The sequence below is a fragment of the Streptopelia decaocto genome (assembly GCF_964273445.1).
Source record: "Streptopelia decaocto genome assembly, chromosome: 2".
Taxonomy (NCBI): domain Eukaryota; kingdom Metazoa; phylum Chordata; class Aves; order Columbiformes; family Columbidae; genus Streptopelia; species Streptopelia decaocto.
This window is the reverse complement of record NC_138655.1, coordinates 92,790,051-93,078,408: the sequence shown is the minus strand read 5'-3', so window position 1 is coordinate 93,078,408 and position 288,358 is coordinate 92,790,051. Positions and strand designations below refer to the sequence as shown.

Sequence of the window (288,358 nt, the reverse complement as noted above, 5' to 3'; positions counted from 1 at the left end):
ATGTAAAACCAGAGTGCAAGCTCCAGAAGATGGTCACAGCAGCAGCTAAATGCTGAAACATGCGCTTTCTTCACACCAGACGTTGGTCACTAGAGGGCACCAGCACCTCAGTTTAGTGCCAAACTCCGGGACCAGCACAAGTTAAGGGTTCGTGGGAAAAAAATGCCCCTGTACACAGCTAGGTATTAGTATATAAGAAAATAAAAATTGCAGATAATAACAGTAAACAAAGCTGCTCTGGTGAGTAGAAGAAAGTTCAGGTCAAAGATTAAATTTCCAAGTTTGTGCTCAACAAGAAAACTGGAAACCTTCTTGACTTCAACTGTGAACACTCACCACTGACAAAATAAATTGAAGTGAAAAAAATAAATAAACACAAATAAGTTTTTTTAAAAGGTAAAATTATCTAATTATAGTTAAGTATACACAGTTTGATGCATCAGAAAAAGTGAAGTCAGTACTGAGTGATTAGTTAACTAAATAGTGCTGTTCTTCAAGGCACTTTAGAGGTTAATGAAAGCAGCTCAGATCTCCAGCCTGGACCTGGAAGGATACTCCAGGTGAGTGTTTTTCAAACTTATGAAATTTGCTTCCCTTAAAAAAACTGCTTTCACAATTTTCATCAGAGCCAGGCAAGTGCAGCCCACACTCCCATGGCCATGGCTGTGGTGTTGCACACTGTGGTGTGACAGGCAGCTGCTGCTTGGCTCATGCAGGTACCCTGGTACCTGCTGGTTTGATGTTTAACACCTGTGGGATACAGGTTGTGGCTGCCATCAGGATGTCACCTCCCCAGGACACGGCAGTGAGCTCTGTCATACCCTAAGCCAGCCTGACGCAGTCAGTTCAGGACTCACTGCTGGTCCAGCTTCCTGGCATTATTCTTGATTTTGAACCCTAAAAAGCCAACAATGCCCTAAAATGCCACTCAAAACACAGTGCCTAAGAACAGACTCTTCTGAAGTCAGAAAAATAACAAGGCCATTTAATCATCCAAAACTATGTGGCCTCAGCTTTGCTCCCTCAAGGACATAAACATCTCTTTTTAAGAAGACTTGGCAGCAACAGTCTTTGTCCTGGATTTCAGCTTTCTAAAATAATTCATAGAAAAGCTCATCCTTGTGCAACCTGACTAAAGGGGTGGTGCCTCTGAGGGACTGAAAAACCTGGTGGTTAAAGCACGGGCCAGCACATGTGGAAACCAACATAATGCAGAACTTGAGCCTGTGTCTGAAGCAGCAACTGTGAGTACCCTTTATGCTGCAGTGTCCTCTTTTTTGTCTAGAAGGCATTTTTGGGAGAGACTGTCTATGCCCACATATCTTCACAGTAAAAGAACTGGAAAATAAGAGGAAAAATATGGAAAGTGTAGAAAAAAAATACAACAGAGGGAATACCTGAAAACAGCCTTTCAACATGTAAAATGAGACAGGGCAGTGCTTGTTCTACTAGTCTTGGCAAGACTGAGGCATGATATCTGCTCAGAGGAGACCTGTGTCATCAAACCAAATGGACGTGAAAAAAACCTAGACTTCTCCAACAGAAAGGTGAGCATAAGAAAAAAAGAAAAAAAAAAAAAAGACAACCCAACTAGATGCTTGTGAGGTTAGTTGGCATTTTATCAGTACTCATGGTTGGCCATATGTGTCTAGACGAGCATCCCGATGCCTGAGTCTCTGCATCTTTAAAAAGCGTAGGGGACTTGTCTCCAAAGCATCAATACCAAGGCGGGGAAGGGGTAGTAACATCTCCTGGGGGTGGCCTCAGATCTGGCTTCTCACAACACATGTATTAATGTCCTCAAATCTGTCCCCCACCAAGTGCTGCTGAAGCCTCAGTTTAGGCACTGGGTCTGGAGCTGGAAGCCGTGCTTCAGGGAGGAGAGAGGGGACGAGGGCTGGGCGCAGGGCTGAGCAAGGTGAATGACAAAAGGCTGGCACATACGACCTGGGAGAAGCAACCAAGGTGCCGTGTGGTTAGCCTTGAATAACAAACACTGAGGTGTACTGAAAACAGACCCAGAAACTCTCCGTGAAATATACAGGAGAGTACCTCACTTCAGAGTGATGCAGTAGGAGTCTCTTGAGGCACCTTTCCAGGATAACTTTTTCTTATTCTCAGGTTTAGAAATCTGTATAGGATCACAGGGCCAGTGAGAAAAAAAAAAAAAAAAAAAAAAAAAATCTAAGAGTTGTATCTGTTTTTTACAGTCAAGGAAACCAGAAGCGAGGACCTAATCCCTTGACTCTGAGGCACCGCAGTTTTTTCTTCAGATGGAAAATTCTCATTAAAAAACCCTAAAATGAAACAGAGGCATGCTGTGTTTTAGCCTGAGTACCAGTAAATATATTTGAGTTGCCACACTCCTTTCTGGATTTTCTGTGTATAGGATGTGATTTCCTTTTCCCTCCTCCAGTGTCATCCCCTTGTTTCATCCAACTACAAGCCCTTGATCCCGTTTCCACAGTGCAAATCCAGGCTCTAACAGCAGGGTACTTCAACAAGTGACCTGAGCAAACATGCCAAGGCATGACCAAAGGCCCAAGGTAAGAGTAATCATCAGCCTGATGTTTAGCTTGCCTTTTCACCCTTAAAAGGTGTTAGCAAAACCAGCCTGAGCATCAGCACACAGGATCCTGGTCATCAGGATCTTCTCTGTTTCTAATAGTCCTGTCACAGTGACAGCGGAGTCATGCTGGGATGTTAAAAAGAAAGAATTTAGTAGGTAAACTTTGGGAAGGGAGGAAGACATCTCAAAGTGAAGAAGCCAACACTCCCTACTTCAGTGCGAGAAGAAATTCCAGACCACAAAGGGGACAACTGCTCTGCTTTGGCCACAGCAGTCAGAAGATAACTTGAGTAGCAATGCCTAGAAGGAAGGAAAATAGCAGCAAAGCCAAGGAAAATGTGGGCACGCTGTGGGTACACAATGCAAAAGCACCCAGTCACTCCCTTTCTCTGTATGCGTATTTGTTTCTATTGTGCAGGTCTGTTTTTGCTTTGCTTGATATTTCTCCATGCTGACCTTCTAAGGACAGACACGTTAGGGAATTTCAGATGGTGCTGTAATGTCTTGGCCATTGAAAACTCTTCCTTATTTTGTCTGAAATGTTCTGTGGGTGCTTTCTTTAGCAGCTTTACTGGCTCTATTACAGATGGTTATTTAATTTATACCCAGTGTAATAGGTGGCTTGCAGGACCATCAGGTAATTTTAGGGGAAGAACATTTTTTTTCTTATAGTCAGTGATTTGGTAACAGTAACTACTTTGTCAGTGAGCTGTGTATATTCCTAGTGATCCCCATTTTCTTCTTTTCTTACTCCTAGCATTCATACTGTCATGGTGAGTACTATATAACTAGGTAGGGAGGACATGGGCTAAGAAAAGAGGTGAGGCAAGATTTTTCTCATGCCTAAACACACGGTCAGCTACTGAAAAAAGGAGAACTCAACAGCAAATAACCTTCCAGAGAAATTGCATAAGTCTCCAAAGGGTCCCTGTGGTGCTTGCGAGAAACTTGGAGCTGGGTTCACATGCAGCCCCTCAAGGGAAAACAGCCACCAGGGTGCCAGAGGGAGAAAAGCTCCTTGTCCTGCCCTCCTCCCTTGCTGTGAGAGGTTTTGCAGTACTAGAAGGAGGGTGGTTAGTAGGTCAAGAGAGGTTCTCCTTCCCCTCTACTCTGCCCTGGTGAGACCACATCTGGAATATTGTGTCCAGTTCTGGGCCCCTCAGTTCAGGAAGGACAGGGAGCTGCTGGAGAGGGTCCAGTGCAGGGCAACGAAGATGATGAAGGGAGTAGAGCATCTCCCTTATGAGGAAAGGCTGAGGGAGCTGGGTCTCTTTAGCTTCGAGGAGACTGAGGGGTGACCTTATTAATGTTTACAAATATATAAAGGATGAGTGTCACAAGGATGGAGCCAGGCTCTTCTTGGTGACAACCAACGGTAGGACAAGGGGTAATGGGTTCAAACTGGAACACAAGAGGTTCCACTTAAATTTGAGAAGAAACTTTTTCTCAGTAAGGGTAGCAGAACACTCGAACAGGCTGCCCAGGGAGGTTGTGGAGTCTCCTACTCTGGAGACATTCAAAACCCGCCTGGACGCCTTCCTGTGTAACCTCATCTAAGTGTTCCTGCTCTGGCAGGGGGATTGGACTAGATGATCCCTTCCAATCCCTAACATTCTGTGATTCTGTGATTCCTGTGGCTTCCTTCCCTTAACTCCAAGTGGCCATGACTAGCCTGGCCACTTGACACTGGACATTAAGTCTGTACTTGAGCATGAAACAATGACCTCCAGTGATTATCTCTCAGCCCCTTGTGCAAATCAAAATGGCAGTTTTGAGCGCAGGTGAAGGAGATCAGGGATCACCTTCAGGACAGTCCAAGGGGAGCAATACGTGCTAGCCATGACTTCCACCTCTTCAGATTCTTCCTTTCCAGTTAAATGAACACACTGCTCCAGCATGGGCCTCTGGTTTAGCCACATAAGGAGGAAATTTTGTGGTTTGTGTCAAGCGGGAGCCCATTAGCCCTCCTGATGGTTATCCTATTCTCTGCCATGTTTTGCCAACTCTTTGTCCAGGGATCTTTGCCCTCCAAGGAGCTCTGAGCCCTGCTGTGCTGGAGCTGCTTGCAGCTGCTGGTTCTCTAAGCCTCTGCTTTATACACTTCATACGTTATCTAAAGCAGCCTCATCACCTCCTGTTTTCAGAACCATTTGAGACTGCTCTTGCATGTGCATTGCATTTTGGTCTTAAAAACAGCCATTTAAGACCAGACCATCCTCCTTGAAAAGCAGCCAGAGTCCATAGTGTTCTCGCCTGCCAGCATTCCCAAAATCTGCTGCTTATTCTTCCACCCAGACCTCATTTTTATTTTCTCTTCCGTTTTAAAACTTTTTGAAACTTAAAAATAGCTTCCTGCAAGTTCAGAGAAAAACCCCAAAACAACAACAAAAAATTCAATAACAAATCAGATAAGATGAAAACAGAAAGGGAAAGGGGGGAGGGCATACCACAAATTATATCACTGTCAACATGGAAATGCTTAAAGAATGCATATTGAGAAACAACAGGAATTAAGAGGCCACAGCTGTGTGATGAGAAGTGATAAGAAACTGCCATCCTTTAATAAGGCATCCTGGGAGACATGCTTCAAACACCCCTTTTCCCCAGGCCTCCCTAATCTCCAAACAAACAGTACCTGCAAAAAAGAGTCATCATAATAAAAAAGAAACCCAGGCCTCATTTACTCTTGCTGTTCTGGATTAAACCAGAGTTGAGCTGAATCAATCAGCAAATAAAATACATAGGGGCAAAGCTTCTGAGACCGTCAAGGGGAAAAAGAGGAAGAAAAGAAACGGGAGGGGGAAGTGGTGGTAAATAACAGCATTAACTCTGCAATTGTTACAAGTCCGTCAACAAACATACTTTAGGGATTTTCTTGTTAAGCCAGGGTGGTATATAGTGGTGGTAGAGGATTTCAACTTTTCACGTTTATTTAAAGCTGTCCACACTCTTTGGCTAAAATGCATTAAAAAAACCCCTCTCCATGGACTTCTTTCAGGTTGCAGGAGTCTTAGGTAAATGTCTCTTTTAGCAGCCATTTGTTTGCTGGTTTTTTTTTTTTTCAGGAGGCTTTTTTGTTGTTGTTGTGTTTGGCTGCTGTGCAAACTTTTCACATAAAAGACAGAGAAAAGCACTTTCACTCCTGCTGGGTTTTAAACATACTGTTCTTTTGGTTATTTATTTACTTTAAGTGTTGGGCTTGGACCCGAGCACTTTGCAGAGCAGTCTAAATGCAAATATATATCTCAGCTTTACAGCCTGTTCTTTCAATTATACCTTGGTCCGATCTCTTCTGAATTGTCTGTAATGCTGCCAACTTTAACTGTGAGTTGGGAAATAGTTCATGGCCTAATTAAAACCTCAGCTTCTGGGCTCTTGGGACCGTGAGCTATTTAGTTTCCCTTTAGAGAAAGGATGCCTGCACAGCTTTAGGGAAAATCTTGAAAGCGCCACCTGAATGTGTCCAAGAGGCTGGAATGCCAGAACCTAAATAAAAAGAATCTCAAATTCTTTATAATATTAAAATTAGAGCAACATCACTGAAGGTTTGTGAAATGCCAGGACTGGTAAGAAGTTTACATAACACTCTAGAAATTCAATGTGTTGGTTGAAATCAAACAGTTAACAATAAGAAACTATAATAAAAACTAAAAGCAGTAGGAAAGAAATATTTGGCAAAGGATCAAAATTGTAAACATACCAGCACTCTTTGAATTTTGTATTTCAAAAATAAAATGGTGTCAATTATTCTGAATACTGTAAGAAAAGCAAAACAAAGTTTTGAAAATACTATAATCTAGAGTGAAGCTCTTGAATTAGATAAGCAACTCGTAAGCACAGGCTGATTTTCACTTGTAACTGGTCCTGTCCATAACAGCAACCAAGTGCATTACACTGGAAAACTGAGCCATGTAGTTGGGTGTCTCAGTACAGATTCTGGCACCAATGTTAGCCACTCGTTATAAACAAACAAGCAAATCTTTTGGTGGAAATTAACTTCCTGCCCAGTCACACAAGCTGTGCTGAGGTTATGAAGGCAAATATTTTTCATTTGATAAAGGGTTATGATCTGCTGACCTTGGAATTAGTCTTGATGGCAGAGTTCTTAAAAGCTGTTGTTACAAGTAGGGAGCCAAAGTGCTCAAAAGTTTCCTGTGTAATTTATGTCAGGTTGTCCTTTCTATTTATTTATTCTTATGTTCTCCAGAGAGCTGTGCTCTGGTGGTTGGAAGGAACTACAGATCATCTCGCAGGATCTACTGGTCACCTACGGCTTCAGATGTCCCCAAGCTGAGCACCTGGGATGGTCATGGGGAAGGGTGGTGAAAAGGTGCCCCACAATTTTCTCACCTTGTGGACAGGACAAGCAGAGAAAGAGAGCAAGAGATCAGAGCTGTGTATAAATAGACCACCATGCAGGCAATCACCATGCTACTTGTTTGGTCCCAACCTGTGTCTGTCACTATGCCCCTGAATTTTGGACTTTATATTCATTATAAAAATACTGGCTGCATCTAGTGTAGTCAGAGAGTCTGTAAACACCTGTACAGGACCAAGTAATTTTTAAAAACCCTGGCTGCAGAATGCCAGGACGGAGGTTTATCCTGCACTTTACAAAATGCTTTTCTTTTTATCTTGAGAATATAATTTACTGGCTTCATTCCCTTTCTGCTCCTTATAGGAGCTCCTCTGACAACCTGCTCTGTACTCCTTCTCATTCTGTACAGGCTCCATCCTACGCCCTGTTGCTCTTTTTCTCCCTTCCTTGGCAGCTTTATCACCTCTGTTTCATGACTGATAAAAATATTTCTCCCTACAAAGAGGTTTAATTTAGCCGTAATTTAGGAAGTCTCAGTTTTTCCAGGTACTCCTCAAACAAGTGTATTCTAGACCTTGGTTCTTCTTCATTCTTTTCTCATTTACACATTCCTAGTCTTTAAACATTTTCTGCTATATTTCCCCCTTAAGCTGCAAATTCCTAGCTTATTGGATTGCATATCTGCGCTTTTAAGTTATCTGCCCTAGTCTGGCACTGCTGTCTTTTCCCTGATAGGTTCCAGTTAATTTAGCAGTTACCCGTATATGAGTAGCTTAAATTATTCCTTTGGCTAACCACTGCTTTGGGTCTTTCCAGTAGCTATTCCACATTCAAAGTCCAAGCTGGACAACCAGCTTCCCGTTTGGTAAATAAAAGCAGGGGGAAACTCTGCCCTTAGGGTGGGAGTGTGCCACATTTTAGCACGTGTCCCCTATATGCCTGTGTGTCCTATCAAACATGCAAAGGCGACCATATTAAGAAAATAAAGAGAGAAGGGCCAAGAGCTGAGTCCAAATAGACACAGGTGCTCTGCTGCTTTCGGGACGTCATTCTCCTTATTACTCACATGTACAGCACACAAGGAAACATTTCTCAACCTCAGAAGTTTCATGTATTCACTCTAGGAATGCGGTCATCATCTTCCTGGGTACATGCTCCCCATTTTCCAGGAAGAAAACCAATAGGAAATGGAGCAAGTGATCATATCTGATAAACTGTGAATAACCACCCAAGAGCTGCTGTAATGAACAATGCCGGGGGCATATAAACTCTTCACCGCCTGCCGAAGGATGACCAGGGAGTTAGTAGAAACAGAGCTCTACCAGCAAAGAACTGAATGTTTGTCCTTCATCCAGCAAAGCTCACTTGTGACTAATCTTAGACATATGAGTGGATCCAGTAAAGTCAACATCACATTTAAGATTTGCTTTGTCCACCTCTTTACTTTTCTGTTTTACATACCCTGGAGGGTATGGTGCACTGTGTCCAAACAGTGTCTAACACTTTAACAATAATTAGCTGCTAAACAATGAAAATAAGCTCAGATCCTTACATTTGCTCACACTAGATACACAAGTGCCAAGATTTTTTTGAAGTGACTAATATTTTGAAGAACCTCCAGTTTCTGATTTTTTTTTTTTTTGTTGTTTTAACATGAACCATATCTTACCTGTCCCCTCCCTAAACTTTGTGGTGTTTGTCCCTAGCTCCCTTAGAAGTTCCCACCTCCCAGGACCTGGCACTTATCATAGTCCACTGATGTCCAGGTTTGTTGCCCCTTCTTCTCAATATATACAGAGTGCTGGTGAGGCTCCTTAAAATTTTCAGTGCCATGAAGTACTAGAATCTGGATAAAGACAAAGGGGAATGAATCAGAACAATTTTTTCTGGACACCTAGAAGGGCTTGGAGTGGGTGGATGGGAGGAGATGTGCAAAGGGTACATCAGCTTTCTCTGCTGAGGAAATACTACCTGCAACAAAGGATTTTACCAATCTGGTATCTGAGCTGATGGTGCCTGGGACAGGTGCCTTCCCCTGCCTGTATATACTTGGCAGCTGGAGCTATTAGTTGTGCTGCAATGACAACAGGGAGATCCAGCTGAAGCTCAGCAAACACACTCTTGTACAACTACTCCATACAAACTGAGTTACTGCTGTGGACTTGCTCACAGTTTAAATTCAGGTCAAGATTCACCAGGTGGATAAAGAAGACAAATGAGAGTGCTCAAAGGAGCAATGGGAAGGGGTATGAAAGATGTCTATCAAAAGCAAGTGTTTCATCCCTTAGCATCTGCTGCAAATCTTAATTATGTGTTCCCTTAACTCTTCTTGAGTTTATTTATTAGAAAACAGTGCCGTACTCCAGGCTGGCTCGTTGGCTCTCCACAGTTTGGTCCTGGTCAGGGAGGAGATTTTGTCTGCCCAAGCAAAGTATTTCCCTTGTTCTGAGGCCAGGAGATCTACCCCTCCGATGTAGAAACAGCAAAACAAATGGGATGAAGAGCAGACTGCTCAGTTTAGAACAAGTTTCAGGCAATTTACCTGCCCCAAGGCCCCTGCTGTATCTCAGGAAGGGGGTAAATTCTTTTCCCTGCACACGATCATGGGAAGGGAAGGAGAGAACCAGAGCAAGAACATGTTGAGACTTTTCTCACGGCTGCTGCAGGGGCTGATTTTGTGTCCCCTCACCTGGTGCTGCTGCTGGAGTCTGTACGTCCACAGGCCAGGCTTCTGCAAGTAAAACATTGGCACCGAGTGACCCCTTGGGGGATTTCAACCATGTTCCCATCTTCCTCTCCCAACGCCTTGCTGATGCTCTCTCCCTTCCTCCCTCACATATGTTGCATCTTAGTTACAACCAGAGGGTCCTCTCTGTATTGATCAAGTTAAACCTGTACTTAAGGATCAGCATGCTGCTGGTTGTCACAGGTCCCAGCACATCCCTCAGGTTGCTGTTTTGTATTTACTCACCTGCCATCTGGTGTGATTGCTAACTGAAGACTCATGGCTCAAGGAGGACACTTCTCAGGTTCCAGATTCCACCATGGCCTCTGCAAGTCACTAACCATCTGTGATATTTCTGATATGTCCACATTGTCACTAGTGGCCACATCAACAGGTCCTGAGCCTGTTACACTCCTTACAGCAGGAACACAACTGGTCACATAGACAAGTCACCCTCACTGCCAAGGTGTTGGTAAGCAGTAATTAATTTTAAACACAGCTTTTCTGGATAATTGGCAAGTTTCACAAGCAACCTACTTTGAAAAAGCAATGTTCTTAGCCCAAAGAAGGCTAGCAAGTAGGTTTTTGATTTGCAGCTTTCAATGCAAAATAAAGCAAGAGATCTGCTGGAAAACTCTCCCCTTTTTTTGGGAGCAGGTCTGAGCCATGCAGATTTGACGGCTGGAGCTTTGTGCACTGTACTTTTTAACCCTGATGTTGTTAAACCCAAGACAGGCACTAGAAACAGTGCCTGAGCGCTTCTAATACAGTCGTGCTTTGCAGTAGCACATTGTTTGCAGCCCAGTTGCATGGACCTGTGTCAGCACCAGCCAGTGCTTCTGCGATTTAAAGGATCAGGGAATTAGCAGAGGAGGGACCTTGAATTTACGGCTGCTTCCCAGAACTTTCCTAGTTAACTGTCAGGGGCTATGGTTCCCCTGGATTGCTGCTCTGCCCCTTTCCCTGGGTTGAGCACAACCATTTTGGGGCTCACACCTCTCTATGCTCTGAGAAGCAGCTCGGCTGCTGTGGGAAGCTCCTGGAGCAACGCCCTGGGTCCCTGACAGGACCTCCCAATTTCCAACCCCCCAACTCCTTTGTTGGCTTTGCACGGCAGTGGGCAGCCCTGCTTGCTGCGTGACATTCTGCATGCTGGGGAATACTTCAGATGACATGATGGACATTCCCCCTTTGAACCCAGCCCAAGCCCATGCCAGAAAGGCCCATGATAGATTCCTCGTGCCATCCTGCAAAACAGGCTGAAATATAGCACCTTTTAACCAAAGCCCAGGGCAAACAATACAGCCTGTACTCCGGTTCATAAACAGTCCTCGTTATTACAAAGGGCATTTCAAACACCGTGTGCTATGGCTTGACCTTAAAAGCTATAGACAATCTAGCAGAGCACAGACGGTTTCATAAAGTACAATCACTTCCTGCAATTCTTGGGCCAGTGCAGCCGGAGCCGTGCAAATCCTGTTTTCCTTGCATTGTTTCCTGCATGTGAATATCATCAGTCTATCGGTGCTTGTAACCATGGCACTCGTTAAACAGGAGAGGGGAGACTTCTGATAAAGCCAACCAGGACTCTAAGGATTTGCATGGGGCCAGGAACCTTGGCTGGGCAAGGCAGAGGTGCCAGCCATCGCTTCAATAGATCAAGCAAGCAACAAATACAAGAAAGAAGTGCTTTCAGAATAGTTACTGGGCACGTTACTGACAGACTCAAGTTCAGGCCAGAAATGATAGTGGGAGGACAGCGAGCCCCCTGCTCCTCAATGGGAGTGCTCTTTGTCTTTTGGGAAAATCTTTGCCCCTGCCTGAGGGTTCAAGTGTTCGCCAGAGCTGGGAGGTGACGGGCCCACTGCAGCCTCTGCGCAACACAAGAGCTGTTCTGCAGGAGGTGCAAAGGTTGGGGAGGATCACACCCCTCTCCTGGCTGCTGTCTGCCTTGGTTGCCTCTCCATTTCCTTACAGATAGGAAAACAAAAAAACATTGGACAGAGATACTGACTCAGACTGACAGCATGACTGAAGGTAGATCCTCTGCAGTGTGACCAGTTCATGCTCTGGATGAGACTATTATTGACTCTCTGATTATTTAATGATGTTAATAATGACATCTGAAGGTTCCAGTTTTCCAGACAACACAAAGATGGTACCTGCCCAGTGTATTCAAGACAGCCAAACCATCTGAGTGTTAATTTTTTTACAGAGAAGTCCATCTAAGTAAGTACATGTAATTACATATTTAAAGAACAAAAAAAATAATGGTCTGACCATCAGGCATCTGTCCACCATCAGATGCCTGAATGCTTTGCAGTCTTTGCTGGATTTGGGAACTAAAGCATCAACAAAACCGTGTTTAATACTGAAAGGTACCTGGGTCACAAAGACATCAGAGGTATTATCACTCCATAAAAGGTTTAATTCGTAGACTCCTGAATCCCACAATGAAACCGATAGTGCCAAGCCTGACCTCAGCATACAAGGCAGTACCCACAGAACATGAACCAGGCTGAGGTCACTGCCAATCGCAAGGTGAGTAAAGACTTGCTGATGGGGAAATTTACATGAGTAATTAATCGGATAGGGCAGGACATAGTTCATCATGTTCTTAGAATACTATGGCAAAAACTTTTGTTTCTAAGAAAAAAAAGGGCGTTTGCGTTGGGTAGGATTGCATTCTTTAGTCTTGGCGCCACTGAGTAACCAGGAATTGAATGCAAGCCTTAAAATGTAAGGGGATGATGTTGGTCACAAAATGCTCATGCTCATGAAAAAGAGTAAAAACTACAAAACAAACACCAGCTTCTGGAAAGCACCATTGAAATGGTGAGTCAGGTCCTGCAGGAAGAAATTTTGGAGGAAAGAAGTGCAGAAATTTACTACACAAGCCTATGTTTGGACAGCTACATATCAGTCTGAGTCACAGGGGAGAAAAGGGAGTATGGTTGAATAGCAGTAGGACAGCACCAGGAGCTTGTGGAAGACTTCTATGTCAATGACATTACTGTAGAAGTGGAAGTGCAGGCTTATGTCAGTGAATGAACATGGAAGAACAGCACAAGCATGTAAACGCAAAATGAACAGCAACTAGCAAGGGGTGTAAAAGGCTTCCCTGATGTTCAGAAGCAAGTGGACAACTCAGGAGAACTTGTCGTTTGTTGGAGAAATAATGGCTGAAACCAAGAACGCACTTCAAGTCTGTAAAAAATGATAACTGTGAAATTGATTTAGCAGGTGATAAAGGCCAATATAGAAAAAGAATTGTACAAACAATTTTTAGATAAGATAAATTCTTTCAAGTTCATGAGGCCTGATGAAACTCACACTACTGTAGTTAAGGCACTAATCAGAGCAGACTGAGCTATTTGTGATTATCTTCAAGAATTCAAGGTTTAAAAAGGATGTCCCAGAGGGCTGGAAAATGGCCGAGAGAGAACCTATCTTTACAGAGAGGAAAAAGGAGGAGCCAGGGAATTCAAAACTAATTTGCCTAACTTTGATAAATGGAAAGATAATAGAACAAATAATCAAATAGCCAAGTTATAGTCCCAAGAGAACAATGTGTTGACAATTATCAACCAGAGCAGATTTTTTTTTTGGTATGTTTTAAGAACAAGGCATGCTGGGTAAGTAGCTTAGTAATTAAGAAAAAGGCAGGATATCATTTTCCTACACAATATTTTTAGAAGTAAAATAGGAAAATATGATCAATTGAATGTGCCACAGAGTGACAGAGTGAAAAAATGCGCTTGGACATCAGTTATCAGTCATTCACTGTCAAGGTAGGATGACATTTAAGGAAGTCCTTCGTGCATTTATTCTAGCCTCTGCTCTATTCGTCTCGTTCATTAGAGCCAGGGACTGACAGTGACACAGCACTTGCAGCACTAGCTATAAATCTAGTGAATATCCAGTTTGGGAAGGGTTTCAAAGCAGTACGAAATACAGTAAAGATGAGGGATTTTTGAATACACAAATAAAATAGATTGAATAAGCAGAGAAGTTACAAGGCCAAGTACTGATGTTGGGTTTACAAAGGACCAGAAACTCAACATGCATATAAAAAAAAGAGGATGAATGTTTTTTTCCAAGACACATCAACAGGAGGGCTGGATGTGAAACATGAGGCTATCAGCTTACTCTGTGTGACATTGGTGGGGAATCAGCTAGAATCCCCTCTTGAGATGAGATCAATGCACTAGTGAGTTCAGAAGAGAGCAATGGGGATGATAGCATGATGTGAAAAACATGTTATTCAAGCAAAAGTTGGAGAAACTGTCTTTATTCACTACAGAAAGCGGAGCAAGCAGAGAACAAGAGAGGAGAGATGCTATCAGACTTGCAGCATGGAAGAAGGGTGTTACACAATGAACAAAGCTTAGTTGCTCTCTGTGCTGAGAATTTTGTTTATTAAGAACAGAGCTAGCTGCCTGGAAAATCAAAACAAAACAACCCCCAAAAGTTTCTCATTTGAAGAATAGTTTAGCAGTTGGAACGAGCTACCAGAGGAGGTTGTACCAACCCTGTCATTGGAGGACTATTAGCGAAACAGCTGTCAGGGCTGTTCTAGGTCATCTCTTGAGGTCCTTTCCACCCCTGCGTTTGTATGATCTTGCAGAGTAATTAAGCCTCTGTTTAACATTATGTGCATAAGTGACTTGGAAAACAGGCTGTATTCCGAGTTGAGCACATGCTTAATTGCTTTGTTGGTCTGAGGCCCAAGGCATTTCTGGGAGGTGTTAATTTCTTCCAAAAATTCTTGCTAGCAACTATTCCCCTATGCGCATTGACACCTGCAGAAAAATAAAAGCAGTATTCTTCTGTTTCCAAGCTGCTGCATTCATTTCAAAACATCCTGCCTTCCTCTGACAGTTCTAAGGAAATACAAGATTCCCTGCTTGAAAGCTTCTTTACTGAATAAAATTATTTCCTCATGCACTGCAGATAGAAGAGAAACATAAAGTCACTGAAACAATGTGGTGAATCATGTCAATAAATTTATAATTCATTAAAAAAAAAATGTATAATACATATAGACATCACACACGCTAATATATTCCCCATAGTCTTGAATGGCTGGAAAATCTCTTGTCTTACAACAGGAGGACCATTACACATAGTTCTGAGTACATCTCTGGGTTTAACCTCACTATGCCTTGTCTCCATAGCAGCCAGCGTGTGGCAGCCTCCATCACCACAAACAGTAAAACAGTTCACAAAGGAGGACTAAAATGTCTTTGAGGAGCTGAGATGTACTGAGATTTAATTGACTTTCTCAGAGCTAGGTAACCTCTTCCACCACACGTGGGACCAAACCCCATCAGCACTCAGCTGGTGACTTCTCGGGAAGGCTGGGGATGCTGAGTACAGCTCAAGTATCAACAAATCCTCATCTCTCTGTTGCTGTTTTTTTGTGTGTAATGCAGTATTGTCCAGGAGTAATGGTCATGATTCAGGTCTTCTCACTCTCTGCTAGGTGTGCAAACATATAACAAAGGAAGGAGCCCTGCTTAAAGCTTTCCAAACCAAGTGCAAGATGAAATACCACAGATGGATGAAAGGAAGGCAGGGAGAAACAAAAGGAAACTGCAGGTCAGGTTGTGCTATTATCTGAGAAATGCTGCTGCTTACACAGGTGAATTTTAGCCCTTAAGAGACTGTTTATGTAATGTGATGAGAAATGGCCATCTTCATCTTAAGGTGTAAGGATGTGGGTAGGGAATTGCTGGGAGAAGTTCCCATGCACAGAAAGTCAGGCAATGGGGTGCTCATGTTGCCAGCAAGAAGCGGTGCTTCAACACACTGCTGAAAAGCTGGCAGTGAAGGAGCTTGAACCTGGAGCTATAACAGAGCATGAGATTGTGCTGGGTCTGCATGGGCTTGGATGTCCCAGAAGAACCCAATGAACAGGGTGGAGATGAGGGCTTGCACCAAGCCGGTGTTTGTCACAGTCACACTCATTGCTGCCAAGTTTCTTCCAGACCTAGACCTATCAGAGGCTTCTGCCCTTAATTTTTTTTGGTTGGGGGTGACAGTCGATGCTACCAGCCACTTGCTGGGCTAGGCTCTCTTCTGGGTTCCCCCTCTTTCACTGTGAAATTGGTGAGAGGGGTGGGAAATATTAATGGTAAAGAGAGTTCCTTTCCAGCTGCAAGCTGTCTACTGTGCAGGATTTGATGCCCACAGCTGGGGCACTCTTGCTTTCCTTGATACAAACAAAAATTAACAGTTTTCCTGAGACCATTTTAACAGCAATTGTAAAATACTGGTTTTGAATTAACTTTCTATAAAACCTCAAACTGAATTTAAAAGATACTTGGGTTTTCCTGGCTTCCTGCAGATATGCTGAAATACAAGATTTTTTTTTTAGCAGTTACCCTTTCACTATGAACCTTCAGATATGTTGCTTCATTAATGGAATTTCTCTTTGTGAAGCTACAGTACTTTAATTCTGATAAAGTGGAAGTCCCATCATTAATCTTTCAAATTGCAGAGCATATGAATTACTGTTTTCTTAAAATACACATTTCTGTCGAGCCATTCATTTTTTATTTCAAAGACACTCATGTTTTCCAGCTTTTCTACTGACACGTAAGTTGGTATTTTCCCAGCAGTTCCCCTCTGAACACAAATTCTCATGCACCGTTCAGTCAGGAAGTTTCAAGTTAGTAAGGTCTAATCCTTTAACTGTTGCACTGATGAAAATTTCAATAACATGCAATTAAGTTTCTGGCACCTATTAGTTACTATCTCCTTATCAGAAATATTTACTATGTATTCTATATACACTGCCAGAGCACCCAATACATGAGCTTATTGGAGCTTGTCTTGTAGACCACTTCTTAACTTTGTCTCCCAGAAAGCCTCACCAAAACCTTGGAAAAACCTTAAAATTACCGCCCTGACAAACCCTACTTGTGGGTCTCACACTTCAGTTTGCCCTGACCCATGCAGACCGGAGTGCAGATGCAAGCGGACAAAAGCTGGACGTGGTTCAGCACTGAGTGTTGGATGGGGGATATGGGACAATAACATGAGTCCACTTCTTCATGCCTAAAGATTGAGAGGGCAGGAGATGGTAACGTTGAGATAGTCAGTCTGGTCCCATAAACCGAATTGATCATGAAGGACATTGAAGACAGCTGCTGGCAACACCCAGGGCTTTCTCCCAAAAGCAGAGCCGTTCAGCCCTCACTCATGGAAGCCAGCCTGTCCTCCTACTTCCAGCTGCTGCTTCCCTCCTAGCTGGCCAGTCCAGCTGAGCATGATCTGTTTCTCTTGCATATGTCCCTTCTCCTCAGTAAATAATCTTTCTGCAACCCCTTTCCTCTTTTGGCACGAGAACATCAGTTTTCCAGAAAGGTAAGGACGTTTCCCTGTAACTCATTACTAATCCACTGCAGGATTAGCAGAAACTTAATATTTGAAGGCAAAACACTTCTCAAAGGGAAGCAGCACACCAAAATATTCTTAGTGTATTTCTGAAATTCCTATTGGTGTGGTTTTTTTTTTTTTTTTTTTTTTTTTTCCCCCATTGCAAAAAAGATAAGCAATTCCAAGAGCAGCAGATCAGTTGTTATCCTTTCCAGAGTGGAGAACATGCAAAAAAAATGCTGTAATTGGAGATGGCAGGGAAGATTAAAAAAAGGGAGGTGGTATTCCCTTGGAAAAGGCAGTAGATCAAAACTGAAGCTTAGTGACCTATTGTTTTTGCTCATTTTTTGATGAGGAATACAGAAAGCACTTCTTTTTCTCTTGGGCATAGAAAAGGACCTCCAGCCTGGCTGGTTGTAGGAGTGCTCTTCCAGATTACAGCCCACTTTTCAAGTGAATATTGAGCTGTTGGCTGTTGTGCAGTGTGTATTATTTTTCCTTTCTTCCTCCATATTATTATTATTATTGTTTTTTTTTTCTTTTTTGGCAAAAACAACTGGGGAGTGTCTTGGTTTCATTGCACTTTGACACAAACATCAACACCTTGAAATATTTTTCAAAATAGAAATCTTGCTGCCTGTCCAGCCCTATAATGAGCAGCCCGAGGTCTCATCAGACACCCATTCCACCAATAAGTCTGGAAATCCTTAGACTAAATGATGAACTAAAATACACATGCCTGCAAAGGAAAGTTGGAACATACCATCTTAAAACCCAGTTTTGCATGGAAACAGCACTTGAAATGGGGAAGCTGTGAATCCCTGGTGAATCCCTGGTCCTAGAGGCCTTGTCTTGGTTGGCTTCCCGTGAATTCAGTCCAGTAACTGTTTAAGTAAATAGCAACCCCGCATCACAGAGTGTATGGGAGAGCTGACTGGGTAAACGTGACAAGTGAGCAGCAGCAAGGACAGGGAAATGCCAGGTGCAGAGTTAATGGTTGCTCTCCAGCAAGAGCCACAATGAACTGCACCCCCTCTGTGTTTGCAGATGCCATCCTTCTGCCTTGCCTTCAGGACACATTTAGGGGAGGGGCACGCTTGCCCCTGCATTCACAACTCTTCATCAAAAGCTGCATCTATTCAACTTTCTCACTTCTGGATGCCTGAATGGGAGCCCTCTCCCCTGCCCTTTGCTGTGATGATGGGCTTTCATTCCTGGTGTTGGGATGCAGACCCCATCCAGAGAGGCTGATGGACACCCAGGGACACACACGCTCTCCTCTCAAGGATTCCTTTTATTGTTTTGTTATTCTTGCCCTATAAATGAGAAGTCCTTCAGACAGAGCCTGCCGGAAAAGCCAAGACACATTCAAATGCTCTCTTCTCATTGTTCCCAGAAGATTAATGACATGTAGGCCAATGGGCCCATAGCCCTGTTCCCGTAACCTGCATGCCAAGGGGGAACAAATGAAAGCATGTAACTGGAATTTCCACTCAGCTTGTCTCAACAGCACACGAAAAGCTAGGACAAATCAAATTACAGCTACAAAATACAACCAAGAATTCCCCTCTCCTTTCAAAGCAAATAAACAAACAAGCAAGCAAACAAAAAAGAGTGGCTGGGTATAATTGGCAATGTCAAGTAGCACTGCCTGTATAACAACATCTGAGCTGTGTGTGCATTTGGCTGGAGGCTGCCTTTCAATGCCTACAACAAGTTCCAGCCACCAGTGAGGATCCAGTGGGCCCTGAAGGTTTTAAAAGAAAAAAACCAAAAACCAAAACCCACTGTTTGTTCCCTGTGGATGGCTCCCATAGCTGATCACAGCTCCTGTAGCCCAGTCAGCCCATGGAGACAGCTGCCAACAGTGGGTATCCACGTGTTTGTCCCAAATCCCAGTCCAGTGGCCAAAGCCAGCTGGCAGATTTATTGCTGCAGGGAGGCCTGTCACTCAGAGCCACGGGTGTCCCCCCGGGCAAGGTGGCTTCTTCATTCCAGGCTGCCAGCATGGGAGAAAGGCAGTCAGTCACTCACTTTGAAGGGTGTCAGCGGGTTGCATGCCTCAAAAAGCAAGCGTTAAATAAATATGCAGGGCCGGGAGCAATGTTTTGTTGTCTGTCTCTCTCTCTCAAAACTCTCACTGTGGTTGTTGAGTGGTTGGTTTGGGGAGTTTGGAAAAAGAAAACAGGATCGAGGGAGCCTGGGGTAGTGGCAGAGACACCTGGTAGCGCCAGCAGACTAAGAGGAGGCATTGAATCCCAGAGAGCCTGGGAAAGTAAGGAACCACAAAGCCAAACTGCCCTGACAGTACAGCCATGCTGATCCCAAAGCAGGTACCCCCCACAGGGGTAGCTGAGAGACCCCACTCAACCTCTGCTCCCTTCACTGTCACAACTGAGCTGAAACCAGAAATGAAAAAGCTAATTCCTAGCTGGAGCTGGCAGAAATGTATCACTTTTCTTCTAAGAGGGTAAAGATTTTGAATGCTATTTCCTCATGCTTTCTGACTATCCATCTTGTCTTTTTCACTACAGAGATGGCTTTGGGCAGGCAACACACAATCCAGCCTCCAGCTGGAGAAAAACAATAACAAAAAACCCCACTACAGCTGAGCTCTGCCTCTGCCAAGGAGGCTGGGGTAGTCCCTGGTATGAAAAGCAGTTGCTGGCACCTACGGTGTGCCCCAGAAATCCCTCCTACGTACTATTCCCAGACTTTCTAACCTGACCCATTGTGCCGAGTGCGATGTTTTTTATTCATTTCTACATTAATTAACACTTAGTATATATGATGAAACACACCAGCCTTGAGCATAGCTAATAATTCTCCCCCTCCAAAACCAATCAACCAGATAGAGGTTCAGCATGTAGGAACATGTGATGATCCCACGGTGCCATAAAGTATCACTCCTTACCCTGCATGTACAGTAGTACAACAGCTATAAGTAAACCAAGTAACAAGTAATCATCTTTGTCTGTATTCCAGACTTTTTTTTTAAATAATTTTATCTTTCTTTAAATATTTTTTCAGACTTGTCATCTACAACAAACCTCGGCATTTCTACTTTTTGTTTGTTTGTTTGTTTTATACAGGGTACACTAACCAGTCTGTGACACAGCTTGCTTTGGGTCACATAAAGAACTGGTAAGAAGATCTACACTGGAAAATGGCTTTACTTACACTGCATTCGCTGAGGTCTAAAATACAGAGCTAAAGGAAATCACAGTTTGCTTACTTCCACTGTTTGCTTCTGGAGAAATTGAAGTAAAAGAGAAAAGTGATGTCTATTTGTTTGTGGTGGCTGAAAGACATTTGTCAAAAGTTAAATATTTTCAAACACGAGTGCCCACAGGCAAAAGTTATCTCCCAGATAAGAACAACTAAATGACTGCCCTGATTTTTCCGAGGTTGCAGCATTAACAATGGTTGCTGCAGTCAAACAGCATCCAATGCCTGAAAACATTAAACCTGCTATTTGCATCTAATATCAAGCAGTGACATGAGGACCAACAGCTGGGCAACCTGTTCTTACAATATTGATTAGCATCATTGCCTGACCCCTACATCCAACTCTTTTCCAGTTACCTATGTTTCCCTGCCTTGTTATTGGCTGCGATAAGATCCCACTGATCAAACCAGGTGGTGTTTCTCTTGCCATAGCTGCAGCTGGCAGCCCTGGCTGTCAGAGCAGACTGTCTCTGCCCAGCAGCTGTGGCGGGTGGAACATAGTATGGGTTCATGCATTGCTGATGCCAAAAGATGGATTAGTGTAATGGTCCCTCTGCAAAGGCTACTGACATTGAATTTTATTTTATTTTTTTTTAATGAGGAAGGCCTGTATTTTAAGAAAACATCCAGTCTGGATTTAGAAATTGCCAGTGAGGTGAAGCTGTTGCACAAGAAGATACAGCCTGAGCTGTTTGTTCCAAAACACAGCATGGGGAATACGCGCGCACCTCTACGTGTGTGGGATGCCGGCATGCACACCACACACAACAAGAAAACAAGCCACAGCACTTAATCGCTTTGGTACGCGTGAAGTCTAAGCGAGCCGGCTAGCAAAACATGGACAGCTGGCAGTAAATACATAACTAGCTATTTTAAGACATTATTGTGCTTCAGCAGATTTCTCAATCCCTCTACCACACACCCCCTAAATAGCAGCATTTCCAGCCCTATGCTTTCCCACAGCTCAGGGATGTCCCTCCAAGTGACAGGTCAGAGAGGGCTTTCACAGTTCATCAGAGGACGATTTGCCCTTGGGAGGCACCCAAGCCACTGTGTTCTCTGCACTTCAACATCAGCCGCCCTCTGCAGTGAGCATCCAGACAGATGAGCCAATGCCACATGCGCGCGTCAGCATGCCCACATGTCGTTTATCTCCGGAAACAGCACCAAGTGACACACCGGCATGCTAAACTCCATGCTGGGATTCCCCCCTGCCGCCCTTTTCTTTCTTCTTTTCTTTCTTCTTTTCTTTTCTTTTCTTTTCTTTTCTTTTCTTTTCTTTTCTTTTCTTTTCTTTTCTTTTCTTTTCTTTTCTTTTCTTTTCTTTTCTTTTTTCTTTTCTTTTCTTTTCATCTTTTCTTTTCTTTTCTTTTCTTTTCTTTTCTTTTCTTTTCTTTTCTTTTCTTTTCTTTTCTTTTCTTTTCTTTTCTTTTCTTTTCTTTCTTTTCTTTTCTTTTCTCTTTTCCTTTCTTCTCTCTTCTCTTCTCTTCTCTTCTCTTCTCTTCTCTTCTCTTCTCTTCTCTTCTCTTCTCTTCTCTTCTCTTCTCTTCTCTTCTCTTCTCTTCTCTTCTCTTCTCTTCTCTTCTCTTCTCTTCTCTTCTCTTCTCTTCTCTCTTTTTCCCTCCCCAAAGGTCTCTGAACATGTTCCGGTGGTTATTGTTCTTGGGGCAGCGCAAGAGCTGTGCCCCAGAGGGGCTGGGCTGGAGCCCAGGGCGATCCACACCCACATTCCTCACTGGTGGGATATGGATGTCTCCTTGTCTGGTCGTGGCCTCTATTTGCACAACTCACTGTGTATTTCCATAGAAGGACAACGAGCATCTACGTATGTGTAAGAAGCCTATCAGACAGAGAACACTATCACATATTGAACATATGCACCAAAAATGAGGGATTTGCAAAATACGAAATCTCCCTGTGTGCTTTTCCTCTGAGGTTCTGTGGGGAATTTTTGGCTTGCTTTAAGCAGTCATTGTATGAATAATATTGTCCCATGTACTTTTGTTGTCATTCATTTCTGCTTACTATGAATTTCTTATCAAATTCCAGAGTTCTGGAAAAGAAATTGCACACAAAGTACTTCTTTCGTAGATGCGTAGCCTCTCATGTTAAGTGAAAAAGCCTCAAAAGTTGCCATTCTCAGATGAAAATGAGATCCACTACAAGATGCTTACACATGTTCTAATTTCATATGATGCAAGCAATCCTGCTGGCTTGAGGTACCAGTAGACAAGCACCTGTGTTAAAAGCAGAAGTTGTTTGTCTCCTTACAGGTTTAGCACGTGTTCTTCATGAAAGATCAGCTGAGGACAAGGTGCCTTTGTAGCTGCCTTGATGGTGTGAGGATAGGAGGCCGGCAAAGTTTAAAGGCGCACTCAATATCTTTCATTAGACCAACAAACACAGCCAGAGACAAGGCAAGCAAGCTTCGGGGCACACCAGGCTTGATACTTTCATATGTTCCCACATTTTTATCAGCTCTATCTGATGCTACTCGCTTCTCTGAAGAGAGTAGATGAGGACTTCACAGGCACAGATTAAAGTCTGAGAGCTGAAAGGAAGAGGAATATAGCTGTGGAACCTTGCTGACATCATCTGGGTACCTTTGAAGGCAACCTCCTCTCCCTTGGTATGTGTACAATTTACATCATGTTCATAAAAAAGAGGTTTATTTGTGCTTTTTGTTGTTCCTGGTATGAGCACAGCTGCCCAGGGATGAGCCGTCTCAACGTTGGGCATCTGGCACGACCTGGTGTCTCTGGGCTCCCACTGCAGTCAGTAGAAAGGGATGAGCTCTTTCAAGGATGATTCAACCCATTTTATGACAGATACCAGAGGCAAAAGGGATGAATCACCCTATAGACAGGCTTCGTTCTCTCTGCTGAGAATATAGAGACTCTGGATGACTAGACTTAGTCTTAAGCAGCTAAAATTAGATGAGGTGAATCATTCCCAATGGTGATTTTTTTCTACGCTAGAAGAGCTGACATTACCCGCCTAGCACAATTAGTGAGGTAGAAACATCTGTCAGCATAAACCTGGCTCATGTCTTTGCACTTCAGGAATTTGAAATGTCATCTGCCAAACATCCGATTCCTCCCACATACTCCCCTCCCTTTCCAGGACCTGTTGTATCCACAATTGCCCTGTGCAGATTCAACACCCCAGAAACCTTTGCTGCCCGTTCCCCATCTCTTTTGTCTCAACAACATGGGCCAAACCCCACATTTTCTAGTTTTCTAAGGCAACTCAAAACATCAAGAGAATAGACCTTCAAATTTAACATCTTCAATGCATCAAAGCTAAGGCTTAGCACTTAATATGGAGGCTTAATATTCAAGCCTCTCCCATCAAATCAAGATGGGATCCCAGTAAGCTAGTACAGTTGCTCTTATGATGACCAACACCAAAACTTGTTGGATGTGTACTTGGGAGAATGACAAGCTACTGTCCCTGCAGTATATACCTATATGTAATACAATTACACTTCATCCCTTTATGACATGAGAGATCAATAAAGGTCTCACTCTAAACAGTCCTCTCCACACCTACTATTGTAGCATTATGTAATAGAATTACAAATATGCTCATCATCACTCTACATTCCGAACAGTTTCTGAATCCTGGTAAGTTCCTGACCTCAGTGACAACCTGCAGTAATGAGTTCAATAGTTGAGTCATATCACGCAGGGGAAAATAGTTCCTTTTCTCATCTTTGAACTTGCTACCTTTTAGTTTCTTCCAGTGTCCTTGAATAGCAGCTAGAACATGTTAGGAATTTTCCAGTAAACCAGATTGGAAAAGGGCAATTCACAGTGAAAATGTCTTTGGGAAATGGGTCTGTTTGACAGTCTTCTGATAAAACAAAACTGGACTGGGTCCCGGAGGTGTTTCCTATTGGGTTGCCTGACATAACGCTGGGGAGACGAGGGTTGCAGGGATCCTTGCTCCAGGGTAGGTTATTGCTGGGCTGGCCACAGCCAGAAGGGCAGAGACCCTGGGAACCCTGACTCCTCTGGTTGTCTTGGAGCTTAGATCTCACTCCTAAAAGAAGCCTTAAAATTTCCCTGAACATCGTGTTTCTGTTCTGATTTTTTTGTGGAAATCCCCTTTTTCAGGAAATTTGGAAAACGTGTTTCCCCCAGTCCCAAAGACTACAGCATTTCCTTCCTCCCTGCTACCCAAATCCAGCAACTTCTGACCCAGTGTCATAACATAACATAACATAACATAACATAACATAACATAACATAACATAACATAACATAACATAACATAACATAACATAACATTTTACTTTCTGATTTTAAGGAAGTATTTGCCACCTTTTCAATCTCTTCCATCCTCAGGGTTTGCAGACAGCCCTCAGCTTTCTTTGCTCTCCACAGAAATTACTCCAAATCTATGATGTCTATTCTGAGCTGCAAAACTCTCACTAGGGGACAGGATCAATATTTCCCACATAAAGAGCCACATAAACACAAGATGATTACCACCTGAATATTTGCTCACCAATATCGGGTGCGCAGGGATTACCTCCATATGTAAAAATGTGTAGCATTTGGCAGTATTTAAAAATCTGGCTTCTTCCCTTTCAGCATGTTTCTGGCACGTAACTGCAGCTCCCTGAAGAACTTACTGAATGCCAAGTATGGGAAAAATTACTTGCTAGGATAGAAATGCAGACCCCTTCTCTCTGCAAGAAGGAGAATTTGAAGATCTCTCTTCTGTTTATGTCTGGGCTGAGAATGGACCTGAAGGCACATCTAGGGTTACTTCCTTTAAACATTCATTTTAGCCTAGTATGGGCCTATTGCTACAAAATTAAACAAAAAAATTCCCATGCAGAACAAACAGAAAGGGCCAAAAGGTCTTCTAATGGATGTTTTCATTTGGTGTCCTTCTTCTGAATCAGACTGAGGTTTCATGAACACATATCTCAGGCAATTAAAGAAAAAAAATTCCCAAACCCTGACATCATGAGCAAACCAAAAAAGCAGCATGGCAAATTCATGCTTCGCATAACCTTCATTTTTCATATTATTCTTTCTCATTCCACAGTAGGGAGTATAAAACAAAACAGAAATAGGTGCAGAAGTGATATTTTTGTGTGAAACAGATACTAGTGAGCCTGCAGCCACCACATTAATATAATCTGCTGGGGTGCACAGTCCACATCACCACACTGGAGATGGAGTCAGGTGAAAAGATTTGTTTAAAAGCAGCAGATGTATGAAGAATGAAGTTGGTGCAAGGATGACAGACCTGTAAATAACAGACTTAGGCAGTACAAGGAAATGTAGGTACCCACGACAACTGTTCCAGCTGCAGTATGAAACTCCCATAGCCTGGAAGATTTGACAGCCACAGCTGTGGTTGATGGCTCATTTCTTTCCCATTTCATGGTAGTTTGTACAACCTGACCTCTGGCAAATGCTGGGCTGGCAATCCTCCCTTAGAGCCACATCTCTGTGAAACTAGGCAGAGGCACAGGAAAGCTTATCACCGTGTGTCATCATAGCCAACCATCATGGACAAGTGCATGAGCTTTACTTACTGCCTCCCTTGAACTATATATAGATTGCCAGCCCTGGAAAAACACAAGCTGGGTCATCCACTCCAGTCGCCCACACCACAAAGATTATTTCCTTACTTTATTCTTGCTATTGTCTTATCCTATCTAGTCTCACCCACCCATGTCATTACCTCTGCTGCAATTTGACAGTCTATTCCAGGCATGCTCAAGGTTATGAGTTTTTTTCCTTATGTCTAGCCTGATTCTTTTTCCATTTTTAATTTTAGGCTAAACTCTGTTCAACCACTTTCTAGACAATCCAGATAACCCTCTTCCTTTCTTTCATGCAATTTCCTTTCATTTATTTATATTGCTATCATCATGTCATCAGCCCCCAGCCTAAGTTTTTCCAAGAGCTCCTGACTGATGCACTCTCTGTTCCAACATATTCATGTGTTCTCCTCAGCTGTTCTTCCAAGGCTTTCTAATTTGCTTTTCTACCATTATGATAGTTTCAGCTTTCATGAAGCATTTAGGAAGCAAAGTCCTCTGCTCCCATCCAGCATGTCAATATTAGAAGCTAGTAAATTTACACATTCTGTTAACATCATGTTTGCCTTCTAGGTCTTTAAAGCAATTATTTGCCTTCAACATCTTTTTTGTCATCTTCATTGTAAGATCACAAAACATACAGGCCAAGATTATACCTGATAGCTGCACAAATCTATGAGTTTGAAGAGGGGGCAGGGCCTTGTTCCATGTAAGGGTTCATCCGTAGGCTGTGGTCACTGTAGGGTTAAAGACCCTGGCACAGCCTGAGCAACAAGGGTAATATCAGATACTGGGAACAGTAGCAGAATATAGGCACAAGATCCAACATTAAAACAAAACAAAACAAACAAACAAACAAAACAACAAAAAACCCCAAACCAAAATATCAGAAGATTTTCAAGTGGCAAAAGACAAGACAAAAATGGGAATAGTGCAGAATATTTGGAGGAGAAAGGTGGTTTTTTTTAGTGGCATAACAGAACAATAAGAAAACAATATTTCAATGGTTTCAGTAGGATTTAGACAATTTCACATGTAGACAAAAAGACCTGTTTACACGAGCATAGTTAAAAGTTAATTGCTGCAAGAAGCACCATCAGCTTTCCAGTATATCCTACCATAGCTTAACTCTGCTTTTCACCAGCTGATTTACAACTGACCTACTGCAAGTTCCTCGCCAGCCCATTTTACCCATTTGTACATTAACCTGTAGAGATTCTGGTTTTTCCCTTTAAAAAAAGGCAATGCACAAGTGATTATTGCCTAAAGAGCTGTTTTTTAACTTGTTACTTCCATATTATTTCCTTTTTCTAATCTTCAAATATATAAATCACAGTTTAGCAAATAATTCCCTTTCTTGCCCCTGCCATTTAAATGTTGCCCATCAGTGACTGGAATTCGAGCCTTGTTTTTTAATGCACCGCATGCTGTAGTTATTCGAACACTGAGCTTGCTGCCACCACTGAGGCTCCGTGATAAAGGTTTCAAAAGTCATAAATGCTAGTTAGACTATGGCTTTTACTGAGTATCACAGGAGGGCAAGGTATGCAAATGCCGTTTTATTTTTAAACCCTACACTCTCTCCTGTCCTTGTAGCAAGTCATTGGAACATCATGGGCAAGTTGTAGATTTCTTCAAGGTTTTCAACTTCCAATATAACAAGTGGGGAAAAAAAACCCTTTTCTGTCCAAGATGATGCTGTATTCACATAGCTGAAGGTAGCACTGTGCTCCTGAAAATGATAATTTTTCCCAAGTGCAAAATAAAGGGCAACAATGAGAGTTTCCGAGCATCAATATTTCTGATTCAGGGCCATATGGGATCTCCAAGAGAGATGCTTTAGATTATCCTGACTATGATTCAGTGGTTTCACCCGCTCAGACCCAGGGCAGCCTTCTCATCCCCTGGCTATGTCATCCCACCTCATTCCACACTTTACAGTTATAGAGCAGACTGAAAACTACACTTCTCTTGGTAGTTTTGAGCTGGCTTCATAGCCACTGGAGCCAGCACAAAGGATGAAGCATGAACACAAGTGCAGAGAAAGGTTGGAAGGGGAGAGCAAGCAGGACCACAGTGGTCTCAGCAGATTGGTCCACAGCAGCTGTGAAACTGCATGATGGATTACCGGCCTCTGGGTGGGCCTATCTGTTGCCCACATTACCAACCACAGCTTATGATGGGTGCATTCTCTGTTCTTCAAAGTACATCAAGTTTGGTAATTGTAAATAGCTCACCTGCAAAGTTCTCCAGCTGGCAGTGACTACAGCTGTTGCAACTATAACACCCATATTCACCACCACATTTTTTAAACCCGAAGGTCCCTGCTCCTGGATAAACTGTTCTTTACATGCCCCTACAGCTAGTTTCTTTTCACATCAGAATTACTCACAAATACTTCTTACTCCCTATGGTCTTGACATTTTAAGGCAGCTCAACTCCTAGCATCTCTTCCATGAGAAATTTGTCATCAGTTAGCATCCTGCATGAGCAATCTGTGGTAAAAAAAGTAGTTCTTAACTTGCCTGCCAACCACGTGTCCCAAGCTTTTGCTATTTTCTTCCCTGCTACCAAACAGAAGCACTAGGAAAGACCCTAGATGAACTTACAGAATCACAAAGCAAGATTACCCTAGTTGTCAAAATAGAACTGAAGGAGTCAGATGCAGGCCTAATTTCTCTATCACATATGCAGTGTTTAATCAGGCAGCCACCTAATGCAATCTCATTGTCTATCAGTTTATACAATGCTAAAGTGAGGCTAGTAATTACCTTATTAAAGACAGTGGCTATTGTGGCACCAAGTTAGAACAGCAGAATTAAAGAGACCAGGCTGCTGAGAATGTAATTAATGAATGTTTGCAAAACTCTGTGATTATTAGATAAATGACAGGCTTTGCGATGCTAATTACTACAGACAAACCTCTTTTGGTGTTGTTTTACAGAGGGAATTAGTGTGATGGCCCTGGATACAAGGGATCTGGTACAGTGTCACCCCTGCAGTCCCTAAGAGTTCAGCAAAATCAAATAATTCCTCCAGAAGTATGTTTCAGTTCTTTTAGCACTTTTGATGAGTAACAAATAGAAGTCAGTAAAAATGGAAGATTAGGACTTAATTTCCAAACTGTTAGGCTGGAAACTTCTTGTCTAGTTACTGTCAGAAGTGTCTTAGTAGGGTTTGCCAGCAAGCAGAACTGAAAACCTGCAGCCCAGGGATACAGACATCGGGATAAGAAATATTAAATTTTCCATAGAACTATTATTGCAGGAAAGTGGGTCAGAGAGTCAAGAAACCAGTTAATGAATGGGGAATAATAGTATGCAAAGCAAAAACCAAATATCAGCATTTTTCCCCCTTGAAGCTGTTGATAACTTGAAGCTGTTTCAATAATGATATCCCAAACCGATGACAATGTTTCCTCGCACCATCTGACACTATCCTGTTGCTTTGTGTTTTGACGGGCTGTCAGTCACATCGAAAACAAGGAAGAAAGGTCAGCAAGAGAGGACAGGATATGAAGGAATGTCGCGCAACCAAATCAAGGTTTTTAAGTGTACAGAAAGCCTACACTGGCCCTTGTGGCTTGATCCTGCAAGCCTTCCCGACAGCAGCTGCCAGAGTTTGTGTAAGCATCCGAGGGAAGCCAGAAGGCCCACATGGTGCTTCTGGAGACAGGAGCACAGCAGCGTCCATGTGCAACATCCATGAGGGTGGTGAAACATTGACCCAGGTTGCCCAGAGAGGTGGTAGATGTCTCATCCCTGGAGACATTCCAAGCCAGGCTGGACAGGGCTCTGAGCAACCTGATCCAGTTAAAGATGTCCCTGTTCATTGCAGGGGGTTGGACTAGACGGCCTTTGAAGGTCACTTGCAACCCAAACTATGCTAGGATTCTATGAATTCCAGTGCAGTACATTACCAATAGTTAACACCTTTGTCTACAACTCTGGAATCTAGACAGTACTTTTACAATGTGTGTTTTTTGTTTTATTTTTAATGTTTTTGTAAGCCAACACCTTAGCTGCTTGTCCCAGAGACTGGAGAGAGTGAACATCCCTGTGTTTGCCCCCTATGCCTGATAGCTGTTGCAGTCTGTAGCACAAGGGGGAAAGAGCAACAGCACCTCCAGGGAAACCTGAAAGAACTTTACATGCATCTGCCTCCAGGGAGAAAAATATTCTCTGTAGTACTGAGCTCTCACACACAGCAGCCATGCAGGTCTCTGTATGCCACAGACATACTTGCATTCACCTTAGAGCAACAGGAAAGGATCAGATTCACAAGCCTTAAGTATCAGTATTGTGCATGCTCTTTGAATCAGCTCAGGTTCATGACTACGTCCACAGTTGTTGTCTGTGCCAACTGCCTACAGCACAGTGCACCAAACAAATCAAGGAGAGTAAGAAGTAAGAAACAGCACCTGTGCAAAATCATTGCAGTTCACTACTACACCTGGAGTGGAAAAAAAAAATAAATCTAGGAAGACCACTGGCTGAACAGCCCTGTCTGGCTGAAAAGGACCGTTTTCCCCAAATAAGCAGCTTCCTTTGGGTCTAGTCTTGACATCTCTGCAGATTACAGAAAGACAGTTGAGACACAGTTTCGTCACATCACTTGTGTGCCACGTTTCCTCAGTTCAGAGTGAAAATACAAAAGCCACACTGTTGAGTCAGGGCACTCCTTGGCCAGCATGTTTTCTCTGGGTTGCACATCCAGGGATTCTGAATGTTTTGTCCCTTCAGTAGCAGTCTGCTGTTTAACACACTATTTGAGAGCACTCGTGCCAAGAGGAGAGCAAAGCATCAAGGAGGAATGAAAGCCTTCAGACAAGTCTATGTAATTTATGTCAATTTTGCTGTTGTCAGAATCTAGATAAAAGCCTGGAAGTGACCAGCTGACAAAGTTGGGTCTCTAAAATTCAGGGAAAGCCACAATCAAAAGGCCACATTCTGCAGCAGCTCTGGCTCCTTTGAACACAGGAGATTAAGACTGAGCCTCTTAAAGTTCATAGCTACTAAACTGTTAAGGGTCAGCGAGGAGAGTAGCCATCTAAGTAATGTGGACTATTTAACAGACTAAAGCTGTCCAACCATAGTTTTTTTTTCTTTTTGGCTAAAGAAGTCAGAACAAAAGGGCAACCTCAGAAACAGAAGAGACCACACACACCTGGTAGATCAGAATAAGTGCCAGAAAGAAGCAAATTCTTTCTTAACAGCTACTAGAAGTATTGCTTAGAATTCAGAAGTTTAAAAACTAGAAACTTAATACAACCCACAAATTTGCCTGTCCTGTACTTCCTACAAGCACTCAGAACTTGCCTGGTAGTCAGCACATTTAATACTTTGTCTCATATTCATACATATGTCCAAGATATTAATATATTGCTCATATGACTTTGGACAAAATGTTGGACTATTTTGGACAAGAAAAAGAACTTTTTCTTTTTTTAAACTGCTTGCACGGCACTCAATGGTAGCATGCTCTGAATCTTAACAATAGCAATCACATAAAATGTGAGATTGTTAATACATTTTCAACCTGTTGTAACTAGAGAGAAGCTCTTGACGTTAACTTTAGATCAAACCAAAATTAGTGTAAAGTTTTGGCATATTTAAATTCAAAAACCTGCTTCCTTCTGCTACAAAAATGTTTAATTATTGTGAAAACTACTTTGTCTAGACAACAAATAGGAACATTTCCTCTGCTTGAAAACTGAATATCAAACTCTGACTACAGGATGTGACTTGACTGCATTGATACCCCTTGCTGTTAACTGAGATTTCACAAAACGAACCACAGTCCTGTGGGTTAGGTCAGGCTTTTAAAGCTAGTAATACTTTCATTTACTAATAACAGACAAATAGTGATTAGAACTGGATACACATTTTTTGTTGCACTGAAATAACACTCCAGCTTTCCCCTCTCTACACCAGGGTTCATCTAATCACATTTTACCCGTCCTTGATTTCTTTTCGCAGGAACCATGCAAACCTCAAGGAATTACATTGTAACGTACCACGCGCCCCACACAGCCAAAGAGTATCCTAGGAGTGCAGCAAAATGCAGAAATCCCTTTGGGTGCTAATGGCAGTCTCAAGGATGACAAAAAAGAGCAAAGCTACAGCCCTAGAGAAAGGGCCAATGTGAACTTTTAGGTCCAGAAGACAGTATTCCCCTTTACCAAACTCAAGCATCATTAGACCTTTAGTTCACTAAAACTTTCACTGTGACCCCATCCAAAAATTTCTCAGATAAGAATTGCTTACCCTTAAATTGTGTAGTAACTAACTACCTTCATTACTAACTGAAGTATAGCAAAACTATCTCACTTCTTCATTCTTTTGTATATCCATGAAATTCAATGGCATTAACACATACAAAAGTGATTTGGAAGATAATGTAACCAAAAGGACACCTATTTGAGTGCAGCAGCCCTTTTCCTCATTGCTCCTAAGCAGAAAGTCTTTGATATGAGAACATACCTCATATAACAGTGCTGCTGCATGTCAGTAGATTGGCATTTTCTACCTCCCTTATCCACAAAAAAACCCCCCAATAAATTAAATTTTGAATTGTTTCATACTCACATAACCCCAAAAGAAGCTCTTCTGGCTTCAGGCTGATAGAGAAATAGTGCTGTGCAGTTCTTGTTGCCAATCAAATAGCAAGTGGAAGCAAGGAACAAGAGGAACAGGAGCAAAACTTGCTCACCTGGCAGTAAATGGCACTGACTGCTACCAGTGAATCCAGTACTGAAGAGTTATCAGGTGTGTAAAGTGGAGCAGAGCTTTTTAAAGCCGTCTACAAGATTTAGATAAAATATCAGTGAATGATGTGCCTGTTTACCCTCCATGGCTCTGATAATCACTACTTATTTGTCTCTACTTAAGAGACATACTTGATCAGACCAGCAGTCCATCTAGCCCAATATTGCATCTCAGATGGCGGCAATAAATAGGTCGTGCTATTCAAAGACATCAACAGGGCTGGGCCACTTTCTGTGGTCTTTTCTGCTCATTCTCCTCTAAGACCCACAATGGATATGTTAGGGATGGTAGGGGACAGTTTCCTTTGGCCTTTACTCGTGGACCTGCTGCAACTTAGTCTGATATTTCTCTGACACTGTCAGACACCATCTGCCTGAAATTTTCTGTGGCAACAAATCACAGAGCTTCATTGCCAACCACATAAGAGAAGTATACTCTTTTATCTGTGTTAAACTGATTTCTTGCTAGTTTCAGCAAGCATCCCCCAGTTCCAGATTAAGGAAACTGGTAAATAATGCTTCTGCCTTTGCCTAATCCACCACTTTTGTGACTCTGTATTTACCATCTCCTTTCCCACACCCCCACATTTCTTCTCTCCAAATGGAAGTGATTCAATCTTTTTAGTCTCTCTTCATAAGATATCATCCAACCAGCAGTCTCTGAGCTGTCTTCCTTGCCCTAGTTGGGACCTTGTCTAACCCCACTCTATCCTCCTTGAAGTGCAGAACTGCACAACAGACAACAATAATTGTCACTGCAGCAGTTTTCAGTAGCAGGAAAATGGCAGTCTTTCTCTAGTTATCCATATCCCTCCTTGTGATGGCCAGTGCTTTGTTGGCTCTTTTGGCTGCCACTGTATACCAAGCAGGTCATTTCTGAGAACTGTCACTGATGATGCCAAGGTCTCTTTCCTGTGGTGTATCTACCTGAGTTCAGCTTCATGAAAGCATGATTTAGGTTATTTCTCCGAAGATGTATTACCTTTGATTTGCCCATCTGGATCTTATCTGCCACATTTTGCACACTTGTGTGGTGCTTCTGAACCCTGCACAGCATTTGCCTATATTCAGTTGTTTTCAAAATTATGCTGATAGGATTCCTTTCACCCGTGTGCTACCAACACTCTCCTAGAGCCCCAGAGAAAGGAGTTGCCTTCTTGGAAGGTGACTCTTTCCCAAGAGATGTGCAGGGCCATCTGTTCCCTTCCCAGGGATGGAATTCAGACCAGTCTGGCTTCCCAGTTCTGGCCTGCAGTTCCCAGTTCTAAAGGTAAATTAAATAAAAGGGAGCATTTTAAGTCAAGAGAATTTCTTTCTCCACTTCAGACTAAGTCAGGCCTGTCCTCTGTCCACTTCATATGATGCTGCCAGTAAGGCCTAGCTCAGTATATGTAAAGACCTCATACAGTATTTTGTCTGTTTATTCAGTAGGTTTCAGGTTGTCATAGACTGTAGAAAAAAAGTGCAATTAAGTCATTTTTGAGAGTTGAAAAAACAATTCAGACAATCCCAGGGGTCCTTGGATTTGCACTCCAAATTCTTCAGCTGTAAGGCCATTTTCTAATTCAGAACTACTTCCTAAGAGGCCATTCTTTCACTCCTTTCTGCAAGAGGGCACAAGCATCCTGCATGTTTAACTGCAAGCATACAATGTTATCTGCTCCTTCTCTCTTATGTAAGTTTGCAGGAATGCTGAAAGACTTTCCGGGCTCTGAGAGGTTAGGGGTTGGAATCAGGTTCCTTGTATATCACTGCATTGGCTTTTTGGGACGTGAAGTTATTGCAATTAAGATACTGGCCGGATGTGTGGGCTAAAGAACTCGACTGATATCACAGGCATTTATTGATAATGCAACTTCTGAGGAAGAAATCTGGGGAATTGTTGTTCTTCATGCTTTCCTCTGCAAGCAAGCAAACCATATGGATTTATCAGAAACAGACAATGCTTTATCTAGCTTAAGAGAAAAAGAATAGTGTTTATTTTACTGCAGAGGAATGTTCTCTTTCAGTTTTGAGAGCCAGTTGCCTGAGCTGGCACTATGTACCATTTGGCTTCCAATACACATATTGCTCTGGTTTAATTCAGTGCTATCTTTAACTTGATTATTATTTACTATTTGTGTTGTGATAATGTCTCCAAGCTGCAGTCAAGGAGAAGGGCTTCACTGTGTTAGGTGCTGTACAAACACACAACTGAAAGATAACTCTTGCCTTGAAGCGTGCAACTGAGCAGCTCTTAAACAGACTGCTGGCACACGAGGAGGAAAACATTGGCTGGAGGCTGGCCTAAGGGCTCGGGATTTGCTTCCCTTTCCTACCTGTGCCATCTCAAACAAATGGCTTTTCCCCCATCTCATTTAACTGGTGCTCTGCTCTACCAAAAGCCGAGCTGAAAGGCAGTGAAGGGTCATGGGAAGAGCTCCCTATCTCCTAGTTCTTTCCTCTTGTGGCACATCATCTGCATCTGCTTTCTCCACATGCTGGTGGGCACATAGGAAGAAAACACTGAAAAACATTAACATCAAAGCAGTCACCTGCCTGGCAGTCTCTCTGCAAAGTGTTAAGAAGGCCCTTCTGTGAAGAGAAAAATCCTTTCCCAGAAATCTTACCAGAGTTCTTAGAACATTTTGTTTGGCAACAGACATAGAGTAGCCTTCTTCTCTGACAATAATTTGGGCCCTTTCTTACAGCTCAAGGACAGCATCCAAAAGGCCATTAGGAAGGGTAGTGTTTGGTTTAGTCTCACTATTTACCACATGAAGGCCTGAGATCTCAGCGGTCTTGCAGGATGCAGCTTTTTGCCAGAAGAGGTTTGGTTAGGTCAGTGTCCACCTGTCTGGGTCTGGCAGCAGGGATCCAAATGTTTTCTCCAAGCCATTGATTGCAAGACCGCCCTTGAGAAATGGAGTCTGAGCGAAGCCAGAGTGCTGGTAAAAAGATGACTCATGGCTCCATAAACCCATTCTCACTTTCCAGTGCACGAACTTAAATTCCAGAAGTCTGAAATAAGTTAACATCCACGCTCGATGTGGGTTTCAGGCAACCCAGGGGAGGGCGAGGGAGAAAGACCGGCCTACTAACTCTGTTCCAGCATCTGACTGATTTTCCTAGTTTTATGCTAAAAACATTACTCTCCCTCTGTCTCAGGAATATTTCAACTCTGTCTACGTTTTGATATTCCACAGGTGGAGATTTGTTGAGTCATTGCCACCTGCACTGCAAGGACAAGGATTAAATGGTGCTGCTGAGGAAAATGGAGCAAAATAACAAATGAGGGGAGTGCAGTTGTGTGTCCTCTTCACATGGAGCCTGAACTCTTTCTTTAAACTGCAGCAGCATCTTGCTCTTCTTGAACTATTTCCCTACCTTATGCTAAAATCTGCTACTGCAAATACTCATGCAAATAACCCTGTGGAAAAAAAAAATAAAAAAAGGCTGACGTGAGCTGGTACATTTGCTGACAAACTAATAAAAGTTCTATAATGGGGCACATACAGCTCAACTTATAGAGTCTGTGGTGACAGCATATATGACTACTACATGCAAAATTCAAGAAAGAAGGTATAAAGAAAAGCATTGTTGTTTACAGAAATATATCAAAATGACACCATTGCTAAAAGAGGTGGTAGCAAACCAGCAAAATAATGTTTGCCTTCTTTCATTTACATGACTGCTATTTAAGAACAAAATACATAGAGTAAATTGATAGTTCCAGAGTTTGTTCATCTAGGTCCTAATAAAATGTATTCAAGACTGTGTTTGTGCTTTCTTGAAGCCACACTGATCTCCCAGCTCCTGCATGCTTCTTCGATTGTTCCCTGCTGGCTTTGTCTCTGTGGATCGTAGCCTCTCTTGGTAGAGCTGCGCATAGGACAGAGAGGTTTTTTCATATTCCTGAAGTGGATAGCATGTTTTTAGCAGTACTCAAATCTTCATACACAAATTAAAAGAAATAATACTTCTCTGCAATAGTACTTTTCTGCACTTTTTTTTTTGTTTGTTTTTAACAAAGCTGCAAGTATAAGAGTAAAGGAAAAGCAATGTGCAGGAACTGAATCATCATACTGTATAAACACAGCAAATAGCGTCATAATGACTATGTCATCTTATCATAGAGGTGCATAGTTTTCTATGCAAATGTTACCTCAAGCATAGTCAACTATCTACAATAAAGAACGTTTATGGTAGGAAATATAAGAATCATTTTACGTTCTTTCATTATTATAATTGGCTTCCACAATAGCATAAAAAATTTACACAGATCTATGTCTAATTTAACAGACATTTTCATTAGCTTTCAGCTTGCTGCTTTTATACTAGATGTCATGCAAGGCTTGTTAAAACATGAAGGGGGACATGGGCTGAACAGAGATGGAGCCACAATTACAGACTCCCTTGTGCCAGTGTCATGGACCATTAGCAGAGTGCAAGGGAGGCTCGTGCAGCTCCCCTGGTGCCATATTTCATAGCCAGAAAATTTTACAATAATTTAATTTCTGCACCAGCCAATACCTTCCTAAGATTGCCACTTTCTTGAGCCCTCTGAGAAACAAAACCCTGGGTCTTTGAAGACACAGGAGATGGAAACTGGAAATTATTTTATTATACTGTTGTCCCCTGCGACAGAAGCTGGTACAGCATGACCTAAACCAGACATACCTGACCCTTACCTTCATGGGAAGTCAATGAGAGGATGCACACAGAGATGCTGCAAACAGGATCCTGAGTAAAGCCTTTTAATAGCTACCCAAAGCAGACTTGTGACCTGCTCTTTGAAGACTTTTTTTCTTCATTTCGGATTTTTATGTGGGGGGCAGTTAGAATAGAAAGTCCAGTAAATGCCCTCAGTAAAGAATAAAACTAGACAAGGAAGTCAGCAATGTCAGCAAAATTACAGTTACAAATATCATTATAAGGCTATTTCACAGTCTTTATGCTCCAGAAGAGACAGAATTTTCTTTTAATGTAATTTAAAAAAAAATCCAATTGAACAGCCTGTGTAGCAGTAATATAATATGAGGCTAAAATGAGCCCTGTACCTGTAATGGCTATATGCAATTAAAATGCTTAAAGCAATGAGAATTTTCCTTTGCCCATCACAATTCCATTAAAAAAAAATTACTTCTCTAAAATCCTTCATTTAGCATAATTTCTGCCTGAGATGGACTACTTCTCCCCCTTCTGAATTCCTGGCATACTATAAATCAAGCAAATTCAAGATAGCAAAGCCAGGAAAATCATTATTATAATCACAAAACCAACAAAAAGGTCAACAAGAAGGAGAACAACAATAGGATTCTGGTAACTGTTTGGGAAGAAACTATTCTTGCTGCAGTCGAACTCACTGTTTTCATAACAACAAATTAAATACCAAGGTAATTCCCTGGAGTCTTCATCAGCGTGGCTGTGTCGCAGCGGTAGAAGCCACTCTGGCATAAAGCATAATATCATTAGGAAAACCTCCCAGCTGCCAAGCCACCACGCAGCTCAGGGGTGTTTGAAGGCAAGCTGGAGTCAAGCCTACCTTGTCGAAGCACCACATTGTTGTTCTTCTCATTCTGTTTCTGTCCATTTCCCTCTCTTCCTCTCTTACTTTCCTCTGCCAGGTGGATACATTTTCGACTCCATTCATAATATGAGAAAATGTAAGAGGGAGTATTGTTTTATCAGTGTAGAGGTGGCTGGACTGCTGGCTTCACTGGTCAGGTATAAGGGTCTCACAGTTGCATCCACCTTTTCAATATTTTATTTGCTTATTGGTGCCTGATATGTACCATAAGAATGGGTAATTCATCACATGCAAGCTGTTATCTTACACTCAAATGTCCCAGGACACAGATCCACAAGGTCAGTGCTCTGCAAATAGCCATTCTGGAAAACAGTGGCATTTGTATTTGCTTTGCCTGTTCGACTTTCAAAGATGAAGAATCAAGACCACGTCTTTTGCCATTGTCTGGCCTCTCTGAGGCTCCTTTTACCCATCTGTAAAATGTGATGTTCTATTTGTCAAAGCGTTTCAATGAAAGTTGCCAAGGAACTAAAGGTATTAAAGCAACTTTCTTAATATTTTGCCTTGGGAAGCTTAGAATTTTCCTGAGTACTGTGCAAAAAGGAGTATATTTTATAATTTACTAGGTGAGTAGAAGTGTCTAGTCAGTCCTCCTCTGAGTAACAGGCAGTATCACAGTATGTTTGGGATTGGAAGGGACCTCAAAAGATCATCTAGTCCAATCCCCCTGACAGAGCAGGAACACCTAGATGAGGTCGCACAGGAACATGTCCAGGCGGGTTCTGAATGTCTCCAGGGAAGGAGACTCCACAACCCCCCTGGGCAGCCTGTTCCAGTGCTCTGTCACCTTCACTGAGAAGTTTTTTCTCAAATTTAAGTGGAACCTCTTGTGTTCCAGCTTGATCCCATTACCCTTTGTCCTATCATTGTTTGCCACCGAGAAGAGCCTGGTTCCATCCTCGTGGCACTCACCCTTTATATATTTATAAACATTAATAAGGTCCCCCCTTAGTCTCCTCTTCTCCAAGCTAAAGAGACCCAGCTCCCTCAGCCTTTCTTCATAAGGGAGATGCTCCACTCCCTTCATCATCTTTGTTGCCCTGTGCTGGACCCTCTCCAGCAGTTCCCTGTCCTTCTTGAACTGAGGGGCCCAGAACTGGACACAATATTCTGGATGGGGTCTCACCAGGGTGGAGTAGAGGGGAAGAAGAACCTCTCTCGATCTACTAACCACCCCCCTTGTAATACACCCGAGGATGCCATTGGCCTTCCTGGCCACAAGGGCACAGTGCTGGCTCATGGTCATCCTGTTGTCCACCAGGACCCCCAGGTCCCTTTCCCCTACACTGCTTTCTAATAGGTCATTGCCCAGCCTATACTGGAACCTGGGGTTGTTCCTGCCCAGATGCAGGACTCTACACTTTCCCTTGTTAAATTCATCAGGTTATTCCTCGCCCAACTCTCCAGCCTGTCCAGGTCCCACTGGATGGCAGCACAGCCTTCTGGTGTGTCAGCCACTCCTCCCAGCTTCGTGTCATCAGCAAACTTGCTGATAGTACACTCTATTCCCTCGTCTAAATCGTTAATGAATATATTGAATAATATTGGCCCTAGTACTGACCCCTGAGGCACTCCACTAGATACTGGCCTCCAACTAGACTCCGCACCATTGACTACCACTCTCTGGCTTCTCTCCTTAAGCCAGTTTGCAACCCACCTCACTACTCTATTGTCTAGACCACACCTCCTCAACTTAGCTGTGAGGATGCTGTGGGAGACTGTGTCAAAGGCTTTACTGAAGTCAAGGTAGACCACATCCACTGCTCTGCCATCATCCATCCACCTTGTTACATTCTCATAAAAGGCTATGAGGTTGGTCAAGCATGACTTACCCTTGGTAAAGCCGTGCTGACTGCCCCTAATAACCCTCTTATCCTTGATATGGCACCAAGGATAAGCTGTTCCATTACTTTCCCAGGGACAGAGGTGAGGCTGACCGGTCTATAATTACCCGGGTCCTCCCTCCTGCCCTTTTTGAAGACTGGAGTGACAGTAGGGTGACTGGTAAATGTCTGGAGTGTAACACAAAGATAAATGATTATTACAAAACAAAAAACAAAACAAGACCAAAAAAAAAAAAAGACAAACCAAAAAAGCACCAGTCGGATAAAGAGCACGCTGCAACAATGCAATCTTTGGGGTAGTTGGTCCCTGCCAATCAGCAGGTTTAAAATAATCATTCTTACGCAATTAACTGCTTTAGGGTTTTCAGTGGGTAATAAATACCCATGTAACATCCATAGGCTACTTTGTCATCCAAACCTATACACCATGCAGCCTGAGTCATGGTTCATAAGGTCTGAAATGTTTGTTCTCTATGTTGTTTCATGGCATTTTCGGGTAAATACCCACTACTTTACAGTACAGACCAGGCCCAGTATCTACAGCCCTTTTCCTGAGGCACCTGGCTGATGTAGCTTCATGAACCTGGCAACGTGCATTTGCTGGCCAGCAAGCCAACTGTATCCTGGGCCACATAAAAAAAAAAAAAAAAAGGCATGTCCAGCAGGTTTCCTCAACTACTCTGCTCTAGTGAGACCCCACCTGGAGTCCTGCATCCAGCTCTGAAGCCCTCAGCCCAGGAAAGACATGGACCCATTGGAGTGGGCCCAGAGGAGGTCACCAAGATCATCAGAGGGCTGGAACAAGTCTTCTGTGAGGACAGGTTGAGAGATTTGGGATTGTTCAGCCTGGAAAAGAGAAGGCTCTGGTGAGACCTTATAGCAGCCATCCAGTGCCTAAAAGGGGCCTAAAAGAAATCTGGAGAGGCACTGTTTATTGGGGCATGTAATGAGAGCACAAGGGGTAATGGCTTTAACTGAAAGAGGGTAGATTCAGACTAGATATGTGGAAGAAATTCTTCACCATAAGGATGGTGAGGCACCAGAACAGGTTTTGCAGAGAAGTTGTGGATGCACCATATCTGGAAGAGTTCAAGAACAGGTAGCATGGGGCTTTGAGCAACCTGGTCTAGTGGAAGATGTCCCTGCCCATGGCAGGAGAGTTGGATCTAGATGACCTCTAAGGTCCCTTCCAACTCAAACCATTCTATGATTCCATTTAATGAGAGTCACAGTGGGGTAGGATGAGCACAGTAAAATGAAGACTCAGTGAGGTGGTAGGAGGGAAGTTGTTTCTGCTCCTTCTGTAGGCTCATCAGTTTCTTTCTTCCTCCTTTCCAAACTGTAAACTCATGCTTATTGTGCTCAGGAAAGGCTGATTTCCTTTTGCCAGGAGTCAGGCACTTGTGGGGCCTTTTGACCCACACTTAGCTCTTCTGTAAATGGAAATAAATTGAAATGACTTCTATAAAGATTCTTGCTTTCAAAATAAATTTTATCACCCACAGAGTTTGAAATCAAGAAGCCAAATGGGAGGACCTGTTCTGAAAAATTGAAGTTAATCTATATATTAAACCCAGATATCTGGTCTATCTCCTGTGTACTCAATCTCTGCCTTCAAATCAGGTAGCTTCTACATCTAGTCCAGAACTTGTGAGTTTAAAAAAACCCTTTAAAATTGCTCTCTGGATCTCTCTAGAGATTGAGTGATCTATCAAATGCCTAAATTAATTCTTCAAGAGATTTGCTGTTGATAGCACTTTCTACTCTGAATTTGTTTTTGAAAATAATTGGAAAAAAATCTAGAATTTTATTTTCTACCAATGCTTTTCCACTGGAGATGATTATCATGGTCCAACCATAATTTTCCACAGGTAAAAATGGAGACTGCAGATTTTATTCCTTTCAACAGGGAAAGAAAATATTCCAGAATATCTATCAGATTCCAGAAAGGACTGTGTGTGTTGTATTTTGTAGTGTAGACTCCAAAATCCACTTTAGGAAATGACCTTTTTTTTTCTGATGATCCTTTGAGCTACAGTTACAAACACAAATAAGCAGGAAGCAAGGCTTTGCTCATCATAATTTCATAAAAGAGAGCTTCAAATGGCTTTAGATTAAGTCCTCTGTGCATTTACACTCTTCAGATGGTACACACTGGATTTTACTTCACTTGTCATGAAATTCTGGGGTGAAACAGGTTGTTAAGAATAATACAGAGGTGTGGAAAGCATTGGCTGGAGAAACTGAAGGAACTCCTGGGAACGCTTAGTTTCATTTTGGTTGCCTAGTATGCCATATAATGAAAACATTGTGGCCTGTTCATGCAGTAACTTCTCTCCTTACTTTTGCTAAATTCCTACCAGACATTAATCTTTCTTAGAATGGTGGGGGAATAACCAACAAATCAGAGATGCAAACAATATGTATCCTATGTTAATAACAGGCATGTGGATGAAAATACTCCCCAGACCATCATCTTTGTGTAAGTTACATGTTGGCCTTATGGTGCAACATATCCAAATTTTCCCTAAGTCCAAATGTTTCTAACACATACATTTGCAGAGGTCTGCTTGCCAGTAGCCAGACAGACATAGTTACTAGAGAACAGTTTTATTTAAAAGGAAAAACAAATTTGTTCTCTCCAGGAAAACATCCTCCTCCACTTCCAGGGATTTACAACATATTAAGTAGAACTTAATCACCAGAAATCTGTTAAAAACATTTGTCTGAAGTTACCAAGCAGTAGGATGCACAACAGGACAAAGAGAAACTTCTATTTCATGTTGATCAGATAGGGCTGGCATAGGAAAGCAAACCCAATCTGTACTTGTTTTCCTTATTGATAAAGTTCTCTGCAGCTTGCCTCATTACAAAAGTAAAATGAAATCTGTAGAGATGACCTGGGGCAAAAAATGGATGGTTGAAAGTCTCCATCTATTAAATACAACAGCAAGATTCCAACTGGTTTTAAATTCACTATTATTTCATCCTTTGTTTATTATAAAGCCATTGTTAATTAACTTCATATTTTAAATGTCTCTTGACTTTATGGAAAACACTTTCCACCCGGTGCTTGTTTTGCTTTCTGGAGGTGAAATGCTAAACTTAGAATCACCATTTAATCATATGTTTCCTATGCATTCCACCTGAGCACTGTTGAGGCAAGCTTTCCTTCTAATTACAAAGGTGAACTGGAGAACCAGTGATTAAAATAAGATCAGCTTTTCCTTAAATACCACCGTACTTCGGGAGAGCGATCAAAGACAGTAGTTGCTCCCAGTGATACATTAGTTTACAGCACATGAACTTCTTAGACAAAAAAATGAGTAAACTCTCTTTTTCTTGCTTAGATTTAAAAAAAAAAAAAAAAAACCACCACAGTTTAGTCTACTGGGCAATTCTTCTATTAAAAGAACCTCTGCCTTTCTTTCAGGTTAACAGGGGACTCCGCCCAAATAAGGCCAAAGGATTTGCCAAAAGGCCTCAGGGAAGGTTGCATTCTGTCTATAATTTTGTTGTCAGAATAATACCCATTTATTTATTTATTTTTAAATAAGGAAAAGGAGATTTTTGTGGCATGATTAGTTAACGCTTGTAAAGAACTTTCAGATACATGGTGAAATAAAGTATATCATACACACAAACACACATGTACATAGGCTTGCATTAAGCATAATTCTTTCAGTTTCCTGCCAATTCCTGGTTAGTTGCGAAGCATGATCATAGCACCTAGAACCAAAACTAAACCCAGAATAATCTGTCAGATATGCTGGGAGAATTCTAGTAACCCTGATAAGAGTTACTGCTTCCTTTAGGAGAAGCCTGAATAAAGCTCAAAGTCCAATTGCTCCTCAGGGCACCTGGACAAACTGCTGCCTAGGAAGGAGAAGACCATACAGCCTGTCCTGCACTGTGCAGATGCTGGAACAGGACCAAAAAAGTTTCCCTCTGTCTAATACACTTGGAGTAACACATGCAAATGGCCACTCATGAGTTATCTTGCTCTGTATCTGGGAATAGCAATTTTTAAGATCAGTTCTGATAACCTACAGTGAAGCTTTTCTGTGTGCCAACACGAACATGTTTTCATGGGAGTTGCAAGAGAGGGCAGCAAAGTTTGCTTCCCAAGCAAAATGCTGACAGGAAAGCAACTCATTTAAATATCTATAAAACTCTGAGGTATTTAGTGCTTCTGATTCACCATAAAAACATCCAGGACATACTTGTTCTGTAGGCCACAGAAGCAGAGTGTCACAGGTTGTTTTTCCTTGGCAATAACTGAACCTACTGACGACTATTTGGAGTTACCCTGTGACTGAGTCATTTAAAATTAGTGCCCAGCTACTTATGTTCAGATCTGACACAGACTTTTTTAGCCATCCGAAACAAATGATAGTGTGGGTTTGAACCATTTCTTGTGGCCAGGAGACTATGAACTCACTTTGACTCAGTACAGGTGTTGAAATCACTGCAGGATTATCCCTGGAGGTGGGTAATCCTTTAAAGGTTCAGAGCTTTGGGTTAGATAAAGATCTAAACATTTGGATGTTTATCTGAAACCTTATCTCAGACATCTAAACTCCTGGAGGCTGAACACCCATCAGTTGCACATCTACAAGTAAAAGAGTAATAGGGCCTCTTGTTTCTACAGACTTAATGCCTGATCCTGACATCTCTGAATAAACAAAACCTCACATGGATATCAGCTCCCTTTTGAGTTGGAGTATTGGGAACTGGAAGTTCCCTTTCAGCTAAAGGTGAACAAAAGCATTATCTGATGGTGGAGGGCAGGAGAAGGGAAATGAAGTTTTGGTTACAATATATGAGGTTTTTTCCATAAAAGTCATCCATAGCAAAATTTTATTTTCCACTGAAAACCTGTAGACTTGAAAACTACCAAAGGAGCTTTGGTTGAAAAGCAAAATATTTCATCCCTTTCTGTCCTCACTTGAAGAAAAAAGGGATCTTGATAATGAAGCACTGGGATTTTAAATCCATACTGGCATTTTAACTCAGGTGCCTCAGGTTTCTTTTTCCTCCATTGCCCTTCACCCCCTAGGATATCATGCTACTGTTACTGAGGTGCTGCACTGTGGTACCTCATGGGAGCTATAAGAAAGAGCAGAAGCGTGAAACATGCAGGCTGCAGCTCATAGTGCACAGCACCAGATAATGTCAGTGCAGATGAATTTTGCTTTTCTACTACAGTACCTGAGATTTTTCAATTTTTCGCCAAATGTTTTGCTCCTTTCTGGTATTTCAGTGAACCTAAGAACAATTTTACTAGTAAGTGAAAAATGAACTTACGGATATTAAAATGTGCATAATAGTTTTTTTGGGAGGGAGGGAGAGCTGGAGGAGTTACTCCTTATCCTTCACTGACACTACCGCAGTGAATGATCTGGCTACTTGTTCTGCTGTGGGATGTGTCCCATGCAGTGCTGAGGGTCTGTGTATGGAGCAACCAGGCACATGGGGGACATGGAGTGTGCACAGACCTACTTCACAGCATTATGACCATTGCCTTCTCCCCAGGGCTTGCTGAAGAGTCATTAGCTCCCAGTTCCCACATCTGCAGGAGAAGAAGCAGAAGAAGGAGAGGGGTGATTTAGCAGGCCAGACAGTAGCTGGAGACCCAGTAGGTACAGGGTCAGTTCCCTGCTCAAGACAAGTCCTGCAGTCTTTGTGTTTTTCCTCTTGGCTGTAGAGGTTAGCACGCTCTTAAGGGGCATTTCAAAGATAAATGTGAAAAAACACTCCACAAAATTACTCAATTTAATACAGTAAAAGGAGCTACAGATGCACAGGAGACAAACAAAAACTGGGCTGTGCTACTGCTTGGCAAACACATACAAGCACTTTATCAAGGTCTGGGCCACGAGTCTATACTGCTGTTCATAAGCTAAGACTTTTCCACGTTCCTATCACATTCGTATAATGGAGAATTAACACTGTTTTGCAGCTTTTTAGAGGCTGAGAAGAGAATTCAAACACTTTCCTCTTCTCCCACTGGCATGCCAGTTACGGTCCCAAGTTCACAGGGCAATTTTTTTCATTCCTGAACCTTTGGGGCCTTGGGAATGAAAAAAAACCCCACCACTTGTTTGTTTTGGCACTATCAGTAGGGCCAAAAGATTAATAGCCATTAATTAAAAAGAGGTTAGTAGGACTCTTCTTTGATATGGCAATTTAAAGTTGATATCTGGAGACAAAGTGGTATTGAAAATTTTGCAGAGTAATTATGTTTCCCCTGTCTATGGTACAGTTGTGTTTTTGGCAGTGAGAAGTGCTTGTCTGAAAAGGGAGGGAATGATTTACTCCAGATTATTATATTCTGTGGCTCAGGAAAATTGTACTTCCACTTACATGGCAGAAAATTATTGTCATTTTCACGTCATTTTTCAAGCATTATTGTGCTTTTGATAACTCATTTTGTCAAGCTTCCCTATTTAAGCAATACTCGTGTTTTCTCTGGGTGACTACCTTGTACATCTACAGTTGTTGTTTCTCATCAATGTTTTATGCTTCAAATAAAGATGGTAATTTAGCTCATGCAGAAAGACAGGTTTGGTTTTTTTGGGTAGCTGTGCTGTCACTAAACTGGTTTCAAGTAGGTCAGGAGTACATTATACTTTATAAAAGACATTTATTGCTGTGTTATGTTGCTTATTAGCATCGCTCTGAAAAATCCTGCCTCCTTGCAGCAGCTACCCAGCAAACACGGCCCTACTTTCAGAGTGCGGAGAAGGGTTTTGTTGCAGGGGGTGGAGAGGGGAAGATGCGAGACAAAATGCATCTTGGTGACTCGCGGATCAAATGCAAGGTGGGATTTGCCCACCCGCTGTCCAGGGAGCCCCCATTTCTCCCCACAGCGCTGGTGTGCGGTGCAGCACCCCGCAGAGGCGTGCATTCCTCAACTGCAAACACATGTGCGCTCCCTCTCTCTCACTTCATTCCTTCACCCTCAGTGCTCCAGGGGAAATTCTTGCAGGATGCTTCCTGTTATTCACGTAATCCTCTCTCATCTTTAAATTCTCTTAAACTGGGCATTACGAAAGCTTTCAATGATTTATTGATAAAAAAAAAAAAAAAAAGGTTTTGCAGAGCTCTCATTACTTGCAGCAAGTGTTCTCAAGACTTTTCAACACCTGGATTTTTTGGCTGAGGTTTCTCAGCACTGTGGTAAGTGGCAACTGGTCTTGCCCAGTTTGTGTACCACCGCAGAAGTGCTGACTCAGTTCCTGCCAGTTTTTAGCAACCCAGAACTATGGAAGACAATGTAATTGCACTCGTCTGAGTGAAGGTGTCATTTGAAGCTTACAGGTAGTCACCAGACAGCAAAGAACATGTACCTGATTATGAGCAGCAATGGTTTACTCTAGAAGAACAATTCACTTGCTCTGAAGCTGTGTGCTAAGGCCCATGGTGAAGATTTGGGCTTATTTCTTATTTTTCTTATTTTCTTTCGGGGATGTCTAGAGACTTAACTATGTGAAAATCCCTGCAAACCCATATGCTTTCAGAAGCCATCTAGGATACATATCATTGTGCTCCAACTTGTGATGGCTATTTGTGCTTACACCTTGCCATCCATACACATGCAATAAGCACAAATACTGGAGATTCCAAACGTTTGCAGTGGTTGTCTTCCACAAACAATACTGCCAGCTCAGATACTTCCTACAGATTATTTAAAGATGACACATTTCCCAGTTAACTTAAAAAAGTAACAGCAGTTAGATGGCTGGGCTGCATTTCCCTGATAAGATGTGGTGAAAATTGCTCAGCCATGTGTCACAGCAACAAGCAGCTTTCTGAGTTAAACCCCACCTGATTAAAATTCAAACAACCCAGGTATCAAGGAGAGCATCAGCCATCTTTTCACAAGTGGCCAAAGTAACATTAGTAATAAAGCTGCTCATTGCTTTATCATTACATTTAAGCTTGTTGCTATAGTTCACAAGGAAAAAATATTTATCCTGGTGCTTGTTAATGAAGGATACGTAAAAGACATTCCCAGATAAGAATCATGTCAGATAAAGCACAGTACAGAAGAAAACAGGAACACAGGGTGCAAGCAGACAGAACAAAGTGGCATGGAGCTGCCAGCCCATATATACATGTATATAGAAAAGTTTTCTATTTCTCCATTTTAAGCAACAATGAAATTCACATGGATAGGAATCACAGCCCAGTTGATGCTATTCAAAGTATTCCAACACCTCCAAAAAAAAAAAACCTGGTAGGTTTTTTTCTACTGTGTCAAGACAGGCAAGCTGGTTCAAAGTACTTAAGACAGCAAACAAGTCTGCAATGCAGCCCAGCCTAAAGGCAACAACAGGCAAATAGTTTAATAAAGCTACTCCATAAAGCTTAATTTCAGCCCTTAAAACACCTTGCATGATTGGACCTTTGGGTGAGATACATACATTGTAGAAGTACATAATTTCTTAAATAGTAAATTATTTGGGGCAGGAATCCCAGGCTCCTACAGGTCCTTATTTGCAGAGGCCTTGTTCAAGGCTCTCTCTGCTTTTACAACCCCAGAAATGAGTAAGTACTCACCTCTTGGGCTCATGCTCGACAGAAGACACAATCAGTGTGCATTTTGGTTGTTTAAAATGCGTTGGTTTTTAGTAGTAAAGATGCAACCTCACATTTCTTTTACTGACATGGTATCATTCACACACACACCAAACAGTACCAGCCAGTGAGCAAGCCCTGACTCTGAAAGCGTATGCTTTAGTGGTTCCAGCTTCAGTGGACAATAACACGCTGTCAGAAGGCTGGATTAGCTCTTGGGCTGGGCAAAAAGGAGGAATTCGATGAAATCCACTGATATTATTCCAGGATCTGCAAACATGATTGTGGAACAAAACATTACGTACTAAGCTAAGAAACTAGATGGAAAATTTAAGGAAAGAGACAAGACACAGGAGCCTAAAGGGAAACTGCCAGGTGTTGTATAGCTCCTGACAGGGAGAGTTGTGATGAACAATCCCATGTGATCTGTAGAAATATGTCTCTAGCATTTTCAACCCTCATTTTTCTCATCCAAAAGTTATACATATTGTTTGGAATGCATTAACAGAGCACGTTTGTTCCAACTCTGGAGACAGCCTGAAACCACCTGAGAGATGAGAATCTCCTAAGAGGGAGAATATACTCTGATCCCCCCGCAAAGACATGCAAGTGGTTGTCAAGTCTATTAATTACTTTACTGTTGACAGCGTTAGTAGAGCCACGTAACTGCTGCTTTTGTCCCAAAGCCTCACACTGTAGCAGTGCCCTCAGCTACTTCCTGCACTGCTGCTGCAAAAACCTTCATCTTGCAGCGCAGATGCTTTACAAGGCAACTCATGGAGCGCCAATGGCAAAATTTGAAATGCCGCTGAGTTTCACCATGTGAGGGAACATAACCACAGGCTGACCCTCCTGCTGAGGCCATGAGCAGACAGACTACCTGGATTACAATTTTCCTCTAGCCAGTCAGCTGATAATTTCCCTCCTCTGATTGTGTGGCATTTAATCAGAAAAGCAATGGACCGTAAGCTGGAGAAACCCCTGGGTGAGGCACAAGCAGCTGCTCAGAGCTACCCTTGCCTTCCCTCTGTAACAGGCCAGGTCACCTTATGCAGATGATGCTATAGCTGCCAACCCACCATGAACTGGTTGGCTTGGAGCCACTTCGCCAGTTCAAAAGAGAGGTCTCCTGCAGCTCTTCCCCCTGGAAAGCTCCATCCTGGTGCCTGCACAAGTCTCAGGGGACTCAGGCCTCAGTGCACTGCAAATTAGAAGGGCAAGCAACTTTATTTTATTTTGGATCACTTGCCACCAGCTATAAAAAACAAACTACCATTCAGCTCTTATCTGCCAAGCTCTGTATATGTGAATTTTGTTTCCTGTTATTGCGGCAACAGTAGGGATGGAGGAATGCTCTTGATTTCCTTTTTCAGAAAAGTTTTCTTTTCTAAACAATTGGTATTAAACAGAACAAAACAACCAAGAAACAGCATGCTCATTTCACAAATTTCCAGTAATGTTAGAGCACTGTACATTGTTTTAGCTCTTGCTGAGATGAAGCTTGATTATGTTAATGTTAGCCAGCCATTTAATTTAACTCAGAGGCACTTTCACTACAGGTTTCCTGGACATTGAGACACTGACTCTGCTCACAATAGCATGGGTGGGCTCTCAGTCTTTGAGCAAAGAGTGTCTGTAGGGTTTTCATCTGGCTTCTAGGAAAATAGGTGTGTACCATCATAACGTGCCTGTTCATCTGTATTTTCATATGGGTGTGTGCCTGTATTTGCCAGAGATGTAGGTGTGTCCTCCTCCAGTAGTTCTTGAACCCACTGATCAATCTCAACCAGCCTGATGGAGGGGCAGAGGTTACAAGGATAACTAAGGTCCTGCAAACAAGACAGTAAAATACAAGAGACACCTCAGAAAAGGGCTGCTCAATAGGAAGGCAGCAGGCTGAACTCCCCAGAGAATGTACTTGGCAGAGCAAGAAAAACTTCATTCAGGGACCTCTGCGAGTTGTCACAAAACCAGGAACTCACAGCAGATCCCAACAACCCCAGCAGGCTTCACAGCATGCCCACGCTCTGCTGCAACTTGGTGGTGGGATTGAAATGGAGCTGAATAAACCTATGGTACAATCAACAGTAACACAATCAGCATCACATGCTTGCTCACTTGTCCTGATGACCAGGACCCAGATTACTCAGGAGAACACATAACAGTACAGCCCATATAATTTTTGACGTATGTCCCTATGACATATTGGTTAAATAACATAGAACTGGCTGAGGGATTCATGCTAATTCAAGAGTCCTCAAAACTAACATTTGTGAAGAAGGTACCAGCCTTGTCTTGGATGAATCCCTCTGTACAGTGCACTGGGTATCCATGTGTTTCTGGGTGAACACCATGTGCCTGTCTAAACACAAAAGCCTAAGCAACTTGAGGGCTTTTCCTGACCTCATGAGTTCAATTGGGACAGACAAGATAAGCAGAGCCAGTAAAGAAAACACCACCTCCTTGCACAGCAGACTTTCTTTGGGTAGGCCCAGTCTTGTGTCTCCCAAGACCTTGGGATAGAGGAGTACAACCTCCATGTCTTTCCTATTTTATCCTAATTTCGGCTCAGCTTCCTGGTGCACACACTGTTACAACAGTGGAGAATGAAGAGGAGGAGATTAGATATAAACATGACCATTGACATGATGCACTAAACACCAGATCCAGCCCTCTTTTTCCATAATGGAAAGTGGATCAGGTTGCATGACCAATTTTCTGTAACTACAGGTCAATGAGGGACATGGGCTCCAGAGCAAGGCTGCCCAGCAACAGCCCAGGCTTTAAGGCAAGATGATGAATTATTGGAGAGCTAAGTGACATTGTGATGAAGTGGCACAATCATTATCTATTCCACAATAAAACAGCTTGCACTTCTCATGGAAAGCTCCTCAGAACTGGTACTTTTTAGTTTAAATCTTATCATGGTGTATGAGCAGCTGGTTTAAGTTTTGCATTGTCCATTTCAAGGAATTATTCTCCTCCATTAGTTTATTAAAAAAATAGTATCTTGCATTGTGTCTTACTTTGATGGTTTGTTTTACATTTCAGGAATGCAAAACAATTGCACAATAAATCACTGGAGGAATGTACATGAGGGTTATTTGTCATGGTTATAAATAAATGAACTTTAGCAATAGTTGATAAACAGAAGATTATGGACAATTCAGGCAGGATCTCAAAAAGATCAGAGCATGACTTTAGCCCTTTAGTAGCAAACTCCTTTTTTTATTGTCCCATAACCCACTGGAAACACTGCAAGAGAGGTGGCCAGCAACCTTTCAAGCTGGCAGCTGGTTGTCAGGAGTAGGCTAGAAAGCTCTTTCTGTTCTTCTACAGGGTGCCTGTGCCACTCAGTTCTGCCAGGAGCAGAGACGCTCAGCACCTATGAAAACTTGACCCTCTGTGGAAATTGTCAAGAAGGTCCATCCTACAGATGCTTCAGATTTAGGAATTTAGCTTTAACTACTAAGATTAAGTGAGAATCAAATTTGGTTTTATGCCCATTAGAGTCAAGCATGAAAGCAGTTCATTGCAGAAGAGATTCTAAACTGCAAATCATAATGTCCTCCAGTTCTCAGCCACATTAATACCCACCATAGGGTAAAGCCTTTTTTCCTTTGGCACTACTGAAATTAAATGCCCTGCTGAACAGAAATAGTATTACCCATTTGTTTAAATGCTTCCTGAACCAAGGACTGAGGTAGTATATCCAGCATTCAATTTATCAATGTAAGTGTTAGAGAGGCTCCAGTTTTAACGGACTCTTGAAAAGTTCCTGCAGTTCACATATCTTATTAGGAACTGGTCCCTTCTGTAGAAGTTTTGGTGTCTCTAAAATCCTAGGCTGACTTAGGCTCTTTGCTAACCATAATCCCATTTACTGCTGCATTCACTCTCAGAAGTTTAGTTAAAGCTTGCTTAGACCTGCACATTCAAAAGACTAGATTGTGTCCAGCTCTGCGAGGAAAGACAAGAGCAAAATGATAAACTGAATTTTTAACAGGAAAGCTTATTCCTTAAAAATACATCTCAGAGAACACATACATCTTTCTGAGTTTAGGGCTAAGACTCAAGAACACGGCAGATTAATATGATTTCAAAACCAAATTTGAATATATACACATGTATTTTTGAAATATAATGATGGGAGGAGCTGTAATTGTAGTAGATGTGCCAATCCTTCAATAGCACATTTCTGAAGTGTAATTACCAGCAGTTATGAAGTAGCCACCTTTGTGGTAATAGGATGCAATTAATTCAGACAAGTCTTTATCCATCAAGGCAAAGTGCAAGAGAAAGCAAAGGAGGAAAAAAAGCACTTTGTGTGCGTTCACGTCGGTGGGTTTGCAGTAACAGCTAGACGTAGCGTTGCTCTTCAGACACCAATATCAGAGTTGCTGTTATCTGCCAGAAATGCTTGCGTGCAGTACAAAGCTCTTATTGTCTATTGTTATTATCTATCTAGACATCTATCTAGGGAATAGCTGTAGTGTCCTTCACTTTTCTGTCTGAGGGTGTGGTGAGATGATGGGGCTGGGCTTGATACCGAGGCTCACAGACGCCTCAGAAGAGGCAGCCCACCACATCCCATCTCCCCTCCCTATTCCCTCTTGCTGGCACAGATGTGCCGATAAACCAATTCAATCCAGTAATCCAGCAGGAAACTGACCCAGGGAGGGGCAAGGAAACAACCCACAGCCAGTCTAGCAGGCTAAATAAGTTTGTGCAAACAGACACGTGCTGGAGCTGGAGCAGGGAAGGAGAGAAATGGCATTGCTGGGAGGGAGAAGGTGGGGGACACAGTCCCCGCACCAGTGGCAAGGCAAGATGTTGGCCTTGCTGTGCTGTCTGACCTCACCCCGAGCTTCTAGGAACAGTGACTTCAAGTATATTAGGAATGACAGCTTCTTCCTCCAGCCTTCGATAGTACAGTGTGTGTGGGTGTCAGTGTACAGGAATACAGGGGGTGTACCGTGCTTGGGGAAAGCATCAGGCTTGGAGCAGGAGATTAGGCACAAGGAAAGACAAATCAAGTGATGAAATTTGCCAGAAGACAGGACTATTATAGCTATACAAACAACCCAATCCAGACTCAGCATCAGCTGCTTTCCTCATTCTTTCTTATCCATGTTCCAGCACTGACCAGCACCTTGGAACAGCCAGAGCTAACAGGATATTTAACAGAATCCAGGACAGAATGGTGAAAACCCTACAAAAAAAAGTGTCAAAAATGCTTAGGTAGACAGAAGTCAGTGCCAGAAAAAAAGGATACTTGCATTAAAAGATTAATTTTCTGAACACAGGGACATTCAGAGACATACACACACTCCCAAACTTGAGCCACAGTCACTCCTAAAGCCCAACTATTAGTGCTGACAGCAAGACACTACACTGGCTGCAACCCCTCGCTGCTGAAGAGACCCTCAAGCCAAAACCTGCACAGCCGCTTGGCAGGCACACTGGACTCAGAAGGAGCACGCAGCTTCCTGCAGGAGAGATCAGACCTAGCCAAGGTACCTCAGGCATGCACAGGTCTTTGGGGACCCAGCCCTGCACAGGCATGCTCCAGGTCTGTTGAGTCCCATGCAGTGCCAGGGGGATGCCAGGGGGCTCCCCTGGGGCTCCTAGATCCTCCACACAGCCTTGTACACCCTTGGATGGCTGCCAGCTCCCTGGAGAAGGCTGCCAAAGAGCACTCCTGCATTTGCCCAAACAGACAAATATGAAAACTATGTGCCCAAAGGGATTTCTGGTCCCATGACAACATACCAAACATGAACTGCTCCCACCCTTCTCAGGGAAGATTTGCCAGGCAAGAGACAGCTCAGTGGGGAGGAGAGCACCCCAGTGCTGCTGAAAAAACACAGGCAGGTGAAGATCATGCTACTACAGAACACCTGGTGATCGTCAAAACAGCTGAAACTAGTCAATTGATGTTGGTACTTCATTACAGACCATCTTTTCCTTTATGACTATTAAATACTTTATTAGCACATTTTTCTCTTGCCTCATATAAACAGTGTTTGGTTTCTGGGAATGAAATGAGGTTCTTTCACACAGTCAATCACAGCCCAGAACAACTATAGAGGGGAGAGTAAGCATTGAGGCATCCTCTTTGCTTTGTTGCTTCTCTCATTTTGACTTGAAAGACCTTGACTTTTCATTACCAGGAGGCTCCAAAAGCCTCCGTGAAAAGAAAGGGAAGAGCCCAGGAGGCAAGGGGAATTCTCAGGGTGGAGTACAGGCTACAGCTGCTTTCACCCTCCAGCCATCATTAAAAGACACGTCACTGTGGGTAAGCAGAGCCTTCCCTGGGGAAGTGTTGCCTAGTGCAAGCCCAGCCTCTTCCTATGCTACCTTTCAACCAGACAGCACAGAATTGCAGGGCTGGGCTGTTCTCTGTGGGGATCTAATAAGTCCAAGGTCAGCTTGTCCCCACTCGGGCAAGCACCAGCCATTATACTTCGTTGTACTACTTTGCGCATGAAAGGGGCTGAGTCCTGTCAACATGTGCATCCCCACAGCAAAGCTTAGCAGTAAACATAGATGCATGTAACAGTCACAAACACAGATCCAGTTTCGCATCCCATGCGTTTCCATAAATCCCTGGAAAATGCTCTCTAACTTTAGGTCTCGAATTGGAGCCACAGGACAATACGAAGTGATGCAAAAAGCAACCCTGTACCTGAAGTACCACCAAGGTGGTTCTTCTGCTGGGGTTTGGTCACCTCACAGTAAGCCTCCATAATTTGAGGTGCCTTCCCAGTTAGCACAATAGAGCACCAGGGACAATCCAAGTGCTGTGATATGTTGTTCTGCTGCTGTTACTGTATATATTGTTGTAGTGCATATCAATCGGTTGATCATACCTGAAGAATATCACTAAAAGCAGAGCTGAAGGCTTACCCATAAGTGAGGCCCTGTGTCGCAACCTCAGAAAGGCCTACTCCTGGGTCCAGCCACAAAGTGGTACTACCGACAGCCACCCATACCCAATACAGTGTCTCCTGTTTTCTCAAAGTATCCTTGTCCATTTAGAGCCATTCTGGTCAGGGTAACAGAAATTACAAGGTAGATAGTTTGTCCAGGAGGGCACAGTGAGGGTCTTCTGTGGTGGACCTGTATTACCAGACAAGAGCAGAGTAACCATTTCTAATGGAAACTAGAAGTCAGATGCCCTGGGTGCACACAAGTTGTCAGATTCATATAATTCTGGAAACATGAGGGAACTTCAAAACAGGACTAAATTATGTTGGTGCCCTGCTGCTGTGGGTTTCAAAAACACCACTAAAACCAATACATAACATTCTTACTCATGTACTCTGCCTTTGAATGGCTGGTCAGGTCCTCTGCAGCTCTCTGTTGCTGAAGGTGCCAGAAACCGATTGGCTCATTGGTGCAGCTTTCTAGCCTCCTACATTTTGTGTATATTCAATAAACACAGCTATTTGGATCTGACTGAGCCCTTGTGGTTTCTTCACACAGACTTTGTTGCCTGAAGAGAAAAAGACTTGGTATATATGACTAATTAAGATGTTTTACCCTGTTGGGATATATAGGACTTGAAATGCATCACTCAGAGATCCTCTTCATCAGCCATGCAAAGCACCAAGTGTGATAGGGTCCTGAGGCACCTCTGCTCCACAAAGGACAACAGCTATGGTGGTACAATCTAACAAAGAGTGGCAACCAGAGCTTACCCACCTTTAACCTAGGGGAGATACCTGGGTTTGTTTGTGACTGGAAAGCTCAACAGATGGGTTTATCCACCCCTGTTTGTTAGTTACTACATCACTGTATAAAGACTGATCTTCCCCTGTTCTGTCACACTTTGCATGGCATTGTTTTCTGGTGGTGAAACAGTCATCTCTGCTATCAGAAGGCTTACAAAGCAAATACTTGCAGAATTCAGACTTAAAATGTATATCCTGTAAGCTTACCAGCCAGCTTGAAAGAATTACAAGTTGGCTAGAACAGTCTATTTAAAATCCAAATTTAGACAAGTACTCATAGAAAATATTTTGTAGTATACGCCCAGATTTTATGACACAACAATAATAATAGTAACACCACCTAACTTTCATCAGCAGATCTTAAAATCACTTTACAAAGTGATTAAGCATCTTTAGAGCAGCTACTTCGCAATAGGCACTTTTTCAGCTGCTGACAATGTTTAAATTACTGTAACAGATTAAATGATATTATTAACTAATCACCTGCCAAGTCTTTTACATCAAGATGCTACCTGGAGCAAAGTATTATGCTTGATTTTGGAACAACTGATGTCTGTGGTTTATGAAGGCAGCTGTAAGCATAAACATTAAGCCTAACAGCACTAAGGTTAGTTTCCATGGCCTAATTTTGGTTTTTGTCAGTTGTATACAGCACCTTTTCAGCCCTACAGATGCTATTTTGCCGAAATCAGTGGAGGTCTAGGGAATGCAAGTGAATTGGGGAAAACAAAGACTGTGCTTTCCAAGGATGATGCAAAGCATATCAGAATGGATCAGTCCAGTAATCTCGAGTATAAATCCAACAGTGAACACCTCATTCCTGGCAGGGAAAGTAGGACTTCAGTGGATCTGCCTGATAGAGAGATGCAGGGAGACTCAGGCCTACTCATAAGTTATTTTTTTTCTTCTTCTTCCAAACTGCTGTTAAATTTTGCTATGGTGCAATATTAGGCTCTTCTAGGTGGTAGATAGTGCATTAGATATACACAGTGGGTGGTAGATGTGTACTAAGATATTGCATGAAGCAATAATATTTCCTAAACTTTCTCTTTCTTCTACCCAGCACACAATGCAATAAGCATGAAGACTACCTATGGGTTAGTGGTGGGTAGATCTGGAGGGCCCATGTTGCACTTGGAAATATTTTGACTGTATTACAAACAGCCAGTTTCACTGCCTATAACGAAGTTACACAATGCTTGTGGACTTATTTTTCATAAAAAAACTTGGAGTCTGGTGTTATTTTCAAAACACTAATTGCACTCCAAAACAAAGAATTGAGTATCTTGCCCTCGCAGCAAGGAACAAAGCTTGAAAATGGAACCAAGTGGTGATTTAAGGACTGAAAAACAAACACATCCTCAAACTGCATTCAAGAGACAAAAATATCATTTGCAGCACCTAGTGTTTTCAGTGCACTATACCTGCTTTTTCTTTATCATTATTTGGTACATGAGAGAAAGGAGATTTTTGGTCGTCTGAAAACGATGGGAATCACTCCAGGAAACAGAACCAGCCTTGTAGAAGGATGGGTTACTCCAAGGTTAACTTGTTTTTTAGGTAGCAGGTAACATGAACAAGCATTGAACCTAGATAAAGGAAAGCTGGTATTCACTAGAAGGAAAACACCCTGCAAAATAGAACCTCTAGGTTGCCTGTCACAGAATAAACTTGCAGCCAAAACACTTGTGAAGCCAAGTTGATCTATCAGTTTTTTCTTCATTTCGAAATGACTTTAGGTTCCCCAAAATGAGAATACATGTTTCTTTGCAAGTGATAAAGGAAACAGACCTTGCAATATAGTATAATGCTGTCTCTATCTCTTGAGCCTTTTCCCTAGAGCTCTTTTCCAAAAAAGAGCAAAACATCTGACTTTCCCCTTCACGTAGCTCATGTTTTGCCAAAGCTTGCAAAACGGCAGTTGTACCATTTTCACATGAGCCTATCACAATGGAATCAGGTTATACTTTATTTTCTCTCACACCTCAGCCCTAGGTAGGGCCTTTGTGTAGGTGCCAGGACAAGTCAAGCAATGATTGTCAGGTAACCTCAGACTACGAGTAAAGTGAACACTGAAATAAAGCATTTCTGAACAAGAAGTTGTAAAAGACAAATGGCAGTTACTAGCAAACTAGATTTTTAAAAGGGATTTTGAAATCTCACCATGATAGGCAGGGATATAGTGGGATTCTGGAAAACAACTCTGGGATTAACTGCATTGATGGAATATTGGGGGGGGGCGGGGGGGGGGGGTATCTTTTTAAGTTCTAGTTAAGTGAAACAGCTTTACCTTGCAATACACGTTAGTCAAACATGTAAGTAACAGGGATAGAAAAAACACCCCAATGTTATTCTAAATATGAGGAAACTAGAGGAAATGGCCAAAGAAAGAAAGAAAAAAAAAAATATATATAGGTTTAAGCTATGCAGTCCCTATATCTTAGGGGTCTCCTGCAGTCCCCAAAGAATACAGAACACACAGCTTCAGCTTAGCAGGAGCCAACTCACTGTATGAGTTCTCTGTAAAACCAAGCTGACTACAGTCATCAGCCCCAACATGCAGATGCAGGCCTGCAATGTACAAGGGGAACTACAAAGACAGCCATGCCATGTGCAAGGCTTCCAGCAATTGCTCCCATTAATGGAGCACCAGGGTAACTCCTACAGCTGCAGCTCCCATTCTTGGCTACAACCTCTCAAGCCTCAGCTTTCCACCCATACCACAAGAATAGTAACACTGCCTCCTCCATCACAGCCCAAGTCAACTAACACCCCCTAGTCAACAGAAACACACCACTAACCTTTCCAGTCCTTCAGAGACCATAGCAAGACTTTCATATAACTGAGAGTCACAGCACACATTAGAGATGTGGAGGGCCAGAGCTGCTTCTATCAGGTTCCACCAAGGGCTATCCAGTCCAAATTTTCTAGGCGAGGCCATTCTCCACAAATTCTACTAGGCAGCCATCTACCAGAAACTGAAACCAGGGCTATCTAGCAGCAGCCACACTTACATGAAGACTTCATGCAGTGCAACATGGTGTCAATCACCTGAGCTGGATGCTGCTCAAGACCCACACATGGGCTACATTTGCTACTCTGGAGTAATTATTTTACAGCTGGAGTTAAACATGCACCTGATAATTAATAGCCTACTTAACTGATTTTTACTTTGCCTTCTACTATAATAGAATAGTTTGACCAGATTTCTGGATTCTGCAGTTTATTTATTCTTTGAATTTTACTGTAGTTATTCACTTTGTAAGTTCTTGGGCTGCAGCTCATTTGAAAGCCCTTATGTGCACTTCAGGTGGTTCATATTTAACCATCAAAGCATTTTGATCAGAAACCTGGAACAAATGGTATGTATTGTTTTTTTCCCATGGCATTAGACTAAGCCATGTCCTCATATTACCATATGATTATAATATCCTGTAGTATTTAGATACTGGCCTTCCCACAGCAGATTTCTATGCCCTTTCTAGGAGATGGTTTCATTGTACACATTTTTAGAACAGGACTCCCTGTTTGATGCACAAAAGTAGAATGACTTGCCTTTCTGTCAGGCCAATAGCAGAAATAAAAGAAAAACTCCGATTTCCTAATATCAGTCCAGCATCCCAGCTAAATGTACCACCAGTTTCTTCTACCTTAAAATTTTGTACAGATTTATAACATCCACTTTACTGGTTCTATTTTTCCAACAAAATCAAGACAAACCATTGGTGGCTGCTGCATGGTACTCACTTAGGATCCACTGATTTGGTGACCACTTCTGCTTGTGAACTCAGTCTCAGAAAGATTACAGTCAATCCAGATGCACATAAACAGCTGGCTTCAGTGGAAACTCTTGCTTTGCTGGATTAATCCACTTTGCTAAGGGGCAGGCAGAGCTCAGAAGTGACTGGTCCTCTGAACTTTGATTCATTTGTTTTGCCACATGGTATCTAAAAGAAGAAAAAGTTGAACGCTGAGTGAAATTCTCCTCTTGGGCTTGTATTGCAATGCCTTACATGCCTTACCTGCAGAGCTGCTCCTGCCGCACTGGCTTCACATCTGGAGCTTTCGAATGCAAAACAAGAGCAGTGGAACAGCTGATGTTGATCGAAGCAGAAATTTCGTCCTCATATCTGGTCTTACATTAATGCTCTTTTGGGATCTCTTCAACGCTTGTATCACTGTTTCCGTGTCATCTTTCCCCAAAGAACAGCTAAGTGTGAGCTCCAAGCACAGAAACATCTCTGAAAATATGTGGAGGAAAAGAAGGAAACTCTCTGTAAAAGAAAAATCATCAGAGATTTCACTTTGATCTTACTCTGTTTTGGGTTTGCTTCTTTTCTCAAAGTTCAAGTATTTTCTCGCCTGTAGCAATGTTAACAAATGGAACATGGTAACACACCCTCCTGGCTTGTTGCTGATTACTGTGTTAAGATAGGCTTCAGATGAAAAAACAGAGGGAGAAACAGAGGTCTAGTTTACAAACTTTATGTAAGCAGGCAAAGTTTTATATTATCTTAGAGATACCTTGTAAACTTTTATCACCACTGTTAATTATTAGAACATACAGACTAATTTTGTGCCTGCTGCTGGAAGGAGTTGATAGGGACAGCTCTGAAAAGCTTTGAGGACTGTGCCAGTGTATGGGTGTGGAGTGCAGCTCCCCTAGATACCTTGGTTTCTCTGTGCAGCCAGGATGCCAAGTGTATAGCACAAAACCAAGATGGTTGCATGCAAGCACAACCCAGAGAGAAGCAATTTTTGCTGAGAATGTTTCTTGACCCAGAAATGCTAATTTGCTGGCATAAGCTTTAAACTGGAGCTGTACAAAATCCAAAGAGAATTGCTGCAAGGCAAATGACATAAGGGAGTGTAGGATTAAATATTGCGGCTGGATGTATTCAAACACAGCCCATAGTATTTCCCCCTCTCCCCCTTCTGCCTCCAGGAGATGGTTGGGGAGTTTATGCTCTTCTATGACAAATCACATTCCAAAAATGTTAATGACTGCATGGATTAAATGAATTATTAAAAATCATTATAGGTGAGCTGTAACTTCTGGAAACTAAAAGGAGCCTGAGACCCGCTTCGTGCCTTCTGTGAGATGTCCTGCTTGGCACTGTTTCTCGCCATCCCTCCATGCCCTTGCAGCCCTGCTGCATAGGCCTCAGGGATCACTCAGGATTTCTGAGCAAGGAAACCAGCAGCGGTAAGAGCCACTAGAGGGCATTAAAAACACAAGTTTTCCAAATTGTTGAGTGCCCATACCACCCAATAAAATCAGTTTAACTGGCATTACGTGGACATGGTAAGTTGGAGAACACCTACACTTCTCAATTCATGTTTGTTCAAGCCCTAATGCAGGTAATATTTGTCCTGATGCTACCACAAATGCTGTTACTATGCAATTACAGCAAAAAATTACACCACAGGAGGCTCAAATCCTATAGTAAGAGGTTACTTTGCAGTGTATAAAAGTACAGATTTGCATCTCTCGTTTGTTTTGCTTTCTAGTCAGGGTTCCAGTAGACATCAAAGTAAATGGCCCTCACCACCTCTCATTTTACTCCTCCATGTATGTGTGCAAACAAGTACATCCAATTCTTGTAACTCCAATACAGTCACCCACAAGTCTCCTTGCTTGGTTGACAAGGTACTATTTACCAGGCACCTTTCCTTCTGCTACCTTTACCCAGTGCTACCTTCTTTCTGCAGTTTGCTTACTCAAATAAAGAGAAGTAGGTTTATTTGTTTTGCCTGTTTATTTTGATAAAGGCTTACATAATATATAATTTTCTTGCCTATGAGCTACAGATGGATTGTTGAACATAATTCCCCTAACACGTTTTATGTAAAATAGAACAATATCTCACCAAATTAATAGATATGAAGTTCAGTGCACTGCTGTCTTTAGGTGAAAAATGAGGCCAACTAACAAGACCCCGGTAACACAGTTCTGTCATTTGAGGACACAGTACAGAATTTTTTGAGGGTCAAATTAAATAAAGTCCCTTTGTTTAGTAGGGTCAGTTGTGGCAATGCAGTCATCACTAGGAGAGCGTTTAAAGTCTGAATCAGTGTGTGGAACAACTTTGTTGTTCTTATTTACAGGTACTTTTAAAAAAGAAAAAAATAACCCGAAGCTTTTGCATAAAGGTCTGGGTATTTCTTCCTGTGGAAGTCTGTGCTTAGTCATTGTTTTCTTATTTCAAGACCATTTTACCTGTCAGGATTAAAGTGTCCAGCTATGAAATAAACCTCAGTCAAGGCCTGTGACAGGATCTTCTAGGCTGGTTTATTGAATACTTAGGATGTGGGGGCCCAACCTCTATGAACCTTCCCTGAGGACAGACTCAGGTTTGAGAAGTTAGGCTGCTTTTACTGACCCTCCCACTACCACATTAATTTCTCAGGACTGATGCAGATGGGACAGGATTGGTTGTTAAGACTATGCATACATGTTTCTAAGAAAAAAACTTGTACGCTGCTCCCACTACTGCCAAAGCAAATCAAACTGCCCTGTTATCAGTGTAGGTGTTTTGCTCTCAGTTTTCATTAATGGCTTGGAGCGTGGAGGTACAGACTTGTGCTGAGCACCAGGCATTGCTGGCTCTCTCTCACTGCCCCAGGGTCCAGAGAGGACATAAACCCAGGCAGGGTCGAGGGATCACCACTGTCCTTTGCTCAAGGGACCCCAGGATGACAGAGCACAAGTGCCCTGAGCTGGGGTAGGGCTGGTACTAGATGCTTCACCCGCAGACATCTACCAGCAAAGGCCCTCCCCTCTCATCTTTTTCATTAACCTCTGCGGCAGGCTCATGTCTGTCACAGGATTGAATTTGTTGGTCTCCTCTTTGAGGATACCCCCAAGCCTGCTTCACACCCCCTGATAGCCACTCCTCATTTTTCCCTCCCACCTCATTCTGAATTTACCTGACTAGTTGCAGGATTTCTTTTCAAAACCAGTCACTCTAATAGAAGGGAAGAGGATCTGAGGTCTATGTTTGGAAAGGTACAGTACTACTTTTACTTGGACAAAATAGGGATCAGAAGACGTAGTACATCAGGATGACGTAACAGGGCCAAAGGGCAGTGGCTTGTTCTGCCCAGGTTTGTTAAAGCATTCCCCAGCTCATCTGCACCAGGACAGAAGAACGATCCCTCATCGTTATACGCAGCTCTTAAATTTTAAGCCTAGTTGTAGCTCACAAGGATTGATTTTTTCCTCATGTTCAGCTTTCTTCATTTGAAAAGGAAAAGGTAGGCAGGGAAGAGAGGTGGAAAACAAGGAAATCCAGAGCTATCAAGTGGCAATGAGTTGGTGTACTTGAAAACATTGGCTCCTTTTCTCTTGTAGCTGCTCTGTTTGGAAATTTTGCAGGAGCTGATGGCTTTGCCTAAGGAATCCCCAAACCCTGTGGCTAAACTTGCAGGCTCTGCCACTCAGACCTGCCCAGCTTTTTCTGCAGCACCTGATGAGCTCTGCTAATTTTAGCAACTGAACTTCCTAAAATTAATACATATTGCTCACAGTAAGAGCCTGTTTCAATCCCCACTGATTTAAAGGGTCCATTTTATGTGATGAACTCACTGTTCTCCAATGGACCATGCTTGTCAACAAATTTTTTTATTTAAAAAAACCCAAACAAACTAGCAGCAAAACCAAGTCAATATTAGAAAAGGGATTTAGTGAGGGCTTCACCCTTCAGATTGAAACAATCTCAGTACTTCTAGTAAATGTGAGGTAATTATAAAGATTAAGTTCTATTTGCAACAGGTTTGGGCAAGAATCCAACATGTCTGAAGTACTGAGCTACACACCTCTAGATGCTGCAAATTTGTTAGGATATGAGTGTATAAGGGAAATCTGGCTGTATTTCAGGTCTCATCTGCCTTCTGAGTTTGGAATATTTCATCCATGAACCTTTAGGTTCTATATGTATTCCAAAATATATGGTTACAAGATCTTTTTTGATCTACAGAAGGATCTGCCTCCTCACTCTGCCCCTGCCTATGATTCTGTCTCTTTTATTTCATTAATATTTTCCAGGATTTTACTTAGAGAACAAACACTGGTATCTGACCTTATCAACACAGGAGCCATCCCTCTGAATTCAGCAGGATAACCCATGTGCTCTTGGTTAGAGGCGTGAGTAAGTCGCTGTAGCAGAAAGTCTATAGGAAGTACTTGGTTTAGGGGAATACTTTGAACATGAGCATACTGCTGTTTCCACATACGTCTGATGTAGTAACCTTAGATGACTCCTAGTAGTAACCCTATTATTTATGGTACCCTGTGTATGGTTGAGAAATGTGCAGTGCTCAACCCACTAGAGGCAATACCTTCCTTTTACTCATGGTTCAGGACTGTCAGGGGGATCTGCACTGGGATCCCACCACCCATGCTACATTTGCTCAAAAAAGTGTTGCAAATAAGCGGTGTCTGTGTCTTGTGCCTCTTGCTCATAGCAAGTGATTACGGCTGGAGTCTTTTAACCATGAAACAGTAAGGGCCTACAGTAGATTTTTAAGGCAAAGCAGGAAAGTAAGAACATAACCATTGCTAGAACAAATACAATCTATGACTAAATTCATAGATTTTAAAGCAAAAGCATTATAACCACACTTGCATTGCAGTGGGGTTTTAGCCACTCATTTCTGCATTAGTTGCTTTGTTTGCCTGAGATGAATTATGTTTCCTGCACAGGGTTGCTCTTCTCTTTACAGCTGATGATTTTTCTAAACATTGAGTGTGACTGCTCAAATGGCTTAGTGGAAGTTATTAGGATTATCTGCCCAGCCCTCAGACATAAGTTTTCCAGGAACAGCAATAGTTTTTGTTTTCCCTCGTCCTTCAGGACTGTAACTGTGCTTTACACTTTTCCCACTTACTTGGCATATAAAAATTTAACATTTGGGAGGGGAAACCAGGGGAAGAAATTCCATTCCCCTGCTTGTTCTTACATGTCCCTCAGCATTTCAAATTGTGAGCTCTAAAGTCCAAGAGGCAACTCACTAAATTCTCTAGCATTATTCTGACAAATAACAATTCCTGTTTCTTCAGTCTAAGCCTCCCTGTCAGCATTAGTTGGGAGGAGGCAGGGCAAAAAGGAGAGGAAGGAAGAGAAGCTACATTTATCCATCACTGTGAAGTAGGGGCATACCCAGTGGCATTGGCAATAAAACAGTATTTGCAAATCCTCCGTGATCTTGCAGGCTGTCTGCTCTGTAGTCCTGCTGTGACCACTAAAATGTTTTCCTTGATGGTGTTTGTGCTTTTTTGGTGGGATATTTCAAGAGGTATCGTCTTGAGGGACAGTGTGTGGCTGCAACTTTGCCCAGATCACCAGAGCACCAGATCCTCTCCAGGAGGAGGGATGCTCCTTCATCTACTCCCAGTGTGAAGCAGAAGACAGAGCTCTAGAGCTTGGGTTTTCTGCCCTCTCATGTTCTCCTTTCATAACACAAGCCTATTTAATTCTATGCTTTTCCAATCAGTCACAAGCTGCCCCTCGAAATACTAATCTCCTTCTGTTCCTCTGGTGTCCATTTGTAAATGCTGGTAACAGGTCCTTTTTTCTGTCCATTATTTGTCTTGTGGTCTCCTTAGAGGATGGGACTGTGCCCATGATGAAATGAAGCTCAGGTCTAAAACATAACCAATATTAACATGGCACCGGGAAGAAGTGTGGTTAATCTAATAAGTGAAGCTCGAGCAACTAATTCTGAGAACATTTTTTTGGGGTCATTTCCACTGACTGATGCAAATGGACACTGATGGAATCTGCATTCCTTTCAGGGCAGCCTGAACAGCTCATCCCATTCTTTTTTTTCCTTTCCCCAAGCTTTTGAACACCTAATTGCGAGGGTCAAGGATTGCTCAGGGTGATACCGTTAGAGCTTTTTAAAGTTTCTGACTTGATTCAACACAGCAAGATTATACTCCAGTGAAAAATCTGATTTGTGTGCCCAGTCATGTCAGGAACAGCAGGGCTACATAGCAAAATGTCTATTCGAGGCTTCCCATAATATTCCCAGTAAAAATGAAAAGATGACAAAGTTTTCCTATTTTATTTTTTGTCATAAAGACTAATTTAAAGGTAACTGCACTGCTCTTGTATCAGCTGTTGAGCTTTTAAGAGGAAACTGTCAGTTTAGGGATTAGAATGAAGTAATGTCCTTTAATCATTTACCATAATTAAGATAAGTGAACTTTGGGCAAAGCACATCTTACCACTGACGTCTCTTTCCAACCTTGTTTCTTTTAGCCTAATATTTCCCCCCTCTCACATGGAATGGCAAACCAAACATGTTGTCAACAAGAGCAAAAAAAGTGTAAAAATGTATTACCCCGTCAAAAGGCTGGATAAAGGGGACAAATGAATTCCAACTACGTTCAAAACAAAGAATCACTGGTTTTGCACTGGCAATTTTACTTCAGTTTCTCTTTTAATTTCTGTACAATATAAACCTTCAGATAGTGTTATTGAATCTTGGATTAGTCTGCTTGTTCTAATAACAGCCTCAGCAGCCTGTCTGAGATAAAATGTATGTAATCTCAGGGACAAAAATTCCCTGGTAACTGCTGAGTCAAAACTGTCACTGAAGACAATGTTCTTTCTGGGAGAGTCTAAGAATACCCACAAGATTTGCAGGAGGAGGTAATATTTTCTATCAGACTAGCTGATATAGCTGAAAAAACAAACAAGTGTCTGTGTACAGAGGTCCTCCTTCAAGTCAAAAATAGAAGAAGCTAAAAAACTAGATACAGGTTGGGAACAATTGCTCTAATTTTAACCTGATTATGCGCTCCACTTAGACTATGAGAAAAAAAAGTATTTCCAGCTGGTACCTAAAAAGCAGAAAGACGAAGGTGTATGAGTTCATCTCAGGCAATATTGATACTGAGGATGCCCATTCTGAAACTGGGCCTACTTTGAGCAAGGGGTAGACCAGAAAACCTTCAGAGGTCCCTCCATCCTCAGATATTCTCAAGTATCTGCAATTTTATGCTACCTCTTCCTGTAAATCTTGCTTTTTTAATGACTAATTTGTGTTGCCTAAATAAGAACAACATCCAGAGACCAGGCCACTGGCCAGTTCCCTTCTCCTCTTGTAGCACAGGCATGGGTGTGACATGGGCCATTTTGCAAGTTTTCATTCAGATGTGGACCATTACGTACTAATTCCTGTTGCAGGAGAGACTTGACCCAAAATGGAAGAGGAAAAAACCAAAATACAGTGGCAGGGCGTGCATGTGCATGGGTGAAACAGGAGCCGGGGGCAGGGAGCTGCAGCAAGGGGGCTATGGGAGGGTGTTTTAGACAGACTCACAAGAATGGTCATGGACACATCCACTGAGACATTTGACATTGAGGTCAATCATGTCTTTCAGCTATTTGGAGAACGGCATTGCTGCAGGTTTCAAAAGGATGATCTGCGAGTGCAGCCAAAGCCGGCTCATTAGAGCACCTGCCAGTCTTTATCAGTTGTCAAATAAAGCAGATGGATTTGGTCAGCAAACCTGCAGATAAAACATTAAAGCTTTTGTTGTGTTTTTTTTCTTACTTTGGGCCCTACTTCAAAGCTAACTTCTGCTTTAAAGTTCTGACTCAGTCTAATAAATAAAAGAAGTTTAAGTTTCCAGTTAGTAATGTTTATTAACAAGAAAACAACACAGCTGACCGCTACAATTTTTAGCATGGGCAGACTCAATCCTCATTTTTTTCATAAATGGAGGGGAAATGGCTTACCAGAAGTTACAGCAAAATAATTCTATAAATAAAACAGCAAACATTAATGATAATCATGCAGTAACAAGCATTCATTAACTCTTATCCTAGGAGTTTAAAACAATTATGCCTCACAGAATCCAAAACAGGTTAAGGGATATAACTCCCATATGACTGTAAAATTAGTCTGCTCTGCTTAGCATGAAGTTCACAAGAATGGACACAGGAACTAATGCAGGAGAGCTGCACCTTGCCTGTCAGGACAACCTCCCGAATGATCGTCTCCTCTACTTTAGAAGAGCCCTAAAGACAGCTAAGAGTATACATAACTCGCTGCTGTACCTTTTCTGGAGTTGGCACTTGCCATCACAGTGGTTGGTAGCCCAGGCCCCTCCAGCGGGGTTGATCACCAAGGGGCAGATGCTTTTCCCACCTCCCCTTCAGCCTCTTTGGACATTGGGAGCAATGCTGAGTCTGGTTCACTGAGCCCAGCCTTGTATAGGTGAAAAAATAGTTGTCACTCAGATGTTTGTGCAACACAAACATTACAAAGAAGCATAGATACCATCAGAGGGAATTCATTAAGAAAATGCAAATTCATCTTCTCAGAAAGCTCCTTATATTTTCCACTTGGCTCCACTTACGATTTGCAATCATTACAAAAAGTACCTCTACATATTCATGACTTTCCAGCAACCTCTTCCTAATCAATGTCACTGCTGATGGGATTAGACATTGCTTCAGACATATTTCTGTTTCTGAGATTAAGAAGTGAGCATCTTTCTGGGATTATTGCCAAGGGCATACATTTCAGGGCGATGTGATGAATGGAGAGGTATGAGGGAGGCACTTGAAGAACAGATCTTATCTTGCACTGGTAATTTTAGGGTGATATCTTCTGGAGATGTAAAGAAATTACAAGCACTTGTCAAAGAAGATAGTAGTAAGAGATTTGGCATAATTCAGCAAATGCTTTCTGGTGATGAGTAACAAAACACTGTTTCCTTCCCAGCAAAGCCCTCATTTATCACCTGGAAAAAAAACTAATTAAGTGATTCAAATGAGAACTATGAAGTGATGCTTTTAATTATCTCTTCTGTGTAATAATTCTTTGTCATGCAGACATGCAAATGATTTGCTGTTCCCAAAAGATTGTGTTTGTGATTAAAGAGAGGAAAACATGCCAGATTCTACCTTCAGCAGCACAAGCCTATATCCACTCTAAAGTCATCAGAAGTGTTGAAATAACAGAGGATTTAACAAGTAATTGAGAGTAATTCCAGCCTCAAATTATACTAGTTTACCACTGTATTATTTTCCTGATCCCTAGGGAGTGATATACCTTAAATCTCACAAACAGAGGTTCTTGTTCAGTGAGGAATACCTGTAGCTGATAAAATGGCAGACTTGCATCATTTTGATATTCTGAGCAAATCCACATAGGTCAAAACAAACCATGGAGCTTGCAATCTCCGTATCTGGCATTTCAGCTGGCATTTACCTGGTGGAGAGGAGGAGGAACAGTGGGAGGGAGAGGTGAGAGGGAGGAGCAGCACTGGCTTTCAGGTAGAATTGTAATAACTTGTCTCTTCCTTTATGGCAGGGCATTAACATAGAGCCAGTGCCAGTGAAATTAGCCCACCATTGTACTGGATAAACAGCGCCTGGGTTCAGACAACAAACGCATTGATCTTATCTGTCAACACACAAATCATCATCTAGGCTTTGACTTATCATCTGCTCTGTCAACAGTTCCCCCATAGAGCAAAGAAATGGCAACAGCAATAGGAACAGCAGCATGCAGCACACAAGAAGCTTTTTGCTTTAGCAACCTGCCAGGCCATAAAAATGTGTCATTTTAAAATGGAACACACATTGTTACTGAAAAAGAGAGCCTTTGGGCAATTTTCAGCAATGGGCTTACAGTGAATTCCACCTCAGACAGCAGTTTGGTGATACAGATGTTGCAGAGCTCAGTGTTTGCAATCAAACTTGCTCAAGATCCACCAGAAATCCCAGAATTTTAGTCAAACATTTTGTTTAATTTTGCTTGATTTTCCTTTGTGCATTTGTGTCTGTATCTGAATCAATGGAGAAATACAACAAAAGCAACAAACATAGAACAAAGCACGATGCTTCTATTAATAGAATATTTTGGCTGAAATCTTAATCAGCAAAACAAGGGGACTCAACAGTGTGTTTCCCTTCCTTGCAGCTCATTTTTCTCCTTCTGTTTCCCTTTCCATGCCCTGCAGGCTGCCGTGAGAAGATGGCCTTTCATCTTGTGGACACAGAGTAGTGAGCAATGGGAAGTTGCCCGGGACAGGCATCAGCTCCTCAGGCAGCATAACCTGCTGCCGCAACGTATTAACCTGGAGAGGTTCACAAGGGCAAGGTATTTACCAGGGTGCCCAGGCTGCTGACAAAAGGTGACCTACTTCCTTACCCAGACATGCTTGTATTCCACTTATTGCTGAACCACCAGGGTGCACAGAAAGAGGTGAAGCACCCCCAGGAGTGTGGCAGATGTAGACAACGTCTGAGCTGGGCAGGCGAAGGGCACAGACTGGCAGGTCCTAGGGGGAGGTGGGGAGAGATATGTAGCTGATAACAGCGATTTGCAGAACAGTCTTATGACAGGTTTGTGCAGAGAGAGTGAGTATTAGGTGGAGGAAAGCCATGCCTTGGAGAAGGAAGGTCCACTGAGAGCTGACTGCCTAGCCATGATCTGCTCTCTGAAACATATTGTCAGGGTTCAAAGTCTTATTAAAAAGATCAGTCTGTCCCTTTCTGAGATGATTTGTGCATCTGTGAAGCCTGTAACATCCTTGCATCTTCAACAAGCAGAAGAAAAACCCTACTTAGATTAAATGACTTTGGTACAAAGAGGATCTGGCAGTGGCCAGCTTTATATTATTAACATTTCCCAGGAGTGATGTTCCACAGTGGCAGGCTGATGTAATTACCAGAAGTGAAGTTGTAAGTCCTATTGAAAAGACCAAGAGATTTGTTAGCAACTTCAAAGAGGTAAAGATTTGTGTGGATTTGCACGGGGATAGAAAATGCAATGGGTTAGAAAATCAGGTCCTCCAGTGTCCTTAATCTTTTGTGGGCTTTATCCAGATGTTTTGGTCTACAGGGGATTAAAATTAAGTTGCAAAAGAGACTTCCTAAACTTTCTATCCGAATCTTATATTATGTGGGTTTTATACTATTAGCTTAAAAAATTGACCTTTTCTAAGCTTTTTGGATTAATGGCTTGTGGACGACTAATGCTGGCTTAGTGTTCGCAAGGAATTAATTTCGTGATGTGGAGATAGAGGACGATCTAATAGTGATTCGCCTTTATCCAGGAAATTCACATATATAGTAAAAGGGGAAAGAAAGATCTTGGAACGAACGAGTAAATTATAAAAAATGACAAGTCAAGATAAAGTGCACTGGAAAAGACATTTGAGAGAACTTGTAGTACAAATTTTGTTACAGATAGGCACTGTGAAGGTATACGATCAGACATTTAGACTCTTTTTGGTCCTATTTTTGTATTAAAAGTAATAGTTCTAAAGCAATTGTGCAGATTTGTTCTGAATTATTTACAGTTGATCATGTGCCAGGTTTTGTGATTTTTTTTTTTTTTTTGAAGTGGAGGTTACTATAAAATGTGAAAGAGCAATCAACTGAGGTAAAAAATCATACTTGTGATTTAACATAACATGGTGTCTGTATGGATATGGAGCAACAGGACACTTGCTTTTAGACTGTGTGCTGTGAAGAGACGTCCCAGGGGATCCAGTGGTCTGAGTATCCTCCCCATTGTTTTACGGCTAAGGTAGGAATGCCACTTCTATAAAGTGGTATCAGATGTATTTTCCAAAATGCTCAGCATTGTGAAAGATCTCTAAATTGTCTGGACCAAAAACCAAACCAAACAACAAAACAACAACCCAAACAAAAAACCCCAACTTTTCACTTCAAAAGATCCCTTCGAAAATGAAAAGCTTCCTTCAAAAGTTTTCCAGCTCCCATCCAGGCCTTGCAACTGGTTAGCTTTTCCCTCTGGCCTCTAGGTTCCAGCATATTTTGAAAATCCACCATTATAAGATTTTTTGCAGGTCCGTGTCAAACATGAGGCTAATTAACACATGTTTCAGTAGGCATGATGGCAAGCAGTCTTCCATTAAAAGAAATGTCACATGACTATTTCCAATGTGCCTTGGTTTCCCTATGTGTTCAACTGGAATAAAGACACTTATTCCCAAGCAGCATGGCATGCTTAAAACTAGCTTGCTGTTTCAGACCTCTGGGAGAAATCAACATGGTGGGCTGGGAATGACTATTTATCCTCGAGCAGTAGTGGAGTCGTCATGGACCCCAGTATCCTCGAAAGGGCAGGCAAAGGGGACTCAGTAGGAGCTGAATGAGGCATGTGTTTAATAGCAGCTGTGGGAGGTGATCTCCATCCCGTCTTCTGTCTTCGAGCCCTTTGCAGGCCTGTTCCTGTGGTGTGGCAATGCTGTAGCCAAGGCTGAAGTTAACAGGCAGAGACTACAGGATAATCTAGATGGACTGTGAATCCAGGACAAAAAGGAATACTTGTTCTCTCTCTTCACACCCAAAAAAGAAAAGTACTACTTGTGACTTTCTTCCAGCTCAGGCATTTTGTAGATAAAACTGTAAAATTTCTATCTTTTTTGAGCATCCTTACAAAAACATGTATCAACTCTATGACTGCAGTTCTCTTCCTCAAAGATATTGTATCAGTCAAAGGTGTTGACGCAGAAAAGGACTGTGGTTGGGCATACAGTACATACCATTCCCTGGGTTAACTTACTCATCGGCCCTGGCTGGCTGAGAAAGAGTGAGAGCAGAGAAAAACGGCAAATGGCACAGAAGTCCTGGGAAGACAGTCACTATTCTTTGCTTGTTCCAACACAAAATTGCCCCTTCAGATGAGGGGTGCCTTGTGGGAATGCTGTTTTGCCAACATGGCTTTATAAACTGGAATCAGTCTCATGGAGAAACGCCTCCTGCTGTGCAGTGTGCAGGGCTCCAGCTGCTGTTCTGCAGCCAAGATACAGAGCATATATGGAGAGGTACTGTACTCTTCTTCCCAAGAAGAGTCTTTGGGCAGTGCTTTGCAGCAAGTACCAATTGATAGATGCTTTTTTGAAAGAAACTACAGCGTTTTGTCAACACTGGCATATGGAGACAGCAGCTTTAATATTTAGCATGAGGGAATCCACAGCTGATTCAGAGAAATATTTCATGGTACATGGACTCTTCTTTACCTTGGTCCATTTTACTGTACTTGCTGCCATGCAAAATAACATCAGCTATTAATGAGGACACACTGGTTCCACTCAAGGTCCTATTGTCCTATCACTTGCTACTTGGGAGAAGAGACCAACACCCTCCATGCTACAACCACCTTTCAGGTAGTTGTAGAGGCTGATCAGGTCTCCCCTCAGCCTCCTTTTCTCCAGGTTGAACAGCCCCAGTTCCCTCAGCTGTTCCTCATCAGGCTTGTGCTCCAGACCCCTCACCAGCTTTGTTGCCCCTCTCTGAACTCTCTCCAGCACCTCAATGTCTTTCCTATAGTGAATGGCCCAAAACTGAACACGGTATTATATACTGTACACAGTATACTGCACCTATGAGTCTTCTCTGTCATAAGCAACATCACATAGATGCCATAGTGGTCCATTTTGCCCATATACTCTATCTTCTCCATCAAAATGTCTAGACCTAAGTCTGTAGCGAAGTATCCATAAAGTGAGATGTCTCCCACGGGACTATTTCCTGGCATGTGCACTAGAAATGGCTTGTGATGAAGAAGACGTAGGCTTTCCCAGAGGCAAATGAATGCAGAAGACACCACACTGATATGACTTAGTCTTGTTCATTAGATCACTGTGTGAAGTGAGAAATTTAGTCAGGAGAGTCTATAGCCACAGGAATCAAGTGTCTTTCTAGGACTGCACTTGCCATCAACTTGTATTTGCCACACGCTGCACAGCTTTTTACGATGGTTAAGTATACTGGACAAACTCAGTGGCCAGCAGCCTCTCCAGTAGCAAGCACACAGTGGTTGTACTTTAGGGTTAGAAGGAAAATTCTGTGACTGGAAAAAAAACCCACAGACATTATATGAGAAAATACATTGGTTTGTTATTTCTTTGCTCCAACTGAGAGATGTGTTAAGGCTTACTTCAAATCTAGACTTTGATTCTGCATTAAGAAATAGATATTTTCAAATGAATATATGTGTAGATAGAAAAGAAAACCTGTCTTAGAAGTCAAATGAGTGAAATTGCCTAAGTAAAACTATAAAATAATTTGGAATACTAATAAACTCCAGATTTAATTGCAGCTACAATGGAATCAGACACCTGCCAGCTTGTAAACTGTTGTGTAAATCTGATATACAGTGTGTGTGAGCCAGCAGAGCTGCCTTGACTTCAGCTTCATGAAAACACTGGGTTCAGTGAAGCAACCCCAGTAGGTGATGAAGATCCAGAACTGCAGTCCAGCTCCTCCCAGATGTCAGCAGATTTTTTTGCCTGTGTTCATTTTGGTCTCATTTAATTGAAAAAAAAAAAAAAAAAAAAAAGTAAAAAAAAAAAGTCTGAAAATAGATGAGGCAGAGTTAGAGATCTGATTTTTCTCAAATCAGTGCTAGTTTTTACTGGGTGTAAAGACATGGATTGTAGTCGTAGGTACACCAGAAGTCAGGGAAGGTGCAGCTCACAATGTGGAAAGACTGTGGAGAGGAGGCCATTACATGTGTCATTGTCTTGCTGCAAGGTCCTCCTGGGATAAGCACATGGCAGGAGTTAGTTTCCAGAATAGCCCTTTTGGTAGCTGGGAAGTAACTGAGTAAAACCATCCTGAGCTATGAGCAATAAGAAGAAGTATCTGTGGTGGAGATGTCTGCATAGGGCACCTTTGAGTTTTCCCTTTCACAGTCTCATAGTCACTGTGTATTGACCACCCATTGCAGAAAATTTAGGGAGGACCATCAAATGTAAGATCCACGGGCAAGTCCTTGTCCTTGCCCTGTGCTCCAAGTGCTGAAGTGTACATGGGCATTGCAATCAGTAAGTGAGGGGGACAGACAGGAAATGCATAATACTGCCATGCAGCTAAATCGCGCATCTGTATGTGTTTTTTTGTTTTTGTGGGTTTTTTTCTTTTTTTTTTTTTAGCTTTTGCTGGACCAGATTTGTAAGCCTGTGAGGAAAATTATAAAGATCTGGCAAACAGCAGAAGTTTCAAACAGGGGTGTCCACCTGTAAGTACATCCACCTGAGAATTCACTGAACCACTACTAAACACTAAATACTACCTCACTGTGATTCTCCAACACTGGAAGCAGAAACCCAGCACATTGTTCAGATTAACTCTGGATTAGTTCCCTAGGACTATGCAATGGCAACAGAAGTGGTTTTGCAAGGGCTGAACTGTTTGCTCACCTGTTGCCCAGGCAGTCTGAACCCTTCCAGATGTGCTTGTGTCTCTGCTGCTCTCAGATCATAAACGCTGTCAGTAGGGTGCTAGAGAAGTGCTGAAAATAAGTATTGGGAAAACATGTGAAACTGTTAAGATCCTATGTATAATACTGATATGGTGAGGTGTATTGCAGATCCTAGTAGCATCAAATCTTGTAGAGTATTTTGTTCATGATGCCCAGGTTAAGAAAATCACTTGATTTGGAGCCAAGAAAGCCCCTGTGGGGAGAGGAATATTGCTTTCTTCTGTAGTATGTGAGATACCACCTGCTTCCTAGCGCTATTTCAGGCTTTTAAGTAACAATTTTCTACTACATCATTTCTGGACATGGGCTTCCCATGAGTCTCTTCTCCCTTTACATATTACATTATTTGTACTGGCTCTCAGTCTCTACCATAGGTCTTAATTTGTCAGAGGATATTAGGAAACTATTTTGAAGCCTCTAACAGTCAGTGGCATGTTGAGATGATGCTGTAGGGCCCTGTTGAGTTTAAACATTTACTGCTTCACTTGTTTGTGATGACAGGGACCTGGCTGGTCTTCTTTTCCTATGCAAACTGGCAAAGTTCTGCATTTCAGCAGCCTGGAAACCAGCCCTGTCGGCACCACTCCTCATTTGTGGTGAGGAACAACTTAGCCTGAAAGCACACAGTCTCAAATCAACACTCTCTGTCCTCCAGCACAAAACTCTTTGATGAGCTCTGCTACAGGAGATCCTGATAATACCAGTGAGAAGACTACTGAGTGTGTGCCTTGTCTCTATGGGCCATGGAAAGGGCATCTAATGAGGGTGGGCACTCCTTCCCTCTCGCTGGGGAGAAGAGCCTCACAAATAAAAAGACACACATCTAGGCACTCCGAATAGTATCTGGCAAGATAGGCACATACAAATCAGCTGTTACCATTCTTTCCCTAGCCCTGGTGCACGAAGCACTGGCAGCTATTATAGCAAAGTGAACACAGACATCATCTAAGTCATAGGCAGCATTGTGTTGGCTTTACTGACAGCTTTGTCTCTGTGCCTGTGCAGCAGTGCTTCCTCAGTCTGCTGTGGATATTTTCTACTGTGCCAGGCTTTCATTACACTCCCTACACTATCTCTCCAAAGTTGTTGGTGCATTACAATTAATGGTGATGTCTCAATAGCTGACAAAATTTGTACTAACTATGATTAGCTGGGTATCTATTTTGCATTTGACAAGCTATCTACCAGTGTGTTTGGGGGTAGTGATATGTAAGGATAAGGAATAATACTTTTTTTGGAGCAGTAAGCTTGCCTTTGCTTTCCTTTCCAGAATTTCCCAGGTGTGAATTCTACCCTATTGTCTGCCATTCCCAGTAGTTGAAAGTCATTCCATCACAACCAGTCTCCAAAGCAGAATGACATGAGAGCTTAGAGTAGGGATTCACACAAGGAATGATACTGCACAAATGAATGTGTTGTGTTCAGCTCACTCTTACACCATATTTACCTTTGTCTTACATCATATTTAATATACAATGAGTTTTGATTGTTCTTTCCCCTGTGAGTCAGTGTAGTACACAGAGTAGCATGTGTGCACACTAACAAATTGACTTCTAGTATCCACCATGCGCTCTATGGATTGCGAAAAATCATGGGAAGTACATTGCAGATCTGTGGGTAGAACCTGGAAAAATGGTCTCTGATGTTAAAATCACCATAAAATACTCCTTGATGAGCTCGTATCTGAAATGCTACCAGTTACCACATCAATTTGCCAAGCAGAAGTCTTAGGACAAGCAAAAGAAAATACCTTTTTTTCTCACAGAAGCATAACCAAGCTCTAGAGCTCCTTGTCACTCCAGAATTCATGACAGGCAAAAGTATAATGCAGTTGACAAAAAGCAAGGTTTGGAAGATGCATCCTCCTATTTAACCATAAACTGATTTGATTAAAGGTAGAAGCATCCCACTGTAGGGGGCAGATAGCTGGGTTTTTGCCTTGTTCTACACTCTTTCCCTGAATGTTTGCTGTTGACCACATGAGTCAGTGAACTAACTGCACAAGATAAGTTTATGTTCTTACTTCATAGCGATTTTCCAGGTAAAATACAACCCAGAATGGATTCTGACTGCTTCTTGCTATTGCTGATGTCTCTTTACTGGCCTTGAGGATGATCTGCATGTGAAGCCAACAGAACTGCAGTGGTATGCAGGGATGCCCTCTAGTAGTGTGGGAGTTTAAGCCAAATATCAACTCAAGCAGTCATGTTTTACCTGTATATATCAAGTTTCCCCCAGTAAGTTCAACTGGAAAAAGTGCTTCACACTACTTTGTTAAGCACACCTTACTGCTGCAGATTAGCCACCAATTGCAATGATAGTCAGCCCTGTACACACACACATAATCTGTGTTATTTTGGAAGCAGCACAGAAGAAGCGAGAAAAACAGACAGTTATTATGATGAGTGTATGCCAAGAGGCTCACACTCAAATTCAGATTGTCCCAGAGGATAAGGTTTTTTCTCCATTGTTCCAAGAGTACCTATGTGCCTTTCTGGCTTCAGCTCTCCAAGTGGAACTTGACCTGGGTGGGACGGGGGAGGTATAGACGAGTAGGTTGCTTTCTGCTTCTTCTCAAGGCTGTTGCATCACCGCCTTTGGGTCAACACATTTCAGACCTCCCATGGAGAGAAGAGCTGGTTCTTTACCTGTGCAAGCCCTGGCATAATAACTTTGGATAGCTTTCCTCAAGGCGTTTTACTGAGGTTATACATGACAGTCACAAATATTTCTCAGATTACCAAATCTTGTGGAAGGTTGTGGTGTGTTGGACAGATATTTTTTTTTCTTTTTTTTTTTTTTTTTTCTTTTTAATTACTGTAAAGCAGAAAGAAGTTAGTTCAAAGGTGATCAAAGGTGATCATACAAAGTGATATCTGAGTCACCTGATCGTGACTTCCTGCATTAAAAACCAGGGACATAGAAGATCTACACCTCTGCTTCTCCCTTTTTGTATCACGAAGATCTTTTTGCAACACCAGATAAGAGGTTAGTTTTCTGGGGACCTTACTGAAATACGACAATCCACAAAGGAAGTGGAAGAAATTTCTGTGTTGTGAGTTTTACCATAGGGGTCATAGGAGGTGTCGGAGGAAGGGTCAAACTACCTGGGAACATATCAGCACAGGGATTTGCTACCTGGTATAATTTAGTACAGGACAGAGGATGCTTGGGAGATGAAACAAAGAACTAGAAAGCTTTGACTAGGTCCCCTGATTGTGCGTAAAAGCTATCCACAGGGAAATCATCCAAACATTTCTTTGGAGGGAGTGTTGGCTAGTGAAGTCTCAATTTCTGGCAAAGCAGCAAAAAAACCCAAACCAAAACAAACAAAAAAACCCACCACCACCAAAACCCACAATGGATGTGCTGCATTCTTGCAGAAGGTCACAGACAGCAGTTTTATCAGCCTTGCAGGTGAGACTAACAAGGTACCTGAGCTCTGTACAGGGAGCTGACAGACTCCTCAGAAATAGCACAACAGAGCAGAATGACAACAAAGCACTGAAAGCGTGCAAGGCTCTCGTATTTGCCATTTGCGCAGTGTAACACTCCCGCCAATATTTGTTGAAACTTGTATCCTTGATCAGGAATGACATTTTGTCAGTTCTGTGAAGGAACAGAATTCCTCTGATGAAGAATTTGAAGTTGCAGCAGAGCCAAAGTTGCTCAATGCTGTTATTAGCGCCCAGGCTCAGCTTTCATGCTGAAATAGCAACAATTCAGGGTAAAAAAGTAACAAGTTAAGAAAACAGCTGGGAGGCCCCAGAGGGTGTAAACTATGCAAATATCTGTATTCCCAGTTATCACTTTGTTGCAACTATTTCTGTTTCTCCTCTGCCTCTTTTTTCACGTATTTATTTTCTGCTAGCATAAACCCAACTTGGATACAGGGAGGTATGAGCATTCTTACCATGTCTGTGGTGCAGGGTACAAGTGACCTCTTGCAGTGTGGGCCAGGCACGTGTTTAGCTGATACTCGAATTATGCCAGGTTTTCCGCAGAGCAGAAATAGCTGGATAACTAAGGATAGGCCTCTTTCTTTTGTTACTACATTCCTTGTTCCAGGAAAGCACCCATTGATTTCGCCGTGACTTCTGCTAAAGACTGAATCCACACAGACTGTGGGACAGGGCCTTCAGGAGGGGAAGAAACTATATTCTTTCCCAATAAGTACCTGTGGCTGTTGTTTGGTTGCAGAAGATAAACAAGTCTGAAGTCAGCGTATTTCGGTGTCACTGTGTGAATCCCCACTGTTACTGTGTGCAAGCCAGTGAGACAGCTGAATCCTTGGCAAACAGCAGACCCCAAGTTCGTGCTACAACTGGGAAAGTGCCTGAATCCCAATTCAGTTGTAGTCTAAAGAACAGATGAAAGTAACATTCTGAGACTCAGAACTTTTTCCTTCAGTTAATTTATGGTCAGGTCCAACACAAACTGGTTTTACACACAAATATATATACTGATATATGCAAGCACATACATGTGTATAATGACATACAAATATCTTTATGCTTTTGTTTGTGGTTAGGTACACGCTGTGCACTTCTTTACAGTGCTGGCTTCCACTTAAGGGCAGTCTTTCAACAAAGTATAATTGTTTTGTTATAAAGAATCAGGTCACTGTTGCATAGGAAGGAAAATAAAACCAAAAGCTACTCTTCCTCGCTTCCCCTAGCAAGAAGATTTTCAGTTTTGAGGCTTCTGACAGAAGGAAGTTGTTAGGAGTTGTCTTCCAGGCATTGCTCATCTCTGTGTTGGGCTGTCCTTTTGGTAAGCCAGCTTGCAGCTCCGCTTATGGGCACAGCCAAGTAATTTCATCAGCCTCACTTCAGACAGCAAGAGGCGAGGAAACAGCTGGGCCTGCAACCAGCCCTGGTGTTTCAGTCCAAACTCATCTGGGACATGCCCATCAAACACACCCTGGGGAAACAGTAAAGAGAAACAGGTCTGAGTCTCCTCTCCTGTGGCCCTTAAAATTTTGTGGTATCATTCATCTGAGCCAACTGTGTAGAAACCTGGGGCTGGATATGAAAAGCTTTCTTTTTCATCATGCTTGAGTGGGTGTATATCAGCATGCAATGTGCAAAACTGCAATGTCGTGGGGGTCACAGTTCCAGCATATGCACCTTATTAAGGGTTTTGTCAATGTAGAAATATGCACTGCTAGAAACAAAGCCATTTTAACTGACATCTAGGTTTGTTTTGCTGAGTAACTACGTGGATGCTGTTTTGCTTCAGTGATTCTCCACACTCAGTTTGACTTTTTTTTTGTATCGATTCCAGGTGCATCAAAATCCGGAGTAAAAGCTTCCTTCCTATTTTCAGAGTTTTTTTTCTTTTTCTTGATTAAAGCATGCCTTTCAGAAGCACAGTAAACAGTGTGCATGAATCCTCCTGCCTTTGAACCTGGAGCCCTTGTTCAGCAGTAGACTTGCACTATAATAAACTGATTTTGTTGGGGTTTTTTTTGTCCAATTTTGCATGTAGACTGGCTGTCAAGCTCCCTAGATTTAGTGACTTACCTACAAAGTCCGTCAGCCAGCTCACAGATTCTTATCGCTAGTGAAGAGCTGTGGTGTTTTCCAAAAGCCTGCTCATCTACATACAATAACCTGTGTCTGTATATCCAGAAGGATCTTCTTTTTTTGGCAAGAAAGAGTACAATGGAAACCAAACAGCAGCATTAGAAATAATTTCCTTACATGGTACTACTGAGAAAGAATTAAACTGTTCACCCAATAGCGCTTTGTCAGACTGCATAGACCAGGTTTATGATCTCAGGCAAGGACATTAGCTCACACCTTATTTCTTACAGATTATAGAGGCATCTCTTAATACTGAGTCACTTTTTATCCAAAAATTATGGGTAGCCCAAAGCCCTGTACTAGCAGGCAACCTACCAAAGGAGTGTCAAAGGGTGGCTAGATTTTGAACAGTGTGCAGCAGGGCCAGCAATCAGCTGCAAGTCTCTGTATTTTGCAACTAGTGTCTATAAGAGATGGCAGCTTTTAGCTCACTGTTTCTGCTCAGCTTTGAATTTATGGGACCCAGGAGCTGCTACATACTCAGACTAGGAACTGCTACTGCCAAATCTCAACCCATCCTGTGTTTGGTGGCATTTTTCCTCCAGGTAAGACAGCAGTTCCTGCTGCAGACACAGTGTCTCTTGGCATGCCTGAATTCCAGCCAGGAAAGAAATCTACAGCCCTGCATATCACTTTGCAGAAGCTGCTGATCTGTGCTCCTGTTATCTCTCTTCATCATTTCCAGACTAAGTCATGCACAGGCAACATGATTTATATAGCTCACTGGAATGAGTTATAGACATTAAACGCCCTGTTATCCATATTTCTTTATCACATGTCACTGTGGCCATTCTTTAAAAAGAAGAAATCTTCTAATATATCTTTGATGTTAAGAAAAAGCTCCTCAGTCTCTCGCATACACACACTCATTTGTCTGTTGTGCATTCACACACTCATCTCCTCCTCTCTCTCTTGCATGCTCTTGCACCCTCCTGGATGTCCAAAAGACTTGCACATGCTAATTAGCCCAGCTGATTTTGGTCTGGAGAGCCTTAAAACCTGAAAAGGCATTGAATATCAACAGTGTGGCACTTTATCCCACAGGAGAATATTTGTTTTCATAGGTGATCAATGCAGTACCAGCATTGACCTGCCTGGCCATGGTGTGAATTGGGCTGGAAGAAAACACTACTTTCCCAAGAACAGGCACAGGTTATCTTTTCTTTAACCTTCCAGTTTGTTTCCCGTGCTTGTTTGTTTGGGTTGTTTTACCTTCTACCCATTTGAGGTGTGTTTCTGGTTCAATGCCCCTGTAAAGGCCAGAGGAATTAGCACTGTTGAAAGAAATCCAGTACTGAATTGCCCTTGTGTTGTACGGGCTTTGTTATGGCTTCAGTTCATTAAAACCAAGAGAAAGACAGCTGGAAGAGAGAGACACCAGCTAGAGGGGGGCACTTGGGACTGGACTGTGGTAAGTCTTCTTTAGGGGCCAGGCCTGTTTTCCTTTGAAAAGAACATGATGAAAAAGTACAGCTGTGAAATGGGAGGCTGAGTAGGAAATGACAAATGCCAGGCAAGCCGGAGAAAGAGTGATAGATGCTCCATTCCCTAATTTTCCTAAGTGTCTTGTATTCAGTTCCCATCAGTGCTACAGCTCAAACTACAGATGGGTGCATTGCATCCCTGCATCACTCCTCCAGTTCTCTAACCTCGGTTGATGTGTTGCTCCACACACCTCCCAGCCCTCTGATGTCCGTGAAGAGTGACCTTGGCAGGTCCCATTGCTGGTGTGGTGGGCTGCCTGCAGCTCCTGCCAGTCGTGGGCATCCCTGAGGGCCCATGGGCAAAAGCATTTCTTAAGGTAGAATCCAGCTTTCATGACTTTGCTGCCTCTATGCCAGACAGATGGACAAGGCATAGGAGGATGACTTCAGAAGGGGAGAGATGGTACCCTCCCAAAGAGTGCAAGAGATAGATATAGTCAGCTGGAAAAAAGGGGGAGACAAGATTAAACCCTTAGTTTGTCTCATTTTCTCAGAAAACTAAGATCTCCAGAAAGCTGAATTTTGCTTACCTATTCTGAATCAAATTTCCCAGGTCTCTCTGGTCTACTTAAGCAAAATTATCAAGACAACCTAAAATAGGAGTAGAAACCTTGAGGCACAGTAGCAAAAAAGTGACATTTTCCTATCAGTTCTCTAAAAGCTTGCTGTTGCAACACCAGTGATTGCAACAAGGGAGAGGATCATTGTAACAAACTGGGCTATTTTTAACAACAAACCAGGACTGAAACTTTTCTCCCTTTTCTGTTCTCAACCATTATTCTTTTTTCCTTTCCCTCTCCCCACGTTTAACCATTTATTTACTAAAAAACCAGGAAAACAGTAGCAAAAGAATATCAAGAAAACAAATAACATAGGCAAAATTCCTGAAGAAAAAGGTCTGTTTCTTCCATTACATAAAAAAAAAAAATACAGAAATGCTTTGAAAACCAAATTTTGAGGTATCTTATTTCCCAAAGCATCTAGTACCTAATAAAAAGTATTTTGTTTGAAAATCATGCACTATCTATGGTAAATAAACCACAAAAAAATAACTTCTGTATCTTGTAAATATGTATCTGCTAAACAACATACATTATTAGTAACTCAATGTGACGGAATACTCCTGTATTTGGAGGGAAACAAACATCAAAATTCTTTTGAAGTTATTTCAGTCTGGTGTGTCAGAGTTTACTAAGTTGTTTCCTAGGCTCTTTGTCAAAGAACAGCAGAAGCCATATAAAATATAATTTAAAAATAGCTACATATTAGGAAGAACTGATGGTTCATTCATATACCACAAAACTGCAAAATTTTACCAACCTTGAATATCAAGTTCTTGAGTTGTAATTAATTTGCCCTGGAAACTTAGTTAACAAGTCAGAAAAAACACATTCAGAATACTGCAGAGCTGTAAAAGGAGTGCTGACACATTCAATAAATGCGTCTATTTTTATGTCAAGTCCTGATAATGGTACATTTTTTCTTTTTTAAATATAAAGAGAAAAATAATTCAGATCTTTCCAGATTTGACCAAGACACCTGATTCACAATGGAAAATATTTTTATGTCTTATGTCAGCATTACTTTGTTCCAAACTAAGGGCTGTGGTACTGAAATCTTTATGACAGCATCTCTTTCTCACCAGTTCCCTCTTTCCCATAATAGTGTCGTGTGTTGGAGATGTAACACAGAAGCATTTCACTTCACCCAGCTTTGCACATCAGTTTTCATCTATGTCTAAATGCAAAATTACATAATGAAATGTATCCTTTGTGATGCACCCAATGAAACCCTGAAGGAAGAACTTGAGTTTGAAACCAAATTTCCCTAACAAATTAGTCTGAATCAGACTTCTTAACTGAAATATTACCATGAAAATGGTTAAATATATCTAAAGTGTCACCACAAGCATTTAAGGGCCAAACTGCAGACTCAAGTCACCCTCTCAATTTAACTGACTGTTCCTGTCACAATTTAGTATCTGGAACTGGATCACAGAATCACAGAATCATAGAATAGTTTGGTTTGGAAGGGACCTTCAAAGGCCATCTAGTCCAACTCCCTGCAACAAGCAGGGACATCTTCAACTAGATCAGGTTGCTCAGAGCCCCCTCCAGCCTGGCCTGGAATGTCTCCAGGGATGGGGCATCTACCACCTCTCTGGGCAACCTGGATCAGTGTTTTACTACCCTCATTGTAAAAAATTTCCTCCTCATGTCCAGCATGAATCTCCCCTCCTTAGTTTAAAACTATTACCCCTTGTCCTGTCATAACAGGCCCTGCTAAAAAGTCTGTCCCCATCTTTCTTATAGGCCCCCTTTAAGTACTGGAAGGCCACAATAAGGTCTTCCCAGATCGTTCTCCAGGCTGAACAACCTTAACTCTCTCAGCTTGTCCTCACAGGAGAGGTGTTCCAGCCTTCTGATCATCTTGGTGGCCTCTTCTGGCCCCTCTCCAACAGGTCCTTGTCTTTCCTGTGCTCAGGGCTCCAGATCTGGACACAGGACTCCAGGTGGGGTCTCACAAGAGCAGAGCAGAGGGGCAGAATCATCTCCCTTGACCTGCTGACCACGCTCCTCTTGATGCAGCCCAGGGTATGGTTGGCTTTCTGGGCTGCAAGCGCATTGCTGGCTCATGTCCAGTCTTTCATCCACCAGTATCCCCAAGTCCTTCTCTGCAGGGCTGCTCTCAAACCCTTCATCTGCCAGCCTGTATTGGTACTGGGGGTTGCCCTGACCCAAGTACAGGACTTTGCACTTGGGCTTGTTGAACCTTGTGAGGTCCACAAACTGAGTGGCAAGCTGTTATGAATGTGTTAGCAAAATGAAGTTACTGAAAGAGAAATAAATTAGCTGTGAAACAGAGAAGGATCAACATTGAAGAAATGCTGTCTTTACTCAGACAAGTGTGGAAGGGTTAGTATCAGCAGCTGGAAAAGAGCAACATCAATTCTTAGCAATTGTGCACTTCACTGGGAGCTATAAATGGCGGGGCTGTGTCTGTCTAGCACCTTGCACCCCAGTTCAATGAATTCCTGAAGCCCCTATGAAAAGTCTCTGATACTTTTTGGCACAGATTGAAGTCCCACTGAAGTCCATGTGACTTGAGGAATACATGAGGTGCAGGGCTTGCTTAAGACACTGCAGACTTGCACATCCACCTTTCAGCTAATCTTTTACTGTCTGCCAGAGGGTTAGGACCAGGCATTACTCAGAATATCAAAAGAAATCCGCTTCCTGCAAGATTTCCAAATTGGTATATTTTCTGTGTAATGTGGTACTTTAGTCCCATTATTTACAGCTGGCACGTATCTCCAGTACCTTGGACTTCTCATAACACCTCTGGTATCTTAGTGTGTAACTCCCATGCCCTCCCTGTGTACCATTCTCTTCTGCTCTTTCCCATAGTTGTAAGCACTTTGGAAATCGGGTTGGTTGGACATGAATACTTAACATGTTTTCTATTCCTCTAACCACCTTCTGTTGCTTTTAGTGTCAGTGCCACTACTAACCTGGAAGGTGTTAGAAGATGCCTGATGGGAAAATTCATTTCTAGCAAGTACCATCCTTACTGTTATTCTTCATTCAAGTCTATGGACATTGCCTCAACCTTTTCAACCACAGTCACCAACAGTGAGTAACACTGTTCCTTGTACCACAGCAGAGCTCTTTGTGTCATTGCAATGCTGTGAAACACAAACATGAGTCCCTGTGAACTTGAGGGCAGCATCCCTACCAGGTAAACTGCTCATTAAACAAACAGGAGATAAGCTTGATCTGTCTTTGAAGCTGTATACAGGCCTCTGGATCAGGAGTCAAGTCAACACAAGTTTACATACACCTGTTCATAGATAGCCTATTGTCCTCTCCCTTGTTTTCATCTGCAGTGAAAGATCGAGATCGATTTACAAATTAGCTGTATCTTGATCATCTGATCCGGTGAAGAGCAAAACAACATTTCAGCTTATCCAAAGTAACAGCACACATACATCTCACATATTATTGGCTGTGAATATTAAAGACCTAAGGAGAACACTTTTTTGGCATTACAATAGATATTGCAGCAGCTGGTAGTACCTTCTGCTGTCAAACATTAATGAGAAATTGATTCAAATCAAGGTGGCCCCATCTCACAACTCTGGGCCTTCAGCCCAGAAAGTCACTTCATCAGGTTTGCCTAAGTACCCACCTGGCCTGAAGCTAGCATAACTGTTCACTGATACCACCTAGGTATTTGAGGGCAGAGCCTGGTGGGCCTGAACCTGCTTGGTCCTTGTGTTTGATACCACTCTGAAAATTTCAGCTGACCCATCCTGAATTTGACTTTCTTACCAGCCAAACTCACATTGAGAAACAGAGTTCAAACTAGATCTGTCAAGGACTGCCAGTGCTGTCCAAATTATTTTTCTTTCTGATTGTAGTTACACATGATGTGCATTCACAAGGTTTATTCAAACTGGAAGTGAGTACTATGAGAACTGATTTTCAGAGAGATCCTGGCATGTACTCTAATGCTATTGAGAGAAACAGCTTCCATGCTGTTTCTACATCCTTTCTAACCACACTGAAATTACAACATTTCAATAATTTTATTTTTGAATTTCATGCTTTAATTATTTTACCCTTTCCCCTTTTTTTTTTTTCAGAGCAGAAGATTTCCCAATGAAAGATTGTTCTGGAAGTGTATGATATTAGTAACATCTCCTGTGTGTGACAGGGTCTCCAAAAGGCTGACTAAGTCAGAAAAGGGCATGAAGATTTTTTTATTCTCTGTATGATAATAAAAACTAGTAATCTCTTCCCCTTGAGTCAGCCAGGCTATGTGAGTGTGGTAGGTCAGTCTGCAGGAGTGAGCCTCATTCAACATTAAATGGGAATCAAATTCTCTTCAGCTGAACTTCTCTCTTGCCTATTTCTTCCCTCTGTCTTTTTGCCTCCTCAAGGTGTCCTAGACTTAATTCATAGTTATAAAGCATGTCCTAAAAACCCAGCATAAAAAGCTGAGTTTCACCTGCCAAGGGCTTCCTTTATGCTATTTTCTTCACCACACCTGCAGTTTATTGCATAGCTGTTATACAGCGCGTCTTACTCTTGCTTACCTCTTGGAACATATTGGAGGGTTATTAATTATCTATGGGGAAACCATTGATAAATAGCTGCCTTGTTGTTCTTCTGGGGTAAATTGATATTTCCCGTAAGAAAATTAGATACTGACTATAGTGGGCCCCAAACCATTTCCATCTGTTTAATATGGCTGCATCCCTCAAATATTGCTTTATGAAAATAAGGTGGATGTGGTTCTAAATTCAACTCTGTGACTGCCATCCCTCTGTAGGCTCCCTCACAAGGTCAAGGGAGAAAACCAGTTGCCTCCAGGGGAAAACTCTTCTCAGTTCAGGTGTATCAGTCAGCTATGTAAATCAAGTGGGATTAAACCAGGCAGTTTTTCCCCACTGTGTCTCCACATTGCCAGTAGATCTTTCCTGCACATTTACCTCACTGTCCTATGTCTGGCCTCTCCATATCAACCTGGCCTTCTGGCCCCTACCCATGTCTTTTATCATATACACATGGCATAATGTCTTGGGAGAAATCTCGTTTCCTTAAAGAAGATCCCCTATAAGTCTTTGCATTTAATCATTTCTCCTAAAATTAGGCTGGCTGTACCTCTTCTTTGTTCCACCCTCATTGCTTGCTTAGTGGATGCTAATGAATCTGAAAATGTGTCTGCTTCTAAACCCTTTACTCAGCTGGGAAGTATACTGGCACTTCAGGGTGAATGGCATCCTGAGAATAAATTGCTCAGTATTGATTTGCCTCTAAATTAAAACCAGGCTAAAGACTCTGAGCTAATCACCCTGCTGTGCTCATCACGGCACATTCTTGTTGCCCTTCCTATTTTGGAAGGCAGTACTTCTTTGGGAGTTTTATGGGACCTTTAGGGTGAGAAAGAAACTTGCAATAAGAGGCTGTATAGACTGAGTCTCTTCATTCTCATTTCACTCTTGCATTGTTCCTACTTCTGTCTTACTGCCTCTTCAAGGTATAATTCCCTAGAGTGCACAGCGATTAAGGCTGTGCTCCAGACCTATTTTCAGAAATCGTATTTTTGAGGTACATTCCTCTTTTCCTCTGGGGCTGTCAATTTGCATAAGCTTCCTGTTGGTTTCCTACACAAGCTGGTGATGCACAGCCACCCTCAAACTCTTTTCTCACTTAACAAAAAGTTTCAGTTCTCCCGCCAGTGGAAGACTACACATTGCATGTAACTCCATTCAACATTAATTAAGGAAGTTTTTAATGTTTGTTTCCCAGCCCTAAGGCCTTCATGTGGCCTTCACAAAAATCTCCCTACAGATTACCTGCACACTAACCAGTCTGAAGGTCTGGACAACTTCTAAGATTGGTAAGACAGTGAAGAACTAAGCTAGACAAGAGCAGGACCTCACTGTATAAGCCGTGCATGTGTGCCATTTCCTTCACTCAGTTACTAAGAAGTAGTTACAGTTAATAATACCTCGGTTATTTCTTTCTGTAGTGAATCCTGCTTTTCAGTCCAAGTGTTCCTCAGTCTAGAGAACACCAGAGGGAATTTCACTGTCAGGAAGCACCTCTTCTGCCTGTGATAAGGACAAGCCTTGCCAGCCAGGCCCCAGGCAGCTTTGGAGTAACCACATTGAACTGTCTTACAAAACCTCATATTTGTGTATAAGGGAGAACAGAAAGTGAAGCATCAGTCAGCACCTCTTATTGTTCTAGCCTCATGCATGCAATTGGGTTGTGGTGGTCCATTTTTCTAATGAGCGCTCTCTCATCAGAATAATCAGGCACAGGAAAAGTGATTGTACTAACAGACAGGACTGTGTGCAAATTAGATTTCCAGATATGAGATAGACTCATGTTTTCTAGGTTGTGCTTTCAAAAATTGGTGAGTGGTAATGACACCGGGTCCAAGCCTGCAAACCTTGTTCCCAGGAGTAAGCCAGGCCCTGTTGGAGTGCTCTCATTTTGTTATCAGAACTGGAAAATGAGCAAACACCAACAAGACGAGGCTGAGGACTTTCCTTCAAATCCAAGTGCAATTATTGCACTATTCTTCTAAGTTGCCTTTTACTTCTAATGGCCCAAGGAAAATGGGGTCCCAGATGACACCGGTGGTAGTGCTGACACTCCCTGTGAAATGGCCACTGAGCAGGGAGCATCACCCTTTCTGTCTCCTGTTCAAAAATGACCAGCATCGCTGTGAAGGAGCCTGCTGGAATTCAGCTATATTTTCCTTCCAATTGGAACAAAACATTGCCCCTCTCTCTGCATGGACACCGCTGATGGTCTCTCTCTCACACCTGCAGGCCTTGGAGAAACTTCTTGCCCAGGGAAGGCCTGTTGAATGGGAGGACCATTTCTACTCTGGTGCTGCCTCTGGCGAGAGGTCCAGCAAGCTCCGATCATTGATGCTATCCTGACTTGTGAGAGCTGAGGACACAGCTCTCCTCTTAATTTAAGCATCCTTCTATACTTAGGTAAAAAATTGAAAAAAGAAACAAAGAAAAAAAGAAAAAAAGGAAAAAGGAAAGAGAAAAAAGAAAAAAGAGAGAAGAAAAAAATAAAAAAGAAAAAAAGGAAGCTGTCAAATGACTGTGTAGGAGAAACATGACCTCTGGAGTATCCTGCCCACTCTGTAAAGGGGTCTGTTGTAAAAACAGAAACCTTCTCAAAGAACCCAAGGATGAGGTTTCATTGGGTTCTCCATCAAATGGTGGTCACAATATGCTCTTGCAATACAGATCTAGGACCAAATTCTGCACAGGAGGTCACACCCATAGTGACTCTATTTGGCTAAATATTACCTTGTTCCTTCATATTGGTGAAGCTAAGTTTGCACTCAACGAAACTAGAAAGCACAATCATTGCTGGGTAGGGTGGACTTTTGCCACTTAAAGCTACATGCAGACAAGCCTCTAGCATAATTTTTTATCTCAGCTCTTGGCACTCTGCTGTTCCATAACTGGATGGACATAGGTGAAGGAGAGGTGTCAGCAGGTTACTGGGAGTTCTGCCTCTGGGAGAGGCAGCATGGACCAGGGGAACAGACCACCAGCTGGGCTCCTTGTAGAGGCTGGAGTCTGGGAGCCATAAATGGGATTTCTCTTCCACTGTTACCCTAAAGATGCTACTATTCCCCATTATGCTGATTATCAATCTAGAATTTTCCCACCTTGCCTTTCTGCCCTTATTTTTGACAATTTTCCTGGAGAGACAAATCCAAGTGCTTAAGAGCACAGCCTGGAGACTGCCCTGCATCCTACTCAGTGTTCATCTGGATTAGTCTGCTTTTCAGACACTCACTCTGTCTCCTCACCAAGCCTCACTCCTGCAGCAATGCCTGACTTTTTCTGGGCAGGGTGCTGGGAAGAGATGAAAATGAGCATTTGCAGACACTTTGAACTGTCTCCTGAACAAATGGGAGAAAACTAAAGGATCCCCAGACTGCAGGGATTATTGATTTTATAACTATTCGAACAGCTCCATCAGCGGCGGCATGTAAAAGGAGTTCATCATTTATAAATTGACTCTTCCAGGGATCAAAGGCCTGTCAAGGCAACAATTAGTTCTGGTAATTTATCAGCTGTTTGAGCTTGTCAGGTGGAGAGAGAAGGGCAGTTCTGCACCAGCTCCCCTGCAAAGCTGTTACTGCAGCCAGGGCCAGGTAGGATGTTCAAGTCAGTCATTTGTTAAATATTTCATGTCCTCTGATGTTTTGTCAGTCTTTCCGATACCTGATTCAGTTTGGTTAGGCTGTCAGGTGAAAAGGAGGCATCTCAGCACACTAATGTCACCCAAGCCAGAGGTTCTTTGTCTCCTTAACAATGCCCTTTTCAAATCCCTGTTGAGCAGCTAAACAAACTGGAATGCAGCAAAAAGAACTTCAAAAAAAGAGAAAAAAAATAATAAAGAAACAACCAAAACCCATAGTCTGTTTTTAATTAGCCTATAAACCATTCAGACCTCTCTAACTGTGCTGTCCAAAGAGGGAAAACTGAGGGCAAATTTACTCTCTCCTTGTAGACCTCATAGTAAAAAAATCCGTGTAAACAACGTGAGCTTATCTGAATGGACTAGAAGTCCAGGCAAAAGCAACCATTCTGCATAACACTGAAAAGCAGCATCCTTTGCAAAGCATCTTTTGCAAGGGCACCTACAGTTTGGCTATTGTGACCAGAGCTCTGCTAGATTAAATGGGGATAAAAAAGACGGACATTGAGGCAGAGAGCCCCTTGAGCCTGGAGGTTTCTGACAATGGGAAGTGAATCCAAAATGTGTTGCACAACATCAGAAAGACCTTTATTGCATTACATCATTACTTTACATGAGCGCACACTTCCACGATTACAAGTACACATGCAGAGTCAGTAAATGCCTCAAGTTTTTCCCAATGTACCCGGTTGCACACACACTTTGCAATATCTGACGATATAGTTATACAATCATATACTGTTTTTAATCACAATAGTAACTTTCTTATTTGTCATGTGGCTGGACTCAGTTCTGTACTTTTCTATGCTAACAGCTTCATTTGGCAACTTCTTTTTTTTTTTTTAAACCTGATTTCCATGTATAAGACACAGGTTTAATTAATTTGTAATGTGGACCATCACAAACTTACCAGTGGGAATGCAAACTGTTCACATATACAGGTTGTTCACATATGAACTTGCATATCTTAATCATGTTTCGTGATTCTTCAGATGTTCACTGGTCACAGGCTGAAAAAACAGCTATGATCATAGCTTCATACAGAAGCAGCTCACAAAAGCTATGCGTGGGCACCAGAACAGCACAGAAATGCTTGAGAGAAGAAAGATAAAGGGGTGGGGAAGGAAAAGCTGTAGTTTGCTTAGAAAGTTGACCCCTGCGTATGTATAGACATTTATAGAAATGTTTGCAGAGAAAAAGAATTACTCAGCAGAAAGTGGTTAGTTCAAAGAATAAATTTTTACCATACAGTAATATGTAGGCAAGTTTCTGACTTGTCAACACCAGAAGGAGCAATCCATAATCCATTGCCAATTCAGGGCAAAGGACGGCACCCACAGGCACTTTGTATTTCAGCCAGGTGAAAGATGTCCTTGTGCTTATGATCAAGCAGATTTGGGGTGAAGTAAAATTAAATAAAGAGCCTTAATGCACATTGTTTCCAAGTCACTGAAAAGCACATCACTGCAAAGTATCCAGCTGAATGATGTAATGGTTAGCAGGGACCCAGGAGGAAAAACAGCAGGCCAAGACCTTAGCAAAAGTCACAAGATTTTAGAAAGATAAGGGAGTAAAATGTATTGAAAAATTAGGAAAATATTCTTCTAATGAATACATAGAAGAAACATGGACAAAGGAGCTTCTGTAGAGGTATCTGTGTATTTCACAGTCATATGCTATATCTGCATGACTGACACCCTGAAAAACCTCTGGGCTAGCAAAATTAGTGGTGTTCCTTCAAACTCACCTGGGTGACAACAGTTTAGTCCATCAAGAGGGAAACTGGAATGAGTGGACAACTCTCCTGACTGAGATGCTTTCTCAGAAAAATCTGCTATAAGATACTGATAAAATCTGTGGGGTCATTTTGAGACCATACATATCAAAGGGGAACCTGCAGGGCGTTACCCAGGGCAAACCTGCAGCCATGTGGGAAAAGTGGTTTACATTTCCAGGGGATGGAGCAGGGATGCTGGTGTGACTTGTGGCTTGTGGCCACCCTCCCTCCCATCCACTGAGGAGCATGCCGGCAGCAGCATCACACAGGGTCAGCTCTGCACAGCCCAGCGATGATCACTCTTTTCCGCAGCATGTGTTCTTTGATCCCTGCTTGCCTTGCTGTGTTATTAAGTCAGCAGCCTGATGGATGTGCTGCGCAGCCCATGTGTGAGGAAAGAGATGTCTCCCCTGAGGTCCGATGAGACATATATTCATGAGGGAAGAACCCAGAGGACAGCCCCAAGGCACCTCTCCTGCAGATAATATCACGGTTCTTGTTTTGTGCATGCTTATGCTACTCAAGGGATGCTCACCAAAGTGGATGAGCAAGTTCACAGTATCAGAAAGCACAGGACAAGTCCTTACTTCCTTGAGGAGGGAGTTTGATCCTGCAAAGTCTCCAGCACCTTGCATCTTTTGAAGCTTCCAGGTAGTCTGTGTGCATTTACATGACAACTTTTCCATGAGCAGCTGATGGCCACAGAGTTAAACTCTTTGCAGGGCTGAGCCTTGGTATCGGTTAAAACACTCATAAGAGGTCTCTGCTACTTGGAAGTCCCTCCACAGGCAAATATACAATTTAAAGGCCTGCACATTACTGATAAAAATAGGACAAGCACCATTTGCCCAGTTTCTCTGTCCACTTTAATTTACTGTCTAGTGTGTGAGTATCACTGCTTTATACTCCTGTTAGAAATTAGAGAAATGGAAATAAGAAGCAAAAGAAAAACAGATCTCTTGCAACAATAGGACTGAAATGAAGATGAAAAAGATGACAAGAGGAGAAGCTCTGGTCCATCAAAACACTCAATGCATGTGGCTGTCTTTGCAAGAGACGTCCTTAGGGACACTTCACCAAGTGCTTGACTGAGTTGTGTCTGTGAAAAGTGGTGGAGAAAGCAGAGGTAAATGTAAATCCAATATATATGACCAAAATACAGTGCTGTTTTCTTCTTGCCAAACTAGGGGTTGGATTTGTTTCTAGTGACTGGCACATAACATACATTTTTTCCTTTAGCTAGAAAAAAGTTAGGTTTAAGGGTTTGTTTGTTGTTTTTTTTTATTTCCTTGAGGGAAAAACACAACAGTATGGACTTGAATTACAGTTGGTGAACTCAAATCATTTCCGCAGACCCCAAAATAGTTGGAGAGGTCAATTAAACTGCAAATTCCACAGGGCTCATCCATTTCTGAATGCAGCTTTCTTGAGCCAGAGGCAAACTGCCCCATTGCTTACAAAGTGATATTTATCTAATTTGTTACTAGAAAATCCTTGCAGGGAGAAAAAAAAGAAAAACGCCAAACCCAGAACAAGAGCAGCAAGAGCCTCTGAAGCCCTGAGCAAGCATCAGCGAATTGGTGTCCGTTTGTCCCCATCACAGCAATATCAGAAAGATCAAAGCTTTTCTGGGTCAAATTCTGCTCTCATTTTCACTGGCATAAATGATGCCTCTGAAGCTGAGGGAATTGTTGGCTGACTGACTGACCCAGTGGACTTCAGGCAGAATTCGGGTCTCCTTGACCTGACCAGGGCAGAGGAACGTGTCCCAGGCACACCACTAAGACATACCAGCTGATAGTTTAACCATATTGAGAAATAACAAAACAGGCTCCCCTATCATTTTGCACCTAGCTCAGATTTGATCAGAGATATAAAATAAAGAAAGACATGTACACCCATTCTGGCTAAGTTTCCGAAATGTTATTCACACAGTGTTTACCTCAGGAAAAATGATCCTGCCACTATCTTTGTACTTTATCTGTAGCGGTCTGTCTCTTCGCATACTTACACTCGCCATCACAGCTTCCAAGCATTCTCCTCTAATTAATCAAAAACTCCATCCTTTTGTTTCCCAGGTCACGAAGGAAGAACAGTAAGTTAAATAAAGATATCAGCTGAGCATGGAAACTGGATTTCTACCCAAGGAGCCTAAGAATAGCACCATGATGCAGACAACATCAAAATTGATATGGTTTTATACACACAGAGGCAAACAGTTGAGTGTGAAGAACGTAAACACTAGATAGAACTCTAACAGTGGTTTATCCAGCTCATTCTGTGTCTGTAAATATAGAAGTGTGTTATGGCGGCTAAATTTATCCTAATATAAGGAAACATGAACAAAGAGGCTGGTATTTGACAACTTCTATAGGCAACGTTAGGACATCCTGCGTGAATTATTTTGGGGCAGTTCATGATAACGTGGTACAGATTAGAGTTACCATTTCTGGAAAAATTAGGTCAGAATTATGTAGATAAGATGGAAAGAATTTCAGTAGCATTGTAGTATTTTCCTGACTCGAAGCCTGACTCACATGTTGAAGCTTTGTTTTATTGTATACCTTGTTTTGATATATAGTCAAAACAGCCTTTATCCACAGAAAAGAAAAATAAACTGGCTGAGCAAGAAAGAATTATACACAACACTGAATAAAAACAAGTACAGCAAGCTTAATTTTGGAGAGACATATTTGTCTTTTCCTGCGAAACTTTTTGCAGTTTGAGAAATGACCGTGCTAAACCCAGGAAAAATCAGAGGAGGGATATACAATTTGGGAACAGCTCAGGAACAGGGCCTTTCCTTGCTCTTCATCTGACCTGGAATTTCATCTATACAGGAGACATATTTTGTGACTTATAAGAGTATGGCCATGGTGGAAAGCAGTGGCCTTCTTTTCTGTATGTGTTCGTCCTTCTGAGATTTCATCCTGGATTAGAAAAACCACTCACTTAAAAAGGAGATAGATTATGGCCGTGAAATGTTTATTTTTCAAGAGAAAAAGCGGGATTAGTTTTAGTCAGAAGAGTAAGAGTCCTGACTCTGCAGCCCTGCCTCTGCAGTCAGCACAGTGTTTCCACTGGCTTCAGGTAGAATATTTTTTTCACTCAGGTCGTTTATCTTAAGTAAGAATGTAGTTTTATGCTGCCCCGTGTTTAGCGCCATAAACCCCAGCACGTAACATGCCTCTCTTTTTTCGCTGGGGGTTCTGGCCTGAATTTTTTTATCTCTGCCATAGAGCTTGCTTTGAGAAGTAGCAAACCTCTGGGACAGATCCTGGTACTTGTATGTGAGCCAGCCTTAAGATAAAATGCTTCATCTCCCCTTTTGCTTATTCAGTCAAACAAACAGACTATTAACTCCTGGATTTTGGTCCAAGTCACTAACGCAAACCAGGATAAGCTGCAGTTTATGCTTCTATGCCAGAAGGTAGATAGCGTGGGGACAGGGGCAGGGGCGCATCCCCTTCTGCCCCTGACGTGTGTAAATGGGCCCCTGGAGCAAAGCTGGTCAACATGAAATGTCTTCAGCAGCTCTGCCCAAAGCCTGCAAGCTCCTGGCATCGGGACATCTCACTCTTCTTATAGTCTTTGCATTGCCACTCAGGCTCGGTACTGTGTGCTGTTCTGACTTTACCTTGCATGGTTCTGGGGACCATGCCTTCCCCAAAAGGCTTAGCGGGTGCCCTTCGCTACACAAAGCTGCAGCGTGAGCAAGCAGAGGGGTCAGTTTACGGAGGAGAAAGGAAAGGAGGGTGAAAGCCAGATGTGGAGGCCAGGCATCAGCACAGAAAACCCTAGAAGGAGCAGGTTTATTTTTAGCATGATTTTGCAAGAATTCCTGAAGCAGCTGGCTCTGAATTTGAGCTACTAAAACCTATCCACGGCACCATTTCGCCCAGCCACCTACAAAATCCCGATAGCCAGTGTTAATAACAGCACAGGCTTTGCAGTGGTGCTCCTCCACTCCCAGAATCACTCCTCTCCTCCTGCTCCCTCCTGGGAGAGAAAATTGGGATGGGGATGCTGATGAACCACCCCTTCCCTGGCAGGGGCACCCCACATCACCTGTTTGCCTGCTGCTTTGGCTGGGTGAGAGGCAGCAGCTTGAGTACTTGCTTATTTCCATAGCTGAAGGCAACTACTGGGGCGGGAAGAAACTGAAAACCAGGGAGCATTAGTGAGGTCTCTTCACCCCTGACAGAGGTCATGGATTTGTCTGCATCCCGAGCAGCTCACGTGGACAATGCAGGGATCAAAGGGTGGCTCCAGGGGCTGCATCCTGCCCTAGAGAGGCACAGGGACAACTTGGTTCCTTCCCGTGGCCTGGGCTGGGGTCTCCTGTCAAACCCAGGCTGCCAGCACTCCACTGAATCACATAGCAGAACAGCCTGATGGAAAAGATAGTATGGGCTTCATTCAGCCTCATGGTGTTTGGGTGTGAAAAACGCTGCAAACAAATGAATATTGAACAAGAAATCCAGAACAATTTCAGAAATTTTTAATGGTGACTGCTGTCAGTGTTTGTATCACACACCTTGTAAAAGATTAAAAACCATAAAACACTCAGTTTTATCCATGGACTAATTCTTGTGCTATTTTTTCCTATAGGATTGAAGATTATTAAATCAACCTATTTGCCTTAAGCATCTTTCCAGCTATAACCATTTTAGGCCAATGTTTGTAGACATGCAAAGTTTGACTCTTGCTCTAGCTCTTTCCTGGGCTTTGGCCAGGCGCCATTGAAGTCTCCATCTTTAACTTGCACAGGCTGGGGTGAGACTTTTAGGATGGCATGGTAATAAGTAACATAACAGTGCTCAGTTGAATATAGCCCACAAAGCAGCCACTAGTGTCCATTTTCTTCTCTAGTTCATCTATATCCAAGCCCCGATTTGCCATATTTTAATGGCACAGTAAATCCAACATTAGAGTTTGTACTATTGGATGAAAAATACATCAGCCATGTGAGACTGCTTCTCCAGGACAAATTCACTTGGCCAATTTGATTCACTATGAAGTTTTGATGAGCAAGCTTGAAGCTGGAACAAGTATTTAGTATTTCAAGTATTTTGGTGTTGTGATCTGGCTAATCTGACAGAAAGGCAATCATGTGCACTCACTTCATCTAGGTCAGCTTTGTACATGGGTCAACCTACTTTCGTGATCATGGAGCCCCAGCTTATGGAAAAGCAGAGCATACAAAAAACAGGCTGATACAGTAATTAAAAATATTTATTTATGAAGATATTTACCTTGATAGGCATAAAGCATTTCCCAATTTCATACAGAAATACATAGAACATGCATAGACCAATATGGCCTACTTCAATGTGTATTCAACATGGTAAATATAATGAAGCACTTGTGTGAATATAAATACAAAACATAAAAAATAAGCACATAAGATTCAACCTGTCAGCAAATTCAACAATGTGAACAAATTCCTGCTATAAACATTCACCCAATATTAGCCTTTTGACATAATTAAAAACAACCCTTTGTCTCAGAGCATTTCGACCAAACAAGCCACTGAATAAGTCTCACAACAGCCTCTGGTACGTCCCCACTTCAGTGCATTTTTGGTGGCATGTAAGACAAAACAACCTCTATCTTTAGAGCTTCAGTTAGCCAAATACCCTTGTTATGGGAAATCTAGTAGTGTCCTCTAGTTTTTATTTTATGTTGAAGAGTCCTTTGGTATCCAAAACCAAAGGACTTTGACTATGCAAACAACCACATCATCTAACCCACATTCAGATAACTCTGGTTGTACAAGTAAACTAGACTTCTGAAAAAAGGCAAAGGGTTGCAGCTGATTAGCAAAGGCAATAACAAGGTGTAAAAATACTCTAGCAGGAGAGCAACAAACAGTACGCGAGGTAGACATGTATATATGCAAAGTCCTGATTAAAGTAGTCCTGCGGCTTTCATTTTTGCATTTCAACCGAAAGACAGAGTTTTTCGCTTTGAAGTCTGTCCACTCAGATCTTGCTTTCTGTCCTTTCTAAGCACATCTGTGAGGTCTTCCTTGCAAGATGCTTTTGATGGGGACCCTGAAAACTGCCCAAGTGATGGGTAACATTCCAGAAGCAATATCGAAATGTTTCCTTCAGAAAGATGGCTTTTGGTGTATGGTACTGTGAACTCCCCTTCTCTACCCATCCATCTGAATTCCAAAATGATTACATCCTTTGCTTTTATACCTCCAAATAAGGAACTATCTTAGTGTTTTGCTCTGCTGCACAAACACTTGGACAGAGAAGCCCTTCACTGTCGTGGAATGTTAGAAGTCCAGAGAGAGTTTTGGTGATGCTTTGTGAGCGCATGTGATTTGGGTGATCTTCCCACTAGGATGCTTTCAGGCTTTCCCAGATGCTTTGCCTTTTGTTCGTCCTGTTATGTTTCAGTTTCCAGCCTTTCTGGAGCTCAGCCTTCAGCTTTGCAATACTGAAGGAAGCTTTGATACTGTTACCAATGGCTTCCAGCCTGCAAAAACAGGAAATATACATTTATTGTTACAATAATGAAGATGCATCTCCAGAATGCAGACGTTCAGTTTTTTATTAAGTAAGCCTCAGTCTAGATTTCTGCTACGGGATACTCAGTAGCTGCTGACTGCTATGCCTCTGTCAGAATTACGCTATCTTAGGCCACTCAAAATACTGGATTCAGAATTTAAATGCAAATATTAAAATAAGTTAAAATATTCATTCAAAGATAGATGCCCTAGACTTTCTTAAATAGCATTTATCCAGACAAGAGGTCTTTAGTGTTATTCTTTACAGCTGTTTTGTTTCTTTTAGGTAAACCTAATCCTGGTTCCAATGAATGGGTACATTTTTCAAGTAAGTAAGTAAGCAAGGCCCATTTTCAAAAGTGATTTAAGACTTCCACGGCCTAAGTCTCACTAAAAATCATCAGGCTACCTGCTCCCATAAACCCTGTTCTGCTTTTGAAAATAGCACTAGAGAGTCGTCTTTTGTACGGGCAAACTTCTGCATGCCACACTTTTACATGGGTGTATGGTCAAACGCTGAGCGCCGGAGTTGATACAGCTGTGCTAACACTCTTCTTCAAAGCTGACTTCTCTGCGGGGTTCACGGCTGCACCAAGTGCAACACATGTGTCTCTCAGCTGCACTGTGGAGTGATATTGCTGCCTGCTGCCACCCAGCTTATTATGCACAGACCTCAAAGGGCAGTCCTGATTTACTCCTGATCTCAAATATTAAATTGGGCTCAAATATTAATTTAGCCTTCATTTCCCCTTTCCTCGACCTTTTTGCAGTCATTTCCATCACTAACATGCCATGTTCATTTTACACAGGTTTATCAGTCGGTGCAACAGACAGGGCAGGTAGAAATCTGCCTTCTGCATTCTAAAAAGCCAGCCACACCAGCCAGAAGAAACAATGCATTCAAAATCTGGACAGACCAATAACTTTTTTTTTTTTTTCTCTGCAGTAAAAGGGAGTAAAGTATGTAACAAAAGTCATCCAGATTCAATTTCATTTTAGAATAGTTGGGATGTAATATTTTGTATTCGTTAAGATAGTGCATGATTGCACTAAAATGACAGGATCTATTAATTTCTGCCAGTATTTAATAATTTTGTACTCTTCTGAAGTTCAGTGTATCTTTAGGCCAATAACTAAGACTGCTTCCTCTAGGGAAATAGAGGATGGTGGGCAGAGCTCAGCACCCCTGTCTTCACAAGCTAAGATGCCACTGCATGAACAAAAGCCCTCAAGATATCCTCACCCATTCCTCCAAAACCCTTAAACTGAAATCACCAGCAAAGCCCATGCTGACTATGAGGCAGGTGAACTGTGCTCTCTATTGCTACTCCGGGGAACTACAGCAGGATGAGAAGAAACTCACCGCTTCATTTTCCTGCTGTCAAGAAGCTGTCTGCTCATACATTTGGATCCGATGCAATTGCCAGATTTGTTGTGGCGACGAGAGGTTTTTTCCATTGTGGACTGAGCCCTGTTAAAAGTGAAAAGATGCTGCTGTTAAAAAAACACCCAAGCCTGCAGTCCACAAGGTGAGGCATTTCATCAATCACTTCTCAAGGCATGTAATAAGCAATCTTTCTGGGCCAAACCATAGTATGTATCATAGCAGCATAAGCATTCAGGTAGGAGGCAAGGCTTTGGGGAGATTATTCACTCAACAAGTGCCAAAGTGAGTAAGTCTACCGCAATCCATCCCTTTTACATGCATTGCCTTTTTAAAGAGTAGCAACAATATACACACCAGAGATCTTTTCCTGTCTGGCAGAAGTTCAGACATTTCTTGTCCTTCTGGTCAGCACATCGGCATCTGCTGCTAGGTTCAGTGAGCATCTCTGGCATCTTGTCCTTCAGGGATCTTCTGGATCGAGAAGGGCCTCCAAGACCATACGGAACAGTCTTCCTATGATCAAAGAGACAACATGAAAGTCATTCAAATAATTCCATGCCTTCAAAACAGCAGGGCATTTTGGGCAATCTTATCAATGGAATTGATTGCATGAGCAAAGGTTGTGGGTTTGGAATGCATTTTTGACCATACTTTCTATGTGAATGTTTCTGATGACCCTGCAACATATTCATTAGCATGGATACTGACAAGGCTAATGATCTTTTAATTATGATTTCATAAGGCTGCTGTGACTCCCTGTGCAATAGAAAGTAATAAAACCTCATCTCTTTGAACTTTGGTAACTGCTAACACTGAGAGAAGCAATAAGAGTCAGGAACAGATCCTCTCCACTCCAAGGAAACCCAGCAGCAGAACAAATCACCAAAGTCAGTGTTTGCAGCATTAGGTGAGGCTCTGGCTCACTACTTTTTGGAGAGGAGAGCACAGAAAGGGATACTGTACATAACTTTATTAAGACATAGGATGCATTAATTTGCAGCAGACAGCAGCAAGGAGCCACCCTGTGTCAAAGTAAGCCTTCCAGCCTCCTAACTTGTTGGAAAGAAAAATGGTCAGGCAAATTGAGGCTGGCAAAATCATACTTTTGGTATTTTGTCTGCTTCTGATTCATAGCAAAAAGTATCCCGCAGCCCTTGCTGAGCAGCACCCAAAGGAAATACTCCTGCCCAGATTTTAGGAATGCAGGTGTGTTAGTGCTCTTAGGAGCTATCAAGCTAGGTGGTCAAATCCTGCTTGCTTTCTCTCCCGGTAAGCAGTCTCGTTGCTAAACTCAGAAAAGCAGGGGTGAAGAAGCAATAGCAGAGACCGTGCAAATAATTATTCCTTCTCCCCCTCCCCATTTCAGCAGGGGGTTTCGTGGGTCTTAATTTTTCCCTTCTCCCCTGCCTTCTCCCAACCAAAGCTGAACCCAGCGCTCGGCAACTGCTGAAGCCCCACCACGGTCCACTCACTCACTCGGGGGTGTTGATCCAGATGATGTCGAGGTGGCAGAAGTAGACGCACTCCTCGTCCAGCAGCGAAGAGCAGGAGCAGCGCCGGGCACGGCGGTGCGCGGCGGCGGCAGCGGGGGGCGGCACGGTGCCCACCTCGGCTCCGGTGGCTGCAGGGAGGGAGCGGCAGAGCTCAGCACCCGCGGCAAAACACGCACCCCGCGCACCTCCGCCGGCAGCCCCTCCCGCCGCATCCCTCATCCTCCCCGGGCCGCCCTCCCCGGGGTCCCCGGTGGCGCTCCCCGCCAGCCGGCACGGAGCCCGGCTGCCCCCCGGCAGCACCCCCGCAGGGCCGAACCCAGGCGGCGGCGAGTGGCTGTGGGCCAGCACCTACCTGCCGGCAACAGCTCTGGGAAGAGCACGAAGAGCAGCGAGACGATCATCTGGGAATAATCCATAGCAGGCAGCAGAGAGCGGACGGGGAAAAAAAAGAAAATAAAAGAAAAGCGAGGGGGGCGAAGGAAAAAAAGGAAAAAATTAATAAAAGAGAAAAAAAAGGACAAAGTCTCTCCCAGCGTCGGGACCGAGTGCAGTGTCCCGTTCTCTGCAGGGCACGGCGTGGGCGCAGGCAGCGGCTCGGTGCGCCCCGGCGCGTCTGGCTGGCGCGGCTGTCCCCGGCGCCCTTTTATAGCGAACCCCCATGGAGCGGGTAAACAGCCCCGGCGCTATTTTATCCCGAGACAATGTTATTCTGCTATTAGTCACCGCGCGGCAACGTGCGGGCCGAGATAAGGCCGGGCTGGAAAGGAAATCGCCTGCAAACTTCAGAGCGGCGGCGGCGGCGGCGGGCGGCCCGGGGGCGACCCCGGGGGCGGGGAACGGAGGGGCGGGGCGGGGGAGCGCCGGGGGCGGGCCGCTAGGGGGCGCCCTGCCGGGACTGCCGCCTCGCACCTGAGGGCGAGCGGGGCCGCCTCAGTCGCCCGTCCCGGCGGCGGCCGGCGCGGCAGCATCGCCCTAACAACAGTAATTATTGCGATTGTTGTCAGCGCTGTTGTTGTTTGTTGTTGTTATTTTAACAGCGGGGCGGGCCGGGTGTTGATGGCGTTTTTTTTTTCCGGCATGTTGTGTATTTGCTGCCGTGTGCTTCCACAGCTGTCGGCGTGGAAGGTGGACACTCGAGAAACGACGGCGGCGATGTCGTTGTACATCTCCTAACGGGGAAAGCCAGCCGCTGAATGTAAACTCAAGTGAACTCGGATGCCTGTGATCCGGCGCGGAGCCGTCGTTGCTGCAGAGCGTGCCAATTTCACCTATGATAAATAGATAAGGCTCTCTTGGTATTTGTAGTATTTCCGTGCACTGTGCTGTAATAATAGAAATGACCTTGGGTATCACAAAGACCGAGGCTGTTAACTGAAAGTTGCATTGTGATCCTTCAGGTGAATGGCCATTTTTTATTTTTTATTATTTTCGTAAAGTATCAAATTATCCTGTGCTGCTGTATCGCAGCAGACAGGCTGTCTGCAACCGTGCTGAGTCAGAATACAGGTCCATTTAGTTGGTATCCTTTCTCCCACAATGGCTGTTAGCAGATGCTATGAGAAAGAGTACAAGAAAGGAATGCAAGTGGAGACTAATCTTTTCCTTGGTGTAACCTCCCTGTTTCTAACGGGATGAAGTTTAGGGGCTTTCTGAGCAATAGGGAGCATTTAGACCATTATGCTGAATATACACCAGTGGCCCCATCCTCAGATGGTTGTACCTTTTTACCAAAGATTCTCTAAAAATTGCACTATAAAACATCTGTGAGTGGAGAAAGCTGGGTTATACCATTTATTTTATTTTATTATTTTATTTTATTATTTTATTTTATTTTATTTTATTTTATTTTATTTTATTTTATTTTATTTTATTTTATTTTATTTTATTTTATTTTATTTTATTTTATTTTATTTTATTTTTACCTTTTCAGCGTGGGAGTTTGTTTTCCAGAGCAGGGATTTTATCCTGTGTATTATGTCTTGTGTATGTAGGGCAGCACTTACCAGAATACCAATGTATCTCTCTACCTGTGTGTGTGAATTGTTGCAGTTATGATAAGAATCTACCAGCAGAGGTCACCGAGCTACATCTAAAAAATAATCGTAGCCCACTGGAGTTATAAATGTTATCAGTATCCAAAAGTTGGGAAAGAAATGAGGTGATTTTTATTTGGGTGATTTTTTTTTTTTTTGGGGGGTGCTTCTTGTTCTGTTTGTTTGTTTGTTTAAAGAAACAAAAACCACAGAAGTTGTGTGGTTTGAAAGGTAGCTATCATTTCTGTATAGAATAGTCTTTCCAGACCTGTCACCTAAGGACCATATTTCATGCTAGAACTTACTTAAAGAGCTTTTTTTCTGAGATTCCTTTTTTCTAAGATGTGCACTTGAAGCCAAAATGACTCACATTGTTGTAAGATATTTTCAGCTTCGTCGACATGCCGTGTTAGAATTGTTAGCTGGCAAAAACAGTGTGCATTTTTCCTTTGAGTAACAAAGCACAAACATATTGCAGGGACATGTGAAGGTACTTTTTAAAAACAAAACAAAAAACCAACACAAACAAAAAATCAAACCAACATCTTCAGCAATTTTTGGTAACGATTCATAAATATTATTGTTGTCAGAGATCCATATCCTCTGATTCAGCGATTCTGATAGCTCCACTTTCGGATCTTGAGACAAACTAGAATCAAGCTATTCCAGTTGCTTGTTTGGGCAATGCAAAAATAAATTTATATTCAGTTGCCAGTGGCCCAGCTTTGTCATTTCAAGTTGCGGGGACTGCCAGGCAGGGAGGTGGGTTTCCCCAGCAAAGGGTAACTCCCTGACCTTTCCTTGGACACTGGGAGGTTCCTCCACGCAGGTCTGTGTCATGCAGAAATACCCTTTGGGATTTTTGCCAAGGAAGGAAGATGCACTCACTCTATAGCTGTTTATAGTAGAAGTCTGTAACAGTAGGGGATCTTATAAAGTAAGCAGAACGGGACTAAACTTTGGCTGGCGGTCAGTGTTTGCAGAATGGAAATACAAAGTTGTGTGCGATCATACAAGGTCATGTACTCAACAAGTTGTCCCGGCGCACGCCCAGCCAGCTTGCCCCAAAGGTCAGGAAATTTGCGTGGTATTTGTGCTGCTGCCCATTTGGGGGTGGAAGCAGGGGGTGAAGCTGACGGCTCCTGCAACAGGATTTTTCCCTTTCTAGCTGGGGTACCTTGACCAGCCACAGCTGAGACACTGTGTTATGGGGTAGAAAACTTCACTGGCCAGGCAGGCTCTGGTTTGAATGTTCCAGCTGGAAAAGGCCATGGCACTGCCTGAGTTTTCTAAAGGACGTTTTGTATAGTGTCAGAAATGTGAAATGCCTGCTTATCAGCAAAACAATAAAAGGAGATTGTAAAACTGTGCCTTTCTGTCTGCAGAACAAGGGGAGCAACATGCTGTTTTCTGCAGATTTGAAAAACAATTCTCAATTAAGTGAAAGTTGTGTAACTTGTCCCTTTACCTCACTTGCTGCCGCTCTTGCACCTTAGTTTCCTCTTAGGGGCCACCCAGTCCTCCTGTGCCCCTTCTTACACAAGATGAGGTGGGAAATTCCACCTCGTACCTCACATAGGTCACAAATTAAAGTGCTAACTAATTTAGGCTTCTTGGAAGTGACCTTGTTCTCATCTGTCACTACCCAGCCTACAGTGTGTCTAATTTCCTTTACAGATGTCAGAGTCCTTGGCCAGAAGCATGATTTCTGGAAAATTAACTTTTTTTTCATTTCTCCCTGTCTCCAGGTAATGAGGTTTCTCAAAGGTGTAGGTGCCTGTCTCGCACTACGCTTGCAGACCTTTGAAGTGCTGAGGAGAGGAGGAAGATCAGCCACTAATCCAGCACCAAAGCTGGATTCTCTCCTCACCCCAATCCCAACAACAGTAATTTACCTTTCAAAATTCTTTCCACATACAGAACCCTGTATGTGGGAGGGAGGAAGGTTGCAACTGTATGATGCTTGATGCAGAAACCCATAATCAGATGAGAAAAGGAAGCTTTTCCAGACCTCTTCTAGGCATCAGGTGGTGGTGACTAGATGCCGTTTAAATTACAGAAATCAAAGGCATCTTAGAGCTCAAATAGAGGAGAAAATCAACTTTTCTGAGCAAAGGTCATGGTTTCTCCCAGGGATAAAATTGTTGTTACCAGAAACACAAGAAGAACAGTTTGCAAAGATTGAGGTTTCAGAGGTACTGTTGTGAAACCTTCCTCCCACTTGTACTCTCCACAACAAAGAACTGGAAGCATCAGGGAAATGTTTCGCTGGAAGCCAAGCCGATTTTTAGACAAGGAGAAACATCAGGTGGGAAAAGGTTTAAATAATCTGGGAATAAAGAATCCACTTTTAGGTGAGAGTTAACAGGAATTTCTCCCATACTTTTACCACTAGTCTCTGAATGTCATGAGAGAAACAGTGTCCACTTCCCACTGAAGTGAGCCACAGGGTGCTGGAGGTGTTTGGCTGTTCCCCCATCCCAGCAAGCTGTAGCAGCTCCTCCTGTCTCCATCTTCTACTTGGTGTTTGCTGTTACGTGGGAGCAGCAAGCTGAAATTCGGGAGCAAGGTAAAGAAGCTCTGTGGGTGTTAACGTGGGGCAGGCGAGCAGAGCCCTCTCTCCCAGGTCTTGGGTGGGTGACAGGGGTGACCGTCCTGCCGAGGGAGTGCCCTGTGTGGTGCCAGGATGGCACCCTCACCTGCAGGCCTTGGGTGGGTGGTTATTTCTGCTGTGGTAGCTCAGGATCTTGCACACAGAGGACCTGAAGGATCTCAATCCCTAACCTTTTGGGGTTATGAACAGGTTTTACCGTGGTGCTTTACTTGGATTTCATTTCTTAATTGACCTGAGTTATTCTCTTGTAACTGACAATATTAGTAGAAGCTATAAGGTGAAGATCTCACTTCTGGCCTAGAAAATCTCAGATTGCTGAAGCCTGGAGAAATATTCTGAAGAAGGAGCTCTATGTTCTATCCCTGTGCTCTCGCGAACATATCCACCATTGGCCATGACAGACACAAAATGCCAGGCTGAATAGTCTGATCCCATGGGACTGTCATATATTCTCATAGCCATACTTGGACTCTAAGTTTGTTTTGGAAAAAAAGTATTTCTGCATGGTCTTTAGCTCCATTCCACCAGTGAAGTTCACAATAGAGGGACTATGAGTTATGTCCTGTAGAAGCGTGAAAAGATGGTAAAAGGCTCCATGTGTTGATAATCAGCCTCTTAAGAATGGGTTATGCAAACAAGAGTTTATAATAAAGATTTTCATCAATAAATACAAGAGATTAACACAAAGACTGCAACAGAAGGGTTTAGAGAAGAAAAGGGAAATATGGAACAGAAAGTGTCACTTGTAGAAAACCAGATCTGGTTCTGTATACAATCTCTTCTACAAATACAGCAGCATATGACAGAATACTTATTTGCAAATAACAGTTAGTGGAAAATGTGCTTTATCAGGTTTGTTTACTTTTTTCTTGGCAAGTCTGGCTTGCAAAAAAGTCAAATCCAACACATCCAATCAGAAAATTTTCGGAAGCAAATCACTAAGACTGGTGCACAGCTCCCTGACTGATCATCTTGCTCCTATCAACAGTGCGTTTCAGAGTTTCATGTTCTTTAAAAATGTCACTTTCCCATAGTCTTGGCAAAGAATCAGTGTTGCCATCCCAGTGTCCAAAATTGGGAATTGAAGCAAGGAGGACAGTGCTCCTCCCATCTCCCTGGTGTCTCAGTTGCCCTCTAGACTATGGAAAGGGGCCTGAGGTGCTGACAGTCCTAAATTAAGGCATCACTCTCCTCTTGATGTCTGGAGTTAGCTGGGGATGAATGCAAGTCGGTGGCTTGCCAAGGGTCCCAGGAGAAATTGCTGGGAGGGTGGAGAAATGTTCCTCAAACCTGCCTCCTGTATCCTGCCTACTACATTATCAGCCCTCACCAGTATACAGAGGTTTGCTTATCAAAACTGACTTTCTAGCTCTTTTGATTTGTTCATCTCAGATTTTATGTTGCTTTACTCAGAAAAGTTACTTGTGAGACCTTCATTTCATGCAGCTTGCTCAGAGAGGCTTCTTGGAATTAATGAATTTAATTGACTTTTCCTGCCTATTTTTTTTTGCCTATCATGTGGCTTCCTCAACCTTGGAATAAGGCTGTCTCCAAAGACTCAACTTGGTAGATTTCTGAGATCTTTTCTGAGATCTAGCTGGCTCTACCCTTTCCTGAGCGCATAAAAGCCTTGCTGAAATGGAAGGTAATCAGCAACCACATTGTTCCAAGAATGGTGTTGAACTTTCTTTGCAGCACAGCCCTTTTGCTACCACATGTAGCCCCCCTGTGACTGTTTCTCCACCTCCGTTTTGAGTCTGGGGTTAGGTGAGTGGGCTTCTCAGTTCCTCTGTCTTCTTCGCAAGATAAATTAGTATGTGCTAGGAAACACCATGGGTTTAGATGCAGCCTGAGCCACAGGTATGGGTTTGTTTTTCTTTGGTTACTTGTTCCAGGTACTTGCTCTACTCCCACATTGTTAGCACTACACCTCCACACATGATTGCCTGGAAGGTAGATAGGAAAATAGCCTCATATGAACCTTAATGCTCCTAGCATTAAAGATCTTCTCATTGTCCATTTGGGCAGATGCTTGTGTCTGTCATTTTTTTTGACCAGGGTATACTTTGCCTATAAAATAAATGCTGACTGCTTCTCTCCAGCTGCAGTTCCTAGTCTTCATCTGCCCTTGTTTCTCCCACGAGGAGGCAGCTTTGTGAGGAAACATTGCATTAAACATGCTCCAGCTGTTTCTTGCACCCAGTCTCAGCTTGAACAACTTGCACCAAAAGCTGTCAGAAGAGAGAAGCTGTAGAGAAACTACCATAAAAAAAAAATGAAATAAATTTCAGAAGATCTCACTTTTATTTTTCAAGGGACAACAGGAGGGACACCCTCTTATTTTTCAAGCCACATGTACACATTGACCTATCTACTCTGTGTCTGAGGTAAACTATGGACCACACAGATCCAGGGGTGGTTATGGCAATTACTGATGACATAGACAAGAAGGAGATTTTGGTACATGTCAGAGTCAGGAAAACAGGAATGGCAGCTCGAGAATCACCGATGCCCCAGCACTGAGCTAAGATCACATTATGTCTGCCACCCCCTGCCTTCATTTGCAAGAAGGAGACTGTTTTCAAGTGTGCCTGCAGCCCGTGGCATTGACACTGTCACCAGCACACAACAAAGTGCCTGGGAAACATGAGGGGATGAGAAACCCCCCCTGGAGATATTCAAGGCCAGGCTGGACGGGGCTCTGAGCAACCTGATCTAGCAGAAGATGTCCCTGCTCACTGCAGGGAGGTTGGGCTAGATGACCTTTGAAGGTCCATTCCAACCCAAACTATTCTATGATTCTAAGGGAAGGGGCAATATGTGATTCCAGGTTCCTGTGAGCAGCTAAAAAAACAAGATGCCTAACAGGTCTCTATGTCAACATTTGCCATATATGTCATAGAGCAAATAGGAATGAGGCCAGCTTTTCTGGCTGCTCTCACCAAGCATGCTTGAGGTCATGCCCCTGTTAGGAATTTTTAACCAACCATTTCCATTTTGGCTGTTCAGCAGAAGCCAAGTTGGTACCACAGGCAGCCCTTCTGCAGACTTGATGCCTGCAGCCAGACCCTTCTGTTGTTGCTGTTCCTCGCAGATTTACTTGCAATGAGAACAAAAGGCAATGCAAATTCCTTGGCTTCCTGTAGGTGTTCAGCATTATAGTCATAGGCGTTCAGCTGAAGTGGTGGAACTTTGGTAAGAAAGGTAGCACATGGGGGCTAGTGGTGTAGCAAAGTGCAGAGCGAATGCAGAGTTTTGACAAAAAATAGTTCATGGATGATGAAGACTTGCTCTATCATTGCTACGAGTACTGTACTTGCAGGAAACCACTCATTGTCCTTTGACTAATCCTGTTCAGATTAGCCGACCCCGAGTTGTAGTTACCACTGGTGTAACAGTAAGTGAGCAGCTATTGCCTTAAGATTTGCTCCTTAGTCTCATTTTCCCAACATTTGTCATCTCTTCACAGTTTTTAATGACATATTTTTCTTATTTTAAGACAAACATATTCCACCTTTCCTAACAGGATTGTGCTATAAAACTGTAGCATTGGTTTCAATTTCAGCAGGGCACAGCCAGGAACAGCTGTTTCTTACACTGGGTTTAGGCTAAATCTTGTGAAAATGGGAACTGTGTATGTCACACAGTAGAGTTCTAGCCATCAGCTGAGAGAGCAGACCAGCTTTCATCAAATTCTTGCAAATATATTTCTTTTTTCCACTGAAAAACCTGTTCCTGAAAAGCTTAGCGAGTCTCACAGCTGCTGAAATCATGTGGAAGTGGTTTAGTTTCAGTTTAGGATGCCAGAATAGTAAGGAAGGTCCAAACCTGACTGAAATAGTTTAGCATTTTTGTTTTCAATACATTTCAGCAGTGAGTTATCCATATAGTTTTGTTCCTAGTTTTTAAAATGGCTTTAAAAATCACACTTTTCTCCAGGACAATGAAACTTAATTAAGAGAAAGTCCAAGCCATACACAAGGAACACTGTTATGATTCAAAGGCATCCTGACATCAAATTTTTTAAGCTTTCTCTAGCCACTGGTGACCAGAACTGTATCTTTTCCCAGAAGAAGAGCTGGCACTAAATTAGAAAATGTTTTTTTTTGCGTAATGGGAAGAAGAAACAAACCATGTTGCTTCCTTTGCTGATACTTGCTCTTTGAACAGGGCCATATGACACAGCTTAAAACTTTGTTTACTTGCAGGTTGCCTGCTTCCCTGGCAAAGTGGAAGTTAAAAGTAACGAGGCAAAGTGACCCTCTCAAAACCCACTTATCTTCACAGGGAACTGGTTCAACATTAGATAAACCAGAAATCCTCACTTCCTTTTTCTAGAGAAATTACACTATCTGTTAATTAGCACATGCCTGTTTCATTTTCTTCCACTGGCCTTGTTATAAGAAACGGAGGAGGCAGGGCACCGAAGGGCACCTACCTTTTGCTTCAGTTACTATTCACAGCTTTTCCATTCTGTCACTTCTCTCCCCATAAATGTCACTTGTGATACTGAAATTAAAACAGCATCCTGTTTTTCTTGCAGCTTGTTCGAGTTTATGTAAGATATTCCTTACAAGGAGGAAGTGGGATTTCCAACACTGGTAGGAAAGAGAGATTTTTACTGGAAACAGTCATCTTCGGCTAAGAGCTTGCTTGCTGTGCATGTCCCACTGTAGGCATGTGTGCTGCATGGAAAATAAACCAGTGGAAACTCAGAGTAAATTGGCTGGCTTCTCGTACCTTGCGAATGGCACTGTGCTACGAGAAATTCTGGAAAACAAGCAGCCAGGACTAGTATTGCCTGGCTCCAAAACTATTGCTGTGAGGGCAGAGAACCCTTTACTGCCAAGGGCTGCAGTGCGAGGCCTCCCCAAAAGAGGGCAGGGGTGCAAGCCAGTTAACCAAGCCCTTGGAGCGGCTGCTCCCGCTCAAGTCCTCCTCCTTGAGAACAGTTACGGTAAAGTGCTGCTTTGAGATAGGCAACTTGCCCTACCTTTCCCTGTAGCAAAGTACACTGTAGCAAAAGAAGGTCCAGATTAGTTGCATGCAATCTGAACTGCTGTTCCTTAAAATAAAAAAGCTTTTTTTTTTTTCCTTTGGTCTTATCACCAAGGGCATGGTTTTCTCAAAGGTTATTTGGCAGCCTGGAGGCCTGAAGCAGTCGTGTTGCCCCACTGCACAAGAAATACAGCTGAGCAATGAAGGACCTACAAAGTGCTCCATCCTCCAAGCAATATAGCACTGACATTTACTTAGTCCTGGAGCAGCACAAACCATGAAAGAGGCATGGAAGGTGAAAATCTCAGAGGGTCAAACCTAAAATGAAGAAGATTCTGAGGGGCCATTCAAGAGAGACAATTCCAACAGAAGATCCATGCAGCTGCCAAAATTGCGAGGTCCCTGCTGCTGGGCTCATTTGAACATGTCACCTGTGCTCAGTGGTGTTAACTGTGTGGCCAGTTCTACTCACTTCAAGAATATCTTTAAGCACGTGGCCAAGTGCTTGCAGAGTGAGGGTCATCTGTGTCTCCTTTTGTGGGGTGCCCATACTTGGCAGAATGCAGGTAACAGGAGTATTTCAAACATCTCTAGAGGTATTGCATCCTTGTGAATATTAAGAAAGGAAATTCATGTTTCTGGGCTCACAGGTGCATATGGTCACCCTGCTTTGGTCACCTGCCTCTTATGGAGTGTGCCCCTGGCATATAAAATCCAAAGTTCAGGAGCTTCATTCAGTAGAAGGCATTTATCTTTCTTTGCAAGGCTTAATTTCAGTCTAAGGGGCTTCACAGAATATTTTGTTTTTCCCTGTTCAGCTCTGTCAGAGATATGGTTCTCTCACCACAAGGATTTAGTGATGTTCTCTGTGTCGGGGGATATGAAAAATATTACACAGGCTGCTATTCTGGATCTTAAAAGTTGCTATTGGCATTTCCTTGAAAGTTTCTATTTGGACAGGTAGACAAAGTGTAGGAAAATACCACTGGGAGGCACAGGTAGGTCCAGGGCTAATCTCCAGTTGTGGTGCCGTTACTGTTATGGAGAGCTACTTCATAGTAGTAACAGACTTAAATGATGCAATAGACTTAATGACACATACCCTATGGCATAAAACAAACAAAACCCACTCTGCGTTGGTAGACCTAGCCATTATTTTTTCAGGTTCTCACTTGGGAGAAGCCAGCAACAGGTTTATAGTGGAAAAAGGGGTTGCAAAAAGGAAAAGGCTAATCTGGAAAGAAGAAAATGAGAAAGAGGTAGAAAGTTAAGGCATATGGATTTGTTTTCTGAGGCAACTTGTTCACCAGGCTCTGGAGAGTGGATCTGAATGCAAGGAGAGGAGCTCAGATGGTTTAGAGCAGGGAATCGATACCTCAGCTCAGCACCAAGGTCCTAAGGAGATTACTTGCATGTGGAGAAGAGAGAAAAGCTCTTTCCCTCAGCAGTGTGTAATCCTGGTCCGTTCTGGCTGCTCAGCTACTCAAGACTAAAAAGCTGTGATGTTGTGGATGGTGACACAAAGTGATGGCAAAAAAACCCCAAACAAACAAGCAAAATACCCAACCACCCAAACAAACAAAAAACCCACAACAAAAAAAACCCAAAACAAACCAAAACAAACAAAACCACAAACAAAACCACAAACAAACCTGCACTTGTTTTAGAGTTAAAAATTGAAACTGGGACTTTTGCTAACAACAACAACAACAACAACAAAAAAACAACAAACAAAAAACCCCACAACAAACAAGCAAACAAAAAAGCCAGCTTAAAACCAGTTACTAGTAAACTAAGGACATCTTTCTTGCATTATGGAGATATCCCAGTTACAGAGTCCCTCCAGGCTCTTTGTTTTGTTGGTTGAATTTCCCCTCCCAGTCCATCTGACCACAGGTTGCTCTCTCAGAGGGCTTCCAGGTTTGCATTTCTTGTCCAAACTAATCACCTTGTTTTGATAAAATGCAGAACAGGAGAACAGCAACACCGAGGCTTTTAGTTTCTGATAGGCTGGAGTGCGGCCGTGCTGATCTCCTCCGGCCTTACTACAGCTCGGATGCCTCTAGATGGTGCCTCTCTCCAAAGTTTCATTCCAGGGGCTGCAGCCTCAGGCTGGGTTTTGCCCAGCAAGTGATGCCAGCAGCCGCATCACCCACCGTGCCTTTCCCAGCCTTGCATAGGGAGCAAAGCAGGCAGTCCTGCTGAGCCCTTTTCACCAAAACATTGCTAGAAATGTATATTTGCTTTAGGCAAAGGAGCCACAGCTAGAACTAGTGGGAGACCCCACAGCAACAGGCACATCCCCACATGCAGACTTCATCCAGAGCTGACTGAGACATCTTCATTTAAAGCCACTGTGGGTCAGGCTCCTAATCCCGAAGATAAGCATCAGATGCTTTGTTTTGGGGTTGCTGATAAAGCTATGTCAACTAGAGAAGTGTTGTCTATACGGAGATGCAACCAAGTTTATACCCTTCAGACTGAAGTGTTAGAAGAGAAAAATGAAATGGGCAGACTCATGGGTTGTCAGTGGAAGTAGCTGCCTATTTCCTTCCTGCTCTCCAGCCCATTTTGCAAACCTGGTCTGTGTTAAAATTCTGTGTGTGGGGCAGGAGCAACTCCTGGAAACACCTGTGCAGCAAAGGATTCTTGCAGATGGTGTAGAGCTGTTCCCTATCCCTGACTGTGAGGAAGGGCAATATTAGGGATTGGAATTGGAAAGATACACTGAGTTTGTTATGTGTGGAGAAAGCAGTTCCTGGTATTTCTGTTTGTGTCTTTGAGGTGGGAGACATCCCCCAGGGAGGTTCACAGCCTTGGAATGATCACAGCACAACTCTTTATCATGTCTCCTCCTTTTCCACTATTCAACTAGGAAGCAGAATGCATCCTCTGTTTTGAAGTGAACTATTTGGTACGCATAGCCATTCAAAATCAAAATCAGCCCTGATACGGCTGAGACACCCCGACTCGCACCTACTCATGGTGCGTTTGTGTATGTCCCACAGAATAGCACAGCTCCCTGACTCCTACTTGGGAAGATGGGAGCTGTCTTGGAAGGCTTGCTATTTTCTTTCCTGCTATACTCTCCTCTCCAGAGAAATGACAGTTCCCTGTATTTGGTATGAGGAAGAATTTGCCCTTGGGTTTCCTCCTTGCCACTGCAGGTTTCCACGTACTTATATCTAAGGGAGAAGCAAACCCGGGACAAAGGAGGTGGTGTCATGTCTGGGGGGGACAACTGAGGAGAGTTATCACTTGAGATCACTCCTGAAGCAGCACATGCCCAGCGGGAGGAGCGGGAACATCTTCTCTGACATGCACTGCTCTCCTGAACAGGCTAAAGGATTAGCCCTTGGATTTGTTTCTCAGATGATCCTGGTTTGGGTGGATTTGGGCTGACTTCTCCACATTGAGTCCTTTGACCTTTTAATCCTTCAGAAATAACCTATGCCTTCTCCCTCTGCCCCAACTCCCAATCCCACTGGATCGCCTTTTGTTGTTTTTCTCATTAGACATGTTTTGAGAGCTTGCAGCAGCCTTTCTGGTGGGCTGGGTAATTAGCTGGCATCTCTGGCTCCTTCCTGCCACTGGGCTGTACCTGGGGTTACGTGTGCTACCTGATAGACTTGCAGCTTGAAAGTTTCTCAGTGCTAAATCCAAACTTAAACTTTTATGATGAATAATACGGAATATATCTGACTTCTTCTCCCCCATTTTAACCTTTTCATCCCTCACTGCAGCTGGCAGACCCAAAGGCTTATGCAGGTCTAAAAGAGGAAGAAAAGAAACCTGCAGAAAGAAAATTGCAACTGATAACCGAGGCCAGATATAGCTGTGGTGTGGATGCAATAGGGAGGAAAACGAGAAAGCTGGAGAGGGCCCTGGGGAGAAGATGGCTGCAGAGGTAGTAGCATAACTCAGATGAAATATCTTAAGGAGCTGGAATGTGGGGGACATGCAGGACCTTCTAAAACCACTTCAAGAATGGTCACCAAAAGCTGTGTGAGGATGCCTTTTATAGGCCCTGATTCAGCTCACATAATTTTGAGACCCTGAAGGAAGCAACTCAACCAATGTAACATCCATGGGAAGTTCAGTTGGCTTCAGCCAGAGGATGAACTCTTGCTGTGTTTTTTCCCAAAGATGGGTAACACTCTGTCTGCAGCCAGGTCCTGCTGTCTCCTTGGCTTCTTCTGCCATTGGTGACTAAAATGAGGATCATAAGTGGCTCTTTCAAAGCATTTCACACTGGTGCAGGAGAGGACTAATTAGTCCATACTTATTCTTCTGGGCTTAGGTCTTTATGCAGACAGATCAGGCTGCTTCCTTCTGCAGTTCATCTTCAAACTCGTGTGTGGAGAAAATGCAGAGACTACTCAGAAAATCATGCGGTGCCTTGCTTAAATTCGTGCAAGGCTTATAGTTATCTGAGGTCCTTGAGAATTAAAGTTGCTTTTAAAGTTAGGAATATACTCAAATTTTTCTCTCAAGAAAGATGATTTAAAGCACACTGGAACTGGAAAAACCATTTTCCCCCATCTCTCGAAATTGCTGTATACAAAATCAAGTGACTTCAGGGTAGGCTGAGTTCTGGATGGCAAGACAGACTGAGGTGTTTCCTTGGCTCTCCAACCCAAAACAGGGACATCCACCCAAGGGAACAGACTGGAGCAGAGTTATCTCAGTAGCTCATCCCACACCCCTGCACAAGGCCACCCCTGCTGGACTTGATAAGGCGCAGATATTTCCCACCATGGCCTAGAAAGTTTGTCCACTTTCCTTCTACAAATGAAACGCTGCCAGAGTCACAGCTTCTGAGCAGATCAGGCTCTCACACAGTCACTTTCCATGTGAGCAAAGGCAGTAGCCAGTTCTCACACTCCTTGGTATACCTGTGAAGGAAGATGGCACAGATCTGTGGCAATTGTACCGCAGACCTGCCGTAAGACCAAGGTTTTTGGCTTAATGGCAGGTGATACATAGGGAAATAAATTCCATCTGAATGTGCAATGTAAAGGAAACAGCCTTTTAACATCTGTCATGCTGTCCAGTGACTCGTCTAATTGAAAAACAAAACAAAGTACAACATGGAAAAAAATCTTCACATAAGGGTCGTAAGACAGGATGCTTTCTGTTCTTTCCAGGCTGTAGAGGAAATAGCCTGATTAGTTCTTAGGGATATCTGTGCATGAAAAAAATATTCTACGGTCTCTGTAGTAAATACAGTTAAATTAAGTATGGTAAATATAATCCTGAGCACTGTTTGTATTAAAACAAACAAACCTGAAATTTTGGCAGGTCTTTGAAGCTTTTACATTGAAGTCAAAACCCAAGAAGAGCTGAGCTGTCATGGGGGTCCTCACTGGGATCCTAGAAGGTTTTTGTCAACCATCAGTCGGGAAACAAACAAGGCACATGAGATTTTGGGCTGATTCCTGTCCCAAAGAGTTATCTCACCTTGCTCATCCTCATTCAGGGTCCAAGTGGTACACTTCATCCCCTTCAAATCCCTTGCACATCCATTCAAATCTCTCGTGCATCCTGGTTTGGCCTGGATTTTTTGTTACGGGAAGGGCGTCAGGCTGCCACACTCTTTCCACATACAGGGACAGCTGCAGGGGATCAGACCAAAAACCTCCAGCGTCAGCCCAAGGCACATTCCTAGGAAAGAGTATAAGAACAGGGAAAATAACAGTGTGAGACTCTCATCAGACTGAGACTCAAGGGCTTCCTGAGCTAGAGGTGGTACTTTTGAATAGAGACGCCCTCCACGGATCCCTGTTCCACTGAGTTATCTAGACTTTTGAAAACAGATTGCTTTTGGTGTCTGTAATATCTCCTGGCCAATTTCTATGGCTCACTCATATCTGATGTGAAGAAAAGTTTTCCTTTAGTTCATTTCAAATCCGCTGCCTGGTTGTTGCGTTATGATCCCTTGCTCCTATCATGGAGGACTCTTGTGCACCTCCTCCCTGATGCTCAGGCTTTATAGGCCACCCAGTCATCCCTGCCATGCTGGGGCTGGTTTCTCTTTCCTCCGTGCTGGTGTAAGTCAGAAGTAACACGGTGAAGACTACAGAGGCTGTACAGGAAGCACAGAGGATAATATGGCTGTGTGGTCTCCCAATGCAAGTTCAGGCTTATCCCCAGTATTTGGCCCTAAATCTAATCTAAGAAGTTTCCTTACTTTACATCTAAAGCTATTTGGTACCACTAGTAACAGAGCAGTAAACCAGTGATCTTTTCTCTCCTGTCCAGATGGAAAAGGAAATAGGGACCTGAATGCTAAATTCAGTTTTCAACTTCATCAAGATATTATTTCTGATTTGGATGTTTTCTGGGCTTCAGTTTTAGAAGTGTTCAAATTTATATCCCAAATGTCCATGCTCACCCAGAAATTCAATGAATTCAGGGGAAACAAATGGTCTCTCAACAGCTGTTAGTTTGATTTTTGAGTGCTTCAGAGGATCTTATTAAAATAATAAATTTCCATGGGAACTGCTACTGCAGCACTTTTAATTTTTCCTGTTTTTTTTCAAGAGGGAAGTTATGCAAGGCCCGCTGGATGATATCAGCACATCTGGACAGCCTGGAGACTGGAGAGTTTTGAGGAAAAAGGAGGCGAACAGAAAAGAAGCTGGGGGTTTTCTCAGTTTGGGGCAGGTAGTGGGATCCTGGAGAGAAAACTATTATACAAACTCCGGCAGCCCCAGGAGGGCCCTGCCTGGCTCGCTGCTGTCCAAAAGGTCACTGAATTTGGCAGCCGTCACCGACAGCAAATAGCTGCTGATTGCCGCAGTGGGAAGTGCAAGGCCAAGCAAATTTCCTTCATGATTCCAGCACTAAATGCTTACACCATAGCTACGGTTTGTATTTATGCCCTCGGGGATCTGCGGAGGGAGGGTTTGTTTCCCCCTCTTGTCTTGCCTAAGTGAGAAGTATTGCACAACAGGCAGGTGCTGGATGCCTTGGAGCGAATGCTGCTTGGTGCTGCTGATCGCAAAGCGGTGCAGGCAGAGCAGAGCCTGCTGTGGCTTCTACACCTCACGGCTGCCGCTTTGCAACTGCATCCTCCCAGTGCCTCCAGATGCAAGCCAGAGAGCAGCTACTTGCTTTTTAGCTTAGAACCTTGCAGTGCATGTAGCTGCAACCATCAGGTTCACGAGCCCCTGGGGGGGGCCTCGATGATGGTGCATGCGTTATCCCCTTTGGCCTTCTGGTAAATGCAGACCTGCTTATTCAAGCAAAGGATCCTGAAAGGACTGCAGAGGGGGCAAAAAAATGCTTTGGTTTAAGCTTCTGTACACACCTTCATGCTATAACTGTTTTTCAATAGAGCCACCTCTTAAAAACATAATTAGAGGTCACATATTAATGGACAATCCATGTCTTCAAATGTAATTAAAAGCACTGAAACAAAACTGCTTCTGTCCAGAAAGTTCCTGTGCTTGGCTAACTTTCAGGTGCTGGTCATTACTCTGAGCAATAGACTTGCTTAAATAATGTTGATTCATAATGCTCTGCAAGAGAAAAATCAATGCTGGAGTGCTTTGCTTGTGTAACAACGTACATTAGTGATCCTGGAGTGCCTCTTCAGGGAGATAATACCAAGCAGCTAAAATATGTAGAGAGAGCCTCCTGAATTCATTATGAATCGATTTTCATCCTTTTAATATTCTTGCTTACAAAGACATTCCGATATAACACACTGGCCTTCTTCTCTGCCAGTTCACCTCCTCCTTGGTCTTTGGGCTTGTTCCTTGGTCCCCTTCCAGTGCAAGCAGGTGGAGGGAGTTACAGCAGGAGCAGCCTGTGGATCAGCTCTGCATAGACTGAGTTGTATAAAATCAACATGGAGGTCTCCACAGTTAGAGAGAAGAAGAAAGCAGAAGGAGGTGGCCAATATCCCTTTCAGTGATGAAAGTAAGAGTTTGTTAGCAGCAGCAGCAGAAGTGTGACAATCTGCCCCTTTTTTCTCTGATGGCTTCAGCTGGCCTGGCCTGGGCAAAGGGGAGCTGGCTTGTCCCCTGCCTGTAGGCATGGCTGTTACACTTGCTCTCTGGTTTTCCAGGTGGCTTTCTGGCAATAAAGTGATCTGACAGGAGCTGTTAAAACAAAATTTCACACACTACCTTCTGAAAGATAAGGAGTTTAGAAGCAAATGATTGTGGGTCATGGCCTCTCTTTAAAAGGTTAGCTGCATAACTTTGGCCATGTCTGTTAGGTCTTCTAAGTCTGTACTATCCCTGGAAAACACTTTTAGCAGAGGTGCAATTATATATATATATATTTATATATTTTTGCCAGTAGAGCTTATCTCAGCAGAATAACCTGTGGGCTTTAGCCCATGTTCTACAATTGTGTCTGCTCCAGGTAATTTTTCTAGTGTAGCTGCATCGTTCCCCAGCCATATCTCCTTGCAAACTCTGTCCTTCACAACTCCATCAGGAAAAATACATGACATAGGCTTGATCTCCTCTTCTGCTTTTCCTAGGCCACTGTAACTGTACTCTGCCTCAGACCAACTTCCTACTAACCAGGGCTTAGGAAGCTTGTTCTGCACATTCTTTTTGACAAATCAAGTGCATGCTGAAAATTAGTACCTGGCGTACACATGGCTTGTGTGTGTACTATGGGACTAGGTCTTTGCTTATTTATAGATGATTAAATACAAAAATAGACTAAGGCATTTGTGTGAAACAAAATACGTTTTGAATGGGAGTGATAAGCATAATTTTATGTCTTACTTTAATAGCAGTAAATATCTAGAGATTGCAAAAACCAAGGGTTCGAGTGGAAAATGTTTCAACAACAGCTGATGAATCCTGCTAAAACAGTGTTTCTGCTTAAAATCCTAATTAAAATTATTTTAGGTAAAGCTGTTGATACACTGGCAAAACCATTATCCTTCTCTGAGACTTCCACACGTTTTTACTTTCACTTGAACGGCAATGTAGTGTGAAGACTGTATCTGTCATTTTGATAAATAATTTGCCATATTTTCTTCTATTTTCCCATCTCTTTATGTCCAGCCATATCCTCCCTCTCCTTCACCTGGGCCACCAGCTTGTAGCTTTGCATTCAGATTGTGGCTGCACAGAAACACCGCCCAGCTCTGAGTGGCGTTGCTGAGAGTCCTACCAAAGCCTCTGCTTCTCCTGAGGACATGAACCACTGCAGAGGCATTCATCCATCAATGTGCTTTCATAAGCAATGATGTGAGATAAGGTTTCCAGCTGGAGGGGGAGGAACGCTGCTTTTCCCACCAGAAAATGCTGCCTACCCACCCCAGGGGCTAAGTCGTGTCTGAGGTCCATTTCTGCTGATATTTTCTAACATACCAGTGCTCTCTCAGGACACAGGAGGAGGAAGCATCTTGAGGCTTGGGGCTCTCCTGCATTCACAGGCAATTATTGGAAAACCCCCAAAACCTTGGAAATTATACATGTGCTCCTCAAAATGTGAGGTCTGCTCCAGCATCACTTATTTGTGCAAGAAACTGTGTTCTTCTCTGCAGTTACCAGTACATGAAAGTTGTTGCTCGTGCAGACCTCTCCTTTTCTCAGTCAATTTAATGCAGCTGAAGTGATGACAACTTATGCAAGCTGTCTTCCTGGTACATGGGTTTTTTTCTAAATAAGATGTAAAGATATAGGCATTTTGGGCCTCTCTTCTTTGGCAACAGCTCATGTTCTCCATTCTTAATGAGCAGGCTAGGGAGTTTTTCCCCACCTCTATCTTAATATAAAGAAAGTGTTTAAGACAGCCTTTTCCTTTTCAGCGATCCATAAAGCGCTGTATTTGCAAATTCATGCCCACGTCAGATTATTTTTATCATTACAATTGGTCTCCCCATGGAATTTGTTAACATGTTACTGGTTATTTTCATCCTTCACATGAAAATGAATCTACTGGGTATCACAGAGCTCAGTTATTACGAGGCTTTTTGATGAAAGACTTAAATTGCATCTGAGAAATACAAATTACAGGGCCTAATGTTCCCCCAGGGATTTTAATTTAATACACAAAAGGAGCTGCTCGCTCCCTACTGAGGTCATTACATGAAAATATTTTTTCTAGTGAACAGAGTAATTGGGACCACTGGAGCTTGTTTCCCCCACCCACCTCAAGAAAAAGGATGGGTCAATTTTGGCTGGCTGGAAAGGTTTATAAGTTTTGTGAGTGATCATGCCTAAGATGAATGTTGTGGTTGTTTCTACACAGAATAAAGAACTTGTGAGAGCCTCTGTTCATGCCACAGGCATTACTCAAGGTAGTAGCCTCTTCTTTCACCGTTACATGGGACTGGAGGAAACTGCTGAGGTCCAGGTCCCATAAACTTGAGTACCATGGTGCCAGCCTCCCCTCCTTGCACCACACAACCCCTTTGGAAGGAAAAAAGTCCTCAGAAAATGTAGCAGCAGTGAGAAAGAGGGTGCTGTCCCAGGAGGTTGCCCATGTCAGAGGTCCCTGAAGGGGTTCATGGCCATGGTAGTTGGCTGCCATGGCACAAAATCATGGAGTTGATCCCAGCCATCTGCTTTTCCCTGGTGACTGCTCTGCGGAGATCTGAACTTTAGCGCTGGGCAGTCCAAGGCAGATCCAGCAAAGTCTCCATACACTCATTTCACTCCAGGATAAACAAACACGGGCTGAGGTCACCCCCAAGTTATGGAAGCGCAGCAGTCAGAGGGATGCCAGCAGGTCAGGCCACGGGGTCAGGGAAGATGATCCCTCCGCAGGCCCCCCTACAGTCCCATTAACCTCAGCCACTCCGCTTCTATGTGTGGTTAAAATTTAAACACTTGCATAAGTGGTTTGCTGAACCTGTGCCAGAAAGATCAGTGTCTTGCAGGACTAAGCCCATTAATTCTCACTCTGTGAGAAGCAGGGGTGGGGAAAGATGAGCCAGAAAACTAAAGAGCTTCAGACTGTTTGATCCAATGAGAAGGGCAAATTCCAAAGCCGAGGAACCCTCATGTGCTTTGTAAGGAGAAAAAAAAGAAGACAAAGGGAATTCAGGGTTTCCATGCCGCAACCGTGCTTTGGATTGTGGTAACTGTAACTTTGTATGGATGCAGGATATTTTTGCATAGCATAACGAGCCAAGACATTATTCATCATGCCGCTTTGTAGGCACAGATTATGTGTATCGCTAGTGTGAAATTCAGCCTCTTAATTCTAACTTGAGAAAAAGTTTCCAAATACTCATATTTTTTTCTCAATCTCCTATTGAAGAACAAAGCACTCAGGAGAATGGGCAGTGAGGAGGCACGCTCACCCCCCGAGTACCACTAAACTTCTCTAACAGAAACAGATGATAACAAGTATATTAAAAACAAGAATAAAAATATGCCTCAAACAAAAGCAATATACTTCCAAAACAAGGCTCTCAACCACACAGGTTTTGCTCCGTGGGGAGAGGCTGTGAGAACAAACAGACGACACTTATTAGTCACGTCACTTAACTGCGCGCCTGGAAAGCACTCAGATCTGACGGTGATGGTGATGACACCATAAGACCCTATGCAGAACATAAATGCTGTGCCGCAATGAAGGCTTTCACAACAGCATAGATGGAACCATTATTTTTCCTCAGGGTTTTAGGCACTGAATTCTTTCAGGAGCCATTTAATTATTTTGTTTTATTTCTGCTCAATCTGAATAGGAAAGCTCAGTAAAAGGACTGTTCATTTTGACAAGTTTCCTCAGGGAAACCTCGAGACAAAATAGCAGTAATTTCTTCCCCATATAACTCACCAAGAAAAATAGCAGAGGAAATAAAGGGGTAATAACAGAAAGGGGAAGATTATCTTTTAAAAGCAATTGCTTGATACCAATACACAGTGAATATATTTAATGTCATAAACATATGTTTACTTAGGGAAGACATGAGGAAATGTCAGGAGCGAAGAGACTCTTATAGCTAAAATGAAATTAAGACTGGCAAGTGTAAGAGGAGAGGGGAGGAAGGGGGGAGAGAATCTCATTAGGGATGGTCTCCCGATCCTGACAAAGCCTTAATATTTGGATCCCAGCCATATATTTCTTGCCGACATTGGGCTGTCAAAGCCCTTGCTTATCTGGGGGCTTGACTGGCTTTCTTCCTCCTTAAAGGGAGGCAATTGAGGCAGAGACCCATATACATTAATACAGATATGTCTCTGGTGTGACCTTGCTTCCAGAGAGGAGACAGGTTGTGGAGTCCCACTTCCCTGAACAGCGAGGGCTTTATTTCCTTCACTCTGAGATGTCCAGACTTGCTGACCCTGAGCTCTTGACCCAAGCTGTTTCATCTTTCTTCCATCCTCTGGCCACACTCCTGGCTCTGATGACACCTTCCTTCTTCCAGGCACAAGGACACTGGCATTTCAGGCCTCTGCCTGACACTTGTGGTCCCCTCCTCGCAGGCCTGTCCCCATGCCCCAGCTGATAGCGTTTTTAAACTGGTTAAGAGATCGCAGTGCCCGTGACTACAAAACAGACCTCACTGGTATTTTCTCGTCTGCACTTGTTTTGATCATTCTGGACCCTGAAACTTCAAAGTCTCACTCGTGTTGCTGAATTTTAGACAATGAGTTGTCCCTTTGAGTTGATATACACCTGATTTTATGGTTTGTGATTGACTTGGTGACTGTTCCCCCAGTCTCTCGGTGGCACCGCTTGTAGTGTGTCAAGGACATACATCATGACAGGTTTCAGGCTTGGATTTAGGACAGAAAGTCTCCTCTAGAAAATGTGTTAAAAGTGCTGAAAATACTCAGTTGGGTCCAGCTCTCGGCTGAGGAAACTCGTGACAGACTGAGTACCTTGAGAGCAGTAATGGCTCAGTGTCCAACACATACGCCTTCAGGTGATACCGGCCTTTCCTTTGGTCAGGCAACCAGCCAGAGACTGAGACCTTAAAAGCAAACTCCAGTCCCATAAATTCACATGCTCATGAATTTTACAGACACAGGGAGCATTAGGAGTCTCTGCTCTGTCTTCTGTTTAATATAGTCCGAGGAATCTCATTCAACAAATTCTGCATCAAGCTCAGAAGTTCTGATTGAGCCATGGAGAAAGTTATCCAAATATTGACATAAGACTGAAAGGAATGGGAAACATCCCTTATTAAACTGTTCTTATATTGGCTATGTATCCTCATTTGCCTTCTATCTTTGTAACAACACACACGTCTCATTTAAGCTTCCAGCTTTTGCTTTTTGCTTCTTCTTTGTTCTTCACCAGAAATCCTTCATTTAGGCTTTTCCTATAATATCTTGTTTTTCCAAACTACCAACAGCTTTAATTCTCTCTACTCTTCCTTGAGCAGGCTACTGTTTTGTTGCAAAAATCTTTATTTATTTTCTATTTCCTATTATTTTGTTTTCCTGTGAGAAGGCCTGGAGAGCTAAAAAAGAGCCTCTCAGAGGAGAGGCAGTGGCCATTTAGACTGTATGGGAATTTTGGTATTGGTTGTTCCTATCGATGAGCTGGCACAACAGATATGTGTGTTGATGTTTAACTTGAACACTGATTTTCAGCTGAGGCTCTGGTGCTCAGTCCCACCTGCACTGGTTGCAGCTGTGCTCCTGCTTGACCATGGACCATTTCCACCCTGACCTCAACCCATGGGCTGATGTCTTGGTTTGAACTTGGACCTCGTGGACTTACCTAGCGATTGGGACTCTGGGCTGCCCCCCCGGGCCTGGCCTGTTCTCCATGCTCAGGACTGTGGGACTGCACCTCCTGTCCATCCGTGAATCCCTGACCCCCGTCACCCTGATGTCACTCTCACCTTGCCATCTCTCGTTGCTCTTCGGAAAAAAAATCTGTAGAGCAGGAGGCTTCTGGTTTCATGTAGAGTGTATGTGTGGAGTGACAGAAACTGTAAGTGCATTACAGGCACAGTGCTGAGGGACTGCCACAGGTAAAATAACAAAAAACAAATAAGACCACCACCAACAAGAAAACAAACACACACAACAAAGAAAAGCAATTAACTCTCTAAATAGACACTCCGATTCCTAATTTTCAACACAGAATAAATTTCACTGCATTGTTTATACTAATCCCAATACTCCATGCAGAATGGTACATGTGCTCTGTTATTCACTGTCTGAAGAGACAACAAAAAATGAAGCTCAGTGCTGTTGGCCACGAACAATAGGGATTTCAACACAAAGGCAGGGTTTTTTCCTTGCCATATTCTTTTATCTTTATGGAAAAATGTGTTTTAGAGAGTGATAGGATATATAAACCTTAATTAAAAATCCCTTTTAGTTAACATTTACAGTCCAAAGAGGAAGAGAAAGAAGGTGTCAGTGAAACTGTTAAAGGAAGAGATACCAGATTTCTCTTGGGTTGGTTATAGCTCATCCTGTGTGCTCTTGACATTCTGATGGATCCATTCAAGATAGTAGAGGCACCCCAAAAATCAAGGCCAGGATTTTGCTATTGCAATTGCTGCCTTTGAAGAAAAAATATACAGAGCTGGAACTAGTTAGAGCAAATTCTGATCCCGGAGTGATGCTGTACTGACTGGACTACAGGAGCCATGTTTGGGCATTCAGGCCTGAGGTCATCTCTATTTGGTACTAATTCTCTGCATAGGGTTGTTCTCTCTAATATTGGGCAGGAGAAAAAGAAAGCAATTACAAGTGAGGGAGATACTATAAAGAAAGAAACAGAAGAAAAGCCTGAGGCATGGTTGCCTCTGCAACAGGCAATAGCACTATGGAGCTCCCCTCCTTGCAATGCAACAGGTGTGGCCAGCAAAGACTTGGAGGAAGGTCCTCCTTGTACAGCCACTGCATGAGAGAGACAAATTTCAGAAGGGTAGGAAAAGGGAACAAGGAGGTGGGAAATGGCACTCTGCTAGCAGGAGCAATGCTCCATGGGCTCTGTGAGACAGCAGAGAGCCCTCAACTAACTAAATTCAAATAAGGCGACTGCCAGCTCCCAAGGCATCTGCAGTCCTGGACCTGCCCATCGCTTGCCCAAAATCTTCCCCCAGGGACTGACAACTTAGTGGTCCATGAACCCAACCTGAACTGGACTGGTTCCTGCACTTCTAGAGCTCAAATCACTAGAATAAGAACTAGAGATACGACTTGATGTTAATAACCAACAGACCTTAAACACAAAACTGAGCAGGAGGCAAGCAACTCAAGTCAGGCTGGGCAGGAGAGGACTCTTGTAATGTGTTGTAGCAAAAGATCTGTTCCTCTGTGTGAGCCTCCCTCCTGCCCCTTCTTCTGAGAGAGTGCTGCACTGATGAAGGTTTACTCTATCCAATGCATGATGCCTTCTTGCTCCCCTCTCTCCCTCCCATACTCTGCTTCTCTGCTTAATAGCTCTTCTCACAGCCCACACAGTTCCTGGCCTCTAAGCCCAGTTCATATCCAGTTTCCAGCCTACCAGCATTTTCACACTGATAGGCACCTGCTCCAGGAGTCTTGCCTTTCCCAGGCCCCCAGCCCATTGACATTGGGGCAATTCTTCACCATGCTGTTCACACCTCCTACGAGTCACTGCAAACTCCTCTTGGAGACCAGGTGACAAGCGCGTCCTTCTTCACCTCTTCTTTATCCTCTCCCTCCCCTTGCTTCTTTCCTGACACAACTAACTCTGCATGGTGCTTCTCAAACTGGAAATCTGGTCTCTTTGGGGTCTGAGATTATCCTTAAAATGACTGGAGGAGAGGAAGGCTGTACAGACTCCTTCTGTCTTGAATAAATCAAAAGAAAAGCCTTCTTCTTTTCCCCCTCCTTACTTTTAAAATAGAGCTATCAGTTTTCCATATAGTCATCCTGCCCAAATTCGCGATCCATTCTCTTCAAATGCTTTACATTAAAATGTTTATATAGTTGTTTGCCTGGACAGGTTCTTTAATAAGTGTGCCTTTGGTTCCGGTGCTCCCAGCAGACCGCTGCTCTGCCAGGCTGCAGGGAGCCCTATGTCCCTTGCAGCTGCATCCCCAGATTATGCTCTGCAACTAACGGCTTTTGGGGCAATTGCTCAACTGTAACAAGCAGGAACTTAGATAAATTGGGCATTTTTCTACAGAACCTATTAACATCATGCCTTGGAGAGGATGGAATCGGTCTCACTCTTAGCAGTGTTGTTTCTGTGGTATCAGCTGAAGATCCCAGCAGGAGGATTATCTAAATGCAGAGGCTAAACTAAGATACGCTGCTAACCTAGGCTGTGGCAAGGAAGGCTGATGTTAGAAATGCAGGAGGCGCTGAAAGGCTTGGGGGTTAGCCATAGAAGAAGGGGTGGACACTGAGCTGATTTTATCCAGTTTTCATTTTAAACCAGGGCTTCTGGCACACTGAGCCTGTCCTTGCCAGCAACGGGATGTCTGATCTGGTTTCTTGACTCTTCAGTGAGGCCTGTTTCCAACGTCAGGCACATTTCTGTGACTGCTGCTAGAAGATCTCCACCTGCAGGGCTTTCCTTCTTTCTTTTGCCGCTGTGCTGGGTAAACTTGAGTTTCAACTGAATTTGCAACTGCAAGTATGTGGGCAGTGAAAGTAAATTTATCTACTGGACCTACGTTGTTGAAAGCTTCCTGTGAAATTGGATTAGCACTTAAACATTGTGTGACAAAGCTTTATGTTCCAGGATTTGTAAATGCTCTTAAGGAGAGAAAAAAAAAATCACTTGTCAAACTCTTTCTGTATCATTTGGGTACAATTATAGTATCGCCAGATTAATTACAGTGTTTCTACAATGATCTCCTGTGATTCTACTATTAAAACACAGCAGAAATCAGAGTTTGTTTTGACCTTTATTCAGAGCCTCCTGTTAAAGTGACTTTCACAACAGAACCCAATTTGTCACATTTTATTTGTACTTTAATTTTATTATTAACAGATTAATGAAGCTGGTAATGGGTTTCCCGATGCTCCCTTTGGAAATGTGAACTGTGTCCCTTCCTTACATCAATCTGCTGTCAGCAGATGAAGTGCCTTTGCAAAATGCTATTAACTGTTACCAGAAGCAATTAGTCAAAATAGCAAGTCAGCTTCAAAAGGAGAGACTCCAGATTCCCTCAGTGTGTTAGGAAAAGCGCATTAGTAGGATTTAGTCTTGCCAGCAGACACAAGCTCTAGGCCCTGCAGTCGGCATCTGAGTTAATGACACGTAGAAATGCAAATGTATCAGACATTAATTTGCTTGAAGGAGCAATGCCAGGTTAAGAAAAAAAAATCATTTTCCGGTGTCATTAACAGCAATTCCCATTGTGCCAGAAATACCCACGCTCTGTTTGCAGATATTCTGCGTACTCGAGCCTTAAAAATCCATGAGCAAAATCCTGGCCCTCCTGAAGGCTGTAGGAGACTGCTCCCGACAGCACTGAGTCCAGGCTTTGTCTTAATTTTCTGGCCCAAACAATTATTTTAAAAGTATTCTCCCTCACCCTCCAAAGCATCGAAGTCTAACCCCTTCCCAGACGGCTCCCATTTTTCTGCTGGTGTCAGAAACTCGTAATTCCTATAGGGGAATGCACAAACCTAGCTCAAGCTCAATTTTTCCCCAATTTGGCACCATCATTATACAGATATTAGATGTTAATATATCATTATACAGATATTAGATATTATTATATCATTACACAGATATTAAGTCAAGAGAGGTTCTCCTCCCCCTCTACTCTGCCCTGATGAGACTGCACCTGGAATATTGTGTCCAGTTCTGGGCCCCTCAGTTCAGGAAGGACAGGGAACTGCTGGAGAGGGTCCAGCGCAGGGCAACAAAGATGATGAAGGGAGTGGAGCATCTCCCTTATGAGGAAAGGCTGAGGGAGCTGGGTCTCTTTAGCTTGGAGAAGAGGAGACTGAGGGGTGACCTCATTAATGTTTACAGATATATAAAGGGTGAGTGTCATGAGGATGGAGCCAGGCTCTTCTTGGTGACAACCAATGATAGGACAAGGGGCAATGGGTACAAACTGGAACACAAAAGGTTCCACTTTAATATGAGAAGAAACTTCTTCACAGTGAGGGTGACAGAGCACTGGAACAGGCTGCCCAGGGAGGTTGTGGAGTCTCCTTCTCTGGAGACATTCAAAACCCGCCTGGACGCCTTCCTGTGTAACCTCATCTAGGTGTTCCTGCTCCGGCAGGGGGATTGGACTAGATGATCTTTCGAGGTCCCTTCCAATCCCTGACATTCTGTGATTCTGTGATTCTGTGATATCTTACAGCAGGGTCAGTACTCCAGCACGAGGCTGACAAAAGTGCATTGTCACATGCACACATAAACACAAAACATGCTCGATAAATGGTCCCTGATAGGATGAAGTGGGAGTTTGAACTCTTTTGAGGCACTAGCTGGCACCTGGTTAAAAAGCCAGGAGTCCTCAGCTCCTTCTCCACTGCCCTGGATGAACTGATGGGAGGAATCTGGGGGAGGTGAAGCATTGGGTACAATATCCCACATGCCCAGCAAAGTTTCAAGCACAGGCTCTGGCATGCCTGCCTGGCACCTCCAGACTGCTTCTCAGGTTGGATGGATCAATGATTGCCCCTTCCTCTTTCTTGCAAATGTGGGAAAATGATGTTATCCATCCTTATTTCCAGTGCATTGCTAATTACATATGTATTGTGTACACAAGTCCAATGAAATGGTAATGGAAAAAAACAGAAATGCTGTGGATTATGAAAAATGAAAAGACTATCCATTTCTCCTTGCGCCCAGGCAATGAGGTTTCTGTCTCTGTGCAGAGAGTGAATATTTTTCATGTTATTTGGCCTTCATTCCTTCAAGTCCAGTCCCATCTCCCTTGGACGGTTGTGGTGGCCCTGATGGTTGCCCCAGCTGGGCAGCTGCAGTGAGGGGTGAGCTCTGGACTGGGTTAATGTCCCTCTCACAACTGTGCCCTACTTCCACATTGGGGTTGGTTTGTTTGTTTGTTTGTTTGGGGTTTTTTGGTTGGTTGGTTGGTTTGGTTTTGGTGTAGGTTTTTTTTGTTCGTTTTGTTGTTTGTTTGTTGTTGTGTTTTTTTTTTTTTTTTTTTTTTTGAGGCAGAAAACAACTCAGCATCAGACCTTGCTGGTAATTTTTTCCTCAAAGAATACATAACCAGCTGAACCCCACCAAGGGACTTGAGCAGATGATAGCCTGGATTAAAAAAACCCACCACCTTTAATTCTGCCAAAACCTCATTGATTAAGAATATGCAGATCTATGATTTCACTGAGTATTTGCAGAGCCTATTCCTGCTGGGTATTTTTTCCTCCATTGCCTTCGAGTGTGTATTCACAGTGCATAAGGCTAAAAGTGTTTCTTTTCCCCTCGAAGTGCAGAAGGCTCATAGAAGAGCTAGAATCCTAGGATAAAAGCCTGATACAGTCCACTCGAAGATGCAAGAGCAGCACATTTTCCCTTCCTTTTATATGAATTTAATGACAGAAAAAAGACAGTCCTTTGGTCCTTCATTCAGTTATTTCCACTGACTGAAGGATCAGCTTCTTGAGAAAACACAATATATTGTTCAAACATTCCCATAAAAATGGTCTCCCCAACTATCCAAACACATGTCCTGTTGTCTTAGATCAAACGCAGCCCTTATTCTTAAACATAAGGATTAAAAGGCATCCATTAAAAGAAGAGTTTAAAATTCTACTAAAAAAAGAAGTTCAGAATCTTAAAAGACTAATTATTTGTGCAATCTTCAAGATCAAATGCTGCTGAAATAAAGACTTTAACTGCTTTATCAGATAAAACCTGTGTTCAAAGATTGCAAGGGGAGAAGGGACTATTAAGAGAATCTAGTTTGACCTCATGACCTTAGGTTTTGGCATTTCACTGGTACAGAATCTTTCCAGCTGTTCATACAGCTAAATGGAAAATTGAACAAAACCACAGAGAACAAATCAGACTGCATAAACTTGAAAAAGCAGACCACATCTTTTCATGTTCCTTTAATTTGTCCATTCACAGGCAAGGCTCAACAATTATATGGATGATACAAAGTCCTCTGCTGTTGCAGTTGCAGCAGCTCTTGCTGAAGCTTACAGATGCCATTTTCCATCAGATGAGAATCTAGCCTGATGAGTTTCCAGGTGCAGGAGAGAGCTAAGTAAGTAGAACAGTGCAAATACTTAGGGCAATTTGTAGAAGAGTCTGAGTAAACTACATTTATGAAGTCTCTCTCTTTTTTTTTTTTTTTTCTCCTTTTTTTCTTCTGTCTACTGTTTCTTTTATAACAAGTGCTTAGGATTGTGTTCACCACGCCAATTTTCAGCAGGACAGGAGGGAGAAGCTAGAATGCATTTCTTTGTGTGTGTCTTTTCTAATCTGTTTGAGCTGTCTGATGTCTTAATATCTAATACATTCTGGATCTTTGATCTGAGTAGGAGGGTGCCTCAAGGAGGAACAATGATTCACAGCAAAACAGGATATCCACGGGGGAGCCAGTTACCCAGCCTGCAGAATTAATCAGCATTAGGTGTGTGAGCTCTTGCTCTGAAACACTGTAAATAAGAAAGAGTCACAGATGAATATAGGTATGGGAATAAACAAAGGAAGACAGAAACACAATTTAAAACTCTAAGTGTGAAAAATGGTTTCTGAACCACCCACTTGATTTGTTGGGGGAGTAAAAGTGGCCGGTGTCCAGATGAAAACATGACTTCTGTTTTGCAGAGAGCCACTGTTTCAACATTTGCTTTTGTTCTGGCTCCTAGACTGTTTTTGCAAGCCAGGGAAACACCTAACACTGGGTAACAGGGCTGAAATATGGGGTGCTGCCTTCCTGCACCCCAACAACCTAACAGCCTGATCACAGCCCAGTGCTCTCCCTGGCTTGCTCTGTCTTGCAGCCTGGTTTCTCTCTCTCTCTTGTATTGTGGCCTATTTTCTGCCAGCGAGTGCCTGCAGCTGGCCTAGGCTAGAGCACGGGAGCTTGGAGCAGCCTCCTGAGAAAGTGGCACAACTGATGAAAATGCCCACTTACCAGGGGAGCTGGTAAAGAAGCATAAACAGCAGCAGTAATCAAGGCAGGGCAGGGCATCCCTGAACTGAGTAAGTTTGTTTTACTTCAGCTATGGCCCAGAAACTGGGAATTGTGTCTGGGGATGTAATGCTACAGAAGGAGAGATCTGAGGCCAGTTACAGCAAAGGAGACTGTCCCTGGTTTAGGTTGTGTCCTAAGAAGTGACAGGTAGGTCATGCTGTAGCTTATTAACGCCCAAGCAGGGAATGTAGACACATTATTTTAATAGAGTCCACGTTCCAAAACTGATATTGTTATATGGACAGCAGGGGAACATGCCGCCTTCAAAATCAGATACCCACATCACCAGCAAGCATCACATATTGCAATGAGAAATCAATTGAGGTCCGAGTTGAGAGGGAAGAGCTACAGCCACTGGTCAATTCTTTTTCTAGTGAGGGCTTTTGGCAGATCCCAGGGAAGCATCTGCGTGGGTCTCACAGAAGGTGACCATGCCATGTCCTTACTGTAAGCTGTATTTGCACCCAGCTGGTAGCCAGCACCTGCTTGCACCATCTTGATGAGGTGGTGTGAAGATGCCAGCCCGTGCCTGGCATCACCTCCCTTGCTACGTAGTCCCTGGCTGATAAGGAGTGAGCTGGTGTAACACTAGTGTGCTTCAGCTTCCCACGAGAGGATGGTGGCTGCTTCCTTCCTTAGAATCATAGCATAGTTTGGGTTTGAAGGGACCTCCAAAGGTCATCTAGTCCAACCCTCCCGCGATGAGCAGGGACATGTTGAACTAGATCAGGTTGCTCAGAGCTCTGTCTAGCCTGGCCTGGGATGTCTCCAGGCACGGGGCATCTACCACCTCCCTGGGCAACCTGTGCCAGTTTCACCACCCTCATTGTAAAACATTTCTTCCTCATGTCCAGCCTGAATCTCCCTTCTTTTAGTTTAAAACCGTCACCCCCTGCCCTCTTGCAACAGGCCCTGCTAAAAAGTCTCTCCCCATCTTTCTTACAGGCCCCTGTAAGTGCTGAATGGCCACGATAAGGTCTTCCTGGGACCTTCACTTCTTCAGGCTGAACAACCCCAACTCTCTCAGCCTGTCCTCATAGGAGAGGTGTTTCAGCCCTGTGATCACTTTTGTGGCCCTCCTTGCACCCCTTGGGCTGGGTGGAGGAGGCTGCCACCAGTGAAGTATCAGTGGCCGAGTGTGTAAGAAGCGCACATCACCATCTCCTTTTCCTCACACATTTTCAGAACGAAGCCTTTGTGATCGCATTGTATAAAGGATACAATCTGTCTGCAGGCAGTCTGCCCAAGGCGTGGAGAGCCTTGCAGAAGCAAACTGTGTCATTGCTAGATCCTGCAGAGGAGACCCTGGTGCCAGATGGGCAGCAGCTCAGGCTGGGAAGTTTTTGACTATTAGCAGGAAGAGAGCTGTAGCAACACTCTGATCAAAACTCATTTGTCAAAAGGTGCCTTTTAATCCTTTATTTTTACTTCGATTTTGACTTGACATGCCTTGGTCATAAGGGAGGGGAAGAAGATGGTGGTTTTCCACTTAGCTGCTTCAGGTCTGGGTAGGTCCTGTCGATGGTGCCTGAATCCTTTTTCAAAACCTGCACCTGTGTGATGCCCAGGAGCAAACCACTGCTGGCACGCTGTGGCCCTGTGCTCCTGGGATGTGGGTAGATGTTTGTGGTGATGCTCCCTTCGTGCTGGTCCCTCAGGGCACATGTATGTCCAGGGAATGACAGGCAGGGAATGACTCTCAACAGTCAATTATTTTATTTGAGAGCTGCCGCATATGAGGTACAACTGTCACCTAGGTCAAACAATGTTTTGTTTTTCAGAAGGAGGAATCCAGTTGGAAAGGTATTTCGGTACCAGCACTAAAGCACCTTAGAAGTGAAGGACCTGCGACTGGTTTTGATGGAACTTCTGAAGTCCAAGAGGGATGTTGTAACCACATAACCTAGCAAAAAGAGGAAATGTTAGGGGCATTTGACTTTACAAACAGCCTTCAGCTGGCCTGTTTCCAGCACAAATGCCTCACACATGGTAATGGATTTCAAATACACTAAGGAGCAGAGCCACAAAAACCAAACAGGCCTTAACATTTGACCTTACTGGGGAGAACAAGCCTACTATTACCAAAGAAAACCAAGCATGCCTAGCTAATTGACTCATCTTCGGACAAGTTTTCTTTCCATGACTGAATCTTAGGAATGTAAAGCCTTGCCATCTTTCAGCCAGCATGGTTTTTTTAGACCCCACACGGAATATCCGAAAATCACCAGCTACCTCCTAACATTTTGAGTAGTTCGGCTGGTATAGAGAAGAGAAGTGGAGGGACAAACATAATGCCAGAAAGATCTGTGCAATACAGTTTGCTCTTTTTTTTTTTTTTTTTTGGTTCAGTATTTCTGGAATGAAACATGAACATCAAATCAATTAATTACATGCTGTTATATCCTTGTTGCTGTTTGCTCATCCACCCACGGACATTTCATGTCAAATTACCTCATAATCAATTTGAAGTATTTTAAAATAGCTTGTTTTCATCCTAAGCCAGCAATAGAGTCAGCAATCCAGTGTCTAGACCTAAGACAGTGGTCTCATCCTCAAAGATATAAGCCATAAATGGTTTACATGTGGTGTCTGGTCTGGTCACTGGTATTTTATGTATCATTAAAAATGACCATCCGTAAGTGCTGAGATCCCTTATAAGCAAAGGAAAATTCCTTAAGACACGGAAAGACAATTCTATCTTTTTTTTTTAAACACATTCATAATTTAGCATCCACAACTAGAGACTGACCACAACAGTCAGCTAAGATGGATGAGACTTATTGTTCGTATTACAAAGCAGGAAAGCAAGGTAAGGATTCCGTGCTATGAGACATAACTGGTTTCAGAGCATCTTTCAAAAGCAACAGAAGCAGTGGCCAGTCAAATAAATCAGCTGAAGGCTGTCCTGAGCAAACACTCTTACTTGCAGATTGTTTGGTTTCCCTGGCTTTTGGCAAGTCAAGTCAGTCTAAAACTGAGCCTTTTTTATTCTGTTTTCATGAAACCATCGCCATGTTAAACACATGTTTGAAAGGCAGTTTACAGGTTCAAGCCAAAGTGTTTATAAAACCTTAGTGAGAATTATCTTGCAAAAAACAGGACTTCTGGAATAAGCTCTGTAGTGACAAATTCATTTTGTATTCTGTTTAACATACACGTCAGTAAACTCTAGGCAAGATACATCTGTTTATTAAAAACCCATACAGAATGTTTAGCTAAGTGTAAAGCATGGTATGCCTTTGTTTTATGCTGTATCTTTGTTTTTGGGGTGGGCCAAGCTGTGTTTAGCCCAGCTACGTTGTCTGAGTTGAAACGCATGTGACGTGCATTTGAATTTGTTTGTAGGTAAAAAACACTGCTGGCAGAATTTCTGGCAGGGGATTGCGTGATATGGACCAACTGTGGGCTGCTCTGGCCTCAGGGCATAATTCACAGCAACCCGAAGATACAGCAAGAAGGAGCAGAAGCATAAACAGCAGCAGTAATCAAGGCAGGGCAGGGCATCCCTGAACTGAGTAAGTTTGTTTTATTTCAGCTATGGCCCAGAAACTGGGAATTGTGTCTGGGGATGTAATGCTACAGAAGGAGAGATCTGAGGCCAGTTACAGCAAAGGAGACTGTCCCTGGTTTAGGTTGTGTCCTAAGAAGTGACAGGTACGTCATGCTGTAGCTTATTAACGCCCAAGCAGGGAATGTAGACACGTTATTTTAATAGAGTCCACGTTCCAAAACTGATATTGTTATATGGACAGCAGGGGAACATGCCGCCTTCAAAATCAGATACCCACATCACCAGCAAGCATCACATATTGCAATGAGAAATCAATTGAGGTCCGAGTTGAGAGGGAAGAGCTACAGCCACTGGTCAATTCTTTTTCTAGTGAGGGCTTTTGGCAGATCCCAGGGAAGCATCTGCGTGGGTCTCACAGAAGGTGACCATGCCATGTCCTTACTGTAAGCTGTATTTGCACCCAGCTGGTAGCCAGCACCTGCTTGCACCCTCTTGATGAGGTGGTGTGAAGATGCCAGCCCGTGCCTGGGTGCACTGAGGAGCAACACTTGCCCTGGCCTTTCAGTGTTTAAACAGCTGTGCTGGATTTCCCAGAGGGTGTCCGACACGGGCATTAAAAATTGATCCCTGAGTAAACAGACCCAGTACTATTTACTCCAATTCAGCTGCGATAATTTACACCATCTGAGGAGCAGCCTAATCCTGCACTGGCAGATCTCCGAGATGTTTGCTACTGGCTTGAACAGAAGGAACCTTGGGCAAGGGGAATGCAATTATCCCATCACTGATGACTTTGGACAAGAAAACAGAGATATAACACAATTTGAAAGAAAAATAATTAATTCAGAATGAAAACATAATCGCTAACAGTGGTCACAGACTTCGGCTGACATGGGACACCCAGGTATGCCGACGTATAGATGTTGGTTATGTACATGATTGAAACAGAACTGATAAGACACTGACAGGAGAGGTATGGAGTTTAACCTTCTCTCAGGTCTGGTCACACTCCTAGGTGTTTTGTTTTGTGTTTTTTTTTGTTTGGTTGGCTGGTTTTTTGGTTTTTGTTTGTTTTCTTTTTTTTTCCTGTTACACAAGTTGTAGAGGCACCTCAAGGAATATCGATTTGGAAATATGGGAAAGGAAAACAGTGTAATGTTCATGACCACAAACATCTATTTTCTAGAAGAGTGTGATTTCCTCTACATTTCCTCCTACCTCCATTTGAACACGGTTGCATATATCTGCAACTACTCACTAATCTTTTCATTGCTAGTGAAGATCCTGATCCAAACACGGCTCCTCTGCTTTGCCTGGCTAAGTGTGATGATCACTTGCTGTTGATCAGCACCCATTCTCTTGGTCCTTTCCCTCTATTGTCCTGCTGTTAACTTACCAAATGACACACAGCTTAACATTCCTCTTTATGACATATCTATTGTCTTGTCATTCTTATTCTTCAAGATATGGCTTCTGCATTTTGACCTTGGTGTCTTCAAAACACCTGGAATAGAAAGGTGACACATGCAGGTCGCCTGGCTCACCAGGCTGGACTTTCTGTTAAATCAGTGAGCTCCTGGAATTAATCCTTAGAACATGAACACACAACAAGTTGCTAGTTGAGTAAATATTTAAGATGTGTATACAGCAAATCTCTGGAGTTGCTAAATGGTTAGCAAAATCATGACTTGGGGGCATGTGGAACAGCAATTTCTTATTAATTGCCTCCTTAAAAAATTCAGAGAGATAGTAATACTTGAGATAGCATTCAAAATTTTGGAGATACTTTTACTTTGCTGTAAACCGATTTGATCCAGTAACTTTTTTTTTTTGTCATGCTGTAGACAAATATATTTAAATTAATTCGCATAGTTCTAGTTTACCGGTGAGCATCAATTTTAAAGGAGCTAAAACTAACACAAAGTTTCTTGAGTTCATTAACGATAAACCTTCACCTAATTCCACTAGCAAAAGTTTCAGGCTCTCAAAGCACGTGTAATGCTGCAATGCATTGGGTTTTTTTTCAAATTTTGGGTGGTTCAGGTATAACTGATGACGATACAAGACACGTTGACATCACTACATGTTTATAAAAAGAACACACAAATGCACAGTGATGTTTTACACCGTGCCAGCCACAAATTTGAAGTCTGGGGCTGTGGGGTGCCGAGAACTCTTAACTCTCATTGAGTTCAATGTGAGTTGAGAGCACTTTGTGATTGGGGTGCTGGGGCCCTTGGTGAGGCTCTGCAGCGTTGGGAATTAACCAATATTCATGCCTGAGATGAGGTTAATTTCTGCTTTCTAGTGCGTACCTCACTAATTACTGGATTAGTACAACCGGCTGATAATCACAGTAGTATAAATGATTTTCTGGTACTGGAGTGCTCTTTCTGAGAGTTAATAAAGCTCACTCAATGTCGCCTACAGTTTTACAACATGCTGTAATGGAATAATTAGTACAATGTGAGTATAGTACAAAAGCCCATACAAAGTTAAAAATGGATCTAGGATATCAGTGTTCTTGAATGTGAGAAGTACAAGGTATGAATTCACTTCTCTGAGCTGGGTTCAGGAGTTAATCTGAGCGCCTCTCCGACCACCGGGCTGCACCAAGAATATCGCAGCCCAGCTCAAATTTAAGTTCACTCCTGATTTTTTTTTTCAAGGTTTGCTTCCTACCCTTCTACTCCAGTTGTTTTAAATGCAGTTGTCCTCACTATTTCCATAAAGGTGATCATGCTTTTAATTTACATTTGCCAGTTTTCTACTGCAATGTGGTTGTTAAAACAGATTTATAAACTTCTCTAATAATGTGATGTAAGGACACAGCAGAAAACCAACTCTATTTAAAAATTACAGCATGAATCCCAAGTCAATTTGAAACTTTCAGGAATGTGTAGCCCTGTAACATGTGAGAGTTGTCTCCTACAGTAGTTAAACAACTTAAAAATTTATTGGTAACTTTATTTTTTTTCACTATTTGCAAACAGAATTTTATGGATTTCATTATTCTGGGATCCATTCATGTCTTGTATGCCTGTAATGATGAGTTTGTTGATATAAAGGTACATTAATTGTATGTCTAAGACCTCTAGTCCCTTTGTTTTTCCTGCATGAATAAGACAAAGCCATATTCAGGGAGAAATTAGCTTCGTCTAGCTGTAAGTGATCACCTGAATTGGAAGTCTCATCAGAAGCTGAGGGTATTGGTAATGCCAAATCCTCATTACAGCAGAGGCCGTTTCACCAACTATACGGTGGACTTTGCAATTAAGAACACACAAAGAATTATTCCTTTCTTGCTTAAGAACATTTTAATGTCAATAAAAAGTGGCTTTATAATTCAAGGTTACAAATAAAAAAATATTTCATCTTGACTCCTCTGCTGTTTTCCCTCAGGGAAGTCTTCAAATTTCAGTTAGGAAGCGGGAAAAACACGAGGCGGACGGGCGCTCGCTCTGCAAAAAAGCTGAAGGACTCCCTCCCCACTTCGCCATCGCTGGACGTTTTGAAATGGAAGGTTTTGCTCCAGGTGAGCCTGAGGAGTGCACGCTCTCTCTTGTGGCAGGTGAAACCGCAGGGGCAGGCACCACCGCCCGATCCTTTCAAGCTGAACGCAGCTGGAAGGGTAATAAAAGGAATGAGTCAAGCGCCTCTCCGACCACCGGGCTGCATCAAGAAGGCACAACATAAGCAATGGTAAAGTCAGTAAACAAAATTTTACTGTAATATTTCATAACACAGATACTGTATTTCTCTTCGAAGTGTAAAGCTACCGTCTTACACAAGAAAGATGGACAGACCCTTTTCCAAGACTAATATGGATACAATAAATATGGAGTTTTACATACTAGATCTGTACACAGAAACTTTGTCCCACAGCCATAAAAATTTACATTTAACAGTGCAACATATAATTTAATCCTTTATTTATCTGACATAAGATGTTTACTTACTAAACACAAGCAACTACCTGGGTTTAATATACATATTTTATATATATATATTTTATATATATATATTCAACAATCTGTACAGGTTTCTAAACATAAAACTCCAAAAAGGCACAATCGTCTATACAACATGTACAAAAATGGCTGGAGCTGACAAGAAACAACAATTATTGGTCAAGAGTTCATGATTGCACGAAGATTAGTAATGGGTTTGTGTCAGAAAAATGTGCTTTAAGGAAAAGAAGGTTTGCAAAGAAACCTGTGTTACAAAAAAATAATAATAATAAAAAAAAAATAACAAAAAAAAAAGAAAAAAAAAAAAAAGAAAAACCCACAACGAAAAACAAAAACTAGGTTGCTATTACAAGTCTATCCTCATCGTCACTGCTGCCATCGCTAAACTGCACCGTGTTTTGCCGCCGGGGCAAGGCGGCTGGCCTGTGTACCTGTCTGTCCGGGGAGACAGTTCGGTGGACCGCAGACTTGGTCACCGCCTCGGGGTTCCCCTTGGAGCGGGGCTCAGTCCTCTTCACCTGCAGGGAGGGGACATCACGCTTTGGCTTGGTGGGCTGTGCCGGGTCAGTCTTTTCGGGATCCGCTTTCCCTGGCCCGTCAGCTCGCTCACGGTCAGCCGGCGGGGCAGGCTCAGAATGGCTCTTCCCGCCGTACCGCTGCCCGCTGGCTGCCGCCTGAGGAGAAGCAGCCCCGCCAGCCGGGCCGACCTCGGCCGCGGGGAAGCTGGGGGCAGCCGGTTCTGGCTGGGCCTCACAGGCTTTGCCGCTGGAGGCGGGCACCTCGGAGGTTCCTTGGGTGTCAGCACCGGCGGGGCTGAGGGAGGGGATGAGGGTCGGCAGGGCGATGTTCAGTATCTGCAAGCCGGGGATGTGTGCCTGTGGGCTGGGGTTGCCCTGCGGGGCTGCGCCAGCCGTCAGCACCTGGAGGCCCACGGCGTTCAGGGTAATTCCTGATGGGCGCATCTGCGGGGCCACGTTGGTGTTTGCCAGCCCCAAGATGTTCACCGTCTCCACGCCCAGCGGTGGGAGAGGCTGCAGGCTGGGCGTGCCAAGGCCTGGGATGCCCGGCACGCTCACCTGGCCGATGGGGATGCACGGCACCACGCTGTTCACCTCGGCGACACCCACTGGGTTCACGGCAGCGCTGGCAGCTGTGCCGCCCACCTCACCCAGGGCGCTGGTAGTCCTGTGGATGACGCTGACGGTGGGGATGGTGAGCTGCACCGGCCCTGCCTGGATGGGGACGAAGGTGGAGTAGGTGGCCAAGCCGGCGGGGACCACCTGAATCCCCCCGACGGGTACCGTGCCGTAGGGCGCCTTGGGCTGCTGCTGCGAGTGCAGGGGGAGGTGGCTGAAGAGGTGTGTCTGGGGCGGCCTCGGCGAGGCGGCGTGCTGTGGACACCCGGACGGCTTCTCCTCTGGGGTTTCAGTGGTGGTCGGCATGCTGCGGTCCACTGGCGAGGAGGGAGAGCTGACGGAGGGTGCGCTCTGGGGAGAACAACACAGGCATGTTAATGTGGTGGCTGTTGCTATCCTCCAGCGAAATGAAAATGCGAGGCGGCTGGGAGGGCTTCCCACATTCTCTTTTAACAAAAAAACAACAACAAACTAGTTCACAGTATATACTGCCCAGCTTGAACAATGAACTAATTTCCTTCCTTTCTTTTTCCAACTCCTTCCTCGCCCACTAATTGAATTTTACTCCCCTAATCACCCTGGCTAATTTCTTTTTAACACTAGTACTTGAAAACATTGCTGAATATCCTTTGTATGTGTTTTTTAAGGAGCCAGGCAGCTTTGGAGAACTGTTTACTGTGGAAATCACTTCAGGCAAGAAGGTTAAATAAGCATCAGCAGCATTTCTGATGCACCGGGTTCCTCTCCTGGAGCCATTATAGCCTCCGGCAGGCAGAGTCAGCATTGCGGCACATATGTCCACGGGTGCTTCACATGTGAAAGACAGGCAGTGAGCAATGACAAGAGATGGATGTGACAACTACAGCACCCACAGACGCGGAGGTGACGGGCAGATAGTGGAGTGAGACGTGGGACCCACATCCCACTGCTACCTCCGCTCGCTGTGATTTGGTGCTCAGCCTGGACTGATAATCGTATTTATATGCTCCCTTTTCTTCTCATATAGCCTGAGTTACCAACCAAGGCTCGTAACTCCTTTCTGAAAAACTCTAAAACAATAAGTCTTAAACTACAACTGCGATCTCATGGTATCTTCTAGTTTTAGGCATATTCTTAACACATAAAGAGTGGTGTAACCTTATTTAGTCTACATAATCCTAAACAGCCATTCTGCGGCTTTGATCAGTCTCAAGAAATCTCTAGAGCAGGCACAAAACTGAAACACAAACGGAAATGCTTTTGAAAACTGCTGGTAGGAATTGTACTGGTTAAAGGAGAGTATGGTTTACTGACTATGCAGTGCCAACCAGTCTAAATGGGAAGATGGGTGTGAGAAAGAAGCCAACATCTTTCCCAGAATTAAGTCCTGCCTGACACCTCACAAGAAGCCCTAAGAAACTGGTACAGATGCTTTTGAAGGAACAAACACCAGTCTTGCTGAGCTGTCTCAACCCCTTATCTCAATTGCAAGAAGTGGGATCCACAACCACTCGCAACAGGAACAGATGGTACATTGACCATCAGACACAGCTGCCCCTTCTTTTGGTCTGGGAAAGGAGGAGGTAGTGATACAAGGAATTACTGCCTTGTATCACTTATGTGCCCTTTTTTTAATATATTAATACAGACAATTATTAGAGCTATATGAATGAAGACCTTTTAACATTTTAAACTGAGCGCTTCTCTTCAATGAGGGAGTAAACTCAATCACATGCCTTTCTGGTATCTATTGGCAAAACCTAAAACCCCAAATGCAAATATTAAGATCCTACCGTTTTTGTGGCAGGCATATACAGGACTCAGAGACGACGATATGTTATTCTCTACCATATTACAAAATCACTCCAATGTATGTTTGTCACATGGGCTCACAGTTCTTACAAGCAGGAATGAACCCATGTCAAACAGCGAAATGTAGCAATAATTTTTACTGTTTCTCCTTGTTGACAGTTCACTATCTTAAATTTGTAAAAAATGAATCCAGTAGTACAGATTTACAAAAAAAAAAACTCTAAGGGAATAAGTACTTAAACCAGAATGAAATTTTTACTTATCATTTATACTTTTGAAAATTTTCTGCTGCTTATTTTTCTATAACTACATGCATATACCATTTGTAAATATTACATTCATCACAAAACAGGCAGTAACTACTTTATTTAAGCTACACTTTGCATCATGTTTTTCTGACCATTATTTTGGAAAACTCTAATGCCTCATGGTCTGCAGTAAGAATTCAGAACTTTCAAGAGATATACTTAGGGTCAATCAGGTTACTGTCCCCATTAAAAATATTGCTGAATTGTAAAAGGCTTAACACCTGCCAGTTCCCCTCTGTGATTTCCTCAACAGAGTTTTAAAGACAAGAGTCGTCAAAATTACTAAATGCTCCTGCAGTCTTGCACACAGACCAGCCTCGTCTTTCTGCACGCTGCTCTGCAGAGCCCTGTGTCTAGAACAGGTGTGGGAAAAACTGATCCTTTTCTGATTAGAACATTCTTTTGGCTTGGAGAAAAACCGAGAGCACTGGGAACTTGGGTCTCAGTTCTGTGCTTGCCTCTCCCTTTTGTTATTGTGCAAGGGCAATCTCCTAGTTCCCTTGAACATATGGTGCTCTTTCTAATTCTGCTACTAAGCATATTTGGAGGAGAGAGAAGCAATTGCATGTTTGTTTGTTTTTTTATAGTGATAAGGCAAAAACCTTTGGGAGTAGATTAATTTCCTTTGGGGAATTACCAATGATTCTATCATCGTATTTCCGAGTGAAGTGACTTCTGAATTCCATCACTTTCCTCTGAAAACTTCATAATCATCACCATATGTTCATTTTACGTATCTGTTATATCCCTTCTTGTTTGAAAAACAATCCACCATCTCCAAACTTCAGCTGAAATGACCATGTTACAATTCATCCTTTCAGGGAGAATACAATCAAATTAAGAACTGGAAAAGCAGTGCTCCCACAACATCGTTGTTTCTAGAGTCCTACACATCTGTGCTTGGATTACTTTCAGCTGTCTTAAAGACACATCAGCCAACACCTCTAGGAATGAAAGGGAAGGGCAAACATTCTCATCTTTGAAAAATCCCCCCCAAAAGTATTTAGAAGTGGGATTTAAAATGTCACCTCTCCCCTGAAGCTGGACACTCCTACCTTTGTAAGCGTTGTGGTTGATATTAAGGACTGGCCCAAGGCTGCTTCTGGGTCAGGGTAATCCACAGACATCTGGCGACCTGGAGATGCAGGAGCGACGTCCGCCAGAGCTGTGCCAGCACCACGGGGACCCGCTCCTCGCTCCTGGCCTTTTTCCTCATGTGCTTCCTGAAGGGCGAATTCAGCTGGTGATCTGGAGGTCCTGCTGACTGACTGTGCCGTGCTAAGGACAGTCATCTTCGTCAGCAGCGCTTTTGGCAGACCATCCATAGAGTCCGTATGAACCCCAGCAAAGCAGTCAGGAAGTCTGATGTCCTCATCAGCGTTGGCGGTATCCTGCAGGCCGTGGCGAGAGGGGTGATGCTGGGGGCTGGCTGTCACCGAGGGTGTCGTGGAAAGCACTGACTCAGCCTGGCTGTCTTCGTCATCATCCTCATTGTCATTTTCATCTTCATCTGCACCATCGGACTCCTCCACGTCATATCCTGAGCGGTCATAGCCAAATCTTTGCTTCTCACCTGCAAAAGTAGGAATTAGAAGGTGAGCCAATGAGGGTTGCAGGATGATTGGGAAGGAGATGGAGAGAGCAATTAGAAACACCAAAACCACCACAGTTTTTCAGACACATCCCATCGCCCAAAAGCAACAGGGAAGACTTTCATTTTTGTTTTTATTTTCCAGTGTATGCATTTAACTATAAAGCTACATAATCTTTCATCTTCTGCTTCTGTATTGTTTTTAACCTTCTAGATTTGGCTGTTCTCTTTTCAGCCATTTATAACCACTTGCTCAAAATCACCCTTCGCTCTTTCAGTTGGGGACAAGCGAGCAGATTCCTGGTTCATTAAGTTCCTGGTGACGACATCCGAAGCTGGTCTGCCATCCTTGGTGGTGGGATATTCTCTAGCTGGTTCTGACTCATGAGTGGGTGTCCTTGTACCTAATATGAATCACTGCTGCAAAGGTTTTTGAAGGATGCAAACAGAAAGACTGGGGGCTGTTAGTCAGGAATCTGTCTCGTTAACAGGCAAAAGGGACCAAAATTAGACTTTACCAGATTTCTTAACTTTGTTAATGTTTTGAGAGGTTTATTAACAAATCATCCAAGATGTCCTAGGAGGTGAGAAAGCCCTAATCCTATCAAAACTTATCTCTGCATGAAACAAGAAGAAGTGCTCCTGACTCCAAGTCCTAAAACCAAACTCCTGTCTAGTGGCAAATTTCTCTACAAAAGACAGCTCTACAGCAGCTTTTCGCCTTGCTTTGTATCATAACTTGGAAAGAAAGAATCGTCTTTAGTAAAGAGACAGAAAATCCCATCTGTTGTATCTGATTCCAAGCCAGACTGTCTGGGATCATATTTTATAAAAGACAAAATGCTTTGGATGCACTAATATTTTATATTCAATTAAAGGTCTGTCTGCTGAGCTGTCCAAAAAAAATATCAGCATAAAAATAACTTGGATCTGCAAAAGCAATGATGGCTGGTTAGTTAAAATCTCAGAGATCCTGTTCTAAGGAAATCTACACGGCAACTTACCATCAAAATAAATGATTCTGAATAAAATCAGACCCTTAAAATAATTTGAATGTACTATCAATGCTTTAGGCTGCTACATTACGAAAACCAAAATAAGCATCTTGAACTCCAGGTAAAATAAATGGGTTTAATTGAGCTGCTTCTCAGTAAGTTACCCACCATTATAAGCCTTTATGGTTTCAAATGAGCAGTGCAATTAGGAATGAGACTAATAGCTTCTTTGAAAAAATTCCTCTATAATGACTTCGCCCCTCTTTGCCTACACAGTAATTTGTACATTAACTAAATATGGAAACTATAGATTTCTACATTTACTACAGCAGGCACGAAACTGAAATGTTATTAAAAATACCCCAAATCCTCCCGGTCTTTGGAAAGATGCTAAAAAAAATATTTTAAATAGTCTTCATTTATAATTCTCATCTACAGACAAACTGGATCAAAAAAGAAAATACATTTTAGTATGAAACTTAATTCAGTAAGGTTCATTCCAAAAATATGGCAAGTAGGATTAACAAAACAACATGGAGTTATTCAACATTTCTTTTCTCTATACTTCTATCATCTCTTCACACAGTGTTTCTTCATCATTTATTTGCAAAGCAAACAAATTTAAAATGTTAAAACCTCTACATATGTTACACTTCTGAAGAGAAACAGCTTCCCTCAATGTCTCTGTAACAGATCTCAAAGATTTCACCATGTGTTACATCTAAGGGTGATGAATACATTTCCTGCAACTCTTTAAATAATGCACAGGGCATTGCAAAGACTTTGCTTTCAGTATGGACTCCCTCTTAATTTTGGTCTCTTCACCAACATCACGTAACTATTTTTTGGGAAATCCTACTATTTCTTTTCATTTTTTTCCTCCTGCTCTCCACATGAATCACATTGTCTACGCAAGTTGATGGCAATCACGAATGACTCGTCTCCACTGGCAAGAGAAACTACCTGAAGTGATTAGACTGACTTGTCACATTTGTAAAGCAAAGAAAACATATGCTCAAACAACACCATGATTTATAATAACAAACTATCTTTTCTTATTTTCTTTTTTTTTCAAATCAACATTTAAAAACATTATAGGATGTATTAGCAAACGGTGCTTATGCAGAAATTTTCTGCATATATCTTGGCCTAGAATATAACCATGGAAAGGGAAAGGGGTATGCAGGACACAGATTCCTTCCACGCAGGACTCAGAGGGATCTCGTTTCCCTCTATTGTTTCCCTGTTTACCTCCACCCTCTGTGCATTTGCCAGCTTCTATTTAAGTGTGGTTACCTGGAGCCAGAGCCTGTAGTGTAGGCGAGGTGACAGCGATGAACGTGGTTCCCTCACTCCCACATGGCTTCAAAACATCAGATGGAAAAAAACCCAACACAATATTCCTGACCTGCTTGCTCTGGCAATGCACAAAGGAACGCTTAGCTCTGGCTTTTATACCTGTGCACATGTTTACTGAAACAGGAGGTGCCCCGGCTTTCATAATTAGTGATCCCGTTAAGCACTGTTGTAAATCAGTGGAGCTGCGAGAGGATGTTGGAGGTTTAAGTGGTGGAAGACCCAGGTCTCCTCCGAATGAAGCATTGAGCTGAGGCTGTGGCCGCTCCTTGCGGTGAAAGACCCTTTTCCAAGCACTGTCTTGTTAACCAAGTAGTATTGGCCACGGTCCATTTTAGTTATGGTAGGATCCCTCCTAAAGTTCCCCTTGCAGTTTTAATTGGGGAAAAATTAATTCTTCACTTCCTATCTTAAATTATGCACAATTATAACTATATGCTTATGTAGCCGATATTTATAACGAGACCTGACTCAAACTCCAAAGGAAACAAAATGACTTCTGTGTTTAACTTTGTATGAGGTTGTAAAGCAGCGCATGATATTTTAGAATGAAGCATGTGTCATAAATTTAAAGGCCACTAGCATATGGGGAAATGGCTTTAGGCATGAAAGTTCACCACTTAAAAAAAAAAAATGAAAACAGGAAAAATGTTTCACACTATGAAGGGAAGGCTTTATGAAAGCTACTTCTCTTCCAAAATTGTAAATCTCACCATTTTTTAACAGAAAGACTGTTCAAGATCGCCTCAATTTTTTTATAAAGAGGGCTTTTGGAAGAGTAGGGAATTTCTCTCATCCTCTGTCAAGTGCTACAATCTTCTCTTTTAAACCCTTAGAAAGACTCTTTCTTCTTCCTGGACTTCACAGGAGAACATGGAACTTTTGGCTACAGACATGGACTCTGCAAATATTAGGAACAGCTGGAAATAAAGGTATAATAGAAACATGGACACAATGTTTGATTGGGGATTTTGCTCACATGCCAGCTATAATGACATTGAATAAAATTAAATTTTTAATCCTATGTATTGAAGTAAGCGTACACAAATCACTGGCAAAAACCGTCTTCGTCATTATTTTGTTGTCAGTCCTCAGTTAATCAGCTCTGTATCATGTTTGTGGTGTTGATGAGCTTGTTGGCTAAGGCTCTGTTATACTCACGTTTTACCTCAAAGTGGGGAAAGAAAAAGCTTCAAGTTCTTTGGTGCAACAGCATTAGCTGGCCTTATCAGTATCCTAGTATGTCCATTAGTGAAGTGCCTGGGGCTCATAAGTCCATGAATTGCCTTTTCCAGTTGTGATGTTATGAATTAGGTAACTGAAACAGTTGTCTCTGTGTTCTTCAAAGTTCTTTATTTTATAAGTTTTTTTCCTATGAGAATCCTTATTGTACCTGGATTTAGCAAGGGTTACCTAATTATTGTCATACTGCAAAGTACTAAAAGAAAGGTTCTTCAGAATCTCAACATACAGCTTTTAATAGTGATATTATCACCCATTAGTCTATCCCATGACATGACTTATCAGGGCCCACTACAGACTTAGCAATTTCTGCACAACGTGCAGTGATCAAGTTCAGTGGCTTATAACTTAATCATATTTGCTTATAACTGAATCATATTTAAGTAGATTTTCACACAAAGAGCAAAACTTTCATTTTCATTCTTTAATTGGCAAGAAGACAAGAAAGACCTGAAAATATCAGTCCAGACTGATGACGTTTTACAGATTAGTAAGCAAATGGACAGTTACATAGGTATCTATGGGTATCACTATTAGCTCTGCTTATAAAGACAGAGCTTACTAAGTATGTGCTGGTCTGTTCACTATCTGTTCCCATCTAAATTAAAATTTAATTATTTATTGGCTTTTAGTGCCTGATTAATTCAAAGTAGTGTTTATTACCTCAAACCCTGGAAGTATCTTCAGTTATGGATTAGTATCTACATAAAACCATTTAGTAATAAAGCGTCTGTTCTATATTATATGTTCTACATCAAACTCAAGAAAAGATATACACTATGGCAATAAGGCAGAAGTATTTTTAGTGTGTCATCATATTATCATAAACTTGAAAGTAATTAAGTCATCAACACACTCTCTTTTCTTAAACAATTACAAGATTAGGTGTTGCCTTTTACCTGCTGTATTAGTCTTGCAATAAAATGTTCTACAAACATTCAAGCAAATTTTAAAAGTAAGGGTAAAGCCAGTACTGTGAAACAACACTAGCACCTATACCCAAACATGCTGTTTCCCTGTCTTTTTAAGTCTGTTCATGGGTTTTACTTGACTGATAGCAGTCTTGCTTCAGCTGCTGTCCACTGCTCATCATCAAACAGGACTCACAGTGACATCTACTGGGTTAAATTCAGACTGGTAACAGCCAGTACTCCTCAGAAATGAGAAAAAAACCCACCCAACATAAAGTAACCTGTTTCTTTAAAGAAATTATTTACACCTAAGCCCCCCGGGTAATCTGTACACTGTAAATCAACCCCAGCAGTAGCTATTCCGCTCCTGGGCTGCAGGTGTATGGCTCCAGCATGCTTAGGGTACATCTAGTTCAAGACCAGAAACTGATATTAAAAAAAAACAAACAAACAAACAAAAAAGAAGTGGAATTTATACAGAACCAGCCTTCCATTCTGTTTGCAAAAGGAGGATATTATTGCAAGGATTTTCAATTATTTTCACTCCTTAAATGTAGGTGCAGTGAAAACACAGACTGAGTCATGATTAAGCTAATGAAGAGCCATGGAAACTCACTTAATATCTACTATAAGTAATATACAGCTAATTAACTTAGAACCATTATATGTCTAGAAGAAAATGAAAGTGTTTTTTTTTCCATTTATATGTGTGTGTGTATATATATATATATATGAAAAAAATACATATCTGAAACTTACAATTAAGTCTTTTCACTGGTAAAGTAATGAATATTTTGGGATAAAATTTCTCCTTAGAGACCATTTAAAGAAGTTTTGCCCACCTACTGATTTCATTATTAAACAACTATCTTGTGCAAGTTTACTCAGGCATACCATACCATTCATACATTACCTTACATACGAAGTATTACAGGTTTAAAGTCCATAACTGTTTTAATTTGATGACAAATTATTGTTTTTACGACTGCAGAGCAAAATATTGGGTCAACACAGCCAAAGAGGATATCTCCAGTTGCAGTCTGTCACATTAAACAGTTCACCTCGTCTGACAATTTAATTCAGATATTAACATTCCTTACATTGTAACCCTGTATTTTGGTGACAAGAACATTCCACAGAGCAGAAGATGAAAGATAAATGGATGAGAGAATGGTTTTGACTACAAAAAGCCAGGCCGGAAAGTATTTACTGACACCCAAATGATGACAAGTCCAAATACAAAGAATGCTATGTTAAAAGCTCCAGTCACATATATTCTCAGACAAATACAGATCACCTCTTTTTTTTCCTTTCTTCCCCCTAGATGCTACAGCACAACAAAATTTCAGCTTCTCAAATTGCTGAAAAAACAGGCTCTGTGTGTGTGCACATATATTTGCGTTCAGGATTGTGCACAATTTTGCACTCCTTATTCAATCTGCATGTGCTCTTAATCTGTACTGCTATCAGCTCAAAGCTGACTTCTCATTTTAATCTAAAAAATGATGTATTCAAATAATTGGGTTTGCCTATGCTTTAAAAAAACTAATTAAAAATACAACTAGAAAATTCCTCAGTAAATAAAAGGTTGGTGGCTTTGTTAATTTTCTGGATAATTCTCTAATTCAAAGTCTGATGGATACATACAGCTTAGTTATTTTAAGCAAAGGTGTATACTTTTTATTGCCATAAGAATAATCAGTATTCCCAATGTTCGAATAATGAATTAGAGACAGACACTCTATGGGTCAGGAAACAAGCCAATCTCACAAAGTCTACAGGAAGAAAAGGGGTTTTTTTCTGAAATCACAATTATTTCTTATCAGATTTTTTGTACCTTCCTCTAAATCATCTCACGTTGCCATTCAACTGAGGAAAGAGATGGGACCAGGCAGACTGCTGCCTCAAAGAAAGAGATCAGTTTTAACAACCACGCAACTCCCAAAGTAAAAAATGTAGGCGTTTAATGACGCAGTTTTTTAAAGCACCCAAAGGGTATGTGACACAAACCCGCCAGCGACGCACATCAGCGGGAGGAGGGGGTGAAAGGGCTGAGGATGTAACGCCACGAGTGCAGCTCAGCACCCAAACGCCATCACGTTTCCCTCTGTGGGTGACAGACAGGGCTGTCCCCAGAGCCCGGCCCTGGCAGGAGGGGAGGGGTCTGACCCCAACCTGAGCTCTGCTGCGCTGTCTGGGGAATGGGCAGCCAAAGAGGGGGTTGGAAGCTGCTGTGTTAACTGAGACAGCCTGGACACCCCAAAAAAATAAATACATTAAATCACGGTCAAATGTAGCAAAAAAATTTGCATTTATAGGATTTCGCAGAGGGCAACAGAATGACCTGCATTTAAAAAAGCCTGTATGCAAATGCATCACACTTTTTTTGCCCTCCTGACTCTTTGCCTTAAAAATGGGGCAACAAGCAAGTTTCTGAATTGTCATGAGAAATACCTTGATGTGCGGCCAGGTGAGCTGACAGATGAAATCACATTTTTTAAAGTGTACAGCTACTTGCAATATTTTCATGGTTATCTGTAAACGCCCCATGTTATGCAGCAGCTGGAGAGGCCGGACTGGTTTGGCTGCAGCAAATGTGTTTATTGTGGTCTTAATAACCCTGCTTCTGGGATAGGACTTTAGTGCTGAGCTCTGTGCTGCAGCGTTGGTTTTGCTATGGGTACCTTGAGCCAGATCATTTAGAGAAGGTGGAGATTTTATCACCAAGTTGTTTTTTGGTTTGGGGTTCTTAGGTAAAGAAAGAAATGCTGCCTGGTCTATTTTGGGGAAAAAAAAATTAAAAAAAGGCATTGAACTCTTACAATTAAATAACTGGAAGAATTTCAAGGATTACGTAGCAAATCCTCTTGAATGTTTGTCTTGCTTATTTTTTCCAAAATGGAATACTTAATTAATTTTAAGTAATAACTGTGCTGAAGCAAATAACATATTTCAGGGCCTATATATTTATACTATGGTTACACACACCTGTACATGACATGTAAAAAGAGAAGTGTCCCTCTCAGCCAAAGAAAGCAATCTTTCAATGTTTGAAATGGCTTACTTTCACCAGGTGTTACTGATAATTCTGTTAACATTTGAAACATTCCCCATTACATTATAACCACAAACAGAGTTTTTAATGTATGCAATTGAGAATATCGATTTATCAATCAATCAATCAATCAATCAATCAATATGTTTTAAGTTCCTAGTAAATGGAAATACCTGTTCAGCTGTATTTTATAGAACTAAATAAAACATATAAAGCTATGGAATATTGCTTTAAAAAGTAGTGACGATTTTTCTATCATAATGTGTACATATACACAGGCACATCGCAAGAAGAGCCAGAGGCCACAAACGCATTTGCAAAGAGCAAGTTTTATTTTAGTTACCTCTCTACTGGGGGATCTCCGAAGCCACACCTGAGCTCCCAGGCGGAGGTGACACAGGCGGGGACGCAGGTGCTGGTCAGTTCAGCCCTGCTGGAAGATCACTGTGCCTGCTGAGCTCGCCTGTATTTCAAGGCTTCAGGCAGGCGCAGCCTCCCGCTCTTTCTCACAACAAAGCAGGAATCTCAGACATAGTGATAAGGTGCCTGGAGTTTCTCACAGGCCTATGTTATTGAACACAGAGGTTCTACTCAAGCACACAAGGCCAGTAAAACAATGAGTGTGATGTACGTGCTGTTTCTACAGACAGGTGCAAGTCACTTGAGCGTATTTACATTTAACTATATCTCCTCGTCAAATCTTCCACTATATCCCCATACACATATGAAGGCTGAAGATGTTAATGAAAACTGTCCCTCTGTGACCAAGGGACAGTAACTTGTACTGCCACTTATCTTCCGTGTTATTTATTTGGTATCTCAAATACCAAATGGGGACATGTTTTTAGCTTACTAATAAGGAATATATCGAAGAATGCCAAAAAAGGGAAACTGCAGGTTTCTTTGTACCTAGTGGACTACTGAATCATACCAGCTGAGTCATATTCCCAGTATTATTTAGAATTAGATTCAAGTTGATTCGGTTATTCTGCTGGTGGTTGTCATATGGGAGCAAGCGCATTCATCTTTCTTGCCCTTTACTGTTTAAATAAAGATCCCCACTGCTTTCTTTTCTCAAAACCTCACCCGCAATCTAATAAACTATTCCACTGAAAGGAGAAAAATACAACAAGGCAACAGGATTCATCTCCCTGCCGAGAAACGGGAGGAAGGAGAAAACGCCACCACTGCACTGAGAGATGCCGACATCCAACACCAAGTCCTGATGCACAATCCTGTTCTGCATCTCACTGTGTCCGGGGCAGCTGCATCCTTCTCATCATGCTGAGCAAAACCCGCCTGAACCCAGCTTGTCCCCCTTTGACTGTCCTCAATCTCACCCCCTCTTCAGCGGAGCCGTCTCCAGATGCGGGAAGTGCACGATTCCAATTATTAGCAAATACATTCATTTTGATAACACTCTCATCACTGATGAAGAAGTAGAACAAGTCAAGATGAATAATGCTTGCCGTTTCTAAATGATCTCTTTCTGCTGATTTATGCCCAATTATTTGTGAAGAAGGGCAGAACTCCACACTGGATGATGATTAGCCTCCTTGCAAAGCACTCAGCAATGTATTTGTGATTTGGGTGGCATGTTAGTGGTATAATTTTTATGAAATGTGCATCTCAAAACTTCGACAATTTCATGCACAGCTATTTTCAAAGAAACACTACATTTGACTACCTTTTTTTTTTTCTAGGCAAACAGCTGTTTTTCTGTTATTTTCAGTCTTGTCATATTTATCTGTGGAACTGTATAACACTCTGTGAAAAATTCAGCAGCAATTTATCTTTAGCATATGCTTGTCATTTCTTTTGGTGAAGATTTTTCCAGTATTTCTTATTACCCTGGACTACCTTCTAAGATTTTTATCTCTGTATCTTTTCCCTGTACAAGAATTTCAAAGCTTTGGAAAAGGGTAAGAAACTAGGATGACAAAATAAATACAAAAAATGCAGTGAAGAAACAAGATTTTAATTTCTTACCAAATTCTTCTTCTCCATCCTGGTCATCTATTAAGCCTACTGAGACTCCCAAATCCATGCATTTCTTGCTATGTGCCTTTGACTTCATATGTTTTGTTAAATTTCCTTAAGACAAAATGAAAAAAATTAACTTCTCTGTGACTCTACAAATGTATACAAATATACACTCAACATGTACTTATTCAGCTACATTTGTAACCACCTGTAAAATCTGATTTCACACTTGATAGAACTCTGCCCCTCAACGCAAGCTGTCAAGGCCTGCGGCAGATTCGCCATCCTGAATGCTACTAGTTCCCTGGCTACATTTTGTGAAGCTCTTTGTTGAGATAAAATAGAATAGGATGTAAATTCAAGATGATGACGTATTTTGCACTGGTGTAAAAAATCCCTCATTTGTTTATAGCAAAGTATAAGAAAGGCTGATTGAGTCTTCAAAGTCAAGTTGCCAGAAAACTACTGTGTGAAACTAAAGTTTGTATCTTGCAGCTCTTTCAGTATCTGATGGATTCTATTTTTAGTGCAATGATTTTCACTGCCGACCTGAACAAACAGATTAATTTTATTCAAAATCAGAGCATGAACATATTGGATGTGAATCTCAAAAGTGAATTTGTAACTGCTGAGGGGCCCCACAGGCTGCTCTCCCTTTCTGCTTTGAAAAAAAAAAAAAGGCAAATATCATCAAGAAAAGGTTAAGAGTAGATCAGGGATCTGTAGATTATATTTGTGATATGTATATTATTGTAAGTAACTGCTCACTTACTTAAATTTCCTGTTGTCTCTCAAAAACCTGTTTCTTTGAGGCATTCAAAAGGAAGAAATTGCAGTGGGTAAAATTACAGGTTCTCCTCCCCCTCTACTCTGCCCTGATGAGACCGCATCTGGAATATTGTGTCCAGTTCTGGGCCCCTCAGTTCAAGAAGGACAGGGAACTGCTGGAGAGAGTCCAGTGCAGGGCAACAAAAATGATGAAAGGAGTGGAGCATCTCCCTTATGGGGAAAGGCTGAGGGAGCTGGGTCTCTTTAGCTTGGGGAGGAGACTGAGGGGTGACCTCATTAATGTTTATAAATATGTAAAGAGTGGGTGTCACGAGGATGGAGCCAGGCTCTTCTTGGTGACAACCAATGATAGGACAAGGGGCAATGGGTACAAACTGGAACACAGGAGGTTCCACTTTAATATGAGAAGAAACTTCTTCACAGTGAGGGTGACAGAACACTGGAACAGGCTGCCCAGGGAGGTTGTGGAGTCTCCTTCTCTGGAGACATTCAAAACCCACCTGGACACATTCCTGTGTAACCTCACCTAGGTGTTCCTGCCCCAGTGTGGGGATTGGACTAGATGATCTTTCGAGGTCCCTTCCAATCCCTAACATTCTGTGATTCTGTGGGTTAAATGGTGACTCTTCTATGGCTATGGAATACTTTATTCCTGATTTGAAATGAAGCTAGGGATTCACCTCAAATTTTGAAATTATTCTCACGAAGCTATATGACTACACTGACTCACAAGCAGCGAAATTCCCAGCTTTACACGCTGCATGAAGTTACCGGCCACATTGTACTTTCGTGAAATGTGGTTTCCCAAACATCAAGCACCCAACCGCATGACCGACTGCCAGCGGCAACGGCACCAGCCGGGCACAGCGACGGCAGAAGGGGGAGCAAACACAAGTGTCTGCTGCAGCTGAAACCAGGGAGAACAGCAAATGGGCAGAACTTAATTACCTGACCACAGCCAGCATGCCTACTCTGCAAGAACTGTCATCAGAGGTTACTGGGTTCACACGCTGGCATTTCATCTTAAAGGCAACATGATGACCCAGTGCCACAGGATGTGGCAATAGGTTTTGATACATCTGAAGACTGTTCATCCCACTTTCTGCAGCACTGGGTTACTACTTGAAAATTTTCCACCCAACTGCTGAGTAGTCTTGAACACACTAAAAATATAAATGTTTCTGAGGTTACAGCTGGGGGGGATTACTGCTAAATGATGTTTAAAGCCAAGAAAAATTTTTCTGCTTAGAATTTTTTTTGCTGAAAGTATTTTGGCTGTGAACTTCTCATGTCTGTTTCACTTATTTTGAGTCCTGGATCTACCACTGTTCAATACACTGCCTGCTTAAACTAGGATGCACTAAAGTATCTGGTGTAAAAAGGCTTTAAATGCAAGGGGGTCCATTGGTGGGTCTTAGAAGGTCAAGTGGAAAGTGAACCTTTGAAGGTATTAAAAACATTTTTGTATATTAATTTAATAAAATCCAGTTTCTTTCTTGGAGCAATCAGTTGTGTGCCAAGAGGAGCACAATATATGTCAATGTCATACCTCTAAAGATCACCACTATGGACTTCAAATTCTGCGTTCCCATCCCTACCTAGGATAAGCAGCTAACCAGCTCACTCGTCTTCACCCAACTTTAATCATAATCCCCGTAAGATTTCCCTTTTTGACTCCAATTTCTCAACTACTGTGGCATGCCACGCAGTTCATTCATACAAATATGTGATTATCTGAATAAACATACAAAAGACAAAGGAAAAAAAGGAAACTGGAAACTACAAATATTTGAAGCATTAGACAACAAAACGCCAAAGAAAGGCAACTTCTTTAGCTTAGGAATAGTCAAACATGAGAAGAAAAGAATTATACCTTAAAGTAGAAAGAAAAAAGGGAGAAAATGCACACTGAAAAGTGCCTCTACCTTTAGTTTTGAAAGAAAAGTTGCAGTAATTGCAATGGTAAGGACGGACATCTGTATGTGTGCGAATGTGCTTCTTCAGCATGCTGGGTTTCTTGCAACGTATTCCACATTCTTCACAGATATACTTCCCTCTCCCTCTCCCCCGAACATACACATAATCTTCATTTGACTTGTACCTAGAAACAGTACCAAAAAAGTAAGGCAATTAGTTGCAATGGGAAAACGATTCTAGTTAGAAATCACAATCTACCAGAATTTTTAAAAATTATCTAATATATGAAAATGAATGATTGATAAAAACCAGTCATACTCTTTTTCTGTTCAACTTCTGCATTTATTGTTAAACTCACATCTTAGTTTTTCACTAGGTAATAATGGACTTGTTTAGGAATAACGGCACATCTTTTAAAATAAAGGTACTAAGCATTTCAAGACTTCAAATTTCCTCTTTGCAATACAGGAACATAAATTTTAAAAGTGTCAGGTTTTGGAAGCGGGTTTAGGCACCACGAGGAAGCTTTAAAAGAGCCTCTTTGAGGCTCTGCGTTGGATGCAGAAAAGGAATAACATTAGTTATGACAATGGAAAAGTCTTTAAAATGCTCTATCGATGTTCTCTGGGCTCATCCTACTGGGACTGTCTCTAGATGGAAAAAGTCATTCAGATTCAACCACACCCTTCACACCTCTGCTCGCAGATGTCAAAGGTTGTGCTCAGCTTTTGTGACCTGGTCCCTGCAATGCCTGGATCCGAGCAGAGGCACGTAGCCATGTTTTACCTGGGCAGCTGGTAATGGCTCAGATGCTGGCCCAGGCTAGAGCCAAACCGGGAACCAATAAATGGAAAACCCCAGAGCCCAACACCAATTACGAGAATAATAAAATACACATCACTTGCGCTTAAAATTTTTAGAAGTGTCACTGGCACTTTTCCACTAAAAAAATCTGTTTTATAAGATGACGTACATGGCACAACACCGTGGCTAAAGCAAGTGTTATTCCTATCAGGCAAATGATTTAAAGTATTACGGTGAACAAACAAGGACTCTCAGTAAATATTTCCATGCTACTTTTCAAATCAGCTCTCCAGCGTCCGTATAGCACAGCAAGCTGCCAGACAGAGACCGCACCGCAGTCTGCTGCTTAGCCCCTGGACTGCATCCTCTCGGGCTACAGTTATACAACCTTATTGCAGAACAGGTATTATTTATCACCTAAGAAAAATATAGGAAAGGAATTTACATCTATGGCTGTCTCTGGCTGCCTCTACTGATGATTAACGTTCATCCTTTGGAAAAAAAAAAATGAATTGCACTGCCTACTGTTCTTTATTTCATTACCCCCCTGCTTAACTCTCATGGCTCCGTGCTTCTGATGGCTTTCCATTTTTCTTGGAAACATAAACCAACATTCTCAGACCACAGTATGGGAACTGTTGTTTAAAATAAATCAAACAGGAAGCAACATCTCTGCAAAATCTAGAATCAAGGAAAAAATATCTTCCCAACGATATCTAGTATACAAAGTACAATACTTGCCCTCCATCAAAAATTTTAACTCTTCTTGGTTCAGTTTTGATAAAGGAATTTTCTTTATCGTGCTCAGTGCTTGATTCAGAGTTTTCCTTATTGCTGAATTCAGTTGCAGTCAATTTTTTTCTGTTTAATGCTCGCTGAAATGAGATATGCATATCATTAAAATTAGTATATTTCATATACTATTCACACCTGTAAGCTATAATGAATGAAAGCATTACAAAAGCCACAATTGCAGTAATTGATTTTTTAAAAAATGTTAAGATACGTGAAACAAAAAGTATTTTTTTTGCTAAACTTCTTTACTGTGCATTGACTATTTGTGGACTGGCAAATCGAGATGGAGATCATGGCACTGTAGGAAACCAGGAGTGCTTTGAATCTACAGGAGGAGATGCCTCTTCCCTCTTCAGGGAAGGTGAAGGTGACATTTTTTAGCTCACAGACAAGCCTTCAACGGAGCAAAGATGCTTACAAGCAAACGGCGTTGCTTCCTGAACAGCTACAGGTTTGCTCCTCTGCCCTCCATGTGGTCACTGGGCCCTAGAGATGGGGCTCTGCAGCTCTATGACTCACTGACCCCCATAATTTCACAAAAGGGTTTAGTGCACAACCAGTTATCTGTGCTTTTCCCGTGCTGCTCATACCCTGCAAGGTTCCAGTAGCACTTGCCCAAGTGTCCAACACAGCAGGGCAGGGGCAGGACAGGGAAGGGTTTCCCTGGTGCTCTTCACCCCACAGCTGTGGGTCTCAGGTCTCACCGACCCACCCACGAACCAGCAGCACCTCATGGCTGGCAGGAACTGCTTTCCTGAAGCCCCACAAAGAGAAGGGTGGAAAGCAGAAGCGTATCAAGGGGAGATACTAACAGCTAACATTTCTGATTTATAGTATTTTTCAAAAAATGTTCTGTGTGGGAACTGACTGTTCCCAATTCAGTGAAGTTACTAACAGAACGCCTTCCAAAGCAGGTCTCCACACTTAATTCCCGCTGCCCGCCCAAATTACAAGAAGAAGCGTACCAGTTGTCTAGCAGAACAAAAATACATTTCTCCATTTCCCCTGATTATTAATTAAGGAACTTTTGGGTTTTTTTCTAAAGAAGGATGAGTTCCCCCAACATTTGCCAATTAAAATCTACTCCTTCCAAGTCTAGGACATTTATAAAATGGGCAACAATGAAGGAATGATCCAATTAGCCAGCAATTATTACTGCTGTATTTATAAACTGTTCTACCCACATAGCTGGCACACTTACCACATTTGCTCATATTGATAAGTGAATAAAGTGATGAGAGAAAAAAAGTCTGGCCTTATGTTTTCTAGTCATTACAAAATTTAACGCTGTAAAGCTCATGAATTCTTGGCAAGAAGAATTACTTCAGTGGCTGACTTAAAATGACTGATGGATTACACCGGTCATTACATATATTGATGGGTGACATCATTCTGGCACTCAGTCCTTGCCCATCATCCTCCATGCAGTTTCAGCCACCGCCTTGACTCCCCACCCAATGAGGAATGTGGCTGATGGGGAACTGACATGGACCAGAGGAAAAGCATCTTTTATTTGCGTCAAAGCCCTCGGAATCCGCACGGGCTGCAAGCACCACTCCAATCCGTACGCCTTCATGCAGCCCCTTGGATTGATTTGGGCTGGATTTTCAACTATCTGAGCAGTTCTACCAAAGCATGGATGACAGCTTTGCCTGTGCGTAGGAAGAAAGAAATTTCACCCTGCATGTTTTAACAGCATTCACACAAGGTGAAGGGAGATGAGAAATAGCAGTAGTTGAGCCTACTCCAGTAAGTACAACTCAGCCATGTTGTAGTTCCTATATGCTACTTGGCACATGAATTGCTTTTGTTTCCACTGCAAACAAAGAGTAACAAGATGACATTTGTAATTTAACCAGAAAAGAGCAGTGGAAAATACGGAATACATACCATAAAGCGAATACCACATAAATATTCCCAGCAGCTGGAATAACGCAATCTTGAAGTGCCTGATTTCAAACTTAAATACTAAGCATTCTTTCCAGATTTAAATTTCAATAATAAAAAGACAAAGGAAAAAGCAAGATTCCAGAAGTATTTAGTCCACGTTGTAATTCAAACTACAGTGAAATAGTGTTATAATATACTGTGTATTCGTAAAAGCACCTAGAATGCAAAAGCTAACATATGGCCAAACACCCCTGGATTCTCTGCACACCCCTTTCCCCCTGCCTCCCTTTCTCTTTTTAGCACACACACACATGTTTATGTACAAAGACAGTCTAATATAGGTGTTCAAATTCCTATCTACCTCCCACTGATATCCTTTAATTTACTGGTTCTATGTTATTTTAGCACTTGTTTCAGTGCCTTAAACATGAAAAATGCTGTGATCACAGAGATGCTTCAATAGAAACACTGAGTTTCTGTCACAGAAGTCTACAGAAATGCTCCCTGCTAATGAAAAAAAAAGCACATTATTTTTAGTTTTTATGAAAGATTCCAAACCGATGCTGAAGAGGACTTGGGTCCTCTGTAAATTCTGAAGAGCAACCAGTCTCTAAGGAGCATGGGCTTCTTGTGTGGAAGTCCTTTAACACGCCTCATCTAAAACCCCCCAAAAACCCCACAGGTACTGGTGGAAAAGTTGGAAAAATGGCAGCGCTGTAAAATGTTCCGCTCCATGCTTATGCTTTCTGTTTCTAACACAATCTTCTCTCATAGAGGCAAGGCCCATGATTCATTTCTACTTTACTCATTTAACTCCACTGTCTTCAATTGCTGGTATAAAACTGGAAAAAAACCTGATCTTAGGGCTGCCCAGAGACCAGAGTTCGATAGATACTTCTGGTACTTAACAACTTCCCTTGGAAAAAAAAAAGCTCACAGCCTGAATCATCAAAGTTATAAATTTCAGATTATAATATTCATTAAACATTTTTTCCCATTGGCACATAGCCACTCGAGGAAAACGCTTTTAATATCTTTAAACTTTTACTAGTGTATGCATAAAAATCTTCTGCATTTAACTACTTTCCAGTGGCGAGCTGGACTGCTATGGCACGTCATCCAAGAAAGAAAAGTTTTCCAGTTAGGAGAAACTTTCCGTTCTTCAGCTTTATTCTTGCCTGAAAATCTTCACCCTGGAATACTGCACGCATTACTGATTTGCTTCAGGAAGGGAAGCCAAGATCAATGTGGGGGCTTGCGAACGGGCTCCTGATACACCACCACCGACTTCAGGTGAGCAAAACTGGCAAAAAATTAATAACAAATAGAATAAAATAAAAAGAGCAGGGAGACAGAATAAGCCTTTTCCATGCAGGTGAACCTCCTGTTACATTTTAACATGCTGTACTCATTCCAGGAGCTTCTTTCACAATAAGGTTTTGTGGTTTGCCTTCTGAATCACTGGCATGTGGCAACTTCACCTATTGCCTCTGAGCACGGAATTGTGAAGAGCAAACAAAGTCCTGGGGTTCCTTATTGTTCGCATTTTCTTCACATGTCTCTTCATCTCCCGTGGCATCTGTTGTTGAAAGAATTGCTTTTTTCTTGTGACAGTGATTAGTAGCGGTTATGCAGCAGCAGGAGATCTCTGTAGACACGACTTTAGTTCTGGGGGCAAACCCAGGAGCAGTTCAGCAAGTCACTTTATCTTGGTGAGAACATCAGCAGTTAAAGCCCCATAAGCAGAACACACCAAATCACTTTAGAAAGGGCTTTGACTGTGAGACAGGAGGTGAGGTACAGCAGTGCTGCATTTTTATTGTTGTTTATAAATTAGATTATAGTAGCACTTAAAGCTCTCTGTCAGGTCAGGGTTAAAATGTGCAAAGCACTTGTGCAAACATCTTCCCAATGGCAGTTGCAACCCTTTTAGACTTGCAGTCCAAACTGTGGTTCCTTCAGGAACTTGGGACCCCATTAGGCTTTTAAGCAGGAAATCAGTTGCCTTTTTTTTTTTTTTTAAATAACATAAAATTAATTGCTAAATTGTTGTCTGGGTTTTTCTTTGTTGTTGTTTGTTTTTCCAATGGAATATTAAATTCCACAAGGACCTCTAACATCCTCCATCCTCAGTCTCAACCAGAAAGAATGGTATGAGAACTACTGGGAGTGAACTGAATGAGGAATTTCAGTTTTTGCTTTCTTTAAACATGGCTTTTGTGATGAAGTTTCCAAATTTCCCAGTTGGCATCGGCTATTCCATTACCAGGTCTAACTGGAGACTGGTAATACACAGGTGTATTGTAACAGCAGCATTATCGCCATCCTGGAAAGTGGCTGAAATCCTGCTGCCTGAGTCATTAAAATGGAAATCAGACAAACTCAGGAGGTGTCAGGTCATAGTACCTATCAGGTCTTGGAAATTTTTAATTTCTGCCATCCTATACCTTGCTCATACAATCTGAGATGCCAACTGAACTTTAATTGGTGCTTTCTTGCTGCACTTTCTTCCTTTATAATAGCCTGGAGTAAAACCTGTAAATCAGCTGCAAGCAGACCTTAAGAGCTCTTCATTTTCACCATGCCTGTGTGCTTCATTCAAAATGTCAGCAAGAAAGACTGAAGAAAGATTAGTAACTGTGGTTCTTTTGTGGCAGCGGCATTGTAAATGTACCTGACAGCTGCCTATTACAGCATTTAAGTACTCCTAGAGTGTTTAAAAGGGTGCTGTCAAAATATTTTTCAAAATATTATTATCTGTTATTTATATTCTAAACAGAATTTGTTTGTAGACAATATTTGTTTTTCAATAGACACACAGTAGCTTTGTTATCACAGCATTTCTTCTGATAGATTGTCCTTAAAAAGTAAAACAAACATGAGTCAATGACACAATTGATGTGAGACTTGCCTTAGAAAGAATCACTCAACTATGTACAATGAAAAAGCTAAACCTTCAGATTCTTTTGTTTTGTTTTGTTTTAATTTGGTACAACATCTCATAAAATGTATGAGGGAGCAGGCTGAAAAAGGTAATACGAGTTTAAACAAAGGTGGCACACCAATATGGAACCAACAATTAAATTCAGTTACAGCACTAACACAAAGCCACCACTCTGTGTGCATTTTCTGCATGAAATATTACGGATAAAGTTTTGACCTCCAATATAAATGTTAGCAAAGTCTCCCACAGATTTCAGGAGGACTAGATTTAACTCCAATGCTCTCTTGGCCTGAGGGGTTTCAGTACATTTTCTTGACTTCCCTGTAATTCTGAAACCATTTCTTCCTCTTATACAGTTTCTCATCCTATTTGCTCTTTTCCCCACTGACCAGTCTGTATCTTAGCAAAACATTTAGCCAATGCAGAAACATCGCAGGGTGACCTCTGACACCAACAGCCCCATCACTCATCATCCACAGATATACGTCTTCTTCCAAGCCTGTGGTGTCTCCTCTAGAGCTGCTTGCTGGCTCTACAGACCTCAATTCCCAGCCCAATGCCCAGAAAGTTTTGCTGAGGGCAGAATGCTGGATTAGGGCAAGTTACAACTGCTTTTGCCCTCTCAAAAAGGTTTTCCGTGTCCTGAACGATTCTGGAGAATGGGAGCTCCACCCTGTTTTGCCAGCTCCAAAGAGCTGTTCAGCATCACACCTGTGGTGTGCACAGCAAAGAGGAAAGAAGAGTGTGAAACCATGCTGTACGCCCAGACTCCCTTCAGAAAGCTTTATGGTTTCACTAGATCACAGAGTCATTTTGGTTGGAAAAGACCCTCAAGATCATTGAGTCTGACCATTAACCCAACCATGGCACTAAACCATGTCCCTAAGAACCTTGTCTACATGTCTTTTAAAGACCTCCATGGATGGTGACTCCACCACTTCCCTGGGCAGCCTGTTCCAATGCCTGATAGCCCTTTCCGTGAAGACATTTTTCCTAATGTCCAATCTAAACCTGCCCTGGCAAAATTTGAGGCCATTTCCTATTGTTCTATCACTTGCTACTTGGGAGAAGAGACCAACCCCCTCCATGCTACAACCTCCTTTCAGGTAGTTGTAGACAGCGATCAGGTCTCCCCTCAGCCTCCTTTTCTCCGGGCTGAACAGACCCAGTTCCCTCAGCTGCTCCTCATCAGACTCGTGCTCCGGACCCCTCACCAGCTTCATTGCCCTTCTCTGGACTCTCTCCAGCACTTAAATGTCTTTCTCATATTGAGGGGCCCAAAACTGAACACAGGATTCGAGTGCCCAGTAAAAGCGAGTACTGAATCCACTAAACAGACATGGCTACCTCTTGTCTTACTGTAAGGGCAGAGAGACACCATTCACAGAGGCGATTCAGTTATTAAGGAACGCCAAATCCAGTGAAAATCAGCACAGCTTTGGTCTTGTACACAAAAAAACTTGTCCAGTGAGTGAAATCCTGATCACACATGTGCAGCCCTGAGGCAGCTGAGGACACGAGTGACCGCTTTGCTCTGCCACGTCTGACTCCGGGATAATGTGGCGTTTTATGTGGGTCACAAGCATTGCCAGGAGTATATTCCACTGTGCAAGATTTAACATCATCTTTGGAGCCATATCGATCCAAAAAATTGTCAGTGGTTTTATGGCAGCCATAATTTTGTTTCAGACTTTGCTATTTTTGTCATTATTTCACACCACCAGTTAACCTAGGTGGGAGAAAGGGAAACGGTACACTGCTCTGCTCACAGTTAGATGATCAACGATGGTGAAAAATATTTCCATGCTGTATCCATGGGCACCTGTTCAGGCTGAGCACTCTTTATAACAAAAAAAATACCAGCTGTTTTTAAGGCAAAATATGCAATTATGATCTTAAATTAACCTGTTTTAAGTTGAAAGTGTTTAAAAATATTTATGTCAGAACTATTTTTGTTCTACCCTTTGCAATGAAAAATAGCCAAACATATTCCTGCCACGATAAACTCTCCATATACAGATTTAAATCCAGGAACTAATTTCCATGAAAAGTGATAAATCCTTATGAACAGGTTTCTTAATGGAATTACTCAAGATCTTTTTAGCAGTTTGATCTAGCATAACTAAAATAAATAAGCGCATAGACTATACATGTCAGGCATACTACATTCTCTAAAATAGCAACAAGCATAATTTCCAATGCAAATCCTCTGTAAACAATCAGTATACATCAAACATAGCTTAAGTACCTTGGTTAAGCTGTTCTTCCACTTGCTTGAATAGACCAATACATCACATCTGGGATGAGTAGTTCTGGCTTGAGTGTACAGCGGTTTTTCAGCTTTTTGTTTTGAATTGAGGAGGGAGAGAGCTACCTTTGTCGACAAACCAAGTGGATTGGGATTGCTGGAACTAATGGTCCATGTAGAATAGGCAGAGATTTTCTGATCGTTTTGCAGCAGATGCAATGGTTTTCTCTTCAGGAGATAACACCAGGTAAAACTCGTTGAGGTCTTGAGGCTCGGAAATGACAACCTCTGCATTTCTCCTGCATTCATCTCAGCCAATGTAGTTACAGGCTTTGCTTGACCCTGGCTGTTGATCTGCTTCCTCTCACTGCTGTTACTTGGGGACCTTCTTTCTTGACTGCTACTTACAGCCTTGAGAAGAGAACTCAGATTATTCACTGGAGACAATTCAGATGGTTTTCTGACAACAAACACTGGCGATGCCGAAGACTTAAGGTCTTCAGATTCTGGTGACTCCTGTAAGGTTTCTGAAATCCCAGTGTCAGATGATAGACGGTCAGACAACAGCAGGTCTGAAGTACCAGCTTTGCTGCTCTTTTCATGCTGTGCAACACCCTCAGGATCTAGGAGGTGATTTTCGAGAGGCTCTGTGGTGCAAACCTGTCTTACCAAAACTGGTTTCTTTTGCTTACTAGTAGGGTCATTAGATCTATGCAGTGGCCTAGCATCTGTCATGCAGGCAGCTCCACTCTCATCTTTAACACGTTTTTGCTGCTTTTCCATGGCAATATCTAAACTGTTGGCTGGGGAAAGCATTCGTTTACTTGAAGCTGTAGCTTCTGGTTGAGGGAAGAGTCCGCTAACTGGCACCTTCTGAACAATATTTGAAGAGCTTGACAAAAGTGAATTTCTGGTTCCACTTTCTGGTTGTGAATTTTCAAATTCAAATGAATTTGGCAAAGTCCTCTGGTGATCTTTGTGAGATTTTGGCAGCTGAGTTTTGCCTTCAAGCGTTGGCACTGTCGCAACATTAGTTTTGCAAACAGGTTGACTGACCTGATCCTGGGTGACTAAAATGTGGGGAAGGGGTGTAACAGTTGCAAAGCCATAGGACGGCATACTGCTGTGAATACGGACAGGAACCACAAAAGGAGGAATCTGATGTATTTGACTACTGCAGTTATTAGGGACAATTTGCTTTAAAGGAGGCACAGAATAGGGATTAGACATATCAGACAGTTTGGTCTGCAGTTCAAAGGAGGTTGCGTTCTGGTCCACGCCAACCTGACTTGGAACTGTCTGAGCTGATAAAGTATTTTTTAGCAATTTAGAAGAGTATGGCTGACCTATATGTAATGTTTTAACTTGCAGTTGATACTTCGGAGCAAAACAATCCTTTTTTTCATCGGCACGACAAGAAAGTGTGTATGTGCTCACTTGCTCCCCTTGGGCTGACGTTTTACTACATGTCTGGGAAGGCTGATGGGTCGAGGATGGCTGTCCTTGATTACTCAAAACGTGATCTAAAGGTTGCTGAACTGAAGACAGGCTAACAGGATTGCAATTGTGAATGGCCGAGTGAGGCCTGGAGTGAGTCTGTGAATGCTGAGCACTGGTAGGAAGCTCCACTGAAGATTTGTCAGAGGTCTGCAGCCTGTGCAATGGCACTGCGGGCACATCTGCAGCATGAGCTGTCTGAAATGAAGATGTCGATTTAACTTGAGGCTGATGACTCTCTGGAGCAATATTTAAAGATATTTGTCTTACAAATGGCCCCCTCCTCCTTTCTAGCAGAGGCACGTGTCCAGTTGCTCCATTTGCAGATGACGCTTTTGGAGAGGCTATCTCTACAAGTGTAGCAGGTTTTGACGGAGACATGCTTCCACAGTCAAAAGACTTACTCCTGTAGTCCACAACCTCCATGGAGGGCTGCGTGCAGCTGATCTGCTCTGAGGCCGCACGTCTCATCTCCCGGTAATGAGGCCCAGGCACAGTCAGAACGTGAGAGCCAGCGGGAATCATGAGGAACTCCGGCAATTTACTCACAGGCTCTGCTTTCGGGGGATTCTCAGCTTTTGAAGTTTCGTCTTTATCGAATGAAGCTGAGAAACTGGAGGCATGAGACAAACTACTCTCCCGACTTAGGCTTCTGGAAAGGGTGGAATCAGCACTTGACTCAGCAGATGAATGCTCCATTTCGGCCAAGCGAATTCGTTTCTTCTTTGGTGGAAGCTTTTCTGTTGGCAATTTTGACAGTGTTTCACTGCGCTGTGGCCAATTAAACCTTTCCGCCTTTTCCTGATCGCTGTATTGGTTTTCTTGGTCCCTGTCTGGTTCTTCTGTGACCAGTATTTCAGGAACCTGGATGTTATGCTGGCGAACAAGTCTTGACGGCTGAAGTGGTGTGCTTCGCTCATTAGAAACTACTTGGCTTCCCTGAACGTCCCCTCTGGGTGCCTCTGACGACAGGGGTTGATGCTGCTGGGGTGTATTCAGATGTCTTTCCTCTTTGATTACAATCGTGTTCAAGGAGCAGTGCTTTGCAACCTTGTTGGGCTCCTGAGAAGAAACTGGTGATACTCTTTCAAATGACTCTGATTTCTCAAATGAGCTATTTCTGCTCAGTGAATTGGTGTGCTGTATTACCGAAATCCCAGTCCCTTGTCTTTTCAACTCCACCTTTTCTTGCACAGCTGAACTTGCCTGCTTTTCAATGAGAGGAGCCATCTTTGGCTCGGTAGTTTGATCTGTACCTCGAGCCACAAGCTGAATTTGGGAACTCTGAAGTAGAAGGTTGCTTGGCTGTTGTGATCCCACCACTGTTGTCACACCATGTTTTGACAGACTGGAAGGATTTGCTGCCTTGCTTTGGCCTTCCGTGTTCTTTGATGGTATGCTTGTATCATTTTGCTGTGGGTCATCGTCATCGCCAACACTTTTCATTTTCCTTCTCTTCCTTATCTGGGGTGTCTGTTCCCAGACACCAGTTGAAGTAGTAACTCTGTAGTGCAGAATTTGAGGCTGTGTACTGTTTGGAACAGTTTTATGTTCAGGCTCTCGGATTGCTGCCTTAGTTTTGGGTCCATGCAACTCTGAACAATAAAATTTTTTGTGGTTTTCAAAATTTTCCAGTTTTCTGTATCTGTTTCTGCAAGTTTCACACTCAAACATCGTTCCTCGCACCTGAGGGGACTTCTTTGCTTTTTCTGAATTTGATCCCTGTGCCAGGGACTTACTCCTTTGCAGTAAAGTTTCATTTGATAAATTACACCCCAGATAACTTTCTTCCACAGATCGCATCGGTCCAAGAACTTGGCTTTCACCAGTAGAAGAATCTTCTATTGCTGCCTGTCTAACAAGGGTCCGAGGATGTCCGCCTTGGTTCAGTGGAGCAGCAGGTCCTGATACAAAAACATCATCGTATAAAGAGCCAATTTTATCATCAAATGACTGACTTCCTCGAAGGGGATGAGAGGGAGGTATTACATTTGGAGGTACTGCTGAGTAACTGGTAGTAGGCATGGAATTACTTCGTGTTATAGGTAAACAGTCAAGGGATGGTACAGAAAGAAGAAAAACTTGCTTTGATTTCTCAGTGGGTGTGAAAGGAGACTTTGGTATATCAGAGCTTGAGCTAGTTCTTCTTCCCATGGGCTTTAAATCAAACTGGAAAGAATCCTTAAATATGTAGGATTTCGGTGAATCTATGCTTCCTCTTCTCGAAAGAGATGTTCTTCTTGGTTTCACGCTATCTAACTGTTTGTCATCCACAACAGCTTCATTATCAGAAATTAACTTTGAGATACGCTCCTCAAGAGTTTTTGTTGCCATGGGAGGTCGCATTTGGCCAGAGAGAATCAGATTTTTTTCAGCACAAACAGTTTGTACCACTGACGCCACCACGCCACTTGTTCGTGCCACACTGGGCAGGTTTTTATTTGGATCTTTCTCAGATGTCAACAATCCTCTTACGAAAGGAGCTGGTGGGCTCATTGTTTGATCGGCACTTTCAGAACGTGAGAAATAACCAGAATCAGTGCTACCTAAACTTCTAGGGCTCAAAAGACATTTCCCTTGCTGATCTTGGGAACCATCAGTTGCCTGTTGTCTCTGGAGCTGAGCATGCGTCGCTCCTGCTGCAGATCCCAGCTGTTCCTCTAACAGGCCCATTTCTACTTTCTGATATTGCTTTCTGTCATTCTCCTTGAACGAGGCTGTATGTGTTAAATTTGACTGAAGAGCTGCTGCTTTAAAATCCGCTTTTCGCTGTGCTGCAGCAAACTCGGGTGCTGGTTCTGTTACTTTGGGGCTGTCGGCCCTTAATGGAGAAACATTTACAGGATGAACTACTACTTTTGGTAAAGCTGGCCTTACTTGAGGTTCTGTATCATGTAATGAAGAGTCAACTGGTATACAGTCTGGGTTGCTTAATGGAACAGGGCTTCCTTTCCGCAACGTTTCTGCACTAGAAATGACTTTCACTATTTGTGCAGGTTCCAGTTCTTGATCATCTTGTCTTTCATCAGCAGTGCCTTCATCTTCACTTTCACCACTTTCTTCCACATCTGAATGAATGCTAAGTGCTTTGTCCGAGTCATGAGACAAGAAGAGGCCACCTGAATCTGGTTGTAGGACAAGTCCAAGTTTGATAGCATGTGCATGAGATTTTTTGTGCTTGTACAGGTTGCTTTTGGTTTTAAATGAAAACCCACACGTCACACAAGGATACGGTCGCTCTCCAGTATGGGATCGGATGTGCTTCTGGAGAACGCTGGGCTTGGCACAGGCCCGATTGCAATACTCACAGACGTATTTCCCTAGCTTTTTAGGCTTCTGGTCTTTCAAGAGGTTACATATTTGTTCTACACCATGGTTTACAACTGATGCTATCTGGGCTGAATTATACATGGGACCTATAGACAAGTGCGTTGAGCTCGATGTGCTAATTGACAAAGGTGAAGACGAACTTGCTACTAACTGGTTTTGAGGAAAAACCTGAGTTACAGTAGAAGAAGAGGTGTGAACGACAGACGACGTTACTGCTATGCTGTATATCTGCTGGAGCTTGGGGTTTTCTTGACTCTGCTGTTGTACCAGTGATCTAGTGAAACTTGGACACATAACAACCTGGTGATTTTGTTGACTGGTTTTAGGAATAAGGTCTTGTGAATGAGAAACTGTTTGGCCTTGTGCTTGTCCAGTCTTGGCTGCTGCTGCTACGTGCACATTGTTTAATGTGCATGGGAAATAGTGAGTTCCAACTGCAAACTCATGCTGTGACAAAGCAGACTGGTTTTGGACGCTCACTGTGTTGGACGTGAGACTAGAAGAGGTGCTTACAGTTTTATTTGGTCTCAGTTTCTCTATTTGCATCCCATATGGGGGGCACTCTTGTGCTAAGGTATTCAGTTCAGGCTCCATAGCTTTTAATAAGACATCGAATGCAGTGCGTGTACATGGGGATGACGTACTACAATCAACAAAATTAATACATTCATTACTGTCAGTCTTTGTTTTACTTGATGAGGAGTTTGAGAGAGACTTCTTCTCTGGAGAGTTCAGTTGGTTTGCATCAGCACGCTCCCCTGCCTGTTTACCCAAATCTAAGGACTGATGCGTCAGTGAAAGCTTTGTCTGCATTGATGTCTCAGATTTGGTTGTTTCAACATTTATCTCACTACTAAGCGCTCCCCCGTTTTGTTTGGTACATTGATTTCCATTTTGCACGGGTTGGTGATCCTGTGCTGTGGCGTGTTTGGAGGCATCTGGAAGAGCTTTTAGCCGCGAAGGGTCTACCTTTTGCTTAACCTTGGCTTCCGCAGGGCTTCTCAAAGGCGATTTTGGTATTTTTTTAAGATGGTTTTCAGTCACAATCTTTTTTCTTTTCACACCTTTAATTGTATCTTGGGTTCCTCTGGTACCAGCATCGGTGATTTCTGTTAAAACACAAAGAAAATTAAAAAAAAAAAAAATATTAAAACTGGATAATGCAGTATATTTTTATCTGTACCATTTTATGATCTCTAAGTTTCAACAGTAAGCCCTGGAGCAACAGGACTATCTATTTCTCCAGCCTCTAATATTCTTTTAACAGTAAATGTATCTTAGTGAAGATCTACTTAGTTTTTATATAAAAAGAGTAAAGCTTTCTAACTGATGCTGTAAGACATTACAAAAGTAATTCACTAAAGGAAAAGCTTCACAGGAAACGTAAGAAAATAAAAGCTACTGAAACAGTATTTTAGCATTTTATAGCAACACCTTTATCTGAAGATAAAGTAAAAAGAAACTCCCTCTCTTGCACTTTAAAAATTCAAATCATTATAGCAGGAAAATGAAGAACCAAGACACAAATCCGTTTTCATGCCGTGTTTGTCGCTTTTTTCCATCTATATGTTGCAGCAGTCAAGGAATGAAGACAACTTCCTCGTGGTTATATTTGTAAGCAGATTTATCATGGAAATGGCACAACCACCCACACCATCTGTCAAATACTGTATTTCAGAGCTCCAATTACTGAACTTCAATAGCATTTCAGATGAGCAACTACTGTGGATGAATAGAATCAGTCACACTTAAATGATTTTCTATTTGTGCATCATGAAACAAAATAAACTCAATTTGAATTATTTCATTACTAGCTACACTTGTTGCTGATTTTAAGCAGGTATGCATGCAGAGTTTCAGGGGTGTAGTGAAAAGCAAATGAATTGGAATATTATTCAGTAGAATAATTTTGTAGCAAGTACTTGTATTTGTGCAGAGTCCAATTTCCTCCATCACAAAAATCACATATAGACTGAACATCAGTGTTGACACGGACAAGCCTATATTTTTTAATAGATACCTGATGTTACCTTTGTTTATTTCAACAGTGTGATATTTAGTCTGTTGGTTAATTATTTATTTTATTTTACTCCTTTCCTAACATCCACTCACTCACAGCCACTGCCTCAGCTACCATCTCTGGTAGCACAGAGGAACCCAAATATTAAATGGATGTAAATCCATTTTTTCAAGCTTTTACAATTCATTCATTAGGCTGTTCGCCAAGACCACATTCATCCGATTGCCCATATTCAAAGCAAAGGAAGGATCTGATGTGACTCGAGGGCTGGCTGATGCCTCTGAAAAGGTTCAGCTGCATACACATTTTGGGAAGCTGTACTAAGTCCATGTAGCATGTTCACTTGCGTATACAGTTACTCAGGAACAGAGGTTTATGCGCACTTCTAGGTAAAGAACAGCCTTAAGACAATGTAAAAAGGGACAAAATTATCACAGTCAGCTGCACAAGGAGCTAAGTGGAGAAAGCTCAGACTTCCCAGTATCCATCAACCCTACGTCCCCTTTTGAGTAGCATGAGGACCCTCCTCTTGCTGAAACACCAGCTGGCTTCTACACCATGGTGGGAGGAAAGCCAATGCATAGTGTATATCTTACAGGAGATACTGGAACTGATGAATCCAGGGTGAAAGGAAAATCCATGTAAAGGAAATCCAGGCAATGCTTAAAGCTCGTCTAGCAGCAGAGAATGCAAAGTGACCAATAGGAAAAGAAAGGCAAGAAGATGTTATGTTTTCCGTGTGTCAGACCAAAACCCAACTGGGATATGTGCTAATGCCAGACACTTGGAAGTTCAAAATCCCGTTTCCAACTCAATGCCAACTTAAAGCACACATATATTTACTAAGGGTGAATGTATATTCAGGAGATTTCCTTGCAAACTGAAAGATTTCAGACTACGCACCGCACATAATGTATTGCAAACGCGGAGGTTCTGCAGAACATGACCTTGTCCTGTCACAGTCCAACTAGCAGAAATTTAACCGTGAAGACTAAAAGACTGTTTTGTCACATTCTGCAGTCCCACAGAGGAATCCCTTGGCAGAACTACTGGCTCCAAATCCTGGTTATGGGGACCTCATGCTCCTCTTGTGCATCCAGAAATAAATTTCTGCAGTAATTGTTCACTTACCTTTACATGAACTTTGCACTTACTGCTTTATCACCAAAACCTATTCATACTAGACTGGATTTAACATATTCAAAACTGAGTTATCTTCCATCATGATGATCTGTACTTTCCATTGCTTCACAATTAAACGAGTAGCTTACACTAGTAATTTACCATCAACATTATTAATGGCGATTTCTTTAAAATTCATAGCCTACTGCAACTGTTTTTTCTTCAGCAAAAACAAAAACAATTTTACACGAATTGAAGAGAGAATAACAAGGTAATTATATAAAAGAGTGCTTTCAGCCGTGGTTTGGTGATCTCTCTGAAGCGTGGCCACGTTAATTGCGCGTAAGTAATTTGGTTCCTTTTCTGCACACACGGCAGCTTTTATCCCGTCACAATCACGCCTCCGCGCCGATCAGGCTGCTGGTGTTTGTACCGGAGCGCTACGGGGAGAGCTGGGCACATTACACGTGGCTGGGAAGAGAACAGTGCCAGGAATTGTGAACATTCGAGCAGACAAAGGTGCACAAAAAAACTAAGGTGTTTTATACCGCAGGAACCGAACAATCAAACAATGTGCTGCTTCCTCATGGCCTCAGAATATTAAATAACTACTATCCCTGGCTTTCAACTGTATAGTACAGAGGAACACGCATATTGAACCAGCACCATGCCAGTGAACTGGAAACCAACACAGTTGAAAGATGTAATGTGCCTTAAGAAAGCCTTGTAGAAAGTAAAAATGCATCTCTAATCTACCAATAACATAATTTAAAATGTGAATCTATTACAAATATAAGATCAGAATTTTCCATACCCTATGTACCGCCTTTCTTTTTAAAAATGTTGTTCAACACATGCCAAACCATAAAAATTGTTAGAGAAACTGAAAAGGAAAGAAAAAAGAATCAACAAAGGTAAGGCATGCATTGTGTTACATACATAAATAGTAATTTTTTTAAAGTCTCCACATCCATTAATTGTGCTGCTTCTATGACAATAAAATTCCAGACCACAAAAATAATGAGAACTAGTTTCTCATTTGTATTTCTGACTCCACCTCTTTTGCGATTCCAGAGATGGAGTCACAGGTGCGCTTCAGTGTACTCACCTATAAAATCTTGTAAAATGTACTTTCTCTTGAAAATGGCTTCAAAAGGCTTAACAACAGTTTATGTCCTGTGCTCTACTTTACCCCTTGATATTTTAGAAATCCTCATTCTTAATGGAAATATTCACCTCATGCTTGCTAACAACCAATTTTCTAGCATATTTGGGGAAAAAAAGGAAGCCCTGACAACTTTGTTTCACTTATATTTAGCTTTGTGTTCCTTTTGTATAAGTCTTCTTTTTGTATTCCCACTTTATGCTGAAGATATTCCATTCCACATTTGTTAATCTACAGCTACATGCTTGCACAAAGATCAACTGAATCAATATTTCCAGAGGCAACAAGAAAACCAGTGGAAAACTTCAATCTCAGAATGCTAAACACTCCTCTGCCTTTCAGAGCTACAAACTTTCAGGAGCGTGATAACTTACCAGGGTTGTGTACCCACATCAACAAGCTGACACTGAACAAAGAGAACATAAAAATCATGTTGGTGTGGAAAAAAAAAGGAAAATGAAGTTGATCTGCTTTGCTTTTCTCTCCCTACCACTCCAGGTGCTCTGCTCGCCTCCCTCCGCAATCACAAAGCCCTTCTCATCGTTTGGGCAGTAATTCCCCTTTTCTTCAGGTGGTGAAGTGGTGTTGTTGAGAATTGTCGTCACCTCAATCAAGTGTCTGAGAAGTATCTTTTTCATAAGCTGTATTACACCAAATAGGATGAAGTTACCCAGCCCAAGAGACGAGGTGATAATGCCGTTGTGCTCAATGCCTCACTTTCTACATCCCAGGGGCACTGGTGCATCTCCTCAGTGCTTTGCCTGGTTGGCTTTGTTCTGCTTTGCTATCAAGACTCTCTGTTCAATTCTTTTGCTTCGGTATGTGTTCCACACTCAAAACATGACAAGAGAAACTGATGTTTCTAAACATGACTTTGTTCACCTATAATTTCTCTGCTGCACTTTGCTCTATGAGCAGGAAATACAGCAAAAGAACGCAAGTATGATGGTGTAGATAGCAATCTGGCAGAATAACTCATGCAGCAAATAAAGGAAAGGTATAAGCGATCTGATTTTTTCTTCCGTAGCATTCGCTGGTGAACTAGACAGAGTCTTGACAAAATTATCTCAATGGTTTTGTTTAAGTAACTTTCAGAACTGCCTGTCTCAAAGCCTACGTGTTATTATAACACCCACTCTCTTTCTCTCCCTTCGAATAGAGCTACGTGCTTGTACTTAAAAAAAAAGAGAGGAGAATAAGGAGGAACCAAAGCAAGGCACCAAGCTCCCTTCTCCCTCAGCGCCACCCTGGGAAACATGGAGCCAGCAACCACTGCCAGCCCCTGCGCTCCAACCAGCGGCACCATCTTCATCTCCTCTGCTCACTTCATGCTGCAGAATTTTAAAAATCATTGTAGGCTTCCGTACAGAGATGAGACTTTTCAAATCCAAGTGCTTAAACTTTAGCTCCTAAATCTGCTCTTCACTCCCAAGAGACTGCAAATAAGAGCAAGCCTTTTCTGAAAGTGTTTAAATGCTAATTGATGTCTCAAACATACAGCTAAAAGGTAACTCTGACACCCAGCAACAGTAGCGATTTAAAGGTGTAAGGCTTTTCAGAAGACAGAGACCATTACCAAGGATCTTAGTCTGGCTAAAGCTAAGCTTCCCGCTGTATTTAGATATTAAAAATATTCTTACGCTTGACATCCAATAATTATTTAATTTTTATTTTACCAAAACTATCGAGAGCACTCATGAATCACCCCACTGGGTCTGTTTCTATGAATAAGGAAAGAACATGATTATGAGACAAAGAAATAAGCCTTGCCGGCAATTGTAAGGCCACCAGAACTTAAATTAAGTGAAGCAGGACATAACTACAGTGTGTTTCGAAAACACTGTGTTTCAAAGGGACTGTGATTTCAAATTGGGTCCATCTTTTTGAAACACCCTGTAAAATTTCAGTTGTTATTAAATTGCCTCTTTTGCTTCATACTGCCTCCTACATGTTAAGTACTGCCACAAATATTTTTCCTAAAACTACAGCTTTTCCAAAGCATAACAAAATAAAATCATTATTACATAAACCACGCGTGCAGTTACGAAATGTTCATTCAACAGAAAGATGTGAACAAGATTAACCCAAATGCTGTGCTTAATCTTAAGCACAAATAGAGAGGATTTTCAAGTCCACAACCAACAATTCTAACAGCCTTATCTCAGATGCCTAACTTCAGACTTCTTGAGATGGCCACACGGTGGTCACTCCCCATTTTAGAGGCCAGGAGGCAAGTCAAAGGACTTGGGGCCCTCCAAGTCAGCAGTAATGTTTGAAAACCTCTGCCAGTAGGCTTGATCTATGCTTAAGAGCATTTATTGTTGAGGACACCAGTTCAAACATTTACAGAGTGGACCCTTAAAAAACACTTGATCTGTCCATAAAGTACAATTTGACACTAATTAATCAAAAGAGGGGTGTGAGGAGCTTTTATATTCAAAGGCTAAAGTAGTCTCATAGGGTTTGGATCAAGTGTTCACCTATGCCAATGTCTGTCCTTATGTTCATATCAGCAAATACTGGACGATTCCATAAGTTGTGGATGAGATAAGTATGGTTTAATGATTTCATACTGTCTGTAAACAAATGATTATTTTTCTCCGTGTTTTTAACAAGCTAAGCTCAGGGTTGATATGTGATCCATCAAAGGTATTATATTGGCTGTCAGCAAGGGAGAGGTTCCCTAATCCTCTTCTAAGAGTTATTTCATGCCAAGTTTTCATACTGAAATAATTATTTTATTAGCATAATTTCTCTTTATTAACCAAAATAGTGAAAGTCCTACAAACATAAGATTCCGGAAAGGTACACCTATGCTAATATGTGGTACCAGTACTCTTCTGAACAGAGCCATTAACCTAAGTGACAGCATATATTTTTGTACAGTCAAATTAAATTTTAATGCTCTTTGTCATCACACCCTGGTAACCCCATAAAATCAGTTTATATCCAGTTCATGTATTAAAGGTAATTGTAGAGAAAATGTATATTGATGTATACACCAAGAAATCATACCCAGTACCTCTACCACTAAAATTCCCAAATTTAAAAAGTATTATTTCATAACATCACAAGTAAGTACAGGTGGGAAGAGACCTCAGCAAATCTCTAGTCCAACCACCCGTACAAATCAGGGCCAGCTATGGGATCAGACCAGGTTGCTCAGGGCTTTGTCCAGCAGGGTCTTGGAAACCTCCAAGGAAAGGGTCTACACAGTCTCTGTGAGCAACACCTTCCACTGCTTGACCATCCTCGTGGGGAACTAGTTTGTGCCTCTCTTGTTTCAACTTATTCTGATTGCCTCTCCTCCTCCCACATTCTTCACTGTCACTCCATCTTCATGACAACCCACTCCCCAAACCACCTCTTCTGGAGGCTGAATGAGCTCTGTTCCCTCAGCTTCTCCTCACAGAACAAGTGTTCCCACCCTGACAACTGTGGTGTCCCAATACTGAACTCACTCAGGTTTTCCTGATGTTCCTTCTGCACTGGGAGACCCAAAACTGGACACAGTATCTAAATGTGGTCTAAGGACTGCAGAGCAGGGGAGGAAAACCCCTTTCCTTGATCACCTGGCCACATTTGCACCCCCAAAAGGCCTTTCTGCAGAGCTGCTCCTGGCCTGTCAGTCCCAGCTGCTCCTGTCGCAGGGGCTCCTCCAGCACAATGCAGGGATTCTTACCCAAGACATATCAGGTCCTCTGGTTGTTCACCCACACAGTCAGTAGCAGCTTCACTTGGACATAAGAATATAGCAGGAGACAGTGTCACAAGCCTTGTTAATGTTAAAAAAAAAAAAAAAAAGACATCCACTGCTCTCCCCTTGTCCACAAATCTAGTACCTTTATAACAGAAGCCATTTTATGATATTTTATAATGGTTTTCATCAATTTTCCCTCTGGATCAGGCTACGTAACAATTATACACTCTGTGGCAACATGGGGAATGGTACACCAAGGAATCCTGCTTTTCTACCTTTCTTCTTGCTTTACTCCTTTTCCCATTCCCAACTTCCATCAAAAAAACAAATAACATCAGTAATATTTCTGTGCACACTTCATCTCACTGATGACAAAATTAACAGGCACCTCAGTGAAAGCAATACAATCTAAAAATGTTCAGTTTGTTCCACGGGAAGCTTTGGCATCACTAGAGATGTGGCTGGCATTGCTTTAGAAGTCTATTCGTATGCAACACACAGGTTTTCAACTAAATACATTGTAAGAAATACCCATATTGCTGGCTACCAAAAGTAAGCAATAGTTAAGAACATGTAAACGTTTAATCAAGTTTAGTAGAAAATGTAATGTTTAAACTACGCAATCTACTGTTTCCACTAATTATGTATTAACAGGAGTGAATTGTCACTTTGAAGGTAACACTGGGAAAAGGAAGTATTTCTCACTTGTGAGTTACATATTCTTAAAAGAACAGTCCTGCCTATATTTTAAAGTAGCCTGGGACAAACAAGAGCTGGTGTGGGAGTGAGGAAAAGGCTCCTCAGACCCCGCATCTCAGCAACTCTCTCACCAGCATTTGGGTTGCAGAGACACACTAAAGCTGAAAGGGGAAAATAACTTTCTGGACTGACCAAAATTAGGGGAAAGTGATACAGAAGTTATCCACTCATTAATTCAAAACATAAAAGTTTATTCCCTGGGAATCCAGAATACATCCAACCTAGTGTTCGTGAAATAAAGCAAACATGCAGCCACAGAGAGAAGCGTGCTCTGGGCGACTCCTCATGCACCAGATGAAATACCAAGGCACCACTAGCGGGGGCAGAGTGGATTAGCTTTATTATCAATTATGCAATAACATTTTAGCACACGGTAAGCGAGACACCTTCGCCCCAGGGCACATGGCTTGGACACACCAGGAAGCTACTGTGATACAGTTTCATCCCAGACGCCAGAGCCTGCCAACTCTTGTTTGGCCGTGGGGCAGGTAAAGAGTAAATGACAAGTTGCAGTCTGGGGCTGTCTTTCTGATGGCTTATTTTCACGTCATGGCTACTCATGTCAAGACAACCTTGGCGGCGAGTCTTCTGAAGGACATAACTACCCTACATTAACCGACCAAGAAAGATCCTTTATTTAAAGAGCTTGGTCTCATTTTGTGCATTTAGCTTCTTGGCTTGAGTGAAGAAAGTAACATACAGAAGATTTTTAGCCATAAAAATAGTGTGCTTAATGAGGAAGATCATGGAGATCAAACAACAATAGACATCTGACCACCGAGGTAACACTAGAGCCTCAGCTGAGAAATGCCAACATCCATATGTGAACAGGAATCAAATGCAACATTTTAGCACATTGAAAACAAAGTGCAAAGAGAAATGGATTATTTTTTTCCCCAAAAAGAGTTAATTTCCTGCCCAGCATGAAACATATGAAATGAAACATGACACTGGATACCGATTGAGATTTCTTACCATTATGTGTAAAAGAAGCCAGCACAGACTGAACCACTGTCAGGCTTCAGAGGAGTTGAGTATTTCATTGACAGACAGAGGAAAGGCAACACAAGAACAGCAAACGATGACCACACAACCTATGGGTAATGCCTAACCACTCACAAAATGCCAATACATGAACACTCAAGGAAGGCTGGGTACTACAAATTTCATTTAAACATGCTAAAAAATTAAAAAAAACATTTACTATATTATGTAGCCCTATAGAATTTCTGTCCTGGCTCTGCATTACAACTATATTCCTAATCTACACGGAAGCCTTAATACTAAACTAGGAAAAGTAATCACCGCTTCAGTGCTGTTAAGATAAAGCACGCTGACTATGAGCAGGTGGAGAGAGAACGTTATGAAAGCTAACACCACCAGCAATCCTAGCCTGAGAAGTTCTTCATTGCTGGATACTTCGAAAACATGACAAAAGACAAGATGCATCCCCAAAGGCAAATTAACAAGCTCACAGTCAAAGCCTAATCAGAAACCAGCTCCATCCAGTTATCCATGTAAGAATAAAGCTGTTTAAATATAACCAGTTAGAGAAAGTGTGCTGTCAGAAATTAACTAAAATACCTCAGGGACATCTGGAAATCTTCCTAGAACGTCAGGCAATGTTGTGAGCAGTTTCATGACTAAATTCTGTTTGCAAGTCACGTATTATCAGTTATTACTGAAAAAAAAAAAAGATTTGGCTAATAAACCATTAGAACAACTTCCACCCCTAACACACAGAAGAAGAAAGGCCATTAAAATAGCATTATAGAATGGCTCATGAAACAGCAACCCATTTAAGGGTTATCAGCAATGAGCAACTGCTATCTGGTCAGATGAGATACTGAACATAAACTCCCCAAACATGAGTCTGAGGGGAAAAAACAAAAATGAAAGGAACAAGATGTTAATTAAACTCTCTTTGCACATGATGACATTCAAACAGAAAAAGCTCCTTAGACTTATTTTCTGCATTTCTTTAATATAATCTTCCATTTGAAAAGCAAGGATCAAATGGAGCCATTTCCATACTGCCTGTAGCAAGTGAAGAGAAACGAAGTTCAGCAAAGAGCTCAGACCTAACAACTGTACTATGTAAAAACACAGAAAGGAACAGGAGCTCTGGCAAAGCCAGTAGGAACAGTTTTACACAGAAGGTCTTTCTTTTAGGACTAAATGGTGCCGTGAACATGACCAAAGAGGGAGAAGTAGTTGATTTGAGGGAAATCTAGACACTGGGCACGTCCTAAGCTTGGCCTGGTGTGCTAGAGGTGGGAAGGAAGCTCTTCCCCAGGGTAGGTTTGCTTCAGCATCAAAGGGAGGTCCTCAATGGTGAGATCTCTGAGAGACTCAGAGCTCTTTCCTTCCCCCAGCCTTACTGTCCTCTTCTAGAGGTGTGCACTGTCTCTCTTTTTACCCTCTCACACATGCACACGTGCACCTTTTCAGAAGATTCCTAACAAAGACTCCATCCAGGTCAGACAGTTGCATTAGACTACCAGAGAGTGGTACAGTGTCTTTAACTCACCATCCGGTTATATATTATATTTTCCCTTCAGAAGGAGGCCAAAGGAAATTAACAACTCCCTGAGCTATAGAGTATCTGGAAAGTACGAAAAAAACACTCATTACTCATATGCAAGGCAGACTACGAGGAAGCTAACAAGTGAAAAATCTTGCATTTCCACAACTGGCTTACTCCCAGCTCACATCAGCTAAAATTAGCAAGCTATTGCATTTACTACACACGCGTAGGTACGCCTCCCGAATTAGCTCGTTTGTTAGCTCAGCATCCTCCCACCACAAAAATAAGCTTGTTCTGTCCTCAGATTTTAAAACTTGCAAGAAATCCTTCTATTCACTAAAGCAGAGCCAAGCTCAAAATGTTACTGCATCTGAAAACATAGCCACTGATTTAACAGTGTACTGTATCGTGATTTGAAATAGCCACTTTCCATTTACTGTCAGGAAGATGCTTTTTCAACAATTGTTTTATATAATGTTAATTTGCATATGTCCCTTTGAAAATGATACTTGCGAGTTGGAATCTCTTTTGCTGAACTGTCACTCAAAGAATTTGCTATGCTTGTCAGGAAAAGTCAAAATACTATTACTTTAACATCCCATTAATGTTTTAACCAAGTTCTCATAATAGCTCCAAAGGATGAAATGTTCAATTTAAAACTGTAAATCTGTTTGTCTGCCTGTCAAAACAACACCAGCTCTTGCTGTGTCTAGCACCAGCAGTGGCTTTACCGAGCAGATTTCAGCTGCTAGTAGTCTGAAGTAAATTTACTAACCAAAGAAAATGGAAATAGAAATAACAGATATAGACATTGACTCACAACCCAGGAGGTTTACAGAAGCCAGAAAACTTCCGTGGGTTAAGCCCATATTCTAGTGTTGTTTCTCAGAGCAAAGAACACGTAAACATCTCCATTTTATTAGTTTGTCCCCGGTGGTAAAATGAAGACATTAAAATATACTTAACTACTGAAGATGAAAGCAATGAAAAATGAGGTTAAATGATATCAGAGACTATTCCTGCTCCCACAGAAGTCAGGAGAGTTTTCTCGCTGTCCTTCGTGGGCAAAAACCCCTGCATTGAATGTGCCTGGAGACAGAAAGGACCTTTCAAGTCATCATTGTTATTAGCAGCATGCAATGTTCTCTCAATGTGAAAACATCGGAGATTTTAAGAATAGATGGGACTTCATGAAAATGTGAGATCTGCTTCCCTCAAGCCAATCACAGCTGTCTGAGCTGCTGTAAATATTTTGGGAGGATAATTCAGTCCTGATTTACAGCTTTATAGTTTGACATACACAGAACAATTTAAGTAAATTACCTCTCAGACATATGTGTTGACATATTTTCATGTAGATACAAATACTTTATGAAATTAGACATCAGGAAAATGCACAACTGAATTGCGTGAAATACCATTGCTAGCTTGTAGTTTTGAAGATTTGGAAAGCAAGACGTAGGTAGCTCTGGTGTATGTCCACAGGAAAATAAAAAAGCAAGCTAATCCTCTCACCAGCACTAAGTAGCAAACAGGACACTACTGTAACTTGCAACTTTTGAAGATTATATACTTCCATTTAGAGTGACCGAATTTCTAGCCCATATGGTTGCTGAAGATAAGGACGGAAAGATGAAAATAATCAAATGAAACTCTGGATCTTACAGTTCTTGCCCAAAAAGTAAGGCACAGTTTTCTACAAATATAAAATGGAAATGAAACATTTTGGACTTAGGGACAATATGGGGGTACCACAGCAGCAAAGATTCCAGAAAGCTCAAGTCCTTGGAACCTACAGGAAAAAAAACAGGGAAACACCTGTGGAGGACAAGGTCACTTTAAGCCTGTAAATCAGAATGCTTAAATTGTTCAGCATCACATGTCCAGATTTTTGTTTGATCTCTCCCCTTCTCATTCGATTTCCTATTTCCCTTGAATGAAAGGATCCAACATTGAGCACAGCTGATGACTTAAGGGAGCAGGGTACATCACCAGCACACAGAGCTCCCACCTGCTTTTTGGCAGAGAGGTGCAGTGGCACAAAGCAGGATGGGGAGCACCTGCAGGAGGGGAAAGGTGGGAAAGGACCTGGCTGGTCCTTCGAGGCCAGGTGGTGGGCTGATGAGAGTTGTCTGTAAACTGGGACATGGCAACATAAAAAGGCATCAGTCTCTAAGGTAAGACATATGGAACTTTTTGTTTATCTAAGGAGAATCTTGGTATATTTATAATCATGAACTTGAAACTCCCTCTATAATTTTGTCAATAATATGCATTCATTTAATAAGAGGGGTGATAAGGTAAGGAGGGTTTGGAAGGACTCTGAAGACACAAAACGTGTCTACCAGGATCTGAAACAGAACCTACGTTTCTGAACTAAAGTCTCATGCTCCCATTTATAATGACAAACTTTCTCACCTAAATCTTAGTACTGTTCAATTTACTAGAAAAATCATATTCTGGTTGAAAAAACAGCAGATGGGCAAACAAGGTAAAGGGCATTTAATTTCAGTTGCGTCTCCTCCATGCCAACATACTACTTTGAAGGGACTGCAAGTGTGGGAGGGGAACATATGTGCATGTGGATTGTGCATCTCAGAGAATGTTTGCTGCTGAAACACAATCTCTCTTTACTCTTTCTTTCCACAATAGCTCACACGTATGTTCACACGATGGGTGGTTCCATACAGTTATACATGAACCTAAGCAACCAAATGGAGAGTCTCACAGTCCTGCATGTGAACAGTGACTACAGAATCATAAAATAGTTCGGGTTGGAAGGGACCTCCAAAGGTCATCTAGTTCAACCCCCCCCTGCAATGTGCAGGGACATCTTCAACTGGATCAGGGTGCTCGGAGCCCTGCCCAGCCTGGCCTGGAATGTCTCCAGGGATGGGGCATCTACCACCTCTCTGGGCAACCTGGGCCAGTGTTGCACCACCCTCATTGTAAAACATTTCTTCCTCATGTCTAGTCTGAATTTCCCCTCTTTTACTTTGAAACCATTAGCCCTTGTCCTGTCATAACAGGCCCTGCTAAAAGGTCTGTCCCCATCTTTCTCATAGGCCCCTTTTAAGTACTGAAAGGCCACAACAAGGTCTTCCTGGGACCTTCTCTTCTCCAGGCTGAACAACCCCAAGTCTCTCAGCTTGTCCTCACAGGAGAGGTGTTCCAGCTCTCTCATCATCTTGGTGGCCCCCTCTGGACCCTCTCCAACAGGTCCATGTCTTTCCTCTAAGGGCACCAAACCTGGATGCAGTACTCGAGGTGGGGTCTCACCAGAGCAAAGGGGCAGAATCACATCTACCTATAGAGCCACTCTACCAAATGCCCTGTCAACCTTAAAGCTTCAGCACCCACTGTAAGTGCAGAGGGAGGTTCTAGGTAGCCCCATGACAGGGTGGAAGTAAAGGTATTTTTCAGCAACATGCCGGAAGTTGCTTGGACTTTGCTGGAGTCCAGACCAGGGATTTGAATGGTTCTGTCTTGGTGGCTTCTCATAAAATAATGAAAGAGCCTGCTGCCGTTTAAAAAAAACACTGATCAAGTCAGACAGAACTCTTCGACCTGCCAACAATGTTTCTGTATCTAAGAAAACAAATGAAGAAGGCACTACTAATATCAAAGCATGAGATCCTGGAAAAAGAACTGAGCTGGGTGAAACTCTGTCTTAGAAACTTGCAGTACCTTGAGACAGGAACTTGATCATCAAGACAGATCTGTCACAACAGCCTGAACTTCTAGAAGATGTGAGAACAACTTACAAATCCACCTTCACAAACCAAGAAGTGAACAGCTATGTTGAGGATCTGCAATGGAGGATGCAGGAGGATGCAACAGCATCATTTTCAAATTCCACATGCAGCAACTCCAGCGGTAGGCAAGAAACTGAAAAAGCTCTTTAAGGACCATGAAAATGATGGAGTGAGCAAGTACAGCAACTTGGTTGACAGGCAAATGACAGGATCAAATAGACCTTAACACAGTTTAAGGACAGACCTGATCTCTTCAGCTCAGGTGGGTACTCCAAAACTCTATCAGAATTGATAAACTGGAGGGGAACAACATAACACAGTGATCTGAAACTTAACTGACAGCTTATTCCTTTCTGCTGTTTACAACATCCTATTTTCTTAGGGTGAGACCAGGAATCCCGTAACAAAGAAAGCCAAGAGAACATGGAACCTGGTCCATGTTATACTGCACAGACCTTGAAGGAAAGGTGGTGTTCAACAGGTAAATTTTCCTATTTTTTTGCCTGAGTAAAGTCAGCTGCAATTGTTGAGGCAGCAGGATAACAAAAAACCTCTGACCCCTTATAAAATAGGTTGGAAACATGCTTCTACCTGAAGTTAGACAGAGAAACACCTGCCAGTCCTGGGAAGAAATGAGGAGACTGGCAGATGCCTGCATGCCCTTAGAAGGATGGAAGGCTGAGTTCAGGGTGGATTTCTTATATTGTTGTGCTGGTTTGACTGAAAATGAGTTCATTTTCTTCGTGCAACTAGAAACCTTTCTTTTTCATAGCTAGCACGGTCATTATTTGGATTTTGTTTGAGAACAAGAGATAACACTGCAGCACAGAGTTAATGTTTTAATTGCTCTGGTCTGAGAGCCAAGGACACTCTGAGTGCTCTGCCCACAGGTGTGAGGCATTGAGGAAGGGGTGCATGGATGGGGCAGAGCTTGACTGATATCCAGACTGATCAATAAGAGTATTCCATCCCATTAGCATCATGCTACATATTTAAGGATGGGGGGAATCTTCCGCTCTCTCTCTCAGGTGTTTTCTCTTACACGCATTTTTTTTTTCTTCACTCTTTTTTGCCAGAGCCAGGGGAGTTTCAGTTCGGGATGTTTAGTTTGGTTTTTTGCCGTTTTGCAGAGGCTTCTGAGCCTTTCTGCCTTTTTTCCTTTTTTTTCTGTCTTCAGGATCAGTTGTTCAGGATCAGGGTGACGCTTCCTGGGACTGGCTGCTCAGTGTGAACAAAGTTTGTGAGGAATTGCCTTGAGTATCTTTTATTTCTATTTTATATACATATTTACTAGTAGTGTATTAGTATTTCATTATTTTATTAAACTGTGTTTATCTTAATCCAAGTTTTTCCCTCCTCTTTTGATTCTCTCCCCTGTTGGGGAGGGGGAGGGAGGGGTGAGTGAGCAGCTAGTGTGGTTGTATTGCTAAACCAAGACAATTGCATACAGCTTGCAGTAACAATCAGTCAGTTATTTAAAACTTTACTGATTGAAGCAATTGGTACAGACAGTCTACCCATCTCCCCTTTTCCTGCTGGTTTTGGCTGAAATAAAGTTAAATTTCTTCATAGTAACTTATGTGGGGCTGTGTTTTGGATTTGTGCTGGAAACAGTGTTGATAACACAGGGACGTTTTAGTTACCACTGTGCAGGGCTTACACAGCCTCAAGGCCTTTTCTGCGAGTAGCCAGGGAGTTCACAAGAAGTTGGGAAGGACACAGCTGGAACAGCTGATCCCAACTGACCAAAGGGATATTCCAGACCATATGATGTCATGCTCAGCCATAAAAGCTGGGAGAAGAAGAAGAAGAAAGGGGCAAACATTCGGAGTTAATGGTGTTTGTCTTCCCAAGTCACCATTACACGTGACGGAGATGTCCTGGAGATGGCTGAACACCTGCCTGCCCATGAGAAGTGGTTAATGAATTCCTTGTTCTGCTTTGCTTGTGCACAGGGCTTTTGCTTTACCTATTATACTGTCTTTATCTCAACCCACAAGTTTTCTCACTTTTACCCTTCCAATTCTCCCCTCCATCCCACTGCGGAAAGCGAGCGACTGGCTGTGTGGGGCTTAGTTGCCAGCTGGGGTTAAACCACAACGCTGCAGAAAGTCAAAAACCTGATCAAACCAGAATGGCAGCTTATTCAGAAGGATGAATCCTCACCTGACAAACAACCATGACAGTTTGCAAGCCTAAACTGTGAGGCTGAGGAACACACGCCTGTCCTCAGACCATCCCAGATCATGCTACACTCTGAGGAGACAGCAATCGCCACGACTGAGAAGTGGAATGAGGAAATCCATCTTTCATCTGATCCAGCCATTTATCATTGATCTTTTTGGCTGTGACATGGCAAGAAGCAGTTATATGAAATGATGCAGTTGAGCCCAGAATAGCTCTCCTAACACCCAGAGAGACCCCAAGATCAGTTGCAAATGCAGAGTATACATGAGGCCATGAGATGGTTCTTCTGGGGATCTGCCATCCATTTTATGGGAAATCTTGGTATTGCTGGAGTTCGTCACCAGCTTTAGTTCCCTGAACAGTTTCAGAAGCAGAGACAGAGATTTAGGAAGCAGTCTTAGAATCACTGGTGCCAAGCATGGAGATAAGCAAGTTAGTTCCACTAGCCCTAAAGAATGCAACAACAACCTTGGTGGGGCTGATGTACCTAGGACCCAGTCTGCTGTGACAGGCAGAGAGCTGCTGCAACAGATAAAGAAGAAAAATGCTTACAGTGCTTCATATTGGCATTCAGTGGCTGAACTGGCTCTGGGGATGACCAAATCAGAAGCCTCTGTGGTAATCATGAGTATCTGTGAGGATTAGACTTTACTGGTCCAGAAGGTTGAAAGACTTTATTGAGATGGCTTTCTTAGCAGGGAAGGCCAATGACAGATCAAAGATAAAGCAGTTGGATTCGGGTGACTGGTTTCCAGACCACGATACCCACTGGGTCCCACATCGGATAAAGCTTTCACTGCCTTTTCAAGGAGGAACTTTCTGTAGTTCATGCTCACCATCCTTTCCAGGTTTTAAAGAACACCACATGGAGCACTCGCCGGGAGCGAGACCTTCTCTGTCACACAAATGAAACCTTGTACATGTGTCAGAAGATGAAATTCAACCCCAAAGCAGGTATACACCCAGGGTGTAAAACAGCCTTGGGAGATATCATCAAAGCTAAAGAGCAGCACAGTCTGTTCTACTGAAATGACACAAGAATTATCCACCTTACATACTCACTGAGCGAGAAGGTGACCATGATCCCTAATGGTGTTTCTGGTCTCAAGTGGCAGGCCATTCAAATATTCATAATCTGAATGTAGTTGTGGATGATCACTCCAAAAAAAACGCCTAAAAAGTAGGTCTCCCAGTTGCAGCTTTATACTAAATAATCCAAATCTGCAAACTTGAAAACTATGTTTGCTCATTTGCTGTCTCCTCTGTGCTTAATAGAGACCTATTCCAATTTGCACTTAATTGGGTTACTACAGCTAATGGCAAAATGAGGTTTTAAATGCATGTATTTTTGTAGTCAATTAAATCTAACTTAAACCCCACACATGTACAGTTAGGAATGATCAGTGCACAATGCCAATCAGCAGAAACCCAGCATGATTAAACTTCTGAAAAATTCCTCCCTGAAAATGTGCTGTGCCACTGACAGCTCCGCTACTGACAGAGCAGTAGTTAGCTTGTGATAAATTCCACAAAATGACATTCCCCATCCACGTCAGAGATGAAAAAAAACCAACCAAACCAACCAAGAAATCTAAACTGATCTAGATAAACTGAAAGACAAAATAAACGAACAACGAGGAAAAATATATAACCATACTTCATGTGAATCTGTATACACTGGATTGTAATTTAAAATAACTTACGTGAATATGTGCACATTTTTGTTCACTTGTTTAGCTCAAAACATATATTTTCTTTTTTTTTTTTTTTTGTGGCTTTCAGACTCTAAAGCTTCAAATAAATAATTTAAATTACTTCATATTACCAAGAAATCTACCTATTCAGACGTTTAAGAAACTACAAAAAAAATGGCAGAGGACATTTTTCATTTGAAAAGAGCAGTTATTGCTATATCAATTTTCTATGTAAAAATTTATTTTTCAATTGCCAGCACAGGAATTTAGCTTAAGAGTCAGAAATTAAGCAATGATGCCTATAACATCTGATATGCCGAAAGCCAAATGCTACCATCATGTAAATCTCTGCAACCCCACCCTTTTCAGAGTTCACACTATAGAAGTTGTCTTCCTTTATGCAAAGGTGTTGCTGGGCCACGTGTGAGAACAAATGCCTGAAAGCAGAGTTTAGCTCATCTTTAGCTTGAACATGTCCATCACAAAAAATAATGCAGAGCAATATTACTTCTGCAAGACTGACTGCAACAAGTGCAGACAGCAATATTTTTCACACCAAGTTTCCTATGTTTGGATGACAATACCACTTACTTATGATTATCTACTAAACAAAAATATGTCAAAACGATTTAGCATAAGGTCTAGTTTGTGGAAAAGCCTCCGTACATGTCTGAAGGACTGCTATTACCTTCTAGTCACTTTTTTTTTCCCTCTTCCACCTTTTACAAATACATAGAGAAACATCACAGTCCTGGTGCTTGTACAAGATGATTTTTTTCACACCTTCCCTTGAAAAACTAAACCAGTCATGAGTTTGGAGAAAAGAAAGCTGAGAGAGATATCGACAAGATTTGTAAAATCACAAAGGCAGTGGATATGGTGAATGTCAAACTGCTATTTAACAAAACACAAAATGCTTGAGCCAGGGGATGCCTGTTGAATATTGAAAAAAAAAAAAGGAAATTGAGAAAAAAAAAATGTACTTTTTAATGTGATTGGTAGTGAACTATAGCAGTTTGCTACCTGAGAATGCTGGATGCAGACAGCAATTAATTGAAAGGATTCATGGATAACAGCTGCATAAATGTCCAGATACTAAAGCAATGAGGCAGACTTCCCTAATCCAGTGACTATGGACAGCACAAGGAAACTGGACTGCAGAAAATGGCCAGGCTTATGTGCTGTCCTTAAACAGTATGTCCTGTTGGCTCTGTTGAAGGCAGAATGCTGGGCCAGATGGACCTTGCTGAGATCCAGTTGGGTATTTCTTATGCTCTCTAAACTTGAAAAAGTTTTGAAGTTCATGGTTTCAAAAGATAATGAATTTTGATTCCAAGACAGAACATCACTGATTTACAACAGTGTTCACACATGTCACAGGCCAGAAGAACAGTTCCTTGCCACAAGAGAGTTGAGTGTCTAACCAGAACACGACAAATCACTGACACATGGCACTGTTAGAGGAAAATAAGCTGAATCCAGCAGCCTGAGAGAGGCGAGGCTGCTGCTGCTCCATGTCCCCAGGTTCAACCAAGTAGCAAGGCAAAACAATTTTTTCCAACAGGCACGCGCACACATAGACATCACATACATGCATCTATATACATATATATGGCTGGACATACAGATACCAGCCACTCAGAGCACTCACACCAACACTAACAGCCTCATCCCACTCCCCACCCTGGCTAAGCAGGAGCTCCATTAATAGGAATATATCTACATGTCCAAGGCAGACCCCTCCAGTAGCTGGGTTCACTCGGTCTGCCCAGTAGCTGCATCTGGATCCCAGTCTTTCCAGTTGCTGCCAGCTTGACATATGAGCCTCCGATGCTGCAGCCCCACTACAGCTGCTGGTACAGACCATCACACACACACACACACCTGCACTCGCTCCAGTTGCTGCACCACAGGCCCCCCATACCCACAGGGAGTAAAGAACCCCTTTACTGGAAAACAGCTGAAGGTGGAGTTTAATGAGGAGACAGGACAGACTGTGCTGGACAAGCAACCTGGCGAGCCCCTGCTACCATGCAAACAGACCCTTTTATTCTGTTATCCCTCCACTTCCCACATTTGTTCCTCCCCAAATCATCTAAATCCCTTCCATATTCCACCTTTGTCTCCTTTCCTAGGCATCCCACAATGAGTCCTATGCAATCCCCAAAACCTTTTCCCCTGCATCCCATCCCACAACATGTTCTACACCCCCAACTAGCAATACCCTTAGTCCAAATAGTGGCTTGGAGAGTGGCTCCTAATGGCTCACAGCAATGGATTTTATGCCTGGATGCTGGGGCTCTCCTGGTACAGCCCTGGGAGGGGACCAGACAAGGCCTCCTTTCCTCTAGGTCCTTAATTTGGGTTTCCTCCTGCCCTTATGCTCCTCTGGGCTTGTGGAGATGGACCTTTCACAGCTCTCCTGGGATGGGCCTGGGAGTAGCTTGGCCAGGTAATTGTTTGGGCTCCCATCCCCAGTGTCTCTCCAGCCTCCTCTGTGGGGGTGCACCTGAGCTTTATAGCAACCACTGACCAGGTATCACTGCAGTGAGTCAGCCCTGAAATGTAATGACTTTCCACCAGCTTTCTAAGCTCTAACACACAGATTTAATCTGTCATAGGTCACCTGTTTCTTAAAATAACCTGTGATGATCAATCCCCCTTCAGCGCCTGTTAGAAATCATCCCATATTGCTTGTCATAAACCAAATTACATTACTAATGATTACGTAAAGCATATAATGAAACAAAGAGTTGGTACAGGCTGCAGGCAGTAACTTGTGCACATCCTTAACGCTCCTACAGCTTCAGCAGTCTCATCAAGGTCACCACAGCTACTCAAGTGGTTAAAACAAAGCCTTTGTGTCTCAGGAAAATTGGAGCGTTACAGATCACAGCACCTGATCTGCAGATAGACAGGCCTGGGGCCTCATCCAGCACCCAGCCCAGTGGACTCTTTTCACTCATGCAGGAAAGCTTTGGATCAGACTCTAGAATCACAACATTTTTTTTTTTTCTTATTTCATTTTTGGGTTTGTTTATTACCTCTCTGTTGGTCTTCTGTTCCATTAAGTTGTTTCTGCGCTTCTTCAATTTTGTCTGCAAGAAAGAGAAGTCATTATTAAAATACATATTTAAGAAAAGCAAGATTTTAGAAAGTCATTTACTAAAATCTGTCTCGAGCTATCTGTTTATATTTAGGAGCAATATCCATCACATGTAAATATGCAGCACATTATGAGTAATATGGCCATATAAAATTTTATCATTTTTTACCAGCAAGGCTATTGACATGTTAAATTACACGGAACTGCAGAAAGAAAAACATTGGCATTGGATCTGCAATCAACAGCTAATCCCATTGTAGTTTCATACAATCTATAATAACTTATGCAGTCAGGGGACTCTTTGGAATAGGTATTATATTATGGTGCATTACAGAGTATTTTAATATGTTTTTGAAAACACTGTTAGAACAAGACAATGCAGCATTAAACACGGCAATAGGAACAGCAAACTGGATTTAATACATGAAGCGATAGAGCCAATACTGTCACACGGGAGCAGCGAGGGTCGGGCAGTAGCCCCGTGCTTATTCCTCTGTGCAATTATCTGGAATTTATACACATGCAGCAGGAACAAAAAGAGGCCTCGAGTCTTTACTCTCACCCTGTTCTTCTGCTGCCCCCAAACGCATCAGTGTAGGGAAGGGAACTGCATTTCTGTCGCTGTTTGTACAGGAGATCCTGTGGGAAGGGGGGAGCTTGTTCTGCATGTGTGTGCATTTGCAAGAAAGGGGGTAACTGGAAGGAATGAAAACTCGAGACACATTTCTTTTTGGTAGCAAACAGTCCTCTGAGTGGCTTCAGGGTAAGAGGTGCTATTAATATAAAGCTGCAGCATTAGGACAGGCTCATCTCCACATCACACACTGGCCTGACCAACCAAGACCTGAGCTAGGAATGTGGCTTTCAGATCTTTTTCCAAAATACCTGTGAAAATTAAATTGAAAGAACAGACCAGGGGTGTCAAACACACGTTAACCAAGGGCCACATTGCCCTTGCGGTGGCCTTCAAAGGGCCAAATGTAATTTTAGGGCTGTATAAATGTAGAGGTAGCCCTAAAATTACATTCAGCCCTCTGAAGGCCACTGCAAGGCCAATGTGCCCCTTGGTGAAAATGGATTTTACACCTCTGGAATAGACAATAACTGGATTCATCCTAAACCTCTCCAACTCTACTGGTACAACTCAAGGAACACCAGACTCCATGGCTGCCATGCACAGGAGGAGGACAGCTCTGCAAAGTCCTCACCTCTTTCTTCACAAGTGTGGAGGTTGTTATTTGTCTTTCAGTCACCGTTCCTATACAACACGAGGTTTCTAGAAAACGGTCCTTTCTTCAACAGACTTTTAAATCAGTGGGTTTAAGTGACTTCTCCAATATTTACGAACTGAACCACTCAAGTATGTTGGAACCATTTGTTCACAGTTGAAGTCTGAATTTGTTTTCCGATTATTTTCTCAGTAGAGCCAAAAGTTACAACTGAAGTAAACCCTTCTCCTAGGTGTTAAGGCCAAGCTTTGTTCAGCTCGCTCTAGTTCAGCATTTCTGCTTTTCAAAACTAGCACCAGGTTCCCTTCCACACTAAAGCTCAGTAATTTCTCTCCTGTATGTTGTTGTCCCAGAGAATGCACAAAAGCATCTCACAAGGATGCCAACCAGGCAGACTCACAGAGCTGGAGTGAATGAAGCTGCTAATGAGACTACCACTGCAATTTTAAAAGCCAAATCTCTTCCTTCTTCCTCTGAGGTTAGTGAGACATACATATACATTTAAAGGGAAGTTTTATACAGTCTCTTTTGTACTGACTCACTGGCTGCTGAAGACAAACACAGGCAACTCAAAGAGAACAACCCTGCTCTAGCTCTTTACCAATCCTGTTACGCAGACTGACTTAGAACACGAATTGATATTTAACGTTTTCCTGGATTTCAGCTACAGCTGAAATACTATATACCTCTATGCATTTTTGTATAGAAGCGGCTGTAAATATCAATTTCTTACAAAAATAAGAGCAAATATAAACAAAGCACATTTATATACATATGCCTCTAATGCTAATAGAGAAAAACATATCCAACAATCTTACACTGTTTTCCCACAGAAACGTGATGAAATAAGCAACTTACAAAGCTGTACGACAGCTGTTGAAATACATGAACACACAGGAAAAAAACAAACATCGACATTAACCCTGTAAACTGTGAGATTTACCAAAAAGCAACAAGCAATCAAAACCATAGATTGGCTATCAAACTCTCTTCCCCTGTGTACTTAAGTACAACTGCAGTTCCATTATTAAAAGAATTATCTGCATATTTCACATAAATACTACAATAAATGTATGTATTTAAATTCATGATGACCCTATTTTATAGACAAAAATTAGTTAAGTATTTTGGAAGCATGCCACATTAGATTGTCAGAAAGATAAAATGCTTTGATGTCCTTAGCTTATTTCTCTCTTATTAAAAAAAAAAAAAAAAGAAAAAGAAAGAAATTAGTTCCTTTCAGAAACTCCCAACCACCTCTTTGTCAGACTGTAACCCCAAACAAATAAACACAGATAACAGAAATAATAACAAGGTAAACATAGGCTTGGTACACTGCCAGAAAGTCTCCTGCACTTCCTGCATCTCCTGAAATGCTTGCCCAATTAATTAGATTTGTTGCATATGTGTCTTCCTACCTATGGAGGTATCTCTGTGCAGAACACTTTTCAGCATTTTGAACACAGAAAAAATTCACTGTTGATTCCAGAAACCGAGACGCTGATTTTGATGGTACCTGAGGCCTGGGTATTAACATGGGTCTGCCTGCTGAATGTCTCACTGAGGACCACGTCCCAGATACCTGCTCCCCTCACCGTACCAAGGCATGTTTAATACCACTGAATTAAATCTGGCAGCTGCTTCCCAGCCTGCCACATTTTACCACTATAGATCCTATCCTATAATTGTATTACAGATTCTCTAACGGTATGCACCTTTGAAAACTCTTTATAAGCAAAAATACATCAGACTGAAATATCTGAAAAAGCCAGGAGAAACTGAAAACTACAAAGCTCACTATCAACTGGAAATAATACTATCCGATCCAATACTCACTTGATTTAGTATTATTTCAGATTTAAACCTGTGATACTGAAGACACTGCCTATTCTGAAAATTTTACAAAGCAAACATTTCTTTATCACTGGAATATTACTTATTTTTAATAGGATAAGGGAAAATAATTTAAATAATGGGAATTTCTAATACATGGCAGGCATAGCACTCTATTTCCCATAAAATGACAGAATAGTACATATCTTGACTACTTTACTGTAAGACCTACTCTAACGTGACCAACCTTCAGCAGACAGCCTTCTGAAGTTGCACACATCTAGAAGCAAATGATGATGGTGACAGATACCATCTAATTTAAGATGGGACACTTCTCACTAAGTGCTTACTAGAGGTGAAAAGAAGAGCAACAATAAAAGAGGAAATTGTCATGTGCCGCTGAATAAAGATGAGATTTTACATCAGGAGTGTCAAACTCATTTTCACCGAGGGCCACAGCAGCCTCGCGGTTGCCTTCAAAGGGCCGAATGTAATTTTAGGACTGCATAAATGTAATTTATTACATTCGGCCCTTTGAAGGCAACCGCGAAGCTGCTGTGGCCCTCGGTGAAAACGAGTTTGACACTCCCGTTCTATATGATAGTAGCAGTGTTACAAGTCAGGGAGCAAGCTCTTGGTTATCCCAGGCAGCTTCGTATCACAAAAAAGCACAGCGCAGGTAATATATAATAGTTATATGCATATATAGTTAGTTCTATACATATATAGTTAAGTTATATACATAGTGATATGTGCGTACATAAAATAAAATGAAACAACTCGAGTGCAATGGCTTTTCTTACTCCAGTCTTAAACCTTTTCATGTCATTGTCTAGCACAGCTCTCGCAGCAGGTATCTGTTGTGTGGAAATATCATCAAATTCCTTGGGGTTTTAAATACATAATGTAACTGTGCTTTTTAGGAACACGAGGAAGGAGATTGGCATGCAGTAAAATATGCTTCTTGTCTTACATGCCTCCTGCTGTGATGGATCATTAAATGGATACCAACAGTCTGAGCTAGACACGGCGGTGCTATGGTGGGTTTTTCAATGAAAAAATAAACAAGATTTTTCACCAGCTTTGTATTCTCTATTTTTGATCTTCACTGAGAGATATAACGTCATAGATTTTAATTACACCACAAATAAAACGTAGTTTGTAAAGATCTTTACTTTTTTTAAAAAAAAGGCATCAGCATATCAACACATACAAACTTGAACATGTTTATGTGTATTAGAAATGCATAGGGAATTTTCAAGAAAAACTTAATAGGCCTTATTTATACGGTCAGTTAAGGAAAAATAATAAAGGCTTAAGAATCTCAGCAAGAAAAGTAGAAATACCGAGAAGAGTGAGGTTTGCAAAATATGAAACCAGTAACTTCTGACAGCAATTTAAGCTAGAGCAAAAAAATCTTCTATTTGTGGATTTGTGGCTTTTTTTCTTTTTTTAATCTCTTTTTGCTCATGACAGAAACTCCCCACACCAGTGTAATGGGATGACTGTTTCCTGCTGAACAAAGTAATGACAACGCACACAGGAATGGAGCAGCAGTCACTGAGGAGGAATACTACGTCTTCTAAGCCACCAGAAAAGCTCACACGGGGCTGATGGGTGGGAAATGTTCATTAAGCTTAAGCAAAACACCCCAACACAAATATTTTTCATTGCACGTATTTGCAGGTGCCTATAAAGGAAGCCTTTTTTCTTTTTTTCCTTCTTCACAAAGACACAAAACTTCTGCTCTAAAATAAAAAAGAAGGTTGGTTTTTTTTGGGTGTTTTTTTTTTTGTTTTGTTTTTTTTTTTTATTTTTTAATCTGACATACCCTGTTCTCTATGGATAAATGGAAAACTAGCAGATTTACACGATACCAGATGCTAAGAGCAGACTATCACAACTTTAAAAAATAGAAATGTGTATCTTGCCTAAAAGACTAGGTTTTTATATTCAAATATTTAACCAAAACAGCTGGAAGGTAAAATGTCAGCAATTTTCCCCTCAGTTAAAGGCAAGAACAACTCTCAAGCCTTATGCCTGAGTCATCCTAAAAATACCTCCAGCAAAACAGCTTCAGATGGCAAGTTTTTCTCCTTGCTTTCTTAAGAAACACACTCTCTCTGCATCAGAAGACATTTGAAAAGCAATTTTAAAAATCACTTTCAATGTTTTTCAGTGAACACAAGGAAATACATCACTGATTATTTTTTCTTTCACTGATCATCAAGATCGAGGTATCAAACTCGTTTTCACCAGCGGCCACATCAGCCTCGCAGTTGCCTTCAAAGGGCCGAATGTCATTTTAGGACTCGATAAATGTAACTACTCCTACATTTATACAGATCAAGATCACTAGCAGAGAACTGCAGTGACAAAACATTCTTTGGCTGAAGTGCATTAATGCAATCAGTCTATATGCATTGGCCAGTATTACTGAAAACAGATTTGTAGGTGGGTTTTCTTTTTCTTTTTCTTTTTTTTTTTTTTTTGGGGGGGGGGGGCGCGGGGCAGGATGCACAGCTTGAGAAAGCCACTGATGGAATTTCCAAACACTGCATTTTCTATCGCTACTTAAATTCAGAGAGCAAGTGAAAAGATGCTGAGGCCCTATGTGGAAATCACCATCTTCTGACAAATGAAACCTCTATCAGTCTCTGCAGCTCAGGTGTTTCTGAAAGCATGACAAGATCACCACGTTTACACAGATGGATAAATAAAATACTCTGAGTACCAGATAGTGCAGAGCAGCAGAGTGTGTGAAGAAGAGCTCAGATTTGGCACAAAGGGATCCAAGCCCATTGCCATGTCCCACTGGAGCCATTTCATGCCTCCCCCAGAGGCCTTCAAGCATGAGACCACACAGTGCCAGCAGTGGCGGGCAGGAAGGGGCAGCAAGGCAAAGCTGATGCACCACACAGTGTCAATATGAGAATATGAGCTTGGAGCCCCTCCCCAGGTGGTGGGTTCGCCCTGAGAGGCGCCAGAGGCAGGGTTTAATCCCAAGACATCCTGCCTGCAGGTGGGGGTACCCACCACAGCTGGGGGGGATAGAGAAGAGCCCGTGCTCCACTGCAAGGAGGCCACAGTACTTGGCTTTTCCCTTTCGCTAGGAGGGGGAAAGGCTCTTTCCAACCTGCTGAAACAAGAACGTCATAGTCCTAATGCATTTTGGTTAACCGACATTAATCCCAAGACTTCCCTTAACCAGGCAATTAAAAAAAAAAAAAAAAAAAAAAAGGAATAAAAACAAAGGCAGGAGTCTTGTCTGTACAAGGAGCCCATCGGGTTAATTGCGAGCGCAGTGCAACCAGCAGGATGCTGCCTCCTGCCCATGGAGCGGAGGTTCAGCAGGCCGCGGCATGCAGGCTTCCCCGTGGAGCGGGACAGCATCCAAACCCCAAACCCAAGTGGCAGAACCAGGGGAGCGGGTCCTGCTGAACTCCAGCTCGCAGTGGGAAGGAGGGGAGCAGCATGGGCCCCCACTGAAGGAGAGGGTGCCCCTGCAGCCAGGAGGTGCAGGGGCTTGCAGGGATGACCTGGATGGTCCAGAGCTCCCATTGCTGCCTTCCTGCCGCAAAACAAACACCCACAAAGTTGGCAGCAATAGCAAAAGGCAGTTCAAGAAACCCATAGGAAGAGGCACTCTTCTCATGCAAATTTAAATCTACTTTTAATTAGAAACCACTCTTCTGCCCCTATATATTTCCCTTTTCTAGTTTAATGAGAAACACTCAAGATTAAAAGAAAGAGACCAGACAAGGCAAAGACAGTTCCTACATAGAATCATACACTAGGTTGGGTTGGAAGGGACCTTCAAAGGTCATCTAGTTCAATCCCCCTGCAATGAGCAGAGACATCTTCAACATCTCCCTTATGAGGAAAGGCTGAGGGAGCTGGGTCTCTTTAGCCTGGAGAAGAGGAGACTGAGGGGTGATCTCGTTAATGTTTATAAATATGTAAAGGGTGAGTGTCACGAGGATGGAGCCAGGCTCTTCTCGGTGACAAGCAATGATAGGACAAGGGAAAATGGGTACAAACTGGAACAGAGGAGGTTTCACTTAAATATGAGCAGAAAATTCTTCATGATGAGTGTGAAAGAGCACTGGAACAGGCCGCCTAGGGAGGTTGTGGAGTCTCCTTCTCTGGAGACATTCAAAACCCGCCTGAACGCCTTCCTGTGTAACCTCATCCAGGTGTGGTTTGGCTCCAGCAGGCAGATTGGACTAGATGATCTTTAGAGGTCCCTTCCAATCCCTAACATTCTGTGGTTCTCTGTGTTCAGAGCCCCATCCAGCCTGGCCTTGAATGTCTTCAGGGATGGGGCATCTACTACCTCTCTGGGAAACCTGGGCCAGTGCTTCACCACCCTCATGAAAAAATTCTTCCTCATATCTAGCCTGAATTTCTCCTCTTTTAATTTGAAACTATAAACCCCTGTCCTATCGCAATAGGCCCTGCTAAAATCTTCTCTGTAATTTTCCAGTGTGGGAACTTGACAATTTTTGGCATAGAGTTTTTTTTGTGGTTTCTTCTTTCCAGTCTGGGCCTTAGAGAATCACAGCACCATGGATCAGTGGGTTGCCAAACCCTCAACCTGATAGCACGGATGTCCCCAGCCTATCATAAATGAAAGGTAAAAGAGATTAAATCTCAGTTTGGCAGATGCCACCGGGTTTGAAGACTGGTGTACAGCTGTAAGAGGAGAAAAAAAAGACCTCTTAAAAATTAGGAAATGGGGATTCGAAACTCTTTGTAACTACAAGTATGATGCAGGAGCAGTTGTCATTTTAAAAACTATCGGCTACTTTTTTAAACATCTTAAATGAGATTTAAAACATCTTAAAATGTTCTACTAGTTATTATAACCTTGACTAATGACCTGTTTGATCAGTTTTTCAGGAAAATTTTATGCATTTTCATTTCAATGTCAACTTTGAATGCTCATCATACTCCCTGCCATATATAATTATTTGCATTTAAAAATGAAGAACCCGTGACAGATACTTTACATAACCCCTTTGAAAAGAGAAGAAAAAAATCCTCCTCTTATTGTTCTTCATTTTAAGAAAAGAAGAGGCTTGCATATTGGAAAATACAATCTGTAATCTGCAGATTAGTATCACCAATGAACAGCTATACTGTATCTACAATACAACAGTCAATGGAGAGGTTGTATATAAATCCTATATATAATAGCTTTATCCTTGTCATCACATGTATTACTTAAGCATTGCAAGGGCTCCTGATGTGGCTGACAAGGTATATGCGCATAAATTACAGAAGCACTTTGCATATGAACCCAAACTCAGTCCCTGTGTCATCAATTTTCGACTGGAGAAGCTTTCAACTTTTTTTTTGTTTACATGATCAGAATTTTTATTATGAGGCTTTTAAACGCATTAAAAACTGAGCACATAAGGGTGGGGGAGGAAGAGGATTTTTGGAGGGCTGTCACCTTGCAGTGCTAGTGGCAGAAGGATATGGGGAACAGTGAGGCACTGGGTGGGGGGACGGGACACACGACACAGGTACAGTAGCTGCCAAACACACACACACAAAATGAGAAGTGCAGATAAAGTATCTTGAGAAATGTCTCCTGCTGGGCACCTTTTCACCCTGTACAGGCCACTGTGCAAGGGAGGCACCTCCTATGGCAAGTCCCTTTTCCACCTGCCCCATAAAGCCAGATGACCCTGGCTCCTACCTGTACTTCTGAGAGCCATCAGCTGTGCCACCAGAGAAAATTCATTCATACCTTGTCTCACTCCTGTACCAAAGCACAAACACAGGTACTGATTGCAGGGCCATCTGCATAGCTCCTAATCAGCCACCTAGCACAATAATGACACCATTCCTATGCTGATGGCTACAGCATTGTTCTGCTCCCACTGCCAAATTCTAGCCATGTATTTAGGATGGGGTGATTACTATCACTAAGATCTACTTAATAATTATTTAACAGCCTCCAGGGCACCAGGTTTAACTGCAGCTTTCTTGTGTTTTTTTTCTACACCTAACCCAGTATCGGGGTTAAAAGTTAAAACAAAATATTAAAGGTGACCACACGCTGTGCTAAGCTCACGACCTTCTCCCAGCTGCTGCTACGAGCATCTTCATACCTTCTGCACGGAGACAGGTTCCCTTCCCCTGGCAGGTTTACTGTTCTTTGATCTCATGTCCCCAAACTGGAAAAAAGTGTGTTTTTCACATGTTCTTTTTTTTTTTTAGAGCCTGACACAAATTAGATAAATGCCAGTGAAACTTTTGCCTTAAAAAAAAAAACCAAAAAAACAAAAACCAAAACAACCCACCATTTTCTATTCAACAGAAACACCACTTGGTACCCAAGTTTTCTTTAATTTCTGTGTTTTCTCGAATACATAGCCTGTACTAAAGAAGTAAATAGTCAAGCCAGCCACTCCCAGCCAAAGAGGGGAAAAATTTTCCAACCATCTTTCTGGTACTCCGAAAGCACTCATCCTCAGCTGCCAGGCTGCTGAGGGAGGGCCTGCCCAACACAGAAAGGAACAGAACTGGTTCAACAGGCAGAACAACATCAAGAGCGGGTGTTTCATCACCTGAGACAACAGCGTGGAGGCTTTCTTCAAGTTCTTCGAGGGGTCAAACTGCTCTGTAATTTTGTCTTCTATTTCTGGAGTTCCTCAAATGCTACCGAGTTTACAAGGCAGAAATCATGTAAGTAGACACATTAATGCCCCATCCCTGAAGACATTCACTGATGAACCTAAAGTACCAACAGCCCTGTTTAAAAACAGATCAGTTTTCTTAAGCTTAGCATACCTTAAAAAAAAAACTCTGCTGAGATCCTGAAATCTTTAAATGGCTTAAATTATTTAAATTATTACATATTTAGTAGGACATTAGATACTGAAGTTATTACAATTACCTGATATTAAGATGGATAATAAATAGTACTGGCTGGCTAAGAGAGTCTTTTTTTAATGACACTAATGAAAAACAAAGCAAAAGCCTACAAGTCAAGCCAAAAGTCCAGCCCAAACATCTTGCTTCCAGCAGAAGGCAAGAGCAGAAGCCGACGGAAAGGCAGAGCAGGACATGTGGTAAGTCCTGGACTCTGACACCACACAGCCCTGAAGCGAATCCCAGAAGCTGTACTTGAACCTCACAAGTCCCACAGATTATTCCTACATTAGTTTCTCAAAGTCTCTTTTGAATCTATGTGAGCTTTTCATGTCTCTCTTCATCAAACTGCAGGGCTTCATCTACTTAGTCATTCCTCATACAAAAGCTGTTCAATAGACTTATGACCTCTTCAGCTTTTGCAGTGCTATTTTATCTTCTTTGGAGGCAGAAATGAAGAAGGGCAAAAGAGTTAGGAGGAAGATGTCAGAATCAATCCCACTCTTCAAGATGAAGGCACACCACAGACACCTGCTGTGACAGATACATTTTTCTCTACTGCTGCCATAAACATTCCTAATGTTTTATTTGCTTTTTGACAGCTAGCGAGTACACAGTTGACTTCTCCACACAAATATATGACCCCCAGACCTCATGTCTGAGTGTTAACAAGCAACTCAATTTAAATGAAAAGTTAGAATATTTTTCCTGTGGACATCACTTTGCATTTACCTACACTGAACTGCATTTGTCATTTTACAACATGGTTGCACGGCAACCTAATGTCATTTTGAAATCCTTTGCATTTTCATTTGCATCTTCATCTTCAGCTCTGTGGATAACTCCTTCAAATCAGTGACGCTGCCACTTCACTATGGGAATCGACAGAGGGACATTTTTATTAAGTGTAAAATGGCAGGCAGTGTTTGTCTGCTAAGGAACAAGTATCAACTGCAAAATGTGTAAATACTAGCCTCTCGATAAATTTACACACAAGAGGTTTTCTTTATGGGGTGTACTGGTGGAGTTCACTCGAGAATCTGATTTCCTCTTTAAACCCCTGTCCTTAATTCCAGTCTGTCCTTAAAACCCAGCCTCTCCAGACTCCGTCGCCCCTTCACCACGTAGCTCAAAAGAACGTGCCTCTGGGTCACCACCTCCAGCCATCCTGCCTACTCCTTCCTCACCAGCTCCTGTCAGCGCTGAAGCATCTTCATGTATCTCCTGTATAACTGGACCGACCCTAACACAGCTTAGGACTTCTTCCAGAACAACGGTCAGCTGCATTTTTGGTAAATCCACTTTGAACGGGTCTGAAAAATCACCTTCAAATTCAAGATTCTTCTTTAGGCTAACTACGCATGAAATGCAAACTTAAAGCTTTTCATTAATTTAACTAAAGTATCTCATTTTTTGCTTGCTTATTTTTCCAATAACTTAATAGGTCTTAATGTTATAAGCCAAAGCGTGTGAATACAGTCCAAGATATGAACAGTCGTAATGGCAGCAGTGGGTCTTAGGGCTAAATTTTATTTTTCCATAGTATTCTTCTATTTTTGCCCTCATTTTTTATATGCTGAATGAAATGTGACTAGCTGCTTTAAAGTGAAAAACAACATAACTTGGATCGACAACAAGTAAAATGCTTTTGAAAAACTACTCAATACAAGCTGATGTAGGACAAGGTGTACCTGAAACACAAAACTTGAGCAAAGGCACAAAGTTATGATATTTTCTTGTTAACAGTGTTCTCAAGCCATGAACAGCGGCTTAGCCACTCTAAGAGGCTTATAAAAAAAAAAAGCCCTAGGCAGTTCATCTTCTCTTCTGAGGGCAAACACAAATTGTGGGTGGAAAATATACATATCAAGCAAATACCTGACTTCAGTGATTTATTTTACTGTTCTCTACCTACTCCCATCCTCCTCCAAGACCTGAGACAAAAACTAGGTGTCAAGTACCGCACTGAACACTTGGTGTTCTCCAGTCCAAAAGGTGTTCCCACCCAAGACAGCAGGAACAAGGACAAACCATGTCTCCAGAAACCACCCATACCCTACACAGGGTCAGGCAGACCCTAACCAAAGCAAGGAAGTTGTGGGCCAATTACCTTAAATAATCCAAATTTGCCAGACACTTCACAAGCTACTACTTTGGGAAGGAGAAGGCTATTCAACAGGTGCCCTTTAAGATCAGACACATATGAGAGATGTTCTGTACCAAAAGGAAATAAATATGAATCATATATTATTCACCCATACACTCTCAGCAAATTGGGATGAGCTGAAATTGCAAGCGGTGCTGCCGCTTTGTCATTTTACTGCTTTCAAAGAACTACTAGGACATGAGTTACTAAGTCTCTAACTGAAGTAGAAATTGCAAGCTGACCTTGCAGAGTGCCCCATGGTACACAGCAACATGTTCTACACCATAACCCTCTGGCACTGTAAAAACCTACATGTCCCACTATTTCGGTTGCTTATTCAGGGGGTGAATGGCAGATAAGCCTCGTAAGACAAGGCTTGTATAAAACAACTGCGCTTTTTTAATGGAGAAGGGATGGAGGGAAATATTCTGGGGGCCTAATTCAGCCTGTGTTGGGCCAGCTAGTGACCTCCCAAATAAACAGGTATCTGTTTCTTAGAATCATATTGGTTGGAAGAGACCCTCAAGATCATTGAGTCCAGCCGTTAACCTAACCCTGTCACTAAAACACGTACTTAAGAACCTCATCTATGCATCTTTTAAACACCTTCAGTGATGGTGACTCCACCACTTCACTGGGCAGCCTGTTCCAATGCCTGACAACCCTTTTCACGAATATATGTTTCCTAATATCCAATCTAATCCTCCTCTGGACAACTTGAGGCCATTTCCTCTTGTCCTATCATTTGCTACTTGGGAGAAGAGACCAACACCCTCCATGCTACAACCTCCTTTCAGGTAGTTGTAGAGAGTGTCCCCTCAGAGAGCTTTTTCTTCAGGAAAAATTAGAGGACTTGGAGTTTTCTATCACAGGAGGCCAAGGGACTAACATCCATACTATGACAGATTATTTTCTCGTCACAACCACACACCAGCCTGCTAAGGCTGTGCTCAGCTTTAAGCACCCACCTGGTTACCCTGCAAACCACACCAGCCATTCTCAAGCTCCCCTGCTCCCCTCCCCTTCCCCAAGTCCCATAAAATACAGGTTTCTGCCGGGAGCAGTACTGTGCTTGGTCCCCAGACACTTGTTAAAACCTGTCTCCAGCACAGCCAGCTCACATCTTTTCTCTCTCCTCCTCCTCCTCCATGCCTGCTCCGGCTGGCTCAGGGAGCTGAGGTAGGCCTGGCGGGACATGGCTGCTGCTCACTGCTCCTGATCCCACCTGCAGCCACCCTGCCCACTCCACCTCACCTGGAAAGGACAGCACGGCTCTGCCCCTGACCACTCTGAGAGTCAAAATTGCTCAGATCATACAAGTCTGGTAAAAGGGAGCAGAGACAAAGAACCCAGCATGATTTATTAGCACCACTGACGAACAAGAATGTGTTGAAGCAGAGCCCCAGAAGGTATTTTCTGGTGCTGAATTCATAGGCAAAGGGAATAAGCAAGTGAAATCTTCAATAACTCCTCCAAAGTAGAGACCTTACTGAAACAGATATTTTTTCTTCTTTTTTTTTTTTTTTTTTTTTTTTGGTGGGGTGGGAGCAGTTGTTAAAATATTTAGTATGTGTTCTGGATTGTAATCAGCATGAAATGTGAAGAAAAAAATTGAAATGCTCACTCTTCCTCGCTCTCTCCTCTCCCCAGTAAATAAAAGAAAGTAGACTGAGCTATCTTCCTGGCATTCCTTTTCTGATTATCTCTAAGGGACCCTTACATGGCAAATAAGCTCTTGGGGGAAAAAAAAGAAATCCTGGAATGCTGACACTGCAAATTTAGTTCATTGATTTTTATATAAAAAGCTAGTCATTGCAAGAAGCTGAGAAGGTTTGGTTAGTAAAATAAAGAATAGGAAACAAATCTGGTAGTACACAGATAGTTAAGTGTATTTTTAGTATACTAAATAGTGTTTTGAAAAATGAAGGAAAAATTATATAGATTCACTCACATTCACCTCATCCCCATAAGAAGTACAGTTCCTATTGCTGTGGAACAGCAAACCATTATTTCTTTAAAAAAAAAAAAAAAAAAAAACAAGTAAAATCTAAACTAAAACCTAGCTCCCTTCCCTCCTTTTTGTGGGTTCACTGGTGAAATTTTCTTTATCTACTTGCAAGCTTAGGAAGATAATTAACTAGCTGCTTCTTACACACCTACAAAATGATAGCGCTCTGCAATCTGAACATCACCCGGGTGTTTTTTCCTTTTTTTATTTAGAATTCACGCTGAATTTTGCGTCGTCTGATTGAAGATGAGGGGGCGGTGAGGAACGTGTGGGAGAAAGCCACAGCAAGCTGCCGCACACACCATCCATCCTGCATTTGGAAGTGAACAATTAAGCCTGGAGGGAGCTCGCTTCAATAGCGAATGTGCCGAAGTGAGCATCCAGGGACTTCAAGTCCTCAAATGGATTTTTTTGGCCTTTAACAAAAAGATTTTATACGACTCGTGCCACAACGGAGTAGTAAGACTTGCATCCAACTTTATTAACTCATTTTCAGTTAAATATTTTCTTGGTTTGCTGTGCTGGAACAATGATTTCTGGAAAATACGGTGAGTGGGAGAAGAAATTATTAGAATGTGCTACTTGACTAAAACAATGAAAATGCAAACCCAGTATAATGTCCTGGAACTGCTTTTTGGTTTTGTTTTTAACGTGCCTGTTTGGACATTTTCTTCGTAGCATTAAAATTAATGACTTAGGAATCGGACCCAAATTTTTAAAACTATGTAGATTTTCAGTGGAATTTTCCCCATTTTGCCCTCATCTGTTTCTTTCAGTTTAAAATGTCTTATCTATTTGCAGAAATATTTTTCTCATTTTTTTTCCGACAGCTCAGCTAAAATCAATTTCTGCTCAAAGTTTCCACATTTCCAGCCAGAGAAAGGGTAACTGAGACAAAAATTGTGCGTGGTTAACAGGAAGAAAACTAACATCGGAAACTTTGCATACACAAAGAGGGGAGTGATTGGAGAACGAAGCCAACTGGACAACCTCTCTCGCTCTTTAATTTCTCCTCCTCTCCTCTCCTCTCCTCTCCTCTCCTCTCCTCTCCTCTCCTCTCCTCTCCTCTCCTCTCCTCTCCTCTCCTCTCCTCTCCTCTCCTCTCCTCTCCTCTCCTCTCCTCTCCTCTCCTCTCCTCTCCTCTCCTCTCCTCTCCTCTCCTCTCCTCTCCTCTCCTCTCCTCTCCCTCTCCTTTAATTCACACTGGCCAGTAGACCACCAAGTCTCCCTGACCTAGGCCACTGGAGTTGCACTGAAGGAAAAAAGCTCCACCAACTTCTCACTAAAGCTTATGAGATCCCTACTAAACACCAGAAAAATTTCAAACAAGACTAATGTATACCCAAGGGACATTACACAAGGAAAGTGAAAAGGTGTTGGGGGAGAGGAAAAAGAAGTCCACAGTTGTCAATCTGATGCTTTGTTCATTGCTATGAGCTGTCACACAAAACCGCTGGAATGACAAGATTTTCCAGGATGGAAAAACCAGAAGCTAGGCTGGGCTTGGTGCTCTGCAACCTCCCTCAGGTTTCCTCTCTTGCCAACCACTCCTATGCCAAAAATCACATCAACAAGACCTTCCTCTTTCCCTCTACTGCTGTCAGATTCACCCACTGCTATTATTTAAGGCTGTGAATGGTAGGACAAGGTGGGCATCCATCAAATGCAGGTATCTGGTATTCCCCACATGAACTGCAGTAGGTCAAAGGCTTCTGATGCCCCCAACTTTGGGAAGATCTTAAGTTGTGCACAGAACTCAGACAGCATTTATCTCTTTTTTTGTGGTTCTCCAAAAATAGAGGCAAGTATTTTGTTCCACGCTGAAATGGGTGAGGGAGAAGGAAAGGAGACAGGAGAACAAAAGCAGGATAAAAGACATTCCAGGGAAAAAAAAGAAGAAGAAAAAGATGAAGTACAATACAAAGCAAATAAACAGTGTCTATGGTGTAGAAATGATGCACTGAAACCATTTTCTTATCCTTTTTCTTTCTCCTTCCTGAGATGATAGTTCGTACTTTGAAGACTCTACTTAGAAGAAATCACATCACTAGGAAAATACTAAAAATGTGCCTTCCTATTTCTTTTCCATTGTAAATTAACAGTGGACAGTATTTTATTGGTGACTAAATGTAATTAAAACATATACTCATACAGCAGACGACCTGATGCTTTCACAGTTTTGGCAGTCTTTTTGTCCAGCTTCTAATTTTCTATACTTACAATTCATAATTATAATACATATAACCTCAGGTTAATCCTGAGGCAGGAATAACCAGTATCTTACAGGTAGTCAGGTATTTGGCTTCATACTTTAGAACAAATCTTAAGCATGTAATACTTCAAAAACCCAAACCAAGCCAAAACCCCAAAGCCACCCCACCCCGAAAGCCAACAACATCTGTCATTCATGTCAAGCTTATGGTTTGGGTCTTTAAATACCTTATCTCTCATTTGTTTTATCCCGTTCACTAATTATTTCCAACTATAGTAAACTGTGACAGTTTTATTTTTAAGAATTCCCAGAAATTAAGTTTTACTCAAATGGAATACTCAACAAGTATTCATTAACAACTCAAGCCAGGATTCAGTAACAGAATCTGACCTTAATTACCAATTATCAATTGGATAAAATTTATACTTCCACACTCCTATTACATAATTTTGAAGATTTTGCTGGCTGCAATTTCATTACCTCACATGCTGCAGTAAACAAGACATTTGGAAATTGTGACTAAATTTAGCACAAAAGCAGAGACAAACCCATTGGCCCTCATTAGAAAACCTTTGTAAAACTGGGACTGGATGGAAAAAGAGATGTCATATATATATATAGTTCTGAGCATGCATATAGCTTAAGTTCTTGGGATGATCCATGATTTAAACACGGTCCATTATATGACACCTCAAGAGTCACTTCCTCATCAGACAGCAAGAGCAATGCAACCCAACTGGTCCATTAGCAGCCTAAATTGTGGCCTGTGGAAAAGTGATTTTACCTGGAAGGCAGTGTCACAAGATGCATGCTAAGGGAAAAAGAGATGATTGAAAAGCACTGAAATACAGAAAGAAATAAAAGGTCAAATCCCTGTATCTGCTTAAACTACTCATACATTGAATTTATGACCTGCTGGTGTGCAGCACTGAGGAACTGACCTGCAGGTCTTGGTGATTCTCTGAAAATAACCACATACTGCACAAGGTTCATTCCTTTGCTGATTTATTTGTTTAATTCTTTGTGGGAGGAGGCAGTATGTGCAGATAAAATGTTGGGTTGCTTTAGGAAAAAACAGATACAATAATGATACCACTACTTCAAAAATAAAAAAAGTTCAAAGGACAATAAAACTACTTAGGAGCCTGTAGAAGATTCCATTTGAGAGGAATCTAAAAGTTTACAGCATTTTAATTTACAGAGACGTGGAAAATATTTGACATAATGCAGGTATATAAAATAATAAATGGTATAAGGAAGGTCAAGCTGAGCACTACTGGAAAAAAAAGACCAAACCGAAACCTTCTAAATCATATTTCTAATATCAAGATGTAGGTCTCAGCAGCTGAACTTCCCACCAGTTCTGTTTTATCGATTTACCTCTGCTTTCATTTCCTCCATGCTTTGAGGCAGATATTTAAAATACATGTTTGAGATATAGCTTTCCTGCTGAAAATGAATTCATTAATCAATTCAGTCTGAAACTCCTAAAGAGAAACCCTTTTAAACACAATTAGACATTATTAGCTCTTGGGTTTTTGTCATTTAATACTAAAGCTGCGTACAGGGGAATCTCAACACTCGCATTAAGAGGAATATACCCCAGCAAGGGCAAACAGATACCATTCACAGTGGAGATCAAATGTGGTTTTCAGAACACCACCCAGCTACTAATTGCACTGCATGAAAGGTTAAAAAAACACACAAAACAAAACACCATGTTCCACAGTCAGTTCTTGCAAAACTGCCCACTTTGCAGGGGCCATAATGAATCACTCTGTGCTGGTTTTAAAGAAATGAGGAAAGAGTTAAAAATAATTCTGGTTGCTTTAGAAACTGACATCCTTTGTTTTGGTTGAGATGAAATACCATTACATGCATGCAATACCCTTTAAACTTGCCCCTATTCCAACAATAACTAAAGCTATTCTAAGAAACTACCACCCAAAGAGCGATCACTACAGGTTCACAGTAGGTTTGTCGTCGTGAACTTCGAGTACACTTGTGATATTACCAAAAATGCTCAGCTGAGCCTGGTTCAGAATGACCTGACTGTAACCACCAAAATATGACAGTAACTCACTGCCCACCAACTCCAGCAAAACCACAGCAATCAAAATATCAATAGGGGTTTTTCTATTTTCAATAGCAACTTTAAAATAACCGCATTTTCAACAAATGCAATACTCAGCCCAAATCATTGACATTTCTAATACAAAAGCATTAAAATACTGCTAAAATTTAATTATAAAGCTAAACATGCATTTTAGCTTTACTATTGTATTTCACTCAAACTGCAACCTTTTAGATGGCAGAACTCAGTTTCTCTGGTTTGCTGATACAGAGACTCCTGCCCTATTCCCAAGCATACCTGACCACTGACCCTTCAATATTCCATGTAAACAACACAGACTTTTAAACCTGTCAGCTCCTACCTTTTAAGTTGGCACCACTCCATCTAAAACCATCTTCATTATTAGAATTCAAGCACAGAAAGGGATTTTTCTTTTGCAGTATTTTAGCTTCAACAAACCCATACCCACCTGGGTTCCCAGCAGCCGCCAATGGCTCGCGGGAACACAAACCTCCTGTTTTGACACCTGTCCCTGCCCAAATGAACCTCAAAGGACCACTTTGGACCAAGCCAGCAATAACTTTTAAAGCAATATACTGGACTATACTGATATTCCAGTAATAGCCATCTGTATACAGTATACGATGCTACATCTGTCAAGATATGTGACCTGACTTTTACATCTCTTGATCTGAGTCTGTCTTGACATTTTGGAGACTGTTCTGACTCGAACTAAAATTAAAAGCATTGATAGGCAAAACGAAGCTCCATAGTTTGCAAACTAAACTGCCATCTCTCCCTCTACATATGTGTACGAATGTACACATTTCTAAGGATGCATAATTAACTGTAAGAAAATAGTTCTCAGAAACCAGAAAGCTAAAGTATTTATATCAAAAGCTGAATCTTTCTCACTCTATCTGCACAAATAAACCCACTGAAGTTGCCAGCTTTGTCAAAGTGAACAAGATTAGGTTCTAAACATATATCAATTTAAGCAGTCAGAAACCTAGAAGAAATACTAAAGTTGCTTTCAGATTTTTACAAATTGAAAGCCTCTGACTTAATCTGTGGAAACAAAGATAGTATTCTCTAATGCACAACAACATTGCTACTATATGCAACCTACTTTCTATTAGGGCCATTTAAAATCAGAATAAAAGTATGGTTATTTCCAGATAGTATTGCAAAGGTGGTTTGATGTGGCAGGGTGGTGGCAGAGTCTGGGGGTGAAAGAGGGAGCTGATCTTACAACTCCAATATTGTTTAAAATTCTATGTATCCACACTGGTCAAATAGCTCCAGGTTTCTTAGTTGTGCTTTTTTTTTTCTTTTTTGCTTCCAAATTTTGCTATGTATTTATAACCATAAAAGCTAGTAAAGTGACTTGATTTGTGAGAGGCACTACAATCAGACAGATTTAGGATAAAAATAAAACTCATTATCTACAAGGTTGCTCTCAAAAGTCAGCTAACACATTGGCATCATAAGAAATTAATTCATCAGTATATTTTTGACAAGCACAGTGTTTTTCCTCTGAAAGGTCATTTTTCTAAATTAAGCAAAGTATTAAATATCTTTGCTGTTCTGCTGCATATCTCAAACTTAACTCATGAAATGTTTTCATACTAAAAATCAAATTACATTTAAAATAAATATATGTAATAAAGTTTCACATGCATTTAAATTTGACATTTGTACCCCAAGCAATGTAAGCAAACAGTAAGGCCTGTTCATACGTTGCATAAACTACGTTAACTGAAAATAAGCATACTTAGGAAATGCAGTATAGCCTAACTTCGCCCAGAAAGTGTCCTCCTTCTAAAACTACCCTAAACACACAGTGGTGAGCATGAAAGGTTGATCTGGACATCATTGTCTGCTGCTTAGGATTTGCATGGGTCTTCCTCGCTGTGCTGGGACACCCAGACGGATGTCCCACACACCGCGCTCTGCTGCCTGCCACCTCCACGTCCCTCCACGTCCTTCTTCTCTCTCACCCAAACAGTGCTGGGATGGAAGCCACCAGAGCTGCTGCCCAGGACTACTTCTGACTCCCACCCTGCCTCCAGAAGGTTACCTGGACTCTTTTCAACCGGCGGCAGCGGTGAGGCCTGGCCATGAGTTATGGAAAATACCCACCTCTTCCCTTCCACGTCAGAAAAGGAAACTCCGACCCACAACGCCGACAAGAAAAAGCAGCTCCACGGGATAAAATCTGCGAGTCCTCTGGTGCCAAACAGACATGCCAAAGACAACTTCTCTTTGTGAATAAATACGGCGCAAAGGATAAAGCTTCTCCCCTTTTGCACCCACTGAAGTTCTTCTGCGATGAGTGGCTTTTCCGCAGCACCCGTATTCCTGGCAGGCGAGGGTTACAGGAGTGTCTGCACTTATGTAACTTCATTTCTTCAGTACACAATTACCCAACACACCCAAGGCTTTTTTTTTTATATTAAAGAAAAATTAGTTTCTTTCCAGCTTGAACATTTTTTTTTTCCAAACTGAGGTCTGTAAGCAAAGCCACAGAAGCACTCTGAATGTGGTGGGCCAAGACCCTCAGTGTCCCCGTAAAGCAGACATTAATTTCTTGGCAGCGTATCTCGCTCTCTATGCACAGGAACGTAGGCTGAGCTCCAGACTTGCAAAAGACCTTGACATTCACAAGAACCTCCTCCATTTTCACCCAGGCACCTTCTTCCTCCCACAGCAGGTCATCAAGTTTCTGCTGAGCATTCCTCTGAAAGCCGTACAAGACAGACACCTGGAGCAGCAAGCTCTGAAACAAACGCCCTTTCCACCATTGCACAGCACCCAATATTTGACTCTATTCTTCCTAAAAGAAACACTTTAGCTCATTTTACAAGAGAAACAGAGAGGCAAAGAGCAGGATACAAACAATTAAGGGTGTATTTGCCCATGAAAAGCCAATGGGACATTGTGTGGGAGACACCTCCAGTCAAAGCATATTCATTTGAATAGCCATCAGTGAAGTCAAATACAGATCTGTCAGGCAGCACGTAACACAGATCACAAGGGACTTATCACAAGGATTTGTACTTGCCACAGCTTCCTTAAAATACCTTCTCCCTCCTGAACAGGTCTCCAGCTACAAGCTCTTTGAAAACAGAACCCTTTGGGTTCAGGACGAGACACAGCGCAAACATGCTGTGAAGGTACCAGTCACATCCTTCATCAGGAGATCTGTGCCAGGCAGAGTGTGACAGAGAGCGCTGATAACTCTTAAGTAGAAATAGGCCTTTTTAACTGGCAACCTGAGTAGTAAAAAGCAGGAAGGAATCTCAATCACCCCAATGCTGATTTATGATTATCATCACACAGGTCCGAAGGTGACATGGGGAAACCATGGGTGTTCGTATCACGATCTGCTAGTGAAGGATCAGGACCTTATTTACCGAGCATTGTCCTAGACACATGGAAAAGGGGGAACAAAAAGTTAGTTCCCCTCTTGGAAGAGGTTTAACTTAAATATACTATTAAAAAATACTGATTCTGTTTCACAAACATTACAGATTCCCCAAATCCATACCCTCTGCTTGAGGTCCTAAACATCCTGACAATGTCATTGTGACTATTCAGGTATCATTCATTCTTTCACCCCAAACCCTTTTTAATCATTCTATCCAAAAACCTGTGGAACTTCACAACCACACTGCATTTGGAGGTACTGTAAAACTTCCTTTCCTCACTGCTACACTACACCTCGTTACAGCTGACTGGTCTGGTGCAATACAGTGCCATGTTGGGAGAAAGGAAGATGCAATAGGTAACCTCCAGGATGCTGTAGGAGCAATTAAATCATCGGTTTGAAGAGACGTTGACAAATATTATTTGTTTTTGTCATTATCTCAAGTGGAGAAAAAAGGTTAAGTTGTCTGAGTGAAATTAAACATTTTAATAGGAACAAGAACAAATATGAAGTTGTCAGACTGTAAAAATCCAACCTCCATAAATCTGCTCCTGTTTTGATCTATGCAACCGAGAAAAATACATTAGAAATAACCATGCTACCGTCCTCTTGCATGTTGTTGACTTAAGATCTACAGGAGAGAAAATAAAAAGTAAATAACTGATCAGACTGTTGATATACTGTTGATTGCTGAAGATGCACAATGAGAAATAATACCTCCCTTCTCATAGAATTCAACAAGACGCAGGCAAAGCAAACAAAAGTTTTAATTGTAATATTTCATTTCTAGTTCAGATTTTAAATGGCTGGACATATTAATTTTACAAACTTCTGCTTTATAAATATATCATGTGTCATTTACATTTAAGCAGTGAAACTCAAAACCAAACAGTGCAACAGTAAAGCTTCCTTAAGGCATAATGCCAATGAAAACCAGAAGGCTGCAGTAAACTGCACTAGTAAACACATTTTAGAAATACCTTGTACAGTCCAATAAGAATCTCTGTGCTGTATTATCAAGGGGGCTTTAAGCATTATACTGCAAATCCTGTGTAACAAGAAGCGGATGAAACATATCAAACCATATACTGTCCTTTAAAATTCCCTGTATATAAACTAGGTTTTAAGAAATCAAACTGACACTATATGTTAGTACTGGAGAGTGAAATGCATTAGATGCCACATTATCCTCATAATTATCCCCAAAGCAAGTAACACATACCCATAAATTCAGAGCAAAATAAATTGAAACACATTATGGTTGGGAAATGCACTGCTAAGGTACACAGAGCCTTCTTAACACCACAGTCAATGCTGGGACTCTCATTAAGATATTCCGGCACTTTGAAACCCTAAATTAAATTTCATTTAATGATCTACTGGCCACTTCTCCCATTCCAATATTACCAAAGGGCGTAGGTAGCATTGTTTGGCTGTAGCAGTTGATTAATTTTCTATAGCTTAAAATGGCCTAAGGTAGGCTGACGTCCAGCTTTCCCAGGAAAATTGTAGGATCCCATGCCTACCGGAGGATACTGATAGGGGGAGTCTGCCAAAAAGCTTTCTCAGTCGTAAAATTCATTAGCAAAATCTAAGGTGTCTGTGGAAAGGATGAGTTCCAGCAAGTTTCACATTATGAAATATTTTCTAGAATGCTCAGTTTCATCTTTTCTCAAAAAAAAAAACAAACAAACCAAAGCTCTGTTTCCAATTTTTGCTTAATTTACACTAAGAAAAGCCATGTAAACTTTGAAAAGTCAAACTCAAAACTATTTAAAATTTATACCAACAAAACTCTGATTTAACACACATTTACATTTCAGAAAAGTTACAGAAATGTGACAAGTTTTGAGTTTCCTGACATTTTAGTTTCTGTTGCTTTTTCACATTAAATACAACCTCTAAAGGAAAACAAAGGCAAACTTGTAAAAATAATGTCAACAATGACCTATGAATTTAATCTCAATGAGCTTTAGTTTCAGATGTTTGAATAAAGTACAAATCTACTCTGAAGATCATCTGACATACCCACAAGGAATGGCTTGGCATAGACTAAATGTGGATTTAATATCTATTGTTCACTCAAATCTACGAATGAATTTACTACCATTCACAGGACTCATTCTGAAAATACTCCATAATTTCAATAGCGATATGTTTTGATTTTTGCACAAACAATATTGTACCCATTGTTCAGCATGGTTATGGATCTAGAAATGCTGGACTTTTTCTTTGTTATATATACATCTGTCCTTACACAGACACGCACAGATGAACATCTCTCTGTAGCATGGAATAAATCAGATGAAGCTGAAACGCCTTCCCCAACCCCACACTCAGAACTTAAGTGGGCACTCCCCCACCAATACGCCACCAACAGAGGACACAGGATAAAGAGCCCAACCTCTGAACTTAAACATCTCCAGAGCAGTGCAAAGCCTAAATATCAGAAAATGGTTAAGTCAGAAAACCCCATACTTCTTCACTGAAATTCAGACTGTGCCGACTCTAAAGCTCCCAAGGGTTTTAAGAGAACCAGAATTTCATCTTGCAATTTTATGAGGAAACCAAAACTTCCTGGCACGACGTCCACCTATCTGTGGGAACTCCCTTGTTATGACTTCCATTCCCCTGTGGCAAGCGACTCTGCAAACCAGCCAAATCTCACACAAAGGTTTGCTTCTTCGTCGCTCCTCTGGAATCCCAGGGCGTAGATGAAAGCGAGGACTGGCTGCCTGGGAAAGCATCCAGGCACACAGAGCAATTTAAAAAAAAAGCAGGTAGCAAGACGCCTACCAGCAGTGTAAAACTGGGGAAGGGGGATGCTCGTTTTTGACTGCACAGCTCAGTGATGGGAAAGCAGACGAGAATATGTGCGATGATGCTGGGGAGGTGGGGGTGAAACACCACTGGAAATACTTATGGGAGGGAAAAGCTGGGTCTCAGGATTAAGCAACATGTAAAACATGCAAGTTCAGCACCAGCGCCCACCACAACCTTCCTGCGTGCCTTAGCTCCAGTCCACAAAACAACATTTCCATGCTGCAGTGATTTATTGGAAGATAATTTATGTTCCTAAGGAACATAGTTGCTGCACACATGAAATCTTACAGAGGTATTTAGATAGTTTATTGCCAACTACTTACATAGAACACACTCTTGATTAACTCCTTAGAGGCCCTCCTGAGCTTATCTTCACATTTACTGCTGCCTTTTCCAATGGTGCACAAAAATCTAAAGGCAGCTTGATTTGTTGCTGTTTCATCACATATTACTACTGCATCCGAGATGGGGGCACGAACTCCTCCTGCCCTTATACATTCTGACAGGTTATACTTAATCGTTAGACCAACAACTTCAAAAGCAGCTAATGAGTCAAAGTGCCCAACCACAGCTCTTTTTCAGCAAGGGACCTTCTGAAAATCAGACCCTATTAAATTGTTTCAGACTAGGCTCACACAAAGTAAACTGCCTAAAACCTTCTGCAGAAACACCTGACTTCCGCATGTGTCTCCTAAATACAGTGTAAAATAATTACGGTACACACAATGCAAAATTAGGGTAGTTAAAAAGTAGCCTCTTCTTCCAACTTGTAGCAATTCATCGGAAAATCAAGAATCTTCACAACGTACTTGAAGATTTTCAAAGACACTATGATGTTGGTGACAGGTTTTAACCAATTTTCCCACAGAAGCTGATGGTAAAACTCCTGTCAATTAAACAAGCGTTAATCTAACTCAGCTTCCAAGTGCTCCTGACCATCATGCTCATAACTCCTAGGTGAGGTAACAGCCTGTTTTAATCTCTTGGAAAATGATCATTCAAGATAAAACTTATTATTAAGTAATAAAAACCTGATATTTATCTTGCAATGACAATTAAGACCTATAATAAAGCATGTATGTTCAACCAGAATAAAATCTTACTCTCCTCTGCACAAACTGGTTTGTGACCATACACTTTATAAGATACGAGACCCAAACAGTAAAGACCCAGTACAGCCACTTGGACACCTAGACCACACCAAAAGAAACCCCTGAGTTACTTTAAAACCAGCTCAGCCTCCCACCTGACATTTCCCCTGAGGCTGGGCTAGCAGAATGATCTTTGTTGAGATTGAAAAGCCTTATCCCTGCTTCTCAATCTCATTGTACTACCCACTTTCTAGACAGAAGACAACTTGCAAAGGTTTAGGATCACTTTTGGTAAAATGTGCTACGCAAACTTCCACCACATTTAATATCACTAAAAGGTTTCCAAATACATTAATAGCAAGATTCATGCTTGGGTCTTCTTCTGGAATCTCCCTCTAAATAAATTCCATGGTTGAGTTACAGCACCTTCTCAATGTCTTTTCACAATACAAGCCAGAACTGGATGAACAATATTAATAGCTGACCCTCCACTATGTACTGTGTCCTGTTATCTGTCATCTCCAGGGCCATCGACACTGCTGGGATTTATAATCAAATCATGGTACATAACAGACAAATGAGCAAAAATTATTCCTGATTTAAAATGTCATTAATTCTTTTATAATTATATTGACTGTACTAAAGGTCTGCCATTTTTAAATGGCGTACAAACACTTAATTCTCTGTGTCAAGCATACATATACCAAAATAATGATACAGAAATAAGGTGACGCTAGTTCCATGTCAGGGAAGTGAAAATAACTGAAAGGCATCTACCCAACATCGATTACGACTACTCATAAATCCAGTGAGCTTCAGAAAGGTTCCAGAAGCAAAGCAGACGACAAGGCATGTCTCACTTCCTTCAAGGAGGAAGCATTTACTGACACCCTACACTGTCAAGGGGAGCTGCCAAAACAGCAGCAATTAATGCTTTCAGCTGCATATGCCCGGCCTATCCAAAATAATTTTAAGGTCAACCTCATCCATTTTCAAAATAATTTTAAGGTCAAGCTTCACCCATCTCCATTTGTTTTTAATTTTGCCAAGGTGACTGCAATTAACTTACCAAGTTTCAAGCTGAACTACTTTGGGGTCAGGGGAGGCGGGAGGGAAAGAAACATTAATGCGAAGTCATGTGTTTTCCTTACAAACCTAAATAAATAACTGCTGGCAATGCAGAACAATACTGCATTTTAAAATAAACAGGAGTCAAATCCCCATAGCCGAAACAACCAAAACATCAGTTATTTTATCTCTTGGAAAGTAGTTGACAATATTAACAAATGTCAGATATATGCAAAAGACAAGACAGCTGAATCACACACACACATGCAGAAAACCCACCCTCACTGTACTCTTATAGAAATGCAGCAGAAGCAATATTTCCAGTTCCTGAAAAGAACAGCTGTAAGCCAGTCTGGGGGCAACCAAGGACGTCCAAATGCAAGTTCTCCTCTCCAAACACTTCAAGTTCCCTGAGCAAACAACAGTTGCTCAGAGCCGAAGAGGACAGTGCCAGTTTTGCAGGCTCCTGCAACAGGTGCCAGGCCTGCTTTGCTAAGTAAACACTCCAATGACAACAGCATCTAGCGAATTCCCAAGGGGAATTCAAAACCAGAAGGCATCAGAAATTGCTGCAGGCACCCCTGCTTCCCGGACATGGCTCTTGGTTGCTCTGAAACAGGCTCTCAGCTCCTTCCTGCACCACTCAGAGTCTGCTGAGCACAGCCCTGCTGCTATAAATCCCATCTTCTGGCTCCCTGTGCTGCCCCTCTGATTGCACAGTTTGGTACAGGTGTATTATTCAGCTTTACGTGTTGCCCGGCCCAGACTTCTGCGTTTTTAGAATATCTGCACGCACACACACAGGGAGCAGATATGCTTTGGTAAGTAAAGCAACAGTGCTCTTCTCAGATCTCTTCATGCAATAAATACTCGGCTTCTGGAAAACTGTTCTGGTTGTGATTTTCTTGGGCACCCTCCTCCCCAGTACAACTCAGAGATAAAGATCTTGTCACAGCTGTAAAACTAAAGCTGCACTACAGAGCAAGGTCAGGCTTTGCCTATTTATACAACAGCATCCTTACTTTAAAGCTTTAAAGTTCTTGTAACCCATTTCTGTCTTTTTCATACAAATAATATTTTCAAAAGCTAAACGTCTTTGTTCACGTATACCAAACAGAGCCTTTTTGCCGGTAATAGCCTGGAAGCTAATAACTATTTTAGAGCAATTCCAGCACAATGAAATGCTGTTATTGGCTGTTTATGTAACAGTGAATTAACCCCCACCGATACCTTTCAGGAATTCACAGCCATAGTGCACAAAAAGTGCTTTGCGAGAGCTTGTTAATATGGTAAGTGCAAAAGCCGCCTCGATTCAGAAGACTGTCTTTCAAAACAAACATGCTTAACCTGCAGTTTCAGACATGGAAGAAATTACTCAATTAATTGCAGACAACAAGAAAACAACAGGGTTATAACTAATGTACAGTAAATGCTCTGTGGGTGTAATGCAAGCTCATTTCCCAGTAGCATACTCTCTCACATCCTAACACATTTCTTACCCCACAGCTGTAAAACAGTTTCAAGAATGTTAAATTTACTTAGATTTTTTTCCTCACATACATTTGTTTTTTGGCAATGAATGTTCTTATTATTAACCAGGTAGGGTTTCTTCTCTTAAGAAACATGTTTACAATAAAGTACTTTGCAGCATCATACTTTTCATACTTTTTTCCTAGACAATACATCATCTTTTCCAAAGTTGAACAAACACCAGAATTTATGAAGTTTTTGCCTGCACTAATGGTATCCTTGCAGGGACAAAAGAAGGGACCACAGTGACAGGACTCAATAAATTCCCACCTGCTTCTGGGAATTCAAGCAGGCAACGAGTAGCAAAAAGCTCAAAAGCACAAAAAGACCCCACCAGTGGCAACTGCTCCCATTCTGACACTAAGCAAGAGATGGAGGCAAACACTAATAATTAAAGATAATGGAATGAAAACTTACCAAAGCAGACATTGATGTCTTCTTCTGTCATTCCTTCCATTCATGTTAAAGACATCTGTCAATGACTTGATCTAGGCTAGATATCAGCACGAAGGCTAATATTTAAACTTGCTGCTTCCTTACTGCTTATAGATATGCAGGATGTGTTTATATGCACAGCTTATTATTAGAATGATAACAACTAACCGTGATAATGAAATATGCAGATGAAAATCAGAATACCCTTCTCAGCAGACGCTAGAAACATTCATAAACACGTATGCCTCCCCTTTCTGCTGAAGCCAGCCCGATACCTCAAAGCCTTATGATATTTTCCTCAATGTAGCCCCCATGCAAACGCATCTAATCCTCTTACCCGGAGAGCCGCCCCACACCCCCCAAAGCTTTATTTCTTTTAAAACGATGCCTGCAACACTTGGGGGCTGCCGGCCGGCTCCCGTCACCCGTCCCCCGGCGGGGCACCCCCCGGGACACCGGAACGACCCTGCCACATCACGTTAGGCGCAGCGGAGTGCCCGGCTTAAGACGTAATCTCCCTCCCCGGCTTACGGATCCCAGGAATCCTCCCCCGCTACCTCGCCATGGCAACGGCAGCCACGGGGAACACGGGGCCGCCTCTTGCGCAGGGGGAGCGCCCGGCCCCGCCAAAAGGCCGCGGGTCCCACCGCCGCCCCCCCCCAGCGCCCAGCACCCCGCTCCGCCCGCCGCAACCGGAGAAGATGCGCGGGGCGGATTTCGGGATTCGGGTTGGGGCGTTTTCTTTTGGTTTGGGTTTTTCTTTTCTCCTTATTTCTTTTTAATTTTCTTCCCCCCACCCATTTTTTCTCTGTGTCCCATTTTTCATTTTTTCCCTTTTTCTAATTTTTAATTTTTTTTTTAATTTTCCCCCTTTCCCCCTTTTTCCATTTCCCCCCTTTATCCCCTTTTTCTGTTTCCCATTTTTCCCTTTTTTTCCATTTTCCCTCATTTTTCCCTTTTTCTTTTCTCCCCCCCCCTTTCCCTCCCTTTCCCTTTTTATCCTTTTTTTTTTTCCCTTCCTCCCCTTTTTTCCTTTTTATCCTTTTCGTCCCACTTCCCTCCCCCCCCCCCTTTTTTTTTTCCTTTCCTCCTTTTATTGCATTTCCCACAACCAACAGCCAGCTAGGTGGAGATTTAACCCACTCCGATCCCCCTCCCATGGTAAACCCAACTGCAGCAAAGCCATCCACCAACAGCACAATCCCCATTCCCACTTCCCGTGAACGGGTGGCAACAGAAAATTGTTGCGCGTTTAAGCTCTTCAAATTAATAACCCCACGGAAGGCTTGGAGCTGGGCAGATGAAAGGCAAGGTGTGGACTTTGATCCACGTGTGACGGGATCCGCGCGGGCAGGCCGCCCAGCCCCTGTGGAGCAGCGCTGAAGGTCAGCCTGGGCTGATCAGATTGCAGCAAGAGGGCTGTAGAAAGCAAAGCCAAAGGGAGGTGGAAAAAAAATCTATACTGCCCAGGTGTCTGCCAAGAGATGAGAGAAAAGTCTGCCTCTGCTACAGGGATTTATGATGAAGGTAAATGAAGCTGTAATATTATGCTTGCCAAGATACTTAGGTCTTCCTTCAGGAAAACACTTAAGCATGTGCTTAAACCCATTACTATTCAGGGCAGCCCATAAGCGTTTGCTGAAGGTTAAGCATAACTCTCTTACACAGGAGCCCTTAAGTACTACACTGATTAAGGCATTTTTTTTTTTCCTTCTAAATCTGAGCTATCATGAACCAACAAATGAATTGCTCTCATTATATTTTAATATCACCTCTGTCTTTTTTCAAATTAAACCAGAGAATGCAAACAGAAAGTAAGCCTTATTTTACATTAAGAAGATAAAACTCAACTTTACATTCTGTTGTACTTTTTTTTTTTTCTTTAAAATCAACAGGCTGCACACTACCATGCATCCTTTATGGACGAGCACCTTTCATGAGGAAGAAAGCAAGCACATGGAAAAATGATTGCTCTGCTAGTGCAAAAACTCTAATTCCCTTGATGTGCTGTTACAAACCAGGAATGATCACAAAGAGCAATACATACATACATACGCTTTATCCACTGATCTCTTTTGAAGCAAACGTTAAAACGCTATAGATGGTGAACGTTATTTCAGCTACTAAAGGCTGTGGATAAAACAGCTATTTATCAGTTCACATAAGGTCCTGTCACATCCACGGTCAGATGAGTTTGCCTATTGCACAAGTGACACAGCCTGCCCTTAATGCCCCTAGAAACTTTTGACAAGCTAAGCATACATAACGAGCCACAAATCTCACATACAAATGTTACAGCTCATTAATGTTCAACAGGCAGGTATCACGTCTGCAACTGCTTCAGTTTCTGTTTCATAGCACACCTCCCCTCCCACTGCCCATTCCTTACAAAATCCCCTGCTGGAGGAAAAAACTTCACTAACTAGAGAATCGACAGTTGTGTCTCTTTCTGAAGACCTTTCTCCTTGCTGTCATTTAGGAATACTCTGCCCCACATACTGAACTATTGGTTTGTTTACTTTCTTTATACACAGAGAAAATCAGACCTTGGGAAATGGTTTGTGCCAGTTTTGACTTCTACTGGAGCTAAAATCAGGGTCTTGGCTGAATTCTGTAACATATAGTTTTGAAGGAAAACACTTTTACACAGGTTTTCTGTTCTGTTTCTGGGAGACAGCCTTGGTAGCAGAGCTTATGAGAGGCATTTAGATCTCCTATTGCAGATCTTGGGACAGATGGCAAAGTACCAGGGCAGAAGGTTATGCTAAGTTCACGGTGTTTCCCATTCTTACTAGACATATCCAAATGCTATGGGCGGGCAGGAACATCTTTATATACCTGCAAGAACCTCTTCCCCTTGCTTGCTGTAATTTGCCTTGCTAAAGCCTGAGCTAAAGGCACCACCATCTTCCTGGAAACTTTGTTGTTATAAATGGCTAGGGACAAAGAAATAAAGAGGAATCTCAGAAGCCTGTCCCTAAATGACCAATTTACCTTTCAGGAAATAAAGGTCTCACCTTGGCATGACAGCTGGACAAAAGAGAAGTTTGAAATCTCCATGCTACAACTGTCCTGATGTGCCCCACTCAGCTCTTCAAACAGGAAAGCAAATCCAAAGAAGTAGGCTAATGATCTTAACGATTAAGAGACGGCCACAACCACGCTGCAAAAAATGAAAGTGCATTCAGCTGTCCATGGATAGTAAAATTACCTGCGAACTTTACAAAGCACCTCCTGAGATGAATGCTACAGGACTTCTGTTTACTCAGAAGAACAACGCTGCAAAAAGGGGGAGAAATCAGATGTTCAAAGTCTTTCCTACTGTTCCCACTGCTTAAAGACCTATCAGCACAAGCAACATGAAGGAACAAGTGAGTAAATAACTACAATCTTCACTGCTGTGCCGAGAAGCTGGAAACCAAAGAAAAAGAAAGATCAGTATGAACAATCCTAACTCCACATTTGTAAAACAAACCTAGGAGAAAATGTCTCCTTATGTGAGATCACAGCAGGGCCCAAATGGCTTCAAGACAAAGCGTACATGAACTCTCTCTTGAGAAGGCTCAAAGTTGGATGCTCAAGTGAACCACCAGTGAGTTTTCCCACAGAATCGGGACCTTTAAGAGCCTATCTCTACTGTCACCTGGTTCATAGCAAGGATCTGGCAGCAGCAATTACCACACAAGCTTCTCTCTCCTCCCCCTAAAACAGGCACATAACGTAGGATGCTGTTCTCAGTCACTAGTGACTGGAGATCACAGCACCTGTATTCCCCCACCTCCTTCTCAGAGGAGTATGTTAACAGTCTACTAAAAAATGAACAACTAATGAAACAAAAATAGATTACAAAGTGACAATCTCCATTTTCTGAAGCTGAAATCCCAATCTCTTCCACTGGAGTGAAAGTCCAAATGATGAAATAAACCTTGAACTGTGCCCTAGTGTTGCTCTACTCATCGTTTTTAGAAACAAAAGAGCACCTTGTCCCAGACGAGCAATTTAGCAACTCCATCTGTATACGTGCCCTCATGCCAGATGTCAAAAAGAGGGAGCAGAAAACCTTCAGCCAGCCAGTATCCAAACGAGAGCATTCCCCTGATCAATATCAGTGACCAGAATTGAACTTTTAAGAGACGTCACGGCAGTTACTGTCATACCACCATGACCCGACTCCAGGAACACGGCCAGCTGTGATCCCAAACCAGTGGTCTCCTAAAGTGAGTCTCATGAACATCAAGCACTCATCTGGATATGAAACTGGGGGGAGAATAAAAAAGGACCTATTTACCATCGACATGTTCAGCAGAACTCAGCCTGCATCATCTTGTCAGCTCTCACAGTGATCTCCAGGAGCAAGTGAGCAGGAGAGAGAACAGAGAAGAGCTCTGAACTGGAACTCAATGGCAGAGGGAGAGGGGGTCATAAGTCTTCTCACCTTCCCAGTTCTCTAAAGGAAAAATGGGTACATCGCATATGCATATGGGTTCTCTATCTAATCTCAGCCACTTCGACTATTCCTGAATGCCACACTGGTTTTCAACTGAAAAAAAACAAGGAAAACAAAATCTGTGTATTCCTGATGTCTAAAATACAGCTGTCACAACACTGCAGATGCAGGAAACCAGAACATTTAACGAAGTATTTTTTTCCCTTTTTATCTAAAGTAATTCCAAATAATGAACAGGGGTAGAAGACGTCACTATGCTATTTAGTGTTCATCCTAAATCAGATTGCAAGATATGTTAGAAAAAGATAGCACTTCTTTGGAACCGTTTTAAATATGACTAAATAAATATTCTAACCTGAGTTTGAAATAATCTTAAAATAGTCTTTCCAATGGTTTTGTCCTGTTACATGATGATTTAAACCAGGTATAATGCAACTTTGAATCATATTCAAACAAGGTACCTCAACCAATTTAAACTATATTTAGACTGCAGTACTTTTACTATTAAAGAAATCTAACAGAGGAACAACATGCTTGGAACATCTGTCGCAGTGATTGAAAGAAGTCTATGACAGGAATAGCAAACACTTATTTTCTTTTCGGAGATGCTGTCAATCTGCTGAAGCGAGGTATCAGTAAAGTAGATTGTTTCTAAGAGGTACCTCACACTGGCCCATCTTCTCCAAAACAAAGATGATTAAAATATCCCCTTGTTGCATAACCTTGTCTGCTTGCTTATTATTATCTGCTATTGTTGTATTGGGGGGAAAAAAAAACTCTGTCAAAGCTAGTAAGCATGTTACAGTGTTATATTAAAAAAATTTCCTTTGCCCAAGTCTAAAAACCTCCCCCTAATGAAATTCAAATTTTAAAGTGTGTCAATTACTATTTACATTTAAATAATCAACTGTATGACTCAACACAATCCCTAAGATACAGACCCCTAGGCAAGGCTGTCTGTCACCCAACGTATTCTGCAGAGACAAGCAGAGCCACAAGTATTTATGACACAACTTCCCAGTTACTTCATGGAAGATAACAACAGAACAGCTGCTCACCCTATGCTAACACTGGTTCTCCAGGAGGGGTTTCTACGCTGCTTGCTCCTTAGGTGGTCAAAATCAAGGTTTCTTCCTAAGACAACAACTGTCCTTCCTGCCCAGACCACACAGAGGTGTATTCCACGTGAAGGTGAAGAAGGGAGAGTCTCTAGGGCTGTGCTTGGGCTCCCTCTGAGCACAGAGATAAAGGAAACTGATATGCTGAAAAATAATGGCATGACTCATAGGATTCATTATAAGTTCTTGGTCTATCACTATCATGCATCCAACTGCGGGCAACCAGCAAACAGTACCTCTTCTCACTGTCACCAGGCTGAGGTTTCAACCCCATGGCCAAGCAGCAGCCGCACACATTGCTCTCCGTAACTAGGATCTGCTGAGGCCCTCAGGTCAGGCACATAATACATAGTATCATTTTGGTTGGAAGAGACCCTCGGGATCATTGAGTCCAAACATAATCTAACTCTAGCACTAAACCATGTCCCCAAGAACCTCATCTAAATGCCTTTTAAACACCTCCAGGGATGGTGGCTCCACCACTTCCCTAGGCAGCCTGCTCCAATGCCTGACATTGTAAAGAGCAGCCTGTTCCTCCACGTCACCCCATCTGACCAACGGCATCAACACACAACTAATGCCACCATGTCACTCTTGAGCTCTGGTGGAACAAGCCTTGAGGCTCAGCAGGAGGAAGGCAGGCTGGTGGGCTGCTAACACGAGAGGATGCCTTTAATAACCAACAACAGCATCTGCATGACACAAGACAACGCAGGCCAAGAAGGGCTGAAGGCAGCTGCGGTTGCATGGCCCGGGCAGTTCCCTTGTGCTCAGTGCTCATCTGTGTTCAAGAGAGGTGACCATGGCCACTACTGATGTCCTCGGACCAGCCCAGCGAAGAGCCTCTCCCTGGGTCACAGCACCGCCGTGGGGATTTCAGCCATTGCTGAGAACACCACCAGTTTTCTAGCTGGAGACAGGAGATGCAAAATGGTTTAGGAAAAGTTAAGAAGGGGACTTCAAAAAAGCAGCCAAGCAGTTTCTGGCCAGTGGATAGGGATAGAAAAGCTTTCTGAGAAACTTCAGTATCAAATAGCTAAGACAGACCAAGTATCAGCACTCCAGAAGGACTGAAATGACTGTAAGAAGGGAATGAAATGCCACAGTCTTGAAGTTCTCTGCTGATTATTTAGGGGAGAAAGGGAAGAATCAAACAAGGACAAGAATACTGACATATTCAACTAAATAGTTTAAAATCCTATTTCTTTTTCATACGTAAATACTCACATTAACATATATTGTGCTAAAAAGATTCATAAGACATTTATATATAAAATACAGACTTAAAAGCAGAATTTATCCCTCTATAATGTGTTTTTTGTAGATACAGGGCTCTTAACTTCAAAAGGGACTGCTATACAAAGGAATCACTCTTAACTTTCAACTTCTGTATCAAAAGTTTTTAGTGTACCAATCCAAAAAAGTTCACAATTCAGCCACGATCAAAAGTGTTTTTTTCCAAACAATTTGGGAAAAGATGATGGCTGTGCAACTTGCCAGGGTGACACTCAACACCTGACTTATCACACCCCGCTTAATCCACAGCTCACACCCTACCATACTTTTATTAAAACTGATGGGTACAGACTCCACCTTCCTGAGAGTAAAGTCCCGATTTCCCCATGCATCCACTGGTCCTTTTAGAGTGGCCTCTGGAGGCATCTCAGCTCTTTACTCCTGCTCTTTTTACCCCTCCTTAAATTTCAACAGATAGACTTCAGCAAAAACTATTTTATTTTAAACCGCTCATGGAGAGACCTGGATCTACATTTCCAAAGCAATAAAAAGGTAGGACAGAATTTTCTCTGTCAGTAGCAGACAGGCAGAGCTCCTTTTTGACTAATTATTTTAATGCTGCTGTGGTTTTGTTGTAGTATTAATTATGCAGTAGGGCGCCCACAGCTTTGTATAAGCATCCTTTTGAATTATTTAAAACAAAATAAAAGGGAAACAGCAGTTACTCAGCATTTCTGTACACTGTGCAAGACAAATTTTAGCACCGATCACAGAACACGCTAAGCAACAAATAACACAGTCACCGACGTGCAGGCCTTGAAAGACGAAGCAGGTCATTCTACAACTGACTGTCCCTGAGTAGCTGTACACTTGCTTAAGGACAGAAGCATCATAAGGTTACTAAGTGTACTACTTTGTGGATTCAGCTGGTTGCTTCTTAAAAAAACCAACCAACCAACCCACCCCTAACCCAGACCACAGCATAAGTGGAAAAAAATACATCGGATTACCCAAGATAATTCTATTCAATTTTTGAAGTTTCGGTTTTAAATAGCCTGAAGTGAAAGACCAAAGGAGAAATAAAGCTCCTAGACTGTTGTATGATTTCAAGCCAGTCCTTGGCCAACTCAGTAATAGCTGGGGCAGACATTACAAACTAACGCAGTCTGTATTTGACTACGCATATGTCCAGCCAACAGAAAATATATTTTTCCGCCATGGTGAAGGCAGGAGTCAATTAGTGAACAAGTCAGCCTCAGCCTCCACCTTTCCTTCTGCAGGGGGGATGCCTGGGAGGAGCGCCCTTCCCTCCTGCTCCCGAATCCACCCTGTCCTCTCACAGCTCTGTTAAATCATCCCCTTTCACCCCGAGCATGGAAACAGGTTTTAAGAAAGTTCCCTTAAGGCTAACGGGGAAATCTTGACCCGAACCAGGTTGCAGCCATAGCTGTGTGACTCCCCGAAAGAAAGCACTTAGGAACAGATTCATGACCAAGGGGATTGCAGCTGTCAAGAGGGGCTTAAAGCCCATAATCGGGATCAGACTACGCGACATGAACCACAGCATTCCCTGCAGTGGTTACTACGCTTCTGTCCTTTTTCCAGCAATTTCTGCTGACTCAGGAGCACAAATTGCTGACATCCCTCCCAGGAGCGCTCACGCACACAGTGAACTCCTTTACATGCACGCAAAATCAACAATATTGAACATGGAAAGGAGTATGAAACAAGTAAGTATATGTCAAAGAACTTAAAAAAAAAAGTTCCACGCTTTAACCACCTCTCTCTTTTTTCTTTTTTTTTTTTAAATACTCACATTAAGTGCTACACTGAACAAAAGCAGCTGAACAAACAATCTTGGGATTACTGGAAAAAATACAGCGGTGAAATTTTGCAGGATTTTAGCCCACTACAAAGACCCACAGTTTTTTGGCCAATCTGGAAGACAAATTGTTTCAACGAGTGAGGATTTCCCCTCTTCAGAAAGCAAAAACTTGCTGTGCATGTGTGGCACATCCTAAATAACCAAAAGCATCGCGGGAGTTGTTCCACATAGGTACCCACCCCAGACACCGCACAAACAACCCTGCCATTCGAAATGTGTAATAAAGAGACTACAGAAAAGTTTAAAGTACCACTTCTTGAAACTCACCAAATTACTGTTGTTACAAGAAAACACATACAAACAAAACCAGCTGAATTTACCAAACATTTTATATAAAAATCACTTCAACTAAAATTTTTTTTAAAGATTACATAGAAAAGCAACTTGTGCAAAGTGACAGATTTCAGCAATGCAAGCAAGCAAATCTTCGAATTAAAAATACTACTATTAATAATACTGTCTCATATATACAAGAAAAACAGATTAATTTGGCTATTTCTTAGCCTCAACCAGGTTATAACCTTCACACTCAAACTAAACTTCACCACATTTATTGCCAAAATCCTTTTGGCATTAGATTTAGTAACTGTGGAAAAAATACCCCAAGTTTTGTCTTTGTCCCCCAGTGAAATATTTTTACAATTTCTTTAGTGTAGTTATTTTCCTCTAAGTAACTGTTACCCCTTCTTCTACTTCACTGTCCCATGCTAGCTTCACAACCGATTTTCCACCCTTCGTTGACCGCCCAACTTGCACTCCCCCAGCTAAGTAGGAAGTCTGCAGAAGACAACCACAGGCTACAATGTACAATAAGCTAGATGTGCATCAACAAAAATCACACTCTTGCGAAAAAGCAAACATTGTGCCGGAAAAGACAGAGAGCAAGAGAGGTCTGTGAGGAAAGCCTTCTGCTGTACTCACCATTACTAGGATGTCAGCAGGAGCACTGTGGTCAAGTTTCACGGCTGCACTCCATGAAATATGTGGGCAAATCAGAAGATATTCAGACAAGAGTAGAAAAAAATATGTATTATGTACCTAATCTAAACAAAAGGAAACTGAAGGGAGACAAGGCAACAACCTTAAATTGTTCAGCAGGATGATGCGAAGAGGAAAGGAACTTATTTTCAAATTACAAGGACTTCACCAAGACAGTGAGAAAAACTTTCTGACAGAAAGAAAAACACTCAAATAGAATATATACGATATATATGTACACATAGACATCATATGTATATAAGATACATATTGTATCTTTTTAGTAGGATGAGAACACCTATCTATGTATGAAGATGCTGGTTGCTGCCAGAAATAACCAAGAATTTGCCAACGCTGTTTTAAGGCAAGCAGTTTAGATTGAGGACGCAGTTCAGCCCTGTGATTCTGCATGCAGGCAAACCACCTCCCCCTTTTCCCAACACAAGTGACCATTGAGGCCTATGAAAGGAGCAGTCTCTTTATTTTAAAATACAGAAAGAAGAGGCTTTAGCTTTGCTGTCCCTGGTAGCCCTGGGCAAAGGTCAGGTACAGCCTGCCCCTCAACAGCAAGCCCAAGGCAGCATGACAAAAGATGACGTAGCCATGTGGAGTACAGCAAATCACCTAAACTGCACCAAAAAAACCCAAAGTCCATGCAATCAGCTACAGAGAAAATAAAAGCAAAGGTTTTCAGTTAGGTGCCAAGAGTTCTACAAACAGGAAAGGGCAAAAATCTGCAGAAACACCACTCTTGACTTCTATATACTGTACCAGCAGATGATGCATGTTATTTGTGGACATCAGCTACCTTGTTCCCTGCTTTTAAACAAAGAGCATGGCTTTTTCCTCTCCTATGTGTATTTTGTCTACACAGATCAATAGTGGTTTGGGTTAAAAACTATTTTACTTATTTACACCATCCCTCAAAAAACAGGGATCTCCCTCAGCTGATTACAAGCATTGACCACCCATCAGCTGTTCAAACAAATGAGTTGTATCTTCCACCAGACTGCGATTTAGCCACAGGTGCAAGTTTGCGTTCAATCTAAGGAAGTGATTTTTTTCCTCCCTCTTCTCCCATAACCTTAAGTTTCCAGGCTGTTGTTTGTTTGTTTGGGGTTTTTTGTTTGTTTGTTTGTTTTTAATCTGCCTTTTCCCCCTTTCTTCTTCTCTCTCTTTTCTCCTTCCAACCTTTCCTGTTGCCTACTAGCAGCTCTTCTCCACTGCCGCTCCTTATTTCACAACACCATGCTACAGGGTGGAAGGCAGTACAAGAAAAGTAGTGGGACAAGCACATAGAGCTCCAGTAAAATGGGGATATTCCTGGTGCACTCCTCCAAACATTTAAAAGCAAAGGTCTCCAACCTTCACTGATCCATTAGCAACAGTACAGACTAACAGACACAGAGATCAACACCAGATTTTGGTCTTGAACCAAGGTTCACTAAATCAAGAAATATTTTACGTACAGAGGGTGGAAAAAAAGAAGAAGAAAGCCCAAAAGACTGAAGATGCAGAGAGGTACACAATTTGAGCTAGTCTTGTGCATAACATAAAAGCACCCATGGAAATGCCACAGATGCATTCACTCTGTAGCAGGGATGTGAAAAATTACTGTGATTTTATTCCCAACCAGCTTGCCGGAGAACACCACAGGAGGCTTCAAAAGGACTTTGTGTTCTCCTGCTTCTGGACTGCTGTCAGGGTCGGAGGGACCCTGACGTGATCTGGATGCCTGCAGACTGCTTGGTTTATGCTGACCAATTCCTACCAACCCTTGTGTCCTAAAGGCTGGATGGAGCTGCCCGACATGCTCCTCCTGACTCCCACCACATGGCTTGCAAGGAGTCCAGCGCTGAAGCTGGTTCTCCAAGCCAGGTAGATGTCAATGATTCCATTAAAAATGTTATAGATTTTTTTTGTGAAAATGGACAGGAGTAGAGTCCTGGTGAAGATATTGACCTCTATGCATACACATTCCTTTGGCTTTTCCTTTTACTGGCAACACAGAAAGTGGCAGTGTTTTAAGGACTGAAGCTCTCAGAGAAAACAATTCAGGCAGAGCAGAACACCTCACTAATTACATTACTAACACACTCTTTCCTTAGCAAAGCCTTGTCCATAGCACACATGTAACTAAGTTTTAGCGACTTGTTCTGGAGTCATATCTCATGCAAAGCAACTGTTGAGTCTAACCACAGCAGCTTTTGACAAGCAATTTATCAGAACCACTACTGGGCAGGCACTCATTTTTTCATTTTATGGCCAACACCAAGGGTGACAGAACTGAAAAGTTTATTTCCTTTTGTTGGTCCATGCAGCTGCATTAGCATTGTTGTAATACAGGGTTCTGTTTGACAGAAAGTTTCTATATGTGTATATATCCCACATATGCTCCAGACTCCAAGGACAATAAACAGAAGTTAAGATGTGGTCATACTTTTATCTATACTGGTCACAGCAATCCTCATTTTCTATGGGGCACCCAAAAGCTCATGCAAGCGCGTGGCAGATACAGCCTCTGGCTTCACAAGACATATGTGAGAGGGCAAGAAGAGCTGGACTGAGCGAGGTCCGTGTGGGCCGGCTGTGCGAGATGTCATGCTGTGCTCATTTGGAAAGTACCCAGCAGCCATGCCTCAACTCATCTCAAAATGAGAAAGGCCACTTCTTCTTCCTTTGTATAAAGGTTATCAGAAAACCACAGAAAGTTCCCACAGCAGTAACTAAAATATTCTTAGGGGAATAAAACAAAATAAAAATATATATTTTGATATGCATGCATGTACCAAGCTGCTTTCTTAAAGGCAAAATAGAGAACTTCATGGGCTGAACTCTGGCAGAAGGCTGAACATTCAGCAATAGCTGCTCTACCAAAATCAGGCAGCTAACATGGAAATTACCTCCTGTTTCCTAAATACAAAGTGCACTAGTACCAAAATATTTTGAAACCAAGGACCAAAATGAAGGAAAAACAAAAATGCAGGTACACCTGAGATCAGAAGAAGTTGAGACCATCTAAAACTTTCCACTGATCTTACCAGAACCAAGCATATCTATATAGGCAGCTAAAAGTTAATTTGAAAAAACAGACTTTAAATTCTGTTTCTGAAGATATGAGCCACTGTGCTTGGTCACACAACACGCTACAATTGAGTTTCCTCTCCTACTCAGAGCATTAGGCAGTTATAAAAGGTGTCAGTAAGTCTTTAATTACATCATAAACCTTGGCAGTGTTAGATAATTTCTCGAGGGATTTGACAGAGGAAGCAAAAGGTTACGGAAATCTCAGTTTTTCTTCTTAGGTTCCTAACCTTCACAGCAGTGCAGTCATGTGGAAGAAGTGAATCTGAAAGTACCAGATGAAAGAAGGCAAGTAAATCTATTTTGAGTTTCCATTTAAAAAAAAATCCTGATAGTTTTAGCCACCTTCAGGGAGCTCTGGCTCAAGACTGGGCACCCAAAGTTATGAACATTACTAAGCATTAGTGTTCCTTCATCAGACCCCTAATTTTGTGCTGTGTTCAAGCTAGCAGTTACTAACTGAATTAGCTCCCCCAAATTCAGTGCTACCCGAGTTGGGCAGCAAGGGTTGTGTGCACCTGTGGGCAATCAGCCGTTGAAGACGGGGAAAAAATTGCTCCCCACCTGTCCTGAGAACATAAAAACACAGAATAGTTTGGGTTGGAAGGGACTTTCAAAGCCCATCTAGTCCAACCCCCTGCAATGAGCAGGGACATCTTCAACTAGATCAGGTTGCTCAGAACCCCATCCAGCCTGGCCTGGAATGTCTCCAGGGATGGGGCATCTACCACCTCTCTGGGCAACATGGGCCAGTATTTCACCACCCCCAGTGAAAAAAATTTCCTCCTCATGTCCAGTCTGAATCTCTCTTCGTTTAAAACCATTACCCTTGTCCTATCACAACCAGTTTGTCAGGTGGGGGTGATTCAGAAGTTGTAACGCAGGGCTCCTCTCCAAACGCTGCAGTCTTTCACAGAGCTGCTCGAGCATCACATCCCATTGCTTGTGCACAGCGCACATTGCAGAGGGCTTGAAAATTTTGCGGAGTCTCTTATATTTTAGGAACAATAGAGATGCTGCTGACTACAAAAGGACTGCTTAACGGTGTCACTTTAGGGGGACCCTACTGCTTTTACTTCCTCAGGATGTAACTACGAAGGATGAAACTACTGCTTGTGTAATGACAGTAACTAGCTGTTCTTGCCATATAGCGGTGTCCTGCCCTACGAAATATAAATATGTACCAAAGAATCAAGTTCTGTCCTCAGAATTCCAGTAACTTAAATCCAACAGGAAGAAGCGTGCTTAAGAAAAACTCGGAAGGGGATTCTTCCTTCCACTGTTCTCATATATGAAATATATGCATGTTTAGCAAAATTCCTGTTTTAGTAGCTCTTGTATTTGTTTTCCATTAGACATTATGAAACTTACTTTAGCAAATATGTTTTGTGGGTTGTAATCCATAGCTTGTTAACCACTATATTCATTTAGGGACTACACATATGCTTTTTCAAATATAGACATAAGGGGAAGTAAAAATCATGCCAGAGAGCATTGGTTAGTTCCCAGGAAAGATGGCATCTAGAATTTGGCAGCCTTCAGACACGAGAACAGTACTAACACCATCAGACTCAAAATTTTAAGTAGTTTGTGTGGGCCTTTTTTATGTATAGGTGACCTCAGCTTCTACGGTTATTTGTAACTTAAACCATCCTTATTTTTTAATACAAAATACATAGCAGCATTTCCTCTAGCTGTAGCATTATTGTACTAGAAAATTATGTTTGCAAAACTCATCCCCACAACTCTGAGTGCTTCCAGAAACTTATTTTTACTGGACGTTTGATGAAAATACTGTTGTAATCTGCTACATCGCTACCAAAACTCTTACAGAATGACAGCGTGCTTGGTAAACAGAAAATAACAAATGAGCTATCACTAGGTTTCCAATAAAGCAGAGAGGGAAAAGTGGTCACACCAAACCACCAGAACACATGGAGAACTGGTTTTTATCACCCAAGAGAACATGGGACAGAGGCTTGGGATCCTCCCAAAAGCCTTCTGTGCTTCACGAACCTGGGCTCCCTGCTTGGCCAGGTATCGGCTCCCAGACCCGTCACCCTGGATCAGGTGCAAGGCCAGCTTTTGGCAAGGAGCCTCTGCTCCCCCATGCTGGCGTCATCAGGTGACAGCTGCCACGGCTGAGCCAGGAATCTGAATCTCACATTCATGTATGGCAAAAAATCAGCTCTCCAAAGCTATCATGATAGCAATGAGGCTTCCTAATTGGGAAAAACACTTCTGCTCCAAGGTAGCTGACTGGCTTCACTGGTTGTCTCTTTGGTTTTGTTAGAGCCAAGATGAAAGAATCGCAGCTTAAGCTTATGGCCCTGCTTATTTTTTTTAAACAAAAATGTACTGTTGTTTCTGGGAAGAACAAAAAAAACCAAAACCAGAAATAAACAAAAACAACAACAACAACAAAAACCACACCAAAAAGAAACAGAAAAAAACCCAAACCAAAGAAAAAAGCCCTGTCATCAGCAGGCATATCTATTTAAATGTGGATAACAAGAGGAAGCTCACATCAAACATCCCCTACAAGCTGCTTCTCACTGCCCCGTGCTAAAGTTCAGCCCATCACAGTAGCTGCCTGGTTCCTCTCCTCACCAGCACTTCCCTCCCTTGCTCGGGGGAGCACGAGCTCCCTGAGCAAAAATACAGTATATTGTGCACAAGCAGACCCATGTTGAAGAACTGTGTGGTTGGGGACCCAAGAACCAGCACAACCTCCCCTCAACACCAACTTTTCCTATGCTGCTTTTCCTCTCAAAACTTCTCCACTCTTTGTTGTGTGGAAGGGGTGGCGACGGCTGCATGGCCATCACTTGGTGGAGAGCCATGCACTGTCCTCTCTCTGTTGCTGAGGAAATGACCCTGTGCCCAATTTGGCTCATTTCTCTGTCCAGTTGGTAAGAGACAACATCTAAAGACAAGTGTGGGTACTGGAGAGTTAACACTGTTGAGGGCACAGGTTTAGTAGCCATCAGCAAAGATAAATTTATTCTCTGCTGATCCATCTACCTCTTAATAACTAAATTCTGGATGGCCTCTAAGCAATGAACTCTAAGTTGTAACAGGGCTTCTGCATACACAGTTGGGCCCAAAGTACTCACTATGTTGCCATCACAACAGATATCAGCAAGAAAAACATATTCTTATCACCATTTAATAAGAAAAAGATATTTATATTAACATTACAGAAGAAGTCTGAAAAAAGCAGCCTTCAAATATACCCAGTGTTTTAAAATCAAAGTTAGAGTTTATTCTGCACACTGTGATTGTATTGTAAAAGGGAAACAAAACCATACAGGGTACTTCCTTGAGGTTTAAGAAAGTAATTAAATACCATACAATTTATAACATTTAATTTGCCTCAGCTTCTGCAAAATAATATGGCACATGGGGAACATATTCAAAATTTTGATCTAGTCTACTTGAAAACTATTTAAAGGAAACACTAACTGATATATACATTGCCGAATCCCTCTGCCAATACTTGCTGATTATCCCAGCAGTGTTCTCTCCTATTGCTGTATGAAAGAAACAGCCAACTAATTCATTAACCAGGAGGTGTTGATTACATACATATTGTTATCAAAAGCACAAACTACACTTTTTTTTCTTTCTCTCAGTTACAGTAATTTTAGGTGCTTGCAAAACAAGCAGACTGAAAATATTCAGCCTGAAATCTGATACTTAAATAATACTTGGGTAATGCCTCCGTAAGAACCCAAATAAGACACACAGAAATTTCATACACTCAAAGCCCAGCTACACACAGCTAGTAGCTATTCTCAATTAAGCATTCTACTCTAAAAAAAGGTAAAGCCAAACAGAGTTCTTTTTTGTCCCAGTATAAGTATGTCCACAGACCTGGGACATTCCCTGAATTTTACATTTTTACCGCCTTTATATTCAAATTAGTTTCCAAATGCAAGAAAGTCTCCATTTTCTTTTTTGCATGGCCTAACTACAGAAGACTTGGATTACACACAGAAGGAATGAATGCTGCTTTCTAAGACACTGATTCAACTGGGTATCTTCAATTTTACAGCCGACTGAAAGCAGACCCCAAAACCATGAAAAATGACCCGGAATTTTTATCAGCACTTCCTACCCACATGCGTTCATGAATACCAAATTCTGTAGTTAAAATGGACTCTCAAATTGTTTTCAGTAATTCACCACAGGGAGGGACAGAACCCCCACAAGTGACTAAGACAATTTAGAAATATCACCCCCCAAGGCCAAGTCTGCCATTGATTTGATATGTCAGGTTTGGTCTCTAAGTAAAACTAACAATGCATGTTAATGTCATACATAATCACAATAAAGTGTTACAGCTCTAGAAGACAAAGTGCTACATGATTCAATAAAACCCTTCTAGTACATGACGTAACTGAATTATTTAGAGGTAAAACACAGGAATTTTAAGGGTTCTCCTCATCAGCAAGGTTTGTTCTTGTCACATAACTAAAGACAAGAAAACAGAAAAAAGGAGCTGATAAACAAACAAACAAACAAACAAACAGAATCGTGATCTGATTTTTTTTCCCTTGATTCTAGGAACAGGCTCCCACTTAGAAAGGGAATATCATAAAGGCAAAGAGCACCCACGCAGAGCCAGATCCTCAGATTTCTGCAGCTATTAAACACCTTGGACAAAATCCTAGAGAAACAGGTTGAACAGAGTATATGACAACAGACTCTGAGTCTGTACCCTGTTTGTTATGCTTTCCATTTTTTGTTTGTGCAAACTCAGTAATCGAGAACTTAACCCACCACCTGGCTGAAATAAAACTAGCTTTTGCTTGAAGTTTCTCCAGCATCTCCAGTTGCTTTGCAAGGTCACACTAAGGACTAGTCGTATCAAATGCCAAGAAAAAGCAAGATGTTTTGCCAAGCAGGCAATATCCAGTGCCTCCCTGGCACAGGGCAGACAAAACAAAGGCAATCCACAACTCTGGGAAATGTCTGCTTTCACTTTTTTTTAAGTCCTCCAAAATAAAATGCAGAGACCCATCACTTTAACTGAAGAGAGTTTTAGACAATACTTTACTTCTTTGACAGACAACAGTCAGGGGGCAAGACAGTATTTTCAGTATCACATCTGATGTATTGCAGATGCTCTTTTTCCTTCTTTCCATTGTAAGCAAAGACATTCTACTTAATAATATTTTGCATACTCTTGGGCAGGATGTTGATTACAAAAGGCAGGTGGATTTACTTTCAGGAAACACAATACCTAATGGCAGTAATTTTTCAGAGCTCAACGACAAATATCTTATCTCCTTTCAGGCTTCTACAGGCCACTAAAACATCACAATTACACCATGAGGTTGGTAACATGCAGTATTTTCGGAAAAAGCTTTCTCTTAACAGTTCATTCTGTATGTAACTCATAAGAGACCTAAGTTGGCATTAGGTTCATAAAGGGTAAAACTGAATATTTCTGTGCAAGCAGGACATCTATTGCAGTCACTCAATACTGCTTCTAGCACTTTTATGATGTCATTAAGGGAATGGGTCGTAATACTTCAATTCAGCCAGCTTTTGAGGTCCTAACCCAGCAACTGACTGCAGTAAGTCTGGGGTTCTGTTTTGGGTATTTTTTTTGTGTGTGTGAGGGGGTGAGTTTTTGAGTTGTTTGTTTGTTTTTCCTTTCTCAATATATAGTACAACAAAGGGATTCCATGCTAAATATTATTCCGTGCAATGTCTGGAGTTATACCACAAATGGCTAATGCATCTCAGCTAAAACAAACTACTCTGCAGCAATGAATGGGGACTCTGTTGTTGAAGTCCTTGCCAACTGCATGCATCGTTCTTGGTTCTGCTAATGCTGCGGAGGGACAAAGGCCATATTCTGTCCTTCATGGCAGCACAGCACAGTGACAATGCTGTACATTAAAGAAAGCACAGCACGCTGACAAACAGATTCATTACTACCTCCTTCCTCTCAGTTCCAACACATAAACGTAGCATCGTTTCTCACATTGTGCCGAAAATAATGGGAAACAGGGCTAAACATGACAGAGACTTTCCATAGCTCCAGAATGTAAATCCCCCTTCCTCCATCTTGATCAGATTTTGTTGAGTGGTTTTTGCATCATTCATCTATCCTTGAAAATATGTAGAAGAAAAGCTAAGAACAGAGCAGCTGTTCAAGCATATCAGCAATTTTAAAAATTACACCGCAACAGCATAATCTATACTCCTGTAAGAATCTGCTTCGCACTCTTTGGTAATGTCGTATCTCTCTCCGCTATTCTTATTTCAGGCAAATACAAAAAACAGATCTGAGAAAAGATCTAAGAAAGTTTCATTTATAAGTAGATGTAGACATTTTCCACACAAGTAAGTAAATTATACAGTCCAGATTCCTCCATAACCCCATGTTCTGCCCCTGTATTCCCTGCCTGCCACTCCCTTTCCCTCAAATATATATGGCCTGGGCCGTCTTGCTACTAGGTGTGACCTCAATATCACAACAACACTGAAGATAACCTAAGTGAAGATTTCAGAAAGCACCCATCTAATAATAAAGCTGTTTGCAGAAAACTCTGGGAATTCCAGAGAACATTTCAAGCCTAGAAGGACAGGTATGTATACAGAAATAACATAAAGCTGACTTGATTCTGATGTCCCAAAAGAAAACACTTCTGTACCAATACTACGCTTGCCTTAGGAACAAAGAAATTCCTATCAGCGTCCTTATAATGCTAGTATGCACAAGCATCTTACTATTTTCAATAAGTTTTACCAGGATGAAAGAGAATTGTAGTAACCACCACAATGATCAAAGGTTAAGGGGTACTCAACCATCCTCAACATTGCCACCAGTGCCTCTGGCTCAACAGTCCCACTCATCTGTAGACTAGATGAGCCACTGGTTAAAAATAACCCAAAAAAACCCCAAAAGTGTCTCTTATGAATGGCAATCTGACATTTCATGGACACAACTACATTACAGTTCCAATAATGTTTAGAAATTAGAGCTGAAATAGTAGAAACAGTGAGTGTAAATCTACTGCCAGGAATGAAAAGAAAAAAAAAAAAAATTAAAAACACAAACACCACAAACCCCTAAAAAGTCAGTTCTCAGGTTAACAGGACCCTGAAACAAACCTCTGTAAATTCAGGATATATTCTCATGCAAGCAGAAACAAATCAGATCAGTCACTAACAAGAAATATGGGCAAAGGGGGCAAACACTTGCCAGGATCAAACACAGGATTTAGGGGGAGAACAAACAAACAAACAAAAAAAGATGTTTTCCTTCTTCTGTGTCCTCAAATGAAGCAGTTAGCAATAGGGCAAGGGGGCATGGGCTTAAACCCTGCCAGGGGAAATTTAGGCTGGATATTAGAAAGAAATTCTTTACAGAGAGAGTGGTCAGGCATTGGAATGGCCTGCCCAGGGAGGTGGTGGACTCACCGTCCCTGGAGGTTTTTAAACTCAGATTGGACATGGCACTTAGTGCCATGATCTAATAAATGGACTAGAGTTGGACCAAGGGTTGGACTCGATGATCTCTGAAGTCTTTTCCAACCCAGTCGATTCTGTGATTCTGTGTGATTCTGTGTTAACTTTTCTTGGAAGTGGATTTCTACAGAAGTTGAGGTGAGTAAAAAAAATGATACTTGAAACCTTCACAACACTAAAAAACACACAGCCCATCCCAGTCTATGAGAATAATCTAATGATTCCATCAAAAAAAATAGCCGGAAATAAGCTTAAAAATAATTCAAGCATCACTTACAGTTCAGACTGTAAATACGCAGAGTGAAAAATATGGCTACTCATGGGCACATGTTGGACTACAACCCCAGCTGGTATAAGTGGTGCCTGATGCTAGTTTTGTTTAAGACTGACATTTGTTAGTCGGGAAACAGCAGACCCAGGTGGACTCTGAGCCACATTTACTGACTTGAGTGCCAATGGGCAGCACTGACGAGTCTGCGAAAGTCACCCTGTTCATCACTTTTAGGGGTGGTCTCAACTGTGTCAAAAATAGAGACAAAAACTCTCCAGCTCCACAGAGGCCACTGAGCTCTCCCACGCTGCTGTGAATTCCACATTGTACTTGAAACCATTCTGATATAAATAAGGATACTGGTGAAACCCATCAAGCCGCAGCACTACTCTCATCCACTGCTTTGCCAATCACCTGAGTAAATGACCGGCCCTTCCCACTCTGAGCAACGAGAAAACTTGCAGCCGGCGGACGCGGCCGTGACGAACAGGTTCCCTGTGCCACTCGCCTGCTGCTGCAGGGATTTAATTTGGAAAGAGGGCACTGTGACATGAAATTCCACAATCACCAGACCAGGAATCTTCCCAAGGAAAGTACAGTATGGCAGCAGCAGGAAAAAGAAAAAAATCATGGTTGTGATGCTGCATAAATATGCCTATATGGCTACTGGAGATGAGCACTGAGAAACAGCTGAACTCATAAGCTTGCTAACTTCCATGCTGAACTTCATATTTCAAATCAGCAGCCACTCAAATTCCTGTTGTGTTGAAACATTCCTAAAACGAAGCAATTCAGGCTCCCTCATGCAAGATTTTCTACTACTTTAGCAGGATCATTGCTTGCCTTATAAAGTTTCTCTATTGCCTTTGGCTTTGCCCTTCTATTTACTGGGAATGTTTTGAGGTTTTGTTTTTTAAGCATGCATTTATTGAAACACTCCACTGGAAAATGACAGCGCTGATACAAAATTATTTCTTGTAATCAAGTCATACATTTCAACAGCACGTAATTCACACACTTACTTTGTAAAGAAGTCTGACAACTTTCGTTTACATGCCTTAACTTGCTCATTTGCATTCTGTAAAATATTTTGAAGCCATTAACTGGAAGTTACTGTATCTTCTATGGTACACCGAAGAAACTTTAGTCCTGCAGCCACAGTCATTTTGTGTCATTAATCTTCTGCATGATTCAAGCACATTTGGATTTCTGGTAAGAGCGGATGACCAATAATAAAAACTATATATAAACTAGCTCGGCTTGGACTCCTGCAATCATTTGGGAAATTCTCAGAAGCTATCTCCTTGGTTGTAGCTGTATCACTCAACACGCAGTACACAGGAATTGTTTGTGGAAACGTTTAGTATTTTTAGGCCTGGGCTCTAAATAGGAATTTGACACTGAAAAAAAGGTATCATTTATACGCTCAAACCCCTCGTCGTGTCCTCAGCTACGAATTTACGAACAGGGGGTAGAGGATGAACTGCTCAGCTATAAGCTGGAATTTACAAACATATTTAAGCACCTGCTGAAAATAACTAGGAATTATGCTCTTGACACAAGTACATACTTTTCTTTTTCTGCAAAGTAAAAGCCTCAGCTCAGTACAGGACAGGAGTACACATAAAATGAATCAATATTGAATGAAAAGCCACAAATCCACTTTTCTAATTTCCAGGTCTTGTCTCAGCTGCACAAATACGTTATTTTAATCTAGTTTTTAAGGTAAGATACACTGCACATAATTTATATACTTGGTAAATAATTTTTCTTGATTAAAAAAAAGAAAATCAAATAAAATAACCTCTAAGGAAAAAATACTTCCATGGGCATTAAGCATGAATGGAAAGGGAAAAATCATGAAGAAGCAAAGGCAACTCAGCCAGAGTATTTACCTCTCTCTTCCTCACAGCTGCATGCACCAACATTACTCTCAGTTACAGACAGGTACAAAGTTCTCCTTGGGGAATGTATTTATCCACTTAACTGCAAACTAATACTTTTTTTCTGACTGTATCAAGGATTTTGTGTACACTGAGCTTGGGAGCATTGCTGTACTCCCTCACTACCACAGGAGCACAGTTATTAGGAAGAGGATGAAGCAACCAGCATGACTTGGAAGAGCATTACTGTAGCAACTCCCAAGTTCCAGTTTCTGAAGAGAGAAAAACGGGTGGAGAGATTGAATTCACCTCCGGAAAAAACTCAGCTTTTTTTTCCAATGGATTTTTTTAGCTAAAAGTCTGTGTTGTTATTATAATGATTATTTAGCACAGCTTGTAAGAGCACCAAAAAAAGCAAAGCAATGTGTGTATCAGGCAGAGCTTTACCAGGCAAGCAAAGTAAAATGCCAACACAGCGACAGCCCCTTCTCCATCCTTTAGCAGACTCCTGGATGGTTTCCACACACTTGGTCACTGATATGACACAAAAAGCTACAGCGTGGATTCACGCACCCACACTGGAGCATCATTAGCCTTTGACAACTTTTAAATGCTAAGCAAGCATATATCCAGTTCCCACGGCAGGATTTACATATAAGGCAGAAGGAGCAAAACAGGTGTTTTAAAATTTGTTTATCAAACATGCTTTTCTCACACGGGCACACATAGAGGATAAACCCATGCCGACTTCCACCGTGCAGCATCACACCCAGTTCCTCAGCACTCTTGGGCACAGAGGTGGCAACAGCGATGGAGAATAACTTTTCCAGCCTTCAGACAACCTGAAGCCTATTCCCTTCATCTTGCCACAAGGCTCTAATCCCCGTGGATTCATGACTTGTGGTTCCTAGGCTAATGCAGCTCCCCAGGCACAGTCAGCTGCTTCACGGAGGCTGCAGCCAGAGCAGAAATCCACAGCCTGTACATGCCTGGGGACAGGCACCCCTGAACCTGCAAGGCTCCTGCCTCAGAAATGAAAGATTGTAAGCCCTAATCCAATGCATAGGCTCGCCATACACATAGCTCTGCACATTCAGAAGCACATCTGCCATAGCCATTGCAACAGTCCACCTGAACCGAAGACACACAGGTGTAGACGCAGGGACACAGAGGAGGAATTGGCCACTACCAAAGGGAACTAATTCTCAGCAGCGAGACATCCAGTTGTTAATTACTTCTCAGGATGAATGAAAGTCTAACTGTATCTTCAGGCACTCCATTTCAATAATTCATTCACCACAGACAGCCTCCCTCAAATGAAACTCCTACAAGGGAAGAGCAGACTGGGCAGCTCCTGGAACTCGTGATGCTGTTTGGAGTCATGTCCCAGTGGCGCAGGAAGGCATAGGCCCCCGGACAAATATCTCTGTCTCATTAATCTATATCCTGTAGCACTAGGCACAAATACATGACTGGGGGGAGTCTTGTGAAGAGAGCCACACAGCTCAAAAACTTAAAGGTTTCTGTTGGAAAACAGCAGGTCAGCAATGACCACTGCAACCCGGGACAGCCAGGAAAGACCTGGCTTCATCCCCCAGCGTCACCCTAAACAATAATCACCAAACAACCGAGACATTAGGAAAATTTCTTCCCTCAAAGGGTGGTAGAGCACTGGAACAGGCTCCCCAGGGAGGTGTCACGGCCCCAAGCCTGACAGTGTTCAAGAAGAGACTGGACAATGCCCACAGACACATGGTGTGAACTGTGGGGTTGTCCTAAGCAGAGACATAAGTTGGACTCAGTGATCCTTGTGGGTTCCTTCCAACTCAGGACATTCTATGATTCATCCCAGGGCCTGATCCAGCAATGGCTTCAGGCACAACAGCTCCTCAGGCTTTAGCAGGGAGCAGGTGCGTACACACCTCAGTTAATGTCTCTTAATCCCTCCATGCATCCGCTTCTTGACTTTGCAGTAGTTGCAACAGCAACACCTTATTTTGAAAACCCTGTTGAAAAAAGTGCATCTAAAAATATGGAAGCCCCCATGACAGTCAGTGCAAAATATGTCACCGTTTAATTGCTTTGATCTCAGACCACTTCACGGAGGATAGAGAGAAATGACAGCATGAATGCCTCAGTCAGTTCTAGCTATTTTCTTCATTTTTCTTCTAGCAGAGAGAAGAAAGTGGGCTGCACTGAATGGTACTCCAACACCAATGCAATAGTAAAACCACAAAGCACCGAGTGTTTCAGGCATTACCTATGCAGAAAAACTGACAATTGTGAATCACTTGGGTTTGATCCTGCTTATGTCTAACAGCTATTAAAACACTCGCGGCAGGAGGGGAAAAAAAAGAAGAAAATAAATCTGCAAGATCAGTTATAGATTTGCCTCTTATGAGAGAAAGACAAATGTTTTATTTGTTGCTTGCCTACGTTTACTTTCTGTCCCTTCACAGTTCCCAAAACCTCTGCCAGTTCACCAAAACAACAGAAGTCCATCTGTGTAAACACAAGTCTTTGCTCTACAAGCCCGGGTAGAAGATTAATTCAAAACCTTGCATAGCATATCAAAACTAATGCAACAAAGATATACCATGTGTAAAAGGTTTGTGTAATCCGAGGGCACAGAAAGAAAATCAAGTTTCCTTTGGAAGAAAGACAGTCAGATTATTCTACAGAAGCATTTCCTTTCCAATGCACGAGTACAAAATGTCTTCTTTCCTTTCGGACAGTCACATTAAGCGGAAGAGGGACCATGGACTTTCAAAAACGTCCTACCTTCTGATGACATCTCCATGTGAACACTCCCCTTCAAAGTTCAATCATTGCACCTAAAAATTATTCAAGGAGCTGTTCAATCCTTTTGTCAGATGTTGGTTTTTAAAGAGGAATCATTTAAAAGGCAAAACGTGAGAAGCAAACAATGTAAAAACCAGAGAGTTACGGTAAAGCAAAGGACGGAGGAAAGGAGGGAAAGGATTTGGTTTTGCCTCTCTACAGAAATTGTTTTGATACAGTATCTCCGTTGTGTGAATTTTCCATATGCCTGTGTCAGATCTACTACTTTAAGCCACAGAGCTGTCAGATGCTTGGTTTTTTATGGTGTGCTTACGTGGCAGGCCAATCTTTCTTTGGAATCAGTCAGCTTTTCATAAAGTCAGGACCTGTAACCCAGAAAGATGTACATGCTCTTCTGGCCAGAAGTCTCAACTTTGCAGCAGAATTGAGTCAGCAAAGTAAAACGCTATATATTCTGGTACCCAACAACTGTTACAAGAATCAGTGCTTTTACATTAAAAAAAAAAAAAAAACAACATAAGAAATAGTAACTATTCTGAATGCATAATTGAAGTAAATTAAAAAATGGAAATGCAGATTTGAATGATCAGATGCTGCCATAAACTGGCAATTCTTAAAATAATATAGAACAATCTCACAAACTTTTGTACACACTCAACTTTCTTTGCCTTCAGAAAAATGAGGAGCAGGACATATAGCTCATGAACAAAAGCCTTAATAGTTCAGATGAAAGTTAAATTAAGGCTGTTGTAGACTAAGGAAAATTTGCAAAAATAATAAATAAAAAAGTAAAACCAACCCCCTTTCACACTTTTTCCTTTACCCATGCCAGATTAAGAAATCCCATAATCCCAAAACTGTGTGAAAATATCAGTCATGCAGGTATCACTTTACAAGGCTTAGGAGGTGGGTGCATCTCCTGCACGTTTTTTGACCTGACAGCCCCAGCCTTTAGCATCTGAGAGTTTATCTCCACTCTCCATGCCTCAAATTCCACAAAAGTAAAATTTTGTATTTAAATGCAACTACATGCTAATCGGGATGTAAATATTTAAATACTGGAATGAAGATGCATTCATCAAAACTGATTATCAGCTTGCTTTCTTTCTGTTTACTGGGGGTTCTTCTGTAAAATGTTATCTTAGCTACTGTTGTCAAAACTGTGTTTTTAAAGCCTCTTGGAGAAAAAGCTGATTAGTTAGAACGTTGGCTCATGAGACGTGTTTTACGTCAGTGTTTACTAGAAATGCAGGGCTGAAATTAACTTGCAGGTAACAAGTACATAATTGTGCACCTACGTTAAGCCTTTCTGTTAGCTTAAAACCAGGCTTTGTCTCCTCTGCCCCTTTTCCTCGCATCAGTAGATTTTAAAGTGTTTCTAGGTTCAGAATGCCCTTGTAGAAGTAAGTGGTTAACCAGGAACTTTCAGCTCTGGAAAACACTGACCACGACATCCTTTTCAAGCTATTATTTTCCACCTGTAAGACATTAACTTTCATATTTCTCCCTGTTTCCAAGGATTTTTAAATAGCTTTTTACAACTAATATATCCAACTAGAGTGAGCCAACATCGGTGAGCTAGGACTGTAACTAGCATGCTGTGCAAATTGTTATTTCCCAGTCAAATTGAAAATCAGAAATTAACAAGCCTTTAATGCCTGACCACAGGAGACATACTAAGCTCCGTAAGAAAGGATCTCAACAGGTTGTATCTTTTAGCCTCGATGCACTAAAAAAAAAAAAAAAAAAAGCTGCTTGAATGTGAATCTTGCTTGAATGTGAATCTCCTACAGGATGGGGAAATCAAGAACTTTAAAAAAAAGGAAGAAATAAGTACAAAAATTACTGTAAAAGTTAGACAAATTATTTCAAGATTAACTAATTTTTTATATTTACAAACAGTCCTAAATGTGTTTATAAACACCTATGAGAAATGCAACCACTCACACACTTGCTCTTTCAGCTTGGAGACACTGTTTGTACAAATACTGCCTAAAATAATGGGGTCGGTTTTCAGGAACGCTGAAAATCCATTACTTGGAAATACTTCCTGAGCAGGCTACAGACATGACACCACATTCTTCAACCCCCTGTACCCCAATTCTTAATACAACATACTTCCCTATAGCAAATGCCTTGTTCTGCTTTCTCAAAGCACTGTAAAGATGTTATTCCTGAGGAACATAGTTTGTTAACCCTATATTTTAAGGGCTCATCATGTAAACTCAGGGTCACTTCAGTAGAAATGTCTTTATACCTATGAATTTGTTCAGGGAGCAAACCGAAGCATGTAAGAAATTAGCAATATGAAAGGTTTGCGAGGCTTAAGAACAAGAGGAAAAGATCAGGGAAGAATAAGATGATATTATGAATCTGCCTATTTCCTAGATGCCTGCTAGACTATTGGTTATATTTGCAATAGCAGGCAGAAAAGTAGAGAAGCAATAGCCACAGATAGTGAGAACTGGAAGTCACAGGAAAAAAAAAGCATAAAACGGGGAAAATAAAATACAGCACTGGGGGAAGATGTGAAGAAAAAAGTTAAACTTATAGTCTTTAAAAGAAGTGTGCTACTCATTTATTTTTGAAAAGGCGTGATAGAAGCCAGCCATAAGATACTGGAAGAACATTAATCATTCAAAGCTGTTTTGTGCCGAGTCCAAATCCTGCCCAGATGCCTGTGAAACCTTCTCATGAGCTCTGGGACGTGCCCCGATGTGCCTATGGTGGCCCCTCGCTCTGGGATCCGGGATCCCTCAGGCAAAGAGAGATCCCAACCTGCTCCACCAGGAATTTCGAAGTTTGCCTTGACAGTACTCTTGAACATGGAGAGGATAACATCAGGACAACTGAGAGCTTCCAGAAACCATAAACTGTTCAGACTGCAAGGCTTCTGATCCAGGCTAAATGACCAGCCTGATCAATGAGTCTAAGAGAGAGAAGATGGACAGTTTACACAGTGTTAGCAGCCCAACAAAAACTGGCTCTTTCTTTCTACCACTGCAGCAACGGGTTTCTCATCTGTGAGAAATGAGGTTCTACAGCCATCCCTGGACCAAGCCTTGTTGAAGAGGAACTCAAGACAAACTGCATTTCACAAGTCAGAAGTTAAATCATCGGGTACCAGAACAGCAATTCCTCTGCTATCTCCAGCAGTTACATCACTGTTTCAGGTTATATTCTAGAATTTTAAGAAACAAAAAGATAGAAAACACTGTTTTGAAACATGTGGACATAACATGGATACACAGTGTTCTAAAATAAATGTAAGCTTTTATTGGCACAAAAATATATTTTGGTTAAAAGAAAGAAAAAAACACACCAGTGGGAAACACAATGAAATGTTCCATAGATTGTTATAGTGAAAAAAGCTAGGTACTATCCCAACCCCATTAACAAATGAATGCAATACTTGAGACTAATTCAGTAAGCCCCCTGTGAACACTACATAAAGATTTGTTTGAAAATTATTAAATTATCCCTGCAATAAAGTTCAGTATTTTCGTAGTTCCTAAACTATTACAGTATACATACTTAGAGGAACATTTTGGAACATTATATATTTTGCTAATAAAAATCAGATCAAAATATTCCAAATACAACCAATAGATACACAATTGTGTTTCCTTCACAGATCTGGGACAGAAATACTTCTTTCTGTCAGAAATCCTGAATCAGGGAGAAAGGTAAGATCTTTATATCTACTGTGCAAGAGACATGTACTCCTCTTCAAAAAGCACACTGCCTAGAGATTCTTTATAGGTAACATAACAGCAAAACCACCACAGAAATTACAGTTTAAGTGCCATTTCTAAACACTTCTTTTTCCTGGCTCTGTTTTGTGTCTGCATTGCAAACTTCAGGGTAAGACCAAGCGTGCAATCTCCCATGTGACTTAACAGAGCTCAGTAGTTAAAAACAATACAGTTCAACATTAACTTACTCTACTTCCCATCCCCTCAAATTAGGCCAAAAATCAAAGGAAATCATGCGGTGTGCTCTGGATATTCCATGATTACCACCGCTGGCAGGGCGTAAGCCACATATTTCATAGGTAACTATGAACACACACACACACACACACACACACACACACACACACACACACACACACACACACACGGGTGTTTTGTAGCGACGCTGTGCCCCCGGCTCCTGCTGAACTGCAGCTTCTCCTCCCCGCAGCTCCTTCCAGACCTTCTCCCATCGCAGCCCAGGAGGGCTGCCCCAAGGATTTACCAAGGGGACTTGGTGGGAGCTAACCTTTTAAACACATGGGAATTCAGGAGGAAGAAAGGTCACAGGGTGTTTTTAACATATGAACACGCATTCTCTGCTTGCTTCTGCTGGCAATTAAAGATGCTACACCCAGTGTACCCCATTAACCAGGTTTGATTATACGAGTATCAGCAAAATCTTAAGATTAAATTTTCAAGCACACAGGCTTTTTCAGCTTTGCCTTAATAAAAATCCCCCTTCCGATTTTCACAACCTGTGGATTGTTACAAAGACATTTCTTCTTCAGCTTGCCACCAAAGGTCATAGGGGAATTGCTCAGTCAGCATATTCACCAACCAGCCTCATTCTGAGAGAAGCTTCAAGGGCATTTAAAAAGCTTTTACATAAAAACAAACATTACTGCCTCGCCTACCCAACTACAGCTTCCCCACTTCCCCCACAAATGCGTCACTGAAGGCTCCAAACATCTGCCGCGGGGTTTTGGTTTTTGTCCCCTCCTTCTTCTCAATGTAAGTATTCTGAGTTGTACATTTAAGCAAGTGGAGGGAAAGGCTGCACTCTGCTCAACTCATCTAATTTGGAAATCTGAAGTCCAGTTTATTCATCTGTTTTAACATAGCAAGGGAAAAATCATACTTTTGCAAATGAATAAGAGCCTGAGTTTCTCCCTCGATAATCTCATAAGACATTACTGAACTGAAATGCTTAGTATAGAAGTCTAACATACCAAAGAATGAACAAGTCTAGGAAAAATATATACTGGTATAAACAGCTCTTTGAAAATGTGTAGCTCTAGGAAGTCTCCTTTACATCTTCCAGCATAAATATTTAGAGCACTTTGCAATTTGAAATAAAATTTTGTGATTGTAAGAAGAAACTCAAAATTCATGCCATGAAAGGGAATAAAAAGTATTTAGAAATTATTCAGCATTAAACACCAAACCAAAACAACACAACTCCAAAACCGGAGTATTTTTCTAAGCTTCCTCAGTACTTCAAGGTGGGCTAACAGGTTGACTGTTTTGGTGATACTGAGTGACTGTGGTTAGGAAAAAAACAATAGTTTTCACCTCTCCAGCAATTTTGCAAAGTGTTAAGTCAGATGCTACTCCCTAACAGACAACTGTGTGCTGTTACTGAGCTCCCTGAGCAAGGTCCTGCACTCCTGCCCACCCCACCAAGGGCCAGGAATTCGTCCTCGCCTTGAGCAGCAGGTAAGTCTTTATCACGCAAACCCTTTCAAGCACAACAAGTTTGAAGGAAACAGTACTGCACTGCAAATAAGAATTCAGTGCAACAAGATATTTTTAAATGGTAACTACGCTCTTGGGAAGTTTATTGGGCTAGATGTAAGACTTGTGCAGTCACACAGCCCACAACTGCAAAGCCTCCTGGACCGATGCCTTCAAAGTCTGAAAATCCTGACATGTGTGCCAATAGAGAAACTTGCACAGCTTTAAAGCAGGAAAAAGTCAATTAAGAAAATCATGAGACCATAAGCATTTGCCCTTTTAATGACAGCCCTTTAAGATGTAGATTACCATAAACCCACCAGGAGACTCTCTCAACCAAGCTTCTCCAGCCTATCCAGGATTTTGCTGTTTACATGTTAATCTCTAATGGTTACACATTGGAAGTGGCCCTTGGGGGTCTGGTTTGGTTGGTTTTTTAAGTTCACACATATAGATCCCACACACACATTAAGTTACCTTACACACTCACAGCAACTCAAAATCTATTCTGAGATGCAACAATTTAAACAAACAAAGAAACAAAAAGTCATATTGTTCTAAATGCTTGTAAGAAAGCTAGACTCTTTCAGAATGTACTTGCTCCTGGGCTCAACAGACTGGACTCAGTTTCATCCCAGAGCCAACCGCCTGCTTTAATAGAAATGTTTAAAACAGCAACTGCTGAAATCATACTTTTTGTTTCTCTTTTCACAGATGCAATTTTTTTCATGACCTTCCTACCACACTGAGGTTCATGCTTCAGCAAATGTCAAATTCTGCAGCATTTCCTACTCCACGCTCGATTAGCAATAAAGAAGATACAGGACAGAAAGGTGAGGCAGAGTTACAGATCTGCACTGTTTCCACTGCACTATATTCTGAAAAAAAAAATCTAACTGGCTTATACTGTGCTTTCAAGCCCCAGTTCATGGCTGCTTTTTTTGTTTCAGTATGATTTCCATTTTTTTTAACCCTCCCCTTCACCAATTTCTTCCAGCTCAAGCCTAATTTTAACTGCATTTGTTATGATTTTCTATTCCACAAAAAATAAAATTTGTTGCTCTTTACGATCAAGAGAACAGAACTAGGCTCTTTCCTCTATTATTTTTCTTTCATCAACATTCTTGCAGGCATTTCTTTGCAATCCTGATACATAGAATACCATGCTTCTATCCTTCTTCATGTTATTTTAACTCCCTCGGAAAGCACCTATTTATGCCACTGTCTGTGTCCAGCAGACTCTGCATTATCCCCATTTTCTTTTCCTAATATTTAGTGTGCATATGCAGAAATCTATAAAAACATGTTCAAAGCTGACAGTGCCAGCTACAATCAAGTTTGGTTTTCTGGACCTCTTTTTAATTGCTTAAATCTTAGCCAACATTTGTTCATTCTGAATGAATGTTCTACACCAAATTTGTGAGGGAATGTTTTATTTTATTTTTAATTAAGGTGTCAACAGAGACCAGCTCAGTTTCCTGCTGGTTTACCAGTACACTACAATTCTTAAAGATATCCATTAAGAACCTCCAATGCTTCCCAGTTTTTAAATTTGCCAACAGAAGCAGGGTTCTGGAGGGAAAAGCAAAGAAACCAGAAATAAGCGACACACCTTTTGTTATCCTTATGGAAATCTATACCTGTCTTTGGACAATCAAAGAAGCTCAAAAAGCTTGCTGCTTACACGTGGCAAATAAGGGATTTCCAACATAGTTTCACAACAAGCACAAACAGGAGGCTCTGTGTTGTCCCTCCCAGGCGGCCACCGCAGCATTGGGGTGTACAGCATCAGGGAACCAACCAACCCAGTGCAAAAATTAGCCCCCGGCCCATGATACTGGTGGAACTCACTCTGGGTACCGCTGCTTCTCCCACTGCAGGGCCAGCAAACACAGCAATGAGGAGGGCAACACAACATGGGGAACAAGTGTTGAGCTGGGGGAAGGTAGGACCTCTTCACTTCCTCCTCCTCCATCGGCGATGGCTTCAACCCGTCTCAAAACCAAGTGGGAAACAATGACATTAAAGATGCTCCTCTCTGGAGACTTCTCCTGCAGTGAGTACTCCCTCCTGGCTGCAGGTGCTTTCTCAGCAACAGCTCGAAACTCTGCAGGATGATGATGAGCACTCACCGATGACAGCAATTTCCTTCTCCACTCTCCTGGTCCATGTGGGGTACACCAGCACACGGTGAAAGCCTGCCTTGCACTTAGAGGTCCCAACACGTCAATGACTCATATGAGAAGTGTCGTGGTTCAATACGGTGGAATTTCTTGGTCTTTTAGTTTGCTATTTTAAAAGCTAGGAAGTAACCTTTAAGAATACCTTTTAAATGTTAAGATTGTGAAGCGAAGCGGCTAGAACCTGGAGAATGCCAAAAGTAAGGGTGTTAACGCAAATTGAACCAGTGCACAAAACAGGCTGTGCTCACTGCTTGGCTCTGTTGACTACCAGTTTCTTCATCAACTTTTCCATTATTTAGCCTCCAAGCACCTGCTTCACAACACTAACAACTATATCTTCCCAACCCTTAGCAGCTGCTGTGGTACCAGTATCGTCAATTTACAGGCAGAAAACAGAGACACAAAGAGATCTGCAAAAAGTGTTGGTTAACTGTGGATCTCCCACTTCAGTAACCTAGACCCTGATTTATTTATTTATTTACTTAAAATTTTATTTATTTAATTTAATTAATTTATTTATTTTATTTATTTTTATTTATTTTTATTTTTATTTATTAATTATTATTTTTTAATTTTTATTTTTATTTTATTTTATTTATTTAATTAATTTATTTATTATTTATTTAATTTATTTATTGTTTATTGTTTATTTTTAATTTATTTATTTTTTAATTTATTCATTCTTATTTATTTATTTATTTATTTAGAAGCTACTTAGTACTTTTGCGGTGCTTTACATCCAAATTGTAGCCATAGTGGACCAACCACAGCTGTTGCAGAAACTCGGAACTTTTGCATAGGCGTCTCAACACAGGCAAAACACAGCACATGCAATTAGTGGCTGGCTGCAAAGGTTTAGTGCAACGAAATCACTCAGTCTCACATAAGAAACTCAATGTCAGAGACAGAAATTAAAGGCAGTCATCTCAAGGCAATGCTGAACAGTCTTATCCACCCTACCATTCCTTCCCCTCTTGCAACCTACTCGCAGCAGGCTTCTGTCCATCACCCGTGGCTACTGACATAAGCCCCAACCATTCTGTGCAGTAAACAGGACTAGGTCCCACTGAAAACACATCATCCAATTTAGGGACACGTAACAGAGAGTCAGAGACAGGACAGGTGATGTGAAAGGGTGGCAAATTACAGTTTTAAATCCAGCCTTTTTTTTTTACACCACAGAGTATTTTGTACAGTTTTAACATGTAACATGTTAAACTTGTGACATATAGACATTATTCACATTACAATATAATTGAATGGGTGCAGGCGAGATGATCTCTGATGTGCAAGATGTTGGACCATACACACCAAAAGAAACAGCCTAAAGATCTTACACTATAAACAAGTAAAACAAAAACAAAAAAAGAGAAACACTATCATTACACATCCCAGATGAGGACTATGAGGCATGCAGAGACTACTTCTACGGTGTACAAGAGATCTAGTCTATTCACTGTATTACAGGTGCATCTCCTGGTACTCCAGCTGACAATATGCAAACAGAGCCATGCACTCTTTCTACCTTCATGAGGGAGGTTTTAGTTTCAAATTTAGTTTGTACAATAAATTTTAAGAAGCAATCTGATATGCAGAAGCAAGAACCACTGCCAAATCAAGGGATATTTACATATCAAAGTCACTGAGTCAAAGCTCTGACTTCTTGTTCCAGCTTACACATGCTCCAGAAATCTGAGCAAGACACATATGCAACATCTTTACAGATGTCCACAGGTATGCCACAGAGCACAGACACTAGTACTCCTGATGTACCAATACCGCATCAACAACCCCTCAGAAATATTCCGTATGGGAGTATCATTTTTGTGCCAAAACCAATACCAAAACCCAAAAGTCAAATGTTGTGCTTGCACACTTCTTTTGAACCAAACAAGCATAAGTTCTAGAAGTGAGCTTTGAGAAGTCTCAGTGTTTGTTCAGGGATTTTTTTTCAAGTCATTCGATGCCAATCATGAACACAGCACACCAGTACACCAACCAATTCTCAAATTTTATAAACTACATGACCAAACACTAATAAGAAATATCAACCTGTTAGCTTTCAGTGTAGACAGGCCTATTTCAGTACTGAAAACACATTACAATTGTAAACCAACTCAAAGAGCTTTTGCTAAATCTCACTTAAGCCACAATAGATGCCTAGCTCTTTTGGACATCATAAGACCCAGAATGTATCCAGCTTTCCAGCAAACTTACACACGGTTTTCAGATCAATGCAAAGCTATCAAGCTGTCGAGCAAGGCTATTCATATTATACTTGCATTTCCTTATCAAACGCAAAGTGTTAAAAGATTTGGAGACAGCTGTTGAACTTCACAGGCCCATCCACCATTTGTTGGGCCCATCCACCATTTGTTTCAAATAGAAATATTTGACTGAGAAGCAAAAACAGAAAGAGCAACAACTTGTACTCTGAAAAATAACAGAAGGCTTATCTAGAAAGAGATTAAGTTCAAAACATTTCTGTTACAGTTTTATACTGGTGAATCAGAGCACCATGCTAAACGCTGTACACATAATAAATGAGTTTTCATTTTAAACTCTGCAACTGGGTACTTTTAAGTAAAGGAAAATATGAGGCTTTTTTCCTTCTATATCCTCACAACCATCTGACAACAAACCAAGCCCACTCAGCCTTGCTAAAAGCATGATTCTCTAATGTAACTGTACTTCTGGGAATACATGACAGCTTCTGTGAAATGTTTTGTTACACTTCTGTATCAATTGGCCGTGTAAATACAGGGTGCAACTGCATGCAAAGTAGTCTTTTGTTAGTTTTAGTGGGCTAAACCATCATGCAACAAATAGAGTAAATTAAGAAAAAATGACCTCTGGATGTCTGAATAAGACAGATGTTTTCCTCTTTCACGGCACACATTTTTGGGGGGTGGGGGGAACTGATGATGCTTTTCATTAGCAACATGATACGTGACTGAAAAATTTCGGAGACCAAGACAACATCAGGAAGACCTGCTTAAAGTCTCAGTTCCAGCCATGTAGCCAACAGGTAACCCATGCCAGGCTTTTCCTAGGCATGCCTTTGGCCTTCACTTTTGAAACTACTAACCATTTTTTGGAACTTGCATGCATCGAATCCATATCCATATCCTCTTGAGACCTGCAAAACTGTAATTTCCCTCAAATTTTAGCTGCTCATCCCTACTTCTGGGGATGACCATGACTTCACTGCTGATGCCCTGTTTCTCCAAAAATAAGCCCATGATTTTTCAGGATTTTGGAGGATGCTCAAAATAAAAGCCCTACTCCAAAAATAAGCCCTAGTTACAGTTCATTAAACAAAGTCAATTTACATAGTGTCCAGGCAGCTATATATGTAAAAAAGTAATAAGTTTTGGAACAAAAATTAAGATAAGACCCTGTCTTATTTTGGGGGAAACAGGGTGGCAACATTTTTCAAGTTAAGGACATATTTGCAGCGAAAAGGAGGGAAGGTCTATGTGACAAAACAACATAATGATGTGAGCACATCACAGCAGGTGCCTTATTTGAGCCCTTCAGATACAACACACATATTGAGCCACATTCGGCAATTAAAACCATGTCGCTAACACAGTCATGAAAACAAACGGCTAACTGATTTTTTTTTTTTTTTTTTTTAATAATGCTTCCTATATCCTGTCCTCTGGATACAGTTTCTTTTTTCCTGCTGTAAAAATCAGGTTCGTATAGCACTATATTGACTCATCTAAAAACAGACAGTGAAAGCCAAGAAGGGGGAGGGGGAAGAGAGCCTCAGCATACAAAAAACCCACCAAAAAATAAATTTGATCTTCACTGATCCAAATACTTCAGGGCCAGTGCTAATCTGCCAAGGGCTGTCAGCTCTCTCAGAAGTATACAAAATGAGTAAAATAAAGCCATGTCACAGAAAGAAGAGCCTTAAGGTTTCCTGCCAAAATCTTAAATTTAGCTCTCTATGTTAAACAACTCTACTTCATTTTCCCTAGACAATAAAGTTGCTTGTGGTAAACACAGGCAGTATTAAAACATTCAAAACTTATTCCTGTGCTGCAGAAAACCTCAAATTAACTAATGAGAGTGTGTGTAGTGGGAGTGTGTATAGTGGTTTGGTTTGCTGTTTTTTTTTTCCTGTGTGGTGTTTCTTTAGGGGGGGGAAAGAGGGATTGTGTTGGGCTTTTTTTAGGGCAAAATACTCTCGGTTATTGGACTTGGTTGTTCATTCTCCAGACTGATTTGGACTGCAAGTGAAACCCAAGTAACTCATCTGATGCACAACGGGACAGAGAGTGTCAAGGGTTGTTCCAAAGTGATCTCTCAAAAAAGTTAAACATTGACGGGCTCTGGACAAGTCCAGTTAACCTGTTGGTGATTTGATCACTATGAGGCAATGAGAGGAGGTGAGACAAGGGAGAGAAAAGCCAAGTAAGGCCACAGAGCGTTTTTTGTACATGGTACAAAAGGTGACAATCAGGTTTAGACAACTTAAAAATACCTTTCAACCTAAAAATACAGGTTGCTTCACCTTACATCTTTGTTTTCCGAAAGTTATAAAACCTCAGAGTTTGATGATTTTCACCTTCGACCACAGACATTTATTCTTTTTGCAGATTTAGTTACCATCAGTACTAATTACCATGAGCTAAACCACAGGTGCAACACAATTTTTACAGTTTAAATGGTAAGATGGTCAACTTAAGATGGGCCTAACTTTGCATACAGTAAAAAGCAGCTGTCAGAAACAGATCTGTGAAATCTTTCAGCATCCTCAAGTTCCAGTAAAAAATGAGGGTTTAAACAAATATTTTCTGCAATATTCTCAGAGACTGATAAAATGACTAAAGAAACTGAAATCCAGTTCTCCTCATTATCTAGACTAAAAATGGAAATAGGGAATAATTAAATGAGAAGTAAACTGATTTTTCAAATCACTTCACCTCTAATAACCCATGATAGTAGTGATATATGCTTACAACATGTTGAAGTTTCCAGCACCTGTGTAGTTTTAACAATCATGTAACCATTCCAACATCATTTCAAATTATGGGTTCACTGTATACATCTATCTCCCTTCTCAACATTTAACCCATCTTAATTCATTCAAGAACTCCATTAGTTGTGGAAAAACAGGAACTGATGAAAACTGCTATTACAGGGAGCAACAAAAGCTAAATGACTGGGGAAATTACACAAGACAAAAAAAAATGCAATTAATTTCTTACACAATTAAGAGTTAATTAGATTATTTATTTTAAATGCATTTACTTCAGCAAATAGAAAGCTTTACAATAGACTGAACTCCTCTTAAGTTTCAAGCAATACAAGAGTAGATATCAGACAGTACTAAAGCTAGATCACTCTCAAATTTGATCAGAAAACATAAGCTCAGCTATGTCAGCAACCTGGCAAACAGCAATACTGAAAATCAGGCTCTAATTTATTGCTTCACGTTCAGTAAGAAGGGGAAACGGCATCACCTAAATGTGAAATTCCTGATGTGTGACGGAGGTTTATCCATCAAACCGAGCAAGGCTGCCCAGCACTTCCTGACTAAAGACACTGCAGAGATGTCTTGTCCAGCAGAAGATTGCTAGTGATGGCAGTGACACAGTCCACAAAGACGAGGTCTCGGATACAGCTGTATAGGCTCACACTTGAGAGCCTCCCAGCTGTAAACTCACTGAAACACACGCGGATGTTTGCTGAGTTTTGGCATACAAAGTTAAAATGGGAATCAAATCCTGTCCGTGTCCCTTAAACTTTATGTTGTTTGCAGCTTCGTAATTGCTTCTATTCTCTGAAGGGATGCTTCCACACAACTTGAAAGTATGCATTAAAAAAGCTGATGACATGAGGGTGCAGGTGGAAGCATGTTCTCCCGAAAGCTGCGTACGAGGGTGGGGATGGAAGCGCATTCTCCCTCAACATACACATCTGTTCATCAACTGACCTGCATTTTTCCCCTCATTTAGTCCCTCCAGGGCCACTTCTACCAAGACAGTAACAAATAATCACAGGATCAGATTCCTCATGCTTATCTGCCAATCCTGGGCTCGGTTAAGCACACTGGGATTTTGTTCAAGGAAATGTCTGGATATAAAAATCTTGCCAGTTTGTGGAACAGGTCACCTGCCTGCTTGCTCCTTTCCAAAGCCAAGGATCTACCGTTCGGCTGTGTGAAGGCAGGACAGTGAGGAGACCAAGGTCAAACCTAGCAATTCCTGAGGCAGCGTGGGTGACAGAGACGATAAATAGTGCAAAGGCATGCATGGGAAGGGAGTCTGATCCCCTCCAAAGCAAGGCAAACTGATTACTATTAAGAAAAACAACTACCGGCTGTCGCATCTTGTACTGCTTCTACATTACACGCAATTCCCACCTCCCTGTATATTTCAACTGTAAATACTCTGGTAAGGAAACTACATTTTCCTTTACATTTTCAAACTTCATGTTCGTTATTGCTGTAAGCTGGAGGGTTTCAAGAATGCTGTCAAGCACACAGACTGCAGGAATAAGAACAGATTCCACTTATTTATCTCAAAATTAGAGCTGTCTTGTGGGTGACTCCTAAAACTTGCTTGCAAACGATTTTTGGATCAAAACAGACTTCTTCAATACGTATTACTTTAACCTCGTAATTGAAACTGCAACTGAGTTTCCCAAGAGCTTTTCTTTCTCAGTTGACAGCTACATACCTCTCAGATTTCTAGGATGTATCTGCTTTGTCCGAGGCATTTTCCTCTGATCTCATACACCACTTTCTCCTCTCAGAAATGGAAAGTACAGCAAGCAGAGAGATGGCAGCTCCATAAACTTGTCAAAGGGGTCAGTTAATCCATATGCTAAAAAAAAAGAGAAAGAAAAATTAAGATATATACACATTAGTAGGGAAAACAAAGATATCTTTCTGCTCCGTTTCATCCTCAAATGGCCACGGAAATTAGCGATGAGCAAGAAATGTTTCTGTACCTATCTTTTTACAGAGTGAACTGTTCCGATCTCTTAAGAAAACTACAGGAGGGTGAAACTCCTTTTGGGATCACTCAGGAAGCATGAGAAAGCTAAGACACTTTCCACATTTGTCAGCTGTTTTCTGGCCAGAAAACATCTTCCAACAACTCATGTCCCATGCAAATAAATCCAGAAAACTAAACAAAATTTGACATCAGGCTTCAAGATACAGATCTTCATCTCAGGGTGGGGGGGAGAGCAGAGCGGCGAGCAAACACACACTGTGTCAGCCACAATGCACCCTCTTTGTAACATCAGCTACCCAGGTGTTCCTCACACAGAGCATGGAAGTCTGGGAGAACTCCCCATGGGATATTTCTGCTGTACGCTGGTATTTCGGCAGAGAATCACACTGGCTCTTGGCCCACCTGCAAGCTGTTGCAGAGCAAGTTTCTGCCCTGGCGTGGTCCTACAAGGCTGCAGCAGCCCCTGCACTGACAGGAGCCGGCAGCCAGCAAAGCCCCGCTGCGGATAAACCCCACGGGCCAGGGAATTTTTTTAATGGCCTCACAAAGATTTGCTACTAAATTGGCCATGAACCTACATTTGCATCCCTATACCTACCTCTTTTTCAAGATTAACAAAACTTTCTTACTTTTCAAATGCGTTTTGTTTAGTTTCTGAAATCCTACAGGAGGTGAAATCTCCAACAGAAGTATGCTAAACACACAAGAACTTAAAAGAGAAAATGACTGACTCTTCCAGCTAAATAAAATAAAACATTAACAACTTTTCACTTTTTTGTTTTAATAGTAACACTGTCTCAGGTTAACAGACTTTTTCTAACACTAAGAAGAAATGTTTAATATTTATATAAACTTCAGAACGGCTCCTAATATGGACAAGATGATTAAGGACAGTTACTTCAAGAAGTATGTAGAGTTTTTAGCATCTAAATATTAATTTAGGTTGTTGTTTTTTAAAAGCAAGCATGGTTTCCTGTAAAAGTGGAATTCAAATCCACTTAAAATAGACTACTTGCAACCAGCCCTTCAGTCTACAGACTGTTGAGGAACATAATCATTAATTTTTAATGTTTCTTTTGTCTGTTGCTGTATAAAAGGACCAGAACAGAAGAAGAAACTGACTGCAACTGACATAAAGGAAGGCTGGAAAATATTATTCAGACTAATGGTTCTTCACTAGGGTTTTGCTGCATGTTAAGAGAAAAACAGGGAAAAATCCAAACCAGAGCACACAGCCTGTCAAGTTGTTCACTCATACCAGTTTATCTGCAAGGATGACAGATTTAGAAACAAAATAAAACCTTATGCTAACAGGTCTGTTTTCCTGGTCTTGGATGCAAACTGGAAACATAGAGAAATGGCTGGATTGCTTGAAGCAACAAACTCCCCCTGAACCGCAGGCCCCCTTTACTCTTGGGTGCAGGGCTGAGGTTTTTATAATTATTATAAACACCGCCACGTCTTTACGCAAGTTATTTGGAGCAGGAGTTTGAAATCCCCCGGGTATCCGTAAATCACAAGCACCTCCCGATGCTCCCCTGCAGCACAAATGACATCTTATTTACGCTTTAAAACCACCAATTTCCCCCGCTCACCAGCAGGACTCATTCTTTCGGGGAAAAGAGATGGCCGTGTGAAAGCCACGGCGCAAAACACCTTGCAGGACCCACGCAAAAAGTCACTCCCTCCTCAATTTGAACAAAAAAAAAAAAAAAAAAAGGGGGGGTGGGGGGGAGAAGGAAAAAGGGGCCTTCGCAAACGCAGCGGTCATACCGCACACCACCACTCCCCCCCCCCAAAAAAGAAAAAAAAAAGCGGCAGATTAGGGAGCGGGGAAGCAGCCAGCCCCGGGGCCCCGAGAGCCGCCGGTGTGTGCGAGCAGGGTTGCAAAGGGAAGGGAGAGAGGAAAAAAAAAAAACATGAATGAATAAAGAGGGAGGAGCCTGGGAAAACCCCTCTGCAACGCCGCACCGAACAAAGCGCTGCACACATGCCGGGGGGGGGGGAGGGGGGAAGCGGGGGGGCGGCCGCAGCCCGGCACCCAGCGGGGACGGCGGCGGTGCCAGGGGCGGGAGGAGCCGGGCCGGGGCTCCGCGGCACCCACCCTCCCAACCGCGGCTGCAAAGCCGGAGCGGAGGGGGGGCCGGACGTAAATCCTCCCGAGCTCTGCCCGCCTGGGGCTCGGGGGGCAGCCGGCAGCCCCGGGGAGCGCGGGCGGGCGCAGCCGGGGCGCTGAGTCCCCGCTTGTCCCGGAGGGGCCGTGGCGACCCGGCGGGGATGGGGGAGCTGGAAGAGGGGAGCGGGGCCTGCGGTCCTCCCTGTCCCCGCCCGCCCCGCCGCCGCCGCCGCCGCCGGAGGACACATTGTGTTGTGGCTGCCGCAGCTCCGCGGAGAGGGGGGCGCCGGCCGCGGCGGGGAGCGCCCGTCCCGCCCCGTACCCCCCCCTCCCCACGGCGCCTCCCGAGCCCCCCTCCCGCCCCCCCGCGGGCCCGCTGCAAACCTGGCGGAGGGGCCGGCGCGGCGGCAGCAGCGGCTGATGGCGGCGGCAGCGGCGGGGAGCGCGGCGACCCCTGCGCGGCGGCGGGAGGTGGGGGGGGAAGGAAAGCGGAGCGAGGGGGGGCCAGGAGGCTCCTTCACTTGACAACCTCAAACACAAACATGACCCAGCGCCGCCGCCGCGCCCGGCCGCGCACACGCACACACAGCCCGGCACCGACACCCACCCCTCCTCCTCCTCCTCCTCCATGCACCGTCCCCCCGGGCCGGCCAAGGCGCCGCCCCCCGGCACGGCCCCCCCTCCGCAGCCCCCCGCCGCCGTGCCGGCCGGCCGCGCCCTCCCCCCGCGGCAGACCCCTCCTCCGGCCGCCCACCCCCGCCATGTCCCGCGCGGGAGCCGACCGACCCCGCGGCCCCCGGAGCGATGAAGCGGGGGGCACACACACACACAATGCGGGGGGGGGGGGGGGGGGGGATGGAGCCTCCCCTGACAGGCGGGAGGGGCGGGGCGGGCCCGGCGGGGGAGGGCCGGCAGGCACGGGCGGGCTCAGCGCATCCGCCGGGCTCCCCTCGGGGAGAGACGCGCTCCCCGCCCCGCCCCTCCCCCTGGCGCCCCGGTCACTGGCGGGGGGAGGGGCGCGAGGCAGCGGAGCGGGCCGCGGGGGGGGAGGGGGAGGAAGGGGGGGCGGGGGGTGTTTTACCTTCTCTCACTTTCTATTGCAGGAAGCGGGGCCCGAGAGCAGTGACGTCACCGGGTCTCCCGGCCCCGCCCCCTTCCCCGGCCCGGGCGGGCGGAGGGGGGGGAGGGGTCGGGGGAGGGGTCACCGAGGGGGTTTCCTCGCGGCCCGGTGGGGGAGGGACGGCGGCGCAGCGCGAGGCGCAACAGACGCGCCGCGAGCCGGCTTCCCCCTGCCCGGCGGGACCCCGCGGCCTCTCACCGGCTGCCTCCCCCCACCCCCGGCCGGAGGCTGCGCGGCGCCCCGGGGTCTCCTCCGAGGGTCCCGCGCGGCGGCCGCGCCTGGGCCCGGCCTGGAGCGGGGTCTCCTCCCGAGGGCAAAAGTTACCGCCGCGCCCCCAGCTCCCCGCCGCTCGGGGCGCTGCACCGGTGCGCGTCGCGCTCCCCCCTGCCGCGGCCCGGGCCCCGGGGCACCGGCACGGCCGGACGCGCTCACACAGACGCAGAGAGCCGAGGCTCCAGGAGGGGATCCCGAAGGTTGCTCCCCGCCGCCGGCCCGCCCCGCCGGGCTCCCCCGCGCCCCGAGCGCCGGGCCCGGCCCACCGCGCCCCAGCGCTGCCGCGGAAAACTCACCGCCCCGGCGCGCATCCTGCCGCCGCTAACTTTTCATCCCGGGCGGCAGCCGGCGGCAGCGAGCCCCTCCGCCGCTGGAAGTGGGCGGGGGAGGAAATACGAGGAGGAGGCGCGTCGTGCTCTCCGCCGCGGCGCCCCTTTTTTGGCCCTGGCCGCGGGTTTTGCCGGGGCGGGGGGCTGTGCCGCGGCCAGTGGGTTCCTGCATCAGCTGTGTCTGTGTGAGTGTGTGCGCTCCGAGCGGGGTCACCCTGCCCGGCCAAGGGCTGCCCCCCCGCCACAGGGCAGGGAGGCACGGCCCCCACCGCCGGGAAACGCGGTACCTCCCCCGAGAAGGCGAGGTGGAGAGCAGGGGGCCGGGGCTGGGCTTTTAGTGCTGAAGAAGGAGGACTTTTGGGTTTTTTTTTTCTTCTTTTTTTTTTCTTTTTCTTTTTTTTTTTTTTTTTTTTACCCAAACTCTCTGACAAAGAGATGTTGGCAACTTTTTGTTACCGCTAGGATTTTCTGTCAGGTTTTACGTTTGGAGCCAGCACGTGATGTCTTCAGCAAATAAACCCAATTAAATATTTCTCACCCTGCCACACTGTGCTTTCTCCTCCCATGCCGGTGCTCCCCTGGCAGCCCTTGTGCTGAGCTGTAAGAGCTTTGGCTGTGCTACATCCTTCTCCTGTAAGACCAGGGCCTGCCAACATTTTCAGAGTCTTCGAGTTTTTCACAGGGCCTTCTTTCAAACTGCATTTAATCGTGCAGGGTGGGTTTTCATACAGATGAGTACTTTCATCCCCATTTCACACAGGAGAAACCAAGGCAGGAAGGTGCAGGGGTAGCTCAAAAAAAGGTCCCACCACAGCTGCTGCTGAGGGAAGTCCTAGGTCACCAATCTCTTTGCAAGCAACCTCACTAAGTTCAAAGTAGATGGTCTGACGTGGAGGTTGAAATGAAGGACAACAGCAAACCCCCTGGAGCCACCGGGGAAACTGTTCTTCTACTAGAATAAGTCAAGCTGCATCTCACCCAGGAGCACGAAAATCCAGCCCTCTCGCTATATGGTTATGCACAGAAATATAATAAGCACTCTGCAAACAAGCACAAAGTGTCTTTACAAGAATGACTCAATGAAGTGTCAAAGAGGAGACAGGTCCCCAGGGAGGCGTGGAGCATGTCATGGTGCCAGCTGATCAACCCTTGAGCATTACACCAGTCATCTCAAATTCAGTTTGGGTCAGAGGACAAAACACAGAACTGGAAGTCCGGCCCCTTGAGGCTATTCCCATAGCCATCTGGAAAAGCGGTGGAAGAGGCAGCTGTGGGCTGGTGACACTCCTCAGCCTGCTCACCTCAAACAAGCAGAGGTAGGAGCCAAAAGAGCCATCTCCAGCACAGCTTGGTGTTGCTCTAACAGGCTCCCCAATCTGCTCCAGCAAGCAGAAAACACAGTCCTGGGGGGCAGCCTTGGGGAAGCCTGGAAGAGGTGGCAATAACAGGCTGTTTATCCTGGGCGGACCACTTCATCTTTTTGTGGCTTCTTTTTTTTCCCCTCAGCAAAAAAAAGGAAGTGCATACCTACTCAGTAAAGTACTTTGGGAAAAGTGCTGTGGATGATTGCTGGTAGGAGGCACACAGTAATCTTCTCAAACCTGCAAATGAGGGAAATTCTTTAGAAGTTTTCAGCGAGATCTAAAATGCCACATCAATGTGCACATTGAAAAAAAAAACATCCTCCATGGCAGAATTTAGATACTTCTAAAATTCCATCTAAAAGGAGCCCTACAGGATACAGATTCCCTTTAAATGGCTATGTGTATATCTGAAGACAGAAGATTATTAAGGCTTTTTTCTTTCTAAAACTCCACTGCATTTTCAGGAGGACACTTGTTTTTAAACTTCCTCTAGATTTACACTTAAAACCCCTACGCTCACAACTGGTATTCTGTAATGGCTCACAGGTATTTTTTGTATAAATATATACACATACACACATTAGGCTCTCAAGAAACCATGATACATTAGGTACTTTTAAATAATTCATTGTTAAGCACCCCACGATAAATCTCTAGTTGAACAGTATGTGATTTTGCTAGAATTCTTGGTATATATTGAATGAGTAGCACTGTGGTAAATTTAACTGTGCTGAGCATCAAATGTGAAAATTTTATATTGTACATTACATCCTGACATGCAACTGAGAATCTTTATTATTAAGGCTTCAGGGAATTTTTGAGGGAACTTCTGAAGTTCTGAAAATAAAAAACAAGACTGAGCACTATTTCTCTATAGAAGCTGAGTTTTTCTTAGAGAAGGGAAATTCCATAAGTAGTCTATACTGAATTAACATAAAGGTTTCACTAGAAGAACTGCTGTGTAATAGCTCATGCTCCAAGGCTCCTCATTTGGCATTATTCAGATGAAAGTCAGAGGATCTTGGCTTACCTGGCACGAGCTGATGCTCAGAGCATTTCCAGGGCTTGCAGCTCGTGCAGCAGGGCCAGAGAGATAGGGCAGCAACTGCTCCTGTGAGGGGAGGTCATTTTTTCCCTTTTCTCAAGCACTTACTGTCACCCCAGATACTCGCAACTCTCCCTTGTCAGCAACGGCCAGACGTGTTCCTGGGGGCAGGCGAAGATGACAGCAGGGACCTGGCCATGCTCTGCTCCCTGCAGCCTGCTGCTCTGAGAAAGGAGCCGGTCCATTTTTCATGGCAATGTCCTGTATCTCCCCAAAAATGGAGGGCTGCTTTTTTGTTGTCCCATGAGTTGAATCGTTTTTTTCTGATTTGGAGAAGCTGGCATTACATAACAGAAAAATGTTCCATCAAAGAATTTTGACCCAACCTTACTTTTTACTTACGTATATACACTGCAGCTCTGTGCAGAGGTCATTGGTGTGGACCCCTATGGCCAAGGAAAGGTGTGAATCTGTCCAGCTTTAGGTTAATCAAATGATACAGGGCACAAAAAACTGCCAGAGCTTCACCTTTTTTTTTCAGGTATTATTAACCAGATATTTCAATGAACGTCGTGATCACTGATGCCATATCTAGTTATTTACACCACATTCAACTTGATATCAGAACACCCTCCGATGAGAATACTGGTATTTAAAATGCTATGCTGAAAGCTGTTACGGTGACTCTTTGTCCTTTTCTCTCCTTGGAAGAGCCCCAACTGCTGCGGTGCTCTCCTGGGAGTAAATCACAGGAGAGCTTTCCCAACAAGAGCTTCTCCAGGCAGGGGATGCAATCCTTACCCTACCTAAACCACCACCACAGCCTGACATCATCCTTCTTTCCTCCCGGCGTGCCAGGCCTCACATGTCTGGTCACAGGACAAGAGACCAGACGACATCAGCCACAGGGCAAAGCACTCACTGAGGAAGACGCCTTCTAGAAGAGTCCCTTTGAGGTCTCCTTTGGTGCTGCAGGCTCTGGCAAGACCAGTGCTGTGCCCACAGTACACGTGCGTGATCCTCTCTACAGAGAAACGTGGCGAGGCCAAGAGCAAGAGACTCATCCTCAGTGCTTTGCAGGCTGGCTGCACTCCCTGCCCAGTCAAACCTTCCATGATGGCATGCCAAAGGGAAAGCGAAAGGGAAAGGGAAGGAAAGAAAGAAAGAAAAAAGGAAAGAAGGGAAGGGAAGGGAAGGGAAGGGAAGGGAAGGGAAGGGAAGGGAAGGGAAGGGAAGGGAAGGGAAGGGAAGGGAAGGGAAGGGAAGGGAAGGGAAGGGAAGGGAAGGGAAGGGAAGGGAAGGAAAGGAAAGGAAAGGAAAGGAAAGGAAAGGAAAGGAAAGGAAAGGAAAGGAAAGGAAAGGAAAGGAAAGGAAAGGAAAGGAAAGGAAAGGAAAGGAAAGGAGGAATTAAAACCAGACTGGTTAAACCACTGCTGCCTTTTTCTCCAACAGGCAGCCCCAGTGGCTGACACATGCTGTGCCCGTGTGTTTGCTGACCTGCCCTGAACAGGAGGAGATGCCGGCTGGACCACTGCCTTGTGATGAACGCCTTGTACTCAGCACACCACACATCTCACAGGACTTCGTGGGATGTGACGTTAAGCCCTTCTGGGAGGGAGATAAGTGCTACACAGAATTATGAGATCTGGTATGGAGGATTTGGAAAAAGGCAAAGGCTCATCTGCAGTGCCAGATACATTACCGTTGGGGTTATATTAAAGGGCTGAGCTAGCTCAGACTCCCTTTCTCCTCCCTGAGATGGAGCTCACCCAAAGCCCTGAGCACAGTCTTCTGTCCAAACATGAGGCAAGTTTGAGCTTGGGCTGGTGCTCTGAAGTTAGTGTAGATGTAGCTGTGAAAAGCAAGTCCCAGAGCTGTTTGCTCTCCAGTGAAAATTGCTTCTGCTTTTTCAGAAAGAACTGTTTCTTTACAAGTCAGCAGGCTCTCTACTTTTACAACCCTTTTACTCCCCTACACCCATGTATTTTTACTCCTAACTGAACTAGACCAGTTTCTTGCCATCCCTGAACTTTTTTGAAGAGTTGCTCATATTTTCCACTGCGTCCCCCCCTTCACCTCAGCTCGCCAGTTCACTCTGATCTTTCTTTCTTTCTCAGTAGCTCTAGGTTCTGAACTGTTCATTTAAATATATGGTGTGGTTTGGCAGCGTTTTTTGCTAAGCCTTTTTTTTTTTTTTATCTGTTAAAGAAACATAAGACACATACGCACCTAACGCAAGCTCACCTTTGCCAAGATGCTTTCAGTTGTATGCTTTTTCTTTAGATTTGATCATAGACATTTAAACATATCTGAATGATTAAAAAGCATCTCATCCTGTGCCTTCTTCCCCATGTATTTTTGCCATTCAACAGCACTCTAGTATTATCTTTGCCACAGACATGTATGGGAGAGGTCTTTAACACATTCTGAGCATATTAAGTTGGCTTAGCAGCTCAAATGTTGTAAGGTTAATTATGTTGTGCTTATTTCCTTTTATTTTCTCTGGAAATGTTTTCCCTTGCCTCTTTTCTAGTATACATGCGAATATAAGAAATCCACATAGAGGAGAAAAATCCCCATTCTATTGAAAAAAATCACAAGATAAAATTTCTTTGATTGCTGGGTTGTTTACTTTGTCAGGCATATTATAGATCATTAGGCACAGATCAATAACAAAGCTTTGAGTTCCTTTAGCTTTGTTCCGTGACTGCGAAGTGGCTTTCAAATAGTATGTGGAATATTTGCAGTGGTGCATCACATGCCAGACATATAGCATCTTTTGTAAGCTGTTCTATTTCTGTCATTTAAATGTGTTCAGTCCTCCTTAAATCTAAATGGCTACAACAATAACTAAATGTATGGTTTTGCTTTGAACGATCTTGGTGCCTTTCTGTTAATAAACCTGCTACGTTATTTCTCTGTTTGTGGGGTCTCTTGAAAAATCATTTCCTCCAGTTACGTCCAGTGACTTCATTAAATCTTTTTATCTTTTAAAACTAACACTAGCAACTGTCAGGCTGCAATTCTGAGGAAAACAGAACATTTTCAAAACACACTTCAGCAAACAAATGCAGGTTGAAAACACGGCACTTGCAGTCTTGCAGCTGTCCCAAAATTTCACAAGGCCAACACTGTAACAGCCATGGATCTCATTTTAAAAAATTCTGTCACAGCAGCATGACTGCGTACTGTATCCATTTTCACACATCGATAAGAAATCACCCATGTAGCATACAAGACAGAGCAAAACTAGGTGTAGGAACACAACAGTGATATAAGTAAGAGACCTAGTTCAAGGCTGGCTTCTCAGTGCAGTAAGGACAGAAATGTTTTGGTTTAGGTTTTTCACAGATCAGCCTAAGTTTGCTAGGCAGCCTGGAAAGCCAGCACCCAGCCCCTTTTCCCACTTGGCCAGGCTGCTGCTCTGGGCTGGCTTGGCAGTCTCTGCTCTGGCTTCTTCAGGCCCAACTGCACCTTGCACCCCTTCCAGAAAGTTGTGCCATGGGCTCGTCACATCCCAATTGAAGCCTTTTTTTCACCAAGAAGGGATAAGACACTTCACAACTGACTATGTCTTCTATTTAAACACTGTAATGTTTTGAAAAGCAACATCAAAATGTGCTTTAGGGTGCAACAGCTGTTTGTCTGTTGTCTTAAGAAGTGGTACAACAGAAAAAACACACTTTGTTTCCTTCAGAGGTAGAATCATTCCCCAGCCCTGTCTTCACAACAAGTTTTAAGGCCTTTTCTATATCACAAAAATATGATGTGTATCTTATTTTTATCGATTTGTGGAACAGCCATACTGATGAAAGAAATGTGTGTGTGTTTGTGGGGAGGAGAATCTGACACTGATGCACCATTAGGCTTGCAGATAAGCTCATGACAACACAAGGAAAAGCAAAAGTTAAGACATCAGATCCTCCACTGTCTTAACTTGGCATAGTTCCTCTGAGACACTTATATTATATTATTGCTATAGAAATCCTACAGGAAGAGTGCCTGGCAAGCCCATAAAATCCTAAACATGGCATGCACTTCTTAAAAATACTGAGTTTGTCAGGGGAGACAAAAGCCTAGGTCAATACTTGACCAGAAGAAATCCAGCATGGAGGCCAGGCCTGCTGAGATAGAGACCCGGCCACATGAGGCAGATGCTGGGCACAGATATGAGAGAATCTTGCAAGGAACAGCTCAGCCTCTCGAAGACTTTGGGTACCAGAGTGCAGAGAAGGGAAAGATATGTAGCACAGCTGTGAATCCCTCTCTAGAGAGGTATTCCCCTTGTGGAGTACTTTTTTCCCTGTGCCTATCTTCAGGAAAGAATTTCCATGCCTGTTAATTCCCACTGGTGCACTCCCAGGAAGCCAGAGCCTATGCTTAAGGGCTTCTTGTATCAAGTTTTAAAGGCATCATTCGAGCACACGAGTTATCCTCTTGACTTAGTGGGACCACTCGTGCCTGGAGTCCCTGATGATCTCATTGTAGCCTCAGCAGTAAACTTCACACAGAAAAGGAAAGTGAATGTTACTAAATTGAAAATGTTCAGAGAACTGAAACATAACTGAACCTCTCCTCCCCCCATCAAAGGCTCCATTTTATGTATCTGATCCTGTGAACAGCTCACACAATGAGATACCCAGATCAATGAGACTAACAAGCCACTTGTTATGCTTTTTGTCAAGTCAGATACAGTGCCTGCAAATATTCAGAGCCAGGTCTGCAATGCTCCTCCATGCATGGTCTTATTATCAAGATTGTAGTGCCTTTCTGATGTAATGCTTTAGAAATCCTTCTCTGGTAAAAAACACAACTGTGCATTACTTTTGTTGTCTCTTAAATAGAAATACACAAAGCTGTAAAAATCCTTCTAATTATGTTTAAAAACCAATCACATTAAAACCAAAGCTGATGCCAAGAACATTTTAATCGCACAAACCAAGAGATGCAGAAACACTTCATTCCACTGCTATGGACTGTGGAATGAAATAAGCATGATAATTTCCATCTGGTTTATGGAGGCCAAACTCATGGTGCCCACTTTTGCATCTCCCCCTATTCCTGCAAACTGCCTACAACTTGTCGTTTTTTTGTGTAGTTTTGTGTGGTGGGGTTTTTCGTTTGCTTGGGGTTTTTAATGCCTTTTCCACTTAAATTTTTCATTACTCCTTCATTCCCTATTCCCATCCTCAGGGCCTATCTTGGTGTTGTGCATTTTGTCTCTATACAGTTCTTCTCCACAATACTTCTCTCCCAACTTCAAAGCACCTTTTCCTTACCCAGGTTGCATGAGACATTATGCATTCCACCTTATTTTCCCCAACCTGGATGCATCTCTTGAGAAGCTGCAGGTCAGGAGAGGAAGCACTGAAGCTTTCTTCACATGCTGCTCTATCATCTTCCCCCTTGGCTGACCGTGTGGAGCATACCTCTTAAACAGCTCCCAACAGGAGCACAGAGAGGATGGGAAGGTGCAAGTAGCTACTCATTCTTTTCAAATTTGGGACCTGCTGCCCAGTTCTGTTACTACTGAGACTAAAAACATTCCTTGATATTGTGGAGTTGCCTGGATGAAGTGACCAGAAGCTGATTCTGGAACCCTACCACAGAAATACCATCAACTGCCAAGTCCCAGTTCTCTTGACCTATGAAAATGCAAGTGTGCTGGTCTGACTGATGAAAAACAGTAAGTGTGACCTAAACACCAAACTCTGGAAACACATGAGTCACATCAGTGCACATTTCTCACCTAGACAAGCAATGCTTTGCAGGCTCAAGCCAGTGAGGTGAAACATTGAATACAGCATTATCTTTATTTGTGGGCAAAGTTCTCTAGTCAAATCTGAACCACAAATCTTCACATCTGAAAACAAAGGAGTTATCTAGATTTTCTCCTGTGCTGGAGATATTACAACAACATTGCTAGAGATTTCTGTTCCTTACTGTTGCCTTCTGTTGCTACTTCCCTGCCTCCAGGTGAAGAGAAGCCAGTTAGAGACAGCTCCTTCTTCATTAAGCAAAAAAGTTACTCCAGTCAGGAGTCACCACCTTCTGTCATTTTGGTAGCGATGGCCATAGCAGCTCACCTCTACACACTCACATACATACTTGAAGAGAGCAGCGAAAGCAGGTCTTTTCTCTGTGGGATGGCAAGTCAAGCCAAGAGCCAAGGTGACCCCATAGCCTGCCCCAAAGCCCCAAGTGAACCAGCCAGCAATGGCCCAGAAATGGTGGCCAGGTCCAACCAAGAGTCCAGACCATATGGCAAAAGTGCTGTCATAGGGCAAGTCCAAGATCAAGCCAAGAAGCCAGTTCATGGGTCAAGTCCAGCAAAGTCCGGGTAGGATCACTGCAACAAGACAGAGCCAGGTTCAGGCTTGGAAACCAGTCCACACAGGGACTCCATAGCCAGCCCTAGAGAGAAAAGGGACTCCATAGCCAGCCCTAGCTATGCTGAGCTGGAGACCAGCATGTCTCCAAATAGCTCAGGTAAGGGGCAAATGGTGCCCACCTGAACCTGAAAGGGTTTCTGGGCGCTTTTAAGGTGGGTGAAGGTTCCAGGTGAGGCTGGTCAGGTCTGTTAAAGATTGTTAGTGCTTTTGGAAACCTGAGGGAGAGTGAAACAAATTGCAAAGTATACTTGTATATATGTAACACATACATGTTTCTTAAGCCTCTTCACTTGCAAGCATCTGGCTGATGATTTTAGATTGCCTAAGGCCTGGAATAGACCTTATCTCTAAAAATGTATATAATGCCACACAGCAAACAAAAGATTAAAAAGTTAAAGAAAGCCACAGCTGTAGAAAAGGGATTGCAAGTACTTTAAAACAAAAACTCCAAGCTGCAAATAATATGGCTTGAATTCAAATTTACATCTAGGCTACTTTAAAAGCTCTTCAAGGATTTTTTAGTTTTCCTGGCTACAAATCATTGTAAATCTGGAAAGTATTCTTCTGCATTTCTTACATAATTCCTATATCCTTTTGTTTTATTAGTGTTAGTACTTTCTACTCCCTCTACTACCAGTTATGTTAACTTTTTTGACTCCTTTCCCCAAACTGATTCTGCCTTTGGCCTTTTAAGTCCACAAGGGTAACCTTTCCAAGCTGCTCTCTGTTATTTGTGATCCTTGGTGGCACCTGTAGTCCTTCCTAATTTAAAAATCAACTGAAAAATGAATTCATGTGATCTTTGCCCCCCTTCTGCTCTCAAGAGTTAGTATCTGACACCAGGCTGGACCCCACACCAAATCCTCAAGTAGCCTATATTTTGACCAAAATATCCATTCCCAGGACTCACCCTTGCCATCAGTTGGGTTGTCACAAGCAGTGTACAGGCAGACATGCACACAGGATCAGGCTTGCAACTGTTAGGTTTCCTGGGACAAGGTTATATTCTAATTATCCCGCAGCAAGACATTTCAGGGCTGCTGACCAAAAAAAAAAAGGCATGTTAAATAGAAAACAATTATTCTTATGAGTAAACTCCTTTACCTCATGTCTCAGCTTAATTTTGTTTTCTCTGTATTTACGGTCTGTTTTTATGCCGTAATTATTCCTGGCCAAATAATCTGAAACAATTTTTAAAACATTTAATTTTGAAAATGTTCCCATACAAATGCAAATTCTTTAATAGAGTTCTGATATTACATTTATTCTTTCTCTTCATTGCAAATTTGTGTAATTAGATTTTAATTTAGTTTATGTTGGAAGTTTTTAATATTTAAAATGCCATCCATGCCCTAGCATCACCTCCAGTGGTTCAGGTTGAAGTCAGCCTGGTTTCAAGGCTGTGGATAAATGTCTTCTACTCGCTCTACTTTTTCAGCTGTGATTGAGTGTATTAGTGTCCCACATGGAGTTCACAGCTCCTGCTTTGCCAGCAGAAGGGGTTGCATGGACACTCCGCTGTGTGTGGACTAGTTCAGAGTGCCTTTAATGGTTTAAGTTAACTGAGTTAACTCTGCAAAGAAGCAAATGGTGCCATGTAAACATATTTCCACCTGCTGGCAGATGGGTGGGAATGGTGACCTCTGGCACAGGAACAATAACCCATACCTCGGGGCTGCAATATCTTCAAACAGCAGAGATAGTGGCAAAGTAAACAGGTGCTTATGACCTGACTCAACTAAAACTTGGAAAGTAAGAATGCTGCAAAAACTTCATTGAGCTTTGAAAAGAGAGATGGGGGTGACAAAGAGGGATGGTGCAGGGTACTGCTTGTGGGCATTGTGGGACAACACGAGCTATCGCGCAGAACAGTTCCCTTTGGGTTGTTCTGGAAAACTCAGGTGTGGAGCCAGAGTACAGTGAACCCTGCCAGATTGCACAGATGACTCAACTGAACTTCAAAACCATCTATACGGAAGAGTTATTCACGGGTGATTCATGACCACTGGCAGGAGGGGATTATCCAGGGAGAGGAGAAGGGCAGCTTTATTTTCTGAAACAACTTCAGAGAAAATGAGTTGGATTCAGACTGAACTCTGGCCGCCATGCGTGGCCATCACGCTCTGATCTGTAGCGACTGGCAGCTGCATAGCATGTCTCAGTGAAGGAGGTCTGAAATATTTCAGAAACTACAGAGCAGCCCATGGCTCTTACACCAACAATTTTATGTTGGAAAGTCTGGGGCAGGGACTAAGTGCATCTCTCACATGCAGTTGTTTCTCTTCACACTGCATGAGCCTGGTCGTAGCAGGGCAGAGGCCTCGCATTTGAGAAACCAAAGCAGGGGAGAGTGGAAAAAGAGAACCAGACTTAATGGAAAGAGCACTGTACATGCACATTTGTGTCCAGGCAGCTTCTTGCACCCTTTTCCATCTCCATAGTTATGGAGGGGCTGCCAGGATCCAGCCTTCAATAAAAGGCATCTGTTTCTGGAGTGAAAACCGGCACTTGGTTGCTAACAGCACACAGTAACGCTACACATCAGTGCAGAGCAGGAAATTAAAAACGCCCTTTCTAACTATGTTATAATGGCAATTTTAGGTAGAATGAACATTAGCAGTGGATGCCAAGCTGGAAGCTGGCCACCCCGTTGGCTTTTCAGCAGCAGCTTTGGTCTTTGGAAGCTTTTTACAGGCTGACAATGCTTCAGAAGAGTCTACTTTTGTCTGGGATTACAAAAATCAATCGCACCACTTGTACATGGCATGAATGGTTACCATGTGGATGGTCCCTTCAGCCAACTGACATTTATTGCAGGTTATCACATCCAGTGTGCCACAGGAAGCTTTCTCCAGCTTTATGGTACTGTTTATCAGAAGACTATTTCCATTTCTAAACTCAGTGTTCTCTTTCAAAGGAGAATAGATTATTTTTATCCCAATAGGCAAAATTAGTTCTCTCAGGGAAGGTTTAGGTGCTGGTAAGGTGTCCCAGACCCCCTTGGTCTTGTAAGCCATGTCAAGACTTGCACACAACACCGATGTCTCTGTAGTGTTGCGCTGTAACCAACTTTCAATCCTTGTTTTAGTGCAGAAAAGCCATAGCAGTTGGTGGAAAATATAGTTCTGGCAACATTAAACCTCCTTTCCATTGGTAAAGCCTTCTCAATCAAAACAGAAGCATTTTTTAGAGGAATATCACTCAAGGAACACCACAACAGAAGGGCAGGTTTCCCAGCTCAGCCCACATAACTGCACTGCAGCCTCTTGGAATAACAGAGACAACCAAAAACATCATGAAAGCCACCTGACTTCGCTCTGGGAGAGTTTCCTAGCTTACCATCACAAAGTTAGCAGAGCATCTTATATATCCTTATTTCTTTTCGGAGGATAGCATAAGGATTAAGACTAAGACATCCCCACTGCCAGTCAAGGCTTGCTTGCTGCACTCAGCCTATATGCTTCTCCCTTCAGACTGTTCTTGGGGCCACCAGCAGTTGGGGTAAATCAAACAAGCTTTCAGACTACAGTTTAAGTTAGGAAACTGGTTATGTCCACCACTGGCCTGAGATTCAGAGTGTGTGCATGGCTTAAAAAAATGCATTTATCTTTTTTATTTCCTCCCCCGAATTATGCCTTGTATCTGCTGCAGAGACTTGGGACAACTCTGTGGTGAATCAGACATGTTACACAATGATTTGATTAAAGGAAGCATTCCTCTTCAGCTGAGACACGGTTATGTCATGGATCTGCACAGAACGCTTTTCAAGCTATCATTCACCCAACAGTCCGGAGCAGCTGTTAATATTTAAGGAGCACTAGAAGTTACTAAGTGCCTCTAAAATACCTATGGGATTTAAATGTTCCCTGTGAGGTCCACTTGATAGACTCATCGTGATTTTGGCCATGCCATAGAACTGATTCATCTGCCTCATGAGTATTTCCTTGTGCATGGCAAAGAAAAAGTAGCAAAAATATAGTTTTCTGTGGAAAGTCATACATATGCATGGTATACATATATTTCAAGTAAAGTGTATTTCCATGTGTACTTATACGCAAAAATGTGCTCAGAAAATGTTATTCAGGCTGTGAAGTTCACCACTAAATAGTTAGGAAACACCACAAGAAAGGTTACCCATGAAGCATTACTTTAGTCCTGTTTAGTGAATATTGGAGACCAATGTCCCACTCCTTTGCTCTGTGTGAAGGCCACCCCATGCACTGTTTGTTGCTGAGGGTCAGACATGTTTTGATCACAGCTCATCCCAAGTAAGAATCTACTGCCCTGGCCCTACCACCAGCTACTCATCACCCCTTCTCTGCCAGGGATATAATCACACTTCCTGCTCTGCCAGCACAGCTCCATCTGTCGTCACTTTCCAGCTCAAATTCTGTCAAATGATCTGTTTTTTGGGGGGGAGAAGAGGGTGTGTATATGCTTTTAAAGAGCAGGCAAAAACAGTGCCCTGCTAAGCCAGATCATTTTTGCAAAACTGAGGAACAGTGAGATGTGCCGTTCTGCCAGCAGATCTGAAGGGTCAGCAACCCATGAGACAGGATCTGCCACAGACAGAACATTGTGTCTGATCGCACCATTAATGAGCTCCTGTTCAATATTTCTTTTTCACCATATTGCTCAAGGCATGGTACCAAAGCCTTAGTAATGGTGTCATTCAAACTCTGTGGTGGAGACAGAATTACTAATATCTAGGACACCCACCACTGTATTATCACAAATACCCATTTGTTCATTAATTTTAAATGCCCAGTTTGATTTTTGTTCAGAAGCTTTAGCATTATACAGCACTTTATTTGATCAGGGAACAACTTACATTGACTTTCATTGCAAATGTGAGCATTGGCACCTGAAATTTGGAATATAGCATATAAGAAACAGATTTTCTCAAATAAATGGTCAAACTGTCAAAACTTGATTAACATCATACAGGAATTAGAGTGGAACCAAGGATAGATCTTTATTTTTTTCCAGGGCAAGATACAGCTCTGACAATATCTAGTCTCCTTCCTCAGTCTTTTGTCTCAGGCAATACACATTTGCCAATTTCTATATGAAATAAAGTAAGGGTCCCCATAAACCCTGGATCCATCCTAGAGCAGATCCACCCTACACCTTCAGCAAAGAAGAGTCCCGAGGGAAAAAAGTATTTATGATGATATAGTTAAAGGTATAAGTCTCATGGATGAGAGGATTTCGCAGCCTTGGTTCTAGCATTGCCCAGTAACTAAAGACTTGATATTTTAAAATATTAATAAAGGAAACAAACAAACAAAAATCATGGTCATTATTTTCTAGGTTTATAAAAGCATGTTGAAAGCCCAGAAATGTGCTTCTGTTATCCCTCAGTACCTCAGCACACAGGAATCCGCACAGTGATCTTGAAGACATCCGCCACGTGAGCTAAAGGATGACTTCCACCAGTGTTTGACCATTGCCCTGTATATCTGACAGGATCTCTCTCTGTGTGCATGTTTGTTTACATGTGTGCATGTCAGACACACACGCACACTTTGCAGTGGGTTTCAATGCTATTTGCTGACACCGGAAAAGATGAACCAAAGAAATATGTGCTACAAGACGTACTTGCTCTTCCGCTTTTCCTTCCCAAGATTGGTTGACTATGTCCCACTATGATGTTCCTGTTTTGATTCTTCTCTGTCAGTGCACTCCTCAGTCTTATCCGTTTGTCCTTGCCAGTTGAATCCCTTTCTTCCTCCTTCTCTTCCTCCCTCCTTTGGACTGTGAATCCCCATCCTGGGCTTCTTACCCAACTACACTTTCCTCTCACTGAGTCTCTTCCTCCTTATTCCTTCTTCTTCACCAGCATCCCCCTTGCCACAGATGAATTATTTGTTGTCTCCCTCCTTGTGCAGACTGTCCCAGCTCTGCCCCAAAGCTCTCCTCCTAAAAAGTCTCTCAACCCAACAGGGTGCCTCTGTAGACCTTTCATGCAGCTCCAGTCTTCTGCCTTGTCCCATCCTGTCCCACTGCCAGACTGATTTTCCAATCTGTCTTTCATTGGTGAACCAGTTCTGACTCCCCTTTCCCAGTTCCTATTCTCATTGTCCTTTTCCATTAGGCGGCATCTCCTTATCAATCTTGCCACCTTCCTCTTAGATTCATCTGTCTCAGTCATCCCTTAAAACCCAGCTCCCAGTCCCCTCTTCCACAACTTCTCCTCTCTCCAAACTGCTAGCATGTTGATAGATTACCAATGATGGAAAGAAGTGGGATCTGAAGATTTTGGTAATCAGCTTTGTCATAAAAAGCCTGCAGTAGGAACTACAGAAGTGGTCTAGTTTTATCCCTGTCACCCCAGGCCTGAGTGGGAGCTGTTGTTGGCTCTGTCCATGTAGACATCTTAACCTGATCTATCTTTACCTGATCTCAGACACCGTAAATACCTTAGCATGTCAGCTGCCTAAGTAAAATCACCTCGGTTGCTTACAACTTGAGATACAGAGTTTGAGCTCTGGTCCTCAGGGAATGGCAAGCCAGACCTTGGGGTCAGAGACCCAGCACTTATACCACTATAAAAATAGCCAGGACTATCTCTATCTTTATCCTTCTGATCCATTACTATAAAACCCGTATTGAGTATCAGTTATCTGCCTGTACTTATATTAGACATAGAAGAATCTGCTTGAAAGGATGTACAATGTAATTAGATCCCCCAACAAACCAAACTCAAAAAACTCCAAACACAAATGGAAGTGCTATTGCCTTTGCCTTAGTACTATTGGACATACTTAGTGAATTCTAATAGCTTACTCTGCAAGGTCATTTACACAATGTTCTGAAAATCCTCTGAGTTCCCCTCCTGGACAAAAACTGAGAACCTGGAAGAATGCAATAATGAGCGCCCACCTGAACCAAAGAGCTCCCACACACTTGTTTAATTTGTGATGGAAAAAATGCCACATGGATTCTCCACATTCACCTCCCCTTTCCCCACTGCAGCTGAGCAAGGGGAAAAATCCAGGCAACTTAGGGCTTCCCTTCCTGACCTGGAGGTGTGTCCTCACATTGAAGGTGAGGCTCAGCAGAGCGCAGGGGCCAAGTGAATAAGCTCTGCGGGGCTCTGTGGCCTTGTCCCTGGAGGTGGCAGTAAGAAAAAGCAACAGGAGGCACAGGGAGCTGGGGCACAGGAGAGGAAGCAACAGCAAAGGCTGTTGGAAAGCTGAAACTGTGGGCAATGGTAGAGGTTATCTGCTGGAGACAAGGACCAGGAGGAAAAGTGCTAAGAGGCTTGCTCCAAAAACTTTGGTAACCACTGGCCTAGAGACACTGGCAGCTTGCAGCAACTAATGTATTCCATTACCTCATGGTTTTATGCTTCAGATTCAGATTAATAGCCTTCGTTCAAAGAAAGAATGACATAATCTGCATAAAATCCTTTCCAGTGTCATACAGTATTCTCTGGCTGATTATTGCTGGTCTACTGGGTTAGTGATGGTGTTTCAAATTTTGTTTTGTTTTCCAATTTAAAAAAATAAGTCCTTCAATCCTCCATTCAAGCCTGTTTTGCAAGAATTCTCTTAATGGCAAAAGTGACTCTACATCCAAATCTTTATTTCTGTCGTCTCCACCTGCTCCTCCTGTCTCCTCTCTGTGCTACTTTCATGCACCTATAAGGTTCTCCTCAAACCTACTTTAGCAAAGCCTCCATTGTGGCTTATTGGTGTGATGATAAGCCATGGCAGTGAGGCAAGCTTACACAGTTGCTGCTGAGGTGGGGTAGCATGGCCATGGAACCTTGACAAATGCTGTTATGACTTGTAGGTCTCTCTTCCACTAGAGGCCATGACTTCATAATCTCCTATAGCTTAATGTCTTAAGCAACTACATGCCCTTCTCATTCCTACAGCAAACCTTCTGCAGAGGTCTTCTGTGTCTTCAGCCTTCATCCTAGCAAGGGTCATCTGGGGGCAGGCTTCATGTTTGTGGGACCTTTTTTTTAGGAAAAACAGTCATTGGACTCCTACACACCATTCTGCATAGGCTGCTCAATCTAGTCCTGCATTTTTTTGATGCCATCACCTTGTTAAATATAAATATTATACAAAGATAATAGGGGAAAGGAAATAAGACAGAAAATATTCATTTGGATCGAAAATGTCTCTCATATACTTAGGTATAACCTGATATAAAAGTACTGCTTGAATTTTGGAGAAGTATAATATTTTCTCAGCTTTTTCACAAAGCTTCCATTAAACTCCAGTTGGGTTCACAGGCATGTGACGGGAGGAGAACATACCCAAGAGTATATATAAAAAGTGAACGACTGAAACAAATTCTAAAGATTTTATTGCTTTATTTGTCTTTTCATTTTTCAATCCGTTTCCAATCTGAAACATGCAATTAGGAACATGTTGTGCTATCTGAAACAATAGGCAGGGTTTACATATAGCTGTCAATTATCACAGAAGGTGCTGGGAAACATTCTGTAGAGCTCTGTCTACACTATGCAAAAAGGAAATCACAGCTGCAGCTAAGCAAGCAACATAATAATAATTACCCTGCAATCATCTGCTTGGATTTTCAAATGAATTCACCATGAGCAGGCTTAGGCTCAAATAGCGTTCCTTTTCTGGCAGCTTTCTATCAGTTCAAGAGCACAGGCTCTTGCAGGAAGGACACTTACAGGACCTTAGAGCTGGGAAGATTATCTGAATGTCTGAGTTTTGTTCCCCGCTGTGGCTGGCAGACATACTCTATCTGAAACTGAATAAATGATAAAGCTCTGTCTTTAAAAAGAATGGGGTAGACAACTCTGTCTATTATTTCTCCTAAAAAGATACTGTCCATTTAGAAACACCTCATTCCCAGCTTGAGGTTTTCTTAGCTAACATTGTCCTTTAGTGTCAGTGATCTTTCCACTGTTTACCCAGTATTTATACACCACTCCCATACCCTCTTGCAGCCTGTGTTTTGACAAGGTAAACAAGCGAAATTCTTCTGGTCTCCTCCCATAGAAATTTTCTAGATGTTCAAACCAGAGAAGAAAAAAAAAAAAAAAGCAGACCTGTATCCAGATCTACATATGGAGGTTTTCATCAAATGACTGCCACCATTCAAAAACCATATAAATTCTTAGTACTGTTCTGTATTGTTGCAAGAAAACGGATTGGCCCAAAGCTGCAGAGAGAGGGAAAAGACTGTACTTCCTAAGCTCCTGGCTAAACACCAGCACAACCCAGTGCATGTTAGGCCTATTTTTCAGAAATGTTAAGCACCATTAACCCTCATTGACTTCAGGTGGAGCTAAAGATGCTCAGCCAAGGCGCTTAAAAGCATGATTTGGCTCTTGAGGTAGGTGTAGAGTGTGTCTATGTTCATATGTTATTCTAGCGGGGCACCTTATGTCCTCAGCCACATTTAAAATTGAGAATGGTGGCAACATTTCACATCCTTAGAAACCTTTTTCCCCTCTTCCAGTCACTTCAACTTGGCATGCTCATTCTCAGAGTGAATCACAAGTACAGCACTTAGTAGTTTTCTGCAGGCAGAAGCTGTCTGAAGGAAGTATTTTCTGCCCATTGGAGAACGTTGACTCATCTACGCTGAATTCTGTGAAGAGACTCTGGCTACAGAAAATGTCCAATTGTTGATTGCTATGTGACTTCTTGCTTTCAGAGACCTTTCCTGCGGCTAGTGCTTAGGTGACGGTTAGATGGGTGGAAGTGTGTGTGTATATATGTGAAAGAGAGGTGAAGGTCTGTGTCAGATAAGGGACTAGATGGGTCACTGACATTTTCAATTGGTTTAGACAGTGTGATAGATGTGCTAAAGAAAATAGTGCCAAGTGTCATCATTTTGACTGTCCAACGTTAATGCTGGAAGAAATAAGGGGTTAGAGCTCACGGAGAGGAAAAATGCTGTTGTCCATGTTGAAGACTCAGGTCCAGAGAGAAGAGGCTCTGTGTTCCCAAGAGCACAGCCTCAGAAAGTGCTCAAGAATGTCCCAGTGTGATGAGAAAACTGAGGCATGATATGGCACATAGACATGTTATTGTTTTGCCTAGATCTGTATCTCTCTTGCAGTGCCTAAAATAAACAGCGTTGAGGGGGTAGTAAGGGGCGGGGGAGGGGGATGTGGTTGGAAACCTCATGCAAAAGCTGCAACATACACTTCAGCTATCATGTGTCCCTGAGGAGGCAATCTGCCAGAATACCCACAGAACTGGTGCTCTGGGAAAGGGTTTGATTAAGCCATCAGGGAGTCTCTGAGACCTGACACCAGTCTCGGGATCTGCACCAGTGGCAGCAAACCGTTACATGGAGGTCAAGTTTAGCACTGACAAAAATTTGAGCTGGCACCAAAGACAAATCAGCAACAATGTTTTTACACATAAACTTGGCACTCTAAAACCCCTATAGAGCTGGATACTAAGGTCTCAGTTCTCAGAAGGGGATGCTCAGAGGGGGTCTGTGCTTTGGGAATGCATCTAGAAATCCAAAGCTATGAAGCAAACAGATGCAGCAGACGGGACCAACTCACACACAGAGGAGGGAGAACAGAGTGAGGACTACAACACCAAGCTCTCCAGAGCTCACCATACAGACTGCTGGGGAATGACGAACTGAGTCGCCAGCTCACAGCCTTGCATCTTCACAGGAACATGGGAGACCCTATGGCTTTCAGGCTTTCTGGTCCCAGTCCCACCTATCACGTGGAAAGCTCTGGGATGGGAGATCCAGGCTTTCCAGCACCCTCCTATCCCCAGCAGCCTGACAGAAATGCAGTGACCCCAAGGGTTTTCCCTTTCATGGAAAATGTTGAAATTCAGGTTTCATTCCAAATTGGAATGAAACCAGATTTTGCAAGATTGAAATCATCCACAAAATGAAATGACTGTTCATGGCAGGGCTTCACTGATTGATGCAGACTGCATGTAACTGAGAAGAACCTCCTAAACGGGTGTTTCAATCAGAATTTCCTGGTCTGTCTCTTCCAAGAACACAATTAACTTCCCAACTGACATCTGCACTTTTGCAGGAAGGCAGTGCACAGCATCGGCAAAACGTCATTATGGTGTGGTGGGCGCTGCTGCTGATCTGACAATTTCTTTGGAGAGTCCATGTTCACACGCTGCTCCTTCCCTTTCTGGTGCGCCTGGTCCAACTAAACTATGGCGAGAGTCTCTTTCCCACACGCACACATACCTTGTTCTCTCGGACCTGAGGTTTTCACATGGCAGCCAGTAATATTACAATAATTTCAGTTAGCACGTGCTGCTGCTGAGCTCAGAGCGGTCGATTGCTTTGTACTTTGTTTGCAGGAAGTTTGCAACGTGTCCCCTTGCACTAATCAGCGAGCAGGCATGCAAGGTGACTGCAAGGTGACTAGCAGGCTTGCTTCTTGTTTGCTCATTTGTTTTAATAATTGTATTTTCACTGGTAAAAGCATGTGATTTAAGGTGGAGAGGAAATATAAACTGAGAATGGAGGAATTCTGTAGATGAAGGAATGTTGCATCAAATGTTTTTGCACAATAATTACTTCTGTTTATCACCATTAAACACATGCACATAGCTTCAGTTTTTGTAGCAGTTGCCCAACTTACCTACTGCATATGGAAGATAAGATATTCGACTGCAAGGAAGGTTAAATTAATTCTACTTTGCAGTTAGTTTAGTAAATTCATTTGATAGTCCCGTCTGAACGACACAGTGTTATTAATATCTGCAGGCACAAGAGAATGCTGCAGAGTAATATTTCTGAAACAGAAAAGCTCTAATACATAATTGAGACAATACAACTTTTCCCTTGTTGTACAAGGTGATTACATCAAATGCACTTTGCTTTGAGTACCAAAAGCTGGACACACAAGGAGAGGTTAAAAATAGTTTTTACTTTTTATTTTACTGGAAGAAAATTAAAAGAGAATAAGCATAAACTTTAAATGATGTGTTTCAAAAAATACAGTTTACAAAACAAAGAAACAGCTTTTCTCATTTATTCACCTCTGAAAGAAATGCTGACTTTAACTAACTGTATATGTTGTCGGTTTTGTTGTAGGTCTTGCTGGCTTGCTACAATTTTCCTTATTTGTTCATATTATTAATTCATTTACCTCCATCAGTGACAATGAAGTGACAACATTGCCCCAAAAGAAGAGCAGAAATGAGCCCCTTGAAGAAATTTCCCATCTAAGGGAAATGGGACACAATCTGTTCCTCTGAGCTCCTCAAGCACAAGCAGCACAGATTTCCTGCAGGTTGCAATGAAATAACCCACTGCAATTTGGATTCTTTTAAGATTCTTCTTGAGATACCAAATGACAAAATGTTCCAGATTGCTTAAAATAAGTTAATCGGTAGATGGTTATTAGTACATCACCCCACCTTCTCTATCCCCCTAAAATGCTCCTTTTCCAGATACAGTTTTATGGCAAGAGCCCCAGCCCTGCAGCCCATCCTTAAACTGAACACTTGCATTAGGCATCAACCTCTCCATTGTGTCACCCCACTCACATCTCTATGGCCAAGGCAAACAAAAATATGCTTCCAGTGGGGTTTTCTGCAATCAGAAAAGAGGAAATCTGTATTGAAAAAAAAAGAAAATAATGTTCACTACTTAAAAATCAATATTCTCTGGGAACTTCACCTTGTCCTTATGGTATCTAGTTACTTGGGAACTTTCATTCACAGTGACATGTACATGTTAGAGGGAGGAAAGCTATTGGGAACTGTTTGTCTTCCTTTATCCCCCAGAAATATGAGGTTTTAAGAGTGGTATTTGTTACACACATACTTCTCCTTTGGGAAACATTATATATTTAATCCACTTAGTATCTTGCTACCAAGACAGGTACTGTTTGGAGCAATACATATCTTTTCAGTGGAATCTGGGATTGCAGTTAACCCCTAAATAACCTTATTAAAAAATCAGGAGAGTATTTCCCTTTGGCCAAGGTTGTAAGGCATGCAAAACCTAGGTGCTTGGGTGCAACGTGCTCCTACTCTACCCTACCAGCATGCACAACCATGAAAAAAAAGAAGCAGTAATTAACACGGTGAGCTCACTTTAAAAACATCTGAAAAGTTTCTAGGAATAATTCCATTGACCTGCTCTTTCATACCAGACATCTTTTGTTCCCTTACTCTTCAGGCTGCAGGCTGTCTGGGAGTACTTACGTGTGAGTAGTAGTTTACACTGGAACAGTAACATTTCTCTGGGGACTTCTAGGTGTCTGCAAAGGGAGTGAAGGTCTGTGATTTAGCCCAAGAGGAGAGCTCCCAGGACAGCCCAATTAGCTGCTTCATTTAGAAGTAAGAAACAGAATTAGCCATTCTTTTTTCTTTTCTCTTTTATTCTCTTATCTATTTTTTTAAAACTCCCATGGAGTTGTAAGAAATGAGGGAGTGAACTCTGGGACTTTAAAAATTATGTAAATAAACTGATAACTCTCTCAGATGTGCTGGTGAAAATGCTGGAGCAACCCAGCTGAAATTATTGAAAGTAATCCCACACAAAGGACTAAGTGTGAATTAGGTTCCACAGTGCTGGGAAGGATCAAAGAGGAGTGCACAGGCAGGAGTAAGGAGGCTGGTGTACAGATCTCATGCATAGCAGCACAAGAATAAAACACAGACGAAAGGAATCAGCTACCCTCTCACACTGGGCTGCTGGAATAGTGGAGAGTGGGCCCTCATTACATTATTACTCAGATGAAATGCTCGGCATTGCCTTATGGGGTGTGCATGCCTGCAAAGTTCAAATATTTTATGCGGGACTTATCTGGCCTGGAGGGAAATTCCTGGTGACCCTATATTTAACTTGTATCACAGCAGGCCAATAAA

At 42.4% G+C, this 288,358-nt stretch overlaps 2 protein-coding genes across 8 annotated transcripts; both read right to left on the bottom strand.

Moving 5' to 3' along the window:
• Positions 1-98,369: 98,369 nt before the first annotated feature.
• On the bottom strand, positions 98,370-103,249 carry EDN1 (endothelin 1). Its single transcript, XM_082045266.1, has 5 exons — positions 102,905-103,249; positions 102,536-102,680; positions 101,414-101,572; positions 101,036-101,143; positions 98,370-99,641 (listed from the first exon to the last, which is right to left on the bottom strand). The coding sequence occupies exons 1-5, from the start codon at positions 102,966-102,968 to the stop codon at positions 99,503-99,505; spliced, it is 615 nt and encodes a 204-aa protein (XP_081901392.1). The 5' UTR covers positions 102,969-103,249; the 3' UTR covers positions 98,370-99,502.
• A 36,799-nt stretch (positions 103,250-140,048) lies between these two features.
• On the bottom strand, positions 140,049-265,828 carry HIVEP1 (HIVEP zinc finger 1). Of its 7 annotated transcripts, none has more exons than XM_082047068.1 (10): positions 265,702-265,828; positions 261,615-261,761; positions 193,248-193,301; positions 166,448-172,383; positions 159,312-159,445; positions 157,775-157,950; positions 155,067-155,171; positions 144,983-145,500; positions 141,124-142,179; positions 140,049-140,344 (listed from the first exon to the last, which is right to left on the bottom strand). In XM_082047068.1, exons 2-10 carry the CDS (start codon positions 261,652-261,654, stop codon positions 140,330-140,332), a joined length of 8,034 nt encoding a protein of 2,677 aa, XP_081903194.1. In that variant the 5' UTR covers positions 261,655-261,761; positions 265,702-265,828; the 3' UTR covers positions 140,049-140,329. The 7 variants fall into 7 exon arrangements, with proteins under 7 accessions (XP_081903194.1, XP_081903191.1, XP_081903189.1 ...); XM_082047065.1 differs by lacking the exons at positions 140,049-140,344; positions 265,702-265,828 and adding exons at positions 263,492-263,584; positions 264,397-264,598 and having other exon boundaries at positions 140,425-142,179; XM_082047063.1 differs by lacking the exon at positions 140,049-140,344 and having other exon boundaries at positions 140,425-142,179.
• Positions 265,829-288,358: the final 22,530 nt, after the last annotated feature.

Excerpts from the sequence above, each read along its gene's own strand:
- HIVEP1 (XM_082047063.1), bottom strand. The coding sequence starts at position 261,654 with ATGCCTCGGACAAAGCAGATACATCCTAGAAATCTGAGAG. Across the intron at positions 172,384-193,247 it reads AACAGAAGACCAACAGAGAG|AAATCACCGATGCTGGTACC; the intron begins GTAATAAACAAA and ends GTGTTTTAACAG. Across the intron at positions 145,501-155,066 it reads GGATGGAGAAGAAGAATTTG|GTGAGAAGCAAAGATTTGGC; the intron begins GTAAGAAATTAA and ends CTACTTTTGCAG.
- EDN1 (XM_082045266.1), bottom strand. The coding sequence starts at position 102,968 with ATGGATTATTCCCAGATGATCGTCTCGCTGCTCTTCGTGCTCTTCCCA. Across the intron at positions 102,681-102,904 it reads CCCAGAGCTGTTGCCGGCAG|CCACCGGAGCCGAGGTGGGC; the intron begins GTAGGTGCTGGC and ends CCCTCCCTGCAG. Across the intron at positions 99,642-101,035 it reads GACAGCAGGAAAATGAAGCG|GCTGGAAGCCATTGGTAACA; the intron begins GTGAGTTTCTTC and ends CTGTTTTTGCAG.